A 287,278-nucleotide genomic window follows, 5' to 3' on the forward strand; every position below is an offset into this window, starting at 1 on the left:
AAAGGTCAGGGAAGGGGGATCGGGTTGGGAGCAGGTGGGGAGGTGAACAGTATGAATAGTCAAGAAGGCCTCGCTGTGGGACAGGCGTTTGACTAAAGGCCCAAAGGAGATGCAGGGACAAGTCCCTCAGATGTCTGGGGAAGAGCTTTCCAAGCAGTGGTTAGAGAGGCACTGAGATGCGTCCACGGCCGGTGTTCTGAGTCCCGTGGGGCCAAAGCAGTGAGTTGGGGCTGGGAGGAGAGGTGCTCACAGCATCAGGTCAGGCAGGGCCTTGTAGGATGTCGGAAGCACTTTGGCTTTTACTCTGAGTGCGCTGGGACCCGCGGGAGGGTTTGAGCACATGGGACTTAATTTTAGCAGGCTGAGCTGCCACCATGAGAGTAGACGCTGGGGGACGAGGGCAGAGCGCGGAGCCAGCTCGGAGGCCTTTCAGCAGGGAAGGGAAGAGAGGACACTGCTGTGGACCACGGCGGAGAGCAGCGCCTGAGTCTGGATGTGTTTTGGAAGCAGACCCTCTGGAGTTGCCAGTGGATTGGGTGTGGCCAGGGTCAAGAAAGGCTCTGCGGTTTGGCCTGAGCGGCTGGAACAGTGGGGGCGCTGTGCGCCGAGGTGGTGGGTTGTGGAAGGGGCAGGTTTGGAGCATGTTAAGTTGGGATGCCTGTTGGGTGTACCCCTTCTCTCTCCTTGCCCAAGGGTCCTCGGCCCACGGTGCGGGGAGTGCCCCGGGGTGATCCATCATCCGTCAACACTGGGTATGCCCCACCGTGGGGAATCTCCAGTGGGGTTTGGATCCCGGGTCCCCAGCACCCAACCAGCCATTCCCACTGGCATCCCATGGAGCCTCCACCTTTGCACCCCCTGCCCCCCCCCCCCACATGGGCATTCCCACCTCTCACCTTGCTGTCTTTGCATTTTTCATCTTCTGAACATGATTTAACCTCTGATCTTGGCCTCGTGGGAAGCCTGCTCCCTGCCTGAACGGAGGCAAGGAGAAAATGCAGGGTGAAAGCACATCCAACTATCCGGCCACGTTAAGAAGTAGGGGGATCCATGCCAGGGAGGTTTTTTTGGCCATTTCCTGCACTTGGCCTGCCAAAGCCTATAGTCGTAGGCTGCGCGTAGTCATGTTTCAACTTGATGGTTCTACCTTATTTTCGACAGCGTGACTGTGCCATAAAAAGGTCAAATGTGAAGACAGGGTGACATTTTCCTTCCCATGAATGGCTGTAACATTTAGAATTAATTTCAGTAGCCTCTGACAGAAAGCCCACAAAAGCACTGGCTTAAACATGACCAAAGTTGTACTGTTGTCTGTTTTAGGAGAGAGGCCATCAATCCAGGGTTGGCTGGTGGCTTCCCTGTCCTCAGTGCCCCCCAGCACTCTCGCTGCATCACCCCTAGACTGCCACCCTTGTGCTCACGCTCCAAAATGCTGTCCGTCCCACCCCACAAGTGACCCAGGTGTGTTTCATGCTGTAGGATGGCAGAAGGGGCAGAAGCCGGCCACCCTGCTTTTAAGACTCCCCCGGGAGAACCAGACAACACACCACCTCTCCTCTCGTCACTGAGCTCGGCTACGAGCACAGCTTCTAGGGGGTCAGGAGAGGTGCCCTTTGGCTGAATACTCTGCTACACGGACTTCTAACAGGAGGGGGACGTAGCTGGGGACAGGCAGCCTCGGCGACGCTTCCTAAGTCCTGGCTGTCAGGTTGGGCCACGTGGCTGCAGCTTCTCCATTAAATGTGCTTGTATGGGAGGCGTCCTGGGTGCACAGGCTCAGTGTTGGTGATGCGGACAGGAAAAAGGTGAAGTCCAGCCTCTGAAGGAGCCAGCGAGTAGCTGGAGAGCAAAGCGGCGTATATGGCTGCCGTTGGCTACCATTTCTTGAGCACTTTCCTAGGGCCATAGAGACCCTTTCCACCATCATCAAACACAACATCCCAGGTCGGGGGTGGCCCTGTTCTGCCCATGAGAAGGTTGACGTTGGATAAAATCAGTTCACTCACATGCTGCCCAGAGGGGTTAGACTAAAAACTTGGGGTCACCAGACTTTGTCCACATCAGCCTGCCTTTTGTGCTCCCAGCTGTGGCCCCCCCAACAAGAGGACGTGACCTGGGGCCTGGGATCCATGGCTGCTCCCAGAAAGAACAGCCCCCCAGGATTCCGGTCTGAAGCCCACAGCCTGCCATGGGCAAGAAGGGTGGACAGTACAGCTTCCCCTGCTACCCTGTGCCAGGCAGGGGTCAGTTCTCCTAGGGACCTCAGGGAAGTCTCTAACTTTCCTGGGCCTCAGACCCTTCAGATGCAAAATGAAAATAGTAAGGGGCCCATTGTGAGGATTGAAATGAGCGACTGTCTGTGAAAATCCCCAAGATGACCCAAGGACAGATATTCGTGTTAGTGGAATAGCGTCCTTTTTTCTTTCCCTCCTAAACAGCAGAGTCAAAGCTCCAATTATATTTGCTTAGAACTCAACCCCCTCATAGCCAATATTCATCATTTGCAGACTTTGTGTCCCATTGCTATAACCCTCAGGATGTCCTGACAGCCATGAATTTCATTTCAGACAGCAGCATTTCTACACTACGGTTCTGTCCGGCCCAGGCAGCGATGCCCCAGCTACTGAAATTGGTGTGAAAGGGCAGAATTAATTCACACAGGGGGCTCCACCTCTGCCAACAGATGGGGAATCCCTGTGGGCAGTCATCCAGCCTTCTTGGGTGAAAGACTAGCCCATCTGTAGTGACGACAGGGAAGACTAGAGGCTGAGCATAGTTTTTAATCTCCTCCTTCTAATAGACTATTGGGAGTTGGGGTTTAGGTAAAGTTAGCTTCCAAATCACATAGGTGCCATTTTAGGCAAACTTGCTTGCTAAGAAGCCTTAGCTCAGTCCCTGGAGACCCTCAGAGGATCCCACGTGGCGCTCCGTGGGGGAAATGTCCATCCAAAGATGGAGCTTGGCTACGACCGTGGGCTGGAGCCTTTACATCAGGGACAGAGTTCCCTAAAGTCAAAGTCCACGGGGAGAAACTCTCAACGAGGTCTTCCCAAACCACTTAGGGGAAGAACATTTAAAAAAAAAAAATGGATTTCCAATCTGTCATACAGCAGCTTTTGTACCATTTGGTATAAATTAATAACCAAAGAATGAAATTTTAAAAAGACATAAAAAATAGAAACCCCAATTTTGTGTTATTAGATTCAGTGGGCATACAGTTATGCTGTCACATCCCTAAAAATTATCTGGATGTTCTCAGCTTCTGAACTCACCTCACAGAGGCCCAAGGGCATGCAGCAAGCCAGGGCCCACACTTTGAGTAGCATCGCCTTAAAAACCACCTGTACCTTCCACCTTCAAAAGGGAAATGATAGTCTTTGTGTTTGTCTTATGCAACCCCAGTCATTATTAACTAAATAGGTACCACTTACCTAACTTCCACATCACAACTTCGTGGTGTATTTCCTGGAAATTTTCAGTTTGCTTGCAGAGGGTACAAGGCACTTGCCAACACGTGGTCTAATTTCACGTTCATGGTATCCCTCCATGTTTCCTAAAGGCATGTGGTATTTCTTACATTACTGAGGATATAACTGGACTGAGAAGGGTCTGGTGATGAGGAGAAGGGTTAGAGGCTGCCCCACTGCAGCACACACTTGAGGTGGCTGATGCCCATCAGGCCCATCCCCACCACACAGTGCTGCCCAAGTGCCCTGGAAAGTGGCTGGTGAAAGAATTATGGGCCGCCAAAATGTGCCCGTTGGTTATTTTAAATAAAAGTCACTTAAGAGACAGCCAGTGTAAGAAGGACACTCAGAACTTCCTCTTTCCTTTCGAAAGCAGGAAATAAATGTTCCATGTGAAAGATCCCCTCCCTGTACCAGGAGGTAAAGAGGAATCCTTATCACCAGAGGTGGGAGATTTAGAGCCAGGAAGACTGTATAAATAACCCTTGTTACTTTTTACTAATTTACTACCCCAGCCCAAATTCTGCTTAGAATTCCTTACTAACGGAACCTCCCAAAGTTAAGTTTTCTTTGTCCCATCAATTCCTCACAGACATATTGTCTTTGTCTAAAAAGCATAAAAACTACCCGCCTAGGTCATTTCTTTAGGGCCCAATTTCATTATTAGGCTTCTGTGTGCAAGTAATTATACTTCAGGGTTTTTTTGTTGTTTTTTTTTTTTCTCCTTTTAATCTGTTTCATGTAAGAATCTTGAAGGGTAGAAAGAAATTTCTCCTCCCCCACAGAATCGTAAGCGCTTTCTCCCAACTGGCCTTGACCAGTTCAGCTTCAAGCCTCCTTCATTGAGCACAGCCCTTGGCAGGTAGGCCCACCTGCCACTAGAAGAATATTCCAGCCAAGACAAGACACTGTCTAGGGCCTGTGGCTGCCAGGGGCGCAGTAGGTCTTGTCCAGCTGTCATCATGCGGACACAGGTGAGTGCCTGGCTTCTGTAAGCCTGTATCCTCCAACATCGTCAAAGCACCAGACAGGACTGAACCAAATCAGACTTCTCCTTCTCTTTCAAACACTCCAGAAGCCCTGGACACCAATTGGTGGCGGGGGTGGGGGGAGCGAATCTCCAAATGTCCTCCTATGTACAAAATGTGCAATGGTGGCCAGCACTGCATTCCCGGGACCAATGAGACCTCAAACCAGAGAGAGACACCCCATCACATAGGTGCTATGAAAAAGGTTTAGCTTTTCTAAATTTATAAAAAAATAATGATAGCTTTCACTTTTACTATGTATGTGATAAGTGAGATAAAAGTCTAAGCTGCCCTTCCTCCCCAGCACATTCTATAACTTGTGGTTTAAAGTTGTTACTAAAAGCTAATTCACACCTGGATCTGCGGGCTGGGTAGGTGGGGTCTCCACATCAGTTAGGAAATCCATTCAGCTGCATGTTATAGAAACTTCGCCACAGGAGCCTCACCACAGAGGCTTTAATTTCTCTCACAGGCCATTGAAATAGGTGGTTCTGAGGTGTAGTGGCTCTATGATGTCACCAGTGTCTCAGGGTTTAGTCTATTCTGCCACTCTTAGCATGTGGCTTTTGCCCTCATGGTCTCTTCTGGTCAAAAGATGGCCTCTACAGCCCCAGCCTCCCATCTCTGTGCCAGAACAGCAGAAGGAAGCCCCAAGGAGAAAGTAGAACAATCCTGGTAGACTTCCATGTAAGTCCTATTGGCTGACACTGTGGGACTTGACCAGCCCCGGGCAGCAAGGGAGGTTGGGAGATGTAGTTCTGTAGCTAAGACTGTTGCTTCCCGTGCAAAAGAAGGACCTGTCAACAGAGAAGAAGGCGAGAATGAACAATGGGGAGGCAGCTGGTTGTATCTGTTCCAGCCTCCCCTCATCCGTCTTGGGGACTGGGGTTACCTCATTCTTTTCCAATGGAACACCAAATAACAATGACCATTTATTAAGTGTCTATTATGAACTAGGAAGTTTGTCAGACACTTGGTGTTCTTTTTCAGTCTTTGCAATAACCCTAAAGGCAGATTATTATCGTCCCCATTTTATTTTATTGTTTTAAAGATTTATTTATTTATTTGAGAGAGAGAATGGGGGGGGAAGCAAAGGGAAAGGGAGAGAAAGAATCCCAAGCAGACTCCCTACTGAGCTTGGAGCCCAGCGGGCTCCATCCCAGGACCCTGAGATCATGACTTGAGCTGAAATCAAGAGTCAGCTGCTTAACAAACTGAGCCACCCAGGCGCCCCTATCATCCTCATTTTATAGATGAAGAAATAGAGGCTGAGAAATGTCAAGGGTCTTGTCCAAGGCATCACCCGGGCAATAGATGAGAAGATCTAAGTCTTATCCCTGAGGTTTCCTTAAAATCGAACTTTCCGCTATAGCCCAATATACATCTTGATTATTGCCTCAGAGGAAGGGATGGTGCTGAGAGGTTTTCACGCTGAAGATCATTCTTCTAAATTCAGCATCTTTCGTTTTCCGCTTGCTCCTCAGCTGCCTGTCCCATGGGTTCACTCGCTGATATAAACAATCTGCTATCCGGTCTCAGACGGCCATCTGCATTATTTTTGGTTCCCACGAATATTTTTGTAGCAAAATGCCTGTAAACACAAGTGCTTGCAAGTTCACCTCTGTTTCTTGAAGTCCAAGGGAGCCTGGGTCTTAAGGAAACTGATCAGTCAAAATGCTTCGTTCCAAGCAAAAGCAATTGACTCTGGGCGATAAAGCAGAAAGAAGTAAATGAAAAGGATAGAGGTGGGGTGGTTAATAATGCTGGAGGGTTTTTGTTTGTTTATTGTTCGTATAATCAAAGGTTATGCATTCTCCCCAAATCAACTAAGTAAGTAAATAAAAGGATATGGGCTCGCTCATAGGACTGTTGGCAGAGGTAGAGAATGGAATTTGAAACTAAAGCTTTGAGAACAATACCCAAGTTAGATGAGAAAATCTCTGCACTTGTGCTGCCCCGTCAGGCCCCAGGGAGAGGCACCAGCGATACCCCTCTGATGCCCTTTCAGCACCAGGAGCTCAACTTTGCAAGTTTCCACTACCACTGCCTCCCCCAAAGCCAGGTGCCTGCCACCACCACATCTCATACTGGGAAACAGGACTCCACAAGCAGGAATTTCTCTAAGTGCAGAAGATTGTTCAGAAGATGAGGGACCGGCAACATGAGGGACCCTGGTGGTGATGGAAATGTTCTGTATCAGCCTGTATCAATGTCACCATCCTGGTTGTGATATGTTACTATACATTTGCAGGATGGTACTATTGGGGAAACTGAGTAAAGGGTACACAGGATCTCTGTATTATTTTGAAGGAAAAGAAAAGTTCTTCTCTACCCTCAAGGTCTTCCAGTTGGACTAAGAATTAAATTTACATGAGACAGATTAACAGGAGAGAAAAAAAGTTTTATTACATGCTCACAGAAAACTTTGAGAGCTCTAATTAATAGGGAATTCTAGTTTGGGCTGGGGTAGTAAATTAGTAAAAAGTAACAAGGGTTGTCTATACAGGCTTCCTGGCTCTAAATTTCCCACCTCTGGTGATAAGGATGTCTGTCTACCTCCTGGTACAAGGAAGGGTACCTTTCACATGGGACATTTATTTACTGCTTTCAAGAGGATGGAGGAAGTTCTGATTGTCCTTCTTGCACTGGCTGTCTCTTAAGTGACTTTTATTTAACCAATATGCCAAGAAGCACATTTTGGGGCAGCCTGCCCTTGGCCCCTACAATTTCTTGCAACTACCTGTGAATCTACAATTATCTCAAAATAAAAGGTTTAACTGTGAAAGATTGTTAAGAGAACAAAAAGGCCACAGACTGGGAGAAAATATTTGAAAGACGTATCTGATAAAAAAAAAAAAAAAAAAAAGGACACATAGGGGCTCCTGGGTGGCTCAGTCGTTAAGCGTCTGCCTTGGGCTCAGATCATGATCCTAGGGTCCTGGGATTGAGCCCCGCATCGGGCTCCCTGCTCCGCGGGGAGTCTGCTTCTCCCTCTCCCACTCCCCCTAATTGTGTTCCTTCTCTCGCTGTGTCTCTCTCTCTGTCAAATAAATAAAATCTTTAAAAAAAAAAAGACATGTATTCAAAATATTTAAAAAAAAAAAACAAAAACCAACCAAACAAAAAACAAACCCTCTTAAAACTCAATAAGAAGGGGCGCCTGAGTGGCTCAGTCGTTAAGCGTCTGCCTTCGGCTCAGGTCATGATCACGGGGTCCTGGGATCGAGCCCCGCATCGGGCACCCTGCTCTGCGGGAAGCCTGCTTCTCCCTCTCCCACTCCCCCTGCTTGTGTTCCCTCTCTCGCTGTGTCTCTCTCTGTCAAATAAATAAATAAAATCTTAAAAAAAAAAACTCAATAAGAAAACAACCCAATTAAAAAGTAAAAGACCTGAACAGAGAACCCACCAACAGAAATCTACAGATGGCAAGTAAGCATTTAATAGGATGCTCAACATCATAGGTCATTAGGGAATTGCAAATTAAAATGAGATCGCACTTCACATCTATTAGCATGGCCAATGTCCAGAACACTGCCAACCCCAAATGCCAGAAAAGATACAGAGCAACAGAAACTCATTCATTGCTGTTGGGAATGCAAAATGGTATCACCATCTTGGAAGACAGTTTAGCAGTTTCCAACAAAGCTAAGCATAGTGTTAAAAAAAAAAAAAAATTCAACTGAGTAAATTTGAAGGTCTAATTGGTTTTATTAAACAACTCAAGAATCGGGCAACAGCCCATGAAGCAAGTAGAGAGATGCTCAGAGGAGTTGTACCGAATGAAATGTTCTCATAAGCAGGAGGGTGACGCAGGAAGTTACTAGCAAAAGAAAAGAAAGGACTGTTTCAACCAGAACATCTTCTTTTGTTGGGGGAGGGGAGGGAAGGGTTTATATCACGCAGATGATCTCACTACTGCTGATCCGAAATGTCCTGGGGGACTTGTAAAAGGTCACGTTCTTGGAAGAGGTTGAAACTGTAGTTAAATCTTCATTTGCTATCCTGGGGGGCGGGGGGGCAAAAGACTCCCATCTGGGCTTGTTCTTTCTTTTTTAACAATTGTCTTACCAAATGATCCAGCGATCATGCTCCTTGGTATTTACCCAAATGAGTTGAAACTCCTGTCCATACAAAATCCCATACATGGATGTTTATAGCAGCTTTATTCATAATTGCCCAACCTTGGAAGCAACTAAGATGTCCTTCTACAGGTAAGTAGATAAACAAATCGTGGTACATTTATACAATGAGATGTTATTCAGCGATACGAAGAAATGAGCTATCAAGTCATGAAAATACACGGAGGAACCTTACATGCAAATTGGTAAATGAAGACAGCCAGCGTGAATAGGCTACACATCTTATGATTCCAATTACAGTACATAACATTCTGAAAAAGGCAAAACTATGGAGACAGTAAAAAGTGCTGTGGTCACCTATGTTCACAGGGGAGAGTGGCAGGGAAGACTTGGCAGAGCGCGGGCTTTTTAGTGAAACTATTCTGTACGATTCTGTAATTGTGGTTACATGTCATTATGCATTTGTCAAAACCCCCAGCCCTACCCTCCCATAAAGTATGGACTTTGGGTGACGATGATGTGTCGGTGCAGGTTAGTCCATTGTAACAAATGTACCCCCGCTAACGCAAGATGTTAAAAATAGGAAAATTGTAGAATTGCACAGTAGCGCACACAGACACTCTCTGTACATTGTGCTCAATTTTTCCTTAAGGCTAAAACTGCTCTACACAATGAAGTCTATTCAATTTTTTTTTAGCTTAATTAAAAAAAAAAGATGAGTGATAACCATGATTACAACAGGAAGTTACTACAGAATTATCTCGAGGGGTTGGAGGTACACTGCTTGCCCCAGGGAGAGATCTGAAGAGTCAAGTCACATAAGACAAAGAACAAATCCTAAAGGAACACATGGGGGGAAATGACAACTAAAGAAATATAAGTTAAAAGAACCACTTGACACATTTTAAATTCACAGAATGCAAATTTTACACATGCTAAATCAGCATACAATTTCAAATGCCACCTGGCATTCGCCAAAGCTGTGGGGAGTGTGATAGGATAATTTCCGACTAGTAGGAGTCTACTTCATAAACACTTCCACTTGCTGGTGTGCTGAACAAGATGCTCATGCGTTTTGACCAGAAAATTCTAGAAATTTGGGCGCCTGGGTGGCTCAGTTGGTTAAGCCACTGCCTTCGGCTCAGGTCATGATCCTGGAGTCCCGGGATCGAGTCCCGCATCGGGCTCCCTGCTCGGCAGGGAGTCTGCTTCTCCCTCTGACCCTCTCCCCTCTCATGTGCTCTCTCTCTCTCTCATTCTTTCTCTCAAATAAATAAATAAAATCTTTAAAAAAAAATTCTAGAAATTTATTCTAAGGAATGTTCCCTGAGAATCCAATTCTACAGAAGTTAAAAACCTATTGCGGAATATTATTGTTCAGGAAGACTGCCCTGGTGTCTCCAATAAATTGATATTTTAAAAAGTGGGTGGGAGGGGAGATGTTACAGGATAGAGGAGACTTAGAAGACATAACAGCCAAATGCAGTGTATGGACTTCGTCTGGACTCTGATTTGAATGAATTGTAAAACGATACTTTTTAGACCTATGGAGAAATTTTAATATGGACTGGAAAGGAGGTGATATTGACAAATTATTGTTCATTTTGTGATATAAAAAGTGGCAGATGATTATGTTTTAAAAAGTCATTATCAAAGAGGCATTTTGAAGTATTTATAGGTAAAATGTCATGCTAAAAATAATCCAACTTTTATGGTATGTATATTTTACCATGATTTTCTAAAATCCATAAATATATGTAGTGGTGGGGAAAAGGGGTGTGGAAATGAAATAAGATTGGTAAATGTTGACAGTGGCTGAAGATTTATGATGAGTACACTGATATTTATTATACCTTTTTTATATGCTTAAATTTTTCCATAATGAAAAGTTTTAAACTATCCCTTTACAGCAGACTAAGGTGTACTTTACTACTTGTTCTAGATAGTTAGCTGAGCACCTAGTTGCCTAGTAAAGACTCCATTTCCCAGACTTCCTAGATAGTTAGCTGAGCACCTAGTAGCCTAGTAAAGACTCCATTTCCCAGACTTCCTTGTGGCTAGGTGTGGCCATGTGATGAAGTTCTGACCAATAAGATGCAAGAGAAAGTGACATGAGACACGTGCTATTCATGGGTGTTGCTCTTAAAAAAAAAAACAACAACTCCATGTACACATGTTCCCCTGATCTTTGCCATTTCCCACACCTGCCCTGGTGGATTCAGAAGGAGCCCAGGAATCCTGACCCTTTTGTTGTCCCCTCATCTGAGAAGTTCATTCTTCATTGCATATAGATAAGAGTGAAGGATAGTTCATCTCCCTGTACCATTTCAGGACCAATTTCTAGGACTATATCAAGTGGTCATTTGTTTGGAAGTCACTCACTGAACACATTCTCACCAGCTTAGTTTAAGTGCGGTAAATCACAGGACATCCATGAACTTCACAGACACAGGCTTATTTAGGAATTTTCCTAGCCACTTGCTCAGTGAATACAGATTATGGAAAATTTGTATGCAGCATCTATTACGTGCCAAGCACTGTGCGAGTCTGAAGAAAACATATTAATAAGGTATTAATTCTCCCTCTTTTAAAGATCGTGTTGTCTGGTGATTTAATTTATACAAGATTAAAGACAGAAATATGTGCAATATTGTTGGAAAATAGATCTTTCCAAGACCAAGCACAATGCTATTATTTCTGATTAGGTATAAAATTCTCTGCTTGCTTCAATCTAGCAGTGAAAGAATGGAGTTACTATGGAAGAGTTACTATTCAGAATTTTTTTAACTGCAAAAACATTATAACAACAAAAATATTTTAGTTTAGTTTAGTTTCTTTTTTAAGATTTTTAATTTATTTATTTGACACAGAGAGAGAGACAGCGAGAGACGGAACAGAAGCAGAGGGAGTGGGAAAGGGAGAAGCGGGCTCGATCCCAGGACCCTGGGATCATGACCTGAGCCAAAGGCAGACGCTTAACGAATGAGCCACCCAGGCACTCCACAACAAAAATATTTTAAAGGAGACAATTCCACTGGTAATCACTTAATACATGTATTTAAAATTTTCTATTTACGTCAGTCCTTGTTTATATTTATGTACAATTTTTACAAAGCCCAAGCAGAGCATATAGAGAAGTTTGTACTTGGAAATATGTGGTCCAACCCTCCTTTCACTCAAGCATTTTTCATATTTTTATATGAACTGCTTACATATTTTGATGGCTGAAGAATAGCCCATCGTTCTGATAGCATATTTTGCTTAGTTACTATCTTAACGTTTATGTTATTTTGAATATTTTACTATGATAAAGAAAAAGCTTTAATAAACAACTTCGTGAATTTAACCTTTTCCTTTTGGAGTATTTCTTAGCAAAAATTCCTAGGAATATAATCACTAGTTCAAAGAGTGATTTATTTTTATGTTTTCTGCCAAGTCGATTTCCAAAAGAATTGCACCAATTATTATTACTAGGAATACAGCAGTTTTAACAGAATGTCACCACATTTGAGCATTTCCACATACATTTTTGGTTAACTTAGAAAATATCTTTTAGAAATATATTTATAAAAATATGTCTCCTGGGGCACCTAGGGGGCTCAGTCGTTAAGCGTCTGTGTTGGGCTCAGGTCATGATCCCAGGGTCCTGGGATCGAGCCCCGCATCGGGCTCCCTGCTCGGTGGGAAGCCTGCTTCTCCCTCTCCCACTCCCCCTGCTTGTGTTCCGTCTCTTGCTGTGTCTCTCTCTGTCAAATAAAGAAATAAAAATCTTTTAAAAAAAAGTCTTTTTTTTGGCTTTTTTAAGATTACAAATCGGGTTGACCTCTTTATTTGAAAGTTGACTGCCCTTCTGTGAAATGTTAACTGTCCTTTGCAGACATTATCTATCAGGGTCTTGAAGATATCATTATATTTCTGGCTCTTTTTCTTTTTTTCTTCAAGGCTTTATTTTTTTAGAGCAGTTTCAGGATCAGAGCAAAATTGAGAGCAATTTCCCATACACTCCTGCCCCCCCCACAGTTAACCTCCCCATTATCAACATCCCCCACCAGAGTGGGACATTTGTTACAACTGATGAACCTACAGGGACACATCGTAATTGCCCAAAGTTCACAGTTTACATTAGGGTTTACCTCTGGCTTTTAATAATGTCTATTACTTGTACCAATTGCTTTCAATCACATTACAATTTTTAGGGAAACTCTTTAATTAAACAGTTTCTGACAACGTAGAGCTAACAAGGATAACCAGGGCAAGTGAGTCCCATGGCTTTTTAATATATTTAAGCAAAAAGTATGAACTGATTAATAGATGCCAAAATGTTAATAATTTCATATGATATATGAAATACAGAATAGATCACCATGAAATATATAGCTCCATCTACTGTAAGTACTTTGAATTGGATATCTCTGGGTTTTGTACTTTATGGACCTTAGTTTATTTTCATCCTGAATTTAACTTGGGAGTTTTGTAAGCGATGTCAGGCTCAGAGCATTTTGCTAGACTCTAAGGCATTTAAACATAATTAACAAGAGCATGCTGCCCCTCAGATCTCCTCGCTGAATGTTTTGTGTTTTTTTAAAGATTTTATTTATTCACTTGAGAGAGAGAGAGCACTCGTGTGCACAAACAGGGGGGAGGGGCAGAGGGAGAGGGAGAAGCAGACCTCCCCCTGAGCAGGGAGCCCAATGTGGGGCTCAATCCCAGGACCCCGGGATCATGACCGGAGCCAAAAGCAGACGCTTAACCAACTGAGCCACCCAAGTGCCCCATCCTAGCTGAACGGTTTTAAGGCAACCCCTAACCCAGGCTGACATCTGGTGACCGGCTGACCCTGTCTCGCCTTGGAAGGACTGAGATTTTAGGGTCTAAGAGGAATTACTCTGCTTTACCTAAAGCTGCAATCATTGGAGGGGCGTGAAGTTAAGTGACAAGAGGGGAAAGGAATTCAGGAAAGGGTTGGAGAGATGGGTAGGGAAGGAACAAGGACAAAGAGAGGCCAGTGGTGTTCTCACTTATCCCCAGCTGACCAGCATTTCAAGCCAATGAAAGGACACGGCCAGAGGTGACAGTTTCATGACGGACCAGGTCATTCATTCAGAGCAGGTGTGCCTTGCACGGGCCAGACAGCATGTTCCGAACTGGAAGAACCCTCAAGCAACTACTTAATGTCTAGTAGATGAAAAAGATGCTCAAGCAAGTACCACACCCTGTGGTGGATGTTGAAATAAACCCATGTGTTTGCACTGTCCCTTGATAGTAAAGAGAAGGCAGACATTCGCTTTGCTGCAGGGAGCAAGGGCAGGAGCGGTGGGGCACCAGGCGTCACTCGGGTGACCTCATAAAGGAGGAAGCAGGTGAGATAAACACGGAACGGTAGGATTTCTAAGGGCACGGAAAGAGAGGAAGGGCATTTTGGGCGAGGGGAACAGCATGAACAATGGCATAGAGGTGTGAAATTTCATCATGTCTTTAGGAAACAGGGTAGCCAGGTGCAGCTAAAGCTTCCTAAGATGTCAGGGCGAGAAGTTACATAAGCAGGACGAGCTTCTTGAAGACCTTAAACTCCTGGGCGAAAATTCTGCAGACATGGAGAGCTTCGAGGCAGGGCAGAGACAAGAGAACAATTGTCTGGAAGCAGAGCAGAGTGGATTGTAGTGCTTTAAGACTTGGAGGTCAGAGAGGCTGGTTAGGAAGGTACTGGAACGAGTTCAGAAGAGAAATGGAAGATCAGAACCAGGGCAGTAGCAGTATAAAGAGGAGGAAACAGAATGACAAGGGGAAGTTCAAATTCACCTTTGGAACAGACAGTGCGGGGCCACCAACTGGACTTAGGTGGCATCTCTAACCAAGACAAGGACATTGGGAGAAGGGCTGATCAGGCATTTGATTAATATCCATGCACAGACACACTAAATGGTGCATAAAAAGTGTCCCATCCATGTTATTTATTATTATTACTATTATATATCTCAAAAATGGAATCATCATTTGCTGACTTTTTTCAGATAATTTTTAGAAAAGTTAAATAACTGAATTTCTTTGTATTAAGCAAAATACTAGAGATTACTAGAAAACTTCTATTGCATTTAAGATCATTAACCCTTAAATCAGAACCTTTGTAACTTAGTCTACTTAATGTTGCGCATAAAGCAGCTGCAAAGCATTAAGATATCACCACACCTACTTTACCGCTGTCTCCTGCCCTCACCCTGGACTGAGAGTGTCCACAAATCAGACGCCGACTTATTTGCCAGTATGTCCCCATGCCTAAGGGCAATCTTAGAACATGGTCATGGCCAGTGTTCCCAAAACCTTTGTTGAAGAATGAAGGAAGAAATGCGTGAAAGAATGGACAAGGCAACAAAAGAATGAAATCCTGGGGAAAGAGATCCCTTCTTTTGGACTGAATATAATGTGTACCATACTTGGAAGTTGCCCAAATGGCCCAAGCAAGGGATGAGTAGAATGAACTCCTGGCAGACATACTTAGCCACACTGGAATCCACAGTGACTAAGAGCCAGTTAGCTTCCCACCCAGAGGCAGTCCATCTGCCCACAGCCTCCCTCTCCATACAGTTTTCTCGCTAAATAGACTCGTCAAAGAGGGCAGGTTTTAGCCCAAATCATTTGGATTCGGTTTCTACTATCATTCAGATGTTCTGCACACTTCACAGACTTTTTGTATGAGGATATTGATTCAGGTACAAAATCAGGTCATGTTTCTCACCTAAGAGTGGCTCCAAGCTGTTGGAATTCCAAGTTCTTTCTCTCTGGTAGCTCTCGCACACTCAACAGGCAGCTTCCAGTACCTTGTGTGACGTGACAGATCCAGCTCCCCACCACCATGTCCTTATTCCAGCCTCAGGAAAGGGAGAAAAGAGGGCAGGAGGACATCTTTATTTTAAGGGCATGACCCAGAAGTTGCATGAATTACATTATCCAAAGTTGGTCCTGTGGCCACACTGGCTCCCAGGCATGCCGGGAAATGAAGCATCTAGCTGGCTCCCCATGTGCCTGCCTGAAGCTTCCATCGCTACAGAGTGAGGTCCTTAACCTTTCTTAGGCCATGGATCCCTTTGGCAATCTGTTGAAACTGTTTCTCGGAATTCTCAAACTGTTTAAGAAAAAAAAAAACATTAAAAATAATGGTGAAAGATTTGCATTTGTGCTTCTTATTGCATTATCAACAAACATGGCAGCAGGTCTAATCCCTGCTGTAACTTACTGTGACCATCACCTATATTACATTTGTAATTGAAAGAAATGATAAATTTCAGTTAGAGGTTAGTTAAAACAAAGATGTATTTTTTTTTTCCTTATCCTGGTTCATGAACACCCTGAATTCTATCCAAAGGCTTCTTGGAGTTTGTGAACCTCTTCTATGCATCTCTACTAATAGCGTAAGATGAAGGGACACTGGGGGGCACTCATAGTATGGGCCACACTCCACATTTCCATCCAGGCCCAGGCTCTGTGGTCAACACTCTCTGTAGTAGTCAGGGTTCAGTGAGGAGATAGAAACCACAGAGACATTTGAAAGGGAAAAGTTTAGGGGCACCTGAGTGGCTCATTTGGTTAAGCGTCTGATTCTTGGTTTTGGCTCAGGTCATGATCTCAGGGTTGTGAGATTGAGCCCGGGGTCAGGCTCCATGCTCAGCACGGAGCCTGCTTGAGATTCTCTCTCTCCCTCTCCCTCTGCCCCTTCCGCTCATGTTCTCTCTCTCTAAAATAGATAAATACACCTTTAAAACAAAGAAAAGGAAAAGAAAGGGAAAAGTTTAATATAATTATTAACTATAACAAGGATTGATGTCACAAGGAACTGACTAGTAGGAAGTAAAGAGAGCTCTAAAGAATACAGGAATTGAAGATGGAAAGAGGCCTGAGGACTGACATTGTCAGAGGGCAGGGCATGGCTTACTGGATGACAGTGTAGTTGCTGGTGGAACTTGCTGGAAATCCATCCTCTAGGTGCTGGGGAAAGCCATTCCTGGAGACGCATCTCACTGCAGGCCCTATGAGACCACCAATGGAAGCTGTGGGGTGCTGGGTGCTGGGTGCTGCTGTATACTGCAGAAGCCAGGCTCTAGGGAAGCCACCTTCCCTGCCACACTGGGCACCGGGGAAGCCATGGCACTGTGTGAGCCAGGTGCTGGGGGGGTCTACCTACACTGCTGTAATTGGTGGTGCTCCAAACCTGATGGCGGGTCAGTGGCCCTTGTTTGACCACCAACTTGCAATTTTCCTCCTTACTCCAGCCTTGTTTTCTCAATCAATGGTTTGGGGCTTCTGCCCAAGTTCTTGGTTATCTCCTAGTTCTCTGAGCAAAGATTCAAGAATGACTCTGAATCTTGACTACTGGGACTGGAACTTGGATACTTAACTCAGGCTTTTCTAGCTCATTCCTTGGAGCCCCAAATTATTATCCAAGTATCTTCCCTTACCGGATGGAATCTTAAACACTGGAAAATTAGGTGAAGTCATGATGTTTTCTGAGAACTTCATTTGCTACGAGGTCCTGTGCCACAGACTGAGTCTTCTTGGACCAAGCCCAGATCTATCAACATCTTTTGGGTCCTGGGAACCTTGCTGACTCTGGTTGATGGGTGGGGTGCCCTAGTCTCCCAAAGCCCCATCTGGTTCCTAGTCTCCGCCCTTTCCTGCTGGCCTACCGCTGAGGCCCATGATGACTGGAGTTAAGTTCTTCAGATTAGTCAACAGCAAAAGTGGGAAGACTGAGGCTGGCTTTAGGGGCACGTAGAGGTGGTTCCTACCAATGCGAGTTTTTGTTTTTTAGGCTTTTCAAGAAAAATTATTTATGTGCGAGAGAGAGAAAAAAAATGGGGGCAGAGGCAGAGGGAGAGAGAGAAAATCCCCAAGCAAACTCCCCACTGAGCCTGGAGCCCAATGCAGGGCTTGATCCCAAGACCCCAAGATCACAGCTGGAGCAGAAATCAAGAGTTGGCTGCTTAACCGACTGAGCCACCCAGGCGTCCCCTCCCCACCACGTGAAGCTACTTTGTGAAGAGCCTAGAAACTCCTCCACCGAAAAGATTCTTCTTTCCTTTTATTCCCTGGTCTCTCGTTCCCCAGCCCGAGACACATATCTTAGCTCCAGGCTCTCTCAATACTGGAAATAGTACCATTTGTGATTTTTCCTTTTGGAGTTAAAATCATTGTGATTACTGAAATCTCTTTCAGCTACTAATACATACCTCTGAGAGAGAGATAATAAGCCATTATTACCTATTAACACTTTACGACGTCTTATTAACTCCTCGCTTTTAATAAGCCGTCTGCAAATGGAGCCCTGCGGAGGTAGGTCCCAAAACATCTAAGTGTGGGTCGACTACACATCTGGCTTGCCTGGGACAGCTCCAGTTCACGTGTGCTGTCCCAATATTACTATTTTTAAAGATTTTATTTATTTATTTGGGGGGGAGGAGAGAGAGAGAGAAAGAGCATGAGTGGAGGGGGGAGAGGCAGAGGGAGAGGGAGAAGCAGACTCCCCACTGAGCAGGGAGCCCGATGCGGGGCTCGATCCCAGGACCCTGGGACCACGACCTGAGCCGAAGGCAGATGCTTAACCGACTGAGCCACCCAGGCGCCCCCCCAATATTATTTTTTAATAGTGTCCCATTTCCCTATTGCCTAGGGAATAATCAGTCACTTAACTAAGTTGGATAGGTCTAGAGCATGTGCTTTCATTTGGGGGAGGGAAATCTGGAGGATGGATTGAATTTACAGGGGAGCAGTATGACGTATTGAGGAACAGTTGTCAGATAAGAGAAAAGGCCATAGAGGGTGTTGCAGACAAGTTTTGCTGACTCTAGAATCTGCCTTAACAAATTGCCCAGTGTGTATTAGGCTCCCACCTGTCAGTGCACGTGGAAATAGTACAGGTTGGCTTTTTGGGAGCATAGCCTAGCAACACAAGCCTGGTGACACAGGCCCGAAGTCAGTCAGTCTTGGATTTAAATCCCAGATTCACTACTAACTGGTATGTGACTGTATCCCTTACCTACCAAGGCTTCTATTGACAATCCGCGTCCATTGTCTCTTTGAGTCTTAATCTCTTTATTGGTAAAATTGAGATAACAGTAACACCCACTCTTCAAGCAGCACTAAAGATTAAATGCATTAATGTGTGTAGGGTATTTAGCATAATGCTTGGGGCACAGCAATCACTCGAGTTCATCAGGTAATAGCAGTAGTGGGTATCTTAGGGATAGTTTGTCCACCTGTCCTTCTCTGAAAACTTCCTGCCCCACTGTGGTAGTGGGGCCTGAATAAAGATGGCCCTCAAAGATATCCGTGTCAGATCCCTGGATCCTATGAACGTTTTTATGTGGCAAAAGGGACTTTGCTGATGAGATTAAGTTAAAGATCCTGAGATGGGAAGATTATCTGGATCATTCAGGCAAATGCTGGGAGTAATTGCAAGTGTCCTTATAAGAGGAAGGCAGAGAGAGATTTGACTCCAGAAGAGTAGAAGGTGATTTAGTGTTGGAAGCAGAACGCTGTGCTTTGAAGATGGAGGAAGGGACCTCAAGCCAAAGAACACAGGCAGCCAGCCACGAGACGTGGAAAAAGGCAAGGAAATGGATTCTCCCATCAGAGCCTCCAGAAGGAACCAGCCCTGCCCGTACCTTGCCTTGAAGCCCCAGGAAACTGATTCCAGACTTCTGACCTCCTGAATTGTAACAATACATTTCTGTCGTTTGAAACCACTGTTCGTGGTAATCCATTACAGAAACAACAGGAAAGGAAGACACTTGCCCATAGTGGGAGTCTCTGGACCCCATATTTCTTTCTTTCTTTCTTTTAATTGACATGTAATTGACATGTAGCATTACATTAGTTTCAGGGGTACAAGGTGATGACTTGGTATTTGTATATATTACAAAATGATTACTACACTAAGTCGCTCACTTCCATCACCATCCACACCTACAAAATGTTGTTTCCTGTAATGAGAACTTGTAAGATCTACTCTCTTAGCAACTTTCCAGTGTGCAATAGCATATTATTAACTATAGTCACCATGCTATACATTACATCTCTGTGACTTATTTCAACAGCCTTATTTCTTTCACTCAGTCTAAGACTTCATACATGACCTAAGCTGGGCCAATCAGAATTCTTCCTCCCAGGCATTTGGAATTTTAATCTAGACTTATGGGTATTGAGACACATCCATGGCAGAATGCCAACGAGCATGAGCTTCACACTGGTCCTGCTTCGTGCCCTCCCCTTAGATTATTCAACTCGGGCCCTCAGATTATAACAGGGAGATCTATTGCAGGATTTAACAGTATCCTTCCAAAAAATCCCTTTGTCAATTATGGTAGCTAGCTTTGGTTTTGGTTGATTGTCACTCCAAGAAATTGATCAATACAGACAAGCTGTAATCAACAATCAACTAAGAAAACTGCATGGTCTGCAACAAGCCACTGGACTGCAGCCTTTGTGGGAGCACTGATTCGGGCTTTTGAGGCTTTAAAGCGGACAACAATGGGCTCTGAGAAGACGCTCCACAGCACAATTGAACAGTGCACAAAGCACCAGGGCTGGTGAGAAGACTGCTCACCCTGGCCTGGCAGAGTCAAAAGTGAGGCAGCTCATTTTGGGGGGAAGCCTCAAAGAAATGTCATTCTGAGTCGAGCTGCACCTTCTTGACACATTCCTGGATTTTTACTAAGAGAGTCTGGCCAGGTGGGGAAACTGAGGAAACATTCCCACTGCCCAGTTGCCAAACTTCTGGGAGAAATCCAAAACATGGATAGTCCAGTCTGAAAAACTCACGCTTGCTCTGGCATGCGATCAAGCTCTGCCAAGTGTGGACACTTTAAGAGAGAACATCATAGCTGAAACCTGGGGCAGGAGTGAGTTTGTTTCTGTACCTCGCCTGCTTTATATTCTTTGGCGTCCATTCAAAAGCCAGTTCAGTGACAGTGACTTTCAAAGAACAGGTGTCTTTTACTTTACGGCTCATTCATCCAGCAGACTTTTATTGAACTACTGCTTTGTGCCCGGGATGGAGCAAAGTGCACGGGGTACAAAGAGGATCTGGCACGTTTCCTGCTTTCAGGGGCTGATCGCTGAAGTGGGAGACACACAGAAATAGGCTGCCTCTCTAGGAAGCATCTCATATTTTGAAAATCCCCTTGCTGAGGGGTTGTCAGCATCTGGAGGGCACAGACCATGGGCAATTCTCTCATATCCTGGGATGCCCAACACGGGATTATGAGGGTGGAGAATCCTCATACTTAAGACGTACTCAAGTATGTGTTGCTTCTATTGAACTGATTTGAATGATTCTTCCCACATGTCTCTACTATTCATGATAACTACAACCTGCAGAATGTTGATTGTGTGCTAATCACTTTACATACAATATTTCATTGAATTCTCTCAACCCCAAATCATGGGTAAAGACAAAACTGAAGCTTAGTAAGGGCGCCTGGGTGGCTCAGATGGTTGGGCGTCTGCCTTCGGCTCAGGTCATGATCCCAGGGTCCTGGGATCGAGTCCCACGTCAGGCTCCCTGCTCCTTGGGAGCCTGCTTCTCCCTCTGCCTCTCTCTCTCTCTGTCTTTCATGAATAAATAAAATCTTAAAAAAAAAAAATAGATGATCGAGTAAGGGATGAAGCTGGATTCCAATCTAGATTATCTGGAAACAGCTTGACCTCTCTCTCACTGTATATACTGTCCTCTGACCACATTTTACACAAAAATTGCTAAGGATCAATGAAAATTCAAGCTTACTATTTTTTTTTAAAGATTTTTTGTTTATGTGTCAGAGAGAGAGAGAGAGAGAGAACACAAGCAGGGGGAGCGGCAGGCAGAGGGAGAAGCAGGCTCCCCAAGGAGCAAGGAGCCTGATGCTCAATCCCAGGACCCTGGGATCATGACCCAAGCCAAGGGCAGATGGTTAACTGACTGAGACACCCAGGCGTCCCTCAAGCTTACCATTTTTTATAATCCATTTTACTTGCAAAGACAGAAGTGCAATTCAAATGACTTTAAAAGTACTGGGGGCAAGATGGAATGAAGCCGCCTTTAAGGATATCTTACGGTGTCTCTTTCCTCCTCCACTCCCTATCTCCATCTCTCAACTCAGTTTTCCTGTTTTTTGTTTGTTTGTTTGTTTGTTTGTTTGTTTTTCTGGTGTCATTTGTTTCCCCTGAAATGGGATCTCTCCACACTTGGGGAAACTTGGCTGTCAGCAGCTTCCAGGACCACACCACTAGTGAGGCAGAGGGATTCACCTTCACCAATTCCAGGCGCCCAATCCTAGGGAAGGTTTCTGATTGGCCAGGGTGGTATCATGTGCCAGGAGAAACGGGAATAGTGATTGGTCCAGCCTTTACACGTCCCGCCCCGAGATGAGGGGTGGGGTCTGTGCCTGGCCCTCCCGGAGACCACCTTGTTGGAGGTAGGATCGCGGGGAAAAGGCATTCCTATTTAAGAAAGCATGTGCTGCACCAGGACAGACAAAACAATGTGTGTGTGTGCCACATAGACAGGAACCACGATGTCCTGCCGAAGCTACTCTAGGTGTAACTTGCCTTGAAACTGCGCGAAGAAGGTATGTTTAGCTAAACTCTAAACGGAGGAAGGGATCTTTGTGCTAGTGGTGTGATAAGCAATTGTGTGTTGCAGTCATAGGGAATCACGCTGTCTTCGGTTTGGTTCTCCCTCTCCTTCTCTTTCTTCTTCCTTCCCCTCTCTCTTTCCTCCTTTTTACTTTTGCTCCATGCACACGGTGGAGACTTAGAGATGGGTATGACACAGACACCGTTATTCGTGCCCTGGAGAAGCTCTGCTTTAGCGGGGATGTGGCCCCAGGAGGTCATTGTGCCCAGAGTATGGAGCCAGCAGATCAGGGAGCAGGACATGAGACCGGAACCCCTGGTTGAGGCTGCGTTTCGGGGGAACTTGAACACCACACTAAAAAGCTTGGATGAGGGGCAAGGGAAGATTTTGAGCGGTGGAATGAACCAGTCTGAGATTCACACCTAATAGCTTCTCTTTTTCTTTCCTCTGAATTATTAGGTAAGGGAGAAGGTCATAAGTGGACAGTAAGCAAGCGAGGATGGTGGCTCCCACCAGTGTTCAGCTTGGGATGACACTCTGGGCATCAGTTTCATGCACCCCAAGACCCCAGTGACAGCAGAAGCACTCTGGAGTGTTTTGGGCTGTGTTGTGTCCCCACAAAATTCATGAAGCCCTCATTGCCAACCTCAGAATGTGACTGTATATGGAGAAAGGGCCTTTAGAAAGGTGATTAAGAGGGCGCCTGGGTGGCTCAGTCGTTAAGCGTCTGCCTTCAGCTCAGGTCGTGATCCCGGGGTCCTGGGATCGAGCCCTGCATCGGGGTCCCCGCTCAGCGGGAAGCCTGCTTCTCCCTCTGCCCTGCCTCTCTCACTTTCTGTCTCTCATGAATAAATAATTTTTTTTTTTAAGATGATTAAGGTAAAAAGAGGTCGTATGGCTGGGTCCTAATCCAGTATGTCCTTATAAGAAGAGGAAATGTGGATGCATAAAAACACACCAGCTTCTGAGGAAAGCCCTCTTCCCGGTTGTAGACCTCTGACGCCATTGCTGCGTCCTCACGTGGTGGGAGGGGCGAGCAGCTCTCTGGGGTTCCTTTTACAAGGGCACAAATCCCACTCGTGGGGGCTGCACCCTCATGACCTAATCACCTCCCAGAGGTCCCACCTCCTATACCATCACCTTGGGAGTTAGGTTTCAACATATGAATTTGGGGGGGACCCAAACCTTCAGGCCATAGCAGGGAATGACCCCGTGCAGTTGGCCTTTTTCTGATTTGCCTGGCTCATATCACATGGAGAAGCTGAACCCACGGTAAGTTTGGTTTGTCTAGGGAAACAGGTAGGCGAATGGTAGTAGAAGGAATGAACAATAAATCATCCTAAAATCAATGTTCAAGTCTATAATTCTGTTTAACTGCATTAAAAACAATATCCGAGTATACCTGATTTTATTATTCTAAGCTCTTTTAAAAATTGCTTTATACAAGTATGAATGCTGCATGAATGTTGTTTACTGAGTAACAATTCACTACGAATTAAGAGTATAGTGTACATTTTTTCCAAATGATAAAGAGCTAATGCCAAGATATGGGAAAGTTGTTGTCGTCCAAATTGGGGGGGGCCAATCAAATACCATGACATGGATTGGGTAACCACATGGCTGTAATCTTTCTGTTGTTTTATCTTCCTCTGTCAGAGTGAAAAGATACTGAAACTCTATAGGGGAGCTATCTGGGGCGCCGGGAAAAGCAGCAAGTAGTTTTGGGGAACTTTCCCTGGGAAAATACTGAATAGTCTGAAGGCCGGGGTTCTTTCTTTCTAAATTAAATAAGCCTCAGGGATTCAGTGCTGATGTGAGGGCAAAGGACATGACTGAACAAAAGTCATCCCAAAAAGGGAGATGCCAAGAAATATTGACTTCATTTTACTCAAGTCAAAAGAGAGGCCTGATATAATGATGATCTGGGACTGTGGAAAAAGATATGGAGTGTACCTGATTGGTGTATTTTTCTCTACACTTTATTCCAACTGAAAAGGCTCCTTGAATAGATGAAGGTTCATGTTTAGCTGTTTTCATTATTTTGATAAAAACAAAGCAAAATAATGACAAAAGTTTAACCTTGCGATAAATTAAAAATTGCTAATCTTAATCCCAGTTAATAAGCCTTTGTTCAGAGGGCAAAACTCTGATGCCCAGCAGTGCTCTGTCCAAAATGCACCTTCTACTTTCCAGAAAACAGACTCTTGGTGAGCCCGAAACTGCAACTATAAAAGAGGAGACTAAAATGCATACTTTTTAACCTTCCAGATATCTCTAATTCAGCTACATCTCTCTCCCCCAGAACGATCCTGGTCAAAATCATCATGTCTTTTACACTGTTGGAAATGAACACTCAGACTTTGTTCTTCTTATTTTTCTACACTGGCTGGAGTTAACTTTAAACAGTATATATCTGATCTGATCACCTTTGGCTTGAAAACCTTTCTATGGCTTCTCCATCTTTGAGACGAAGCAGTAAATCCTTAACATGATACACAAGTTCCTTGGTGTTCTGGCACCATTTTCCTGTCTTTCCTCATCACTTGCTCTATGTGTGGGTCAATATTGGACTTCTCTCAGTTCCTGGAATGAGCCATACCTCCTTGCCTCTGGGTTTGGACATCCTGTTCCTTCTACCTGGAAGTCACCGTACTCTTTACCTGGCTACTAATACTTCAGGTCACAGCTTATAAGTTGCCTCTGGGTTTGGACATCCTGTTCCTTCTACCTGGAAGTCACCGTACTCTTTACCTGGCTACTAATACTTCAGGTCACAGCTTATAAGTAGATTTCTTACTTAGGAAGAACGTCCTTGGCCCCATGAACTAAGATAGTCTCCCCTATTGTATGGCCCCATATCCGTATACACCTGTCATTATAACAATCATCAAATTTCATTGATAGTATTTGTTATTCTCTCCTGTTGGAGTGTAAGTTCCATGAGAATAGGAGCCATGTCTACCTTTTTCAGCTCTGTAGCTCTAGCACAAAAATAGTGTCTCCTACAAAGGAAGTGCTCAATGAATATTTTGTGAATAAATGAGTGTTTTTAATAAAGTGAAAAAAAATATTGTAACAGCTGACACTCAGAATTCCTCTTTGGAAAGGAACTCTTCTTCCTGGGGCAATACTCTGATTAAGCTGAAGAGGGTGGGCGAGCCCTTGCTAGTTAGGAATGTCAGCAAGCACTAAAACCTGTTGGAGGAAGAGGCCACCTCTCACTGTGTGAATTAAAGAGCTGAATTTATTGTTTGAGTGAGGGATGGAGAGCTGTATTTGGCACAGTCTTTCTGATCAGAGCCAACTGCTGCTCTTAAACAGGCCGTGGGAAGTGTGGAGTTCAAAGATTGGGGGACTTTCAGAAACTGGAGCGTCTAGGGATTGATGGATCATTAGCTTTGGAGACGTGGTTATGAGACTGAGGCTCACTGACTTTCAGAAAGTAGGGGCTGTCACTGGCCAGTTTTCGGGAGCTTGTGTGTTCCTGGGGAGTAGATCAATTTAGACTTTCTGGGAGTCACATGTGGTACCAGAGAAAGAACCATCCGTTGTTCTGAGAGGGTGGATGGTGAGATACAGTTTTATTCTCAGACCCCAAGAGATGAACAGAAATGTCACCAAAGAGGAGACAGGGAAAGAGTTGAGCAAGGTGAAGACACAGAGGAACTCTACAGTGATGGGGTGTTCAGAAGTCATTTTGAGGACGACAGTGCCTTCTGTTTGGCTGAAGTTATCTTCACTGATAAGAGGCAAAGCCTCCTCCTTTGCCCCAGTCTGCCTCCCTCCTGCCACCTAACACCATTGTGTGTGTTTTTGGTCATTATGCTTGAGGAGAGTGAATGAGCTTGCTGGGCAAATGGAGGTAAGGCTGGGTTTCATGTCTGAGACAAGGTGGTACGAGGCAAAGATGGTGTGTGTATTAGTTGCCTAGAGCCTAGGGTGACCATGAAGATGTAAGTGAGATCCATCCACTGCGGAGTTACAGATTTTGGTTTAAAGTTAGGTTTATTGAAGTCTAATTTGAATTTGGTAAAATTAAGTGTATAATCCAATGAGTTTTGTCAAGTGTATACAGTGTATTATCACTACCACGGTTAGGAGACAGGACATTTCCGGGCACCTGGGTGGCTCAGTTGGTTGAGCGACTGCCTTTGGCTCAGGTCATGATCCTGGAGGACCAGGATTGAGTCCCGCATCGGGCTCCCTGCTCAGCGGGGAGTCTGCTTCTCGCTCTGACCTTCCTCCCTCTTATGCTCTCTACCATTCTCTCTCTCTCTCTCTCTCAATAAATAAATAAAAATCTTAAAAAAAAAAAGAGGACATTTCCATCACCCCCAAAAGTTCTCTGGTACCTTTATGTAATCAATCCCTTCTCTTCATCCTTTGCCCCTAGCAACAACTGATTTGATTTCTTTCCCTATATTGTAGTTTTGTCTTTTCCAGAATGATAAATGGAATCCCTTATAGGATGTAACCTTTCATGTCTGGAATTCTTTCACTTGGCATAATACTTTTGAGATTCAACAGTGTTGGTGCTTATGTCAGTAGTTCATTCCTTTTTTACCGTTACGTAGTATTCCATTGTATGGATGTACCAAATTGGTTTCTCCATTCACCGACTGATGACATTTGGGTTGTTTCCAGTTTTGAGCAATTGTGAAGAGAGTTACTGCAAACATTCATACAGAGGTCTTTGTGTGAACATTTGTTTTTATTTCTTAAAGGTAAATATCTAGGATTGAGATTGCTAGGTTATAAGGAAAGTGTATACTTTATAAGAAATGGCCATAGTATTTTCCAGCGTGGTTATTTGCATTCCTATCAGCAATACGTGAGAGTTCTGATTGCTCTAGACCCAGGTCAGCACTCTATAAGCTCAATCTCTGTGGCCATTTTAGAAGGTATACACTATAGTTTTAAATTGCATTTTTTAAACAACTAATGATATTGAGAAGGCTTTTACATGTTTATTTGCTATCTGTATATGTTCACTGGTAAGGCGTCTGTTTAAATCTTTTACTCATATTTGGGGCACCTGGGTGGCTCAGTTGGTTGAGCGACTGCCTTTGGCTCAGGTCATGATCCTGGAGTCCCTGGATCGAGTCCCGTATCGGGCTCCCTGCTCAGCAGGGAGTCTGCTTCACCCTCTGACCCCCCCGCCATGTGCTCTCTCGCTCTCAAATAAATAAATAAAATCTTTAAAAAAAAAATCTTTTGCTCATATTTAAAAATTGGGTTGTGTTGGGGTGCCTGGGTGGCACAGTCAGTTAAGTGTCTGACCCTTGGTTTCTGCTCAGGTCATGATCTCAGGGTCATGAGATTGAGCCCCACCTTGGGCTCTGCACTCAGCAGACTCAGAGTCTGCTTGAGTTTCTCACTCCCTCTCTCTCTGTCCCTCCTCCCACTCTCAAATAAATAAAATCTTTTAAAAAATTGGGTTGTGTTTTTATATTGAGTTGTGAGTTCTTTACAAGTAATTTATCAGATATATATTTTGAAAATACCTTCTACCAGTCTGTACTTTTCATTTTCTTAGCAGTGTTTTTTTTTTTTTTGCAAAGAGCAGAAATTTTAAAATTGGAGAAGTCCAAATTAAATTTATCAATTAAAAAAAATTTCTGGTTTATAGTTTTTGTTCCTATCAAAGATACCTTTGCCTAATCAGAGCTTACAAAGATTTTCTCCTATAGTTTTTCTAGAAGTCTTACATTTTTAGGTTTTGCATTTAGGCTTACGATCCATTTTGAGTTAATTGTATGAATACAGGGTATGATTTGAGGTTCTTCTTCTTCTTCTCTTTCTTCTGCAACATCAGTATCTAATTGTTCCGGTACCACTGTTGAAGACACTATCCTTTCTACATCCTTGCCATCTTTGGCAGAAATCAGTTGACCATATGTGTATAAATAGATTTTTTTTAATATTCTATTATTTTCCATTGATCTGTGTTTGTCCTTACATCAGTACCATACCATCTGGATTGTTGTAGTTTTATAGTAAATCTCGAAGTCAAGTAGTTGCCTCTTCCAACTAAGTTTCTACCAAAAACATCTGCCAAGATTTTGGTTGGAATTGCATAGAATCTATAGGTCAATTTGTGGAGAACTGACATCTTTAGGATACTGAGTCATTGTTCCATGAACATAGTATACCTCTTGATTTATTTGGGTCTTCTTTACTTTCTCTGATCAGTATTTTCTAGTTTTCAGTGTAAAATTCTTGTGTATATTTTGTTAAATTTATCCCCAAGTATTTCATGTCTTTTGATGCCATTATATTTTAAAATTCCAATTGCCAATTGTTTATTATTTATTTATAGAAATATAAATGATTTTTGCATATTAACATGTATCCAGTGATCTTGGTAAACTCATATATTAGTTCCAGTAGGTCTTTTGCAGATTCTTTAGAATTTTCTACAGTGTTACTTCTTTGTTCTTGTTTTTAATTTCACTTTTTATTTGAAAATAATTCCAAAATAAAAGCCACAAGAAAGTTGTGATGGTTAATTTTGTGTCTCAACTGACTGACCTAAGGGATGCCCAGATAACTGGTAAAAGATTATTTCTGGCTATGCCTGTGAAGATGTTTCTGGAAGAGAGTAGCATTTGATTCAATAGATCAAGTAAAAAAATTTGTCACCCTCACCAATGTGGATGGATGGTATCCAATCCACTGGGGACCTGAATGGAACAAAAAGGCAAAGGAACTACAAGTTCTCTCTCTTTTCTTGAGTTGGTATGTCCATTTTCTGCCCTGGGACACCAGAGCTCCTGGACTCTGGGAGTTACACCAGTGGCCCCTGGTCAGGCTTTTGCACTCAGACTGAATTACAACCCTAGCTTTCCTGGTTCTGCAGATGGAAGATATAAGAGGGTGAGCTAATTCCTATTAAAAATCTCTTCTTGGGGTGCCTGGGTGGCTCAGTTGGTTGAGTGTCAGACTTTTGTTTTTGGCTCAGGTCGTGATCTCAAGGTTGTGGGATCAAGCCCGGCATCGGGCTCCTCACTTAGTGGGGAGTCTGCTTGGGAATTCTCCCCCTCTACCCATCCCCTGAGCACATGCACGTGCATGCTCTCTCTCTCTCTAATAAATAAATACATTAAAAAAAAATCTCCTCTTATAATTCTCTCTATATATCCTACTGGTTCTGTTTCCCTGGAGAACTCTGACTAGTATAAAAGTACAAAGAACTCCCGTATGCCCTTCACCCTGAAACTCCATTTACTTTTCACCAATTATACCAAGGATATCTTTTTGGGCAAAAAGATCCAAACCAAGCCAGGATTACACATTGCATTTACTTGTCATATACCTTCAGTTTCCTTAATTCTGAAACTGTTCTTTAGTCCTTCTTTGACCTTCATTATCTTAAATTTTTTTCCAGATTATAGGCCAGTCATTTTGTAGATTGTCCCTCAACTCAGGTTTGTCTGATGCTTCCTCATAAGAGTCAAGATACCCATTTCTGGCAGAAAGATTGCAGAAGTGATGCTGTAGCACCTGATGTTAATTTATCACATCACTGGCAAGGAGACGAATGAGAGAGAAATCTCTATGGCCCTGGAAGCTCATTTCCTTCCCTCTTTTGGTAGCAGAGCTAAGAGCTTGCTAAGCTGGACTGAGCAGGTCTGCAAACAGACAAGACCTTGGGCTAGGGTCAATGTTCCTGGTGAGCAAGGCTATTCCCAGGGCCCTCTGAGCAGACCTTGGTCCTTGGTGTGCTTGCTCCCTAGCACCATATCTGGGGTTTTCCTTGATATATTTCTTATTATCTGGAGAAACTAGGAATTTTCCAGCCCCAACTAGGCTAACATATAAACATGTAATGCAGTGTCAGGTAGGGCCCACTTTCTGTCTTGGACTATGGCTCTGTCTGTTGTATCCCTGGCCACTGGCTAAAACAGTCCTCATCCTGTAGGAACCTTTGACGTGGTACATACATAATAGTTGTGCTTGGCCTGTGCTGTGTCATAACGACAGTTCAGCAGATAGGGTGTATGTTTGTGCATGTAGGTTCCCCCCAATAAGGTCCATATTATAGCTGCACCATGTAGCGCTAGTGGGGTGTGTCTATGACCTTTTGCATGACAGTTAACACTGAATACTTGAGTAAGGTGATGTCTGCTAGATTCTCTTTTGTAATGTTCTCATTTTTAAAATGAGAATTTTAATGAGGAGATGCTTTGAACCTATGTAACTATCTCATGCCTTGTCCAACCTTTACCCACTAGATTTAGCAAACACTGATGGTTCTTCTCTGATGATTAGCAAATGGTGATTTTTTTCCCCCAAATTTTTATTTAAATTCTAGTTAGTTAACATACAGTGCAATATTGGTTTCAGGAGTAGAATTCAGTGGTTCATCACTTACATACAACACCCGCTGCTCATCACAACCAGTGCCCTCCTTAATGCCCATCCACTGCCCACCTCCCTCCATCAACCCTCAGTTTGTACTCTAAGAGTTTATTATGGTTTTTCCCTTTCCCCCTGCCTCCCATATGTTCATCTGTTTTGTTTCTTAAATTCCACCTAAGAGTGAAATCCTATGGTATTTGTCTTTCTTTGACTGATTTATTTCACTTAACATAATACACTCTAGCTCTATCCACGTCATTGCAAATGCTAAAATTTCATTTTTTTGATGGCTGAGTAATATTCCATTATATATATATGTATTTATTTATACCACATCTTCTTTATCCATTCATCAGTTGATGGACATATGGGCTCTTTCCATAGTTTGGCTATTGTTGATAATGCTGTTGTAAACATTGGGGTGCATGTACCCCTTCAAATCTGTATTTTTGTATCCTTTCGATAAATACCTAGTAGTGCAATTGTTGGACCGTAGAGTAGTTCTATTTTTAACTTTCTGAGGAACCTCCATACTGTTTACCAGAGTGGCTGCACGAGTTTGCATTCCCCAAATGGTGATTTTCTAATTCCATTATTCCTTCTAAATTTATTAGTTACATTCTAGTATAAGGATGGCCTGTGTCTTCCCCTCATTTATTTACTCATAAAAAAAAAAACCATCAGCGTGGACTCATGGATTCTACTTTACTCCATGGGACATAATCTCTACTATCATCATTTATTTTGATGTTCCAATTTCCCAGGTTTGGCCAGTGGGAGCCCCTTCAAGCGGACTCCTTTGTCCTTTTGAAATGTCTCCCTCACTCTTCGGGCATTTTCCTATTTTCTGGCGCAATAAGAAGTTCCAGGCTCATCTTATACTTTCTCTGTCCTGACCCTGAAATCAGATCTTTCTTCAAGGAGCCCTGGTTCCTTTGGGTGGAAAATGGTGTTTAGATCTGGGTGTGAGGTATTCTCCTGGCTGTTCGCAGTGTTCCTGCTCAAAGCTCTTTCAGTGGACAGAGCTAGGAAGTATATATTCACATGTATATACTTTTTTTTTTTAAGATTTTATTTATTTATTTGAGAGGGAGAGAATGAGAGACAGAGAGCACAAGAGGGAAGAGGGTCAGAGGGAGAAGCAGACTCCCTGCCGAGCAGGGAGCCCGATGCGGGACTCGATCCCGGGACTCCAGGATCATGACCTGAGCCAAAGGCAGATGCTTAACCCACTGAGCCACCCAGGCATCCCGTATATATACTTTTATATATATACTGAAAGCCTTAAGTTCACATCAATACCTCCAATTCCAGTCTGATCACTCAAGTCTTCTTGCTTGTCCACTTTCTGTATTTGTAACCCCGTTCCCCAACAGTGAGAAATCTGGCTTCCATTATCCTCAATATAGTTTTTAATTTGTGTAGTCCCCTTGTGTATATAATCAGCCACCTGACTTTCCAGGTCTGCACCCCACCTTCCTTTATTTGTGCTCTGATCTCCACACTGGGCGGACTTCTAGCTGAATAGGGAAATGGCTATATTCTCCTGTGTCGATGGAAAAGCAGAGAGAACTAGTTAGTAGAGAAAGATACAGAGATAAGCAAATACAGAGAAAGAAAAAATCACAGAGGAAGGACACAGAGAGTATCTTTGAGTTCCTGAAAGCTTTCCAACTTTTGGGTTTAGTTCTTTGCTGTAGCTCTATTCCTGCTCCCAGCTTTGTGAGAAGTCCTACAACCTTATGATAAAATTCTTCCCTTTTGGTTAAGCTACTTCAGGTTGGTTTCTGCTACTTGCAAACAGAGAGTCTTAAACAAAGGTATATTTATATCCTGGCTTGTTCTACAAAAAAAAAAAAAAAATTATGGAAATAATCAGGGCAAAGGGAAAATAAAAATTTCCCAAAGAAAATGCATACCACATGGTACTGTACCGTTGCTTAACATGGGCTGAAATATTAGCTCTAAGATTTCTAGTGATCCAAACAAAGTGTGAAACTCTATCCCTTACAAGACTTTAGGTTTCCAGATTTAAAAACAAATCAGCAACTGGAGCATGAATAGATAGATCATCTGAACAAAATGCAGAGTGTAGAAGTGAAGTCTTTAACAAATGGCCAATAAGTGGCAAACTGTGTAGCTATCTGGAAAGAAAAAATAATTTGGATCCATCCCTCATCCCATATACTGAATCAGTTCCAAATGGATCAATGTTTAATTGCAAAAGCCTGGAAGTCTAAATGTCACCAATAGAGAATTGGTTCAATAAATTATGGCACACCCCAGCAATAAATGTTATGGGGACTGAAAAAAAAAAAAGCAAGGAACTCTGTATATATTGCTATAAAATATTTCCTGGATATATTATGTAAAAACAAGGTATGGTAGGTATGTGTAGTATGTTATCATTTTTGTAAATGAGGAAGTCTTGGCTTGTATATGCATAAAAAACTTCTGCAGAAGAATAAGAAACACTAGTTACCTGTTAGGGGAACAGGTGTGGGAGAGAGTTTCTTTTTATGCTGTTTGATGGATGAACCGTATGTATGTACCACTTATTTTTAAAATTAAATAAAAATTGGTGAAAATCAGACAAACCTGCTGATGGAGAAGCTCAGCCAGTCTTGACAGATTGAAAAGACAGCAGGAGGGGCTAAAAGTTTTACCTGCCCACAAATTCCCACTGCTAGTGGATCCCAGCCTATCTTCACCCTGAGAAGTCATCCTTCTCATGAAGGATTATCTCCAAAAAGCCTTACTGTGTGTTCCGGGGGAGGTCTTTGGCTAAGAAATGCTTTTATGGACATCTGCCCAAAGCATTCTATTTCCTAATTTTGCCCATGAACATTCTATGTTTCAGTGAAACTTCAAGCCAATTTATGGTAGATACATGATCAAAATTTAAAAAAAAAATTTTTTTTTAATTTATTTGACAGAGCACACAAGCAGGGGGAGCTGGGAGGGAGAGGGAGAAGCAGGCTCCCCACTGAGAGACCCCAAGGTGGAGATCCATGTGGAGCTGGATATCAGGACCCTGGGATCATGACCTGAGCCGAAGGCAGACCCTTAACTGACTGAGCCACCCAGGTGCCCCATGATCAAAATTTGAGCACAGTAGTGACTGCCTGCACACCAGTCCCAAAACCAGACTACCTAGGGTTCTAATCTCAGTTGTACACTTATTAGCTGCTTACTTGCTGGAGGTTAGTCAGTTTCTTCAGCTGTTAAAAAGGGGGCAGTTACAACCCCCACCTCACAGGGTCCAGGTTAGTATCACAGGCCTGTGAACCCTAGAGCAGCCTGTTCAATAGTGGTAAAATGTGGGCCACACAAGACATTAAAATTCTTCCAGCACTCACATTCAAAAAAAAGAAGTGAAGCTAATGTTTATCCCAACCTAAAAAATATCCCTTCAGCATGTAATCAATAAATGATCAGTGCGATTCTTACATTTTTTTTTTTTCCGTAAAGAACACATACATCCGAGTCCAACCAGCACATCCCAGTCGGGACTAGCCAATTTTTAAGTGCCGGGGAGCCACGTGGGGCTGGTGGCTGCTGTATGGAACCCTGTCTCTGGCACGTAGTCGGTGCTAACTGCAAATGCTTAAGATTGGAAGCATGGTCGCTGTTATACCTCCTCTGGAGTACACCAGTCTATCAGGAGGAGTCCTCTGCCAGGGAAGCCTACATTTTGGGCTATTCACAGAATTCTCTTTAAGCCAGTCACGTACTTGACCTCCACCCATACTTCAATTCACAGCCACGAGGTTTGGCAGAGGGTTGCGACCTATGCAAATGAGCAGTTTACATAAGTGGGGCTGCCGTCTCCATCCCATTATCCGGTTATCCCAGTAGTTCCGGGGCGGGGGTGGGGGTGGGGTCTGTTGTCTCCCCAAATGTGGAGGGCCCTGCACCACCACCGCGGGGGAGAACCAGGCGAGTGGGAAGGCCCTTTAAAAAGGGGAGGCGGTGGTAAGCGGAGCGCTGAGCCTCCGGAGAACAATTCCGGCCGTGGGGAAGGGCCACGTTTAGGGGGCGGTGCGTGCCAGAGGGGCAACAATGGAGGCGGACGAATTCCGAGAGCCAGGAAGCTCGGCCGAGCTGAGCGGGCGCCCCGCACTCTCGGCATGCGGGCCCAGGACGGCGGCGAAGGCGCCGGGCCACAGGCAGTGGATCTCCCGGGTCCACTCCCGGCGCAGGGCCGCAAACGCCGCCTGGCTTCCGCCTCCCGCGTCTGCTGTCTCCCGGCTCCTGAGTGGCTGCGGGGCCAGGATTAACCTTTCACCGCCGCACTCTGTCCAATCACAGGCTCGCTCTCATGCCGGCGCCGGGCGAGCAGGGCGAGCGCAGCGTGGGGGCGCGGAAGGGGCGGTGCGGGCGCGGGTGGGATTCTCCAAGCGCCTGTGCGCCGTTGCCGCGGGCCGTGCGCGGGCTGCGGGCGAGCCGGGCTCTGCGCAGTCTCCGCAGGCGCCGGCGGGAGGGGTCGAGGCGGAGGCGCGGCGCGGCGTAGGCTGCTCCAGGCCCAGGTGAATGGAGTAACCTGACAGCGGGGACGAGGCGACGGCGAGCGGGAGGAAATGGCGGCGGCGGCGGCGGCGCCGGGCGGCACCGGGAGGCCTGGGCTGTGACGCGCGCGCCGGCGAGGGGTCCGATGGTTCTCGAAGGCCCGCGGCGCCCCGTGCTGCAGGTGAGGCGGGCTCCCGCGGAGTCGCTTTGTGTGCGGGGCGGGGAGCGGCTCCGCCCGGCCCCCGCGCCCGCCTCCGCGCCGAGGCCCGCGTGGGTGCCCGGGCCGGGACCCGCCGGGGAGGGGAGCCGGCGCGACCAGATGGCGCGGCCTCGCCTGGTCCCGGGCGGCGCGGCCTGCGGGCCGGGCGTCCCCCGCGCCGGGCTCCGCGCTGCCCCGACCCCGGCGCCCCTCCGGAGTTGGCGCCTTGGGGGTACTCGGTGCGGTCGCGCTGGCGGCGGCCGCGGGCGCCTCCGCATCGGGCGTGGAGCCGTCCTGCCGCCCGCCGCGCCGGAGGAGAGCAGGCTTTGACAGGTCCGGGTACGCACGCGGGAGCGGTGCGGGACCCGCGGCGGCGTCCGGGGAGCATCCTCGGGACCTGCGGCGGCGGTGCCCCCCTCTCTCCCCCCCACCCCCCCCCCCGCGCGCGCGCCGGGCCTCCTCGGAGGGCAGGAAGGCCGGCTGTCGGGGCTGGCAGGGAAGCTCGAGCCTTCGGGTCCCGCCCGGGGAGGATTGTTCGTGTTTACTGGCAGGTGACCAGATCTGGGTCCCCTGGGGCGGGTGGCCGAGGCCATCTTTTCGCCCCTCCCCTCTGATGTTTTTGTTGCCAGAACGCCGGAACCCCGCAAAGGAGCCTTTCTGGAGGGTTTTTTAATCTTCGGGAAGTGAGTGTATATTTTAGGTTAGCACATCAGATTTATGTGGATTGTCTAGAAAAGCTGAGCTGCCCCGAAGGCTTTGCCCGCCGCAGAGCTTAACAAACCACGTAATGTATCTCTAATAGCATTCTGAGAACAGGGATGAGTGGGGAGTCCTTTGCTCTATAGAGTTCAGTCAGTGCTTTTGTGAAGGAAGTCATTCTTCTGGCAACACGTTACCGATCCATATGAAAAATCTAAGCTTTCTTAGGACTATCACACTTAAAAAGCATTCATCTTTTTAAAGAGTGATTATTTGAAGTCTGTGCTGCTTGGAGGTGCTTCTGGCTTTGAATTTTCTGAATCTTTACAATCCCGATTTTCAGTTGTTTTCTGTTGCTTGTTTTTTAAGTTGCAGCACACTCAGGGAATGGAAAAGGGCAGGAATGAGGAGTTAAGTAACTTGGAAAATATATGTTTTAAAATGTGCTTTAATAAAACATTCACTGAATTGAAAATGTATTGCTGTAAACATTAAATTTCCTAAATAAGAGTATGCATCTTAACCAGGAGCTCCAGTAATTTGGGTAGATGGTGGTACAGGATTCTGAATGAGACCTGCTAGGCAATAGTGATTTTAGCACTATTAATATTTTGGGGAATATTCTTAATATCTAGGCTCTGGAATAAGGTTTATTTTGCAAAGTGTTGTCTTTAGAGCCAGCTACTACCTGTGGTACACGTATATTCTCTGGAGCCTATGACACACACACACATATACACACCCACACACACGCATATAATTGTTTTAGAACTTCATTTTAGGCCATATCAAACTTACTCTGTTTATAGGTTAGAAATACTATAAAAATTGTCTTTAAAATGGTCACTATGGACATTTAAATGGTAACATGGGTTAATGGATTTATTCATGGCATCAACATGCTGTTTTAAGAAAAGATGTATTAGTCAATTTGGGGAGAAAGATCTTTTCCTGCCATTATTTTAGGTATATGCTATCATCTCCTCATTAAAGGTTAAGACTGTCTCCTGTATTTTGCCGGTGGCTCTTGTATGAGTCGTATAGTGAGGTTTGGCCATTGCTGAGTTTTCTTGTCTTGGTTTTAGAAGACATTTTATTTTGATGTGGCTCATGATTCTTACTTGATAGTGATTTTGTGGTGTTACATAGTTGGTAGCTCTTTAGGTGTAGTGCTGCCTTCTAGGAAGGATGACTTTTATGGCATTGAGATGATTTATTCCCGGGCACTCTCTGACAAGTGAGATGCTGGTTTCATATGAGAAAGTAGGTATTTCATAGAGGTTCTCTCACTCATCACCTTAACGTTCTGTGGTCATTTCTTGTGGCAAAGGAAAGAAAGGGACACACTTATTAATAAAAAGTGCCTCGTTACTATGTGCCAAGATGTTTCAGTTGCCTTTATATACATTCTCATTTAATCCTCACTGCGACCTCGAGGCAAACTCAATATTATCCTTATTTTACATGCAAGGAAACGAAGACTCAGATTATTGACCTGAGTTATGAATCTAGAAGTGGCAGTCAGGAATTCAGTCGTGGTTGATTTCAGAGGCCTGTGTGTGGGCCCTTTGCATTGCACTGCACTGCATTGTTGTGCCAAGTGGATTTTAGGAGAAAAACCTGCATGGCATGCAGGTAAGTCCTTAGTTAATATCTGTTGAATGGATGAAACTCTTTCTAACCTTAAATATTCTGGTGACTTCTGATTATCTGAATAATTCAGAGTTTTTCCCTTTTTTGTGGTAAAATATGCATCACGAAATTTACCATTTTAACCAGTTTGGTGACATTAAGTATATGCATGTTGTTTTGTAACCATCACCACCATCCATCTTCAAAATTTTTCATCATCTTCAGCTGGAACTCTGCCCTCATTAAACACTAATTCCCCATTCCACCCACCTCTCAGACCTGGGCAGTCACCATTCTTCTGTCTCTCTGGATCTGACTGCTCTGGGAACCTCATATCATTGGAGTCCTACAATGTTTGTCCTTTTGTGACTGGCTTATTTTACCTAGCATAGTCTTCAGGGTTCATTCATGTTGTGTGTCAGCATTTCCCTCTTTTTTAAGGCCTAATAATATTCAATACACATACACATTTTGCTTATTTTTCCATGGATGAAATTTACCTTGGGTTGCTTCTGCCTTTTGGCTTTGTGAATAATGCTGCTCTGAACATAGATGTACGGGTATCTGTTTGAGTCCCTGCTTTCACTTCTTTTGGGTATATACTCAGAAGTGGTCAGACTGTTTCTCGGTCATCAAAACCCTCAATTCAGAATTTATTGCAATATGAGTTTTCCGAGGGTTGTTCCAGGCAGTTATACTATCCTATAAACAATTCCTCTGTGTTAATAAAAGACTTTAATCTCCTTGAGGCCCAGGATTTACTCCTTTTTATGATCTTTCTTCCTACCACTGGCAAGTGGATGTTCAAGTAGCTGAGGTTGTTGAGTTGCTTCATCCTGGGGCTTTGTTGCGCTCTGGTGTCTGGTGGGTGCTCAAGGAAGAGACTGGCAAGGCCTGTGTTTCACTTGTGTAAATATTAAGTCGAAGCCAAGTGATTTATCTTGTTTACCTTGTGCTCTGCTTTTTGGACATTCAACAGTTTACTTCATTCAGAAACCCCAGTGGTTGGATATGTATTATACTAGCTCTTATTCACAGGTTTCTTTGTAATATTTTTCCTATCGTTATGCACTTATGACTTGCCAAAGGAGACAGGAATCTTAGGAGACAGCATTATCTCTTTTAGTGGATCTTTTAGTCCTTATTTTCTGATTGTTTACCAAATCTTTTGCATGATCCAGGATGATTTTTAGTTGTAACTAATTTCTACTAAAGCGATTCTAGTATTAGTACAGCGATGTAGAGACACCTGTTTATTACTTTATTATTTGTCTACTTGAGAAAGGATTTGAAATTGTCTTACACTATAGGTTTGAGATGACTGAAAATTATGGCAAAGGTTGAGGGGTAGAGTATGGAAGTTGCTAGAGGGAATTAGAGGAGAGAGAGACTTAGGGCAAGGATGGCTCAGCATCTGTGTGTAACTAAAGAGTTGTTTTTTTTTATTTTTATTAGTCAAAGCAAAAGAGGAAACGACGAATTATAGTTGGCATTGATTAATGGGAGGAAGTATACCAAGAGAAGCAGACTTTTCTCTTGTACAAAGAATAATTAATCGTTTGGATTCTTGCATTAAACAACGTTAACAATATATGGAGAGAATGTTTTGCGTTTTACAGTATATGATAGGGAAACATTTTTCACATGCCATTTTAGAGAATGTGGATAAAAGCCTCAGGCATAATAGAAAAGCAAGCTTTAGTAATATAGGTGTGTATCAGTCTGGTAATTTGATTCAGTAGAGTTTAGTTAATTTATCTTTCAGCTGATGTCCCTGAAATATCAATTGTCTCATTCAGGCTTTTGACAGATGCTGAATAACAATCCGTTCGCAAATGAACTCTTTTCTGGACAGTATGGGCAGTCAGGATTCTCTCTGCCTGTCTTTAGGAATGTGTGTTGGTTGGCTTTCTTATGTGGTGGTGTATACTCTGTGAATGAATGCAGAGAGAAGAGCAGTATTTTTGAGGCCTAGCTGATGAAATTTAAATTTTCAGTCATGTAAAAAAGCCTTTGTTAAAATAAATCCCTAGTACAAAGTGGCTTTCCTGTTTATCTGAAATTGTCAATGAATTGTTGGTACTCTCAAAATACAAAGTTGCTTTACATTCTAAATAAGTGACTAAGAAGGTGCCCCAAGAAAACATTGTCTGAGGATGTCAGTAAGCCTGTTAACTAGAAAGAAGACATAAAGTAATGACATTTTGGCCATAGTGTTTTCATTTTCGAGGCTCATGGTGATATTAAATGTTTTGGATGTGTAAAGGTTTATGAGAGTAAGGATGGAACAGTGCTGGGCGTAGTAGAAGGTGCTCAGATTTGTTGAATGAATAGACTGGTTTATATTTAATTTTTTAAAGTGCTTAGAAGCTAAGATAGATTTATGGAGAATAATATTATATATTAAGGCTTTTAAAAAGGTCGTTACTCTTCTGATTTTGGACCAGTCATGCTGTCTCATTCTTGATTCCCCTCCATTTGTGATGTCCGTATGACTAGGTGAATAGAAACACTGTGGACTGAGAGAAGTGTTAAGAATTTCATAGAAGAAAAGTGCTGGGGCGCCTGGGTGGCTCAGTCGCTTAAGCGTCTGCCTTCCGCTCAGCTCATGATCCCAGGGTCCTGGAATTGAGCCCCCCATCTGGCTCCTTGCTCAGTGGGGAGTCGGCTCCCTCTCCATCTCCCTCTGTTCCTCACCCCACTCGCGCTCTCTCTCAAATAAATAAAATATTTTTTTTTTAAAAAAGAAAAGTGCTATAAGAATTGGGAGTTTTGCTGGTATTGAAAGCTTTCTCGGTGTTGAAGCGACCTCACTCTGGTAGTTGTGGTGGTGGTTCTGTTTTAGCTGACAGCTCAATGTATACACTAAAGTAGCGATTTAAAAAACACATTTGGAGAGTCTTCTGGGAATTAGAAAATGTCAGCAAACCAGTTCAGAATTTTAAAAATAATGTATGTAAAGAACTCATATAATGAGAGAAGGATCTCAATTTAAAAAATTGATCTTTGAAATGGTAGAAAGGTTCTTTGCCTAAGGAGTTAGATCAGTGACCGTATTTGAGGGGGAAAAGAAAGGCAGTAGACTTGTCTAAAACTTTTGAGATTCCAGGATTTCTGTCTCTCTGTTGGTAATAGCCCAGGAAGGCAAAATTAACGTGACGAACCCAAAGGTTTGAATGGCCTCATGAGGACTCTGATTGGTGGTATTTTAAGCTTTTTCCACCTTGCAAAATTAAATATTAATATTTTATCAGAGCATTATAGGGCTGGTGAAGAGCAAGTGTTTGATGTCAGAGAAACCAGGGTTCAAATGGTGATTCCTCCGATTTGTAGCTAAGGAACTCAGGGCATATGGCAACCTTTCCGAGTGTCCGCTTCCTCACTGGTAAACTGGTCATAATATTACCTACTTGAGGTTGTGAGGAAGAAATGAGTTTCTTAAACTCTCAGCCCACTTCTGGCACGTAACATTTGATAACATTTAGCTGATACTATTTTTCTTTTATCTGCATTAGAGAAAATCTTGCTTGTGTTCCTAATGTGATTACATTGTGATTCCCCCCAAATTATTACTATAGAGATGTATGTCCAATACATTTATAATGGAAGATGAAAGAGGGGAGGGCTTGAGAGCAGTATTTTATAGGCAAGTTCTATACTGAGAATTGTCTGCACTGTAGCAAATGATTCAGCTGTCTTACTTGGGTCTCTGTAATAGTGATATCAAGTGTAATAGTGTCTTAATATTGCTAACTCTCCCTAAATAACCATTATTCTTCTATTAGGCATGAATAAATACATTGTCCTTGTATCCGTATTTCAGACCAACATGAACTTTTTATGTATCTATCACACGTCCTTGGTGTAGGCCAGTGGTCTTACTCATTGGAGACTACTGATTTGATGAAAAATGTGAATCTTACTCCAGAAAAATGTACATGCTCATAATTTTACATAAAATTATAGGAGGTGCAAGGACCCCTCCTGAATCCTATATGTAGATGCTTGATTAGGCTATGTCTACGCATATAGAGCCAAGTAATAGGTTAACTAAGGAACAGTGACACAATTCTGGATGATTGAGGCACAACTTCCACATGATTGATGGAATGGAATGAACAGTGCGAAGTAATGTGTGGTTAAGAAACCTCTGTTCTAGTTTGGCTTTACTTCTAAATAACTAGCTGCATGTTAAGGGCAGATCACCTTGGCCTTTCTAGACTTAGCTTTAATTTTCTCACTAGTAAAATTGAGAACATTTACAAGTCTCTAAATATCTTATAGTCAGTCATCTTTGAAGCACCCATATAATTCTGGGACCTCTCTGTTTCAAGCTGAGATTCTTTTTTTTTAAAATCTTTTTTTTTTTTAAGATTTATTTATTTATTTGACAGAGGGAGACACAGCGAGAGGGAACACAAGCAGGGGGAGTGGAAGAGGGACTCGATCCCAGCACCCTGGGATCATGACCTGAGCCGAAGGCAGACGCTTAACGACTGAGCCACCCAGGCGCCCTGAAGCTGAGATTCTTAATTAAATATGAGGCATGGAAAAGGGAGGCTGCTTTTTTTTTTTTTTTTGGCGTATTAAGGTTGGTGCACAGTGACCATGAAAAGGGGACGATGGCCTTGTGAGCTGTTCTGAGCAGGGAACATAAGATGAAAACCCCTGGGAAATCGTCTTGGAAAGTAGAAGAGAGCCAGATTTTGTCTTGAATGGATGGCAGAATCAGAGACAGTGGAGTCTTTTCATTTTCTGTCTCTGCTCCTAGTACAGCTTAGTAAATGCTTGTTAATGAGGGAAAATCTAACAGACTGTTTAAAGCCTTCTATCTGATCAGTATGGTGAAAAGCAGGTAACCCATTGAGAGGCCTCTGAGACTGTGAATGAGGGGAAAAGTGTCTAATAGACACCCTGCTATTTTAATTTTAAAAGCTTTTGTTTTGTATATAACACTATACTGAGATTACCTAACTTTTCTCAGTCTCGTATAGCTAGGTATTAAAGAGGAGAAATACCTGACTTCTAAATCTTTATATGTACCTGCTACATATAATAAACTGTTTATTAATCTTAGACCAAACATAATTCTGGGTATTTTAAGGAAAAGGCAGGATTTTGTTGATAAAAATAGGTGAACAAATGATAAAACAACCTAAATTAGGCATTTGAATGCAGTTTGTAAATTGAACAGGCATTAAGACAAGCTGTAATTTCTTGTGTCTCTCTCTCTGTCAAATAAGTAAAGTCTTTAAAAAAAATGCAATTAGTATCTTTGAAGGAATCTTTCTTTTTTGCTTATCCAATATATGGCCTTTAGTTTTCAGCCCTTCTTCAATAAAATATGTGAAATAAGGTATTGCCAAATAGTGCTTTCCTTTTGGGATATGTTTGTAAAAAAAATCTCCACTGACATATGATGCAGTTCTGAAGGAGAATATTGGTTTTATACTCAGTCTTTGTAAACACCGAGCTTTTGTGTTGTTAAACATTGGGAGAATTCTGGGAAGTTTTTCTTTTTTTTTTAGCTTGTGGGTTGGGTCTGTACTTTGGCCAAGAATAGGGAAATAAATAATTTCCTTAAAGCCTTTTTAAAGCACGTGCACATGCATGCACACACACACGTGCATACATACACACACGGTACACATATATACATGTATGAAATCTGTTATCTGTGTCTCTGCGGCAGGTGCTCGGGTAAAATGCTTACTTGTGTTGTCTGTATTGAGTGAAGACAAAATTACACAGTACATTGTAGTTTCTGAAATATTAATTTATCTAATTTATTTCACCGTATCTGAACCCCCTTTATGATAGTAATCTCTTTTAAGGTACTTTTCACTAAAGAAGTCACTATGTAGTATTTGTAGTAGGTTGTACATCATGTTTAATCATCAGCTGAATGGAATAGAGATACTAAAAAAAATGGTGAGATATATAGTCAGTTTTGCGTGTTTATTAAGCATCTATGTTCCTAGACTAGAAAGACCAAGGAAAATGTCAGTAGACAGGGCTGGTTTCGGTTGCCACAGGCTTTAAAATTAAAGCAATATTTACTTATATGTGTGTGCAGATTCAGCTAAAATTAAAATATTAGTTTGCTTCTGTTAATTTTAAATTGCATTTACTCTTTTTCACACCCCCCTCCCCCCCCAGGTGGGGGGGGGAGATCAAAAGGAACATATCCAGAAGCAGCTTATTTTGCCTGGCAGATCAGTGTAAATAGACACCTCCTCCGAGACCACAGTGTAATTATATATTATGGAAGTAAGTTTGGAGTCAGAATTTAAGTAGAATTCCACCTCTGCCATTTATTGGGCAAATGGTCTTGCATAAGTTATTTCAAATCTCTGTAAAATGGATATGACCCTTGTTTCAGGGTTGTTTTGAGGATGAAATTAGATAATGGAATTTGAGTGCTCAGTAAAGGTAAATCTTCTCCCTCCTGTCTCATACATGCATCATGGCAAATGAAAAAGTTTTACATATTATATTAAGGATTGTTTACTTCTCTTTCAAAATAAACTTTAAATGGCGTCAGTTTCAGCTGATAAACAGGAAAGTACATAAATCACGAGGATACACAAAATGTATCCAGGCATTTACACCCCTCCACCCCCTGGCCAAAAACACCATACTGACTTTTCCTTATTTTTAACTCTATGTAGTGGAAGTTATATGGTATGATTCTGTGTTGGGTTTCTTCACTGAACTTTTAAATGGGTGAGACTCATTCCATTGCATCATCTGGTGATACTTAGCATTCTGTTATATGAATATGTCAGTGTTTACTTGTCTGTTATATTGCTGATGGACATTTGGCTTGTTTTTGGTTTTGGCTGTTATGGATAGTGCAGTTCTTGTACATATTTCAGTCGGGTATACACGTAGAATGGAATTACTTGGGTTATAGGGTCCTTGTATATTCACAGCAGATACTTCCAGTTGACAGTTTTGCCGGCCGTGTATGAAAGTTCTCGCAGCTCCACATCCTTTCTCACACTTGGTATTGTTTGTCCTCTTCGTTTTGGCCATTTTGATGGGTGTGGTAATGGCTCATTGTGGTTTAATTTGCATCCTTCTAATGGCTTATGAAGATTATTGATCATTTGATATCCTGTGTGGTGAAGTCCTTTGCCCACTGTTCATTTACTTGTTTGTTCCTTATCAATTTGTAGAAATTGTTTATGTATCTCCTACCCTGGCTCGCCTTTTCACTCTCGTAATCAGATCGTATAATAAACAGACAGTATTAATTTTAATCTAGTCCAGTTTGTCAATTTTTTCCCTTTATGACTAGCGCTTTTAACGTCTCGTCTAAGAAATTTTGCTCATTCCAAGGACATGGAGGTATTCTCTTATGTTGTTTCCTTTTTTTTTTTTTTTAAAGACTGTTTATTTGAGAGAGAGAGAGAGAGAGAGAGAGCGTGAGCAGAGGGAGGGGCAGTGGGTGAAGCAGACTCCTGGCTGAGCAGGGAGCCCAATGTGGGGATGCAGGGCTAGATCCTGGGACTCTGGGATCATGACCTGAGCCTAAGGCAGATGCTTAACCAACTGAGCCACCCAGGCACCCCTCATGTTGTTTTCTAAATACTTCGTTGTTTCACTTTGCACATTTAGCTCTACAATCCAACTGGCATTGAATTTTGTGTATGACTTGAGGAAGGAGTCAAGACTCACTTGTTCTCCATCTGGATACACAGTTAACCCAGTTGTTACTTGAAAATACTGTCCTTTTCTGTGCTACAATGCAGTGTCGTTTTTGTCACTAATTAAATAACCTCATATGGGTGGGTCTGTTTCCACAGTCTGTTCTGTTGCATTGTCTTTTCTTGTGTCATTGCCCACCCTGTCTTAAGTATTGATGCTTTATACTAAATATTAATAAACCAGTTTATTTTTTTGTATATTAAGCCATCCTTGCATTGCTGTGATAAACCACAACTAGTCATGATACATTATCCTTTTGATATATTCCTGGATTCAGTTTGCTCATATTTTGATTAGTATTTTACATTTTTAGTTTGAGAGATAGGTCTATAATTTTCCTTTACTGTAATGTCCTTGTCAGGTTTTGGTGTCAAGTTTATGCAGGTCTCATGGAAAGAGGTGGAAAGTATTCTCCTCATTTCAGTCTTCCTGAAGTGTTTGTTTTTAAGATTGTAGTTATTTCTTTAAATGTTTAGAAGAATTCACTCTAGTGAAGCTGTCTGGGCTTGGGAGTTTTTAATAATCTGTTTTCTTTAAAAGCTATAGGCCTCTTCAAATGTTCTGTTTCTTTGGATGTTAATTTTGGTAGGTTATGTTTTTCAAGGAATTTCCCCACTTCTAAAATACTTTCTTGAGTGGCTACTAAGAGGTAATTGATACTAAAAATAGAAATAATCAGGTAAAACTTTGCTCCATTTGGAAAACTACAACCTTTTTTGAGATTGTTAAGTGACTTAATATAAAGAATACTCTTTGTTGTGGTTTGTGGGAGAATAAACAGTGGTAAATGCCACTCGAATGAGATTTTTTATACTAATGTGATTTATAGGGACAAAGTTAGTTCCTTGAAAACAAATTATATTCAACGACTGTTGCTATGTGAAATCTGTAATTAGATTTGGAGCTTTTTTTTTTTTAATTAGAAGGGGGAGGGGCAGAGGGAGAGGGGGAGAGAGAGAGAATCTTAAGCAGGCTCTATACCCAGTGCAGAGCCCCACATGGGGCTCAGTTTCACAACCCTGAGATATGACCTGAGTGGAAACCAAGAGTTGGATGCTTAACCAACTGAGCCATCCAGGTGCCCCTTGGAGCTAAATTTTTAACTTTACTCCATTTTGGATTAATTTTGGATTGTTTTATAAAGTCTTGGATTCATTTTGGATTAATTTGACTAGTGAATTATAATTTAACATGTTCTTGGTTGTTGTTTGCAAGATTGTTTCTGAGAGAAAGTAAAAATAAAAATAAGTGGTTAAAGTATAAAATAATAGTATTTTTTTTTAAGATTTTATTTATTTATTTGAGAGAGAGAATGAGAGAGAGCACATGAGAGGAGGGAGGGTCAGAGGGAGAAGCAGACTCCCTGCTGAGCAGGGAGCCCGATGCGGGACTCGATCCCTGGACTCCAGGATCATGACCTGAGCCGAAGGCAGTCCCTTAACCAATTGAGCCACCCAGGCGCCCAAAATAATAGTATCTTAATAACTCTTTGGGAGTGGGGCAGTCAGTATACAGTTAATCTCTAAGTATTGCTTATTAGTGGTGAGAATTGTCAGCATTTATTCGTTTATTCAAAAACATCCTGCTTGTGCCTGGCATCCCGATTGGTTCTGGATGTACAGATATACTGTCTTTTCACTGAAACTGTTGACTTTTTGAAAAAGTGGCACTGGTGATGAGACCTACAGGTTGAGGGGCAGTTAGCTGGGGGATGGTATGTGCAAAGGCTCTGGGGTAGGAAAGAGTTGGTGGAGGTGCTGAGAGGTCCTTGTGGCTGTGGGGAGGTGACAGAGTTACACAAGCCCCAGTTAGAGGTAGATGCAGGGCCATACATAGTAAGGATTTTGGATTTTAGCCTAAGTGCCGGGGGAATCCATTGAAAGTTTTAAGCCATCTTGCTATACTGGTTTGATTCATGTTTTCCCCATACCTGGTTACGCACTGCTTTGAGCTCCATTAGTACTCTTCTTTTGTTTTTAATCACTTTCTTTTTTTTCTGGGACTGGTACTTTGTTGGTAGTCCTGGGCAAGAGCTTGGGTCTGACAAATGACAAATATTTACTTATGCTTTTAGCGTTCATATTGTGTGTATCACATTGTCCGTTGTCCTTCAGAGGGTTTATGGTGCAGGTCCCTTACAGGTGCCAGACTTTATCCATGCAGTAAGGTGTAAGCAGATGTGGAGAAATCTGAACCATATTGGGTGTCCTAGTGGCTTTGCTCATGTTCAGGTAGTGTAGGATGTTAACAATACTCTGGCTTTGCAGGATATGGTAGCTGCCAGTTTGGGCCTTTGGTCTAGTATGGATTCTTCCCTGTGTTCATTCGTTTCTCTCTCTGTCTCTCTGTCTCTCTGTCTCTCTGTCTCCTCTCTCCCCTTTCAGAGGGCTCTAAATACTCTGGAAGATATGAGCCTGCAGTCGTAGTTTTGGTTCTTGCTCATTTCCCATTCTTTGTAGTCCCAGAATAGGTCAGTAATGTCGCCTGCTCTTAATTGTCCTCCAAGCCGAGTGTTCTTGAGTGGGGCTGTTGCAGCATCTCACCCCCTCCCTCCCTCCAGTACATAAAGTTCTCTTTTTTCACACCCAACATCAGGCCTATTTTTTTAGTGATTTGCATATTTGACTTAGCAATGAATTCATTGTGTATATTGTGGGATTGTGTAGGGGAGGGAGAGGAGCCAGATGCCGACATCTTCGTGGGTCCTATGGTAGAGATGAGGCTGAGGCAGAAAGGCAGACAAGGTCATTTGCCCAAGATCTTGTAGCTCACAAAAGGATTCCGTCACCACTCTGACTTTGGAGCCCGCTTCTTTTCCTCTCTCATCTGGATTCTTTCTGTAACGTGTGTGTAATGGGTTTAATTGTGACATAATTGAGCGAAACAAGGGTGCTTACCTTAGGAGGCTGCGTTCATTCTGATGCTGCTTCTCTTTTTTTGCAGCCTCTCTCTAATTCCTGTAATGGATGTATTTTTTGAAATTATATTTAGCAGTAATGAATCTTCATCTTTCTTATTAGATTAGTTCAGTTTTTGGAACAGCCCCAAGTTCCCTGGGTAGCTAAGTGTGGATCTTTCTCCAAGTGGAAATGGGCAATCGGCCGCCAAGGATAGAGAATCGTAGCTGGAGATAGGGTGACCAACCACCCTCGTTCCTCCAGGGTTGGGATAAGTGGGTGCATAGTGCCTGGGACAGGGGACTTTCAGTGTGCAAACAGGGGAAGTTCCAGTATAATCCAGTGATTATAACCAGGAATGTCTTCTCTAATAGAGGAAATTTCAGAAGTCTCTTGTTGTATTGTCTTGCACTGTTCCTGTCTCTGGACTCTGTATAGAGATTTGTTCTTGGCTGAGATGAACTAGCGGAGAGCCCTTGGTGTATGCTGAGAATAGAAAAGCAGAGGCCCAAATCTTGCTTGAATTCCCCAGGATGAGATTCAGATCCCTGTGGAGCTATATATTAAGGTCCTTTATGATGTAGCTCTGACTTATCTTAACCTGTTGCACTGTTTTGCCACTCTCGTGTGGGACGAGTGTGTCAGCACACTGCTTGTAATTTCTGCAACTTGACTTGCCTGGTTTCCTTGTAGTGCTTCTCCACATGCTGGCTCCTCACCCCCATGATTCCCTATTACTGTCCCCTCCCTGAGTGGGGTTGTTACTGCTCATCCTCCAGAACTGACCTCTAGTCTGGTTCTCACCTTCTCCAGAATACAGGTTTGCAGTATGTATGTCTTGTTCAATAGATATTTGTTGAATGAATGAATCATTTAAGGGACAGTAGTTAAACAAAGCTCTTTTTTAGTGGGGAAAATCACCCTAAATATTATTACTTTTTAGACTACCCAGAAATACAGGTGGACAATTTCCATTTTTCTGTGTCGATAGTCAAACATATGTATCAGTTTTTAGTAGAGTTTTATTTTTAACTTTGTTTTAAAATATTTTCAAACTTACGAGTTGTAGGAATAGTATAAAGAATCCCCATATCAGTACCTACATTTACCAGTACTTAACATTTTGCCACATTTGTGCATTCTCTCTCTTTTCTCTCTCTCTCCCCTGTATATTGTTATTTTTCTGAACCTTTTTAGAATAAGTAGCAGGCATTATGCTCTTCACTACTGAATACTTTCAAAGTCTATTTTCTAAGAACGAGAACATTCTCTTACATGATCACAATATAGTTATTGAATTCAGCATTTAGCGTTCGTTGATGATGATAGTTTAATTTCACCAGTGTCCCTATAGGGGGAGGAAAAAACGTTTTCCTCTGTGCTCTTAGTGGGTGGAGCCTGTGAATTAAATCCACAAAGGACAGATTAACAAGAGAAAAGATTTATTTTGTGTGCATGCTGGAGATTCACATGGAAGGAGTGAAAACCCAAGGAAGTGGTTAGACTCGAGAGTTTATATACCGTTTTAATAAAGGGCCATATATTGTGGACAAGTGACAAGACACAGGAATGGGGGAGTTTGGGCTTCTAGGGGTGGTAAATTGTGGGACAGTGAATAGATGATGGAAAATAATAAGGGGTTATTTTAGCAAGGTTTGTGCAGATGCAAGTCAGTGCCGTCTTTAGTGATAATTATCATCTCCTCTTCCTGGTACTGGAGTGGGAGGGAGGGACACTCACAAAGCGACATTTATGTCCTGCTTTTAGGCAGGAAGGGAAAGGGCAAAGAATTTCTCCTTTATCTGCTATTTCTCTCTTGCCTTCAGCAAGGAATAATCCTTATGCCAAGGCAGCGTATTTTCAGGTGGCCTATTCTGATCACCCTTCACCCCGGTCGTGTCCTTCATAGCAGTGTTCCTTTTCTGATACAGGATTCAGTCCAGGAATGTGCATTGCATTTAGCTGTCATGTTTGTTTACTCTTGTAATCTGGAATCACTTCTGAGCTTTTAGCTTTTATGATAACTGACATTTTTGAGGAACACGAGCCAGTTGTTTTGTAAAATGCATCTCAGATTTGGTTTTTATGCTAACTCATGATTAGATTCAGGGTTCTCACGTTTGGCAGGAAAACTACGTAACTGATATTTCCTTCTCAGTTTATCACATTTAGGAGATACATGTCAGTTAGTCCCAGTATTGGTGAGGTCACTTTGGTGTGGAGGGTGGTATCTGTCAGGTTTTCCCAGTGTGAATATATCAGTTTTTGTGAGGATTTGTAGGGAATCTGTGCAGAGATACTTTGAGGTGATGTAAATATTCTTTTGTAAACTTCACCCAATAGTTTTAGCATCCATTAATGACTCTTGGCCCAATTACTAATGTGATGGTTAAAAATGGTAATTTTTCTGTCATTGCTCCTACATTTATTAGTTGACATTGAATAGAACTTTATCTGATTTTTTTAAAAAAGATTTTATTTATTTATTTGACAGAGAAAGACACAGCGAGAGGGAACACAAGCAGGGGGAGTGGGAGAGGAAGAAGCCGACTCCCTGCTGAGCAGGGAGCCCGATGCGATGTGGGCTCGATCCCAGGACCCAGTGATCATGACCTGAGCCAAAGGCAGGCGCTTAACAACTGAGCCACCCAGGCGCCCCAGAATTTTATCTGAATTTAAAACCGAATAAAACACTGTTTCTAAAATGAGTCTTTGGGTTTTCCCAGTTATATCGTAACTTTAGAACTGTACGTTGTTGGTGGAACATTTTCAAGGTTTGTATCAGATCAGATTGCATTAATGTGGAAGATGAGTTTGCAGAGGTTGGGAGTTCTGGGAGGCCGAGGCTGGAGGGATGGGTGTCGCTGGGATGCAGTCAGAATTATTGTGCAGTGGATGCCTCTGTAGCTTTGGTGGTTTCAGATCAGCCCTGCACTTTTCTTTGTTGGAGAAGGGGGCAACTTGGGGGTCCTAAACTTGTTAAAATAATTTGGGTTGTTTAAAGTCTTTTAAAAGTAAGAAGTATCTAAATTGGATTTTTTATTTGACCTACAAAAAGATACGTATTAATTTAAGAGTAGATCAATAAGGTTTGTACTGAACATAGAATTAAATATCCATTATTTATGGATATTTCCAGCTTTCCTTCCATTTTATGTAAGTCAAATGTGAGATTATCTTTCTTTTGAAAAATCTTCTAATTTGCGGGGAAAATAGCAATAACAATAATACCTGATACGGGACAGAAGATACAGATAAGCCCTGATTTGGGTGGTTACAGATAGCCCCTGTGTGTTGCATGAGAGGGAAGTCAAGTAATAGAGGTTTTTAGGTTCTTGGGGAAGGGGTAAGTGGCAGGTGGGGGCACCATGTGAAGGTTGGGCTATACTTGTCACAGCACTCTAGGGAAAGCAGATAAAACATGAGTGGTTGGGTATGCTGCACAGAGCTACAGTGTGGCACTTTACCCCTTGCCCGGGACTTTTAATATGTTTGTTTTCCAGACTCATCATATTCAGCAGTCTCTCAGACTTACTTTGTCTCAAGACTAAACTCTCTTTAGTATTAAAATATACATGCATTATATTGTGTTAAAACAGCTTAACATAGAAAATTACGGCTTTTTTTCCCTTCATTGGATGTTCTTATGGGGTATATAAAAGGCTAGAAGGTGGTCATGAATTGAGTACATTCTAGCATTTGTTGAAGAATGTTTTTATTGAGTAAAGTACAGAAACTTGGAATCAAACATTAACCTTAAAACTCACTTTGAAAGTTAGTGGTGTATTAAGTGTTTGCCTCTTTTGAAACAAAACGGAAGGGTAAATGCATAGGAGGCAACATGAAGGGGAGGGATGGTTCTGGGTGCCATTTTGGTGTGTGGGAATGTCTTTTTAAGAAGTCTTCGAAGTACGTGGGCCATTGGCTGGCAGCCTAGAGATACTTTTTATATGGAGATTTTGATGCATGATACTTGCTAAAATGCTGTTTGACCTGTATTCAATTTCAGTTTTGGATAAATCTAATTTTAGGCATAATGACATTGAAATATAAACATAATATGTTTGTTACAGATTTACAGAAACCCAGAAATTTGTTCGGGTCATAGAATAGTGCAAGAAAAGAAGGCTAGTGCATTTGTGGTTTAAGTCATAGAAACCGGGGTAAGTTTTAACCACATTTAATGGCTTAAGGGAGAAGTTAAAAAAAAAAATTTTTTTGTTTTCTTTGTTGGTTTATTTTTAACCTAAAACAGAATCATTTCTCTCTAGATTTATTTATTTATTTAAGTAATCTCTACACCAGTGTGGGGCTCAAACTCATGACCCTGAGATCAAGAGTGGCATGTTCTATCAACTGAGCCGGCTAGGTGCCCCCAGAATCATTTCTCTCTAATTGTCTTCCTACAAATCATCCTTAGTATGAAAATTTGTTTTCCAGTTCTAAATGTAATAAATTGTTCAAGTTGTGGGAAATTTTAGGATGCATAAAAGTTTTATGGAAAAAGAAATGGCTCACGGCAATAATCCAATCCCATCCTCAATTTTGGGGTGAATTTTCTCTCTCTCCATTCCTCCTTTTCTTATGTTTAGTTGTTTTTTTTTTTAAGATTTTATTTATTTATTTGAGAGAGAGATAGAGAGAGAGCATGAGAGGGGGGAGGGTCAGAGGGAGAAGCAGACTCCCTGCCGAGCGGGGAGCCCGATGTGGGACTCGATCCCTGGACTCCGGGATCATGACCTGAGCCGGAGGCAGTCGCTGAACCAACTGAGCCACCCAGGCGCCCTCTTATGTTTAGTTTTTAACTTGGCTTAGTCATGGTCTTCCTGTAAATAAAAATGCTCTGCTTTTTTTTTCATTGTATGCTGTACCATGAGCATTTTTGTTCATTATAAACTGTCATCATTTTTAATGGCTGAGTTGAATTGTATCATGTAAAATGAACCACAGTTTACCACACCATTCCCTCATTCAGTGTTAGACATAGAACATTTTTTGCTCTTTATAAATGGTAATGATGAAGAGAGCAAATGCTGTATGAGGGTTTTTTGGTGTGTGTATTAATATTTTAGGATAGATTAATATGCAAGGATTTTAAATTAATAATGACAGATGTAACTGTCGGGGAGCAAGAATTTCTGTCCTCTTCAAGGTCCTTCTAACTGGGCTGAGACTCAAACTGGCTGAAAGAGATTAACAGGAGAAAATCAAATGTAATAGTGTACGTACGTACAGGGAATCCACGCAGACATGGACATTCCAAAGACAGGAAGGCATAGTGAGAGGTCTGTAGGTCACCCAGAACTAACGGGAAGGGTGAGGGGTCTGGGACTGCAAAGGAGAGGAAAGCACTTCACGGGGCCATAAGGAGAAGAGCAGATGTTTGGTAATTAGATGTTTGCCCTGCCATGCAGATAGGTCACTTAAATAAAATTGATCTCTGCTAATAACCCTTATTCCGGGAAAGACCCTTGATTTAGATTCTTTTACGTGCTTAATGGAGGGGCAGAAGTTTCTTTTGAGCCCACAGGGTCTGGATTGCTTTCAGCTCAAAAGAATCTCCATGCAAAAGTGGCCCATCTTGGGGCAGCCTATCCTTTAGCCCCTACCTGTCAATTAAAAGTAAAAATGGAAATATTTCTCTTGAGCTGTGTATTTCATTATCTGAAGATACCAGGGTTTAAATTCTTGAAATTATTTTCTTTTCTCTTTGGTCTTTCAATCTTTGGTTCCACCTTAGTCTTTTCATAGTCTATATTCACCAAATGGTAGTTGAGAAATCCTTGAAATCCTTAATACTTTTATATACCATGGATATTTTGGTTATTTCCTCTTTTTGGGTATTTTTATATTTTCAGACTTTATCCATTTGATGATGATTTCTTGCCTGTCGTGTACCATTTCATTGCCTAAGAAATAGTTAAGTGAAGTAATGTTTTCAGTGATGTTTGTGGAGGCAAACAGAAGTAGCGTTTAATATTTTTTGGTTTTTGCTTTTAAAAGAGAACTAGTGGACGCAAAGCTATTTAATTTTATTTCACATTGTAGACCGTATATTTCACATTGTAGACCGTATTTTGTGATTTAAATGTTTGATTTTCATTCTACTGTAAATTCATGATGACTAGGTAGTTTGTAGTTTGTTTTCAGGTTCATCTGGTTAAAAATACTGTAAAAAATCTTGTATACTTTAAATGTATATGATAATGCATTTTCTGTGCCGAATCTTAGGATTAATAGAGCATTTTAGATTTTCTTTAATAAGTTTCTTAAAGTCTTACGAATTGCTTGAAAACAAAGGTTCTAGATAGAGATGGGAGGGTGGTTTTGTAAATACTACCATATATTGAGCGTTTTCTGTGTTGCGAGAACTTTTTTTCTTCCAAGCTTAACATACATGATCTTACTGAATTCTTATAATAGCCGGGGGTTATTTTGCGGGCAAGGAAACCACCTTAGAGGTAGCCTGATAAGCTGTGGTCTTGACACTGGAGCCCTTGCTGGTTTTCAGATGATTTTTAAATGACAGAGTCTTTAAAAAAAAGGGGGGGGGGGAAGAAGAAGAAAAGAGTTTGCTTTCCAGATCCCAGGAGGGCCTCTGTGAGGGGTGACTGTGTATGAGAAAGTACTAAGGAGTGAGGGCATCACCTTGGCTTCTGAAGGTAAAAACAGCTGAGACTCGTCCTGCTCCAACTTTAATTTAGAAAAGGAAGGCTGGTGGGAGTAGTTTTTAAACAACTTGGATCCTTTCCGTGTGCAGATTCCTTTTTGATGTAGTTAAGTGTTTGCACACTTAGCTCCATCTTCCGTTTTAAAAGCTCGTCTCCCCAATGTAGTTGGGTAGCATATTTTAAGATTTCTCCAGTATTCAAATTCCAAGAAATGGAAATTTGTTATTTGGCACGAATATTATTTGAGGATATATTTTAAGCCTTTTTTTTTTTTAAGCCAGTCTTGAGGAAATGTAATTAAAAACAGAATCTCCTCCCCACCCAGAAAACCTATCTACAAAGGTAGAGGGAAGAAAACAGTTTTATTACTCGTTAAGCATTAAACCAATGTGTGATGTGCATCACAGGCTGTCCACTTAAGAGACTCCAAAGACAGAAGGAAACCTACTCTTTTGTATAGCTAATTGGTTAGACACTTGACATCCATGTTTTTCAAGGTAGAATTGCTCATTTCCTCACATCTTTATGACTGGAGGTAGGTTTTGCGGTTTGGAGTCAAGTGACCTTATTAGGCCTGGCTCTTCATAGGAAACTGGGAGATTGGGCATTGTCTTTCTTGATTATTATGTTTCAGGGATGGCTTTCAGGTCCTTAGGGAGACATTCCTGAGATGTGAGACTGACTAGAGGCTATTTAGCTTTTAAAAAGATTCACTTAACATCTGGAGAGTATTGAGGAATTGTGAACAAAAGGGAGGGGGAAAGGAGGCTTTTCTCTTTATTATTGACTGGGAGAATTAAGCCTCTTATTTTTAATTTGCCTTTATGCCAATAATTGTATAAACCCATTTACATCGATAGCCAAAGACTCCCTTAGTGGTTTTTAGGCTTGGTTGGTTAAAATAATGCCCTAGATCTCCATAGCATATTTGTTACTAGGAACTAAAGGCTTTTCAAACATTTCTTAGTTTTTATCTGTTAGCTCACAGAAGTACTTTTGACACTGTTTTAATGTCACAGTGTTACTGTTGTGTGTGTGTGTGTGTGTGTGTGTGTGTGTGTGTGTGTGTGTGTGTGTGTGTGTGTGTGTTTTGTCTTTTGTTCACCGTGGGACTTTATGGTAGTCCTGCTTGGGCTGCATGAGAGTAGGAAGGAAATCTGGACAGTGATACTTGTAAAGTTAATAGTATCAGCATCTGTGACATTTTATAATAAAATGAGTTGGGAGTTTTGTTGCCCGTTTTGGAAATGTGTACCAAGAAGCTCTAGATGCTTTTAGACTTCAGATGAGCAGGGTTAAGTTGTCTGTTGTTACAAGCTTTTATCTGAAGGGCTACAGCCAGGTACTGGATTTAAATGCCAATGTGGGTGAAGTTTATTGGTTTGTCCTAAAAATTGGCTGTCTTGGGATGGGGCACGTCTTTTTCAGTTATCTTAAAGGGGCTTATCAAACAGGAGTTTGCATGTTTGTAATCTAAGTTACAGTCATCAGTTAAAATGAGAAAACTTGACCTATTGGTTCTGTATTAATGAACATAAAACAAGTTGTCATTGTACTTAGCGTGCTAACCCTCTGACGTATCTTTATACGGAATAGTCTAGGGAAATAATTTGGATAACTCAGCAGTAGTTTTGTAATAGTGGAATCGCATTGAACTTTAAAGGATTATCAGTGTTCTTATTTTAGTTACGGTGTTTCTAGAAAAGACGTGAATGTGAATTTGAACAGTGTAGGGCATGACACATCAGGCCATGTTGGTGTCTTGAGTTTGCATCTGACTAGGTGACAGTATAGAATGGAATTAAGCATCAGAGTATGAGGTAGCTTTAGAAACACGGACTGACAACCAGGAGAGGGAAGATCTGCTCACGTGAAGCATGGTACTGACTCACATAGTGTTCAAGCAGTTCTAAAGCCAGATTTTACTGGGGGAAAATGTAATTTACTTCTAAGAATTCTCCCTTATAGCTGATTGGATTGTACTAACAACTTTCAAACATTCTCAGTTGTATTAGAACATAGTAAATACTAATTTTAAAGGCAGCTCTTTGAGGCATGTACTATTTTCTTGACTGAGTAGAAAAGTTATCGGGAATCTTATTCTGATAAGTTAAATGTGAAAATTTTGTCAAATAGGAATTTTCTTAAAGTTGGTTTTTAAAAATGAGTTTTATGTTCTAAAATACTCTCTCTGATTGCTTTTAGGTTACCTAGGGTATGAATTAATACAGACTTGGAAACTGAAAGAACTTAGAATCAGCATTTTGAGGTAAATATGTACTTACTAAAATAGTGCTAAGGTTTCCCCATTCTGCCTTGTTAACCTTCTAGCAAACCAAACTTGTCTCTAAAATGAGAAAGTGTGACCTGTGCTCACATGTCCTCGCACCCACGAGACGAGACAGAGACATGTGTGACAGTTGCTTTCCCCAAGCTGCTGGTAGTGAAGGCCCTGCCCTCGAGCGTAATGAGCACAAGCAAGAGTCGGGGGCACGTCTAACCAGATCAACACCTGGTGATGAAATTAAGCTTTCCATCTCAATACTTCACGCTTCCCTCGTTTTTGATTTATAATCTCTGAGGAGGGCCACACTGTTTATATTTCTTTATAACAGTACTGTTGAACTGTGTTCTGAATTCTTTTATTCGTGAATGAATTCTGTAAAAGAGTTTATGGTGCGGATTTAACTGTGGAGTTTTTAATTCCATTTTGAGAAATTGAAATTACTGACCAATTGCATACGTGTATCGAGGTGATTTGGATTTCTCAGCCAAGTGCCTCTTCTGGTGATCTTTCCCTCTTTTGTGTATGTGAATTTAGCAAATAACACATACTTGTCGTCTTCTTTTTTCCCCCATTACCCTAGCCACTATCTTTAGATTTTCTTGTATTCATTTTGAAATCTTTTCTCGGACTTGCCTCTAACGTTTTCTTTCCCCTGGATCTCTAGGAATTAGGCGTGCTATTGTTGCAGCTCATTCTCTTGTTCTTTGTTTTAGAGAGTAAGACTTTGTATTCTAAAATAACCTAAATGTCTTTTGTTTAAAATCTAATACCAAATAATAGCCTTGTATTTAACTCTTCATATCAATAGGGGTTTCTTGTAGATGTGCTTATATTCCATTTAAGTACAGGAATCTTACATTTGGCTATTTTTGCATTTATTTTTAGAGCAGAAGCTTGAGCATGCTGTGATTTTCCAATAAACTGCTATCACAATGTCAAAATGCAGTTCAGACAACAGCAACACAGAGATCTCAAACATTAAAACGGTAAATCTGTGATTTATCATATTTGGAAAGAGGAAGAGAGTTTATTCGTGTGTTTTCCTCCATTGTTTCTGAGTGAATAATATATGGAAGTTATGAAACAACCTCACTGATTTCATGAATGTAAATTGTCTGGCCAGACAGTTAAAATCTGTGATTGAAAAACAGTCACGGAGAGTTGTCTGTTGGCTCTGGGAAAGCAGCTAACCAATAGTCAGTTCATCTGTGAGACTACAGGACTTCTACTGACCCAGGGATTCAGAACTTTTCATTATGACCAAGTGAAGAAAAAAAAAATCTGTTTAAACATGTCAAAGAAAATAAAAATTGGCATAATTGTAGATTTTTCTGTTTTTACATTATTGGATTACCTTTTGAATTTTTTCATCTTGGGTTTATGTTCCCTAACTCTGGGGCCAGCCACTGTATAGGAAATGAAGGGAGAATTAACTTAGCTGTTACGACCTTATGGAGAAGTTCATTGAGAGGGTTCAACCGCTGTTCTCCATTTCCTTGCAGGTCCTCTCCTGCCCATCGCCCCCTACCCCCTGCCCTCACCTCAAGTAGAAATGGAGAGGGTGTGGATTTCCAGAACAGAGAGAAATAGCTTTTGAACTGTGATGATTCTGTTCCGTACGTTGTTGTGTGACACTCATGAGCCTCTTGCTGAGTTTATGAGATATTTACGTAAAAGTATATATGGTATACTGTAGGAGGAAATTGAAGAGCTGCAGAAAATGCGACCTGCATCTTGCTCTTAGGGAGCACATGTGCTGGTGAAGAATCAGGTGTGTACTTGTGTGTCTCTATGCACATATGTGCAAGATGCCATAAAATTGGAAAGGCAGACAGAAGCTGTTGGAAATCTTTTTTTTTTTTTTTTTAAGATTTTATTTATATGAGAGAGGGAGCACGAGCAGGGGGAGAGGGAGAAGCAGGCTCCCCACTAAGCAGGGAGCCTGATGTGGGGTTCGATCCCAGGACCCTGCGATCATGACCTGAGCCGAAGGCAGATGCCTAATGGACTGAGCCAACCCGTTGGAAGGTTTTTATGACACTTTTCATTCTACAAAGCTGCCCTGCTTGTTTGCCACGTTCTGGGTGTGGTTTGGTACGGCGGGTGACCCAAGTGTGTGAGACCTGTAGCTCCCGTAGGCAAGGAAATCCCAGTCCAACCCGTCATTTTTGTTTATTTACTTTTTAAAAATCTTTACTGAGAAATAATTTCAAATGTACGGTAAAGTTAAAAGAGCAAGCATAGGACAAAGAATATGTGCTTTGCCCCATTTGCTTTGCTGGTTGCACACTTCTCTACCTGTATGTGGTTTCTTTTTCTGACCCATTTGAGAATAAATTGCGTACACTTGTGGCGCTTTACCCCTAGAGGCTTTGGGGTATATTTCTTAGGAATAAGGATACTTTGTTAAACAGCCATAGTGCAGTTATCAGCTTCAGTGACTTGAACAGTTTTATCAGGGCTCTGTGAGGCCATTTATGGTGTTGTCCTGCAGTACAGGACCCAGTCTGAGATCACTCACTGCATTTAGCTGTTGTGTCTCTTTGTAGTCTTCTTTAATCTGGAACATTCCTGTAGTTTTTCTTTGTATTTTATGCAGTTTTGAAGACTAGATTCCCTTTTAAAAAATAGGCTAGTTTTTAAACAGTCTTTTTTAGACTATCTCTCTGGAGTAATTAATTGTTATTATTACCACTGTTATCCCTATGAGAAGAAGCAGTGACAGAGGTGACAGTGGCAGGAGGAGAGGGGTGCTTGCGGGTTCCTGGCTGTACGTGGTGTTTGGAGGTGGAGGAAGAGGTATTTGGGGATTTACATTGCTGCCTTCTTCCTGCTTTATTCTCTTCAGCTACCAGGATTTAGGCTTACTTCCTGAGACCTTTCGCCATGTTTTGGATTGGTCTTGGATTAGCATTTGGCTTGGACGAAAAGTGAGTGGGTCAGGCTTGGGCATAAATAATTCCTGTAGGCAACCTATAGTAATGAAGATGTCGAGGGGTATCACAAGGACGGTAGTCAGGTGGGAAGTGCCTGCAATGTTAGCCATGGGCCTCCAGAATGACCTGCTGTGTTTCCGGAGGGTAAAGTGGGTTTAACTCTGGGTTCTGGGCAGCCCTATGGAGTAAAAAGCTTGAGTCATGAACCTGAGGGTGTGCGACCACGGGGCCTGAGGAGTTGAGCAAAGTGAACGCCAAGTGTGGGGTAAAAAGATGGCTGTTGGGGCTTTGGTTGAATAGAGAAAGAACACTTGTGCCTCATGAAGAACTGAGTTGGTAGCTGTCAGAGTGGACTCTGGGATCCTTGGCTTGCTGTCTTCCTCTGAGAAGGATCATGAGAATGGTTGTGCTGTCTGGTCTGGTGGCACCTGCCCCGCTGAGGTCCTGGGCTCCCGCAGCCCTGTGCCCCCTACCGCTTACTTGGGGTTGCACTGCTGTTAGCCCGATGTTGAGTTGTTGTCAGCTGAGCTGATCTCTGAAATGAGGACTTGGTATCGTGCCTGTGCCTCAAAGAGACTACACTTGAGACTCCTTGTTGGATTAGGTGGGACAACTTGAGTCACCGTGCTGAATCATGGTTGTACATTTCACGTGTCGGGAGATTCAAAGGTTCTGGTCAAGGAACAAAGAGTGGGCTTCTTTCTTTCCAGTTTCATAGCGTGTTAACAGTGAACACTCTAAAGCCGTATGAGGGTGAAAACCTCCTTGCGGGGGCAAGTAAATTCTGCTGGCATTCAGAAAGCTGATGGACTTTCACGGTGAGGTTTGAGACTCTAACCCTCTATCTGCAGGTTAGGAGTTTTAAAAAGACTCAGGTTTAGGCTGTCATTTTATAGGATCAAATTTATCTTTGGGAAAGCATACATGAAACACAGAAGAGTGCTTATGTACCATGAAAAACTCACAGAATGGTGCACTGTCTGAATTTATCTAGGATGTGTGTAATTTTTTTAAAGATACATATTTAAATAGTTGGTCATCTGTGCCATTGTGATAGGTTGTCATTTGAGAAAAAGACCTTGTGTGTTTATGGTCTATGGATAAAATGACAAAATGTTGGCAGGCATTTGCATCTTTCTTATGTGCACGCACATTGCTAAATGCCTTCCATCCATTATCTCATAAGTTTATCAATAATGGCATCAAAGAATTGACAAAGAATGTTTGAAATATATTTATGCACATATCGACATGTTTCCTATATACGTATATGTTTAAAAAGGCATCATGTTCGTATTTTCTTTTAAAGGTATATCAGAAAAGGCATAGTTCTGTATCACTAAATATAGATACGGATTTTCTTCATGGGTTCAAAGTATTCCATTGTATAACTATACCATCATTTACATAGCTCACGTTTTTATGAATACATTCGAAAGGGTTTTCTTGCTTTCCAGTTATAATGCAGCAGTACGTATTCATGTACTTATATCTTTGTGTAGTCACCTAGTTCATTTAGATAAGTTTCTAGGTGTAGAATTGCTGGGTTGGAGAGCGTAGAACACTTGACTTTTTAAAATGATCCTCTTAGATCAAGAAAAAGCTAAAACAATTATAGGAAAAGTTTGAAAGCGTCCATAGGAATGATATTCTTATGTTTCTCTTGTTTCTGTGCTTTCTTTTGTTCTTAACCCTGCATGGTGGTGTAATGGTATTCTTTTTCCCTTTTGTAGTAAGCTGTGCTAGAGCAAAATGCAATGAAAGAAGCACTGGATGAATGAAAAGCCCTGCTTTGCAGCCCCTCAGCATGGCAGGCCTGCAGCTCATGACCCCTGCCTCCTCACCAATGGGTCCTTTCTTTGGACTGCCATGGCAACAAGAAGCAATTCATGATAACATTTATACGCCAAGAAAATATCAGGTACTAATGAGAACACTAATACTGGAGCATTTTCACTAAAATGGAATAAATTAGCATATAGTTGACACGACTTATATAAAACCCATTTACCTTTTCAAGCTCTCCTCTTCTGATTAATTTTCTCATTCCAGATACTTTTGTTCTTAATAGTCCTTTTCTTTTCTAACATCTGCCGGGTAATTGATTTGATAGTTTTATTTGTGAAGTTCATTATTTTTTTTTCCCTCTGAAAACCTTACTGCTCCTTAATACCCACTTGCGTATGTCTGTCCTCATGAGATGGGTAGGAATTGATATTGGTTTGAACAACCATGAACTGGCCTGTAAACTCAGTCATTCAGATTCTTCTTGAGAAGTTTTCTGTCCCCTGCAAAAATAATTCTTAAAGAAATTATAAATATCATTCCATGCATCTTTACACAACACAGCTGTACAGTAACAGGCATTTTAATGCCTGTGATGATGATTCTTATGTACAGATATAGGAAGTCTATTTTTTGGCAGATTTATCAGAGGGAGATTGTAGAAAACAGTGAAATTTCCTGAATTAAAACAAAATCCAATTTTCCCAACTTTGTACTTAGATAAGAAGTGTATAATCTTTTTCCCCCACTGTGTTTCTAGGTGGAACTGCTTGAAGCAGCTCTGGATCATAATACCATAGTCTGTTTAAACACTGGCTCAGGGAAGACGTTTATTGCAGTACTACTCACTAAAGAGCTGTCCTATCAGATCAGGGGAGACTTCAGCAGAAATGGAAAAAGGACGGTGTTCTTGGTCAACTCTGGTAATAAAAAAATTATTTTATGAAATAACGTGGAGGAAATTGGATGAGATTTTATGGTGAAGCACATTTTCTCTGTGGGCGTTCAGTTAGATTATTGAAAGTGTAGAGAGTTTGAGAAATAATGTTATTTGTTCAAATTCTGGTAGCAGAGACATCATTTTGACTTATTTCTTAACTTTATAGTATCCCTCTTTTAAGTGTTAGCCATTTTATTCCACAGGGGTTAAACTTCAGCTTTTTCCTTACATGTAATTGCATTTAATTCTGATTCTGCATTTTTTGCTTGAGTGACTTCTTGGAACATCATCTAATCTAAGCCATGACAGTTATTTTTGCTTTTGATGTTTTAGCTTTGCAAAGTATGTCAAAAGGTGCTTGATTATGAGATCAGTAACTTTTTGATTTATGATTTTGCTATGCCAGTTACTGAAGAGAAGTTAGATGCTTCTTAAAAGTTAGATATTCAGTAAGAGTTTATGATACTGGTTTTTATGTGTTTGGGATTATATATTAAGAATAGAAGATGTGGACCTAAGCTGCTAGGGCACTAATATGACCCTGCCACTGCTCTCCTTTTTTTTTTTTTTCTCTAGTTTGTTTCGGCATGTGATGTTCTTATGTACTTTAAATACATATAAAACTGTCTTACTTCTTGGTGAAATGATCTGATTTTACTGAAGAGAACAGGAGGGGTGGATCTGGAGTAGTTACCGTTCTAGCCTTATATTATATAACAATATAGTATACCATTATATTCTTAGGTTGGGGAAAATCAGCCATAAAAAAGGAAGGTGGTATAAGGTTCTCTGAAGGGAATGACAGGGGGTAGGGTCTTGAGTCTAGTAAATGAATTCTGGAGGATAACTTTGGAAAGAGGATTTTAAATTGGCTATCTAAGGAATTGGGGGTTAGGTATGATAATAAAGATTTCCTAGGCTGTCTCAATCGTTAGTAGTCCGAGAACCAACTAGATAAGATTTGTCATATTTACACGGAGTATTATATTTGTAATCAGCAAACCAGGTCGCTCAACAAGTGTCAGCTGTCAGAACTCATTCAGATCTCAAGGTTGGGGAATACTCAGACCTAGAAGTGAATACATCTTGGACAAAAGAAAAATGGAACCAAGAGTTTACCAAGCACCAGGTAAGACTCGTAGAGAAATTTCACTTTTGAAATCACCTGTAGCTTTGAAAACCCTACTTCCCTGTACTTCCCTGTACTTCGTCAGCCTAGAAACGAGCCCTTACATCCTCTTTCTCACTGGAGGTCTCACACCAAAACCAAATAAAGAGTCATGTATGTTGCTGTCTTACTTAATAGAAGAGAATGTGCTCTAGACTGTGATTTACTTGCTTGAAGAACACAACTTCTGATGACCTATTTCCAACTTGTAGATAGCCTGCTTTTCAGAAAATTTATGCTTGGGTTGAAGGTCTTGAAACTGGAGACATTTCTTGGTTGAGATCTTTGGGTCTTTGAGAGACTTCCTCTAACTGTCCCGTTTCTGTGGAAGCCGCATGTGTGGAGGGGCTCTTGGGTGTCTGTGGGTGAAGTGGTTAAAAGGTGCTTCCTCACAAACCTGGAGCAGTCCTCAGTGACGAGTGTGTCTCACCTGTGGGATTGAGTCCTCATCAGTAAAACACTTCAATGTCCACACAGTGATGAGTGATGACACCATAAAAAAGAATGTTGAGTCTTTGCCTTCTTCCAGAAAACCTTGTCAGTTTAATGGGAAAAAAGAGGAAAACACGGTGTGAATTGTTTTGTGAGTTGATTAAACTGATAGGTCTCATCGGTCAAAATATGGCTATAGGAACCTGAAAACCTGAAGTAGATTTATCATAAAAACATGGTCTCTATTATCAAGGATTTTTTTTTTCTCATAATCTCTTTCCATATTTTTCTAATTCTGCTTCTTGGTTCCAAAGTGTAAGCTTCCATACATTTAGAATTTTTGTTTTTATTTTGACTAATGAATTTCTTAATTCTCACCCACAATATAGTTTCCATTATCTGATTTAGTATAAGTGTACCCAGGCAGGTGAAAGGCACATTTGTATACTGATGCCAGTTTTCTTTTAGGTTCTCATTATGACTTGCTATGTCGCCTTGAATGTTTTGAAAAATGGTTACTTATCACTGTCAGACATTAACCTTTTGGTCTTTGATGAGTGTCATCTTGCAATCCTAGACCACCCCTACCGAGAAATTATGAAGGTAAATTTTTAGATTTTATCAGTCTTAATTCAAGTCAGATTACTGAGAATAAGCAGTGTTTTTATATATCAAAAGCAGTAATATTGGTTACCAGTTTTGGGAACTTTGTTCCATGTATGAATCACTGAATATTAAATTAGTTTTCACTTAAATCTATGATAATGAACTAGCATAAATAACCTATAGTGAATCTAAATCTGGAATAAAATTTTAAACATGACAAATAAACGAAGTACGTAGTCTGATAAATTAATTAGATAATCTCCCATAGCATATTTAAACGTGCCTTTTTGCTAAACAGGCCTTTTGAACAAGCTCCAGTCATTCCATGGGTTGTATCTGTAGCATCCGTCCATTTTCTCAGCCTGTTAGCATCTCTCCTGTGCCGGCCGTGCAGAACAAATCCTTACTGTCGGTGTCTTTCATTGTGTTAGCTCTGTGAAAATTGTCCATCGTGTCCTCGCATTTTGGGACTCACTGCTTCCATTTTAAATGGGAAATGTGATCCTGAGGAATTGGAAGAAAAGATCCAGAAACTGGAGAAAATTCTGAAGAGTAATGCTGAAACTGCAACCGACCTGGTAGTCTTGGACAGGTAGGCGCTGGGGGCCTGGCGGCCTTCCCTCCCTCCCGTAGGCTCTCTCGGCCAGCGCCCGCTCAAGTGAACAGATGGCTGCCTAAAGGAACAAGCAAGTTGGAGAATTCTGTCAGGACAGTTGCCCGCAAGGGCAAGGATCTGATAACCTTGTTTCCACACAGAGCAGCAGATGGAGGGGTTCCTTCATTCTGAGAGGATTGCAGAAGCTCGGGCCCCCCTGTTTGCAGACATTGACGGGGACCTGGAACTCAGACAGGAAATTTGTGTGCTTTTCTGTCCGTGTGTGCTTGGTTGTTCCAACCTAAGTGTCCCATGGGATAGTTTGAAAGAGCATTCACTTATTGACAGAATTCAGTATTTTACAGTATGGTTTTTTTTTTTAAGGTTAATTTTTTTAAATTTTAATATGTTTTTAAATGTTTTATTTATTCATGAGAGTCAGAGAGAGAGAGAGAGAGAGGCAGAGGCAGAGGGACAAGCAGGCTCCCCGCCCAGCAGGGAGCCCGATGCGGGACTCAATCCCAGGACCCTGGGATCACAACCCGAGCCGAAGGCAGACGCTTAACCATCTGAGCCACCCAGGTGCCCCTACAGTATGTTTTAAAATGATTGGAAACACCCCGTAGTTTTGAAAATGGGTGTGAGTGTCTGAGAAAACCGTGTATGCTTTCTAGGTTTGTCTCTTTTTGAGAAGGTGGCTATTTTGTTTCAGTAGAATGTGCTATAGAAGTGAAAGTGTTTTCAGTAAAACACTTTTTGATTTGAGTTGGTGGAAAGGAGCCTAAATAAATAGGTTTTTAAATATAATTCAATTCATATTAAAGTATCCTTACATCCTTATTAGATACAGTCTTTAGCTGGGCTAAAAATTATCAAGTGCTGGTTTTTGGAACAGTTATAATGACTAGAGAAGCTGATTTATCAGGGTGTGGAGTTAAATCAGATGGGTTTTGAAATATTGGCTCCACTAACTGGAAGCTCTGTAACTTCAGGTGAGTCATGTACTCTCCTGGATCCTGGAAGATGGCATTGAAGGTGGTTTCAGGGGATTCTTTGATGCTCAGTCACATTAAAAATGGCGGTGTGCCTGCCATTTAATAGGAACTTGGGGAAAGTTCTCCTTGTAGAATGAAATGAAAACGTAATGTTTCAGATTCATGGAACTTAAGGATTCAAATGCTGTATGAAGTACAAATCTCAGGAGCTTTTGGACATGTTGTTTTTGACACCCTTGAGCCCAAACGATCTGAGGTGGAAGTAAAAGGCTGTACTTCTGCTCTTATCTGCCCCAAATTAGATTGGTGGGCTTGTACACTTGAAGTTTTCAGAAGTAGAGGTATTAGAGCATTTAAATAAAACTGATAAGTGATCTCTTGAATCTGGTACTTCCTAGTTCTCTAAGCTTGACTCTGTTTAAGTATAAATTCTGATTGAGAATAATGAGAACTGTAGTATTTAAATATGACTTTAGTATATTTCTTTTCCTTAATCATTGTTAGTGCTTTTGGAATACTATGTGCTATTCCAGTTGCCATATTTTATGAAAGACGTAAGAGATCCAAGGATGATAACCGTAATTGGTTGAAAGTTAGGTGAGCTTTCCTTACAAGGATACATTAAAAACACATTAAAATAAAACTGACATTTGCAAATGCCAAAAATTTCAAATAGTATGGAAGTGGATAGATTTAATGATGACACTTTCCATGTAGAATCTGCCCCTCCATCCCTGTTCTGCTTCTGTGAAGTGATCGTTACTGAGTTGTTTGAGTATCTTGATGCCCAAGGAGGCAAAAGTTGAAAGTCTAAACCTAAAAACCAAAACAAAAATCCTGAGATCGTAAGGTAGTGACAAGATGCACAAAATTCTCTGAATGTCAGCCTTAGGCAGTCGTTCCTTGAGCCTTCCAAGCAAGCACAGGCCCAGACAGAAGTGAGCACCCCGTTAGGAAGACCGCTGCGAGCCCGCCTGTGATCCCATTGGACACGTCATAATGGCTCGGCGCGCTGAAGTGAGTTTCTGGTGGTGACAACTTCTGTTTCCCCTGTTAAAGATACACTTCTCAACCGTGTGAGATTGTGGTAGACTGTGGGCCATTCACGGACAGAAGTGGCCTCTATGGCAGACTGCTGGTGGAGCTAGAGGAAGCACTTAACTTTATCAACGACTGTAACATATCTGTGCATTCGAAAGAAAGAGATTCTACTTTAATTTCTAAACAGGTAAGCGTGTACAAGTAAGTAGAGAAAGCATAATTAAAAGACTTCTGTTTATTTTTAATAGCGAAATGAAAACGTGTTTCTAATGAGGCTGTTGTTTTAGTGTTTTAGTTTAAGGTCTTCTTAATCTGTTTGGCCATTTTTCATTGAACACATCCTGTTGGGTTGAGTTTATGGTTACCCGAGAGATAACTAAATATAGACCTCCCTGATTTAAGGAGATGGGTTGGGGTTCATGTCGTGAGTTAGTCCCTGCTGGAACCCTGGGACTGACCGAATAATACCCTGTGTGTAACTGGAGCTGAGCCCGTCATTCCTGAGTGGCACAGCTTTGGGAGGAGATCCCTTAGCAGTGGTCCTTAAAGTGTGGACGCCAGTTCAGCAGTATCTGCGTTCCCCCTAGAACTTGGTGGAAAAGCAGATGAGGGGTCCTGTCCTTCACCTGCTAAAAGTCCTGCCTGTTGGAGGGGTCCAGCTTTCTGAGATTTGACAAGTACTCCAGTTATCCCGATGCATTAAAATTTGAGACCCATCGACCTAGGACTTTGCAGCCATTTGTGAACAACACTGTTGAATCTGAGTCTCCATTTCTCTCCTGCTGATTTGCTCTGGAGCAGCAGTGCCTAGACTCTTTCCAGTCCTTGATTTCTTACTAAGTCTGTGTTCCACCCAGTTTGTCTTTTACCTGCCTGCGGAGCTGACAATTCCTCGGTTATAACTTCGTTGTGGATTTACATTCTCATCGGAGCTAGAGTTGTAAGATGTGGCACTCTGGGTGTAAGGTGCAGGGAATGTTGACTTGCTCTTCTTAGATACCTAAAATAAAATTAGTCTGCTACATAATTCCTCGCATATTTACCTGGAAGTAAATGACTCAGTTCTACTTGTAACTAATGACCGACTTGAAATTAAATTTTATTAACCTTATACAGTTGCATCTTTTATTTTCTATTATTTTTTCTGGGGAAAACAAAAGGATGGTTCTGGGCATATATATATATATATATGAAAAAGTAGAGATTGAAAAGACCACTGGCCGTTCTTCCCCCCCACCCCCTGCCCCAAACTTGAGGAATTGACTTCAGTGTTTATATTAGTGGGAAAAATTTATTTTGAAGGGGCAGATTGAAGACAACTTAAACCCTAGTTAAGCCTCATATGAAAGTGCTACATGATTACTGTTTAGCATTTGGCTCTTTACATTTTTTTGTAGATCCTGTCAGACTGTCGTGCGGTATTGGTGGTTCTGGGCCCCTGGTGTGCAGATAAGGTAGCTGGGATGATGGTGAGAGAACTGCAGAAATACATCAAACATGAACAAGAGGAGCTGCACAGGAAATTTCTATTGTTTACAGACACCTTCCTGAGGAAAATACATGCACTATGTGAAGAGCACTTCTCTCCTGCCTCACTTGACCTGAAATTTGTAACTCCTAAAGTAATAAAACTGCTTGAAATTTTACGCAAATATAAGCCGTATGAGCGGCAGCAGTTTGAAAGTGTTGAGTGGTATAATAATAGGAATCAGGATAATTATGTGTCTTGGAGTGATTCTGAGGATGATGATGAGGATGAAGAAATTGAAGAAAAAGAAAAGCCGGAGACAAATTTTCCTTCTCCGTTTACCAATATTTTATGTGGAATCATTTTTGTGGAAAGAAGGTACACGGCCGTTGTCTTAAACAGGTAAATCTCTTAAGATTAACCAGCATCCTTTCCCATAGTGGAGGGGCAACTTGGTTTTGTGAAGTGCTGTGCTGTAATAATAGCTTTGAACCTGGCAGAAGGCTTAGGTGAGTGTCCTCTATTTGGCACCATTGTACCTCCCGTGTAATGTGCTGGAATCTTCAGGGAGGACGTTTGTATGACTGTAGCTTTCCTGAAAGACTAGATTTGACAGGACCTGGGATTTTTTTTTTCTTGGAGGATGCAAATCTGTTCTAATCCATTTAAAATAGAGAGGGGGCGCCTGGGTGGCTCAGATGGTTAGGCATCCGCCTTCGGCTCAGGTCATGATCCCAGGGTCCTGGGATCGAACCCCGCCTCGGGCTCCCTGCTCAGCGGGCTCCCCTCCCTCTGCTTCTCCCCCTGCTTGTGTTCCCTCTCTCTCTCTCTGTGTCTCTGTGTCTCAAATAAATAAATAAATAATCTTTAAAGTAGTAAGTATAGAAAGATGAAGTTACATTAAGGTAAAACATTTTTTGTTTTGTTTTGCATTTAGTTATGAGAGTCAGTTCAGATACGGTTCATCTGTGACTATGTGTTAGGCATTGTGTTGAGCATTTCACACCAAGCTTTCTCCTTCAGGTATTCTTAGGATAAATTTTACCTAGGCATTATTGTGTCTATCTTTTTGTTGTTGGTGGTGGTGTTAACTTTTTTATCTTAACCAGTATTGATTCGTGCTTGCAAGTTCAAAATGGAAAAAGTTGAGAACAATTGGATTTGCAGTTTAGGTTGGTTCATAGACTGTATATTAAAATTTTCGGAATCAGAAGAAAATAAGGATGTTAGAGAAGAAATCAGAGGATATTGGCAAAAGATGACAGTGCATCCAAGGTTAGGCTGTGGATTTCCATGTCCACCCGCTTCTTTAGTAGAAGTTGATTTTTCCTGAACGTAGACCCTGCCAAGGAGCTGTCCTCCAAATTTGTGTCAAATGGTCACGGAGTGTATGGTTCTTTTGGTGTATGTATAGACACTGTAGTATATAAGGGCCAGAAAGAGTCCGTAGTTTGTACTTCAGACAATGATCTGTTTCTCTATGAGATCCATTAATTGGCCAGAGTTGATCTCTTAGAGCCAGTTGTGCAAGTAGTGATCTCTGAGGAGAAATTCAGCTTTGGTTCCTGTGGTAATTTGGGATTTTTTTTTTTTCTTTTCCTAAACTGCTTCTGACTGTTTGGGGCTTTGAAAACTTACTGGAGTAATGAGAAATTGGACTCTGGGGTAGTCATCTGGCAGTTTTTAGTCTGGTAATTTTCATAGTCATTGGGCCTGATCTCTATGATGAATACAAAGTAAAATAACTTTAGGTAGTGAATTACATTGGAATCAGAAGTTTACGGTTGGAAAGGGACTCATTGACTATCTAATCCAGCCCACTTATTTTTATAAAAAATAAGAGAAAGGGCCTCAGGAGGAAAAGTGATTTGCTCTGAGTTAAATTGCCAGGCAGTGGCAGAGACAGTTCTAGAATCCTGATATCCTGCCTCCTAGTTTCCAGTTCCTTCTGCAGTCATAATGCCCCTGGGCGTCAGAGAACACTAAAAATCCATGTGGAAGACGGCCAGGAGACAGACCAGGGAGAGCCTAACCATCAGGATTATTTCTTAGAATGGGGGAAAAGGCATTTCAGGGGTCAGAGAAGTTTAATATCAGTACAGTTCCAAGCCTTGTTATAGACATGCTCCCTGCCCCCATACAGAATTAAATACATTTTATGGCGCTTAGAAAGAAGAAATGGCATATTTTCTTCTTTTCTCTCTTCTCTACATGCATTCTTAAGTGTAGAGATGTGCCAGTTTTCATGGCAGGAATATTAGCCTGTAAAGGTTTATCAAAAGTCAGTTATTTCCTGTTGACTTTGAGGATCAGATTAATTGTGATCAACTTTCATAAAATGGGGCTGGAATTTAGTGTTGGATGATGAATCAAGAGCGGTTTGAGGGTTGATTTTATGGGCAGCTAATTAAATATACAATAGAGGTCTTGTTCCAGTAAGCTTTTTAATAAGCTTAGAAAAACTTCCTGAAATCTAGATTCTTTCCTTCCATCAATTTAATAGGAGGAAAAACCCTCAGTGAACAGTTTCATGGGAGTCTAAGTTATTGTGATACATGGGCGGTTTTGTCCTCTCCTAATTAAAAAAAATAAATCATAGCTACTTCTGTAGACGATGTAGCTACGTGTGCAGTCTTATGTTTATAGTTTTCCTTTTTGCCTTACATATATAGGGCTTTATGGTTTATAACTTACTTTTAGATATGTTTTCAAGTTTTACAACACTCCATGAGGGAGGAAGGTAGATGTTTTTACTATATTTTAGATGAGGAAGCCAAGACAGTTTGTGACCCTCCCCAAATCACACAGATACCAAGAGGCAAAAATGGGCTTCTGGTCTCCCAAGTCTGGTTCTCTTTTCACTGTGTGATTTACTAGTCTTGTGTGACACTGGCATCAGACAAGCCTGGCTGGGTTCACGGCCTCCATCTACCCCTCCCTGTCTATTTCCCTCCTAACTTTGTTTACAGAAAAGTTGCAAAGAGAGTACAGAGCTCCCCTGTCCCCCCTCCTCGGGTTTCCCCCACCTGTTGTTAACATCATACATTACTGTGTACCTTCGTCACAACCTGGAGACCAGCTTTAGTGCGTTACTATTAACCAAACTTCAGACTGTGTTTTCATTTACCAGTTTCCCCATTAATGTCGTCTTCTTAATCCAGGGTACCACATTGCATCTAGTTGTTGCGTGTCCCTAATCTCCTCTGGTCTCCTTGTATTTTGTTTTTCCTTGGTTTTGACGACCTTGACAGTATTGGGGAGGACTGATCAAGTATTTTGTAGAATGGCTCTCAATTTGAATTTGTCTCACGTTTTTCTCAGGATTAAAATAGGGTTTTAGGATTTGTTAAGAACACTGCAGAGATGAAGTGCCCTTCTCATCACATTGTATCAGGGAGACTCGTGGTATGGACATGAGCCATCACTGGTGATGGGAAACTTCATCACGTGGTTATGATAGTGTTGCCAGGCTTCTGCACTGTGACAGTTGTTATTGTTTTATTCCTCACTTTCTTCTCTGGAAGCACGTCACCAAGTTGAGCTCATCCTGGAAAGGAGGGCTTGAACTCCATTCCTGGAGAGGAGTGTATTTATGTTTATTATTGGAATTCTTCTGTAAGGACAACTTACCTCTTTGATCCTATTTATTAATATTTATTGTGTTTGTTTATTTTACACTTTGGGTTATAATCTGATAGTAGGTGGTTTATTTTGTTGTTCAAAATGTTCCACTCTAGGCTACAGGGAGGGCAGGGGTGCTCTTTGAGTTTAGTGCCTGTGTCCCTTGGACAGGCCCTCATTCTGGATTTTTTTTTTTTTTTTTTAAGCACTTCCTGACTTTCTAGCCCTACAAGATGCTCCAGGCTCCTGTATTTTTGCTGCTCCAGCTGTAGAATCAGCCATTTCTCTGTGGAGCCCTGGTTCCTTTCATTTCTACCCACTTTTCTAGATGTATATTTTGTGAAAGTTGTTTTAACTTTTAAAGCTTTAAATAGAAATTTTTCTCTCTCAGGATCTTCATTTGTAAAACAGTAATAGTCTCTCTGTCTCTTTACAACATATATAAAAATGGCTGTTTTATCACCTGATACAGTAGGTGCTATTTTCTTATGGGCTTTATGCACACATTTGGGGCATATGGGATCCGTGTACTGGACCTATCAGTCATAGTTTTTTTGGTAAGATCCCAGAGGAATTACATTGGATTTTCTCATGTTGGTAAGGAAATATAAGGAGTAAGGACACTATTAAAAGCTATTGTTGATAACATGCTTTAGTACTTGGCAGACATTTCAAATGATGCGTTTGTTTCTTTGAATTTTTTTCCCCTTACGGTTGTCTGCATAAATTAGCACTTGTAGTCAAATCCCGGTTCCCTAGGATACATCTACCAGTTCAGCATCCATATTTGCCATTTCTGGCCATGCTGTTTCCCGTGTAATTGTGGGGGACAGCGTGTTGTGCACACACCATGTGATCGGTACGCTGCCACCAGCTGAGCGAGTTAGGTACAGAGATGGAGGGTGAACATCTAGAAGCTCTTAGTTTTGACAGCAAGTTATGTCTCCTGAATATAATACAGCTGGCTCTTGAATTTGAATGCTTTTAAGTTTCATTTTTCTTCATCAATTTTCATGGAATTTTATAAAAATGCTAGTCTCTGATGGATTTGAAATTAGAAAAAAAAAAATAACTGGTTCTTAGCTGCTGATAGTTTCAGAAGCCCTGTGCACAAGAGATCAGCTGGGTTTGTCGAATCGCTTGCTTGTGGAGCCGCCCACATAAACTCTGTAAAAATCAAAAGAAACAAGTAAGACTTTGTCTTAATCAGTTCATGGCACCGTGAAATCTATAAGCAGTTTGTGTTACTCACTTGTAAGCTCCCTGACCACTGTAGACTGTTGTTTCTCTGGAAGCCTATAGTTTTATCTGAGGAGTGTGGTCAGACATCCCTTAATTTATCGGAAAGAGACATTTTTCTCTCTAAACATCATCAGCATGGGTATAGCGTTTAATTACTGCTTACAAGAGATTTGGTTTGTTAATGTACATATTGTCTCTTCTGTTCTCTGCAGTACTGATGCGAGTTTCATTAAGGAGAAATGCATTTACTCCTAGTGCTTCTGCTTCTTAGTTAATTGAAATCTGCTAGACTGATCATATTGGCAAAGTAAAATATATTCTTTGCCTAATTAAATTAATTTGCCTAATGCCTGCCATGAAATGCATTTTTTTTTAAGCCTCTGTTACAGTCACATTGATGCTTATTTACATAAACTAACATTTGGAAGTACATATTTCTAAGATAATTGCTTTCATAATTTAGACTTTGGGGCATGCGATTTGTTTGCATGTAACATTGCTTTCTGCTACTGACATCCTAAGTTTATTCTAATAACTAAACAGAGCTTGGAACATATTAAGGAAGTTCCTGATTCTGAACATTTTAAGTATTTGAATGTAGAACAGACTCTTAAACTAACCTAGACATGCAGGTGTTTGGCTGATTTGGAGGCAGGAAGATATTCTAGATGGCCACTCAAGGTTTCTTCCAGCTCTTTGATATTAGTCTGTTTCATGTATTTAAAAAAAAACAAAAAACAAAACAAAAAGAGTGGTTTGACTTAAAAATGCAATTTTCTATTAGGAATTTATACTATGTGTATGACTTCAGAAGAACCATCTGGAATCACTTATGTCAGGTGTGGAACCATTTATCCTGTGTGCTGAGTTTTTGAATGTGGGTATTTCCAAAATAGCTGTAATGGCAACACTAACTGTTAACCTTTTGTCCCTGTGTAATGTGATCTCATCCTGTAGCTCTTTTCCATTTCTTAGCTAGAAGGCCCGCTTTAGGTTACTTGCATTCTGGATTAATACAGAGGAACAGGCAGGAAGAGGGATGAGCTGGGAAGCCTCTCTCTTTCATGACAGGATGGGATGGGACTCTCTCTGGCGCTGCCCTGTGGTGCGCAACTGTGGTTGGCGGCCTGGGGGCAGGAAAGTGTTGGGAATGGAGGCGCTTCCCAGTAGGTAGGCATTTCTTGCCCTGGAGCTCTGCTTCCAGTGATAAAAAGGGTATTAGGGTAAGACTAAAAGAAATAACCATGCTAGTTTCCACACACAGCGGGAGCTCTCTCCCTCCATGTAGCAGGAGAATGAGGTTTCCCTTGCTGTAGAATTGCCCTTTGGCCTCGGGTGTTGGTACTCTGTATAAACTTGGCCATGGAGACAAGGGCAGTGATGGCCGCTACAAGTTGTGTGTGCGTGTGGGGAAGTGCATTGAGCTTTCAGAGGTGTGTGGCTTTTTCATTATAGGTCCTGGCCTGAAGCTCAGGTATATGAGGATTCCATGTTTCTCTCTGCCTAGCTCTGTCCCCTACCGGGCCACGTTTCTAGTAAGTCATCACGGCCAAATTAGAAAGTTTGAAGTACCGTGACTATTTTGTTCGTCAGTATAAATCAGCCCTGTATCTGGTATTGTAAGGGTTTGGTCCACAGATCTACACAGGGAAGAGTGGCAGTGATTTCTGTTGAAGCTGGTTGAAAAAAATCACCAAGACCATTTTGTTAGGTATTTTGGCAAAACATAACGTGTATTTCCATTTTCAGGGAGACCTTACAAACAAAAGTTTAAATTTTTTTCCCTCAGCAATGCTTAACTTCCAAATGTATATAATTTTCTTAGATTGATAAAGGAAGCTGGCAAACAAGATCCAGAACTGGCTTACATTAGCAGCAATTTTATAACTGGACATGGCATTGGAAAGAATCAGCCTCGTAACAAACAGATGGAAGCAGAATTCAGAAAACAGGAAGAGGTAACTTAAGTTGAAATAATTGTACAATAACAGTTTTCAGAATATATATAAACCCTGCTCATAGGAACTCCCTTTCTTCATAGTTGCTTGGCGTTTTTTTGTAATATAGAATATTTGCTCATAGATAGACTGTCTCCTATGACGTAGCTGTATAGTGATTCATATGTTTAGAATTAGAAGAGCTGGTAAATCAATTTTCTCTTAATTGCCGTCAACCATTTCATTTTCCTTTATTGGACTGATGGCATTTCATAGAAAAACAAAGCATGTGTAACTGTAACTCCCGTTGACTCCATGCGACTGAGCAACAAAATAAATTTTTTTCCCTAGAAAGTATTTTGTTTTCCATTTAAAGTCCGTGCCGTGGTTGAATACGTTAAAGGTTCTGGGTTAATTTTTTTCATGCATTTTAAGATTTTAATGTAGGAGACAGCATTGTAAATATGTGAAACCTAATATAGTGTTCTGGCTGGCAAACAAAAACTTTTTATTTGAAGTTTGTTATTTAACGTAAAGGTGGAATAATTCACGTTGAAGTTCATTTTCTGTGTCATAGCTTTTTGATAATGTTCCAAGTTTGGGGAGTCCAGTAGCCAGCCAGTGTGATAGATCTGTTTAAAAGCCAACTTACTTTACTTATCCTGGATTGAGAAATGATGTTATTTTAAATTTAATATGAAAAAAATTTTCACTTTATTTTTTAATCAGTAGTTCCGATTCCTTAAGTTGAAAATGTCCCAGGATGCCAGAAAATAAGTAATGCCTTACTTAACAATTTTTAAGTTACAAGCATTTTAGGGATTTTAGTGAGTTTTGACATCTTTGGAGGGATGTTGGCACAGTCTCCCAGACATAAGACACTACCACGGAGAGTCAGAGTATCAACGGGATTCCAGAAGTGGATTCATTTGGTCACTTTGTTGGTTAGATTCTTTTGTGGCCATTGAAGAAGCCAGCCTCTTCAATCCGAAGGCTTTCTGTGATTTGTACATACTTCTGTATGGTAGAAAGTCACTTTGATTATTCAAGTCCTATTCAGTTGAAAACTGTCATTAAATCAGAGTCTCTTTGTCCACGTGTTCATGCATCTTGAGTTTTGTGTGGTGGTGTTATCTTCTTTAGCCTGGACCAAAAGATTTAGTGTGCCCAGAAGATGTGTCGGAAGTGACAGTTGTGGGACACCTGGGTGGCTCAGTCGGTTAAGCATCTGCCTTAGGCGGCACGGGTCATGATCCCAGGGTCCTGGGATCAAGCCCCGCATCGGGCTCCCTGCTCCGCGGGAGGCCTCCTTCTCCCTCTCCCCCTGCTTGTGCTCTCTCTCTCTCTGAAAAATAAATAAAATCTTAAAAAAAAAAAGACAGTCATCACTTATTTGTACTACGCTATTCCTTTGGAAATTTCTTAGAATTGCTTTTCGTGGTGGACTTTTTTCAGGTCCTTAGGAAATTTCGAGCACATGAGACCAATCTCCTCATTGCAACAAGTATTGTGGAAGAAGGTGTAGATATACCAAAATGCAACTTGGTGGTTCGATTTGATTTGCCCACAGAGTATCGGTCCTATGTTCAATCTAAGGGGAGAGCAAGGGCACCGGTCTCTAATTATATAATGTTAGCAGACACAGACAAAATAAGAAGTTTTGAAGAAGACCTTAAAACATACAAAGCTATTGAAAAGGTAAGATCCAAAAATCAGTATGCTATCTCTAAGTTACTTTTTATGTGCAGAGAAATAGATGAAAACAGCTTTAAATACAGAGAACAGTCTCAGCAGGGGTGTGCAGTATGTACATTATAAGAAAGTCAAGTAATTATAGAGCTCTGCAGTATTTTGCGAAGTGTTTGAAAGCTCGCATTGAAAGTGGTCATATGTGTAATGGGGGGAGAAGCCTGGAAAGTGTCCTGTTCATGTGGACAATGTAGTCACAGTTGAGTGACAGAGTTGTGGAGCGATGGGAGGGTGATGACATAGCCCCTGTCTGTGTGTGCGCAAGTATGGTACCATGCAAACCTGTGCGCATGTAGCTAGTGTCTCCACATGACTGGAGCTGGGGGCACCACTTTGGGAGGGAGTTTCTGCATCAGGTGACTTGGAATATTGAAGTGTGTTTAGGAGAGCTGTTTTGTGTGAGGAGAGCTTTTTCTGTAGGTACAGAGGCAGACTCCTGACACATGCAAAGAAAATATTCTCATCATAAAATCTGTTTCTACAATGTTCAGATCTTGAGAAACAAGTGTTCCAAGTCAGTTGACACTGGTGAGACTGACATTGAACCTGTTGTGGATGATGACGATGTGTTCCCACCATATGTGTTGAGGCCTGATGATGGTGGTCCACGAGTCACAATCAACACGGCCATTGGACACATCAATAGGTATGATATAAAATACTTTTGCATAGAAAATCTAGGAGTATTGCAAGATTTAAGTTTAAACCTGTGAGTATTGTAGTGTTTACCTTTTGCAAATATTCACCAGTCTTTCTGTTTATGGCTTGTACTATTTTGATGAGAGAAGGAAAAGAAGTTGCTTTTTTCCATTCATTCGTCTTTTTGATCAGAAGGCAGAAACAGTATTGTGCAGTAATAAATGTTTAGTTTTTGTTGGCAAGGCTGACTTCAGGCATACTTATTTTAATTAGATTTTACTTAATTTTATAGTGCTCGCTAATTTTTTTTTATTCTGAAATCTGTTGTTTTGTGCCATGAATGTTGAAGGATGTTGAATTTTCCATTAGCTATGATAACAAGATTATGATAAATTAACTCGCATTTTTAATTATGTCCTAATTTACTTTGTCCTGAATTGGTAATAACATTTCTAAGAACTAAGAAAAGCAGATACATACCTAGATTATGTGTCAGGATAAACTTCCCTGCAGAGGCAAAATAAAGGAGCAACTCACATAAGATTTTTTTAACCTTTTATTTTGAAACAATTTCAAACTTTAAAATGTTGCAGGAATACTGCAGAGAACTCCCATTTACCCCTCACCCAGAGAGATTCAGCTTTCAGGAGAATTTTCACGAGAATGTTTCTTTGTAGTGAAAGGATCCAAGCCAGGATCAAGGGTTGAGTGAGTTTTTCTCATCTCTCTAGTCTCCTTCAACCTGGAATCGTTCTTGTCGTTCTCTGACCTGAATGACCTTGCAACTTTTGAAGATTATAGGCCAGTCATTTTGTAGTCTGTCTCTCAGTTTGGCTTTATCTGATATTTTCTGGTAATTAGCCCCAGGTTATGCACTGGGGCCTGCCTGCATGTCACAGAAGTGGTGCTGTGTTCTCATCCTGTCCTTCGGATGCACTCGATGTTGCCTGGTGCTCTTCCTTGTGGTGGTGGCTCTGATCACTTACGAAAGGTCTGCCAGCTTTCTCTGCTGTAAAGTTGCCTTTTCCCCATTTATAATGAGTGCGTATTTCATGGGGAAATAGTTTGAGACAGTGAAAATTTATTCCTCTTCCCAGTGTCACCCATTAGTTTAAGTATCCATTGGTATTTCTTGCCTGAATTGATTCTTGCTGTGGTGTCTCCAAAATGGTGGTCTTCTGATTCCATTATTCTTTCTATTTGTTGGCATTCTCCTGGAACGAAGAGCTTTCTCTTTTCTCCACTTACTCCCTTTATTATTATTATTTTTTATCTAATACGAACTGAGGAGTTCTCTTTTATTCAATGGGTTACAGTCTGGTTACTGTCATTTATTATTTATTTTGATGTTAAAATTATCTCAGATTTGGCCAGTGGGAGCCCCTTCAAGCTAGTCTTTTTACGTCACCATTATTCTTTGATCACTTCCCCATTTTATGGCGTACTAAGATTTCTAGCCTCAACTTCTATTTTCCCTGCCTCAGCCTAGATATTGGCTATTTCTCCAAAAGGTTCTGGTTTCTTTTAGTGGCAAATGCCTGGTGTTTAGAAACCAAAATCTGGGTGCTGAGCACTGAGTGTGCTCATTGCCCCTGGAGTATTGCCGCTGCCGGACTCCTTAGAACTAGAAGCTACGTGTGTGTGTGTGTGTGTGTGTGTGTGTGTGTGTGTGTGCGCGCGCGTGCGCGCATATTCACGTACACATGTATTTATTTCTGTGTCTGACTATGGGTTGTTTCCTCCACTTTTACTGTTAAACCACAGGGTTCATTCTAGCTTTCCTCTCTTCCATCTTTATTTCTGGCTTCTTCAATAGTGAGCGATAGGACTCCCATTGCCCTCAGAATCGTTACGTTTACGTCCAGTCTCCCTGAATGCAGCCAGTCTCCTACTCTGCAGGGCTGCCACTGTGCTTGGGTGCCCTTATGCACAGGTCGTGACCTCACAGGGTGTCCGCTCATTCCAGTGCCTGCCTTGGGCGCGTTCTGCCTCTACCGATTACCTTCCTGTCCCAGCGCCCTCCTCGCTCAGTCTCAGCGCCCCTGAAGCTAGCTTCCTGCCCTGTAACACTCTCCTGCTCCTGCTGTGGGGGTGTGGTGGGCAGCGGGGTTGGTCTTCTTGTTCGGACACCTTCCGTTGTGTCAATACTGGGCTGTCCTTCCAGCCTCTTCTGATGCCTCTCTTGCACAGGCCCTGAAAGTTTGTGGGTGCATGTACGATATTAAGGAACAAACACTGGTGGCATGTTCTCTTAATGGATTCTGAACAGTATTTTCTGCATTCTACGATCGCATTGGACATATGTTATCTATTTAAATTCAAGTTTTAATTTTAATTAAAATTAAATAAAAATTTAAAATTAGCTTCCTAGCTGCCTCACCACATTTCAGGTGCTCAGTGGCTGCCCCGTTGGACAGTGTAGACACAGAACATCATTGCAGAAGATTCTGTTGGACAACACTGTTCATCTTACTGAAAGTTTTCAAAGTGGTGAAGCTCAAACTTCACATACAAATACCAATCCAGTAGAGGGGAAGAGGGACATGAAAAATTAAACTTGAGGCTGTGAATATCAATACAGATTTTTTCCTCCATTTCTCAGGTGTAGATTTAGCATCAGAATTTCTTTTTCTTCACAGATACTGTGCTAGATTACCAAGTGATCCGTTTACTCATCTAGCTCCTAAATGTAGAACCCGAGAGTTGCCTGATGGTACATTTTATTCAACTCTTTATCTGCCAATTAACTCACCTCTCCGAGCCTCCATTGTTGTAAGTTTAGAAAAAGAAATGATTGTGCTTTTAAAGTATGTCATTAATGGATTGTTTTTCAGCTTCTCTATGCCAGCGCAAGTTATAGGAAAATTTAGCTTTAAATCTGTTCTTAAGCATAGGTTTTTAAATCTCTTTTGTGGTCGCCTACATGTTCAGACCTCCAGTAGACTGTATGAGTAGATAACCTGAAGTTCCCTCTAGGATCTTACTAATATCAACATTCAGCTGTGGCTTAGACACTTATAGGGACAGAATTTATTAAATGTATTTGGGCTTCTCTAGCTGTTTGTTGTTCACCCAAAAATCTGCCTTTGCGTAATTGCCGTCCTTGGTCCCAGTACTGATTTCCAGATATTCCAAGATGACTAATTTCTCTTGCACATAAAAATTTGTCAATGCTGTTAATGTGTATGTTACAGCCACGTTTTGATATATCTTTGTTTTTTTCTTATTTGTAGATTAGTGAAAATAAGCTACATTAAAATCTTACTGAAATTTTTATACATTAAAATTATCAGATCTTCATTATAACTTAACTTAGGTTTTACTGGGCAGGACTTTTAAAAATGGCTATTTCAACTGTGGAGATGAGGGTTTTGACAAACTTGCTGGCATTTTTCAAAATAAACCACTTTGCTCTCATAAAGTTCGGCTTTAAAGATACTGCTTTCATAGAAGTTTTATGTGTTAAGGATAGCTACGTGCATGTACAGTGGAAATGTTTTTTGGTACTTTCAGGGTCCACCAATGAGCTGTATCCGATTGGCCGAAAGAGTTGTAGCTCTCATTTGCTGTGAAAAACTGCACAAAATTGGTAAGTGTTTGAAAAGCACACGCAAATAAGAATAAAGTTGAAACATTGTCCAACAGAAGCGTATCAAGGACTAGATAGGTGTCTGAGGATTTTGTGGCATTCTGAACTTGCTGCTCTCACTGTACGGTAGTGAAGACCAGATGGAGATCTGATGTCACCTGAGGGTCCTGTGACACGGACCAGCTCACTGCAAGCAGCTGCGCTGTATTTACTCTCCTCACTGACCCCTTGTCATTACAGAGAGGTGTTCTTTCTTCAGCAGAATCATGGACACTTGTGTTTCAATGGGTCAGTCTCTCAAAATAGTTTACAAATTCAACCGTTTAAAAAAAAGGAGGGAAGTCTTTATTTTCCATAGACTTTGTAAAACAGTGGCTATGTGCTGTTTTTCTGTTTCAATATTATTGAAGAAACTTTTTTTATTGGAGTAGAGTTGACACACATTGTACATTGGCTTCAGGTGTCCCACAGAGAGATTGCACGAGTCTGTACATGATGCTCTGCTCAGGTGCAGACGCCCTCTGTCGGCTTACGGTGTTGGCCCGGTACCCTGCGCTCCGTTCCCCTGTGCTGTGCCTTGTGTAGATGTGATGTTTGCATCTTAGAACAGAATTTGTGGCCCTGCTCGCTGACTATATGAACACCAAAGTAGACCGCCTGACGCGTGACGTCCGATCAGCTTGTGATACGAAAAGTACAGATGCTTTAGTTTTGTTACCCTTCCACTTGCTTTCTAACATACTGCTGCTCTGGATACTCTAGTGATTAGAGAGGGAACATCTGGATTGTTTGTGTTAATTGTTTTTACATTTCTTAGGTGAACTGGATGACCATTTGATGCCAGTTGGGAAAGAGACTGTTAAATATGAAGAGGAGCTTGATTTACATGATGAAGAGGAGACCAGTGTTCCGGGAAGACCAGGTTCCACAAAACGAAGACAGTGCTACCCAAAAGCAGTTAGTATTGGTTAGAACCAAATACAAATCTGGCCTTTCTGACTTTTTATTTCTGGCCACATCAAATCGACGTTCCTCTGCTCGCCTTCCCAGACCGTGTAATTTGGCCCACTTGGGGTCTCCGCTCCCTTCCTCCCGTGACAGCTTCTCTCAGATCAGCCAGCCCCTCCTTCCCGCGTGCGCTGTGTGCGCTTTCCCACTTAGGACATTGCTTTCATTCTTCTTCTCAAAAGGAGTATGGACTCATTTGTCAGATTCTATCCAGGATGAGTCTATTTCTTTTAAAGAGATATTTTTTGTTTCATTCACTTTAGTGGTAAGATTTTTGCTTTCCTAATGTTTGGGGCTAAGACAAAAGAGGATTTGCATGATAAAATAGGCGAGTGAGAGGGTGCCCACTCCACATGGTGCGAGGATGGTGACAGCAAGGATTTGTCAGGAGCTAGGCCATGGCCTGCAAGCGGTCAGAACCAGTCCTGTCAGCATGCCGTGTCTGGCTCTGTCTGTGGCATCTTGGTGGGGTTCGTGCACTACGACGTCCCTGAGTCGGACTTCTAATTAAAGCCATACTGGGTGGAAGGACTTATTTTAAAAATATTTGCTAATGGGGCGCCTGGGTGGCTCAGTCGTTAAACGTCTGCCTTCGGCTCAGGTCATGATCCCGGGGTCCTGGGATCGAGCCCCACATCGGGCTCCCTGCTCCGCGGGAAGCCTGCTTCTCCCTCTCGCACTCCCCCTGCTTGTGTTCCCTCTCTCGCTGTGTCTCTGTCGAATAAATAAATAAAATCTTTAAAAAATTATGCTAATATCTGTCCCCTGTAAGAATCGCAAACAAAAGCAAAAACTTTGCTGTGTATTTTCATCTTAGCCTAAAAGTGTGGTTCTTTGTTTCATTTTTGCAGTTGCATTGAGTTGTTACTTTTTAAAAATTTTTCACTAAGTTTCACTTGAGCATTTTCAAGATTCAGAATCATGTCGTTTGTTTAAAAATTATGAATGTGACCTGTTCCCTGAAATGCTTGTTTCCCAGCCTTCCTACTCTCACATTAACCCCAAAGACCACTGGACTCGTTTCATATGGCAGACATCGTCATTAGTAATAAGTGTTTTAATTAACAAGTACCTTCTGGATTATCTGATATTCTTTCACTGTAACTGTCTCCTAGCCGGCATCTCTATGCCTTTTAACTGCAGATGCAATCATTAATGTCCCTGAGCCTCTGAAATTGCACGACTCTTCCTGCGTGGGGTTGTGTGAATATTGAAAGTTTAGAAGCAATCTCAGATTCATTAAATTATGTTTTATATATAATTAACCATTAAAAATGATACAAGAAAGATATTCTCATTGTAGTAACTGGAGAAAAAAATCAGGTGACAACAGCCTTCGTTGTGCTGTTCCAGACGTAATGGAAAAAACACGTATGTGTATATGTATCTGCATTTATACACAGGAGAAAGTCTGGAGGATGCTACAGTATATCAGAAGTTAATCAGGGTTATCTTTATACAATCATGTAGGACTTTTAAAATTTTGCATTTGTTTTCTGATGTTCCACAGTGTTAAAAGACTAAAAATCCCGAGGAAGAAAAGAGTTCTCTAATCAAAAGAAGTAACTCGAATGGTGTTTCATAGACAAGACCCTACAGGGTTTGATTGTTTTGTATAATTTTGGTATTATCTAGTCAGCAGTGCATCATGAGGTAGGTGACCCCAGGCCACCTTGCAGCCCAGACCTGAGAAGGGCTGGCTCTGCAGCGGGGTTAGGTAGTTCGGTCTCCCTCCCTGGCTATTTTCTTAGCTTTTTCTCATCAGTTTTTAGTAAAGCTAGGAAGAAATTTGTTTTCTTGCCAGGATCTGGAAAAGAGGCTGTTACACGTGATCTTGATGCTTAGGTTTTCTTTCCAATTCTAGATTCCAGAATGTTTGAGGGATAGCTATCCCAAACCCGATCAGCCCTGTTACCTGTATGTGATAGGAATGGTTCTGACGACACCCTTACCCGATGAGCTCAACTTTAGAAGACGGAAGCTCTACCCCCCTGAGGATACCACAAGATGCTTTGGAATACTGACAGCCAAACCCATACCTCAGGTAGACGGCTCCTTATGACTGATAAATATATCTTGTTGTTTTTGTTTTTTTTTTTAAGGGAACAGCTATTTACGAGTAACTATCTTTTGTTACCTCAGAACGTTTAGTATTTAAAAATCAGGGTGTCCCTTCTATTTCCTGGATTGAAAGCATTGTTCCTCCTCTGAAGTTAAATATTTATAATGGAATAAAACACCTGTTAACTTTGGGGATGCTTTATTTTTCTTTTTGCTAAGATCCCGCACTTTCCTGTGTACACGCGCTCTGGAGAGGTGACCATTTCCATTGAGTTGAAGAAGTCTGGTTTCACGTTGTCTCTACAAATGCTTGAGTTGATTACAAGACTTCACCAGTATATATTCTCACATATTCTTCGGCTTGAAAAACCTGCACTAGAATTTAAACCCACAGACGCTGATTCAGCATACTGTGTTCTACCTCTTAATGTTGGTAAGAAGGGCCCAGACTCTCAAAGTGTTTGCTGATACTAGCTCAAAAAGGGAAGTTGGCTTACCATTAGTTTATCGTGGATGCTAGAGAACTCTCTTACTAGAGACAACTCTGCCTTAGACACATACATGAATATATGGCTTAAGTAAGAATCTTTTCTGTAGTACATTTTTTTTTCCTCTGTAGTACATTCTAACAAGCTAAAGCGTCTTTTCCTTCCCTAAGTGAATGACTCCAGCACTTTGGACATTGACTTTAAATTCATGGAAGATATTGAGAAGTCTGAAGCTCGCATAGGCATTCCCAGTACAAAGTATTCAAAAGAAACACCCTTTGTTTTTAAATTAGAAGATTACCAGGATGCAGTTATCATTCCAAGGTGGGTATTTAAGTAGAAAGCAAAGGGGTGGTGGTATTTTGTTTCAGGAGATTAACTTGGTTCGAGTGGAAACGTCATTGGGCTCTAGCACTGAGGTCACTAGTAGGAAGTTTAAGTGTCTCTTCCTGGTGGGTCTGTTCCCCCTGGTTGACTTCCACTTGTAAGAAAACACCTGGCAGTGGGGCGCCTGGGTGGCTCAGTCAGTTAAGCGTCTGCCTTCGGCTCAGGTCCTGGTCCCGGGGTCCTGGGATCGAGCCCCGCATCAGGCTCCCTACTCTGCGGGAGGCCTGCTTCTCCCTCTCCTGCTCCCCCTGCTTGTGTTCCCTCTCTCGCTGTGTCTCTCTCTGTCAGATAAATAAATAAAATCTTTAAAAAAAAAAAAGAAAACACCTGGAAGAAACACCGTTGGCGGAGGGGTTTTACCTTGGGAAGGTCAGGTCATCTAAGTGATGTGGAAAGGCATTCTTAATCCCCAAAGTCTTAAAGGATTTGATTGTAAATAATAGCTTCCTAAACTTTTTATGAGGAATAATGAGTGGTATTAAGTGCAACGAAGAAGTAAATCAGAATGCTTTTTTTCTTATTTCGTAAAGATTTAGGGGATAGACTTTTTGAGCAATAAATTTAAATATAGGAACTTTTCATAAAATTAGAGTACTGGCTGTAATTCAGTCTTTCTTTGATTTTTTTCTTCTTCTTTGTTAAAGCCGTATTTTAAATGTTAGCTCTCATCAAACTATTGGTGTCTCATTGTATTTATGCTGCCAGTGCCTTTCACATTTAGCATATTAGTAACGCAGGGTGCTTGCTTAGTTGGTGGGACACTGAAAGTTTTCTACCCTGTTTATACTGGTGAAATGAAAAGATATTTAAAGGTGCTGTTTAGTGTTAATGTGTTAGCGAAGCACAAATATTTAGAATGTGGGTAATAGAGTAGAATGGAGAATCAGTTTTCAGTTAATATAAACGTACTTTTCTTCTTACACCCATTTGAAATATATTATTTGGAATTGAAATTTTCATTTATGCTATTTATTTTTAACCTTTGAACTTACTTTAAAATCATAATTTGCATTTTCATATGAAAAACATTTGTTGAGAATAGTTGTCTTTAAGTGTATTGTTTTTCTTTATTAGATACCGTAATTTTGATCAGCCTCATCGATTTTATGTAGCTGATGTGTACACTGATCTTACCCCACTGAGTAAATTTCCTTCCCCTGAGTATGAAACTTTCGCAGAATATTATAAAACAAAGTACAACCTTGACCTGACCAATCTCAACCAGCCACTGCTGGATGTGGACCACACATCTTCAAGGTAAGGGGTTTCAGAAATGACATCTGAAATTTTGCCCGAGGCATTATTTGCAGGGGTCAGTAGACAAATGTTCAGGTTCGCTGTCCCCACTGCCCACCTGTAGACTCTGAAATCAGGAGACCCTTTGCAGGCAGAACTGCCCAGGGTGGGGTCCAGGAGTCTGCACACTGAAGGTGTGGAAACACTGTGAAGAAGGGACTTATTTTTATTTTTGTTTGATAAAATTATTTTGAAATTCTTAACAGACTTAATCTTTTGACACCTCGCCATTTGAATCAGAAGGGGAAAGCTCTTCCTCTAAGCAGTGCTGAAAAGAGAAAAGCCAAGTGGGAAAGTCTGCAGAATAAACAGGTAATGTGTTAATTGTTACTAGATAATTTAATATTTTGAAAGATAAGTTTGGCTTTTATATTGTCAAGTGAACTGAGCGACATGAATTTTTTGGAAGTTTCTCAACCCTTAGGTTCTGTTATGTTTTAGGTAATCCTGGGTGTTAACTTGTATTTGAATGTCTTTTTGGAAGTATGAGAGGTTTGCTTTTGTACTTGGTCCATTGATACAATTCATCCTTGTAAATCCTAGGATAAATCTCATTTGGCCTTAAAGGATTATTTTTTTAAAAGTTAGATTTTTACTAGTATTTATTATTTTTGTCTTTATCCATTAGTGAAAATGACCTTTAATTTTTTATTCCTTTGTGTGTTTGCTTTGTATTTATCCACATTTTTCCATATTCAAAGATCCTGGTTCCAGAGCTCTGTGCTATACATCCGATTCCAGCGTCACTGTGGAGAAAAGCAGTCTGTCTCCCTAGTATACTCTATCGCCTTCACTGCCTTTTGACCGCAGAGGAGCTGAGAGCCCAGACGGCCAGCGATGCTGGCGTGGGAGTCCGATCACTTCCCGTGGATTTTAGGTATGCCTGTGTCGTCAGTCGGAAAGAACACGGGTCATGAAATCCATTTGCAAAAGAACTGAATTCAGTTCAAGTTTTAATTTTATATAAAATAATTCTTAAAAGGTTAAAAAGAAAGCACGGATGTCTCATGCATGCGATAAGCGCATCCTTTGACTCCTGTGTCCTTGTAAAGTCGCAGAGGGCGAGGGGGTCCTTTGTCCTCCAGTGATGGCAGTCAGAGTGAAAACGGAAACAGTTCTTTGTAACCACACTGACCTTTTAAGGCTGCTTCCTCTTTTATAAATTTATATTAAATGGCAATTGCCTCAATATGTTCTTTGTCTTTTTCCTTTTCTTCCCACTAGGAAAGTGGCTGCATCCTCAGGAAATTACTGGCTTAACCACTCTGGGATTAATTTTGGTTATCCAGTTGTCAAGACTACAATGGTTCTAGGGATTAAGGAATGTGAAAATATAATAGTAATAGTCACAACTATGTTTGTTGAGTACTTCTTATAGCGTCCAACACTGATTTAAATGCTAGAGCCTTTATTAGGTCACTTAATCATTTAGGACAACCCTATGAGGTAGGAGTCGTTAGTCCCTCTTCCAAGTGTGGGAATCCAGGGTGCAGAGGGGTTCCGTGAATGACCTTCTGGTTAGCTGGAGGGCCTGGGATTCCAGCCCACACTGGCTCCTGGCCCCTGGGGCTAACCCCAAGCCTAACCACCACACCGTGCTTGCCGTAGGGCGGCGGATGAAAGCACAGCGAACCATGTCCCACTCCTGATCGGCACTGTGCGGGAAGTCCAGTACTGTTGACTTCTGCCTTGGAAACTTGTTTCTTTTCTAAAGCAGGAGGTGATTTATAGGAATCTTTATTTTATTTATTTATTTTATTCACATTGTTCTTGCTCTAAGCCTAGCCCTTCTGAAGGATCTGATGAAGTCATAAAAATGTCTTTGCAGATACCCTAACCTAGACTTCGGGTGGAAGAAATCTATTGACAGCAAATCTTTCATCTCAATTGCTAACTCCTCTTCAGCTGAAAATGATAATTACTCTAAGCACAGCACAATTGTAGTCCCTGAAAATGCTGCACGTCAAGGTGCTAATAGAACCTCCTCTCTAGAAAATCATGACCAAATGTCTGTGAACTGCAGAACGTTATTCAGTGAGTCACCTGGTAAGCTCCAAATTGAAGTTTCAACAGATCTTACAGCAATTAATGGTCTTTCTTACAATAAAAATCTTGCCAATGGCAGTTATGATTTAGCTAACAGAGACTTTTGCCAAGGAAATCAGCTGAATTACTACAAGCAGGAAATACCTGTACAACCAACTACCTCATATCCCATTCAGAATTTATACAATTATGAGAACCAGCCCAAGCCCAGCGATGAATGTACTCTACTGAGTAATAAATACCTTGATGGAAATGCTAACAAATCTACCTCAGATGGAAGTCCCACGACGGCCGCGACGCCTGGTACTACCGAAGCTGTTCGAGTGCTCAAGGACAGGACGGGTTCTGAGAAGAGCCCGTGTCCTGGGTACTCCTCGAGGACTCTTGGCCCCAATCCTGGACTTATTCTGCAGGCTTTGACCCTTTCCAACGCTAGTGATGGATTTAACCTGGAGCGGCTTGAAATGCTTGGTGATTCCTTTTTAAAGCATGCCATCACCACGTATCTGTTTTGCACTTACCCTGATGCTCATGAGGGCCGCCTTTCATATATGAGAAGCAAAAAGGTAAGAGAGACTGTTTTTATATGGAACAGTTTGAGCAACTATTCAGTGTGCCTAAGAGTGGCTTCAGGTGTTGGATGGTTTTTAGAGGATGAGGGATTGCTTAGGGCTTGTGGTGCACCTGCCCAGGGGTTGACCGAAATCTCTTTTTCACTGATGAAGCACTCAGGTTTTGGGTGGGCATTAGCTGATGCGAATGTGCCTTATTTATTGGTAGGCATTCAGTTCTGCCAGGACCATTTGTGAGCATGTGTGTGCTTCCTTGGATCCTGAGGGGGATATAAAGAAATACGTGGCATAGTTACTCAGGGGACTCGTGCTTTAATTTCATCCAGTTTAACATTTACTTGGGAGAATGCTGTCTTGGCACATGAGGCATACAGATGTGGCTAAAATGCAGGTCTTGCGTGGAGGAGCTCATCTTCAGGGTTCTAGAGCGTGAGGCAGGGAAAGAGTAGCACTCCCCCAGCTCAGTGACTCTGCATTGTCGAGGGAGTGATGAGGGAGTGATGCCGGGGCTCTGAGCAAGCGGCGCTTGAGAGCCCAGAGGAAGGGTGTTCTGAAACCAGTGGGGAATTAAGATTTAAGGAGGAAAAGCAACAAAGTCAGAATGTTTCCATGACGCTAAAAGAGGTATCACAAGGCCACATGTACCTGCTTGACAGCAGCTTAGAAAGCTGCTCATTGCCCTAAACACTGAGAAGGAAGGAATATCGCTTGTGATCGGAAGGTGTTAATGGAAGAGGTGCGTTCATAGTGTGTAAACACAGTGAACGAATGGCAGAGCGTGTCAGCACTCAGTGAATAGACTGGCAGCAGTCAGAAGTGTGGAAATACCCGAGAAAAGATGAAAAAGGCAGGTGGGTGAAGCTCTCTTCTCTTGTGGAAGATCTTCAATGCTAGGCGAAGGAGCTTGCACTTATTTTGAATGTTAAAGACACTTTTTGCACCAGGGACTCTGTTTTTTTGTTTTTGTTTTTGTTTTTTGAGAGAGAGAGGGAGAGGTTGGCGGGGGGGAACGCAGAGCGAGAGAATCCCTAGCAGGCTCCATGCCCACCGCTGAGCCCGACGCAGGGCTCAATCTCATGACCCCCTGAGATCATGACCTGAGCTGAAATCGAGAGTCGGCCGCTCAACTGACTGAGCCACCAGGCACCGTAAGGGACTCTTCATGTTCATGAAGTGGTAGCTGTAGATGATGGCTCTGGTATAGCAGGGTGCAGCCTGGGTTGAAAAGCAAAACCAAACTAAGCTGAGCGATCAGTTGGGCCTTCGAAGAAGTCTAAGCAAGCGGAAAGTGGGACAGTTCTAGAGTTCTGGCAGTGAGGAGAGGGCGGAGGTGAGTAGTACTTCAGAGGGAATGTGAGTTGTAGCTCACGCTAAGTGCTTCCTGTAGCCAGACACTACTCCCACCACCTCACGTATCACAGGCATTACTTGCCTAATTAGGTTCTGTATACTCTTATTTTGTGATTTTATTTATAATTGTGTATACTTTTATAGTATCCCTAGTTTACAGATGAGGGGACTGGGGCGGGAGATGCTCACTGGCCTGAGGTCACGTGGCACTACGTGGTGGAGCCCGGTCTGGCTTTAGAGACCTTGTTCTTTACCGTCACACTCGCCTACCTCCGATGTCACTCTCCCCTACCTCTGAAGTCACTCTCCCCTATCTCCGATGTCACACTCCCCTACCTCCGATGTCACACTCCCCTACCTCCGATGTCACTCTCCCCTCTCCAATGTCACTCTCCCCTACCTCCCAAGTCACACTCCCCTACCTCCGATGTCACTCTCCCCTACCTCCGATGTCACTCTCCCCTACCTCCGATGTCACTCTCCCCTACCTCCGATGTCACTCTCCCCTACCTCCGATGTCACACTCCCCTACCTCCAAAGTCACACTCCCCTACCTCCGATGTCACACTCCCCTACCTCCGATGTCACACTCCCCTACCTCCGATGTCACTCTCTCCTACCTCCGATGTCACTCTCCCCTACCTCCGATGTCACTCTCCCCTACCTCCGATGTCACTCTCCCCTACCTCCCAAGTCACACTCCCCTACCTCCGATGTCACACTCCCCTACCTCCGATGTCACTCTCCCCTATCTCCGAAGTCACTCTCCCCTACCTCCGATGTCACTCTCCCCTACCTCCGATGTCACACTCCCCTATCTCCGATGTCACACTATAACACCAGACACTACCCCGAGCATTTTACAGTCCTCATTTATGCTTCTCAGTGAGCCCCGGAGGGGTAGATAACGTGTCCCCAATTTGCAGATGAGGGAAGTTTTTTAGTTTAGAGAGTTTAATTCGTGTAAGGTCGCCCAACTAATCAGGGAGGTGTCGGACGCAAGAGCCCATACCCTTCACCACCCTTCTCGCTGCCTGTCAGTGTGATTAGGGGCAGAGAGAGACCTGGGATGCCGGGGTGACTGTGTGTAAGCTGGGGAATTTGGGGCGATAGTGGTGCTCATGGTGACATAGGCACAAATGTAGGAATCAGAGTCAGGTATAGGGTTTTCAGACCTCATGGGAAATGAAGTGGAATATTCAGTGAAATGTTCAGATAACTTAGAGTTTAGGACTGAGGTCTGGTTTGGGGGAATAGTCTTTGTAAGAGTGATAAAGCTGTCAGAACAAATGAGATTTCCACGAGGTGGTTGTAGGAAGAAAATGTCAGAGACTGAGGATAAGTAGGAAGCAAACAGTACACTCTTATTGGGTAACAAAGAAATTCGTGTACATGTCAAAACTTCCTCTGTTCGTGTGCCGGGAAAGTTGTGATTGCTTATGTCCTGTAGGGATCAGTGCTGTTCCCTCAGCCCGGTGTGGAAGGGCAGCCTTCTCTGTGTGCTCCCGCCCCAGACACGTCCTGCATCCCGACCAGACCCGAGCCCCTAGCTGGCCTTCATACAGGCTCCCTGCATGCATGCGCCCACTCTGTTCCTCTCTCAGTGCTTTCCCCGCTTCCGGCTTGTCTGGTCCTGCCTGTCCCGCGTTGCACCGCAGGAGCCCTGAGCGTCTCTCCCTGTCCCATCCTGCCCGCCATCCCGTCTGACTGTGGATGTGCTTGCCGTCTTCCTCCTGCCATTGCCATCTGGATGCTGTACTCTCCTCGGAGGCGCAGGGATGCTGGCATTGATCTGAGCTGTTCCACTTCCGACAGCATGCTGCCGCCTGTCCCTCCCGGCTGTGTCGTCCGCAGGGACTGCTCCTCAGTCTTGCTGACGTTGTTCCCCCAGGGATGCCCGGCCAGGTGTCTCTCCCAGGGTGGGTGCCTGGTCAGTGGTACCGAGTTCCCTAGAAAGGGGGCTCATGAAGTACTTCCGTAAAAAGGAACCCAGTTTATAGAAAATGAAAATGAGATTGACAGTTCTAGCTCCTGGTTTCCAAGTTTTTACTAGACATTCCTAGACAGAAATGTTGTGATTTGAGTGAGTTACGGAGGACATGGAGTCCTTAGGAAAAACAGAGCAGAGGGTAAGCAATGAAGCTATTTTATTGATGTGAATAAACATGGAGTTCCTACCTTTTGCTCTGTTTTAAAATGGGTGAACAAAAATATCTTGAAATGCCATCCAAAACAAAGGAATGATATTTGAGAAAACATTACAATTAAATTGTATTTGTGGCTTAGATTCTAGGAGTATAAAATTCTTTTAGCTCTGTTCAGTGCCAATTTCTACTTCATAGCTAGAGTTTGTGGCATTTCCCCCCATTTATTTCATTGAGAATATTGTGGCATCTTAGACTTTTTATGTGGATTCTTTTTCTATTCTGATGGTCTCAGTTGACAGTTTGCATTTAATATCATCAGGTTGTGTTTTCAGAGGTTTGAAATTGTATGAACTGTTCGTTCTGACTTTATAAGGAATTTGCATATCAGTTTTTTCTGATCTGCTCTGAAAATCAGAAATTCTCATCTAACTACGCTGAAGGATATAGAATATATGGGAATATAATATTTGCTATTGTGAATAATTGATGGCCAGTGGTAATATGAAGAACATTTAGCTAAAAATATGTTTATTTGCCTGGTATGAATTCCAGCAGTGGTCATTTGCGGATAAGTATCTTACAGATTTTTTTCTGCTAAAGGTCAGCAACTGTAATCTGTATCGGCTTGGAAAAAAGAAGGGACTGCCCAGCCGCATGGTGGTATCAATATTTGATCCGCCTGTGAATTGGCTTCCTCCGGGTTATATAGTAAACCAAGACAAAAGTAACACAGATAAATGGGAAAAAGATGAAATGGTAAGTTTTGGGTAACTGGAAGCATTTATTTTTTGGTGAGCGGGAGAATTTTGTGCTATTAATTTTTGTGTTTCCTTTATACACCAAATCCTTGGTGTATTTATAATAGAGTAGGTATTTGATATATTGAATTAATTCCTTTAAATCGACTATCTCTTCATTGAATTAAGAAACAGTGTTGTAATTTTGATGGGGGTCAAGTCTGTCATTCTTTTCAGAGGCAGAAGTATGTATGATGTCGTGACTCAAAAAAGAAAAAAAAGCAAAACTCCGTAACATTTCATTTTACTGTTATGTTATATAACAGTTCATCCTCCCTCGATCCTTAGCTCTGTTCAGTGACTTTTCAGTGAACTATGATCTCCAGTCTGTGAAATAATTAATTTCAGTAAAGCCTTGCTTTGCAGGTCAGGGTTCTCTCAGTTAGGACTCGGTCTGCTCTGGTGACCTAAAAGAAAGAAAATCATAAAGGTTGTAGTTCTCTGGAAATAGTTTAAAAATCGTGCCAGTGGCTTCAGGCCAGATATTAGCTGCAGCTGCTTCATTTTGTCTTGTCTTGAAGGCCACCAGAGGGCACCTCGGAGGGCCTCGGAGCTGGAAAAGCCATCCATCTGCCCAGAGGTGGGCGGCTAGGAGGAGGTGGACTGCTGGGAAACACCGGCGCCTCTCCCAGAGCTAAAGGCCATCTCTTGGCGACTTTCATTTCGTGGACATTTATTTTGCATTAATGAGACACTGGATCATGGTTACTTACTTTTTCCTTCAGGCCAGCAGTGAGAATACGGTTTCTTTTCACAGGTCACGCTTTCTAAATAGACAGGCTTTCGTGTCCTGTTCCTGACACGCCTGTGGTAGTTCTCTGTCTCAAGCTTCCCCGGGGCCGCCGCTCTGTGCCCCGACTTTGATTTTTACCCCTTTACGGAGTACAGTTTTAACTCATGCAGTGTTTGACTTTTTTACAGAAATTGAACTTCTCCAGAAAAGTGTTAAGAGAATATTTTAATGCAGGCTGGGTTAGAAAAATTACATTTGCTATTAACTTGGAAATAGATAGAAGCTTAGAGGAAAATGTATAGATTTGGAGGACTTTAGAGAAAATATTGCATATCTATGAAAAACATTCCCAATAATTATTCTGCCTTGTAGTTTCATAATATAGTTGGCTTTTTAGAAAAAATTAGCATAAAAGTGACATTGACAAGTCCTTTTGATTAAGAAAGAATTTTTAAAAATACAACAGAAATTTCTTATTTTCCTTAACATTTCAGATGACCTGGCACTTTGGTTTTGGGAATACATTAAACATACCATTCATATTTTCACTTAGTAGTTTGTACTTATTGAAATAGGCCCTGAGTGGTATCGGAAGGCGTGTGCTTGCGTTCCTGTTCTGCCTGCCTCCCTCCTCAGCAAATAGGTTTAAGAGAAACTTTGCATACGAATGCCAAAGTGGTAATAACTCAGGTAGAGAGTTGACTTGAACCGGAGGAGAAAAGAGTTTGATGCCAGGTTTTTTGTTTTTGTTTGTTTGTTTGTTTGTTTAGGAGCTTGAAGTGTTCTCAGAAACCATTTAGTGAGGTAGAATCCCGCTATTTTGCAGATAGAGAAACTGAAACCCAGAGGCATTAAAGAACTTTTTCCAAGATCACATAGCATATTTGTGATAAAACCTACTCTTGTGTGTGTGTGTGCCAATTTTACACTATGGTAGCATCTTACTAAAGATATATAAGGATTTTTTTTTTTTGATTAAAAAATTATTCAGCCTGATTTTTTTTTTTTTTTTAATTGCAGTTTGCTTTTTTTAATGTTAAGGACCAAACAGTAGTCCAAAACATCTCATGTTACCTTGGGAAGGTAGAGGGTTTTTTAACAGGAAATAGTTCCTAGAGATCTGCCACTACAGTCTCTTTTCATGTTCTTCTACATTCTTGGAAAACTTTTATAAACCTTTTTTCATAAAAAAATAAATAAAACCCATAAAGATACATAGTTGTAGAGACATGGCTCGGTTCACTGCTCTTCTTTACTTTCAAATAAATACACTATGTCTTTTGAATCTGGCTTAAAATGAAATATTGCAGTATTTAAAAAATCCTTGACAAAGTTTGAAAACGTTTTTGTCAGCAAATCTCTGGAAAGTTGTCACTATCAGAATTGAAGCACACCCTCCTGCCTTTTTCCCCCCAAAGTCAAGTCTTTTTTTTTTTTTATTTCTTGCGCAACAGAAATTTGGCATCTTTTAACGTTGCAAAAAAGTTACATCATTACTGAATCCTAGCCCATTATTAAGGTTGTCATTCACAAATAAGCTTTTGCCAAAGAAATTGGAATTAGCAAAGATCTTCTGACAGAAATTGGATTGTTGTGTTTCATGTTAGTCTAAATTTTCTTCTATTTTTGTCATTTATGCTTTAATCTGTTCCTCTGATTACTGTAGCACCGTGGAGGGGAAAGCGTAATTTCCCAGATTCATAGCTTAGTTCAGTGATCACTTTTAGTTTTCCAAGCAGAGCAATCTAGTTTTAATTGTAGCAAATGTACTTTGATTTGAAGTGGAAGTAGGGACAAAACCTTTAGCATGAAAACACCCTATTGCCTATTTTTAATATTCTACAGATTTTTAAGGTAATTTATCTTTTTTCATATTTATACTCTTTATTGTGCAGATAATGCTTTTTCTGCATCTGGAATTTAATTTTATTAATTTGAAATCTTTTTGAAACATTTTAAAACTTTGTCAGCAAAATTGAAGACCTCTCATCGGCCTGTGAGTGCTTTTGTTGTGTGTCTGCTGGAGTAAGCCTTGCTAGCTGAAGTTTTGCTTCGTGGACATTAATTTTAACTTTATATCTGTGTTCAAAATCCTTAACTTAAAACTTCATACTGGATAAAGATCATTGTATAACTTAGAAAATGAACATTCAAAGAACATGTTTTACTTTGTTTATATGATTAAATAACTTATTTTATGTTAATTGAAAACAAATGGCCATGATTTTAAAGTTGCCTTTTAGTATTTGTGGTTGTCATTTGAAATTATCCATAACCCTTGCTTTTATTGAGTTTCAAACCCTTTTAAAAACAGCAGCTATGTCTCCCCTCCTTCCCCACCCCTCCTCGTTTCAGACAAAAGACTGCACGTTGGCCAACGGCAAGCTGGGCGAGGACTTTGAGGAGGAGGACTTTGAGGACGAGGACCTGACGTGGAGGGCTCCAAAGGACGATGCCGACTATGAAGATGATTTCCTGGAGTATGACCAGGAACATATCAAATTTATAGATAACATGTTAATGGGGTCAGGAGCTTTTGTAAAGAAAATTTCTCTCTCTCCTTTTTCAACCACTGATTCTGCATACGAATGGAAAATGCCCAAAAAATCCTCCTTAGGTAGTATGCCATTCTCATCAGATTTTGAGGATTTTGACTATAGCTCTTGGGATGCAATGTGCTATCTGGATCCTAGCAAAGCTGTTGAAGAGGATGACTTTGTGGTGGGGTTCTGGAATCCATCCGAAGAAAACTGTGGTGTTGACACAGGGAAACAGTCCATTTCTTACGACTTGCACACTGAGCAGTGTATCGCGGACAAAAGCATAGCCGACTGTGTGGAAGCCCTGCTGGGCTGCTATTTAACCAGCTGTGGCGAGAGGGCTGCTCAGCTTTTCCTCTGCTCGCTGGGGCTGAAGGTGCTCCCGGTAATTAAAAGGACTGATCGGGAAAAGGCCGTGTGCCCTATTAGGGAGAATTTCAGCAGCCAACAAAAGAACCTTTCAGGGAGCCGTGCTCCTGCCTCTGTGGCCAGCTCGCGCTCCTCGGTGTTGAAAGACTTGGAGTATGGTTGTTTGAAGATTCCACCAAGATGTATGTTTGATCATCCAGACGCAGATAAAACACTGAATCACCTTATATCGGGTTTTGAAAATTTCGAAAAGAAAATCAACTACAGATTCAAGAATAAGGCTTACCTTCTACAGGCTTTTACCCATGCCTCCTACCACTACAATACCATTACTGGTAAGGAGCCCCAGGCCGAACTCCAGTGCCCTGCAACCGCGAGCTCGTGCTGACTGCATTCTTTTTGCCTTGGGTTTTTGTTTTTTAAAAGGCAACCTGTGCATGTACAGACTTGGTGCTTAAGATGCATGGTGGAGGGAGGGAGCAAGAGAAAAATGAAGGCGGCTTTATTTTCCTCTTCCTTCTGGGTGCATGCGGGGCTTCTCACCGATGATCGCTGGCAGCGCCCCCGCCTCCCCTGCTCGAAGAGAGGTCACTTCACGGGTTGCACAGTTGGAGAAATTGGGGCCTTCCTGTTTTGTTGTGCTTTTCCCATTTTTGTCCTCCCCCTCTGTCTTTCTGATGCCCGTTTAGCGCCGTTTATGGTTCTTGATTTCGTATATTCTGGATGTATTTCCACGTCCTTTTATCGTTCTTCCTGAACAAAAAGGCCCCTCTCTAAAGGTCGTTTTAAATCTAAAGATGAGTGGGCTAAAAGAAACTTCTTCGGGGGAAGGTTTCTGCATCTTCCACTTGGCGTTGTGCTCCAGCGTCTTCTCCTTTCTGTAGTGGTGGCCAGTCCATGAGATGCGAAGGGAGACCAGGCGCCTGGAACTGCAGTCAGCTTCAGCTTATGAAAAGCCTGTGTATTTTTTTTTCTCTATCAGAGTAATAAGTGCTTGAGTCTAGGATACCAAAGCAGAGTATAAAGTTTGTATAAGAAAAACAGGAAAGGTTCAGATGATCAGAAGAGTGTAAAACCAAAAAGTGAAAACCGATCTGGCTCTGGACGAGAAGGGCTGGCGGCCCGGGACGCTGTTTGTCTTTGTGGCGAAGCCGGGAGGCATGGTTCCTGCCCTCTGCTGAGCGAGGCCCCTGCCTCGGAGCTCTGGGTGTCCGGGACGCACCACTTCGGCGGTCCCCGCCCCCGCCTCCTGGCCTGGATGGGCTCTGCTCGGCCCGGGGAGGAGATAGGGGTGCTGGCCAGCACGGGTGCCTTCCCCCACGTGGGCAGCTGGCCCATGCTGCCCCAGGTCTTTGCGCACGGCCACAACTCTCCCTTCTTAGGCTCTTGTTCATGTCCAGTTCAACAGTTCTCACCCAGGTGGAGGAGGGGGTTTTCTAGTACTTACTGGGCCGGTGGCAGCTGTGACCCAGGAGTGGCGAGGCACGGTGGCCCCAGCGCACACTCCATAGCGGGGGCGAGGCACTGCGCAGAGCGTGGGGGCGGTGTGCGAGGGCAGAGCGCAGGGTGTATGGGGTGCATAGGGGGGTACTGGGGCAAAGGGTGGGGTGTGCCGGGGGCAGAGCTTGAGGCCAGAATAGGGGGTGTGTGGGGCCAGAGCACGGGGTGCATGGGGTGTTGGGGGGCGGAGGGTGGGGTGCCTGTGCAGCGTCTGGCCCCTGACCGCTGGCATGGGAGCGAGGCTGCGGCTTCGCCGGCGCCCAGCACCTGCTTGGCCAGCAGCGTGCCCGAGGGAAGGGCCTGACCTGATGAGGCTCCCCGGCCAGTGTTTTGTCTGCAGGGGCAGTAGCCATTGGGCCACCGAAGGCTTTTATGATCCCAATTTATAGATAAGAAATAGGCTTCATTTGCCATTCAAATTGAATTTCCAGAGGCTTTAGTAAGTGTGACACGTCCCCTGGTTTGTCATTGAAGAATATACACGGAAAACAGAGACTGGCAGCATTCTCGCTGGTGGGTCCGGGGCCAGGCGTCCCAGTGGGTTCCTGTGCGGGAAGAGCGGGGTTTGCGCGAGCTGACGCCTGCGCTCTGGGCCGCCTGCAGATTGTTACCAGCGCCTGGAGTTCCTGGGAGATGCGATTTTGGACTACCTCATAACCAAGCACCTTTACGAAGACCCGCGGCAGCACTCCCCGGGCGTCCTGACCGACCTGCGGTCTGCGCTGGTCAACAACACCATCTTCGCGTCGCTGGCGGTCAAGTACGACTACCACAAGTACTTCAAAGCCGTCTCCCCCGAGCTCTTTCACGTCATCGACGACTTCGTGCAGTTCCAGCTGGAGAAGAACGAGATGCAGGGCATGGACTCCGAGGTGAGTGCTCCTGGAGAACACGGCCAGTGCACGGCTCGCAGCCGCTTTCCTCCGGGCGGGGCCGAGGGACGGTCGTGCTCTCCAGGTCGGCCCTTCAAAAACTTGACTGCCCCCGCGATGGTGGTGCGTGCGGTCCTTCCAGGGGAGAGAGGGGGCCGGGGGGCTGTGGGCTCTTTTCTGTCCCTGACGCCTGACTGATGCCTGCCGGCCCCTGCCCCCGGTGGCCCTTGAACCTTAGTGAATGAATCTCCCTGCGGTTCATTCTGCCTTTCTTTCTGTTAGAATGGGTCCGAAAACATTCGCTGATACGATCTCAGGTAAGCCTCACAAATGTATTTTCTGCTTCTCCTTGAAAATAAGAAAATCTCCTTTAAAAACCAACCTTCTAAAATTTTAACCATTGGAATTTGAGAGGCTTCTGTCGTAAGTTCAGCCAAAGGTTCTTTGGTGATGGAGCTCATTTTAATGTGTTTGTGAGCTATTTTGAAGTTTTGTAGTGAAGAATTTCACTTAGGTCTTTCCACTCTCCTCTGATCCTTCGCTGCCATCCATCTGCATACCTGTGTACCCAGGAGAGCACTCTCGGTCCCCTTCTCCCCGTTCTGATTCCCTCGTTTTCCTTACTTGTGTGGATGTCTTATAAGGAGTCAGGGCATTTATTCTTAATTCTGGTGGCTGTTTTAATTGCTCTTCGTTTAATTCGTACCTTCCCTTTTTTTTTTTTTTTTTTTTTTTTTTAATCGCACCAAACCGTGGCTGGGGACTAGTGCTTTTCTTTCCTTGACTTGCTGTGAGAGAAATTTGAGGCGTAACCGCAAGGCTAGTGTCCCACCCTGTAAACAGTACAGAGCACATGCTGAAGGAGGATCCACTCTCCCGGGTGCCCTCCGCCAAGGTGAATGGGCCGAGTCGGGGCACAGCCAGCAGTGGCACTAGGAATTAGAACCATCTCATATGTACTCAGTATTATTTCTGGTCTTATTCTTTAGAAGTGTTTAAGCTTAGAATTTGAGGAATTAGCTAAAATTAGACTTAAGTTCTCTTTTGATGACAGTGGGACATGCTGGTTCTGTTAATTTTTGTTCATTCTTTTCCTTTCCTTTGTTTATATAAACATATGTATTAGAAGTTACAAAAACTGATTGGAAATGTCAGTGGTCTGGCTTTTCTAACTTACTGTTGAATCTTCAGTAAGTCTCTCCACTTCTCTGGGCCTCAGTTTCTTAGTTTGTGAAAGGAGAGAATTAAATTAGATAAATTTTAAATTCCTTTCTACCTCAAAACCGTGATGTACCAACAAGAAGTGTCTTTTTTTCCCCCCGGTAGCCAGCATTACGAGTGTTTTATATAGAGCTCTACATGGCTAAACAATCCATTTAGAAATTTTTTTTTTAAAAACTCCAAATGCCCCCTTCTCTTGTTTCTCTTTCACAAGTAATTTGTGTTTATTTTAGAAAATACAAATAAGCAAGAAGAAAATTAAAGTTATGCAAATACACTGCTTTAGAAATTACCAAAATGAACATTCTGTGATGTTTTATTGCTAATGTATATAAACATAAGCATACCTAAAACATAAAATGGAATTATATTATGCGTAGTATACCATAACGTGTTTTTTTCACTTAATATTTTGAGGACAACTTTCCGTGTATCCGTTGGCGTTTTGACTTTCAGTGGCTGCCCTCTAATCAATATATGGCTATAATGGAATGTACTTAAACAGTCCTTTGTGGCTAGATATTTACGTTGTTTTTACTGAGGACTTTTAATAAACATGGGTGTGGTAAATATATCCAGTACCTCCTTAAGATAAATTCCTAGAGATGGGATTGTTGCATCAAAGCATTAGGAACTTTTAAAAAGGCATTTGATACATATCTAAGTTTTTTATTACATTAATTTGAATACCTACTGTGTGTCAGGCACTCTCTTATAGTCAGTGTGTATTAAGGGGTTTAATAAAAAGGGACCTCGGGGGGATCTATTGTCCAGTCTAATTTTTCTGGCAAAAAGTGGCAATTTATACTTGCCAAAGCAGTGTATATACATTCTTGTCATTGCCGTACTAATGAGTATTCGGCCTAATCCTTGCCAAACCGCTAGGGGGTAGAGCTGTTTTAAGATGCAGTTCTTTGGTTACGAGTGGATTTGAAATTTTTTTCATACATTTATTAACTATTTCTAATTTTGTGGTGTTTTTGTTTTCATGTAGAAGTACTCTTTTTTCCCTTTGCTGAGTATACTACTAACTGGGGAAGGGATTTTGTTTATCCCTTGAGAAACTGGGGGAAAAAAATTTTTTTTTAGATGTTCGCGAAGAACCTATTGCAATGTCGTTAGGTGATTGCCATAAATGGTTGGTATTGTTAGCCTTGTTAAAGGGTATAATAAAAGTCCTATCCAAGAAAAGAAACACGCCGCTGTGGAATGCCTTTAAAGGTAGCCTTGTTGCTCACAAGTCCCTTTTCTTTGTGTAAATAGCTTAGGAGGTCTGAGGAGGATGAAGAGAAGGAGGAGGACATCGAAGTTCCAAAGGCCATGGGGGACATTTTTGAGTCGCTTGCTGGTGCCATTTACATGGATAGCGGGATGTCCCTGGAGATGGTGTGGCAGGTGTACTATCCTATGATGCGGCCGCTCATAGGTACTGTTCGTTCCCTTCGAAAGAAACACAGTCATAATTAAAAACAACTATAAGGATATCATTCACATGACTCTTTCATTTTGATTACAGAAAAATTTTCTGCAAATGTGCCCCGTTCCCCTGTGCGAGAATTGCTCGAAATGGAACCAGAAACTGCCAAATTTAGGTAAGCAAAACCGTGCATGGAAAAAATTAAGTTCCTTAAGAAACAAGAGGGGCAAGAGTTGTCAAAGATGCCATAAACTAATGATTCTGAGAAATATTTACACTGGGGCATGCACTCTGCACTCTCCGTTTGTAGTCGGATTGACTTTCCCTTCTGCTTTGATAAAGTAATGCTGAGTTAAAGAAGAGCCTCAGCCCCGTGTGCCGGGGGCCGCGCCACCGTGTGATGCACGTTTCCTTTGTGTGCCGGCAGCTCGTGCCCGGGCCCTCCGCCTCCGAGCACGAGCTCCGTGCTGATTGACAATAATAATAAATAGTTCTGACTTGCGATTCACGCTGTTTGGCTTTTTTACAGCCCGGCTGAGAGGACGTATGACGGCAAGGTCAGAGTCACGGTGGAAGTGGTGGGGAAGGGGAAATTTAAAGGCGTCGGCCGGAGCTACAGGATCGCCAAGTCTGCAGCAGCAAGAAGAGCCCTACGCAGCCTCAAAGCCAATCAACCTCAGGTTCCCAACAGCTGAAACCCCTTTTTACAACGGACAGAAAACAAAAAACAAAAAACAAAAAGCAGAATTAAGGGGAAAACTATTTAAATCGAGGAGGATGATTTAAAGTCCATAGTGAGTGGAATGAATTGAAGGCAGAATTTAAAGTTTGTTTGATAACAAGATAGATTACAGAATAAAACATTTAACATATGTATAAAAATTTTGGAACTAATTGTAGTTTTAGTTTTTTGCGCAAACACAATCTTGTCTTCTTTCCTCACTTCTGCTTTGTTTAAATCACGAGAGTGCTTTAATGATGACATTTAGCAAGTGTTCAAGAGAATTATTGACAGTTATTTTGTTTTTTGTTTTGTTTGGGGGGGTTTTGTCTTTTGTTTTTTAATTTCGTTTCCGTCAGCTTTGCTTAGTGTTAGGAGGCCAAGGAGCTTACAGCTGAGACAGCCCCTGGATTCTGTGGAGCGCCCTCCCCTCCTCGGTGTGGCCGCTGCGCCCAGGAGGATGGTGCGGTTTGCGAGAGGAGAAGCTTGCCCGTGCTGTCTTTTCTTTCCACGATCTGTTGCCTAAGAGGATGTCTCCCGGTCGCCATTGCACTTAACTATAGTAAGGGACAGGTTTTTAATGAACATTGGCTGGCATGTTGGTGAATCACATTTTCGTTTTCTCTCATGCCACGTAGTCTTGCATACAAAAGGTTCTTGCCTTAAAAGTAAAACCCTCATGGATGTTCTTTAATTTCTGATCTTTTTGGAACAAACTATTTGACATTCCCTTCCTTTTATTATGCATTTAGAGGTTGAGACAGTGTGATATTTGCAACTCACTAGGGTAGTTGTGACTTAACTTATTAAGGATTATATTCTTAGAGTTTCTGTCATCTGTGTCCTGAAGGCATTTTGAAAACCAGAATATTATATATGTAGTCTATGGATTTTTTTAAGCACCATAATAAAAATGATCTTTGGCTAAATACCCAGTTTTACTAAAAACCTCCTGCCAGGTAGCTCCACTGATGGAAATTGTTTGTAGCAGTTTTGCCCTGTAGGCTGTTGCTCTAACAAGATAAACTCTAGACATATCACACCTAAAATATGCTGCAGATTTTATAAGTGATTGGTTACTTATTTAAAGAAGCAAAACAGAGCACCTTTACCCTTAGTCTTCTCACTTAAATGTCTTACTGTACTCGTCACAGTGTTGCGTGCATTCTTCACCTACCAAAGCTGCGCTGCTAATGCTGTGGAAGCATAACGTTTGCGACAAACTGCCGTCATCTTGATACATCTGTGATTTAAGGTCATTAATTTAGGAAAACAAGCTCATGATTTCCATATTTGGAAAAGAAAAAAAAAAAGACATTTTTAGGCATTTGCCGAAGTTTCTTTAATTAGACTTGTAGGCACTCTTCACTTAAATACCTCAGTTCTTCTTTTCTTTTGCATGCGTTTCCCCCTGTTTGGTGCTATGTTTATGTATTATGCTTGAAATTTTAATTTTTTTTTTTTTTTTTGCACTGTAACTATAATACCTCTTAATTTACCTTCTTAAAAGCTGTGGGTCGGTCTTGTACTCCCACCAACATACCAGTAGAGGTTTGCTGCAATTTGCCCCATTAATTATGCTTGAAGTTTAAGAAAGCCGAGCAGAGGTGTCTAATGTTTTCCAGCACGTCATTCTGAACTCGATGCTTCATGTAATGCTGCATTTTTTTGTTTTCAGTTACAGTTGAATACTGTACTTCTTGCTTTATCTGCACCACCCACCCCCAGAGAAACACCTCTGCACGTGTGCACAGAGAAAACTGTCAGCTCCGCTTTCTAAGGAGACCTGAGTGAAGGGGATGTTAAGCTTCTCCAACGTTATTTGTTGTCTCCAATCTTACATTTAAATTGCAATCTAAATTATTAAATGAGATTTTGAGCAAATTAATTTGGGTAGGCTCATTTTTAAAATACTTCTGATCGGGAACCTTAGATTTCTGTTTGTCTTTTTTTTTAAACCTCAGCGGGAGATCTCCTAGCAAGTTAAAACCAAGCAATTCTTGAATTATATTAACTGTAAACGTGTACAATTAACAAGTAAGGCTGGATGTGAATTTTACGTGTGAGGGTGATCTGTGATCAAGTTAGATCGCAGATCTCTTCTTAATTTATAAACTACCTGATGCCAGGAGCTTAGGGCTTTGCGTTGTGTCTAATGCACTAATCCCAGTGTTAAGGGATTCTCTCGCCTCCTGGCACCAAAACCAGATTGTTTCACAGTTACAATTCCCTTTGGGAGAAAAATGCCTCAATATATTTTGTAACCTTAAGAAGAGTATTTTTTTGTTAATACAAAAAAGTTCAGACTTGGATATGATTAGGTCATACATTCTCAGGGGTTCAAATTTCCTGCTACCATTCAAAATGTTTTATCAACGGCAAACTTTAGCTATTTCATTTTTTTTGTTGTTGGAGAAAGATAGCTAATTTTAATTTGTGACGCACACTTGGACGCGTTCTGTGATCCCCTGGTTACTAAGTTAAAAAATAAAAACTCTGAGTGAGACATACCGAGATGGTTATGAACGCTTTCGTGCTGCTGATTTTTAATGCTGTAAAGTGCCCCCAGTTTAGCTTGTGGAAATGTTTTGCATCCGTTAACGAAGGAAGAAAATCACTCTGTGTGGCGCCCCTTCCCACCCCTGTGTGTGTGTCATTCTTTTGTTCCCGTGACTGCAACGTGAGACCGGACGTGACGCGGAGGCCCTGCTAGTGGGAGGTGTGGTGGTGCCTCAGGCACGTGCGTGAAGGACTGGGGAAGTGTGTCTTGACAACTGCGAAGTTCCTTATGATGATGGTGTGGAGGTTAGTCGGCATGAACCTGCATTGTAAAGATTTTTGATTTCCTTTATAATACACTTTCAACAGTCCTAACTATGCTGCGTTGTGTAACAGCTTTGTTCCCCCTCTGTTCTGTTCGTGTAGCCCAGATAAGCATTGCACTTGGTACCATGCTTTACCTCATTTCAAGGAAAATATGCTTAACGGAGAGGAAAAAAGATGTGGTTTGGCCTCGCTGCTGTTTTGATTTACCGGATTTGAAAAAGATAATTATAATGCCTGCAATGTGTCATATACTTGCACAACTTAATAGGTCATTTTTGTCTGTGGCATTTTTACTGTTTGTGAAAGTATGACAAAGATTTGTTAACTGAACTCTTATGTTTTTTTTTTTAAATATATTTTGTTACTTTTTTTTTCTCTTTCTTTTACGTCATGTGAAGTGATTAAATTTAGAATGACCTCTAACACTCCTGTAATGATCTCTTAAACTACTAATAGTTTCACGTTCTTCAGAACGATTCAGACTTCCCTCCCTAACTAGCGAGAGGCCCCTAGGCTGCTCGGCCGCTCATAAAGATGGCCCTTCACCCAGCACCGCGCCCTTCCAGGTCATTCCCAGTCTGACGGAGACTGGGGTGCGGGGAGTGCCCGACACCCAGCCCAACCATGGCGCGGTCTGAGGGCCCAGCCGATGGCAAGCTCTCCATCGTCCTCTCTTAGGGTATTTGATCCTTTCACACAAGATCTAAGCCACCAAACTGAGACCTGGATATCTTTATTGAAACCGCATCTGAGATTCTGTCCAAGCCCTCGCCCAGCTCGTGTTCCTGGCGGTTGGTACCAAATGGTCAGTTTCATTGCATTTCAATAGGTATATTTTTTTCAACCACTGATTACTTTTCAGGAATTTAATTATTTCCAAATAAATTATTTTATATTGTACATGAAAAGCTTTTAAGATACGTTTAAGACCAAGCATAATAAAGCGATTTTACCAGTTGTTGGAGCCGCCAGGAGCAATCTCGCGGGAACTTGCATTGAGACTTGCATTGTGGTTTTCCACTAGCAGTGAAAATGGTCTTTCAGAACTAACTTGTAAATATATTTCAATCATTAAGTGTTTTGTTTTTTCTCCTGGTCCATTTTTATTTGGACATCAACCACAGACAATTTAAATTTTATAGATGCACTCAGAATTCACTGCATCTGCAGGTTACCTAGCAAAAACGCAAAGGTGAACAGCAAGTAAACTTTGTGGCTTTTCTGCTGTAAATAGAGGGAAGGGAAATGACTAAAATCAAGAAAAACTAACATAATTTGATTGACAGTAACCTATTTACCATCACATGCTGCAGCTGTTCTAAGGAACATACTGTAACCCATTCATAGAGTAATTGTGCTGCGGGATCGTGCAGCCTGCACCTTATGGGCCCCAATTACCTTTAGTTGTTTGTTTTGTAATAATTGTAGCAGAGTCAAGCTCCAATAAAGTTATGGTCTGTTCATCCTGTGTCCTATCTTTTTCTTTTCTCATTTTGGTTCCGTTCAAGCGGGTGATAACACTGAAATGGTTGTAGCAGACGTGATCTTTCAAGTGTTCTGATTCCACGGTCATGTGAAAATGCCTATTTTAACATAAAAGTTTAGCTGACCGAGCCCTGCTTCACGTTTACTGGTAGAGTTGTATAGTAGCAGTTGCCTTTTTCTTTTCGAGATTTAAATAGTAACAGTGTGTTGTTCTGAAATTCTGCCATATTGACCGATGTGTTCCAGCTCCTGGATTATACACGATGCATTTGACACATTCCTTAAGTGAATTTGGTTATTCTGAGATCCAAGTGGACACAATGTTTAGCTTCCAGGTTTTTAGGTCGCACTCCTAATATTGTTGGTTAAGCAAGAATTCTGTCTTTCAAGATTTGACCCAATCTTTTTGTAACTTAGTAAACTAAGGACTAATAGCAATGACTTGGCTGCAGGAACAAGATGATAAGTATAAGTCTCTTAGAAGGAGAAAAAAATGTTTAGTTTTCTTTTGTTACCAGTTCAGATTAATCCCTTCCTTTTTCATCCTTCCAGCTTCTTCTCTAAACTAAAGGAGAAAAAGTCTGTGTATTTTAATCATGAGGATTTGGGGTCAGCGCCACAGGCTTGTGCGTGCTGGTGTTCCGGCCCACAAGTCCCCGGTAGTGCAGGCCAAGCATCAGTGCCACAGTGCCTTCCTGCCCTGGGACCCTGCCCTCCCCTGGCTAGCAACAGAGAACAGCCAGGCCAGGAAGATCTGTTTGCAGATCATGATGTGCGTGAAAAGAACCCAGATGGAAGGGAAATTTTTTCTTTTTGCAGCTCCATAAGGATAACATACCGCATGCTTTAGATGGGATGGTAGATGCCGGTTCACCACCATCTACCATGGGTTATGAACGGACCTGTGGTCCTTGCGAAGGCACCGGGGAGCAAGGGCGTGCACTCACGCTAGGTGGGCAGGCCAGGCAATGTGTGGGGGAACCCTTCGATCTTTCTCTTTCTCTTTCTTCGTTTTGTGGTTACTTATACACAAAACTTAACATTTCGGCCATTTTTCAGCATACGGCTTAGAAGCGTTAAAACACGTCGACATTGTTGTGCAACCATCACCACTGTCCATCCCCAGAACTTTCTCGTCATTCAGAACTGCAGCCTTGCATCGGTGAAACGCTAACTTCCCTTGCCTCCCTCCCCACGCTCCTGGCAGCCGAGAGTCTGCTTTTGGTCTCTGTGAATTCCACTGTTCGAGGTACTTGATAGAAGTAGAATCAGACAGTATTTGTCCTTTGACATCTGACTTATTTCTCTCAGCATGAGGGCCTAAGGTCCATCCATACTGAAGCAGGTGTCAGAATTTCCTTCCTTTTTTAGGCTGAGGAGTACTCCAACGTATATACACGCTGCAGTTCGTTTACCCTCCATTTGCCCGTGGATGCCTGGGGTGCTTCCCACCTTTCGGCTCTTGTGGAGAGCATTGCTTCGAATATTGGCATAACATACCTGCTTGGGTCCCTGCTTTCAGTTCCCCAGCATGTCTATATTCCAGAAGTAGAATTGCTGGGTCATACGGGAATTGCATCTGTGATTTTTTTGAGGAGCTGCCATGCTACTTTCCCGCGTACTGCACCATATGACCTGGTCGGCGGTGGAGAAGGCTTCCAGTTTCTCCACATCCTCACCCACACCTGTTTCCAGTTTGTTGCTTTTCTGTAATATCTATTCTAAGGGGTGAGAGGTGGCATCTCGTAGTTTTGATTTGCTTTTCTCTATCAGTGATCTGGAGCATCTTTTCATGGGCTTGTTGGCCATCGTATATCTTCTTCGGAGAAATGTCTCTTCGGGTCCTTTGTCAATTTTTGAGTTGGTTTTTTTCTGGTGGTGGTGAGTGGTGAGAGTTCCCTATGTATTCTGGATATTAAGCCCTTACCAGATTTGTGATTTGCAAGTATATTCTCCCATTTTGTGGGTTGCCTTTTACCCTTGTTGAGACATTCTGAATTGCAAAACACGTTGACCTCAAGCCTTTCTTTAAGAGCTTGTGGGCTCGTGATAGCCAAGGCTTATTGAACAGTACTTGGTGCCTGATGGTTGCTGAATGTTGTACACATGTTATGCCATTTACTTCTCACCACGAGTATGGAAATGACTCCTTTTGGAGGTTCACACTGAGAACTAGAGTCAGCCCGCCTGGTTCCCTGCACTGTGTGACTTTGGGTAAGTTGTGAACCACTCTTAGCCTCGCCTCCTTGCCTCTACAGTGAGGAACGGCGTCATTGGGATTCAAGTGACACTTCATGGACAGTGCTGGGCGCAGTGCCCCGTGTGTCACAAGCCCATAATAAATGCTAATTGTTACTGCTGCGATGCCCCCTTTTATAGATGGGGAAAGCGAGGCACAGAGGAGTGAAGTTTGCCTCCTTCAGAGGGGTGCATTTGGCCCATCTCAGGTTGATGGACATTGTCTTCCCTATAAGCCCAAGTCTGCAGCTTTTAGAGAGGCCTTTCTACATGTTGTTGACTCTGCCTAAAACTATCCTGGCCCTCCCCAAGCTCCTCCTTTACTCACCCAACACTGCCCATCCTTGCACACATAGCTGGGCACCTAGCCCCCCAGGACGCCTCCTTCCCACCACCTTTCAGCTTGTGCCCATCCTTTGGTTCTCACCACTTCTGCTCGTGTCTGTGAGCTACTGGAAGGCAACCGCCACCCCATGGCCCGAGTCTCAAAAGCTTCTGGACTATACAGTAGATGCTGATCTCAGTTCACTGCTGTGCTGTTCTTGATCCGCCATCCGTAGGTGTCAGTGATTCTTCAGGAGACATGAAGTGCGGGATCAGGAGGGACGTGGGAGCGGGGGAGTGGAGCCAGCACCACACGGGGGGAAAATCCCTGCTTTTTACCATGTTTTCTCCAAGGAGAATAGGACCTATAGGACCTGGGTCTCCCTTTTTTTTTTTTTTTTTTGAATATTTTATTTTAGAGTGAGCGCGTGTGCTGGCGAGCATGCGTGGAGGGAGGGACAGAAGGAAAGGAAGAATCTCAAGGAGATTTGGGGAGCCCGATACGGAGCTCGATCTCACGACCCTGAGATCATGACCTGAGCCGAAATCAAGAGTCGGCCGCTTAACCAACTGAGCCACCCAGGCGCCCCAGACCTGGGTCTCTCCTACATATTGTGTCCTAGTCTTAGGTGAGGGCTGGGCCTCGTGGTCATTCGGACACCTTTGGTTCACTTGGGGTTAAAGACCCAGAAGAGAAATAGACCTTGCAGAGCCTGTGCTTTTCCTGAAAATTCTGTTTAAATGGACACTGAATGTTGTAGTGGATCTTTCCCTTTTTTGCTTGGACTACTGGGCCACTCCGAGCCAGATTTCTGGTAGACCTCCAGTTCATCTGTTCCCTCATTTATCCAGCACCTGCCGTGTGCAGGCACCCTCCTGGGTGCTGGGAGCAGAGCAATGAAGAATATGAAGCTTTGGCCCTTGTTACAGGCAGTTGACATCCTCGTGGATCCTTGGGAAGACAGGCCATGGCCAAATCCACCATGGTCGTTGTCTGGGGACAAATTCCAGCGTGTGCAGCTCCTCCTCTCCCCAGCGCCTCCACCCTGTCCTGTAACAGCATCTGTACCGTCACCTTGTGCCGTTGCCACAGATCCTTCAGGGAACAAGGTGGGCTGTAACGAACACGTCGGCACTCCTTGGTCCAGGATATACTTATTAAGCAGCTACTGCGTATTGGGCGTGGGGCCGACCTAGATGAGTAAGGTGGTGCTTGAGGCAGATAGCACTCGAGTCACATCTTTGAACTTGGCACTGGCTTTTGCTGCCGAGGCCAGCGTGACAAATGGGTAGGGCCACACTTCACTGCGTCCCGGGGTGTGGCGCTCTTTTGTTTTCTCCCTTTGAGAGCCCGGGCTCCAATGTGGGCAGACACAGTGGGACAGAAGTTGCTTTTATGGGAAAGCGTGTTTGAGCTTTTAAGTTCTCTTAAGAGCCGTAAGGCCACTTTGGGTTTTGTTTGGTGGTTAGTTATTTTTACTTATATTTACCTATTTGGGAATAAAGGGCTGAATCAGTCCTCTTGACAAGCCAGAATTCCAACTTGAGGTTATGTTTATAAATAGAAAATCTAGGCTTTCCAGAAGTAAGGCTCACTAAAACCAATTTTGTTGACAAAGGGGAGGTGCTGTCAGCTAGCGGTCTGAGCATTTCGAGGCATCTGGCATTCCTGAGTCCCAGACACGCCCCCGGGGCGAGCCAACTTTAACCCTCCTCTACCAGGGATGCCCAAAGGAGCCAGGCGGCCGGTGTCCAGGAGTCGGCACCGCAGCATCGCTGCCTGGGGTCTGTCACCCCCTGGCCAAGTCATTAACCTCCCGTGGCCTCTGTCTCCTGCTATACAGTGAAGGAGTTGGCCCATGGGATCTGCTAATGGTTGATACTCAAAGCCACAAACATTTAATTTGCAAATGCAGAAGGAGTATGAACCATGGCTGGGTCAGACCGTAGATTCCTAGAAGCCGAGCTCATGCCCTCGCTCTTTTGCTCGACACATCATTTGTGCATCTGTCCATGAACATCGATTCAGCATCCCCTGTGGTCGGGGCCCTCTGGGCACCAGGAAGTGAGTGAGGTCCCGTCAGAGAAGTCCCTCACGTTCATGGTCACGGAAGCTTACATTCCAGGGGGGTGCCAGTGCAGAGGGGCAGACATATCTTAAAGAAAGCTGATCGTTTTGGAGAATGGTATTTGCTGGGCAGACAATAAAACAGGGTAATGTAATCAAGTGCAAGGCGGAGTGGCGTGGCCAAGTTTAAAATAATAGTGATGGATAACATTTACTGAGTGCCTCCTGTCCCCGAGCACTTTCCCTGTGTCTCAGGGAAGAGTAGGTGCTACTGCTGTTCTCATCTTACAGATGAGCAGAGAAAAGCGGGGACGCTGAAGACATGCCTGAAAACGAACAAAACACAGGGCCTGAATTCAGAGCTCAAGTTATGGCGGTGACAAGTGAGTATAACCAAATCATTTCAGTCCAGTGTCCCCTCTGATAAAGGGCTGACCAGGCAGAGTAGAGGAAGGCTGGAGGATTACTGGGATGGTTTACTGGGAGGGTAGTGCTTGAACTGGGTTTTGAAGGATGTGTAGAAGTTCTTATAGGATGTCTATATAGAACCAACAGTAGTTGGTCCACGGTGCCTTGGACATGTGCAGTCTTTTCAGTAGACCACGTTATTCTTTGCTATTCCTGTTATTTGCCTACATCATAAAGCCCTGCATGTTTTTGAGGAATTATTTAAGGTATGCGATCACTATAAATCTTCAAAATTAACTCACATTTTAACCCAAATTTACAGCTTCAACGCGGATGATGACATCCCTGCACACATTCTGAGAGCAGGCTATATTTTTCTGGGCTGTAGTTTTAAATCTTGACTTCCTTAAGCACAGCTCTTCTGCTCTGAGTCTCGGGTTCCGTAAACACAAGGGAGGGGGGATGTGGGGGGGGGGGGGGTCGGCCATACCAGCAAATCTGAGTTAGAATCACAACAAAGTCAGAATCTCTGGGGTGGGGCCCAGGTGGATCCTGACGGGTAGCCAGCGTGAGGAACTGCAAGAGTGGAAACGGTCTCCCACCACGTGCTGCAGGAGGCTGGGTGGGGCTGGGGTCTCCTTTCTTCCCACCTCAGCCAGAGCCGCTCCAGGTTTATCTCCTTTATTTATTGAACTCTGTTACAACAATCGTGTTGGAAGAAAGGGTTCTGCCAAAAATTAATGTTTGCAAACCCCTGGGACGGCCTGCTGGAGGACCCTACGACTCTGCATATTGTGGTCCCCTGGGTGGTTCCCCAACCCCCCCCCCCCCCCCGCCCGGTCTGGATCTCGGTACCGTTTCTGCACTCTGTAAAGCGGCCGCTGCCTTCCACCCCAGATCTGGCTACCTTTCTTTGATAGGTGAGCTAATCCCCAAATGTAGCAGCGGGGCCTTACAGTGAGGGTTTCTGTTACCTCGTTATGAATTACGGTGGAGTGCCCTGGTGAAGGGTCGAAGGTATTTGAGATCCTTTGGGATCAAATGCAAGATATTACTAAAACGAGACTCCATTTAATAGGTGATAAATCTTGATATTTTAAGTTTAATATAGTTTGATGGTTGTAAATCCAGTGAATCTACTGTAGGAATTTGCTGTGTGTTGCATTTATGAAATATTTAGTCAGGTGTTTCTAAAGGTACGACTTTTCTCATAAGGTACTAATTTTTATGGGCTTACCAAGAAAATTTCATATTGGTGTCAAGTACTCTGCTGTTTGCTGGACTTTGAAATGAAAAAGAAAACGGTATTATAGGCTCTTTTTTTGTATTCTAAGCCCTTAGACAATTTCATAGTAATAACCAAATCAAGAAGCAGATTTTAGAATATTTAAGAATATATTTTAGGATTAGAAAATGGTAGGATACAAGCTACTTAAAAGTAAGTTTATATTCGATGTTTAGACTGCAAATATTAGAAAAGAGTATACATATGGGGTTGAAATGTGGCCACGGTGTGGATGTTGGGGCACATCTACCAGGTTGGTGGCCAGGGGGCCCTGAGTGCATTACAAGCCGTGTGGACTTGTTTTCTATTGCTGGGTAACAGACTCACATACATTTGATGGCTCAAAACGGTATGCATTTGTTATCCCCAGGTTTCTATGGGTCCAGAATCTAGGCACAGCTTAGCTGGCTTCCCTGCTCAGCGCCTCACAAGGCCATGATCAAGGTGTTGGCTGGGCCATGGTGTCATCTGGGCTCAGGATCTTTCCAAGCTCACATGGTTGTTGGCAGAATTCATTTCTTTCAGGTGCAGAACTTCTGGGAGCTTGCTTCTTGGAGGCTGGCAGGGGAGCTTTCCCACTTCAGTCTCTTTTCAGGGAAGGCTTGGATCCATTTTTTGTTTTTTGTTGTTGTTGTTGTTGAAGAGCTCACCTGATTAGGTCAGGCCCACCTAGGATAACATGCAGTTTGATTAGTTTAGGGTCAACTGATTAGGGACCTTAATTACATCTGCCAAATCATTTCACCTTTGTCATATAACATAACCTAACTATGACAGTGACATCCCATCATGTTGCTCACACTCAAGGGAAGGGTGTTATATACAGCGTGTACACCGAGGGGTGGGAATTCCAGGGCTATCCTGGAATTCTGCCTGGCACACCACAGATGTGACCTTAGACACATTTCATACTTTTGAGCTTTTCCCTTGGATGGCTGTCAAATGGGAAAGATAATTCCTACCTGTCTTGGAAGGATCTTGTTGACCTCGATGAGATAATGTGTGGGAAATCTGGGGGTCGCTGGGAAGCCTCGGGCGGGCAGGCAGGCAGGACCTGAGGGAAGAGTACTCCTGCAGATGTGGGGAGTACTAATCTGCGGTTCTACTTCGGGCTGAAGATACTGCCGAATCCCCAGAGCACTTGTAAACGTTGAAGACACCACAGACAAACTCTATCCCCTTTGATTTGATCAGTGACCCGAGCGGGCACTCAAATTGCTTACAGTTCACTTTTCAAAACAGTTGCCTTTCCAAATCCCCGCACGCTTCATAATGGCCACTGACATCTTTTTCGGATTAGGAATGGATGCAGGGTCCAGTCGTTGACTTTGATTCTGATCTCCTCTCAGCCCTTCATCGGGATCAGAGAGACACTGTGATCAACAACTCTGTGATTTCCCACATGAGGTCCATTCAGGGCCACGACCCCCTCCTTCCCACCTACCCTCCGGCTTCCCGGTACCCTTCCCCCTCCAAAAAGTCCCCATTGATCACTTTCCATTTCACAACTACCGGAGAACCCAACAGGAGGCAGATAGGGAAAGACACGTTTTTTCATAGTTGCTGTGGGTCACCAGTAAGCTATTGGTCAAATCGTATTTGGAGCACAGATAACTGCTTTTGCCATTGTAACCGAAGGCGCGCACCGAGCAGCCGTAATTACAAATGCAGGGAAATGGAGGGAAAATCCATCTTATTTAAAAGTGTTTTAGTGTCAGCAAACACATTGCGATGCCATTAAGAAAGTTTTCGTTAAGGACACATTCGACTTGAGGTTTTTAATTTGTTTGAAGTATTTTGCTAAAACAGAATTATGTTGGAGTTTACATAAAAGTAGAGAATGACATGAAAAGTTTTAACTTAAGCAGCAAAATATAAAGGCTAATCTTATTTAAAAGTAATATGTATGTCTTGATTGAGTGCCCAGATACGCTCAACTGGGACTTTTTAGTGGAATCGGGTCTAAGCTGTTACACTGAGTTATACCGAGAAGGTTTTCCTGAGCTTATATTGCCAGACCTGAAATACTCTTGTGGCTGCATTTAATAAAGAAACGAAAGTCTTGAGTAAGGGGATATGATTTTTTATGACAGAAGGAATGCAAATAACTTTTAGTCTCATTGCCTTGACCGGGTTTGGTTTGATTTGATGGAGTTTAATAGTGACTTATAACCTGTGCTGACAATATGCAGGCCCGCACAACGTCATTTAACTCATTTATTCTGCTTGCTGTAAAAACAAAGAGATGGCAAATAAATATATGGAACGTTCATTGTTTGTCAGAGGGCCCAAGCCAAGAGTTTTCAGTGACCTTTTAAAATATGGTCCCAGGCTAGTACTAAAATGTCTGTCACTCAGCACACACACTTGCATGCTGTGACCTTTTAGCCCGTGCATCTTGTGTTTTTCTCTTTCAAATGGGTGTATGAATTTCCAATCAGCTGCAGCGGTTTAGACTTTTGCATCGGAGGATTACTGTAAATTGCAGCCTGACAATTACAATCCGCAGGGCACCGGCGAGTTATTAATGGGCTCGCCTACTGATGGCCTTTCAGCGCAGCCTCGGACCTGCTGAGCCTCAGCCTAATTAGATCCAGGGGTAGCGGCCCCTGTAGAGGAGGCGAGTGGGGAGGGGGCTCCCCGAGACCCCGCCTCCAGCAGAGGAAGATATCAATTGATTATGGATGGCTCCTGTCCGCCATGTCGGATCTCTAATTCACCTCCTCCTTAATGACTTGTATTGGCTTAAGGAGCTCTGCATGATTTGACAGCGTCAAGCTCAGCTGACAAAGACCAGCAGGTGACTTTAATTGAGGACTTCTATTGCAAGAGATTTTATGCAAGACAGAGCAACAGTTCAACAGACACAAAAGAGGCCTGTAAAAAAAAAAAAAAAGTCTGCAGCAGTTCTAGAAGGAGACTGGGAACAGACCTGGAGTTAGCTACTTTACTTTCGTTTCGTTTACACTTTTTTTCACCTCTCCGGTGGTGGGATCAGGAAGGGAGACCCCCTTTCCTACCCGCCTGCCCCTGGAAATTCTGCAGCCGTCTCTCCTCTCTTGGGTTTCAATATTTATCTTTAGGGATGAATTATGTCCAGGCATAAATTATGTTTGACACATCTCGATGCTGGGGGAAAAAATTAAATTTTTCACTGCTCTGAAAAACATTCCCCAGAACATAGCACGCGTCCTGAAAGAACCGAGCGCGTGTTGTTTAGTTTTACGAAATGAAACGGACGGCCTGTCTGAAGCGTCGGAAGGGCGGAGGATAATGATCAGTGAGCGAATGAATGAAGAAAAACAAAACAAAACACAAAAAAACTGATGGCTGGTAGAATGGCAGCCTTGGAGCCCCGGGAGAGGAGGGGAGAGAGAGAGCTGAGCTGGGTCCAGCCGGAAAGCTCCTCGTGGTGGGGTCTGTTAGAAAACCCTTTAGGAGACACCTCGGTGTTTTCGGAGGGTGGCGACACCTCAAGGTGTGTGCCATCCAGGTGGGTGAGCAGCCACCATCTGCTGATGGCTTCCCACGTGCGCTGCGTTCTCGGGGCCGGAAGGGACGGTGTTTACCTCCTTGGGCACTGTGTTGGCGGTCTGTCCTGATCCAGGCCTAGGAATTCTGTGTCCTCTGCAGCCACCGCCCCCCCCCACGCACTGCACCCCCGCGCACTTCCACCGCACCCAACTTCCCACCATGATCCGAACGCGCCTCCAGCCTTTGTCTGGGCTACCTTCTCTGCCTGAATTTCCCTTGCTCATCCCTCCCTCGTCTCACCAACTCCTTCTTAGCCTTCAGAGAGGGTGGTCCCCTCCTCCAGGAAACCGTCCAGCTCCTCTGCCCCCTCTGCAGGCATTCTGCCTCCAGAGCCTGCACGCCCGTCCGCTCTGCTGTCGTCTCCTACGGAGCGGTGAGGAAGCGTTTGAATATCCGACTGACTGACCAGAACACGATTTGCACCCCCAGGAAGGGACCAAGGTCACAGAGCTAGAGTGAAGGCAGCGATGGGTTCTGGGGGAGGTGGGTAGAGGTGGAATCGGGGGGGTACCTTGGAAGGGACGTGGCCCCTGAGGCTGGACAGGACTCTGGGACAGCGGTGGCAGCAAGGTCTCCCCAGCAGAGCTCGGACTCCGGAAGTCCGTTGGGCGCCAGTGCTGGATGGTTTAAGGGCTGGGAATGCTGCCCAGAAAGACTCCTGATTTGAGATGATGATGTGATCAGGACACTCCAGGATCCCATCCTAACAGCCTAGCTTGGTCCGTGAGCAATGAACAGATTGGTAGCTGCCCCCCAGGCCCTAAACAAGCAAATCCATACACTCCCAGCCTCCCAACATACTCCCACTGTCATGGCCTCAATCTCCGTGCCCTTGCTCTGCTGAATCATCTTCTCTTTCCACGCGGCCCGCCCTGCCCAGCATTCAAGGCAGCCAGCCCCTCCTCTGGGAAGCCTTCCTGGATTCCTCATCTTGGTAGAACGATATCCTGAGTTTGCCTACCATATACAGCTGTCACATGTTATTAGCCTTACTCTGCATTCCTGGAGACCTACTGTGAGCCACTTGGGGGCTGAGCTCGGGATCATCTCTGATTTGCCTGGGGCGGCCACAGTCTGTTGAATAAATGAGAAAGCAGAATAGAGGAGCAGATCCCAAAGCTTCATCCACAAGTTTCAAAAGTTAGGTTGCTTGATTTTTATTTTTAATTAGAACTTGGAATGGTTTAATGATTATTTGACAAATAGTATCTTTTTTAAATAACTGGTAAGTATAGTAATCAAGTGTATCTTATTTGGTTGCTGAGCATCTGCTGCGCAATGGATCCCGCAGGGGTTGGTGGCTCCTGCCATGGAGGTGATGCCAGTGTAGCTGGGGGGTGGTGCACAGAGGCAAACAGAACAATGCAGTGAAAAGAAACTCACATCTGGACCAAAGAAATGGAGGTGATGGTGGTAATGATAATGATTATGTTGATGGCAGTGGTGCTGGTCATGATGGTGAGGGTGATGATGGTGATCATGGTGGTGATAGTGATTATATTGATGGCAGTGGTGGTGGTGATGGTGGTGATGGTGATGATGGTGGTGATGAGATGATGGTGGTGATAGTGATGGTGATGGTGGTGATGATGGTGATGGTGATAGTGATGGTGGTGATGGTGATGGTGGTGATGGTGGTGTTGGTGGTGATGGTGGTGATGGTGGTGATGGTGGTGATGGTGATAGTGATGGTGGTGGTGATGGTGATGATGGTGATGGTAGTGGTGATGATGGTGGTGATGGTGGTGGTGGTGATAATGGTAATGATGGCAGTAGTGGTGGTGATGGTGGTGATGGTGATGGTGGTGGTGATGATGGTAATGATGGTGGTGGTAGTGGTGATGGTGATGATGGGGATGGTGGTGGTGGGGAAGGCAGCCTGGCTGCCTGTGTTGTCAGACTCACTCTGACAGGCATGGGGGCCCTTGGATGACTTGAAGTCATCTGTGTCCCTTTGCTCGTCACTCTGGCGAGGGCAGTGAAGGCAGCCTTCTTGCTTGCTGGGAGGCTCCTGGACAAGGGTTTGTGAATTTCATTCTCCTTCCAAAGGTGCAGCTGTAATGGATGAATATTTTCTGGCCAAACCCAGCGGAAGTTGGATCTACCTCTCAAAGTGTCAGGCTGCAAATGTCAAGGCGGTGGTGGGGGAGGACAGAGGGTGGGGAAGAGGACATGGCAAGGGGGCCGTGGACTGGAAGAGCGGAGGCTGGGGAATCATGTGCTAAGGAGCTTGTCCAGGAGAGCACATCCTAAAGGGGGCACTGCCAATGTGGCTGTCCCCAGGGAGATCAGGGCACTGGGACCTTGCGTGCGTGAGCCTGCCAGACCCGACCTAAGGAGCTCCAGTGAGAGGCATCTGGAAGAAGGAGTGGCCTGTGAGGAGAGTTGGCAGCTAAAACCCTAATCCCCCCACGGGTTGTGGAGATGCAGCCCAGACTCTGGGATTGGTCAGATTTTAGGGGCTGGGGCTGTGATGGGTGTTTCCTCTGCCCTCTTCAGGGAATGCCCAGACTAGACCTTCCTCCCTCCTCTCTCCTCCCCAGTCCTCATGCCCTTGCAACCATGCAGGGTGACGGGCCATATAGGGCATTCAGACCTTCCAGCATAATCCTTCCCTCCCTCAGACCACTTTCTTTCTTTCTTTCTTCCTCCCTCCCTCCCTCCCTTCCTTCCTTTCCTTCTTTCTTCCCCTTCCTCCCTTCCCTTTTCTTTATTTGAGACAGAGAGCGAGCGAGCGAGCGTGCACACGAGTGGGGAAGGGGCATCCTGGATCTTAGCAGAGGAAGGAGAAGGTGAGGAACTGCTTCACCATCATCCCTGGTGCTCGGGATGGGGGCAGTCTGAACTCCTGCGGTGCAAGGACCATTACCAACCATCACTGCCTCCCTGAGTGTCTAGTCCGGAGCCTGAAACCAGAGGTTTTCAGTACATATTTAGTCAATGAATGTGCAGAGTGGATCCTGAATGGACATTCTGGCTCTGACTTTAAGCCCGGACTGACTTTCCCAATGCCTACCCAGCTTTTCCCAAGCCCAGCCTGGGCACAGCTGACTCACTGTTTCCTCTGTTTTTCTTTGCTGGGTTGATATCCCTGTTTTTCTCCTTCTCTAGGAATGTCAGGACCCATCCTCCTCCCCCCTTCGGCTCACCCCTCCCTTAGAATTGCCTCTCCTCCCCATCCCTGCATGGCCATCATCCGGCTTCTGCCGCTCCTCCTGGCCTGCCTGCACCTTTCTCATGGCCCCCAGGTGGCAGCCCCATCCTTAGCCTTCCTGTCCTGCCGAGCCTGTTGTGTGCAGCTGTTGGCCCATGCCCAGGCCTCGCATGGCTTTGTGCTCCTGTCTTTCTCCACTCGCTGCCTCGCACCCTCCTCCCTTGGCTCCTCGGCTGGCCCATCACAGCTGTCGCCTGGCTCCAGCCCTCTTCCTTCGCCCCGTCTTCCACCTCCCTCCAGCTCAATGACCTGAGAAATGCAGGGACGGAAATTCCTACCACGTCCTCATTTATTTCATTGTTTGGCTTTTGCAGCAGTTGGTTAAGTCTTGGGGAGTCAGGCAGGACTGGGTTTGAACCCGGATTGTGCCACTTAGCAGCTGTATGACCTTGCACAAAAGTCACCATGGCCACACCGCTGTCGGTTTCTTCTGTTTCTTTGCACAGGGCCAGACACATGCCCTGGAGGGGCAGAGGGAGCGGGAGAGAGAGAATCTCAAGCAGACTCCATGTTCAGCGTGAGGCGGCGGCGGGAGTGGCCCTTCCAGGGAAGCAGTTGTGAGGAGGCGAGGCCATGACAATGATGACATCCGGGGACAGGCTCAGTTATGGAACAAGTGGCTTCGCCATGCCTTGCCATGCCATGGACCAGCAATCAATCCCCAGCCTGGCCTGGTGATTCCCAACTACTCTGGTGTTCATGCCTCCAAGGTCTGAATTTCCTTTCAGAAAAAGGAATAATGGCGGTGCAGCTAAGAGAGGCACCCTTTCCCCTCACTTTGGGTGGGGCACAGCTGGCAGTGGATGTGTAACCGTCTTCAAGACTCGGATGGGACTTAGTAAAAGGCCTGATTGTTGGTGGTGGTGATGGTGATGATGATGGTTGTGATCATGGTGGTGACAATGGTAATGATAGTGATTATGCTGATGGCAGTGGTGGTGATGGTGGTGGTGGTGGTGGTGATGACGGTAGTTGTGATCATGGTGGTGATGGTGGTAATGATAGTGATTATATTGGTGGCAGTGGTGGTGGTGATGTTGGTGGTGGTGATTTTGTTGGGGATGATGGTGATGAGGGTAATGGTAGTGATGGTGGTGGTGGTGATGGCGAAGATGGTGGTTGTGATCATGGTGGTGATAATGATAGTGATTATGTTGATGGCAGTGGTGGTGATGGTGATGATGATGGTGATGATGGTGGTGGTGGTGATGGTGATGATGGTGGTGGTGAGGGTGATGAGGGTGATGGTGATGATGGTGGTGATGGTGGTGGTGGAGATGACAATGACATTGGTGAGGATGATAATGATGCCATTAATTCACTGTGTGACCTTGCATGAGACTTGTATCTTCACTGGTCTCAGTTTCTTCATTTATAAAACAAAGAGGTTTCTCCATTTATAAAACAAAGAGGTGGAACTTCATCCTCCTTCCTCCTGTGAGATTCTGTGATCCAAAGAGAAGATCAGAGGATGTAGGGAAATCTTTTAGGAAAGAAAGAAAAGGGATTGGAGGAAGACACACCAATTGGGACCAAACAGGTAGGCAGAGGGAAATGTTTGTTCAGTCACCAGACAGAAGAGCGACCTCTCCTGAAGTCTCTCTCCCCACTGGCCTGGGAAGGCTGTCCCTCTGCTTCTGGGGGACTAAGCCTGGCTCCTGCTGGAATGGAGGTGGGTGCACGACACAGCCCACTTTGTGTTGACTATCCCTTATTTCCCAGCCCAGCGAGTCCTCACCTGCTAATTACATCTACCAGGCCTGCCTCCACCGAATTTAGCCTCACAGAATCTCTACCCCACCCCCAAAGGGTCTGGAGCAAATCATTAAAATATCAGGTTTCCAGCCCCTGGGGGATGAGTAGGTGCTAAAAAGAGGCCAAGCTGGATTTGTCAAAAACCAATCAACTCTCACACACCAAATATCCCTGCTTGGTGCAGGCAACCAGTCTGGTGTTTAGGGGTTTGAGCGGCAGTGGGAGGGGTACAGAGAGGGCTCTGGGAAAGCGCTTAACCCCAGGGCACCAATTAGTTGCCCTCAGGGCCAGACAGAGCCATGGGGAGCCAGGGAAATTACCCTGTGGAGAACCTACAAGTTCAGTCCTTCACCAACTGCGGAAGTTTTTGACGGCTCAGGCTTTCGACCTATAGCAGGGGGTCAGTCTTGCTCGCCTCTTACAAGGGTCACATGGGTCCAGAGCTGTGGTAGAACTTTGCAAGCAGCAAGGCGCTAAGGAAATGCAATTCATTCATGCACTCCTTCAATCAAGAAAGTCTTCTTAGAGCACCCGCTGTGCGCCAGCCCCAGGGAGGCGGCAGGGTCCTACCACTCCGCCCTTGGCTGCCCTGTCTTCCTGTCTCGGGGGTTCTCCCTTGGCCTCTGTGACCACAGCGTAGTCTCCTGCACTGGATCTTCTTCTGCCTGACCCTGGATGTGAGGGTTCTTTGAGCTCTGCCCTGGGTGCGGTTCTCCCTCCTCCCCTCTCCTCATTCTCTCGGGGTGACATCTACTCCCATGGCCATGACTGCTCTCGCAGCAGATAGCTCCCAAGATCTAAAGCTCCAGTCCGGACTGGTCGTGCTCACTTCTGGTCTCATGTATCTGTCCACCTCGGAAGGCCCTTAACATCAACTCCTTGAGAACAGATCCTCTTCCCGGGCTCTCCGAAGCTACTCCTCCTCCTACGCATCCTTAGTAAAGGGCACCACCTTCCACCCAGCTGCCCAAATCAGAAACCTGGGAGTCATGCTCATCACCTCCCTCCCTATCTCCTCAGCTGCCTCCCAGTGAGCCCTGGTCCTGCAATTCTTCTTCTGTTAGAGCTTCCGGCTTTGGTTGTCTTTCTCGGCCCCGCTGGGCACATCTCAGCAGCCCCTCAGCTGCTCTCCCGCCCTCACTTCCGCCTTTCCTGACTCCTCTGCTCGTCGCCACGAGGATCTTGCTGAAATGCAAGTCTGATTCCAACCCCCCTGCCCTGACTTCCAGGAGACCTCTGTTCCTATAGGCTGTTTCCCTGCAGAGGGTACATAGGGGAGCCCCTCTGAAGCCTTGGCTCCACGCGGTCTCGCTGTTGAAGGGCCGCCTTCCAGTGGTTTTCACCTACTTACCAGTCTAGGTCCAAGCAAGTCACTTAGCACCCTAGGCCTTAATTTCCTCATCTGTCAAATGGGGACAATATGTGCTTCATGCACAGGATTGTTGTGAGGTTTGAATGAAGTCAAGAAGGTTCGATTTCACCAACAGGGTCATGGCCATCTCAGTGTGTGTGTGTGTGTGTGTGTGTGTGTGTGTGTGTGCGCGCGCACGCACGCACGCATGCTAGGGAATACAAAGAATTACAGGGTAAACATGAGGCACATTCTTATAATATTACTTTTACTCAATTCTTAAGGCCCAATGTCTGTCTGTCTATCTATATCTATTGATCATCTACTTATTTTTCCAACATATTTTTATATTAAAACAAACATGGACATATCATGGAATCAAATGCAGATTTCGCATCCACATAAAAGAGAAACATGAGCTCTGGCAGACGCCATTGGTGGCCTGTCCACATCTCCTCACCCATAGGACTTCAGGTGTCACCACTTAATCTCTGAAACGCTGGCACCAGCATTTCTGTGGCTGTAGAGGCTCACTCCTCTTAACCCCGTGCAGGCCAGAGGGCCAGGAGGTGAACAGCCTCTGCTGACAGCCCTCAGCCAATGAACGACTAGAGTTGGTATATCAATGCTATAGCTCCCATGTTCTTAGGGATCAGGGGTAGGGTGGATAGCTCTGAGGCACGTGGACTCTAAGAATGCATGGGCTCTGAGGTGTGGAAGCTCTGAGGTGTGTGGGCTCTGTGGTGTGTGGGCTCTGAGGTGTGTGGGCTCTGAGGTGTGTGGGCTCTGTGGTGTATAAACTCTGAGAATGCATAGGCTCTGAGGTATGTAAGCTCTGAGGTGTGAAAGCTCTGAGGTATGTGGGCTCTGTGGTGTGTGGGCTCTGAGGTGTGTAAGCTCTGAGGTGTGTAGGCTCTGAGGTGTGTAAGCTCTGAAGCATGTGGGCTCTGAGGTATGTGGGCTCTGTGGTGTGTGGACTCTGAGGTGTAGAAGCTCTGAGAATGCATAGGCTCTGAGGTGTGTAAGCTCTGAGGTGTGTAAGCTCTAAGGCACACGGGCTCTGAGGTGTGTGGGCTCTGAGGTGTGTGGGCTGCGTTGGCTCCAGAGCCCCGAGCAGGACTTGGGGGCAGTTGCCCACAGTGGTAATGGGTTTGTCCACATACACTTTTTGGGCTACCTTCCCTTCCTTGTTTCATTTTCCTAGCTCCCTGCTGGTGTGTCCTGGGGGCCTTCCTTTCCCACAAACCGACCTCTGCACTGCCTCCTGGCCTCAGAGTCTGTTTCTGGGAGAATGAAACTGAGACACGAGACACCTACCAACAACCACAGCAGCAAGAGAAACAACCATAACGACAATAAAACTAGATTTCAATTAGCACGCTAATCGTCTTTCACGCATCATCCTCACTTAACCTTTCGTTTCCCCAGCAGGAGCTCTATTTCCAGATGAGGGTCCTGAGGCTGAGGGAGGTTACACAGCTTGCCAGGCCTCACAGCTCATGAGCGCGGTGCTGGGATTCCAGCTCTGGAAGAGTCTGGCGCCCGCACACTAACCTCAAGGCAAGTAGTCATGTTAGTTGGTGCCCTTTGGTGGAACCGTCCAGAAGCTTGTCTCTGGGGAAAACACTGGTGGACTGTAATCCAGGAGGTCTGGGTGGGCCAGGCAGCTGCTGAGGAGTCCGACGAGCCCTGCCAATCTCTAGGCCGTTCCTCATGTCTCACTGCTGTTTTTTCTTTCAATGTTATTGAGCTTTATTTTCTTGGAATCAGTTATTTTTATAATACAAACTATAAAATCCTTTCAGGCAAAGCAAATAATTACATTCAACAAATATCCATAGATTCAACAACTGTGAGTGTTCTGAAAGAAAGCAGAAATATAAATCTTTTCATGCACTAACACATCTGATATTTGTTTCTGTGTTTATGTATGTATTTATCATTAGTTTCAGAAGTAGAACTTAGGGATTCATCAGTTGCACGCAACACCCAGTGCTCATTCCATCACGCGCCCTCCTTAGTGCCCGTCACCCAGTTACTCCGTCCCCCCACCCCCTTCCCCTCCAGCAACCCTCAGTTTGTTCCCTGCAGTTAAGAGTCTCTTATGGTTTGCCTCCCTCTCAATTTTCATCTTATTTTATTTTTCCTTCCCTTTCCCTGTGCTCATCTGTTTTGTTGCTTAAATTCCGCATACGTCTCTTTTTGAAACACTTTGCCTTTTTTAATTGAGCTCTCATTTTCCCACTGGCTAAGTACTGGGCACGAGAGCCCGCGCACCGCCTCTCAGCTTGCTAGGAGGAGACCCAGGAGGGAGCGCTTGTGGCCTCCCTTCCCGAAGGCCACGTGGGCTTTTCAAGGGCGGCTCGAAACCCAGATCTCTAGGTGAAATTTCCCCACCTTAAAATATGGGCGCTACTTACACACATTGAGAATCCACCTTCTGGGGGCCCAGTTAACCCCATGCAGAGGCTGAATTTTGCCCGATGGCCAGGCGGTGAAGCGACAGCAGCTGGAAGCTACAAGGGTAAACGGGCCACCTGTCTTTCCCACAGGGGAACCAACCAAGGTGCCCCGACTTCCATTACGGTAAAGGGACAGACCCGTTCCGGGGCCCAGCCCGCCTGAGGGGATGAAGTTTCTTTCCGCCGAAGTACCCGAGCCTGAAGCTGAGCAGGGCCTCCCTGCACGGCCCGGGGAAACTGAGGCTGCCAGGGGCGGGGAGGGGAAGTGTGCCGAGTTCCCACCCTCCAGACAGCATCTGAGCTGGAGGAGAACCCTCCCCTCCTGGGCCTCCTGGGCCCTTTGGCCCTGGCAGGGCGGTGGGAGGTGCCCCGGTTTGGGCCGCGGCCGCGGGAGCCTCCTTGCTGGCCTCTGTGGGTGGCTCTGCCCATCGGTTAGTTTTCAGAGTCTGGGGCTGGGGACTTTGCTGACAGCTGCCAAAGCCCAGGGTGAGCGGTAAGCCACCAGACTTCAGAAGGACTGTGGGTGTTTATTTAAAACCCTACAAACAGTTTACAGCCAATGGAGCACAGTTTACAGGCCAAGACCTCGGTGCCGAGCGAGGGGAGGCCACAGGGACGGCAGACGGCTCGTCGCTCCTCACATGCTAAGGAGCTGGTGGGGGGTATGCTGGCCGAGGGGGCCACCTCACTGGGCAGCCCTGGGAGGCTGCTGGCTCCTGCCTCGCTGCACACACTCTCTTGGGTCCCCCCACCCCTTTGTTGCACATTGAATTGCATCCCCTCAAAAGATATGTTGAAGTCCTGAACCATGTACCTGGGAATGTGACCCTCCTTGGAAATCGGGTCTTTGCAGATGGAGTCAACATGAGGTCATGAGGTTGGGCCCTAATCAATTAATGACTGGTGTCCCAATAAGAAGGTTATACGAAGACAGACAGACACACACACACAGACGCGCGCGCGCACAGAGGAGAGGCCCATGTGACCATGGACACAGAGTTGGGGTCATGCTGTCACAAGCCAAGGACTGCTGTGACCCCCCGCGAGCGGCGGGGAGTCGGAAGAGGCAAAGAAGTGTTCTTTCCTAGAGCCATCAGAGCATGGCCCGGCTGACACCCCGACTTTGGACTTCTAGCCTCCGGCACTGTGAGCGAATACATTTCTGTTGTGTCGGGCTCCCCGGCTTGTGGTTTCTACTGTGGCCTCCCTAGGAAACGAATGTGCCTGTCCTTCCTCAGGGCCTCTGCTAGGAGCCATTCATCGCACACTCCCACCCGTGGCTCTCTGGGCTCCAGACCCACATATACCTGAGTGCCACTTGGATGTGTCCCCCTGGCCGCCCCTTGGGCTCCTCTGCTCAGCTTCCCTGCAGCAGGGCCTGGCCGTGCCCTCGTGGTGTCCCGGCAGAAACCACTGGCTCCTGGAGCTGGTGAGGCAGAAAATGGCAGATGCCACCTGGGGGCCAAGAGAAGGTGATCCTGAGCAGGTAAATGACAACAGGTTTTCTCGGGAGAGCCGAGGATGGCATGGAGCGAGAGGAGCCGAGATCCTGCCTTTGGGGTGGGATGGGCAAGAGGTCCTCCCCCAAGGCACGGGGCCACCAAGTCTCAGACCCAGAGCCCGGGAAGGGTCTCCATGACCCCTTGCTACTTGGTTGGTTGTGGACGAGCGGCCCGTGAGCCTGCAGATTCTAGGACCTTCCCCAGACCTGCATAGTGAGAACCTGCATTTGACCCAGATGCCTGGTGACTTGCATGCACTTAGCATCTGAGAGGTGCTGGGCTATGGCAGGGAGCATGGTGGGATGGCTGGACTTGCTTTTCCTCTGCCTCTGGGCTCTGCTGGGCTTCCCACAGGAGCTGGGCAAACGCTCTGAACCTGGGGCCAGTGCTGAGAAAAGAAGAGGACATTCTGGACTTTAGGGTTCACTGCTGCCAGCCACGGGCTCCAGGCAGAAACCCGGCATCACCTGGAAGCCTTCCCTCTCGTGACCCTCCACCCTGGCCTAGTCACCAGCCCAGGAAGGCAGGAGGTCTGTCATCACTCCGCCCCCACAGCCAGTCTCTTCTTCTTCTTGCCTGGACAACTGTGAGGGGCCCTAAAGCTTTCCCATCCCCTCCCAGACCTGCCTCCTCCAAGTCTCTCCCCACCTGGCTGCCAGAATGATGGTAAATACCCTTAATTCCCACCCAGTCAGGCCCTGACTTAACCCTCAGAGCCCCCACCCCCTTGGCCCCATCTTCACAGAAGGCCCCAAATCCTGGAGGCCTGGAGGCCTGGCCCGAGTCGGCCCACCCCATCGGTTCCCACTTGCCGCTGGGCAGGCACTAGCCTGCTCTGGTTCGTGCCCCTTCCCTCCAGGCACCTTTGTCCACGCAGGGTCCTCCACCCGGCACACCCTCCCCATCCGTTCCTTTCTCCTGCTCAGCTGCTACCTCACCCTTGAGATGCCGCCTCCCCCGGGAGGCCCCCCCCCTGCACCCCAGGTCAGGCCAGGCTTCCCCGACAGCTGCGCCCCTGTGCCCTGTGCTCTTCGTCCTTGGCACCTGTCACAGTGGTGATCGTGGGCACGGGGCGACGTGCGGGAGCCGGAGGGCAGGGGCCAGGTGTGCCCGCATCGCTCAGCCAACAGGGAGGAAAACTAGCAGGGCTGGCACTCGGTACAGAAGGAACTCTCCGTCTGTTCTTCACTCCGGGGGCCCAGCCTTTACTCCCCGGTGACGCGCGGGTGCTCAGACGCTGCAGGCGCAGGAGAGAGGCCTCTGCCTGGGGAAACGCGAGGAGAGCTGTTCCCACTGGCGCCTCTGCCGTGAGCCGGCCTCACCGAACATCTTGGGTGGCTAGATGTCGGCCAGGGCAGCTTCCCGAGACTTCTGGGGTGAGCTGGCTGCAACCGCCTCCAACTCCGGCCGGAGAAGTTCTCTGATTGCAGGCTGGCTAGTACCGGCTAGCGGGCCGAGGGCGGGGCTGCCCCCTCCTGCCACCCGGCGCCCCTCCTGCGCCTCCAGCACCCCCCTCCCTTGGCACCAGGGCGGTTTTGCGGGAAGGCCAGCCTCGGTGGGCCGGCGCCGGCGCGGCCCCGCTTTGTGGGTCCCCAGGCGGGCCGAGGGCACGAAGGGCCGGGCCGAGGCACAAGTGCGTCTGCGCGGCTCTTCCGCCTGCGAGCGAGCGCCGCGGAGCATGCGCTTTCCCACCAACCGCGACGAGACGGGCTCCCTTTGCGTCGCCCGCCGTCTGTGAACCCGACGGCGCGGCTCGCGTCCTCGTTTGGTTTTATTTCGGTTGCGTCGAGGCCTAGTGTTGGTATATTAAGGTGCACGGCACTTCGGGGTGCAGTCGTGGGCGCCAGGCACCCAGACCAGGCGGCGAGCTGTCTGCCCCCGCCCCGTGGGCTCCCTCCCGCCCCCTCGCAGCCCCTCCCCCACCGCAGAGGCAAACGCTGTTCTGGCCTCTCGCCCCAGGCCCTTCGTCTGTCCCTGGACGTCCCATAAATGGACTCACCCAGAGAAGGCCTCTCTGGCCCCTTCCGCTCCAGGCGGCGCCGGTGAGATTCTGTTCGTCGGGGGGCGTGCGAGCCGGCCGTTCCTCTTCGTCTGCCGGCCACCGGCCGATCATCCCTACAGCGGACGGAGCTGGATTGGAGGGACATTTCCCGGGCTGTCCGAGGTTGCACGGTTAATAAACGGCCGTGCTGGGATCCTGTGTTCTGCCTCAGCTTCCCGCCACCTTTCTGGACAAAGGACGTTGACTGGAGAGCAGTCGTCCGGGACCGGGCAAAGCCTTCCCCCAAGAGCCTTTCTCCCCAATTAAGGAATCGAGAGCCTGGGCGCCCGATGACCTTGGTCATGTCAGTCAATCTCTCCAAGCCTCATATTTGCCTCCTGTCAAAACGGGGATGGAACGGCTTCTTTAAAGAATTGGGGTGCGTCCAGTAAGGAATAGCAAATATCTAAGCAAACTAACAAGTGAGCAAACACACTCTTGCTGTGAGATCTTGGGCAGGTCCCCTTGCTGCTGTGGGTGGTCACCTGCTCTGAGCGGTGAGGAGTGGGCAGGCGCCCCCGGGTCCCTGGCTGTCCCCCAGGCTGCCGGGCTCTGGGCTCCGTGGCCTCCCGGACAAGTGACAAACCGGTCGGGTGACCCGGCTGAGATTCTGCTGCTCTGCCGGGCAGGGCGGGGGCCACGCTGGGGGCGGGCGAGTGCTCTGACTGATGGCGAGTCCATCCCCCAGTGTCTGCAAATTCACTTTTGTTTATGTTCCTGAAAAGCTAAGAAAGCCAGTGAGACTGAGCAGCTCCACACCAGACGTGCGTTTTCATTGTAAAAATATTTTTGCGGGTCAGAAAATTGCACCAAAATGTTTTCACAGGCAAAATGCTGCTGTGTGCTGCTCAATCCCGCCACTGGCCGCCAACCAGGGATGGGGCTGCGTAGATGCACCCCAGGGTAGACATTTCAATAATAATAGTAACAAACATGTAGCAAGCACTTACTATGTGGCATTTTGCCAGTCAGTTCTTTGTGATGTTTTCACCCCCACCCCTCCGTGTGTTGTCAGTCTGATTATCATCAGTTCCGTTTTGCAGATGAAGGAACTGAAGTCCAGAGAGGTTGAGTGACTTCCCCAAGGTCACACAGCCTGCCAGGAGCAGAGCGAGGATCAGAATCCAGGTCTGCCTGACTTTAGAGCCCAGATTCTTGTTCACCATGGCGCACCTCGGAGGCCCTAATTCAAGTGCGGAGCACGCCCTGGGTTCTCCCCTCAACTTTCTTTGTGTCACTATGGTTTCCAGCAATTTTCTAGGATGAAGTTATCTGAAAGTTTCACAACTGTACCTTGTTGCCAATCTAGAGAGAGCCCAGAACGTTCCCTGCGTGGAGGACTGTTGGAGCCAGAGAGGCTTTGAAGATTACCTCCTGGGATCTGCTCCCGTGTCCGTGTAGACGAGGTAAGGGAAATGGCCGCCCCTGCACGTTGAGCTGGGCGGAGGCGCCTGCTCTCCCGAGCTCCCAGCTGCACACTGTCCTGGTTTGCCGGCTCTGTGAGGCCAGATATTTTACACAAATGCAGCCCACGTGGCTTTGCTGTGCAGCTGAAGTCCCTGACACACCCATTTATACACAAAAACATGGCAGGATGTGTCACACACCTGCACAAACTGCATCCCCGGTCATAGAACACGCCCCTCTGAACCGCGATCTGGGGACTCATCTTCTGTCCATACTCAACTATGTGCAGCCAGTGGGAAAACAGGAGTAAACAAGTTAAATAATTCAGGGGATTCCTCCCTCCCTCCCCCAGGCCCACGGGTGATGCCTGTGGCCGAGCTAGGACCACCACCAACCCTGCCTCAGCCCCAGCTCCCAGGAACCCACAGACGCATCCCATCTTTTTCCTCCAAGGCGGTTCCAGGCACCAGCCAGCTCAGAGGCCCGGTGCTCAGGTGGGCGCAGGTAGGCAAAGGGCCGGCTGGGCTTGCTAAGAGGCAGGGGCCCCCCGAGGTGCTGGGAGGGAGGAGGGGTGTATATGTGGGCTCTTGTGACTCTTGTCATCTGTGCTGTTTTAGCCTCTAGCCCTGGGAGGACAAGATCCACTGTGTGGGTTCACCACACGCCTCCTTGAGGACAGGGTCATGGTGACAGATGGCGTGGAGCTAGGGTCCTGCTGCCCTCAGAGCGATGGAGCCCTGCCTCTGGTTCTGTGAAGTATTCTGGGGGGTCACTGACCTCGCCTGGAGCTGGAGCTCTCAGAGACAGTGGGGACAGGGGAGGACAGCCCGTGGGGACTGTCTGGGGGGCAGCTCACAGCCGGCACAATGACATCCTCAGATGGAAGCTATCAGAGGGGTCGGTCAAGCCCCTAGCACACCTGAGGTGGGGCTCAGTTACCTTGGATCGAAGGAAAGTGCTCGGCTCTCAGCCTCTTGTCATGCCAGGTATCCACCTGCCCCTTAGCCGCGTCATGCTTGCAAGTAACGTCACGATGCCCAGAAGAATACGTCACACACTCTCACTATTGTCTCTGTTTCCGCCGAACATGGCACAGTGCTGGACACCGAGGGGGTCTCTATAAACAGTGTTTGAACAGAAGTGCACACTATTTAGAACCATTTCGTCCAGGATGATGTCCCTCCGAGAGGGTTGGAGGCGGCTCGCTCTCATGTCAGCATGGAGACAGAGGGGACTGGTGCACCAAACACTGTCTTTTACAAATCAGGGGAGCTGCCCAATCCTGGAGTGTGTACGCGTGGTGTATATGTTAGGGGTGTGTGTGTGTATAGGCACTGGGGTGCATGTGTGTGTTGGGATACATGTCTGTACGTTGGGGTGCATGGATGCATGTGTGTGGTGGGTGTGTGCGTGTGTTGGGGTGCGTGTGTACGTTGGTGTGTGCGTGTTTTGGGGTGCATGTGTGTACATTGGGGTGCATGGATGATGCATGTGTGTGTTGGGTATGTGTGTGTGTTGGGGTGCATGTGTACGTTGGGGTGCATGGATGCGTGTGTGTGTTGGGTGCATGTGTGTGTTGGGGTACACGTGTGTGTACTTTGGAGTGCATGGATGCATGTGTGTGTTGGGTGCATGTGTGTGTTGGGGTACACGTGTGTACTTTGGAGTGCATGGATGCATGCATGTGTTGGGTGCATGTGTGTGTTGGGGTACACGTGTACTTTGGAGTGCATGAATGCAAGTGTGTGTTGGGGTATGTGTGTGTATGTGTTGCGTGCATGTGTTGAGTATGTGCGTGTGTCTGTGTGCATTCACGTGCGGGGGGGAGTGGAGATCAGCACTTGGGGGAGCTGCCCTGGCAGCCACAGGGACGGAGGCTTAGGGGGGTCCAGGGGCCTGGCTGAGTCCGAAGCTGGTGGTTGAAGCAGATGGCAGTGAGCGGAGAGAGCAGGCAGCAGCCTGACTGCTTCCAAAGAGGAGGGCAGCAGAGGGACAGGGCTGCAGTGGGGAGGGGGGGGGGAGGGCGGGCCTCACAGACACCGGCCCATTCAGTCCGAGCCCCAGCCTCAAGGGGCAGGACTCTGACTCCCATGGTCAGCAGAGGGGAGGGCCCCGACACATGAGGGCACTTGCCCAGCTGCTGAGCTGTCTGAGGACCCGAGGGGCTGCGTGTCAGCTGGATGTCTTCACCTCTGAGATGGTTAATTTACATCTTAACTGGGCCGGGCTACGGGATCCAGATAATGTCGTCCAGCATTATTCTGGATGTTTCTGTGATGGTGTGTTTGCATGAGATTAACATTTAAATCAGTAGATTTGAGGAAAGCAAATGACCCTCCCTCAAGTGGATGGGCCTCTTCCAGGCAGTTGACGGGCCTGAAGAGAACAGAAGACTGACCTCTGCTGAGTGAGAGGGAATTCTGCCAGCGGACGGACTTGAACCAGCCCACCCTGCAGACTCTGGTCTTGCCAGTTTCTCCATAACCACGTGAGCTCATTCTTTCAAACAAATCTCTATGGTTCTGTTTCAATGGAGAGCCTTGACTAATAACACTTTCTCAGGAGCGGACGTCCGTAGAAGAGCCTAGGACTGGACAACCGGAAATAAATGCGAGTGGCCCGGGCTGGGGGTCAAGCCAGCGAGCTGTGAGGGGCAAGGTGGGTTCCAGAGCAGGAAGGAGCGGAGCAGGGACACAGGGGTAGTGGTGAGGGCCCCCCCCCCCAACTCCGCACGTTCTTGCTCTGTGACCATGGCCCAGCCTTCTCTTGCCTGGGGAGCAGAGCCCCTCATTTCCCACTGCCAGGTTCTAGCCCCGCGCCCCGGATGGACTCCAACTACATCATGTGTCGTCCCCTTGGCTCTGGCCTCCGTGTAATCAAACACCCCTGAGTCAGATGCTGCAGAATTAACAATCCTCCACATGGTATAAACAGAGTCTAAATCAAATGCCAGTGAAAGGATATTGCCTTTTAAATAGGCCCTGACAGCTGTGGAAAATATTATGCCCAAATAGAATCCTTACATACGACAGACATTAATTCTTCGAGAACCCCTAAACGGGTCCTCTGGATCGTTTGTAAGATTTTATTTTATTATGGATTGGATGTATTGAAGTAAGACTATAATCTTATTGTGCTCTGACCTCTGTTTTTATAGCTCTGTATAAACAGCAGTTACCGTGTTAGAAGGAGAGATGTTTACAGATGGAGAAATAAAAACACGCCGCTTTACTGTGTTGTAGAAACCTGAAACCAGCCCAAGGCAGGGCCTGGGTTTTGTACGTCAGAGGCCCCGTCCTGATGGGAGTGGACAGCTTTGATGGGCAGGAACGCAGAGCCGGGCACGGTTCCTCTTGGTGGGGAGGACCCAAGCCCTCGGCTCCACAGTGGCAGGTCCCCACCGCCCCCCTCTTTCTGAAGGCTCCGGAGCTTCAGGCCGGCGGGATCCCTGGGCTGGACGCGGCTGCGATGGTTGGGTGTGTGTCTTGCATGTCTGTGGCCTCCTAGACGTGGAGGCTGTGCCCAGAGAGGTCACGGGCTCTGCAGCAGGGCAGACCTGGGGCTGATCCTGGGTCGGTGCTTACTGATTCTTTGACCTTGACTTAAACCCCCTGACCCTCAGCTTTCACCTGTGGAACACAGGAGTGGAAACCCCTGAAGGCACTGGGCACTCAAGAAAGTTCCTTTCCTTCGCCCGCCCCTTTCCTTGAAAAATCCCATTATAGTTGTCTGCTAGTGGACCTGAGGGCTCTCAGGGAGTGGGTTCTGAGGGTGGCCACAGGCCACCTCGTGGAGTCCAGTTAGCCTCCCCAGGGGAGAGCCCCACCCTCGGCTACTAGCTTCCTAACTCAGGGTGCGCGGAATGCCCGCTAGGGACAGGTGCCAGGAGAAAACAAGGCAGAAGAGGGAAATGGGCTGCCAAGGAGTGGGGACATTACAGTTTTAGGAAAAGGCGCCCAAGGAAAGTGTAACTGAGAAATGAACCTTTGAGTAAGAACCCGAAGTAGTTTTCCGCGTGAGCTCTATGTAAGTGTTTGGGGGGAGTGGGGGAAGGGCTTCAGGCAGGGGTCCAGCACAGCCAGGGCTGTTTGAGGCTGGAGGGAGGGGATGGGGATGGGGACGAGGTCAGAGACATGGCAAGGTCAGACGGGGTCAGATGTCCAGCTGAGTGTGTGGCCAGGTCACATCCACCTGCTGGGGGCAGTGCAGGGCGGGCCACAAGCGTCCCATGGGCTCTCAGGGGGCAGGCCGCTAGAAGCATTTAGGGGGTGTTATGGACTGAATGTGTCCCCCCAAATCCATAAGCTGAACCCCCAATGTAATGTGTTAGGAGGTGGGCCCTGTGAGAGATAATAGGTTTAGTGGAGGTAATCAGGAGCCCCCCATGATGGGATTAGTGCCCTTCTAAGAGGAAGAGACAGCAGAGCCCTCTCTGTGCTCACACACAAACAGGCCATGTGAGGACACAGAGAGAAATTTGCTGCCTACAAGCCCAGAAGAGGCCTCACCAGGAACCACATCTGCTGGCACCTTGATCTTGGACTTCCAGCTTCTAGAACTGTGAGGAATTAAAAACAACTGTATTTTTTGAGCCCCCAGTCTGTGGTATTCCATTATAGCAGCCCGAGCGGACTAAGACCCGGGGTTCCCCAAATCGAATCACGGTTCAGACAGGGATGCCCTTGAGTTAGTGACGGCCATGTCAAAGGATGGGCCCAGCAGTTGCTAAAAGCCAGCCACCTGTTGGGGAATTGTTAGAATGGATGGTTGAGCAACTTCTGTAATTCATATCGTCTGGTTTGTGTACACATGTGCACGTTGGAATAAATGAAATATTTCACAAAGTCGTCTTTACATATTGATTAATGTATTCATTTATATCCGCATAGTAGTTGATAAATCTATCACCATGTCCACATAGGGTGGCCGAGGTAGCCTCTAAGTCTGCTGCCAACTTGAACGTTGACTCATTTCTCCTGTCTTGGTGTCTCCAGCCTTGAGCATCGGGGTTCTACACATCTGGTCTACTTGCCCCAGCCCTCACCACTCGGCTCACTGGGGTCTTCCAGCCTTAGGTGGGGTTCCCCATTTTCAGCCGGCTGCCTTCTAGCAGCCAGTCCCCCTGGTGAAGGCTGGCAGCCCTGTGTTCCTGCAGCCAAGTGCATTGTGCATCTGTTTGGTGTGGCCCTGTCGAGCTGCTGGGCCCACAGCCGTGAATAGGGTGAAGACCCCACCTCACGCAGCTGACGTAAAGGGACGCCTGACCACGAGTGAGGTGCAGAAACGTGATGTCCGCTCCGTGCCAGGTGATAGGGAGTGCTAAGGAGACCGATGGAGCAGGGCCAGTGGCTGGGGCCGGCGTGGTTCAAGGAAGGGGTCCCCCTTCTCAGAGCCTGATGTGGGCCACCTGCTCCCCCTCCCTTTCTGTCCTCCCATTGGTGGGTGCTTGTCCTCCATGGGTGTGCTGCTGGAGAAGAGAAGGGAAATCATGTTTCTCTTCAAATAGGCAATGACTGGAAGGTCCAGCCCAGTTCTGGATGGTTCCAAACAGCAATAGACCCTGTAGCTCAGGCCAAAGAGAACTTTTGAATGAGGAGTACTGTCCTGGAGGGAAGGACCCTGCTCCAGAGCTCCAACGTGGGAGGCATTGGAGCAGAGGGGGACGGTCTGATGGAGAAGAGGTAAGGGGGGGGGGGCTTCTTCCATCAGGTGAGAGTTTGGACCACTCGCTCCTCCCTGATTTGAGTGTTGTGAGTCTAGGGCAGTGGTTTTCCATGGTGGTGGGGGGTGGTGTCTTACCCCTGAGGGGACATTTGGCAATGTCTGGAGACATTTTTGGTGGTTACATTGTGTGTGGGGGCTGAGGTAGTGCTCCTAGCATCTAGTGGGGAGAGGCGAGGGATGCTGCTAAACATCCTACAAAGCTCACTCCAGCCCCCACAACAAAGAATTATCTGGCTCTAAGTGTTCATAGAACAGTGATTGAAAAGCCCTGGTGTAGATAAATGTTTTGCTTCGATGAGGACCTCCTTAGTCAGGAAACTGAAGATAGACAGGCATGTGGCCATCTCCCTAAATGCCTCTTCTAAGATGTAGAGGCAAGGTGCTGGGCCTTGGATATGAGCCACAACCGATCAGAGCAGCATCCTTTACCCCCTGTTTCCTTGAGGCCCAGGGAAAGGAAGGGTCTTACATGGTGAATCAGGGCAGAGCCAGGCTGAGGACCCCATTAACTCCTCATCCAGTGCTCATTTCCCTAGCCCAGGCCCATTCAGTCACCTGGTTCACCTCGGAGACCCTGGGTCCCTGCCAGCCCTTTGCCTGTGTAGACAGTCAGTGCTCAGGGCTAGCCAAGGGTTAAGACAACACTGTGCCCACAGCCTTGTTTTAGTGTATACACAGTTCCTGCTCACTGTGTGGCCACAAGACGGGAACTTTCTTTCTTTCTCTCTCTCTCTTTTTTTTTTTTGCTTTCTCCCACCAGAATCTGGACGGCACTCAAAGTAGACTTGCCATCTCATCCCTGAGCCACAAATCCACGCAGGCCTCCTGGTGCATCTATCTTATGGTCTAACACTGGCAAGGTTTCCACCCCTGACAAAAATCAGCGGCTCTTCTGCCTGTGGCCTGTGGCCTGACTGACAGATAAAATTGTCCTCTTTGGGACAGAATGGCGCAATGAAAGTTTCCTCAGCACCAGCTGGTGGGGGACGGGTCCCCAAGGAAGGGCTCCAGCTTGGGGTCTCTGGGAGCCCTCTCCCTGCTACTCTATTGGGAGGCCGTGCGTGTGAGCAGCAGCGGATCCGGGTAGCAATTTCTCTTCTTATATCACAGGTCACACTGGAAACATACAGGGTCGTCCCTCAGAATCTGCTGCAGAATGGAGACCCTGGGTAGGGTGCCTGACATATGTGTGTGTATTACCTACACTGGAGAGGTGGGCCTGCAGGTTCCAGTCCCTTTCAGGCCTGGGAGTGTGGGCAACTGGTCCATGGCGCTGGGCCGCCTGCAGGTTTCCCAGCGGAGAGACAGCCACCCAGTGCGGATGTCACCGGGTGTCCCAAGGATGGAGGGAGGACAGTGAGGAGGGAGTGTCTGAGCCTGGGGTGGTACAAGAACTTTGTCTTTCTTTACTCTTCCATTTGAAATAATTATAGACTCAGAAGAAGTTGCAAAAAACAGTACTGAGAGGTCCTGTGTGAGCTTTCCCCCAAGGTGACAACGTGTGTGACCATCACCCATGATCAAAATCAGGACATCGTTTGGCACAATGCAGCAAACTGGACTCTTGGCTTTGCTGATTCTGCCAGGGTTTACACAGCTTGCGTTTCATTTCTTCTGTGTCTTTGCACTTAGTCCTGCGACATTTTATTCCTTGCGTAGATTCTTGTGATTGCCTCCGTGATGGAGATCTGGACTGTTCTCTTCCAGGAACTCCTTCCTAGTTCCCCTCGGTGGTCGTGCCCAGGGCCTGGTACCTCTCATCTCTCCCGCGTCTCTATCGTTTGTGCACAGGGTGAATGTTTATGTAACTGGAGCCAAGCAACAGGGAGACTCTTGAGACTGGCTTTTTGTCACTCAGCAGCATTCCCTCGAGGTCCAGACAAGTGTGTTCCTTATTCCTGAGGAGTCGTCCAGGGTGTGGATGTACCAGTGGGTTTCCCCCGAATTCTATCCAAGTTGTCAAGTCTGCCCCATGGGCTCTGGCTGCCCGAGACACGGCGACAGGCAATGACTCTGTCCACTGTGATCGGCCATCCCGTCCCTGTTCAGCAGTTCACGCGTTCACTCAGCACTGGTAGGTGGCACCAAGTCTGTGCCACATGAGCAGCAAAAACGGTGAACAGAAGAGCCCCCGTTCTGGATGTCTGTGAGCTTACGGCTTGGGAGAGGAGACCAACAGTTAATAAATCAACAGGTAAATACATAGTTATAATTTGCGATGGGGGCTTTGAGGAGAAGAGCCGTCTCACCTGGGCAAGATGAAGAGGCACGGATGGGTTCATGGAGGGGAATGGCATTCCAGGCCTGGGAACAGCATGTGCGTGGGCTCTGAGCCTGAGAAGGGGCACACACGGAAGAAAGGAAGGAAGGCAGAAGTGCTAGAGCACGATCCAGGGTATGGGCTAAGGTGGGGCTGGATCATGCAGGCCCTCGGAGGTGGAGCATTTGATCTCCAGACAAGGGGAAGCCTTCAGAGCATTTTAAACAGGGGAAGAGGCGTTGTATGGCTGGTGTTTTTACCAAGATCTCACCAGCTGTGGTGCGGATATTGGAGTAGAGTGAGGACGGAAGCCGGGAGACTCGTTGGGAGGTCATGGTGGCCTCCTATGACCGTGACTGTGGTGGCCTGGTCTAAGCCTTTGGCAGGGGCGACTAAGAGAAGTGGACAGGTGAGAGGCTGATGGTCAGGAGGTGGATCCGATGTGATCCCTCTGCGGAGGGGGTGGAAACACAAGGCCCATCGGTATCTTGGGCCAGCAGACGCTGCTCTGGGCTTCCGGTCATGCGGGGAGGGCTATATGAGGTGGCTGAGTGAGCACAGATGGGCTCTGGGCAGAGTGGCTGAGTTCAGAGTCTGCCTCTACCATGTATCAGCGGCCTGTGCTTGAGGGGACTTAGCTTCACCCAGCCTCTCCTTCCTCCTCCCCAGGTGGAGCGCTTGCAAGGGCCGAATGGGGTGGCATGTGCCTGGCATGGGACACAAGTTTTGTTTAGCCTGATCACGCCAGCCCCTAGCCAGTGCCTGACACGGGGCAGGTGCTCCATAAAGCCTTGTGAATTTCTCCCCTTTCCTTGAATTTCCTCTAGAGCCTGCTTGTCCAGGGACACGTGGACAGTGCAGGGTGGCTGTGGGGCCTGGAGGTGGCGGTGCAGGCAGCACAGGGGACAGATAGCCCTGCCAGGGGCCCTTTGATGTGTAGGGCCTGGAGGGTTCTTTCATTTTGAGAGTGCATGATTCAGACTACAGGTTGGCCATTTGAGCTTTAAAAAACAGGCCCCCAGGGAAAGGGGTTGGAAATGAAGACTCTGCAGGTCCAAAGGGGCCGCAATCTGCCATATTTCCTTCATCTGAAATGGATGTTCTTTCTCTTTCTCCCTACTGTTCAGGTTTTTGAAGTCAGGATAGATCTTGCATCTGCGTGTACACTTAGTGGTGGGGGGGTTTGGTCCCCTCCAGGACCGTTGTTAAATCTTTCAGTCGCTGGTATTTTATATCGACGAACTCTGGCTGTGCCTGGCTTCCCTGCTCCCGCTGCCCCTTCCCACTGATGTATGAAGTCACAGTGAGTTAGGCTGGATGAGCCAGACAGATCCTGTCTGAAGGTTTTCGGAGTCTCTGGTGGTCTGCCTTTGCTGCCCAAAGCTTCTGAAAGTACAGGGGGATGTTTTATTATTTGGTAGCATATAACTTCCTCAGCGTGGTCTCCTGGGGGTTGTTACTGGTGAACTCAGAGACATCAAGGGTCTGTACCCTTGGGCAGCGCAAACCACAACAGGAGAAGAATTCCCATCTAGGACGTGCGAACCGTAGGAAGCAGTCTTATTTCAATGAGCCGTTCAGGGTTCTGGACATCAGAGAGGCTGGCGGCTGACCAAACACCACTGGGTACCCAGTTCCGCCAGCACACAGCTCCTTGCATGGGGGTCAGGATGTGCAGAGTGGAGGAGCGGACAGAGGGAGGCAGGAGGGAGAAATCCTTTGAACTCTGAGTGCAGAGGGGTCAGGGTGCATGGGAGCCCCTAACCCCGCACCCTGGGGTCCTCTGGTCAGGGGCGTGGCACGGGTGCCCACTCATCTGTGGGCTGTTCTGATTGTGGACACGGCGGTCTGCAAGGCCAGCCCTCCTGGTGTCAGTTCTGTGCTTTGGGGACACACTGGACCAGCCCCTCCCTTCCCCTAAGGACAGCCCTTCAGAGAGGTGGCGGTGCCAGGCGTGGGTCTGAGCCCCAGGCTGTCACTTTCCATATGCTCCGATGTGACGTGTGGAGCCCATCTCATGGTGTGGACAGGTGCTTGGTGCTGTGCGGAGCTTGCAGGACAGAGAAGTAGCTCTAGAAGCTACTTCTGTGTTGTCAGGATGTTATGAGGACACCGTGGGGGCCTGGCAGCCCATTTTCCTCTTGCCTCAGGCCCGGCAGAGTTTGGGCCCCAGCCAGGCTTGCCATGAATGCACAGGAGACCCAGCGGACCAGCGTGGGGGTGTCCTGACAGTGGAACCAGAGCCTGGGGGTCTGAGGGTGACTCAGGGCAGCTGTGGGAGTACGGGGCCCGGATTCGGGGAGCTTCCCTCCCCTGCCCAGAACAGCCCCTTTCCATCTGTTTTCAATATGGTGGCTCCTGGTGAAATGACTTCTGAGAAAGGTTGGCTCCTTGGAAGGTTGTCCAGACTGCGGGGTACGTTCTTCAAATACCCTGGGGCTCCTGGGTCTGCCTGCAGTCCTCCAGGGCCAGGGGTCGGGGGCCTCAGCCGGTCACTGCTGCTCTGACTCTGGGCCTCCCCTTGTTCCTCCTGCCCTGTTCCCCTCTGGTTGGTTTCTTCACATCGTTTCTGTTTACATGGTGTGTATCTTTTCCCGCTGCCCCAAATCCTCTTGGGTCTTGGCGCCAGGCAGGCTAAATTGACGGGCTAACAAACGCAGTGCTTTGCTTTGTCTCCTTTGTGCCGCTGTCCTGCGAAGGGTCCAGGGCTGTGAGAAGCTGGTCAGGGTGTGTGTGGCTGGGGGATGGTCCCGAGCATCCCCCCCCACCCCCTCCCCTTCCCGCCACATATCCTGACACACACACACCTCACGTGCAGCCACGGGGCTCCCCCAGCCCCGTGCCCACTCCTTGTGCCTAAACTCTCTGGGAGGCCAAAGGCTCCTGGACCCCGGCCCCAGCCTGGGCCAAATTCCTCTCCCAGAATGTTTGTTTGATTTTTCTTCTGCCCTGTAAACACTGGAGGAGCCTGAGGGCATGGTAAGAGCTGTTTAAAGAGAGGCAAAGGCTGAGTCTTCGGCTCCGGAGTGCGTTCAGACTGGAGCTGCCCTCCCCGCAGCGGCTGAAACCTTCCATGGAAAAAGTGAGGGTTGCGGGCGTAGTGAAGTGGCGGTGCTGACTGACCTCAGGGGCCCAGAGCCTGAGATCCAGCGCTGCATGGGGTCCCTCTTCTGAGAGGAGCTGCATGATGACCTGTTTCCGTTCCCAGGGACATCGTCCTGGGGATGCATCCTGAACAGGGCCACGTCTCCGTCCTTGAGCCTCTAGGCTGGCGTGGCTCAGGTCCTTCCCTCTGTGGCCCATCTAACGGGGGGCATTTGGATGGCCTGTTGGTCTTCACACTGGTTCCACATGCTGCTCCCCATCCCTGGGCTTCCCAGAGCCCTCAGGGAAAGGCAGCAGCAGGACCCCCTTGTGGGTGTCCTTCTGGCTGGGCAGCCCCCCATGCTGGCCCGGCTCAGACCCCTCCCCCTGACCCCTCCCCCCTCTGCAGTCCCCGCCCACCCCGCTCCCACACACCCACCTCCCCTGAGATGCTCAGCCCCAGCCCGGTGCTCACTCACACGCCCCACACCCGCCCCCCCGAACACGCACTCCTGTGCACAGCCCCACACGCCCCAGCTGCTCATACGTGCGTGAGCACACATGTGCTCTCTCACACAGAGCCCTCCACAAGCTCGCCTCTCGTTGCTTTCCTCCCCCGGGAAGAGTAAGGGTGCACATTCCCTCCTGAGAGCGCTGTTTTACCTGTGGGGCTGCCTGTCCCCTTTCTGGCCCTCCTCTGACGTCAGCAGCCTGAGTTTCTTCTGGGGACCTGCCCCTCTCTGGCCTCCGCGGACAGGGTTCAGCTGGGACCGACCCCACTCTGGACCCCAGGGAGTGAGCCAGGCCCAGGAACACAGAGGCCAGCCTCCTTTTGGCCACAGCCACTGTGCAGGATGGGTACAAGACCCAGTCTGTCCAGTGGGAGCCCTTGGCTAGAACTCTCCAGAAGGAAGCTGTCCCCTTGGGGGCACTGGTTAGACTGAGAGTCCAGAGCTGCATGCAGTGAACCCACACAAGGGGAAGCAGAGTCCAGACTGAGGGCTACGTTCTTCTAACACCCTGGGGCTCCTGGGTCAGCCTGTGCTCGGGGCTGGAGCCATCCCCGAACTCCCTCACAGGCCCCAGTCAACCCTCTTTTTGGATTGGGCTCTCTCCCTTGCACACAAAGGCACCTGGAGCAGTGAGGGGGCAGGTGTGCGTTGGGGTGGTGCTGGCCCCCACGCACTTTGGGTGGAGGCGGAGCTGCGTGGTGAGGCTCTGTGGGAGGATGCGGAGTCACCTGGCTGCTTGAAATGGTGGAGCCAGGACTCGAAGTCCAGGCTTGCTGTTCCAAGTCCTTTTTCTTCCTCTGTCTGTTCCCTTGGGGAACCTCCTGCCAACCTGTCAGCCTGCGTGGGGTCCATCGGAGAGTCCCTGAGTTCAGAAATATTCCAGACTCGGGTGTGGAGGGACTTCAGTGGCCCTCTTCTACTCAGATGACCCCACGCTGACTCTGGCTCGAGGCAGGGGGGCTGTGGGCACCTCAGTAGAGTCTGCTCACAGGTCAGGGCACACAGGATGCAATACCTGCTGCGTTCTGCTTATAGATATTTCTAATTGTTCCTTAACAAACAAGACTACAAAAATCCACCCAAACAAACGTCAGCTCTTCAGGGAGCTTTTCCTGCCTCCACAGGCAGGATTAGGAGCCCTCTCTCAGTGCTATCTGGGCTTACTTTCATCGCTCAGGACAGGGGGTTTGCTTGCTTACATCCTGCAGGACATCCTTAGGGACATCCCTGGGATCTCTGTCTGAATCGTATCTGTTGCCTGGCAACGTCAGACACGTCATAGGTGGTGAGCAAATGTCTTGCTGAGGTTTGGGGACATTTCCTAGCCAGACACACTTGCATGTGGCCATGTCTCTAAGTCTCAATTGATCTGGCCATGTCTCTAAGTCTCAATTTCATCTATGGCAAGTGGGGTTAGTGAAAACCCTTATCCCAAGAGTGTTGCGTAGATTCTGTCCACACCTCCTGGGCCCATCTCAAAATTCACTTGCAGCTGCAGGGGAGCATTCCTAGCAGAGGACAGTTCCCCTTCTCAAGGGCCTGGGTCCTTCCGGCCGCTCCACCCGAGGACATTCTCTGGCTCCAGGTCACACTGTGACTCAGAATGGCAAGGGAATTACTGCCCTGGGGTAGACTCTCCACCAACGGAGACAATGCGCCAGCCTCCAAGTCCCCCTATGGGACAGTTCCAAGGGACATTCAGTAATTCGTGAAGCCCAAGGCCCGCAGAGGTGACTAACTCATGAGCACACCCTCTGCTCCTCAGCCCCTTACTTGTTCTTCATGGCCCAACCTCCGAATAAACCATGAGGCAGTGTGTCTGAAGACAGATACCGGCATTAGAAAGTGTTTAATAAACGCGGGCCACTGTGGTTCTGTGGTTACTCTTGTTAACATCATCCACATGGTCGCGATCCCCATCACCGTGATCATCAAGATCATGCCCTTTCTTGAGGCCAGGGCTGCCTAACCGAATGAGGACAGACTTCACCCATATTCCCACCCCCCACTTGCCATCCCCTGGCACAGAACCTGGCAGCAGGACTCAGTACATTCACATTCCAGATCGGCTGCCAATCAGATGTCCCGGGACCCTGTCCCTGGTCCTGGCACCTGCCAGGGGCCCTGCTGCAGCTGCTTTTTCTGCTTTTCTGCCTTTGAACTGTAAGGTAGAGGCTCAAGTGTGCCTCTTGGAGTAAGGCCAGGGGGAGCCCTCCCTGTGGGCCTGACAATCCCCTCCAGCCAGTTCCAGCAGGAAGACTCCCTGATTTGCAGAAGGCAGTCATTTCCCGGGCCCAGATGGCTACACCCCCAACCCTTCCCCAAACAAGATGCATGTCCCTCCTGCTCCATGGTCCAGTGATTAAAGCAAACATATTCAAAGCAACAAGTTGTGCCGAATCAAAGGAAAGATGAAGAATGCATAAAACCCCAGAAGTTTAAGTTTCATATTGGAATATCAAAGGAATATTGAAATATAGGAATATCAAGTACCAATTCGTTATTTTTTTAATGTTTTGCATTTACAGACTCAATTTCAGTGGGATAAAGCCTGCTCTCTTTAATAGGCTCCCATATAATAGAAACTTCATTGGTTTTAAAGGAAACAGATTGGAAACCTGGGGCACAGATAGGTTTTCTTTTTCTCTTTCTTGCACAGCTGTGAAGGGTCTAAATGCAAGAAGACCCAGAGCTATTCATTGATTTATTAGGGAAGTCTCTGAGGCCTCATGGAGGAGCTCTTGTATGCAGTGTCACACTAGATGCTGGGGAGACGTGGAGAAATAGAGTAGATGTTATAGTTCCTGCCTTCAAGGAATATGATTAGTACTTCTCCTAAAGTAAGACTGACCCTTCGTGGACTAGTCAGGGTTCTCTAGAGAAACAGACCAATATAATATACATGTGTGTATATGTATAGGTGTGTGTGTGTGCACACACGTGTGTCTATCTCTGTATCTCTCATCTATATCTACTGAAACATTTAAGAAATTGGCTCATGTTGCGGTTCCTGGGTGGCTTAGTCAGTTGAGCATCTCACTCTTGATTTTGGCTCAGGTCATGATCTCAGGGTTGTGAGATCAGGCATGGAGCCTGATTAAAATTCTCTCTCTCCCTCTGTCCCTCCCCACCTCCCCCAGGGCCCATGCATGCGTGTTCTCTTTCTCTCAAAAAGAAAGGAAGGCAGGCAGGCAGGCAGGCAGGCTCTGGGTGGAGGGAGAGCAACTTTGGTAGAATGGATTGTCACCTCTTTGGAGAGGTGATGCCTCAGCTGAGATCTGAACACCAAGAAGGAACCACGGATGCCATAAATGGAGGAAAGTGTGTTCGTGGCAGATGGAATAGCAAGTGTAAGCCGCGAGGTGAGAAACAGCCTGGCATATTCCAAGATCAAAAAGAAAGCTGGCATTGTGGAGAAAAGTGATGTGTCATGCATGAAGTCAGCGGGGTAGGTAGTGGCTGGAACATTCTGGAGTCGCTAGGCCATTTATATTTCTCCTGAAATTGATGGGAAGCCTTTGCAAAATGATAAGCAGGGGAGTAACATGATGTGATTTATGTTTTTTGAGTCACTCTGGCTATGAGATAGAGGATGGATGTAGGGAAATAAGGATGCAAATGGGGAGCCCCATTACAAGGCTGTTGCAGAACCCAGGGGAGAAGAAATGGCTTCTGGAATGGCAGTGTGAGGAGATCTGCAAACTCTCTCCCCAGTGAAATAACCGCAAAAAAAAAAAAAAAAAAAAAAAAGCAGCTATTAGTATCTCTTGAAATTGTTCTATGGGCATACAGCAAATGCAGAAATACTTATTCAAGAAAATCTAAATCTGTGGCAATTTGGGAAGAAAACAAAATAAAACTTGTTTATAATTAGAAAGGAAGAAGCGAAACTATCTGTATATTTGCAAATGACATGGTCTTGTGAAGAAAAATCCTAACTAATCCTCTGAAAATGTGTTAGGACTGACAAGCAAGTTCAGCCCCATTGCAGGGGAAAAGATCAATATACAAAAATCCTTTGTATTTCTATACATTAGCAAAGAACCACGTGAAAATTAAGAAAATAATTCCGGGGGCACCCAGGTAGTTCAGTTGGTTGAGCATCTGACTCTTAATATCAGCTCAGGTTTTGATCTCAGGGTCATGAGTTCAAGCACTACACTGGGCTCCATGCTGGGTGTGAAGCCTACTTTAAAGGAAAAAGAAAACAATTATTGTAGCATCAAAAAAGTATAAAATACTTAGGGATAAGTTTAATAAAAGAAGTGTGAAATTTATACTCTGAAAACTATAAAACATTTGTTGAAAAAAATTAAAGAAGACCTACATTAATGGAAAGGCATCCCATGTTCATGGATTGGAAGACTTAATATTGTTAAGATGGCAATACTGCACAAACTGATTTACAGACTCCATGCAATCCCTATCAAAATCCCAGCTGGTGTTCTTGCAGAAATTGACAAGCTGATCCTGAAATTCATATGAAAATTCAGGGGATCCAGAATAGCCAAAACAGTCTTAAAAAAGAAGTACAAAGTTGAAAGCCTCACCCGTCCCAATTTCAAGCTCACTGCAAAGCTACAATAATCAAGATAGTGTGGCATTGGCCTAACAACTGAAATATACATCAAATAGATGGAATAGAATTGAGGGTCCAGGAAGAAACTCACAAATACACAATCACCTGGTTTTCAACAAGGAGGCCAAGACAATTCAATGGGGGAAAGAATGGTCTTTTTAACAAACAGTGCTGATAGAACTTAATATCCACATGCAAAAGAATGAAGGTGGACCCCTACCTCACACTATATACAAAATTTAAGCTAAAATGAATCAAAGACTTAAATGAAAGGGCTAAAACTATAAAACTCTTAGAAGAAACTGTAGGAATAAATTGTGAATTTGAATTCACAAAGCCTTCTTAGATACCAAAAGTATAAGTGACTTAAGAAAAACAGGTAACTTGGATTTCATTAAAATAAAAAATTCTTGTGCTTCAAAGAATGTCATCAAGAAAATAAAAACCCAACCCCCAGAATGGGAGACAATATTTCAAAATTATAGATTTGACAAAGGTCTTGTATCTAGAATTTATAAAGAATTTTCATAGTTTAGTAATAAAAAAGACAAAAAACCCAATTTAAAAATGGGCCAAAGATTTAAACTTAAGTTTAAACCTAAGATACCTTAAAAAATCTCTCTCCAAAGAAGATCCACGAATTGGAAATAAGCATATGAAAAGATCACTAAGCATCATTAACCCTCAGAGATGCAAATCAAAAACCACAATGAAAATACTCTTTCACACCCACTAGAATGGAGCCCTCAGACATTGCCGGGGGGGGGGGGGGGGGGGGGGGGGGGGTATTGTAAAATGGTTGCAGCCACTTCGGAAGACAGTCTGGCAGTTTCTCAAATGGTTAAACAGAGTTGCTATATGACCTAGCAATTCACTCCTAGTGGAATAGGAAAATATGTCCATACAAAACTTGTGTGTGAATGTTCATGGCAGCATTCTTCCCAAAGGTCAAAAAGCAGAAACAACCCGAAGGTCCACAACTGATAAATGAATAAAACAACATGTGGTATATCTCTGCAAGGGAATATTGTCAGGCATTAAGAAGGGGTGAAGTACTGACACGGGCTACAACATGAATGAAGCTTGGAAACATGTGGAGCGAGAAAGAGGCCAGACACAAAGGACCTCATATTGTAGGATTCCCTTTATATGAACTGTCTGGAATAAGTAAATCTATAGAGACAGAAAGCAGATAAATGGCTGCCTGGAGCTGGTGGTGGTGATGGTTGTTGGGGAGCGACTGCTAATGGGTAAGGGGTTTCTTTTTGGGTGATGAAAATGTTCTAAAATTAGATCATTTGGGGGCAGCTGGGTGGCTCAGTCGGCTAAGCGTTCAACTCTTGATTTCTGCTCAAGTCATGATCTCAGGGTCGTGAGACTGAGCCCTGCATCAGGCTCCATGCTCAGTGCAGAATCTGCCTCTGCCCCTCCACCTTCTTGCTCTCTCAAATAAATAAATAAATAAATAAATAAAATCTTTAAAATAAAATTAGATTGTTTATACACTCTCTCAATACACTAAAAGCCACCCTGTGACTACAATAAATGTATACTTTAAATGGACGAAATGTGAATTTTATCTCAGTAAAATTGTTGACAGAAATTTCAGGGTAGCGATGAGGATGGTTTGGACCACAGTGAGGAAGAGGTGTGGGAAGCAGACAGTTTAGACAGATATCTCTGAGGGTTTGCTGATGGGTTGGATGCAAATGGTGAGGGGAAGGGGGGTATCCAAGGATAACTTTGAGGTCTGGGCACCTGAAAAAATCCATGATATGAACTGAGGTGGGAGAAAGTGGCATAGCACCAGTTTTGAGGTGGGGAACTAGGCATTCTGTGTGGACATGTTTGAGCAGCTTGGGAGACATCCTAGTGGAGCCCCCAGGGGTACTGTGCAGGTGCATGTACATCACTGGCCACAGTCTGTTCACCTTCGCCACAGCCCAGAGGAACATATGCATTGTTGCTCTTCCCTCCATCCTAGAAATGAGAAAATCAAAGCTTGGAAAGGGTGGGGCACCTGTGTAAGGGAAGCTTTTTTTGGTGGGGGGAGGGTCCATGCCCAGCATGGAGCCCATCATGGGGCTTGAACTCATGACCCTGAGATCAAAACCTGAGCTGAGATCAAGACTCAGACATTTAACTGACTGAGCCACCCAGGTGCCCCGTAAGGGAAGCTTTTAAAGGGACCCCATCCTGTGCAGAAACTGGGAAGAAGCCAGTTCCTTGATGCCTCATTGAGCAGTTGAATTCGTTGACCCCAGGGGCCACCCTACGGGGACTACTGTTTGGATGAGAAAATTTTATTCTTTACCGTTGAAGCCATTTTGAGCAGAAGTTTCTGTTCTTGCAGCTGGAAGCATCCTGACCATCAGCAACTTCCCCTGAGCTGTGCTCTGGTATTACCCCATAGGGATAGTCTCTGTATCAGCCAGAGCTCTCCCTGCTCCTGCTTCCTGAGATAAAACCCCATCTGGGGAAAAGACGGCTTCAGGCATGACTGGGTCCAAAGCTTCTGATCATGCTTCTGGGACATACCTCTTGGCTTCAAGGCCCACATCCTCATAGCTCAGGGACCCTGACAAAAAGAGAACTTTTTCACACATAGAGCTAGCCTAGAACTTTTTCTGGGCCAGATCTGAATCACCTGTTTGCTTTTGTGATGAGGGTGATGGGAGAGGTTCGGATTCAGTTCTTCTAAACCACTATGGAAACAAGAAGAATCTGTTACTGGAACAAGACGGAAGGGGTGCCGGGCAAGCAAAACCAGCAGATGCCCATTGTACCTGCCGCAAAAAGGCTTTGTGGTCCTTAGTTTGGGAAATGCTGCATACTAGATCTCTCAGAAATCATAAGGCACCTTGGTGTAATAAAGGCTCTGAGAAGTCCTGCAGAGGAGGATAACAACTCTTAACAAAATGCAACCCAGCTTTTAATAAAAAGTTTCGTTTTGTTTGGAAGCCCCCCAGTTAACATCCTATGAATGCCAGTTTTGGAATAGGATTGGGAGATACCGGGCTCCATGATGCTGCTCCTCAGCACAAATGCTCACATTTGTGAATCCTTCAAGGCTGTGAAGCACAGAAGAAAGAGTAATAGGTCCTGGGGTGGAGGGGGACATGACAAATCTGCTCATGGGACCCCATGTGGTATAGTTGTGCCATGGTTTGGAGGAAGTGGCTTCCCCCCACTGATGCCCACCATCCCCCAGTATGTGTGACTGGAGTAGAGGGGAAAAAAAACTCCCACAACCCCTCATAGACGTTCTGGTGAAATTGCCAGAACACTGAAACAGCTACCCTTCAAACCCAGATGGTCTGAGATGCACGACCTGGGTTCACACAATGGTTAGACGTTTAGACTAGTTCTCCTTGAGTCACTGGGCTTTGTCCATGTTCACAAGTTTAAGACAAAATGCGCGTGTATGGGTATGTTTCAGATTTGCCTTATGTAAATGGAAAAAGCATTGCGTTGGTTGTAACTTCATAAGGCTGGGAGATCAGCCTCCAGATCTGCATCTTGAGATAAAACAGGGCAATTACCAAGGCAGGCCATCTCCTGGAAGGGCTTCAGACGAAACCCCAGCAGCTATAATTGAGGACTCCAGTGGAACAGAGATGTTCCAAGAATGTTCCCAACCACCCTGATTGCATCAGCCCTCTCTCAGGGAGCCTGGACTGAGGCTTCTGACCACGGGGTGGCTGCCTCCCCCATAGACAGCAGGCTGGAATTCCCAGAGCTTTTCCTCTGATGCCTAGCTTGAGGTGTCTCTGTCCCTCCTGATGGCTGCCAAGCTAGTCCACCTTTGGGACAAGAGCCACAGGGAAGCCACTTTATTTAGACACCAAAGCATCGAGAGATGTCCTGTAAATCACGCCATCAGCTGGGACTCCAGGCCCCAGATCCACAAAGCCTGGCTCAAACTGTCCTCTCACATTCCTTGTTCCTTCCAGGCTTCTGGGGGCACCAAGGCAAGGCTCCCACATTGCCCTCAGGCTCAGAGCTGCCTCCTTTACTGAGTTGACCCAGGTTAGAGAGCATTCCTCTGCATGTGCACTAGGCTCCCCTGTGGGTCTCAGCCCCTTTCCTTGGTTTACACACACACAGTGCACACACATACACGCACACACTCATACTCTCACATGCACAGTCCTAAGGCCTTTGCATGTCTGTCAGGTTTTATTGAGTTAGATTTGCTTATGTATTAAAGAGCGTAAAATTATATACTAGTTATTCTCGTTTATAAGAGTGCTCATTTTTCTGTCCTCTGCTTCCCAGGGACAGAACCCCCAACCCATTTTTTTTTTCATATAGAAGCCTCCCATTATCTCTCTGTTCTGCCTTTTCTTTTTGGGCCTGATCCAAGGCTGAGCTGTCCCATTCAACTGCTTCTTCAAAAGACCAAAGTACTTCCCACTCAGAAAAGAGTGAGTTCAAGTGATTTTCCCCAAGTTGCATAGCTGTGAGTGCTGCCGGGGTACGAAAACCCAGGTCCCAGCCCTGTGGCTGAGGGAAGTGGGAGGAGAAGAATGGGGGACCCCGCTTTTGGTGAGCTCCCTCAGTGGAGGGAAGGAGTGGTCGCTGACCATGACCTTTCCTTCCCTGTGCTAAGGAGTTTCCAAAATGGCCCCCAACAGTCCCTACCCAATGGCATTCATGCTCTTGTGTAATCCTTCCTCAAGAGTGGACTGCCTTTAGTGACTCCTTCTAACAAATGGCACATGGCAGAGATAGTGGAGTGTCATCTCCAAGATTAAGTTGTAAAAAAGATGGCGGCTTCCCTCATGGGTATGTGCTCTCTCCTTCAGATGGCTTGCTGTTGGGGAAACTAGCTGCTATATGTTGAGACAGCTCTGCGGAGAGATCCAAATGGGAGAAACCGAGGGACCGCTCTGGCCCACAGTCAGTGAGGGGCAGAGGCCCGTGAGTGTGAGTTTGGAAGCAGATCTTCCCCCAGTTGAGCCTTCAGATAAGACCATGGCCATGGTCATGTTCCAATTCCTGACCCACAGAATCTGTGAGGTAATAAATGTTTATTGTTGTAAGTTGCTAAGGTTTGGAAAGCTACAGGTTAATATCATTCATGAATAGAAAGGCAAATATCCTAAACAAAAAATTAGTGAACTGAATTCAGAAATGTATGGAGAAGAAAATAAACCACGATTAACTTAGATGTAGTCTAGGTATGCTAGGCTGAATCAACTTCAGAAGATATGTCTGGAAAATGGACAGTTTAAAGGAGGCAAACCATGTGAGCATCTCAATATTTGCAAAAAAAGCATTTGATTAAATTCAGTTTATGGTAGAAGCTCTCAGCAGCTATGAAGAGAATTTCCTTAAGTTGGTAAAGAGTATCTGCTCAAAACCTGCACCAAATACCCTACTCAATGGTGAAATGTGAAAATGTTTCCCTTTAAAATAAAGAATAAGATTTTAATCATTGTTTTTATTTAACACGTTTCTGGATGTCTATGTCGATACAGAAAGTTAAAAAAAAAAGGGATGTAAATATTGGGAAGGAAGGAATAATATTCTTATTTACAGATGATATTCTTCTCCATATAGAGAACCTAAAAGAATCTATGGAAGATTTTATCAGAATTAATAAGGGAGTTTAGCAAGTTTGCTAGATGTTATGGACTGAATTGTGTGTCTCCCCCCCCAGTGGCCACCAATTTCCCCACCCCACCCCACCCCACCCCCCCCCCCCCCCCCCCCCCCCCCCCCCCCCCCCGCCCCAGTGGCCGCCAATTCATCTGTGGCTGTATTTTGGAGACAAGGCCTTTAAGGAGGTAATTAAAGTTCAATGAGGTCATAAGGGTGGGTCCTGATCTGGTGTCCTCATAAGAGAAGGAAGAGACACCAGAGATCTCTCTCCACATGTGCACAGAGGAAAAGTAATTTGAGCCCATCGTGAGAAAGCAGCTGTATGCAATCCAGAAACCAACCTCACCAGCACCTTGATCTTGGACTTCAGTCTCCAGAACTATGAGGATATGAATTCCCCTTGTTTCAGCCCCCAGTCTGTTATGGCGTACAGCTCTGACAGGCCTGAGCAGACTCATATGCTAGGTATATGAGCAATATATGCATATGTTGGTTGTATTTCTATATGTCAACAAGGAGCAGCTAGAAAATGCAACATAAAGTTACCATTTGTAGCCCCAACAAAAATTAAGGTATCTTGAAATAAAACAAGTAAAATAGAGCAAGACTAAATAGAAAAACTATAAAAATGTGTAGAAAGGCATTACAAATATCCAAATAAAATGGAGATACATAACATTCGCCTGGATAGGACTTAATATTCAATAGACGTCAATTCTTTCCAAATCGATTTATTCAATGACATTTCTATCAAACCTCCAGAGGTTTTATTTTCCCCTATTTTTTTGGGAGGCAATTTGACAGCTGATACAAAATACCCAAAGGCCAAGAATAGCGGAGATCTTCCTGAAGAAGAAACAGTAGTCAAGGTGACTCACCCTGGCAGAGACTGAAAATTTTAAACGGTTTTGATGAAGACAACGTAGTATATGTACAAGGATAGATCAACAGACCAAAGGAAGGGACCAAATATTCAGAAACACATTGCACAGGTCTGTGTGGGACCAGTTGGCTGGCAGATTGAGGGAAAGAAAGGGTGGCTTGGTCAAGAAAGCTAGAACAACTGGTCATCTATATTGGAAAAAGAAACAGATTCCTACCTCACACCATGGAAACAAGAAATGTCAGTTGGATCGAGGACTTGAAGGTGACAGCAAAAATTCTACAGTCTGGAATAAAATGTAAGATAAAATTTTGATGAAGTCAAAGTTGCCAATCTTCCCTTTTAAGGCTTGTGACTTTGGGGGGTCACCTTTAAGAAATCTGTCCCTACCTGGGGGGCCGGGGTGGATCAGTCAGTTGAGCGTCCAACTCTTGGTTTTGGCTCAGGTAATGATCTCGGGGTCCTAAGATGGAGCCCCACATGGGGCTCTGTGCTCAACAGGGAGTCTGCTTGAGATTCTCTCTCTCCCTCTCCCTCTGCCCCCTCCCCTGCCACATGCTCTTTCTCTAAGTAAATAAATAAATAAAATCTTAAAAAAAGAGAAATCTGTCCCTACCTAAAAGCCATAAAAATAATAGAAGTTCTGATTATTGAAAGATTCCATGAAAAGTAGAAATACATGCCCCAAAGTAGAAAAGATTTTTGTAAAACATGATTGACAAAAGATTATAACAGCGGTGTCCAGAGAAATATAGTGGAAGATACATAGGTAGCTCTAATTTTTGGTAACTGTAATAAAACAGGATAAAGAAACACATAAAATTAGTTTTAATTAATGTTAATAAATAATGTCTATAAGAAAGTTTCGCAGAAAATATTTTACACTGTATCCGTCCTTAAGTTTAATTACAATTAAACAAAATCAGAAATTCAGTTCTTCAGTAGGCACTAGTCACATTTTCCATATGGTGGTGGCTGAGCCTTTGCTCTCAATTTGTCTAAATGTCCAGCTTTTGGAACAAAGATTACATTTTTTAATGATTCGGACACATACCCTTTCTCAGTTTCCTGTGCTTCGAGAAGAACAGAATGATTTTATCCTGGAAGCATAACATTTTATTTTTAAAACAACATAACAACTTTCAGAAAAATTTGAACAGAGGAAAAATAATCACCCATAATCCCACCTTGTCCGTTCCCACATAGCCCTTGTACACACCCTCCACACCACACACGTCACACATCAGGCACACGTGAGCACACACATACACACAGCCCCCCTGTTGCATATTGGGCGAGGAGGTTAAATTCAGCACTTCTCCCCCCGCTCCCCTTCCCAGAGCCCCGCGCTAATCGCCAGCACCTCGTACACCGTAGGTGCTCAATAAATGCTGAATAAGAGGCATATGCAACCCTGTCCATTCTGCTCTTTAACATCTATTGTTATAGCAAGACACATTTCCAGTCTGTGGCGTTGTCTTCATGCCTGAAGGTGGAAGAGCATCCAATGGAGCGTTGCACATACTCTCCTAAGCCACGGGCACGTCGTGAGGAGCTTTATGCATGTTGCGCTTATAGACAACACCACGAGGAACATCTTTCTGCATCCAGTTTTGCCTTCTACAGAGTTAGGCCGTCCGCGTACCATCTCCAGGGTGGTCATACAAGGCCCAAACCTGGGATCCTATTTGCAGCACTCGAGATACATTGTCAAATTGCTTTCCAGAAAGGTCATGCCAATTCCCCCTGCCAACGAGCCCTGGGTGACACAGCTGTTTTGCCAGCAGTGTGTGTACTGTTAAAACAATTTCTTTTGCTAAATAAAGTACATTGGCGAACGATTGCCTTGGGCTGAACGTTGATATTTTATTTCATGAGACTTGCCTGCTTTTCCTTTGCAATTTTCTCTTTGGCTTCCATGACTTAGAGAGTAACTATGCCTCCAGGAGCCTGACACATATTTAATTGCAGTTTCTGCTAAGCTTTTCGGATCATTTAATTTTTCATGCATAACTCTTTTCTTGGAAAACAACAATCTCACAACATTGCAGAAAATTTTGAAATAAAGACCAAAAATGTTCACACACAATGCCGCCACCACCTCATCAGAGCTACTATCATCTTTTGTCACCCCCTTTAGCATTTTTGCATATGCGCAGACATATTTTGCATGGTGTTAGTCATGAGCAGAGGCGACATTGCGCTCTGCTTTTCCACTTAACGGCAGAGCGTAAGCACTTTCCGTGCTGCCCCGCGGTCTCCTTACGAGTAATCTTAGTGGCTGCGTAGTATTTTCTCCAGTGACTGTAACTAATACCTTGATGAACCGATCTCCCCTTTTTGGAGACCTCCGCTGCTTTCGACTTTTTGCTACTAAAAATAATTCAGCAATAGACGTTTTTAGACATAAAGGCTTTCTGGATTATATCAGAGCTCAGAGCCACAGCCCTGGTCAAGGGTATCAGCCCCCAGTGGATGGACGCAGCTGCCTGCTTCTACCTTCGGCTCTTCTTCCCCTGTAGACAGAACCTCAGCTTCTGTTCAGGGTAGCAGGGTCCCCAATACTTAAAACTACTTTCCCAGATTCCCTTGAAGCTGGCTTAGCAGCTTTGACTCAATGAGGAGCAAACGGCAAGCTGCAACCTTAGGTCACTGGGAAAACTATGGCTTTCTGGTTTAAAATGGAGCGATCCTGAAAGCAATAGGAAGGAGGCCACTCCTTAAGCCTGTAGAGCAGACAGAGAGAAGGATCTTGGCCATCGAGGACAATGCGGTTACGGTGCATCAACCCTGGACCCTATCTCTGGGGCTCCTGGAATATTTCTCATTAGTCTACCAATGTGAAGCCATTTTAAGAATGCCCAGTCAGAATTCCTGGTATTCCCCAGCGTGGGTGGGAGATGCGGAATATTTAAGAGAGAAAGAATGAGATGTGCTAGACATCTCGTGGATATGCACCAGCCGCCCTCCATGCGGTGTAGCCCTTTCTCATCATGGGCAGCTAACGAGGTAGGGTTGTTCTCCCCATGTTCCGGATCAAGAAGGAGGGGCCCTTGACAGCGTCAACAGCTTTATCTCCATCTCCTGACTCTTCTGGGGCAGAGCTAGGACCCAAATCCCGATCCGTTAAACTAAAAGTTCCATGATCTTTGTGTTTTGAAGAGAAAAATCTGCTGGGGCGTGGGAGGAAAGGAGAACCCTTTTCATCCAGAAAGCAACGGCCGTTGGTATCAGAAGGAAGCAGAGACGGCCAGGGGCTGGCTTTGGAGCCAGGGGACTCTGTGTGCATCTGGGTTCACATGTTCACAACTATGTTCCACTTCGGGTCTGAACAACTCTCTTCTGTTTACCTTCCCCTCCGTCGGATTTCGAGAGCAATAAATGTCTGTGGCAGAAAATGTGGGCAAGAAAAAAATAAAAAGCATCCAGAATCTCATTCCTAGGGATAATCATTAGATTATACAAGGTAGATATTATTCATCCAAAATAGTCTCTTTGCTTACTAAACAAATGAACAAACAAATAAATAAATAAATTGGACTTGCACACTGCCAATATCTGATCACTTAATGTTGGAGAGAAGAAAACTGGGATTCAGAAGGTGAAAGTGACTTGACCAAGGTCACAGAGCAAGAAAGGGGCAGACCTCAGCCTAGAAGCTGGTTTCCACCACTCAACAGGATGGTCCTCACTGAGTACATCCATGTGCGTATGAATTCCTTGTAGCCGTCAGGATAGGATAGAATACACTGCGGTAACAAACAGTCCCCCAAATCTCAGCAGCTTAACGCAAAACTGGTTGCTCACTCCCTCGGACGGTGTGGCTCTGGGTGATTCTCCAGAACAGCCGTCCTCCATGGGGTGACTCAGGATTCCAGATGCTTCTTTGGAGTGGCCCTGCCATCTCAAAGTTGGTCCCCTCCATAATCACTTCAGTCCAGAGAGGGAAGGCCTTCCTAGCCTCAGCCTGGCAATGACACGCATCACTTTTGCTCACACTTCATTGTCCAACACTAGGCATGTGACCCTACTGCCATGATGTCCATGTGCCCAGAAAGAAAAAAGAACCAGAGACTGGCATAGGCACGGCTCATTCTGACCAGCTGTGGGGTTTTACTCAGTCCGTAGGACAGTAGAAAAATCTTGAGACCCAGAGACAGAAAACCTGAGTTTCAAGCTCCGGTCCTACCAGTTTGGGAGCATGTGATCTCAAGCCCGTCAGTAGAGCCACTTGAACCTCACATTTCCCTCAGAAATGGGTGTAATAGTAACACCTTCCTTCTCCCGGGAGTTGTTTGATGTTCAAAGGAACTGAAGCATATGAAGTTGATTTGAAAATTATAATGCAGTCTAGGAACATTATTTATTCTAATTGTTTCCCAGAGGTTAGGCCCTTGTCAGAGCTAAGCCAGAGGAGTGTTAAGCCAAATGACACCACGTAATTAACTCTCAAATGAGTTTGTGCTTGACAAAAAGAACCAGTGCAGACCAGGAAAGGAATCCGCATTCCTTGGGATGCCTGAGAAAGTTCTAGAACTATAGCCCACCAGAACTGGGAAGAACTACAGAGGCTCTCTCCCTCCTGATTCTCATTGTGCAGAGGATACCGAACCCTACTGCTTGAAATATAAATACCATCACGTACTTATGAGGATTAAATTAATCCCAGTGTTGAAATAATCACTTTGGGCTTTTCCCATCTTGCTCATCCTGGAGCTTCTTGGAATGTTGAGCTGTCAGCAAAAATGCAAGTGTGATGACAATAGCACTGATGGTATTCAGGGCTTCTGAGTGTAAAATGAGACAGACATGCACATACCTTGCTCGTGTGGACATGGATCAGAACAAGATCTTTGAATAGGGTCATACCAATATTAATATATCAGAAACCCTTGACCCAATAATTCCATATTGAGGAATCTACTTAAAATGTGTACCAAAAGTCACACACATAGATGTTAGCCATAGCGTTTTATATAATAGTGAAAAACTTCAAACTCTTTAAATGTCTAACACTAGGGGACCAGTAAAGACAAAGTGGTTGTTGGTTTGAAACCTCTCCAGGAGCTTCCTGGGTATTATCAGAAACTGGCCCCCGTACATGGAGGGCAGCAAAAGACTGAAGGAAGAAGCAAACCACTCCAGATTGGTAGGAAGCAGATTTAATAAGCAAGGGAACTTATTATGAGGCCTGTCTTGAGCAGGTATATCTCTGCTCAAGACACCAGCCAAACTTGTCCGCCAAATCTTAGAAGCTTAGGTAGAGGCCTTAACTAGGTTCAGTCTCATATATACTGTCCAGATTGTCTTAATATCACATTTCTATCTCAAGGCTGTGTCCTCAGGGCAGCTTCTAGGAGTGGGGAGGGCAATCAGCGTGCACATTCCAAGGACAGCAGAGAGGGTGAGGAGCCTCCAACTACGGGGTTCCTGTTCAGGGGTCAACCAGCTGTCTTGTCTTCTTAACGACCACCCCCGACAGTGGTGGAATATTATGCAGTCATTAATAGGAACAGTAATAAATAGTTTGTAATGAAATGAGAAAAGGGTTTTGATAAAATGTTATGAAATAACAATATGTAGTTACCAGTATGTAGTTACTTCCTCAATTTTATATTTTTAAGAATTTTTTTTAGAGAGGGAGAGAGGCGGGGAGAAGCAGAGGGAGAATCTTTTTTTTTTTTTAAGATTTTATTTATTTATTTGAGAGAGAGAGCATGAGAGAGAGCATGAGAGGGAAGAGGGTCAGAGGGAGAAGCAGACTTCCCGCTGAGCAGGGAGCCCGATGCGGGACTCGATCCCGGGACTCCAGGATCATGACCTGAGCCGAAGGTAGTTGCTTAACCAACTGAGCCACCCAGGCGCCCCAGAGGGAGAATCTTAAGCAGGCTCCATGCCCAGCACAGAGCCCGACTCAGGGCCTGATCTCACAACCCTGAGATCATAACCTGAGCCAAAACAAGAGTTGGAGGCTTAACTGACTGAGCTACCCAGGAGTCCCTTTACTTCTTCAACTTTAATGAGAAGCTACTATGTACCAGACTAAGAGCTGAGATTAAAAGTATTCATTTCCTTCCTTATGCATTCATCCACAAAGGTTTATTGATGGCCTGGTATGTTGGTTCTCTGCTAAGATTTCAGATACAAAATCATCCACTTTCTTATCCATTCATTGAATATGTGTTCGTTGAAGACAGAGGCAGAGAGAGAATACACAAGCAGACTCCCCACTGAGCGTGGAGCCACACATGGGGCTTGATCCCATGACTCGAGACCATGACCTGAGCTGAAATCAAGTCAGCATCTCAACCGACTGAGCCACCCAGGTGCCCCAGGGATTGCCTTCCCTTTTATTTTATTATTATTATTTTTTTTAAAGATTTTATTTATTTATTTGACAGAGAGAGAGTGAGAGAGGGAACACAAGCCCAGGGGGAGTGGGAGAGGAAGAAGCAGGCTTCCTGCTGAGCAGAGAGCCCGATGCGGGGCTCGATCCCAAGACCCTGGGATCATGACTTGAGCTGAAGGCAGACGCTTAATGACTGAGCCACCCAGGCGCCCCATTTTTAAAATTATTTTAAAGATTTTATTTATTCATTTGACAGAGAGAGAGAGAGAGAAAGAGACAGCTAGAGAGGGAACACAAGCAGGGGGAGTGGGAGAGGGAGAGAGAAGCAGGCTCCCACTGAGCAGGGAGCCCGATGCGGGGCTCCGTCCCAGAATGCTGGGATCATGACCTGAGCCAAAGACGCCTAACGACTGAGCCACCCATGTGTCCCATTGCCTTCCCTTTTAATGGCTAAAGGAGAAAGTTCTTGAACTGCTACCCCACCTGTGATGCATCTTGATCAAACTCTCTGTCACACCTTCTGTCCTCCTGTCTTTGTAGGTAACAGGGAGCAGTACTGAAATTTATTTCCCTGATTCAAATTAGACTGTGCCTTCTGGCATTTCCATTCCCTTCCCGGAAACCCCTGTCTGGAAGGCAAAGTAGCTACCTTCAATTTTGTTTTGTTTTGTTTTAAAAACACCCCTTTCATGCCTGTAAAATAGAGTTGACCCTCCTTATTTGTAGATTCCGTATTTGTAAATTCTCCTCCGCTAAAACGTATTTGTAACCTGCCTAAAATTTACCAGCACTCCTGGGGGTTTTTTGCAGATGTTCATGCACATGCGCAGAACAAGGAGCTTTTGGGGTCTCCAGATGCGTACGTTCCCACCTGCGGTGGAGCAAGGGGACGGTCTACTTTCCAGTTTTCACTAGCATGCTGTAAACAAGGGTCCTTGTTGCGGTCTATTTAGTGCTCTGGTTTTTGCATTTTTGCACATTTTCTTGGTGATTTCCCTGTTCTCCTGGCCTCCACGCTGCATGCTGCCCAGATCAATGGCTGTCATGCATCTTACTGTGTCTTTTCCGGCAAGAGTTCTAGCGCGGTTGCCCATGAGTTCACGGTTAATGAATCAATGATGTCCTTTAAATAAGATGTCTTTAAGCAGAAACACACACACGCACGCACACACACACACACACACGCACACACACAAACAAGTTTATATATCGATCAGCTGATGAAAATAGGATCAGAGGCCCACAGGTGCCTTCCCTTGAGTTTCTCCCAGGTGCAGGGGTTCAATATTCGCTAACTCGATGTTCTTGGCGACTTTACAGAACATAACCATCCCATATACGGAGAATCCACTGTGTCTCCTCCCTCTTCTCCTTTTATACCCAAGGAAAGTGAGCTCAGAGGAGCTGGTTGCCAAGTTCATGCCCAGTTTGACTGGCTCTTCCCATCTACTCCCCCCTCTTCTGTCTAAAACCTTTGAAATGTGAGGTTTATTTTCTATCCCTTAAGGGGTCATGGAAAAATTGCCCATCCCCGCTTCTCCCCTGCATTTTAATTGTCCCAGAAGGGTCTGGGGGCTGGGAGTGGTAACCCGTCCCCCCCCAACACACCCACTGCTGGTGGAGCTGGGGACAAGTTCCTCATTGCAAGGTCCCCCACCCCCAATTTTGAAGCTTAATAGCTTTAAAATCTTACAAGTTGTAAAAACAATTAAAGCAATAATCTTAAAAAGAAGCAGAATGCTGCCTTCAAAGGAATGCGAGCCATTCACACTTCGAGGTTCCACGAGGCCTGCAGCCGGGCCCCTGGCCTGAGAAAACGCAGAGTCGCCCTGTGAATTTGTTGATGCCAGTTTGGACAGACTGTTTATTTTCATGATTTCATAGAAGAATTTTAATTTAATGAGTGTTTTATACTCTAATGTAAAGCATCGTTCGAGCCCTGTAATTACTGTGTCAAAATAAGCCTCCTTAAGCGGCAGCAGCTTGAACCCCAGGGCTGTGACTTGCATCCGAATCAGGCCCAGGCCAGGCGGGGAGGGGGCCGCTCCGAGCTGATCGGAGGGCGAGGGGACGTCTCGCTGAGCTAATGCCCCCCCACCTGTGGCTTCAGTGACGCAGCTGATGGCCCTGGAGACAAGTGTCTCCCTGTCCTTGGTCTGTCTGCGTCTCCTGAGAAATGCTTTCATAAAACCCGTCTCTCCTACAGGTCCTGCCAGCAGGTAATTTCTGACACCATAGCGCATCATTTCAGTGCCCCCCCACTCCTTTTTTTTTTTTTCTAAAGGAGGATATTTTGTTTTGGGTTTTATGCACGGCTTACAAAAATGATTCTTCCTCTCACTTATTTATTTTACAGCATGGAAGAGACTTTCGGGCAGCCTACCAGAGGACAGGCCAGGGCTCCTGGTCCTCCAGGTCAGAGTTGAAGGTCAAGTGGAAACCTCTAGTTTTAGCAAATGCCCCGTCCAGGTCTGCTCCCTGCAATTTCTCTCTCCTCCTCCACTCTCGCCGGGGCCGACATTCCCGGGCACCTCAGGCTTTTCTCTGAAGAAGCACAAAATGGACTTTCCAGATGCAGACTGAGAACCTCATCTTTCATCACACCCCCCCCGTCCTTCCTGGACAGGGGATCCCCTAAACAAGCCACTGGAACGCCTTCTCTGGGGTATTTTATTTTTTCATGTGAAGCTGCCCAGATTTGTGCTCATTGTTTCAGGTCCAAGAATCCACCCGAGCAATTCGAGAACTTGCTCTTTCCATCCCTGCTAAGAAGTATATGTGTAGTCGAGATGTCGCGTACTTTTCTTACTTAGCAAGGGAGGGAGGGACTTGTCACTCTGCTAATGGATGGGTCTCTGACCCCTTTGCATTTTGATGGCACTTGCCAGTTATGAAATGATAGCAGGGAACATTTGAGCATTTCACAGCACCCCAAGCCTGGCTGGGACTCAATGTCTCCTTCCCTCCTCTGTGACTCAGGGCTGGTGTTATGTTACTGCGGGGGTGACCCGAGACCCCAGGGGGGTGAAATGCATCACTAAGGTGAAACAGGACTTCACCTTGGGTCTTTTTTGATTCTCAGTTTTAAGGCTCTTTCTACTGAGGATTGCCAGATTTAGCAGAAGGAAAAAAAAACCATGATACCCAGCTAAGTTCAAATTCAGATAACTATTTTAAAATACACCCATAAGATAATTAGGACATTTGTCTACTAAAAAATTATTGGTTTATCTGAAATTCAAAGCTCTCCTGTATTCTGACAACCCCATTTCTAATCCATCAGCTGCCTTCCCTGAAATATATGAAAACGTGAATCCTCTAGGTGCAAACTGCCGGCCCCTGGCTGAATGCATGGGCGGCTAAGTTTGTTTTGACTGATGTATTTGACTTCTGAATTTGGAGGATTTTCAGATGGACCAGATGCTCTTCAGCCACCGTGATGCCCACCGCCACTCACGTGGCACCAGCAGCTTCCCCTGAGCCTGCTGCCTGGTCTCCCAGCTTCTGAGCTGGGCACCCCGTTTCAGCCTTCCCAGGCCCTGCTTCTTGATGCCTTGCGGTTGGAGTTCCCAGTGCAGCCTCACGAGACCCTGGTGTGAGTAATCTTTTGAAGAAAGGACAGACAGTGAGAGCAGTGTGCTAACATGGCTTTACTGATTGTGGGCTCAGTTAATTCTTCGGGATGGGGCCTGTGTGTGTGCCCGTGAGGATATGGCAGCTCAGAAAAGAGAAAATAATCGGGCAGGGCCCACGTCTGGCAGCAGGAAGGAGACTCAAGCCAGGTTGCCTGACTTGATTCCTCTATCCCATCTTTCTACCCATGATCTCTCTGAAAATTCACTCATTCATTTCCATGACCACAGCCATGTGCTTGGCACCGTGGGTCAACTGTCTAGCGGGCGGTTCTTTCTTCTCTCACTTGGGAAGGACACAGTCTGAAACTGAGAGGCACTTGAGAAGTCCTCTCTGGCTGTTCTAATCCTGCGATACAGGGTCTGGATTTTTATTTTTTAAGAACACTGCATCTTGGTGGAAAACGCTCTTCTCATTTTGCGCCTGTGATGCCGCTAAATTGTCCCCTGGATTTATTTCAAAGCGAAAAGAAGCAGCAAAGATTGCAATTCTTATGCTGTAGTTGCTCTTTTTAACTCAATTACGTTTTGACAATTCGGAATGAAACTTGGGGGCATGTCTTTGTTTAAGCCGTGGGCCTTTGCATTGGAACAGTCAGCTCAAGGTACATGGCTAGTGTCAGGACTAACAATCTTTGACAAGGGCATTTAGCGGTTGTAATTCAAATCTAATTCAGAACATCTTAGCACCGGACCTGTCAGGCCCTTAAAATGCACTGTAACTACAAAACCAAGGGCGATAGTCCCAAAGCCAGCTCTGTGCGGCCTCAAGTTGATATGTCAACAAGAACAGTTACAATTAGGGGTTCTTTCAAGCATACTAAACTAATTTACAGTACTCGTGAAAAGTGGGAAAAGGACCTGAGGCTTAAAATCCCAGGACTTCTAGATTTCAAATCCACAGCACATAAAAATACAATTAGGGTTCAGCACCCCATAGCACAGGCTGGAGCCTGCCCCTTGGTTCCGTGTGTACTTTTTGCTCTTAAAAATAGATATGCTTTAAAAAAAAATGCATGCACGCATGTGTGTAGTTAAACAAAATAATAACAATAGTTGACTCTCACCCACTCAAAAAAAAAAAAAAAAGAACGAACGAAAGAAAGAAAAAACCACCTCTGTCAGCTCTTATTAGGATCATGTTGTGGGTTTGTTGAACCCTAAATTGGCAATGCACCTATTTATTATTTGTGGATGCTGCTTGTAATCGAATCTGGCTTAATTGGGGAGTGTTTCTTCTTGATGGGGTTCCACGTTTGGCCACAAAGCGCCCGAAGTCGGTGTGGCCTGGATAGCTCGACCCAGGATAAGAACCCAGGCTGGAAAAGAGAGATTCGGAGCACGGCCGGTCCATTGGACACAGACAGGATTAGGGTGACCAACATGTAATTTTACCATCAAGATAAAATGGGTCCCGATTTTAAAGCACTCTAGTGATTCTAGGCAGCTGTGCACTTTTAAGAGGCCCTGCCTTCATGCAAGGACAAAGGCTAATGGGAATGTTTGCAGATTCTACTTTTATGATTTATCTACTTTTTATGCACAACAATATAGACCCTCCACTCGAGGGACTCGTAAATGTGATTTTACTTCCCCAAATTACAAAGCTAGTCAATTATTCGGGAATGAGTCATTCATTCAAAAGTGTCAGTAATGTGATGTGTTAACCATCAGGAAACTTTACACCAATTGGAATTATAAACACCAGATTTAAAAAAAGAAGAAAAAGAAAAAGAGAAAATCTTAGCCAGCAGTTAACTATTTATGAATGGTACCTCCTGTTAGGTACTCCTACGTTTGGAGGAAGGCAGCGCCAAGGCATATAGGGGTGGAATTTTTTCCCCCTCCTGTCTCTTCATCCCTACCCCAAAGCTCAAGCTCTTTTAATGTCTTTGTGTGCAAGACAGAGGTGGATGGTGAGCCACCTTGTCCTGGGACAGACGAGATGCGGACGGAGGTGGGCGAGGGTGGCTGAGCTGACGCGCAGGCTCTCTGTGAGCCTTGTTGGCTGTGGGATGGACTGGGACCCCGCCGTGGAGGGACCAGGGTGTGGGCTGAGCTGCTTCCATTGAGCTGAGTCTTGAAAACCCTCCTCTGCTGCCCACACCATCCACAGGGACTCCCCCTCTCGGGGTTTTCCTCCCTGTGCCTGGAGCCAGCCATGCAGTTGCTGACCCCGGCGGCTTTGGGTTTGATCCCAACATCCATAAACTCTTCCGTGTGGGCAGGCCTCTTGGAAGATTGCAGTTTGGCATTCTCAAGGGAGTGTAATTGGAAAGGTTTGGTTGCAACGACTGATCACGGCGGAAAGCTGACGGGGAAGCTATGGTCAACCCATCCTGAAGCTCTGTCATGGAACACCAGATAGCTCAGGGCTGAGGAACCATGGCCTTGGAGCTGGGCCCTAAGACCGTCTTGTCCTGGTGTCCCAGAGGCCCTGGGGGCTGTGTGTGCCCGCGAGACTCACTCACCCTCTCTGATGCCTGATCTGGCCTCCATAGCCCAACCACTTGGCTCCTTAGAGGCTCAGCAGACAACTCTGCTTCTAGATAGATCTGTTTCTAGATGTGGAATTTCTGGATTTCTCCCAGAACTGCCTTCACTGTTTCCCCCAGTGAGCAGTGAATGTCAGTTCCTGCCCCCACAGTCTCATCTTCTGCAGCCCCCAGATCTGGGGGAACGTCTGAGGCCCACGGAATTCCATCGCTGACTCATTGCCTCTGTCCCGCCACCTCAGGGTGGGGAGGAAGACCCAAGTCTCACCCAGCCTTGCCCGATCTGGACCAAGTCAGGATTATAATAATGTATAAATTACTTACCCCTTCTCTTCTTCCCAAGGGATCGAGGTCGCTTAGAGAAAAGGATTCTGGTTAATTCATTATTTCAATAGCTAGTTACTGTGCTGGTTTCTGGGGCTACATGGAAGCAAAAATTTCTGGTCTTTTCAGTAAGAAGCAAAGGGTGTGATTCCTTCCTCTTGGTCTTAACTGAAATGGCCGTGAGGTGGAGAAACAGGGAAGACCCTGCACCAACTAGTAGGTAGGGGACGGTGCCAGGCATTGGTCACAAGTGGATTCTAGCAGATAGAGGATGGATTCCAGCGTGTGTTTTCAGAAAGCCGTATAACTTGTAAGAAGAAACCTGGACCCTATGGAGGCCCTTTATTTGGAGGGATATATTCATAAGCAAATCAAATTGTATATTTTTAAAATTGTACTCATGTAATTATTAATGCATTTATTATATAATGGCACTTGTGTAATTATGATTATTTGCTAAGGGTCTCTCCCTCCCTACCAGACCATCCTTGCTCATCTCTGATTTCTGGGCCCTGCCCCATAGGTGGCATATAGTACATACTCATTAAATATTTGTTGAATGAATAAACCCAAGGGTGGTTACCCCAAGGGTAAAGCTGGAAATGGCAATGGAAAGATGGCTTCTCGAAGCTGCAGGTGGGATCAGTGTGTCCAGAAGATTTTTTTTTAAGATTTATTTATCTAGTTTTTAGAGAGTGAGAGTGTGTGTGTGTTTGTGTGTGTGTGTGTGTGTGTGTGTGTGTGTGTGAGCACGGGGGAGGGGCAGAGGGAGAGGGAGGGAAGCAGACACCCCGTTGAGTGTGGAACTTGACACAGAGCTTAATCCCTCAACCCCGAGATCATGACCTGAGCTGAAATCACGAGGTAGACGCTCAATTGATTGAGCCCCCCAGGTGCCCCTGTCCAGAAGATTTTTAAAATGGTATGTACAGCTTCCCCATCATTAGGGAAAAAAGACAAAGCAAAATACAGGAGAATAAATCATTTAAAAATATCTTATGAAACTAGGTGATGAAAATAAGGAGAAATGTATCAGTATGACAATAAATGTGAATGGGTTAAATCTTATGCTTACTCGTAGACTGGATTAAAAACCCCAAACCCCAAACCAAAAAACTCCAAACTCAGCTATGTTCTGTCTCCATGAGATACACCTAAAACAAAGAGGCTAGAGAGTTGGAAGGGAAAGTGTTTTCAAAGTGCTTTTCAAGGAATTGTGGGACAAAATAACAAACAAAGCAAGACAGAAACAAAAAACCACAGAGGATAAATTTTTGGTTGATAAAAATTGAAGACATCCATCAAGAAAACAGAGTAATCACAGTGTTTCATGGGATGAACTACATAGTATTAAAATCTAGAAAACAGACCGTTGATGATACAAAGAGAAATGACCATAAGCCTAATAAGGGAGGGAAGTCAGCGTACTTCTCTCAGTTGCTCAGACCGAGTAGGCAAAAGTGGCAACAGGGGTGATGTGAAGAATACATTTACTTATCTCCTCTCATCAGTTGCTTTACAACTTTTCTGAGTCCATGGGAAGTTAAAAAAAATTCATGATTAATTTTGCCACGACAGAAATATGGATACATTCCAAAAAAACTCGAGCACCAGCAATAACACCCAAACCATCATCAGTGCAAAAACTAGCAAAACCCACTTCAAGAGAATCGAACAATGTTCCTCTATCTCTTAGAACAAAGAATAACTAAAGGCTGCAACTGAAAGCTCCAATACCTGGAAAATATTGATCATGACCTCGCCGTGCCCGGAAATTCATGGAACACAACCAAATCTGTATCAGGTGATGTGTGAGTTAGTTTCCTGTGGTTGCTATAACAAACCAGGACAGATTTGGCCGTGCTCACTCCAGGCTGCATGGGCTGCACGGGGGAGCCTCTTCCGGCCACCCCAGCCATCCTGGGCTTGAGGCTGCATCGCTGCATCTCTGCCTCCGTCTGCACATCATCTTCTCCTCTGCGTGTCTGTATCAAATATCCCCTGCATCCCTCTTAAAAGGATGCACGCAGTGGCAGTTAGGGCCCAGCCCGATAATCTGGGACAAGCTCCTCAAGATCCTTGACTTTGTGGTATATTTGCCACATAACCTAATATTACCTCTTTTGCCATGTAGAGTAATAGTCACGGGTTCTGGGAATTAGGAAGTGACTATGCCTCTGGGGAGGTCATTTTTCTTCCCATCGCAGATGCAAATCCATACCACAAAATGCTTTTAATAGTTAGATAAGAAAGAATACAAATCAATGAGCCCGATGTTTAAGTCAAGAAGTAAGAAAGAGCACTCGACAGAGTTAAGGAAATCAAAAGGAGGAGATTGATAGAAAAAAGGGCTGGCATTCTGTTTAGGTTTTTGGAACCATAAAAATGGGGATGTGAAGGGGGACAGTTTCTAAATTTTAAAATGTAAATATATAAATGTAAATATAAGATAAACAAAAACATTAAATGAACACATCTGAGATTTTATTTACCTCATTAGTTAACGAGGCAACCGGTAAGATGTTACGACTGGCTCAAAAAAGAATTCCGAGGGCAGAGCCATGAAGTGAAGTTACAAATAGATGCACGCTGGAACTTTCCAAGGCAGAGCCGGGTGCCAGGTGCAGCCTCCGGGTCAAGCTCCAAAGGGTCAGGGATGGCCTGGGCCGTGTGCCAAGGGCCCAGGTGATGCTTATGCACGGCTTGGGGCCATGCCCTCGCAGGGCCCTCTGTCCAGCCCTGGTAATCAGGCAGGTTTCGCTAGGGACAAGCCTCGCCTCCCCTGCTGCCCTCCCTCCAGCTCCTTGGCAACTGATCACATGGTACCCACCGATTGGACACAGCAGCCCATCAGCCACAGGTGGGCCATGGCCCCTGAGCCAGGTGGCGGCTCCTTCACCCCACCTCCAGGGCCAGCTCTCAGCTGTCCTTCCCAACCTGCCTGGACGGGGATGCGTGTGTGGCCATTTCCCCTCAGACAGGAGCTGGGGATAGTTGCTCCAGCCAGTGGCTCAGGGGTCACTGGAAGGCAGGCTGGAGGGATTCTTCGTGGAAGAAAATGGAGACACGCTGCTTTCAACATGGTTAATCTGCTTCACTGTGTTTTCCCTGCTGTCCTTCCCAGAGCCCTCCATACACCAGTGATGGTCATGGATTGCCCAAAGAGAAATAGAGTATGCTGCGTTTCCCAAACTCACTAAATCGCAGAACCCCTTCTGTCTTCCTTCCCGGTAAGGCAGCTGGAGGGATGGCCCATGTGTGGGGCACACACACGAGGAGAGCCGGCTTGTGCTTTTCTTTTTTTTTCTTTTTTTTTTTTTAAGATTTTATTTATTTATTCATGAGAGACAGAGAGAGAGAGAGAGAGAGAGGCAGAGGGAGAAGCAGGCTCCCAAGGAGCAGGGAGCCCGATGCGGGACTCGATCCCAGGACCCTGGGATCATGACCTGAGCCGAAGGCAGACGCCTAACCATCTGAGCCACCCAGGCGCCCGGCTTGTGCTTTTCTTATGCCTCTTATCAAAGCCTCTGTATTTCAGACAAATGGGTAATGGGTCCAGTGTATGAGGGAGCCTGGAGGCAAGGAGGGACTGTTCTGGATCTGTCCTGCCCTTCCCCTGAGTTGAATTTTGCCCAAGTTCATTATGCATTCTGCTTAAAAATTTAACTCTTAGAACTAAAGATGATTTATTTGGGAACTCCTTTTGTTCTTTTTTTTTTTTTTTATGACTGTATTTATTTTATTTTATTTTATTTTTAAATTTTTTATTGTTATGTTAATCACCATATATTACATCATTAGTTTTTGGTGCAGTGTTCCATGATTCATTGTTTGTTCATAACACCCAGTGCTCCATGCAGAACGTGCCCTCCTCAATACCCATCACCAGGCTAACCCATCCCCCTACCCCCCTCCCCTCTAGAACCCTCAGTTTGTTTTTCAGAGTCCATCGTCTCTCATGGTTCATCTCCCCCTCTGACATACTCCCCTTTTCTTCCTCTCCTGTTATCTTCTTCTTTTTCTTTTTTCTTAAAATACGTTGCGTTATTTGTTTCAGAAGTACAGAACTGTGATTCAACAGTCTTACACAATTCACAGCGCTCACCATAGCACATACCCTCCCCAATGTCTATCACCCAGCCACCCCATCCCTCCCACCCCCAACCACTCCAGCAACCCTCAGTTTGTTTCCTGAGATTAAGAATTCCTCATATCAGTGAGGTCATAGGATACATGTCTTTCTCTGATTGACTTATTTCACTCAGCATAACACCCTCCAGTTCCATCCACGTCGTTGCAAATGGCAAGATCTCATTCTTTTGATGGCTGCATAATATTCCATTGTGTATATATACCACATCTTCTTTATCCATTCATCTGTCGATGGGCATCTTGGCTCTTTCCACAGTTTGGCTATGGTGGACATTGCCGCTATAAACATTGGGGTACACGTACCCCTTCGGGTCCCTACATTTGTGTCTTTGTGGTAAATACCCAGTAGTGCAATTGCTGGATCGAACGGTAGCTCTAATTTCAACTGTTTGAGGAACCTCCATACTGTTTTCCAGAGGGGTTGCACCAGCTTGCATTCCCACCAACAGTGTAGGAGGGTTCACCTTTCTCCGCATCCCCGCCAACATCTGTCGTTCCCTGTCTTGTTAATTTTAGCCATTCTAACGGGTGTGAGGTGGTATCTCATTGAGGTTTTGATTTGGATTTCCCTGATGCCGAGCGATGTTGAGCACTTTTTCATGTGCCTGTTGGCCATTTGGATGTCTTCTTTGGAGAAATGTCTGTTCATGTCTTCTGCCCATTTCTTGATTGGATTATTTGTTCTTTGGGTGTTGAGTTTGATAAGTTCTTTATAGATTTTGGATACTAGCCCTTTATCTGATATGTCATTTGCAAATATTTTCTCCCATTCTGTTGGTTGTCTTTTGGTTTTGTGGACTGTTTCTTTTGCTGTTCAAAAGCTTTTTATCTTGATGAAATCCCAATAGTTCATTTTTGCCCTGGCTTCCCGTGCTTTTGGCGATGTTTCTAGGAAGAAGTTGCTGCGGCTAAGGTCGAAAAGGTTGCTACCTGTGTTCTCCTTTAGGATTTTGATGGACTCCTGTCTCACGTTTAGGTCTTTCAACCATTTGGAGTCTATTTTTGTGTGTGGTGTAAGGAAATGGTCCAGTTTCATTCTTCTGCATGTGGCTGTCCAATTTTCCCAACACCATTTGTTGAAGAGACTGTCTTTTTGCCATTGGACATTCTTTCCTGCTTTGTCAAAGATAAGTTGACCATAGAGTTGAGGGTCCATTTCTGGGCTCTCGATTCTGGGGAACTCCTTTTGTTCTATATGCAGTTCTGGGAGCATAGGAGTAACTCACTAAATGTTTATTAATGAATTTTATGAACATATATTGGTTTATTTAAAAAAACATGTATTGAATGCCCACTGTCCTATATATCAGGAATAGTGCTAGTGACCCAAAATTGAACAAGACACAGACCTAATTTTGGGGTGCTCAGATGTCAGAAGAGACAGATAGTTGAATGCCTGAAGTGTCTCCTCATAGAGATAAGTCCAGAATGAACATGAGAGAGACTGGTTAATTCTGCCTGGGACATCAGCAATGGCTTTGCAGAAGAGGTGATATTTGAAGGATGAACACGATAGGGCCTTGAAGGATGAATAGGAGTTCAAGAGGTAGAGAAAGAACAGCAGGCAAAAGGGCAAGGAGGATTGTCTATTCAGTGACCACATACCCCAGCCTTCCTTCCACCAGGAAGGTACCAAATGACTGGTCTTGCCATTGGGATGTGAACACCAGATGTTTGCCACTCCTGGGCTCACATGATTAAGAAAGGGGTATAGCATGTTCTTGACCTCTTCCCCTGTCTCACGGCTGGCTGTCCAGAATCCTGAATTCCCAGGGGTGTCAGAGCCACAAGTGGGAAGGACCCCGATGATCACAGGGAGGAAAACTGTTCACGGAATGGAAACACTCACATCGAACTGTTAAGTGAGATGGGAAATTCTAATGTGCTATGCCACTGAACTTTCGGGATTTATTTGTCACAGCAGCGGGCCCCTCCATAACGTATGCAAGCACCTGGGGAAGTCCAGTGTGTGGGGGGAAGGAGGTAAGTGGTGGGCAGTTGGCCCAGAAGAGCCGGTGAGATCTGACTGTGAGGAGTCTTAAATGATCCTCTATGGAGTTTGAATACTTGCCTGGATAAGTTTTCTTTGGAAAAGTTCATGGTTCAAGCAGTGTGGGAGTGGAGAGACAGAGTTAGAGTGTGTGGATGGGGCTGGAAAGTTTGCTCCCAGAGATAACTGAAATCATAGCCTCATTTAAAAACGCCCAAAACATCTCTGCAGCTACACAGTTGTTCAGCGGAGGCAAGCCTCAGCTCACTTACAGATTGGCAATATGTTAGTGGTAAAGGAAATCTCTCTCCCTTTAGTTTGATTTCTTTAAAGTGTTATGAATGGCTTCACATTCATGAAGCCCCTTGAGCGCCTCAGTTAGCAATATTATTATTTTAATACGTTCCACGCAGACCTGCTTCTCCATTCATTGAACAGGATGGTTACTCACTTCCCATCTCATTAGCATGCATAAATACGGTTTTCATTTACAGAGATGGAATACATGTCTGGGGGAAATGACGACCCCCCTTTTAAGGCCATTTTTACCTTTATTTTGGAAAACGCATAAAGAATTTCTGATTTTTGCAAACAGATTAAAAAGTTATGTAAGAAAAATGTGAATGGTGGCCACATGATGCAGAGCGCAGGTCTCAGTCCTTTGCTGAGAGGCAGGTGTCTGGGTGGGGGCCCCGGCCTCTGTCTGAACTTGCTCTTTGGCTTCTGGCAAAGTTTTACCTTCCCATCTCTGAAATGAGGGTGATTGCTCTAGGTCAGTATTTTCCAAAGTTAAGTTGATGTGCCACTGGTGGTATAGGAGATTTTCTTTCTTTCTTTCTTTCTTTCTTTTCTTTCTTTCTTTCTTTTTCTTTCTTTCTTTCTTTCTTTCTTTCTTTCTTTCTTTCTTTCTTTCTTTCTTTCTTTCTTTTAGAGTGGGAGGAGGGGCACAGGGAGAGAATCTTTTTTTTTTTTAAGTATCTTATTTATTTGAGAGAGAAAGAGTGGGTGAGAGAGAGAACATGAGCTCAGGCAGAGGAAGATGGAGAAGCAGGCTCCCCACCAAGCAGGGAGCCCGATGCGGGGGCTCGATCCCAGGACCCTGGGATCATGACCTGAGCTAAAGGCAGATTCTTAACCGACGGAGCCACCCAGGTACCCTGGAGAGACAGAATCTTAAGCAGGCTCCACACCCAGCTTGGTACTCGATGTGGGGCTCAATCTCATGACTCCGAGATCATGACCTGAGCAGAAATCAAGAGCCAGCCGCTTAACCCACTGAGCCACCAGGTGCCCCTGAGATATTCTTACCACACGGACAAATGTTTTTAAAATTATAATACTTAGATATTTATTTTGATGTTTTAAAAAAACACAATTAGCACATCAAGCCCATGATTTTGTAGGTATTATGGAATATTGTGATTTCACTTTAAATTAAATTCATAAAAAAATTTAAAGGGGGTCAATTTAAAGAAAAAATAGGTAAGTAGTATAAGTATCTGGTGGATGTTGCAAAATTGTGAAGGCGCCATGTCAGTGAATGAAGTTGGGGGTACAGTGGAGTTTTTTTCTGGGTTTAATGATTACGGCTCTGATCCTATTGGTTTCCCTTTAGGAAATGAACCCAGAATGAACCATTTCTGTCATTGTCATACAGCGCAATATTTTTAAATAGTCGCTTTCAGAATATTCTTCTCTTCGATTCTTGAGGTGCTGACTCTTGTTTACCCTCAAGGTTATTCATTTCTGCAGGTGGTTTGTAATTTTTTTTTATTGCAATTTCATCTCTCAAGGAATAGTTGAATAGTTTCCTGTGGGAATCCTATGCACCGTGGATTATAAATTGTTTCTACAGAATGGCCTTGGCAAGTTTCACTTGTCCTGGATTAGTTTTTATGTTAATGTGTCAGCTTAGGGTTCAAATGCTTCTCTTATGAGGAATAAAAAGTTTGAATTGGGTTACCAAATTTTAGAAAGTGGATTTTTTTTCCTGTGCAGGGCTGTGGATATGTGGCAATCCCCCTTGCTGCTTTTCTGCTAGTGGTTTTATGCAGGAGTCTCCATTCTCCTACGTCTTTACACACACCTGTAACAGGTAACTTCCCTACGTCCTTACACACTGAGACCTCTGCTCTTGCAATGAGGGCAGCTACCGTTGGTAAGTCACTAGTGTCATGGGAAATTCATTGAGATCCCCAGATTGGTCATTCATTCATTCATTCATTCACGCATTCATTCATCACAGACATTTACTGAGTGTGCCATATGCCAGGCACTCTGCAGGGTACTGAGGAAAAAAATCTCCCAGAGCTTATCTTCTAACAGGATCAAGATGAAATTTTAGCTCCCCTGCTTTCTAGCTGTTAACTTTGGGTAAATTACTGAGCTTCTCTGAACTTTGATTCAGCACAAGATGGGGAAATGGCTTAGATCAGAGTGTGGGCATTCATCGTGGTAACAGAAGGAAAAGCAGAGTTTATGGCTATCAGTAGATGGGTGGATTTCATGGAGGGCCATTTAAAAGTTCTCTTCTGACTGCTTCAAACTTCTTTCAGTGAAATAATGTAAATGCAAGGCCATCAGTGGAGAGCAGATAGAAGAGAGGGTGTCGGCACTTTGGGGAGAGGGAGGGCACTGAGCCATCTAGGAGAAGGGTGATCGGCATAAATTGAAAAGGATTGCTGGGTGGCCCCCAGAGACCGCCTGAGGCTTGGGTCACAAGCTCAAAGCCCCTTTGCGTGCCTTTCCCCAGCCCCGCTCAGCCGTGTTGGTGCCCCTGTGGAGCAGACAGGTATATTTGATGAGATTTTAATGCGCATCGTTTCATCAACCCTCCTGACAGACCTGAGATGCTATTTTGTAGCCACTTCCCAGACAAGTAATGTGAACAGGTAAAATGACTTACCCAAGCTCACATTTAGGAGGCGGACAGCCAGGACTGGAAGGCAGGACTCGCTCCGAAGCTCACAGAGCCGCCCCGTGAACCCCCGAAGGGTGCTCAAAGGGATTTTGACTGTTTCATCAGCGGGAACCTGCTATGCAGACTCCAAAGTGGACTGTCAAGGTCTAGACTCGATTCAGCTACACATTCAACAGGAGCTCGAGTTACATCACTTCCCCTCCGTGGGCTTGATTCTCATCTCCACAATGAAGGGATTATTGGTTTAGGGGCACCTCTGGTCCTTTCCTGCGCCTTCATGCTAAGGGTTTCTCTCCCTCTCCCTCCCTCTCTTAGAAACATGTTGGAATAAAAGAGACTCTTGGAATCCAAGCAGAAGTCCAACCCCGCCTAGACCCGAGGTCCTTCTTGTTTGATGCAAATGCATCTGGGCATTCTATCTTTTCCGACCACCATTTCCCAAATCTGGAGCCTATTGAAAGTGTAGATCGTCTGGAGTGGAAATCAAGCCACAGCGGATAGGACAGCGGGTCAGGGCACGGCCGCCTGTCTCACCACGGACTTTGCAAGCCCCGTCAGCCGGGGGCACTTGCTGTCACCGTGGGGCCCCCGTAATTGCGATAGGCCCTTTTGTTATTAAACAGACCCAGCCCAAACAAAAGGGATACTGTTTCTTTTATGAGTAATGTGCTAACTCACCCCTGGAAAAAAAAAAAAAAGAAAGAAAGAAAGAAAGTTCAAGTCCAGCGTAGGGACTGAGACAGCATAAGATTTATTACGAAGGTTACAGAAATTATTCCTTCTTCACAGCACTTAAATTGTCTAATTATTCACAGCTGCTTCCAATTTGTCTCAGGTTGTTAATTAAGGGGTGTGGGTCTTCCCCTCCTTCCAGGGGCAGCCACCTGAAGCCTCAGGCGGCACCATGCAGAGGGGCTGGGGCGAAAGAGGGTCCGGGGACTCGGAGGGAGAAGGCTCTGCACAGTGGCCAGTTCGCATTGTCGGTTAACCTCTCGCTGAGATGGAAATAAAACGCAAGAGACACTAATTTCCCTCCAGCAAGTCAGGGATGCTGATTTAGGGGATACCTACGGAGAGAAAGGCCCGAGTTCTTGACCTCCTCTGGAATCTGGGGGTCCTCTGATCACTCGGGCACCTCTTGGGAGCCCTGGGAAGAGCATCCTTGGGGAAGCAGATGGAGTCGAGTGGGTCTCTCCAGTCCTGGCCAAGCCAAACAACACACACAAATGGTCAAGTCGACTTTCTACCTACTTCCCCCACACCACATCTACCACCCCTCCCCTCTGTAGACTTTATTCCCTTCTTGGACCCATCCTCTGTCCCCCCATACACACCCCTTGTAGCCCCTTGTCCCGGGTATCTTTTTTTGCTTAGATTTTGAGCTAAGTGATTATGGTCAACCTTTGTTCAACAAACACTGAATGGGACCTGTTGTGTTATGAGCAGAGCACTGGGGTTCTAGGAAGGAATAAGATGTGTCTGATTCCCCTGCGGAGTGGAAGCTGTAAGGGAAAGTATCTTAAGCACCTTTCATGTCTCCCTGGTGTCAGCAGGGGCACTGGTATAGAGTAGGTGCTCAATGAATACACACTGAATAAATAAACAAATCGCAGAATATTCCAGCTGGAAGGGACTTTGGTGATAAATGAGTCCATCACTTTGGTTTAAAAAAATATTTTCGGGGCACTTGGCTGGCTCAGCCAGTAGTACATGTGACTCTTGATCTCAGGGTCATGAGTTTGAGCCCCATGTTGGATATAAAGCTTACATAAAAAATAATAAAAATTGGGGCGCCTGGGTGGCTCAGTCATTAAGCATCTGCCTTTGGCTCAGGTCATGATCCCAGGGTCCTGGGATCGAACCCCGCATCGGGCTCCCTGCTCAGCGGGAAGCCTGCTTCTCCCTCTCCCACTCCCCCTGCTTGTGTTCCTGCTCTCGCTATGTCTCTCTCTGTCAAATAAATAAATAAAATCTTTAAAAAAATAATAATAATAATTAAAATTAAAAAATATTTTAAAATCTTTCTTCTCTGAAGCAAACATATTCATTTTAGAAAAATTAGAAAATAGAGAAGAAACTAGAAATCACCTACAATCCAAACATAACAATCATTATCAGTTTTCAAGTGCAACTTTCTGGTCTTCTTTCAAAGGATGTCATGCATATTTTTAAGTAAAACTGGGATCCCATTAGTATATTTAACTAGAATTTGTTCTATAATTATCATTTTATTATAGTAACAATACATTAGGAACATCTCCTGTGTCTTCAACCACATCATTCTTAATAAACATATTGTGTTTGATTATCGATTTTTATTATAGTTTCTCTTACCAGTGGTCAGACTGCTTCAAGTTGCTTTCATTTTTTTTTTCTTTTGTGCTGCACATAATGCTCAATTGAACATCCACTACTTTTCAGAAGAGAAAACTGAGACCCATAGGGGGCGGTGATTTACCCAAAGTGGTCATTCAGCTGTTAAGTCATTGTCTCACAGCTCAAACCCATCCTTCTACGTTCTTCTCTGTAGTGCTAGGATGCGGACTCTGAACCTTACCTCTGCTTTTCCATCATAGAATGAAGAGAAGGACACACGAGAAGATAAATATGGGAAGTGTCTGAAATGGCTGGAAAGGAGTAACTTTGGGTGGGCTATTTGATGACTGGGGCCTAAATGAGCTTAGAAATATTTATTTGTGACCTTAAAATAGAAGGGGAGCCTTCATTTCTCTTAGCTAGGGTGTCACTTCCTTCCTTCCTTTCTTTCTTTCCTTTTTTTTTTTTTTATAAAACGGAGCACAATATAAAAGGCAACTATGTAAAGACAAGCACTGGTGAGTGAGTAAAAGCAGGCAGACTCTCTAAGGGAATAGACACTTGGAAAAAGGGAATGGCATCAGGTGATTTCCTATTTATAAAGGCTTTTAGCCTGAATGCAGACCAAAGTGGACACCACATGAGGCAGCTAAAGTGCTAATTTCTAAACTATTGGGACTATATCAAAATAAGAAGTTTCTGCACAGTGAAGGAAACAAGCAACAAAACTAAAAGGCAACCTTCTGTATGGGAGAAGATATTTGCAAGTGACAACCAATAAAGGTTTAGTATCCAAAATATATAAAGAACTGATACAACTCAATACCAAAAAACAAATAATCCAATTAAAAAAGGGCAGAAGACATGAACAGACATTTCTCTAAAGAAGACATCCAGGTGGCCAACAGACACATAAAAAGATGCTCAACATCGCTCTATCATCAGGGAAATGCAAATCTAAACCACAATGAGATATCACCTCACATCTGTCAGAATGGCTAAAATAAAAAACACAAGAAACAAGTGTTGGCAAGGATGTGGAGGAAAAGGAACCCTTGTGCACTGTGGGTAGGAATGCAAACTGGTGCAGCCACTTGGGAAAATAGTATGGAGGTTCCTCAAAAATAGAACTACCATATGACCCAGGAATCACACTACTATTTACCAAAAAACAAAACAAAACAAAACAAAACCAAAACACTAATTTGAAGGGGTATATGCACCCCCGTATTTATACCAGCATTGTTAACAGTAGCCCAATTATGTAAACAGCCTAAATGTTCATCAGTAGATGAATGGATAAAGAAGATATTATTCAGGGGTGCCTAGGTGATGTGATTGGTTAAGGGTCTGACACTTGGCTTAGGCTCAGGTCTTGAACTCAGGGTTGTGAGATTGAGCCCCATGTCTGGCTCTGCATTCAGCAAGGAGTTTGCTTAGGTTTCTCTCTCCCGCTCCCTCTGCCCCTCCCCTCTGCTCTCTCTCTATCTCTAAAATAAAAAAATCTTAAAAAAAGAAGATATTATTCGGCCATAAAAAAGAATGAAATCTCGCCATTTACAATGACATGGATGGAGCTAAAGAGTATAATGCTAAGCAAAATAAGTCAGAGAAAGACAAATACCATATGCTCCCACTCATTATATGGAATTTAAGAAACAAAACAAATGAGCAAAGCAAAAAAAAAAAAAAAGAAAGAAAGAGAGAGAGAGAGACAGAGCATGAGAGACAAACCAAGGAAGAGACTCTTTTTTTTTTTTTTTGAGAGAGAGAGAGAGAGAGAGAGAGCCCAAGAGGGGGTGGGGTCAGAGGGAGAAGCAGACCCCCTCCTGAGCAGGGAGCCCGATGCGGGACTTGATCCCGAGACTCCAGGATCATGACCTGAGCTGAAGGCAGACGCCCAACCAACTGAGCCACCCAGGCGCCCAATGAACAGACTCTTAACTAGAGAGAGCAAACTGATGGTTTCTAGAGGGGAGGTGGGGGGATGGGGGCAGGGTATGGGGATTAAAGAGTACACTTCTCATGATGAAAAATAAAATAAAGTGATAAAAAATAATAAAATAAAACATTGAGCTAAAAAAATAAAGTGCTAATTTCTGACTTTTATGGAAATGAGAGTATCCACCTACACTTTCTCACTTGATAACCAACAGAACCTTTGAGATAAGTTTATGTTTTCTATTTTACACTTAAGAATGCTGAGGTTTCCATAGGGGAAAAATAATTGCTCTCATTTACTGAGAATATCCTGTGTGACAATTGTTGAACTTAATTTACCTTCTTACTCCCCTTGACAGTAATTTATAAAGCAGATGTGCTTATTACTCCATCTTATAGCTGGAGAAACTGAGGCGCAGAGAGCTCGAGGAATTTGCACGACTTTGCTGTGCCCAGAAAAGGCTGCAGTCAAGCATGGAACTCAAATATACACCAAGCAGTGGGGAAATGCTCTACAGCTCAGAGTTTGACCTGAACTTACCACTAACTAGCTGTGCCACTGTGTGTTCCTTCAGAAGAGGCTATGTGTGCAAGAGCATGGGCTCGAGAGTTAGCCTGCATTCAAATCTAGCTACATGAACTTGGGCCTCAATTCTCTTAATTATAAAATTGGAATAGCAGTTAAGACCCACCTCATAGATTTGTTGTGAGGATTAAATAAGGGAAAACATGTCCAATGCTAATGATATCGCCTGGAAAATAGTAAAAGCTCGTTAAAAGTTAGCTACTTTCGGGGCGCCTGGGTGGCTCAGTCGGTTAAGCGCCTGCCTTCAGCTCAGGTCATGATCCCAGCGTTCTGGGATCGAGTCCCACACTGGGCTTCCTGCTCGGTGGGGAGTCTGCTTTCTCCCCCTGCCCCTCACCCCACTCATGCTCTCTCTCTGTCACTCTCTCTCTCTCAAATAAATAAATAAAGTCTTTAAAAAAAAAAGTTAGCTGTTCTCCATGCAGGCCATAACAGAGTGGTAGTAGACACTGTCCCTGCCCTGCCTTTATCCCGCATCCTTACCGTGCACACGTGCCCCACTCCCAACAGTCAGCACCCACATCTCTGCCCTGGGACTTTCTCTCTGTGTCTGGAATCAGCTCTGCAAGCAAGCAAGACGCACTGAAGTGCCGATGAATTACCAGGTTTGGCGGCAATCCTCAACCAATGACTAAGGGGAGTTGGCACATCAATACCCCAGCTCTCTCACCCCTTAGAGGGGGAGGACTCTGGCATGCACTTTGCATCATCTCCCAGAACTCCCTAGTGGAACTGAACTCTGCCTGTGCACTGATAACCCACCCTCTCCGGCTGCTTCCCTCCCCTGTCTCACTCCCCCTGCCTTGGGGTTTCCTGGAGTCACCTCCCCCAAATCACAGGCACTTGAATCTTTGTCTCAGGGTCTGCTTCCGTGGGAGCCCCAACGAGGACAAGGAGCCACCACTTTTAAGCTCTGTCTTTGTGCTGTAAACTGGGCCAGGCCTCTGACACACAGTCTTTCATTTTCTCTTTTTAAACAAATTGTTGTGGAGGCCATTGTTACTCTCATGACACTCTGAAGAGAAACAGACTCAGTCAGCAGGGGGAGAGGAGAGAGATGCCACCGCACGTGTCTCTGCTTCCCAAACCCATGTGTTCCCTACCGTGGAACACGAGAGGTGTCTTAGGAAGAGCTTGCTGTGGGAGCGAGCCCGTTTCAGGACAGGGGTTCTTACAGACAGGTTGTCCACAGTATTCTTTGGAAGTGGGTGGAGTGTCTGTCTGAGAGGATTTAAGGGCCACTCAAGGGCAGGTGTCATTTGCAGGTCCCTTCCTGCCTCTGCTGCCTCTTTCCACCGGGTCCACTCTGTTCTGTTCTGGCGTCTCTGTGTTTCTTGACCTTCTCCCAGTCATGGTCTATTGAAAGGAAGGGAAATCCAGCCCCTGAGACCAGGAGGATGAGCCCAGGTTCAGTCTGGCCAAGAGGAAGACAGGCTCTGGTCAGGGCAAGACGTGGGCTGGGTGTGGAGGGCCCAGGGTGTAGTCCAGACTTTGGTTCCCATTAAGCTGTAAGACCTTGAGCAGTTCCCATCCCATCTCTGAGTTTCCGTGTTTTTTTTTTCTTTTTTTTTTAAAATGGGAAATGAGAGATTTGGTCAAATTACACATACAAATGACCTGAAGACTGGTAACGTGAATGGGTGGAGAGGCCAAGTGTGAAATAGAAGGGAGAGTGGAGGATTGTGGCACAGTTGTCTAAAGGTACAAGAAAAAGAAGAAAGAAAGAAAGAAAGAAAGAAAGAAAGAAAGAAAGAAAGAAAGAAAGAAAGAAAGAAAGAAAGAAAGAAAGAAAGAAAGAAAGAAAGAAAGAAAAAAGAAAGAAAGAAAGAAAGAAAGAAAGAAAGAAAGAAAGAGAAAGAAGAAAGAGAAAGAAGAAAAAGAAAGGAAAGAAAGAAAGAAGAAAGAAAGAAGAAAGAAAGAAAGAAAGAAAGAAAGAAAGAAAGAAAGAAAGAGAAAGAAGAAAAAGAAGAAAAAGAAAGAAAGGAAAGAAAGAAAGAAAGAAAGAAAGAAAGAAAGAAAGAAAGAAAGAGAAAGAAGAAAGAGAAAGAAGAAAAAGAAAGAAAGAAGAAAGAAAGAAAGAAAGAAAGAAAGAAAGAAAGAAAGAAAGAAAGAAAGAAAGAAAGAAAGAAAGAAAGAAAGAAAGAAAGAAAAAGAAAGTTGAACATGCTAGACAAAGCAATTTTTTCATTAGAGACGGCCCTTGGACTTCTTGTTTGAGACGTTTGGACTAAATGTCCTTTATGTCTTTTGATTCTTGGAGCTCTTCATTAGATGTTGTAGATGCCAGTCTTCAGATGGAATTTGCCTTTGTGGATAATGTATTTCTTTTAAATAAAAAAAAAGTCACTGTTTTTTAAAATCTTTTTCTTTTAAAGATTTTTTATTTATTTGACAGAGACACAGTGAGAGAGGGGAGCAGGAGAGGGAGAAGCAGGCTTCCTGCAGAGCAGGGAGCCCGATGCGGGCTCGATCCCAGGACCCTGGGATCATGACCTGAGCCGAAGGGCAGGTGCTTAATGACTGAGCCACCCAGGCGCCCCCCCAAAAAATCACCGTTTCGAACAGCTTCCTGAGGAATGGCTGCTAGAAACAGCACCCCGAGCATCCTCTGTCCATGTCACTCCTGGGCTTAAAAATCCTTTACCCATTCCATAATTTATTGAGAGCCTCCTGTGTGCAGGCACTGTGCCGGGTGCTAGGGACGCATCAGTGACCAAACCAAAGCGGGGCCTGCCTGGCGGGGGAGGGGGGAAAAGAGACAAATCAGACTCACCTTATACTCTAAGGTCAGGTAGGGATGAGTGTCCTGCAGAAAGAAGCAGCTGGGTGAGGCCAAGAGCAAGGGCTGGAGTTTTAGGTTGGAGGTGGCGCTCAGGAGGTGCGCTTGGGGCAGGAACTAGGGTGAAGAGCAGTGAGCAGAGGGGCTCTCCGTGGAAAAAGCCAGATGATCTGAATATGCAACAATGGCCGTCTCTGCCCTTCAGACAAAGCCCGAGTTCCTTAACGTAATATTCCACATTGTTCTCAACTTGCTCCTTGTCTGTGCTGCCACTTTCATCTCCTGACCTTCCCAGCGCTGCAGCAGGAGTCCACCATGCCACACCAGGTGAAGTCTGCCCCCTGACATGCTCTGCCTTCCCCTTCTGGCATGGCCGCTCTGCTTGGGGATGCAGTGGGGAGCCCACCAAAGGCTCTGTCCCCACGGGGTGGGAAGGGAAGTGGACAGGTGAATGGACAATGGAGGCCATTGCCTACAGAGGTTCAGGGTGGCATGGCTGGCTGAAAAGCCCAGGGGGTGAGGGAGAGGTCCACAAATGAGGGACTGTGAGAACATCGACCCCCTGGGGAATCTAGCGTGTCACGCTGAGGATGTGGTGGCTTGTCGGGCTCATCCTCACCATGTGTGCCTATTTCTCCAAAACGGTTCCGTGGCCAAATCACTTTGGGAAAAAGCTGTATCCCATATGCCCGTGTGGAGCACGTCTGCACGATAAATGCTCTGAGAAGTCCTGTAGTAAAGAAGGGTGCGGAGCTTTCCTTTGTATTAGCATTTTCCAAACCTGTTTGGCAGTAGAAGTCTTTCCCTAGGGGCCATCTATTCAATTTCCTCAGAAATATGTCACACAGGGCACCAGGCTTACTTACAGGGCTGCCCAGAGCCGGGGTCGATGGTGCTCATTAACCATCGAGCGAGGGATGATTGTTTGAACCCGTATATTTTTAACATTTTGACCCATGTTAGAATGGCCATCAAAAAACCCCTGGTAGGGCGCCTGGGTGGCTCAGTTGGTTAAGCGACTGCCTTCGGCTCAGGTCATGATCCTGGAGTCCCGGGATCGAGTCCCACATCGGGCTCCCTGCTCAGCGGGGAGTCTGCTTCTCCCTCTGACCCTCTTCCCTCTCGTGCTCTCTCTCTCTCTATCTCATTCTCTCTCTCAAATAAATAAATAAAAATCTTAAAAAAAAAACCCTCGGTAAACCAAGTGGTAAATATTTATGCTTAATTAAATCTATAACTGTATTTGGAAAGAAGGCCTGAATGATTGAACTTGAGACTCGTATTCCGCTTTAAAATTGCTCTTTCCTTCTACCATGTCACTGGGAAAGGCTTAGTGCGCTGTCTCACTCCGTGACAATGACGTACAATGTACTTGGCGGTGGGTCCCTGAAATCCAGATCCAAAGTCCAGGAGGTAACGGGGGCCCCCCCCCCAAAGGAATAGCTTGGGTGGGAAAAGGGCAGGGACTAGAGGAAATCTCCCAGAATCCTCCTCAGCCCCTGTCACTAGATTGGGACCTCCTCAAGGGCAGGATGTGTGTGAACTCTTCTAGGAGTTACGTCTGTCTGTCACACAGGGCCTGGCACACGGCCGGTGTGCAGTAGAGCTTTGTGGAAGGAATGATTCCTTCTCTGGCTTTCTTTTACAGGATGACTTTCTTAACACTCAATTGTTCACTCAGGCCCTTGTTAGGACATATTTACTACAAAGCTCCTCGTGTGTACTAGCCTCAGGGCTGGGGATGACCAGTACCTCACCCCTTCCCTGAAGAGTTCACAAGTTAGCTCCTTCAGTCTTCATGTGAGGGGTCCCCTCTAGTTCTGGATTCTTCAACTCTAAGAGTATAATTTTATCATTCCCAAACTCTTGTTATTCTAAGATTCTGTGATTCCACGACTCTCCTCGTGAGCCCTGGACATCTGCCTTTATTTTGGCTTCTCGATCGGACGCGTTATCTAAATAGGAATCTTCCCAGTTAATTTATTTGTGAACATATATCAAGCGTCGATGAAGAGGTCACCTCTAAGAAATTTGTAGATTCAGTTCAAGGTCAATTGAAGCTAACTGTATTAAAGCAAGATCTTATCTCTTGCCATGAAATATTAGCCGTTCTTTTCATAAAAAAAGAATTAGGCCAAAATAGTTCACATTAAGAAAAAAAAAGACTTCATTGCTGCATATATGTACACATATGCTCATTTGGTGGTTTCGTCTCTTAATTATGAACAGGAGGCAAAGCTCTAGGGTCATGCAGAGGGTATGTTGTGTATGGACTTCGCCACAGGCAAAGTTCATGGCGGGTAGCGCCCAAGAGCTGGGAGGAGGTAAGGAGGGCACTGAAGAAGTTGTCCACTCACCCGGGGTCCCACGGGAAGTTGGGGGCTGAGAACAATCCCCAGCAGTCTTCTGTCTTGTGCTCCAGCACTCTGCCTGCGTGCTGAGGCTGGACAGGCAGGTGGATGGGGACCAGGCTTGGACTTAGGACCTCAAAGGCACAGGCTCGCTATCTCCATGGGCTTTCCCTGGTGCTAAGAAGATAGTTTGTCTCAGCTCAAGGGTGACAGTGTGATGTGATAGAAAGACACGGGGCTGGAACTCGATTGGATTTAGTACAAATCCCCCGCCTCCTGTGGGCTTGGACTAGTCACTTCCCTGGTCTGAGCCTTGATTTCTTTACATATAAATTAAGGATGTTGAAATCAGTGATCTCAAAATGAAATTGCTCTGCATTCCCATTTATGTTCAGAGTGGTTATTTTATCAATATTATAATCATACAAATACATGAATACATTATATACGACATGATTTATCTACCAGCAGGAATACATTATAGACAAAGTTGAAGTCCATTTTGGTCCCATCCCCCAAAGCAATCCTGGTCCCTGTTCCACTTTCCAGAAGAAATGCTAATCAGCTCGGTTTGTATCCATGCATTTTTACACCACATGGATGCATATGGTCTCATCTCGTGTGTGTGTGTGTGTGTGTGTGTGTGTGTGCGTGCGCGCGCACGTGAGCGCGCCGATGCGTGCCTGCATGACTTTTGTTGTTGGTTTGATTCTTAGTTTCCTCTCACCATTCCATATTTAGCTTTCCACTCGATAATATGTCTTTGAGATCTTCCGGTGTCATTAGTTTTGATTATTTGCAATATTTAAATTATTCTCGATATTTTAAATGATTGCTTTGTAGACAACTTAGCTTATTCGGCCATTCACGCCCTGATGGTTGTTGAGGTTGTTGATTTTCTATTTCCCTAAATCATCTTGCAACAGACAATATCCTTCTTGCTCCTAGTCTTGATCCTACCTAAATGAACGCGTGCCCCTCTGGCGGAGGTGGTTACTTGGAAGTGATGCTGGATTTTTACTCCAGCGCTATCCTGAGCAGGTGGAGCGGCCCAGGTTTCTCTCTCCTCCTTCTGCCTTTCTGTCCAGTACTCCTCCTCCTCCTGGACCTGTCTTCCTCTTGAGATCTGTATTAGGACTCACTCTGGCTTCAACAGAGAGAGAGTTTAGGCTACTCTGCCTGGATCCCAGAACCATAGGATGGGTCGCCGGGAGAGCTCCCAGGACCCTGCTTCTCTCTTTATTTTCCTCTTACCTTCTTGGCTCCACTTTAAAGATACCTGAGAGCAGCCTTACCATCCCATCTTTCCAGCTCTGGGACTCCAGGAGCAAGGCTCTAGCCCAAACTCAGAAATCCCAGGGAAGGACTCTGATTGGTTCTACTTGAGTCACGTGCTCTCCCTTGAACCAATCCTTAATCCAGAGGAAGGAGGTCGGATGATTGGACAGGCCTGGGTCACGTGCTCACCGTGCAGCGCCTGTTGTCAGGCAGGTGGCAGAGCCCACTGGGCTGATCAAAGCATTAGCCTCTCCTTCATTTCCAGAATGTCTGTTCAGGACCTTGATAATCCTAGAAGGCTTGGAAAAGTAGGAGTCTTTGTTTCTACTGTCCAAATCTTCTTATAAAAGCAAGGAGGGACTAATATTAACTTTCTCTGAGTAGCTGTGTTGCCTGGCACTGGGCTAGGTATGTTGCTTTAATTTAATTCTCTCAAATAACACCTGAGACAGACATGAAGCCTATTTTATAGGTGAGCAAACCGGGGCTTGGAGGTCTGACTGGTCCCAGGTCAATAAATCCCTTAGTGCTGGCTAGTAAGTGGTGGAGCTGGGATTTGAACCAATGTCTGCTACAGCCTGGGGCCGGACTTGACCTCAGGCTGGGCTCCAGACGCACCTGCACTGTGTCATGTGGGAAGGTCGCTCTTTTCCCAACATGAGCAGACCAAGGTGAACTTGGTATCTGTGCTTGCTTGTCTCCAGATGTGGCCGCCTGCAATTCCCACCGCCCCTCATGTGATGCTGCTCCCCACATTGCGAGGTGGCGCATCTCTTTCCTTACTGGCCCATGCCTTGGACTGCTTTGACCAATAAAACCTGGAGAAAGCAATAGTGTGCCAGGTATGGACATAGCCCTGAAGAAGCCTGGCGGCACCTGATTTTGTCCTTGGAGGGGTGCGAGGAGCAGCTACATCTGTGAAGGAGCTCAAGCTAGATGACTGAATGAAGAGAGGCCGCCCCATCACACACACTCAGCACATGTAGGCGCGTTCAGGTGCCTGGCACATCAGTGACATTTGGCTGAGCAGTCCCTGCTGATGCCACGTGAAGCAGCAGAGCCACCCCCCCCCACTCCCCGCCTCAGCCCTGCCTGCACTGCTGACCCACAGAATTCTGGGAGATAATAAATCGCGATTGCTTTGAGTGCTGTCCTTTGGGGCGGTTTGTTACACGGCAATCGATAATCCAAACAGAAGTGTTGATAATTTTGCGGTTTTGTAAGATTTTTTTTAACTTTATTGAGGAACTGGGACTAACTGACAAATATAATGGTATATACTGAAAGTGTATAATGCGGTGACTTGCTTGATATACTTGTAGGTTGTGAAATGATTGACAAGATCAAGATAATGAGCACCACCATCACCTCCCAGTTAACTTTTCTCTTTGCGGTGAGAGCTGATTTATTAACTGCAGTCACCATGCTGAGCATTAGATCCCTCTGCCCTTATTCTTCTTATAACTGAAGATTTGTGCCCTTTGACCACGTCTCCCACGACTCCTCCTTTTAAATTCTTACTGTGGTTAGTCCTTGTGAGCTGGTCCTTCTGAAGCTTGACTCACTTCCAAAGAAAGTGTACTTTCTCTTTTTTAAGTGGTACTGTCTCTGAGTCATTCTTTGACATTAATACGCAATCAAAGGAAAGATCTGAGCCCTCGTGTGGATGAGTCCCACTTAGCTTGGGTGGGACGGTAGACTGGAATTTAGACCTTCTCCCTATGACTGGCTTTCCTATAGGAGTGAGGAAAGATACAATAAAGGGCCTGAAGGGGTTCACTTCACACTTGCTTTTCTATATGCTATTTAACATGTAAATAGAACTTCTGGTTGTAAAAGTAATATGTACTCCCTGTAGAACATTTGTAAAATGAAAAATGCATATATAAATAAGTAAATCGAGAGAAAGAGATCACTTCTAATTCTACCATTCTTCTGCAAGGAGTGTTACCAGTTTGGTATTTTTCCCAATATACAACACACACACGCACACATACACACACATTTTACACAGTTGAAAGCATTCTGGATGCACAGTTTTTGTGTTCTTTCTTCTTCACGTTATCTCATAAGGGTTTTCCTGTTTCGTTAAAATTCCTCACAATATCAATTTTCAAAGCTGCCTTGTGTTCTACCCTTTGTGTTAGCATGCTTTACTTGACCAACCCTCCAACACGCAGAAACGCTTCCAACGTCTTGCTATTTGTTATTGTGAGCAATCAACATCCTCATATGTAAATGTTTGTGACTCTGCTGGAAGGCTCCCTAGACAAGGAAGTGCAAGGTCAGATGCAAAGTGGCATTTCCTAAGAGCGATTTGGAAACTGACCTATTTGAGGATTCCTCCTCTGGCATCTGCTCTTCCCATGTTGACATTGTGTATTTTGAACTCCGACTTCTTCCTCCCTGGCAGGTTGTCAAGAGTTATGCTTCTTCTGGCATCTAAGGACCCCGTTACATGCATCTTAAATGGGACCTTCTATCTCCTGACCGGTGGTGAAATAGCAGGAGTCCTAACCGAGTTCTTCCATTGATTCTTTGTGGATCAGTGGGCATCGTGTCATGCTCTGGGCCTCACATTCCTTATCAGTACAATGATGGGGTTTGCCAAGACGGCTTTCTGCCCACCCCTAGGTTTGAGCACCTTCCTTGTGCAGGGCACTGAGCTCAGGGCTTTAGGTGCATCATATCTTCTAAATCGCACTATTATTAACCCATTTTATAGATGAGGAAATGGAGGCCAAGGGAGCATAAATGGTACCCACATCTCCTTAGAGGCTTATCCACTGTCCAGCTGTAAGGCATGACCGTTGAGTCCAGGGTGACATAAAAGTCCATGGGAGTCAGCTTCCACGCACACAAACCCATATTTACCAAGGTCCCACCGGTGTCATGGTGATGTCAAGTGCTTTCCTCATACTTACTTCAGAGAGGTGAGGGGACTTGTCCAAGGCCACACAGCTGGGAAGAAACAGAGTCTTTAACTTGAGTTCTGCCACTTTTTCAAAACAAGACTTCCTGCCAATGCCAGGTCCTGCCAACATCGATAGACAGGACTTTCGTGACCTTTTGTCACCACGGTGCGGTGGCCAAAAAGGAAGCCCATTCATTACTCTGGTCTCCCGAATGTCTGAACGCCTTCTGGATTTCCGTGCCTGCTGGCTCCACATCTCCATTGGTCCCATCTTCCCATCTGGCCCCCAGTGTACCTATGTTTCCACCATATTTGAAGCTTCCTTCTGTTCTTAAAAACCCACCTCTCTCTCTCTCTTTCTCCTTCTCTCTCCCCCCGCCCCGCCCCTACGATTTCCTTTTCCCTTCTCTTGCAAAATACAAAACCAGAAATGAACTGAACACAGAAGTCTGTAAACACGCCGGCTTGGCTCTTTCTGAGGCTCTGGGCTCCTGGACGCAATCTTGAATCCTAATTAAGCCGTTATAGAAAAGCTTGTTGCTGGCAACAGGGACGGGGAGAAATAGTTTCCATCACGCAGTACCTGGAATTGGAATTGGCTAGAAGGCCCTCACTTGCTGCTTTCCATATAGGCAGAATCTCAAATGTTATTAATCTAAGTGAACCGTGCGAGACGCAGGGAGGGAGCGGTGAGTGGAGTTATTTGATTTTAAGAAAGAAAACCAGGCAAAGAACGTTTTGTATTTGCAGCGTTCTGGATCCCCTGCAACGGGCCGTTAGATGAGAAATATGTCTGTGGTATGTGGCGCAGGATTTAATGCAACTACGAGATAAATTGGGATGCTCAGGCCAAGGTGAGAATGCAGAATTCCTGACGCACTGGCTTGGAGCCCCCGTGCCCTCGGGGACCGGTGCACGGAGCACAAATGCATTCTCGATGGCCGAAAAGGAGAGTTCGATGCAGTCACCGGTCAGGAGGGGCTGCCCCCACACTCGAGGCCCATGTAGGCCAGCTCAGCCCTGAGCCCGGGGGGCCTGCCTTCTTGTGGAAAAGCCACCAGCACCTCTCCCTGGAGCAGCCTTGGCACACTCCTCTGTATTTTCCTAGCCTCCATTCTTCTATAGCACAGTGGACATGGTTGCTCACCACCCACCGGCCCTGTCCCCTCCTGCCTTGCTGTTGGAACCCTGGTCTTATTTGGGTGGCAACGTGTCCAGCCTGCAGGCTGGAACACAACTGGTCTAAGCCAGTCAGGGCAACCTCACTCCCCCATGACAGCGATTGGTTTAGCTATGGCAAGTGGCCTCATCCCGGTCAATGAGCCATAAGAGGAAGTCTGATGGGGATGGGATGCTATCGAGATACATTTTCTTTTTTGATAAGACATAAGACTGGCACAAGGAAAGCAATCTTTTGCCCTCTTCCCTTTCTTATGTCATAGGATATAGGGGCAGGATGTGATGTCTGGAGCTGTGGCAGCCATCTTGTGATTGTGAGGTGGTACATCGAACTTATTTTTATATAGCATAAGTGCCATGAATTTTATTCTTATATCACACAAGTACTAAATATTAACTAACTTAATAATAACTCAATTAATGTTCAATATCCTGAAGATGGCAGAACAGAAAGAATCTGGGTCTTGATTTCATTGTTGAGTCAGCAACCCAACCCTAGGACATGTCCCTCCAGACTTCTTATCCAGTTAGTATTTTTTTTTTTAAGATTTTTTTTTTATTTATTCATCTGAGACACAGAGATACAGAGAGAGAGAGAGAGAGAGAGGGGAGAGCCTGAGCAGGGAGAGAGGCAGAGGGAGAAGGAGAAGCAGGCTCCTTGCTGAGCCAGGAGCCCGATGTGGGGCTTGATCCCATGACCCTGGGATCATCACCTGAGCCGAAGGCAGACGCTTAACCATCTGAGCCACCCAGGCGTCCCATATCCAGTTAGTATTAAAGACTAGGTGTCAGGTTTTCTGTTTCTTGTAGCCCGGAGCCAGGGTAGCTCAAGTCTACCCAATAGCCATTCCCACCTTCTTTAGTTATAGACCTCTGATGCACAGCTGGGCAAACTAGTGCTCAGAACAAAGACTACATTTTTTGCAGTTAGAGTGGCTAAAAGCCTAAGTTCTAACCAGTAAGATGTAAGTGAAATTTGTGGGTGGGTCTTCTGGGAAGCCTCTTTAAAAGGGCTGCCTCTGCTCGGAATGTGTCTCCTTTGTGCTACTTCCATTCCTTTGCCCTGCTGCCAGGAAGGTGAATGTGGAGGCTGGAGCTCCAACAGCCATCTTGGACCATGAGGCATGTGAGGATGGGAGCCACATAGAGAGGTGAGTGGAACGGAAAGAAGGAGGCTGGGTTCCTAGAGACTGGTAGAACAGACCACTGCTTCTGGACTTCTTTTCTGGAAGAGAATAAATTCTTGTGGGTTTAAACCACTGGCATTTTGAGTTTTCTGTAAATCAGAGATGAGCCTCATACTGAAACAAAAGTTAGCCAGAGAATACTTTGCTTACCTTCATGGAAAACAAAGGGGCGGAGGTTGCTTCCCAGTACCCACAGGAGAGAGTCCTGCCTTCCAAGGCCTGTGCAAATAGGTCTCTTCCTTCCTTTCTAACCTCATCTGCAACCAAACAATTCCAACTCACCCTTGGTGACTCAGGTTAAAAGTCAACAGTGTTTCTGAGAAGCCTCTCTGCTCCATGCTGTTCGGGGGTCCTGGCTCTGGGACCCCCAGCGTCTTGCCCATACCTCTGTACTGGCAAGTAGCACATTTCTGTGGGACAGTCAAGCTGATGATCCTTGAGCGAGGCTTCTCGGTTGTCTGGGGACAACACCGAGGCCGCGAGAAGGGCCGGCTAGTCAGGCTCATGCCGCGGTGCGCCAGACCCAGTTGCTTCCGGCCCCGGACTTAGCCCCTCTGCTTCCCCGTCTCTCATTTTATGACACTGCAGGGAGGCAGCGTCCTTTGGCACTCGTCTGAGGAAGAGGGGGAGGATTGGGAGCAGTCAAGTTGGGCTTGTTGGATACTCAGTAGAATTCTCTTCCTCTTGGAGAATTCAGCACTGGCCACCCTGGGGGTCACCCCCAGTTTCAATTTCCGGGGCCTCCACGGCCTTGCCGGGGGGTGCTAGGTGACCTGATCCCCTGCCGGGTGCTGGCCCGGGGGCAGGGTCTGAGGCAGGGGTGGACGGGGACGGGTGTAGAGGTCAAGTGGAAACCAGGGCGGGGCAGGTTCGGGGAGCTGGGTTCAGGTGAGCCCCTGGAAGAAGACAAAGGGCTATGGGTCACTCTTTCCCTCGCTCAGGACAGCCTGGTGCCACTGGCGCAGAAGGCAGAGGGCCAGAGTGGGGGCTCTGAAGTCACACTCTTGGCTTCACACCTCCGCTCCATCACCACCTGGCCACGTGACAGTGGCGAGTCACGTACTCTCCTTGGGCTCTATTTTATCCCATTTGTGCAATTAACGAAGCCACTTTGCCAAACATTATTAAGCACCCAGTACATGCCAAACCTGGCCCAAGACATGGGAGGAGACGTATGGGGTGAAGCAGTAAACACCACGGACAAAGTTTTTTCCCTGCAGAGGGTCCGTTGGAGCGAGAGGAAGCGGAGACAGAGAATAAACCTGCACACAAATACCTAGACGGCGTGTCCGGGGAAGAGTGCTACAGCAAAAGTAAAGCAGGCGGGGCATAGGTTTTTGTTGGGCGCCGTTGGTTGGCCAAGTACTGATGGCATTTGTTGCATTTGCCTGTCTCCTGCGCCCTCCAACCACCGGCAGGCGAGCCACCCAGAGCAGGGGCCAGGTGTGATTCATCTCTGAAGCTGCCTCTAGGATCAGCTAGGACAGATTTCCAAAGCGGGTTCCATCAAACCGTTATGAGGTAAAGAGTACAGAAAGGGTTCTGAGGTCAAAGTTTGGAAGGTGCCATAGCTAAATAAAATAAAACAAGTTTTCTGGCATTTTTGTTGTTGTTGTTGGTTTATTATTGTTTTTATTATTATTTTTTGCTGCGGGACTTCTCAGAGCCTTTGTAAGCTAAGGTGCATTGTGACGCTCCCAGGTGGTGCAGGCAGGGGGTGGCTGCCTGCAGCGGGCAGCAGCTCCCGAATTTACCTGACTAGGGAACCACGTTGGGTTACCCATTTTAAGAAGTGCTGTTTTCGAGGGCATTGTCCTCCGGGGCCCTGGTCCAGGACCAAGTTTAGCAGTGGCATCTGGGGAATTAGTGAGGAGAGGTCTCCTGAAGCGTGGCTGAGACTCCCACCCACAGTCTAGGGGCTCTCCTTCTTTCCTGAGATCCCACTCCAGGAACGGGCTGCTCTCCCTATCAGGGGACATGCTGTCTTTGGACTGTCATGGGGGTTCACACTAGCCTCAGACCTGTGGGAAACTCCCCAAGATGTGGTGGCCACTGTCAACGTCCCAGCTTCACAAGGTGGCTGGTGGGGAAGGGGAAAAGGGGGTTCTCGGGGTCTTCCCACTCCCCATGGGTCTGTAGGGCTCCACGGCCTTCACACCCCTCCCCTCCAGCAGCGTTGTGGTAGGGCTCCCTGGCCTTAAAATCCAGCCTGGATCCTTTCCGGGCCTTGCTGGCTCCAAGGCCGATCTTGAAGACGAGCCTCGGTAGGCTGAGACCCAGGGTTCTGCCGAGTGACGGATGCACCTCTATCTTCGGGAGCTCAGTCTGGATGTCCTGCGTCTGGAGCCAGAACAGACATCATCCAGGCTTGTGAGGGCTTCTGGCGCTGCTCTGAGTGGAACCGTGGGGGCTCCGGAGGAGGCCTCTACGTGGAGGAGCTGACCTCAGAGCTCTGGGATGCTGTGATGGGGTGTCTGGCTGGGCAGGGGTGGGAACTGGGCCAGGGCTCAGAGCTGCAGGAAAGGAGGGGCTCCCTGTAGCTCCTCTGGGCTGGAAGGAGGCTCCTGAGAGACCCCAGGCCAGGGTTCATCCAGCTTTGGGCAAGTGTCTTGAGCATCACCCAGGGCCCAGCAAGAGCCTCTGGCTTCAGCTTTAGGGCTCAGGGGCACGGGCCCCATTTATGCACCCCGGGTTCTGGGGCTTGGCTTGTCCCTGGAACTCTGGGAGCTGAGCAGGGTCTGCTGGGGGAGGCTTTAAGGTCCAGGGAGAGACAGAGCCCCGAGGGCAGCTGGGTGGGCGCCAGGCTCATACCCAGAGCTGGTTTTCCTCCGAGTGCCAGGAGGCTCTGTTTCTAGCCTCCCTTCAGGTAGGTTGGTCGTTGGTTGGAATGAATGGAACGCGGTGAAAGGAACATGCCAGTTGGAGGCCTGTCCCTTGGAAACATCGTGCATGGCCCTCCCACCCGCTTGTCCCCTTCTACTGCAACCTTGGAAGCCACGTGCGGAGGCCTGCCTTGGAGAACAGCCACCAGGGAGGGTTCCCCACTTACCAGCCAGATTGTGGTGCGAACCAGACATTAGCCTTTAGTCCATCCAGCCCCAGGGTCGTGGCGCTTAGCTCTTGCCGTGGTGTAGCCTGTCCTGCCTTCATTATTCCAGCGAGGCCCCTCTCAGGGGGCTCCAGGGGGGTTGAGGAGTCAGCAAGGTGGCTTGGCTGGGGTCTGGGACCGATTCTATGACTGATCCAAGGAGAGGGGCCCTCGGCCCAGGAGGAGCTGTGTGGCTTGGAGGTTTGACGGCCCCGCGTGCCAACCGTGCACTGCTTCCACTTGCTGTGTGTCTCTCACTGAGCACCTTGCCCTCTCTGAGCCTGTCTCCTCCCCGGTAAAACGGGCATGGAGGTGCCAGGTCACAGCACCGTTGCAGAAAGAAAGGACACTACCTAAAGCATCAGGCATTTTGCCTGAAATATAGCAGGTGCTCTGTAGAGATGAGTAATTGTCTTCCCTACCCCCAGGGGGCCGCTTTACGGAAGCTTACCATTTGTTCCTTTGTTCCTTCAACAATATTTACGAAGCACCTACTACGTGCCAGATTCTGAGCCCCTAGGAGAGAGGAGTCAGGGCCAGGAATCATGTTCGGGAGAGACTTCCTGGCTCTAAAGCAGCTCTGAGCGAGCGAGAGAGAGAGAGAGGAACATTTGCAAGTGTTCAGCATGAACCCCAGGGACACCTGGGGACTCTGGTGGCTGATGGGGGCGGAAGCGGCCTGGGCCCCGACTGCTTCTCGGCAGCATTTGCATCAATTACATATTGAAACCCACACTTAGGAATGAGATCTCTGGGGGAGCACCCCTTGCTTCCAAGATGGAGAGAAAGCATCTTGGTGAAGTGTGCTTTGGGTTCTGCCCAAACCCAGATGGTTGGAAAAAATGTCTCTCTGCCCCTACTCCATGTTTTGGACCCAGACACAAAAGGAACACATAAACTCCGGAGACACACTTTCTCTGTTAGGTGGCAGGAGCCATGCACGGCTGCCCCCTCCCTGGGGGCTGCGGAAGGAAACTGTCGCCCAAGAGCCCAGAGTGTTCTGGCTTCCGACCCCGACTGTTCCTGCAGATGAAGCTGGGAAAGGCCATCGGAGGGGTTCTAAGAACTTCTCTTAGTGGAGAAGCAGCATGGCGTGATGGGCAGGCCATGAGCCCTCCCAGACCAGGTCTTTGTCATAGTCACCATATTTCCAGCCCCCAGTGTTGTGTGGGGTACAGATCAGGAGCTCTAAGAATGTTCAGATTCGTGAAGGAAAGCATGCACCTTTTTTCTTCCTCATAACAACCCACAAAGTGAGTATAAATATCCTCATTTTCCAACAAACCAAAGCTCAGGGAAGGGAGGTGACTTGCCCAGATTTACACAGCAAAATTGTAGACCAGGCCAGGGTCTGTGTTTTTTTTCCATGATGCCACATGTCACAGAGGGCTCAGGGAAGCAAGAAGGAGTTCCTGCTTTGGGAGCTGGAGATTCTCATGCACAGAACATGGGGTTCACTTACTCCCTGTTGCCATTAGGAGAGCAGTTAATATCCATTGGCCACCTACTGTGTACCAAGCACTGTGCTCAGTACTTATTTAATCTTGACAACCTTCTGGGGCTGGTGCTGTATTAGTGTCCCTCCCTGCTTTACTAGATAAGGAATCGAGAAGTCCAATGATTGGCCACGGGAATGGCAGCTGAGCTGGGGCAGGACCTGACCCTGCTCAGGGACCCCCTCACTTCGCCCAAGGACCATGCGGGAAGTGCAGCAGGGTGACCGTGGAAGGCCAGGTCAAGATCACCTGGCCAGGGAGAGGGGTCCTAGAGGTGATGACTTATGTGCAGGGCCGGGAAAACCCAGTGGGGAGGCTGGAGGAGGGAGGAGGCATGAGGTGACCAAGGACAGGTGTGGACTTGGGGTCCCGTGGAGTCATGGCTTGAGAAGAGAGCCCGAGATGGGAGCCCCAGCCTCACTCTCTGTCCGGACAAGAAGAGGCAGTGGGGAACCACCTTATAGCCGGATTAACTTCCTTTCTGCTACAGAAAAAACAAAAGAGAAGAAGTGTGCCAAGGAGGGGTGGGCCTGTCCATGTCAGACAGTGTAAAAGTTTCCGCGTTCAGAGGCAGCTCTAGGTCCTGCCCCCCAGTCGCCAGCCCTCCGCAGCTCCGTGGCCTTGGCCCATGTACCCCTCCTCTGTAAAGCCATTGGCCCCTCGGCTGCAAAATGGCAGATGGACACACCGCTCTCCAAGGGTTTTTTGGGTTGGTTCCATGACAGCAAATCGAGAAGAGCCCTCGTTCCCCCAACAGCACGGCGGTAACTGAGGGACACGGTAGGGGCCGACATCAGATTGCTTGGGATTTACTGGCTTTCCAACCTTGCGCTCCTGACAAGCCCTCCCTTGGTCTCCTCGTCTGTAAGGTGGTGGCAACAGGAGACTGTGCCTCACAAGTAATGGGGAGGGTCAAACGGGGAACGTCTCTGGCGCAGTTAGCACATGCCAGATGCACAGAAGGCAAGCAGTAACGTGTGCTGTGTGTGTTCCCACCACCCTCAGCGCGGTGGCGCCCCCTTAGCCTCTGTTGGACCACGGTCATCCGCGGCTGACCCTCCTCCTGACTTGTGGTCAGAGGGTCCCAGCGGCCTCATGCGACGTCACGTGCCGACGTCACTCCCCTCATGTCCTCTCGTCACGTGGGCTGGATATCATGTCACATCCTCACAAGAGGGCTGAGGACAGGACAGTAAGACAGCCGGAGAGAGAGCGAGAGAGACTCTAGTGACCTAGCATTTCTTACGGTAGATTGTTAGAATTGTTTTGCTTTCTTATTATTGTTCATCTCTTACTGTGCCTAATTTATGAATTCGACTTTATCATAGGGATGTATGTTTAAGGAAAAACATAGTCCCTCTGGGGTTGGGTACTGTCTGTAGTTTCAGGCACCCGCTGGGGGTCTTGGAACGTACCCCCCGTGATCACAGGGGATGACTGTGTTCTTGTTACTGCTGGGGGTAGTGTTTGTAATGACATATTTCACAGTGTGAAATGCCATCTCCTCGGTCAAAGCAGTTCCAGCACAGGCTGCGTCCGCTCTTACAGCTCCGTCCTCCTCTAAGCCCATGACTTACAGACGGCAGGGAGGCAGGCTGGGCGCCCCAGGCCCTGGAGCCTGGCACGGACGGCGTGTTCAACAACCCGGGAAACACATTTGTACGACGTGCTGTCCCCAGTGTCGCGGCGTCAAATCCCCCAACCACCTGTCACCTTCCTTGTCCACAAGGTGGTGGTGGATAAAATGTGTGGTTCGGTTTTTTGGGTTTTTTGTTTGTTTGTTTGTTTGTTTGTTTGTTGGAAAAAGTAATTGAAACGTGTGAAGAAACATTTGCGTTGAAAAATGGTAGGAAAACATACTATTTTGTTCAGGCCAAACACTGAATGCAGAAGAGACAGTGAGAAGGTATAAACTTATCTGATGACCACGGGGCTTGGAACATTTTGGGGTGCACTGCCTTCTGGGGAAAAATGGGTCTTAGGTGCTGGGCAATTTGTTTCATAAAACGAGCCTCGGGGTAGAGTTAAGGCAGTTGGGGTTTGGCGAGGCGAAGGGACGTCCTGCCTCCGGGTCAGCGGTGGGAGCGGCCGGGGTTGTCGCCTGGGTCCGCAGGGCGAACTGCTCCCATCAGGGTCCGTTCCGAACGAGGCTGAGTGGGCGGTCGGCGCGGGCAGCCTGGGCTCAGAGGGGGCCCCCCAGCCGGGAAGTCGCCAGAATGTCTCCCGTCTTCATCTTCATCTGGCACGTCTCCCTAGGGAAGTAGGTCTCATTCTCCTTACAACCATCTCTGCGGGCCAAATGTTTCCAGAAAGATTCAGATACGTGCCGTGGAACTCTTCTCAGAGGTTTCTGAAGTCACCAGAGATAAGGTGCAGGGAGCAGTGCCGGCGGGGGGGGGGGGGGGGGGCGGGGAGGGGGAGATGGTTTCCAGCTTTGGGAAGATTGAAAACTGGTGGGGATCTTTCTGGAGGCTGCTGAGGTCACCTGTGAGCCTGGGTGCTCCCAGAGGGTGTCCCTGTTGCTCCCGGGTGGGGCGGTGACCGGGGGGCCCCAGCCCGTGCTGGCCGCAGACTGGAGGAGGACATGGCTCCCACAGGCCACCCCCTCCCCACAGGCGCCGCTCAGCAGCACTTCGAGAAGCCTGCAGCCCATAAGCAGCCACTTCCTACCCCTCTAAGCCTTCTGCCTGTCATCACGGCCCTTCGCGAGACACCTTTGGACATTCGTCTGGAAGGAAGCGCCTCCCTGTCACGGCCCCATTTCCTCGCGCTCAAGTCAGGATCTGATGCTAAATCTCGAGTTGACGTGACACTGTTTATAATACTTCACAGTTACTCCCAGGGTTATCCGGTGATCAGCAAACCCACCTCTCGCCTTCCATTTCGACTCTGAAATATGCCCCAGGAGCGGGGCCACTGCGGCGGCGTGGGGGAGGGATCCTGGTGCAGCCCTGTAGACGGGAGGCCAGCCAGGGTCTGGGGTGACAGGGGAGTGCAAACCCGGTGCTTAGCGTCCAGCCACCAACCAGCAGCCACCACCGCCTACCACCCCCAGGCCAGTGGGAGCCAAGAGGACAAGAGAGCCGGGAGAGAGCTGAGCTGGGCGGTGACCAAGCAGGGAGGCCCCCCGCGGGGGGGGGGGGGGGGCGGGCAGCCCAGAGGGAAAGGTGGGCAGCCTTCAGAAGATGAAAGGGCCCAGGGCAGCAGGGGCAGGGGAGCAGAGATAATCCCTTCCCTCTAAGGAGGAAAGGGACTTTAGCATGATTCATTCACTCATCCTTGCACCGTTCATGCATTGCATGTGTTCATTCCAACAGCATTTAGTGAGGACCTACTATGCAAGACTTTGCATATCACCAGCCCTTCCGCGAGCACCCTCGTGTTAGTAGAGTTAACAGCACCCGTGCATTGATTGCTTCCTCCGTGCCAGACACCAGGCTAACAGCTTTCTACGGGTCTGCTCATTGAATACCCAGATCAAGCATCCGATAGGGAGCATTTTTCTCAGTTTACACAGGAGAAGATGGAAGCACAGAGAGGTTAACAACTGGCCCAAGGCCACACCGCCGTGGCAGATCCTGGCATACCCCCCAGGTCTGTTGAAACCCCCATGTCTGTGCTCTCGGCACTGTGCCGTAGACCCAGGCAGAGAGCAGAGGAAGAAGCAGTAGTGGTGGAAAGAAGGGATTGGCATGGCTTCCCCGGACCTCAGAGAAGAAGGCGCCCGGTCCAGTTCCGAGGGCTGAACACTGCCACGCTTAGGGTCTGCGGCCGTGTCCACGCCCGCCAGGGTTGTGACCGCACGCTGCTGAATTGAAACTTCCGGCTGTGGGTTTTGGCACCGGAGATCCAACTTGATTTGCCTTCTCGTTGGTAATTTTGGCGTATCTTGTGAGGTTTTCTCTCTAACAGAGAGATTAACAGTCACAGGATGTTACCTGTCTTTACAGGCGAATCCCACGACCACTGCCAGAGCCCTTGCCGGGGTCCAGAGCTACGCCGAGGGGCCCGTGTGCATTTCCTCACTTAACTGTCTGAGGGTGGTTTACTCTCTCCATTTTACAGGAATCCGGAGGAGCGAGGAGGATTGTCGCCCAATAAATGATACCGTGACTCGGGAATCTGGGGGACACTGAGCCGCGTACTTTCTGCCCGCCCTCTCTCATTCTCACCGCTCCCCTAAGGTAGGAGGGATCAGAGTGACTTTACAAAGGAGAGGCCAGACAGAGTCAGGGTGTGAACTGGAATTGGGACCCAAAGGGTGAAATTTTCCCTCCTGGACTGTAGTTGCCTTCCTTTTCTTCAGGGCATTTCTTCTTTCATACAAGGTTTTTTTAAAATAAATTTTGGGGTGTTTATATCCTGATCTCTGCTTCAACAGTGCCAGGGCCCGTGGTGGGCACTGGGGAAAAGAAAGGAGGAAGACACAGAGCCTAGTCTCAAGAAGTTCCCAGAAATGTGAAGACCGTGCCGCGGTGAGGGGTGTCCTGGAGTTGCAACCGGGGCAAATCCCTGGGGTCCTCCTCTGCAAAATGAGAATAACAGCTGGATCTTCCTCTGGCTGTGGGCAGAAGTAGGTATGCGGGTATGGAAGGCATGAAGCATGATGCCTGGCAGGTGGGATTTTTTTTTCCCCTTAAGAAGGACAAAAATGATTGTATATTAAATTGTTTAAATAGTAAATATTAATATTTATACATCCCGGGTAGAACTACAACAGATCAGAGTCAGAGGGTCCTGAAAGATCTAAAAAGTCATCTTGTCCACCTCCCTGCTCTACTGCATGTGATAGATTTAAAAAAAAAAAAAAAATTAGCATCTCCAGCCTGATAGGAATGCGTGCGTTGGTTAAATTTTGTGTATCAGCCAGTGGCCTTTCTACCACTTTTTAGTGCATTTGTGTTGAATCCGTTTCATGGTAGTAATTTTAGTAACTCACATGCATCGTTGGTGGCAGGTCTAAACCTTACCTTTAGAAAGTGATTCAGCCATATGAATTGAGCTTTAATCCTTTTCATGAGAAAATGTTCATTTTAGTGTTGTGTAGAACAGCAAAACACAGGAGGTATGTAAACTGTGTTCTATCCACACAGCAAAACATTATATATATGGACATTAACGGAAAAGTGGAATGAATAAAAAGGGTACAAAGGTTACGGTTTGATTGCCATTTTATTAGGTTAATTAGTCTTATCTACATTCTAGAGGACACTCGTTAATATCAGAAGTATATCTTACTCAGGATTACCCACAGCAGAGGTGGTTACTTAGCATTGGAAGTAACTTACCAAAATGTCACCTTTTGGAGCCAATCCAAAAGAACTCCCAATAGCCAAAGCTGGGACAATATGAGCAATGAAATTAGGAATATACTATTGGATTAAAGCCCAGAGTATAAAATAAATAACCATGAGTCCGTACTGATACGAATAAATGATTAAATAAATAGGGGGAGAGGAGATAAATCTTCCTTACAGGAGAATTCACCGATGATAGGAAGGCAATAAATCCAGTCCACACTCAGGGAGGGAGGGATTAAGCTCTTCGCTCCGGGAGATGGGGCTTAACCCCTTCTCCCTTGGGTGTAGGCTGCACTTAATTGCCTTGCTTTCAAGATATACAACATGGGAAGGGGAAAGAAAAGCAGCTTTGCAGTGGAGAAGCCTGGGAAATGAGACCTTAACCAAGGGATGAAGGTCAATATCATCAGGGATAGGTTGTGTGAATAGTGGGAACCACTGACCTGGTGTGATGAGAAGGGTACTCCACCTCTGTGGTGATCTTCCCCAAAATGAATCACCCCACTTCACTATGAGAAAATCATCAGGTGCATTCTACAAAACACCCAACCAGTAATCCTCAAAACTGTCAAGATCACAAAAAGCAAGGAAGCTCAGACTAGAGCAACCTAAGGAGACATGACAATTAAATGTAATGTGGAGACCTGGATGGGGTCCTGGAAGAGAAAAAGGACATTTGTGGAAAAACCAGGGATATTTGAATAAAGTCCAGAGTTTAGTTAATAGTAATTTACCAGTATTAATTTCTTCATTTTGACAAATGAATCTTGGCGTGTGAGTCATCGGGGGAAACAGGATGAAGGGTGTATTAGAACTCTGTACTAGCTTTGTAACTTTCCTGTATGTCTAAAATTATTCCAAAAATAAAAAGCTGATTTTAAAAGTTCCAACTACTCTGGGAGTTTCTGGCAGTGCTCCAGATACCTTTATCTTTAATTAAAACAGAGACTTTGTTAATCGGTGTAACATTTCTAACATGGTAGAAATGATTTTCCACGGGTGGAATGAATGATACTCAAAGGTACAGCTTGTCTGAGGCGTTACACGGCACCCCTCCTTCCTCTTGCCTAAATAGTCTCTAAGAACCTAGACATGCATGTCCTTCAGCCTCTGTCATGCTGTCCCAGACGTGGGATTACAAATCAGCCCTCGGTTTGGGCACTCGAAGGACTGGTTATCTGGCTCTGCTGAGAAGTTTTGCTGAATCCTGCAACTAGAAGATGGGCAGGTCTGCTCCCTAAAAGAAGAGAAGGCTGGACTCTAAGGAGGCACTGAACTGTTCTGGTTTAGCAACTGTCCCTGCCTGCTAGTAAATATTTAGACATGGGCAAAATTTGAACCACAATTTGCATTTACTTTCACACACAACCAGTTAGCAAGGTTATAGGAGGAGGTCCCTGATGTCCCAAGGAAACCCAGAATCACCCTTCAGACATGTCAGGGTTTTATCTAAGTCCCATGTATGAGTGGAGAATCTTCCATTTGTAAATGGTCAACACCCGACTCCAACTGTCTTGAATCACAAGAGGAGACACATTGGCTTGTGTTTCTGGGTAGTCCACGTGGGAGGTCTCTTCTGGTATGGAAGGATCCAGAGGTGTGAATGATATCCCTGGGACTAGCCTACCCCCCACCTCCCCGCGCCACCTCTGTTTTCATTCTTCGACAGTCTCTCTTCATGTGGCAGAAAGATGGCACATGTGGCTCCAGGCTTGTATCGCCCTGGTTATTTCAAAGCTCGACAAAATAATAGTCTTGCCTTGAAGTTCCACCAAAGTCCCAGGAAAGCCTGATTGGCCCAGTCCTGAGCCCTTCACAGTCGGTCACTTTGATTGGTCACGTTTGCTCTCCTGGGCCAGCACCGTGGAGCCACAGTGACAGAGTGGGGCGGAGATGATCCTGCCGGCCGATGAGCCCCGACCACTGTTGTATCTCAGGCCATGACCTGCTAGAACCCGAGGCCAGCCTGAGAAAAAGATGAACATGGAAAGAGCGTATCATCAAAATCTATAGTGGACAGAGCCCCTGTTGAGGGTCAAAGGTTTTGATCCCCGCTCTCCCCTAAATTGCTAAGTGGGACCTTTTGGCTTTCCAGAGAGGCATTCGGTAAAATGAGGGCACTAAATCAGGTGATCTCTAAAGCCCCCTTTGGGTAAAAAGCCAGTCTGGTGAGTTTGAGGTCTCCAGAAGAAGTGGGGAAGAACTGAAGATGTTGGAAGATGAGGAAGAAGGGGAAGGAGGAGGAGAAGGGAGAAGAGGGAGGAAAATACTCATCAGCAAACCCAAACTGGGTCTAAACCCTGCAGGCGTTCCCCTGATCTACCAGGCCTGGATATTACACGACTTCCAATTCCCCTTTGAAAAGGAGACTGAAAATGAGAAGCAGAGACACAAGGGCTAGGAAATTCCAGGCTCCACCAAAAACGTGTTACACGGTTCGTTGTTAAGCAAAAGAATTTAAACACCGAGGCTTCTGTTTCAATCTCCTGCTGGTCTGATGGCAAGCAGCTGTCTCCCCAGTTTAGGTGTTTATCCCCTGCCTGAGGCATGAGCCCCAACTCATGCGGCACCTGCGCCCTGCCCTCCGTGCTCCCACACGGGCTCCCACCCCTGCCCCCACCCTGTCCCCCATCCCGGCCCCCACCCCTGCCTCCATCCCAGCTCGCTCAGGGGGGCTGGGAACCCTCCCAGGGCTGCGGGAGGACCCTCCCTTTCTGTGGGTGACTCCATGAAGACAATGAAACAGCCTCTGTCCTAGGGACACACAGTTCATGTCCCCTTGCAATTCGAAGTCAAAGCCACCAGCTTTCCTCTTGGCCTCTTCAGGAATTCAATCATGCCGTCCACGTGTGTTAAGCGCCGACTGTATGCAAGGCAGAAGGGGACTTGGGAGACATGCAGGTACAAAAGGTGCCCACCCGCCTTCTAGGAGCCCAGGTCCGTGATGAGCCTCCGGAGCCACGATGACCCCCAAGGCAGGCGGAGGTGACGCTGTGGCGAGGCTGATCCACGACCTTCCCTGGGTCGGCGAGCTGGGCTCAGATCCAACGCCGCCACCTGCTCCCGTGTGACCTTGGTTATGTCTTTGGTTTCCAGGAGCCTCAGCTTCCCCAACCATATAATGGGGAAAATAAAATCCCCCTCACAGGGCTGTCGTTGATGATTATGTTAAATACGGAAATGCTCAAGCATAGAAGCCAGTGGCTGGCCGTTTTAGCACAGAGCAGGCCCTCCCCAAGTGTCACTTCCCTTCCCCCCACCCCCTTTCTGGGTCTCCAAACCCCCAAACCTTCGGGTAATCCATCCCCTGGTACTTATGCTCCAAGAGGGAAATGACAGGACGCTCAGGTCCCAGATATTCCATTTTACAGAAACAGAATGCTCAAGCGGGGTGCGGGGACCCAGAAGTTCCCGGGAGTGGGGAATCTGGTGCTGAGAAGACCGGTGCCCCCCGTGTCGTGGGGAAAATAGTCAGTGGGAGAAGTGAGAACCCCCGAAGGCACACGGTTGGAGGGACATGATTATAGCCCTTTCCTGACGGGGCTGCTAAGGGAAGTGAGATGACCCTCAGAAAGTGGGTCATCCTGCCTCCTGAGCCCTGCACAGAGCTTGGTTAGGATGCAACCTCCAGTCTGCAGTCCTGTGTGCTTCAGGGAAAGGGGATACGAGCTCCCCTGGGATCCCGCAAGCCTCCCCCACCACCTTCACTTCTGCTGCTCAAGCTTCCTTGCAGCCTGGTCACTGGGGGCCGGGGGGGGGGGGCTGGGGATTGAAAATGTCCTCACCGCCCCTTCCTGCAGGCGGGGACCAGCACCAGGGCCCATCCCCAAGGTCATGTTTGCATGAGATAACCCCACCCCGGAGGTCCAGACTCTGCTCTTCATTGACAAGGAGCCCTGATTGGTCTAGACTGATGTGCCAACAAGCAAAGCTGGGAGCATGTCTTTCTTCTTCTTTTTTTTAATTTGAGAGGTCGTTTTTTGTTTTGTTCTTTTTTTCTTCCAGAAATTAATGATGTGGCACAGAACAAAGTGTCTTGGAACCAGAGTGGAGGCTGGGGGAGTGACAAGTCACCCGCACCCAGGCCTCCATCAGGGTCAGAGCCAGCCAACCAGGGGATGCTGGTCCTGCCACCACGTGGGCAGGGGCGCCCGCTGCTAGGTCACACCAGAAGTGGGAACCGGGAGGGGCGGCCGGCCTTACAGCGATGCCTGTGTGTAATAATGACCATGGCCCCACCCACGAGGTCACGGGAGCTTGTAACACTGCATAACACTCCGTGATGGGTCCAAAGTACGGTCATGCTAGGGCCACCGCGGAAGCTCGAGACAGTCCAGAGCTGCCTTAGGAAGCGGCCAGGAGGGTTTGTCGCTGGTCCTGGCAGGGGTGCTCACACCTGCCTCCACCCTTCCCCGTCCTTGCTTGCAGAGAGGAAGAGGAAGAGGGGTATGCTGGCCCTTCTCTCCTTTCCTAGGGCCCGGGAGCCCCTGCCTCGAGGCTGTCAGGCAGTGCAAGAGGAGGGGCAGGTCAGGGCACTCTGTACGCTATAGCCCATTCCCTGCACGCCCTGCAAGGTGCTGAGGGGGTAGTAAGGAACCGCAGAGAATTCCGTGTGCTACGTGGGTGCTTTTTGTGGGTGACCTCGTTCACTTCCCCCACAGACCGTCAGGGGTGGGGGCACTTTCACCCTGATCTCATGGAGGAGGAGACAGAGGCTCTAAGATGTGAAATGAATTCTCCAAGGCCCCTTCACTGGGGAGGAGCTGAAACCTGGATCCCGCAAGTCTCAGGGCCTCCGCTGGTCAGCAAGATGGACCGTGTGGTTCAAAGGAGTGGGGCTTGCGGTGGCCACAAGTTGACAGGGAGGAACTGGAATCCCCCCGGACTGGGGGAAAGTCGATGACGTGGTGGTGGGGTGGTAAGCACCGACTGAATGCAAGGCAGAAGGGGACCTGGGAGACATGCCATTCTGGGCGGAGGAGGACACGGATGGGCATGGAAGACAAACATCAGAACCGTGATATCTATTGAGTTACACAGTGATTCTCAAAGTGTGGTCCAAACACCCTTGGGGCATGCCCAAGACCCCCATCATGAGTCTGCTGGGTCAAAAGTATTTCTGCAATAAAACCAAGATGGTATTTGCCTTTGCATGGTGTAGACATTAGCACTAAGGATGCAAAGCCATGCTGGGTAAACTGTGGGCACGTTAGTGCGGATCAGGGCAGGGGCACCAACGTACTCGCAGTTCGCTGTGTTCTTTATAGACACACACACTTGCCAGAAAACCCCTGAGTTTCCCTTAAGAATATCCTTGATGAAATGGTAAAAATGATTAATGTTATTAAATTTCGATCCTTGAGTACATATCTTCTAAACATTCCAAGTGGCTAACTAGGAAGCGTGCACAGAGAACTTCTTTTTTTTAGAAAGAGAGTGAGCACAGTAGAATATGAGGTGGGGGGCCGAGGGGGGGAGAGAGAGAGAGAGAGTCCTTAGCAGGCTCCACACTGACATGAGGCTCGATCCCATGCCCCTAAGATCATGACCTGAGCTGAAATCAAGAGTCAGATGCTTAACCAACTGCACCACCCAGAGAACTGGGCACCCCCAGAGAACTTCAGAGACACGGAAGCATATTGGAGCATAACTCCTTTTTCCCGAGAACCTCATTTTTGACTTGAGAGAACCACCAATAAGTAGACTATGGTTATTCAGACTTGGGCAGTGGGCACGCATTTTCTGGAAAATAAACATGAGCCTGTCATTTCAAGAAAAACAACTGGCCATATTTGTTACCAATAATAAATTTTAAATTTTCCAAGGAAATTTGTATCCATAATCATATACTTCCCGATTACTTAAAGACTTTTAAAGTAATAGTAATGAATGTGACTGTTTGATATTATATGATGATATATGGGCATTATAATCAACACTTGGGAGCCCTGCACAATTCAATGGAACAATATTTTCCAAGTGACCAATGCATGATTTGCAAAGGCCTGCATGTGTAAAAGGTCCATTCAAAATGCAGGACACACCAATGATATTTAATATAACAAAGCAGAAAAAATTTCACTGATACGGTTTCCAAGGCCATAGTGAAACTTAAAGTAAAACAACTAAAACATCGAGTTTTGGTGTAATATCAAAACTGGATATCCCTAACTATCTGAAAAGACAGGTGAATCACTCCTCCCTTCTCCAAGTAACTTATCTGGAAGCTGGATATTCTTCACATGCCTCAATCAAAGCAACATACCCCAACAAACTGCAGAAGCAGCTTTGAGAATTCTCTTTTATTAAACCCGACATTAAAGAGATTTGCAAACGAATGGAACAAGGCCACTCTTCCCACAGATTTGTGGTTTTAGAAGATATAGGGATTTTTTTACATTAAAATGTTATGTTAACTAATAATGGGTTTATGCTTATTTTTAAACAATGTGACGAATATATTTTAACTGTCTTGGTTTTAATTTTTAATATGGCAACTACTTATAATTATATTCTACATAAACAAGAACTCACTGGCATCCTCAATTATTTATTTCTGTGTTTGTTTATTTATTTATTTAGTAAATAATCTCTGTGCCCAACGTGGGGCTTGAACTCATGACCCTGAGATCAAGAGTCACATGCTCTACTGGCTAAGCCAGCCAGGTGCCCCAGGAGTCCTCAATAATGTTTAAGTGTGTAGAGGGATCCTGCGACCCGAACATTTGAAAATCATTGAACTGCAGCATCCCCTGGCTGGGCAGCTCTTAGACACCGTCCAGGCACCTCCTTGCCCCTCTGCCTGTGGTCCAGAGGAAAAAGCCAAGCCAGGCTTAGGAGGTCTCCTCTCAGCCTGACTCCTTGGGTCTTGCGAGCGTTGGGTCCCAGAGGTGGGCATGACCTCCCAGCTCCAGAAAGACAGCCGGTGACTCAACCCTGCAACCAACCCTGCAACCAGCTGGAGAGACTTTGAGCACATCCATGCTCTAAGCCTCAGTTTCCCCATTTCTGAAGGAGGAGATTGGCCTGGCAATCAGTCCTTGGGGCTTGTAGTAGGCTGAATAATGGTCCCCGAAGATATCTGGGTCCTAATTCTTACAACCTGTGCATTTTATCTAATATAGGAAAAGGGACTTTTCAGACGTGATTCAGTGAAGGCTCTTGAGGTGTAGAGATGACTCTGGATGATCCAGGTAGGCCCTATGGCTGCAGGAGAGAAGGCCATGTAATTCACGATGGGGGCAGGTTTGGAGCCATGAGCTTTGACAACGGAGAAAGCCCTGCAGGAAGCCACTAGGAGCAGAAAATATATATGTGACACACCTAGAAGAGTGCCTGGCACATAATGAATCTGCAAAAATGTTTCCTATTTGGGTGTAAAGATCACCACAGTGTGTTTATGTGCTGGGCTCCTCCTAGCACACGGGCAGCTTCTCAGTGGTGTGGGCTGTGTGCCCGTCCCCCGCGTTTCCCCAGGGCCAAAGTTGGTGCCAGGCACCTAGGAGGTGCTGAGTGATTGCACAAGCGAATGATTCCCCATGATGCTGTGACCTCAGGGGAAAGCTTCAGGCTCGGATACACACCTCTGAGTTCATCCCAGTGCCACCATTGGCCAGCTGGGCCAACGGAGCCCGCCCTGGGTCTCAGTCTTCTCACCTGTTAAATGGCGGTAGAGTGGTTCCTAACGATGGCATGGGGCTGATGCTCAAAGCCTATCAGTGCCCGTTCTCCTCTTAGGGGAAACATGGGAAAGTGGATTGGGTGGATTTGGAGAGAAGGCACGGTAAAGCCTAGTTGTATCGTGCGGCTCAGGGTACAATCCAGCCCCAGCTCCATTTCTGTGCCGAAGTCACCATTCCAGCCTTCCTGAGAAGAGACCTTCCGGCGTTTGTCTGCTTACACACCTTCGGTGATGGGGACCTCACTCCTCATGGTGGTTGAAGCTGATGGTTACTGTGTACCAGTTGCTTTCAAAAGCATTAGGTGCACATCTGGGTAAGCATGCATTTTTTTTTTTTTTCATTTTACCAACAAAAGTGAGGTTCCTGTGATAAAGCAGCTTGCCTACGGGCACTCTGTTCATGAAAGGTGGCATCCGCCCGACTCCCAGAGTCTGGCTCTGGGTTGTCTCACACACGAACCTTAGACACGGCCTGTCCCACCTCTAAGGAGACTCAGGGAAGGAGGACTGATTTCATGGGTTAACCGTACGGATGGCTGCCCAGTGACTACTCTATGCTGGGCTCTGGGCTGGATTCTGAAAACGGGCAAGTCCCAGTGTGGCTCCTGCCCACACGGAACTTATTTATCAGTGACTCCACCAAAAATAGGATGTAGGCCGTCGTTGTGGGCTGAATTGCGTTCCCCCAAATTTACATGTTGAAATCCTAGCCTCCAGGACCTCAGGAATGGGACCTGAGGTGGAGATACCTTTACAGGAGTAACCAAGCTAAACTCAGGTCATGGGGACGGGCTAGGTTATGCACACAGAGGGAATGTCATACAGAGAAGAAGATGGTGCTTCTCCAGGCCGAGCAACGCTACAGATCGCCAGCAACCCACCACAAGCTGGAGGAGAGGCCTGGACAGATTCTCCCTCCCGGCCTCAGAAGGAACCAGCCCCCTGGGACACCTGATCTCAGACTTCCAGCCTCCAGAGCGGCGCCCCACCCTTCTGCTGTTTAAACCACCCAGTTTGTGGGACTGTGTTGGCCCCGGCAGCCCCGGCAAACCAGTGTGGCCACATGTATGTGTGAATTTCCTTCAGGTACATTCACCAAGGGGAAAAGAAACAGCTGAAGCTGATTTTTAATGATCTAGTTTAACCTGTCCTATCCAAAATATTATTGCTCCAGCTATTATCCGTGTAAAAAAGCTATTAAGGAGGCATTTCACATTTGTCTGTTCCTAGGAGTCGTCTAAGTCTTGCCCAAGATCCTCACAGTACGTCTTAGGGGCCCCAGTCACACTTCAGATGTGGGCCCAGTGGGCACAGATGGCCAGTGGCTGGTGCCCTGGCCGGGTGGCTCCCATGGATTCGAATACCTCTGTGTATCGATTCTGGCCCATAGCCCGGATCCACATCTGGGGTTTGGGGCGATTGTCCTCTCTGTCCCCCTGTCCAGATCTGCAGGCACAGGAGGCCACTGTCAGCTGACCCTATGCTCCTCTCCGGGCTGAAAGCCCTCAGCATCTCTCACTGGTGCTCGGGTAGACCTCCACCCTGGCCTTGCTCATCCCTGGCAGGGTTCTGTCTGTCAGTAGCCCACTGGATGGGGGATTTATATGTGCACACAGATATTTTTTTTTACCGTGTGTCTAACTACACCCATATGCTTTCTTTTCATGGTCAAGATGCTACTGCTATTAATTTGACCAGAGGCAAAGCCTTTCACTTCTTGTCATCTTCCCCCAAAGGAGTTGGTGGTGACAGATTAGCCTGAGAACCGGCCAGGAAACAGGTTTTTTTTCCCCCTCTCTGGAAGTGCGGGAGGTGGGTAGGGAGGGGTGGAGAGGGGTGGGTGGGGAAATTATCTTGCCTTTGTACTAGGGTGACCCACTCTCTCGGCTTGCTGGAAGGGTCTAGCTGAGCTCCGGAAGTCCCACATGCTGTCCCGGGCAGGCCAGGGCGGACGGTCACTCCACCTGGTCCCGCTCCAGGAGCTGTCTGCCCCAGATACAGGTGCGGCGCTCTCCATCCTGGCCCCCACTGAGGGAGGAGGGGTGGCAGGAGTCTGGACTGGAGAGGACGAAGCAAGAGCCCTTGCGTTTGGCCAACCCAGGGACCTGAGGCTTTCCGAGGTAGCAGCCCTTGCTGGGGGCTGTGAGGGCCACAACTAGAGTCCTTTGAACACACTGCCCTCCTTCCTTCCCAGAAACTACAGCCATCTGCTAAAAAGGGGAAGGGGTGGTCATGAAGGGACAGACCAATGAACCCAGCGTCCTTAGAGTGGAGAGAAAGCCAGTGATGGTATGAGCAAAGGGTCTAGGGCTAGGGAAGGGGGACACAGATTTGGCCCCCAATCCTGGGGCTCCAGAGCCAAGGGAGCCCTGCGCAGAGGGAGACATCAGCGAGTGTGTTGCGAGAGCCCAGCTGGAAAGTGGAGGGTCACTCAGGAGGGCCCACCAAATCTGTATCGAGGAAGGTGGGGCTCCCTGGGGTCTGTGCTCCATCCACCCCATGCTCCCACCGCCTTGGCTGGGACCTTTGTGTTTTGCCCTGGGCCTGCAGCAGGGTCCTGACACTGGCTGGAGGAGGCTCGGGCTCTAAGCAGGAGCCCAGGCTGTGCTGTCCACCCCCCCACCCCCAGCTGTGGGCAGGGGTGCACCCGTGGCCCCCTGGGGGTCTTTACGTCCTGGGAGTGGCCTTACCTTGCAGATCACATACTGTACCTGTGTGATATCCACTGCTTCGTGGTTAAATAACATCAAACAAGAAAACCCAAACTCAAATTTGGCTTGATTCCCTTTCCTTCTTCTCCCTCCCTGACTTCTAGAAATGGCACCAAGGGTATTCTGTGGCAATTGTCTGTCCCATATCTGTTTCTCCACTGGACTAGGAATTTCCTAGGGGTCAGAATACCTGCTCTTTGGGTCCCCCCATCATGGCACCAAGACCCGGTATTCAGCAGTGTCTTAATGTCGCACAAATGATTTATCTGAACGATGCCATGCAGCCCAAATCAGGCCAAGGCATATTTTGTGTCAAAGAGGCCGTGTGGGTTTGCTGGAAGGCAGGATGGAGAGAAGTGGGTCTACCCCGCCATCACGATACTGCAGTTCTGGGATATGGGGCATGGTACCTGGGCTCTCCAGGTGGGTGCAGACCAGGTCAGCTCTCCACGTCCCCTAGACCTGACACCCTGTGCATTTCCTGGACTTGCATGCCACTGTGCAGGAACCCCCAGCCAATCAACCTCAGGAGACAGTACGGGGCCTCCCTGGAAGCCAGCTCAAGGGTCACTGTCCCCGCTGTCTCTTCCCTTCCATGAGCCCTTTCGGCTTCTTCTGTTGGAAGGGGAAGCCTTGGGCTGAAATCCTAAGATCACTTTTCCTCAGATAAGGACCATCCCCTCCTGTCCTGTGTGATCATTACAGGAGATGGGCACAGCTAAAAAGAAATGCCTTTTAACCAAAGCCAGATTGGGGCGGCCGAACGGAATTAAGAAGGGTGTCTTATTTTCCAGCTTGGACTGCTCACCGGTACTCTGTGAGTGTGAATGCGGAAAGAATTCTCATAAATCTGCATATAATCAGGGGCGTTACAGACCAGAAGATAAAATTAATCTAGAAAGTTTAGCCTGGGGTCTTCGGGTGGAGTCACACCTGGGTCTCCCTGGGCACCCCTGCGGCCCTGGCCCGGGGCTCTGTGATGTGAGCTACCTGTAGACCAGAGTTCAGAAGGAACCAAAATTTACAAAGCCTTGGAGAGAAACCAGTAACTCAGAAAGCTCTTGTGTTCTTGGAAAAAGAAAAAAGAAAAAGAAAGAAACCGGGCCACTCCCAGGGTTGTTGCTCATAGAAAGTGGGTTGCGGTGGGCTCTCTGACGTCTCTGTAACTCTTTAGAGCAGGAGTTGGAAACTGACCACCTGTAGGTCCCGACACCCCACGGTTGGGTTTTGTATGGCCTGCCCAGTATTTTGAAGATGAAAAATTCTACCAAAAAAAAAAAAAAAAAAGGATTTTTGGCTTCCCTTGAGCAATGGGCAGATCCAGCATGCTGAGCCCTGTTCCCACATGGCCATGACCCCCAGGAGCTGCTGCCTCGGGATGGGAAGGGCGCCCCAGGTCCCCCCCCCCCCCCCCCGTGGCTCCCTGCTCAGCCCTGCAGCATGCTGAGCTCTCTTGGCATTGCAAGCTTTGCCATTTGCTAGCCCGGAGGTGCCTTGCCTGAAGTGGCAGTGCCAAGATTTGAACCCACGTCCTTGATCCTAAGTTCCTTTGCTTCCCCACCCGCCTGCCTACAGCAGGAGCACTGGGCAGGGTCTGGAGGTCATAATCCTGGTTTCCTAGGCTACTACTTTAAGCCTTGATATCCCTGAAAATGAAACGGGGAGGCGTGGTTGCGGGAGCGATTCTGAGACCCCCCTCCCTGTGCATTTCCTCATTGATAACATACCTGGGGCTGGTGCGTGGAGAGCAGCCGAGCCTCAGCAACCAGATACGTGAGCTTCAATCCGGAAACGGTGCTTTGAACCACTGTCTGCCAGGGTTTCAGCTAATCCCAAGACCCATGCGTGAGTAAGGTTGCTGTATCATTTTGGGGATTCGAAATCTAGAACGTCAGATGGCTGCTCGAAGCCAGAGAAGGAGGCAAGGTCTTCTCCTGACAAGCCTGAATGAGGAGGCTCCATTTCCTTTTCTGTAAAATGGGGGTATAAGAGTCCTCTCCTCCCGGGTTGGTTATGTGGATTCAAGAGTCGCACTGGAACTCCGTCAGGAGAACAACCCACGTCAGGCAGCTCAACAGAGGGAATTTAATATAGCCAATGGGTTACAAAGGTGTTGGAAGAGGTAAAAAGCCAACTGGGGGACCACCCAGAGTTTAGCAGTGGCAGGAAGCTGCCCCCACTCTCAGGGAAGGTGGGGCAAAGGAACAAAGGGATGTCACCAGAGCCCAAGAGCCCGTGCTGCCCAGTGGGGCTGGGGTCACAGAGGTGACACGGCCTCTGCCGGAAATGCCCCCTGAAGAGAGGGGTGGGTGGGAGATACCCAGGCTCCTCCTTTCTTCCCACCTTCTAACCACCTACTGGTGCCTCCCACCTTGCTAGAAGCCAATTGGCAAGGGAGTCTTGGGACATAATGTTTCCAGGGCCAGTGGCCTGAGACACGGAGCACAGAGGGGAGGGCAGAGAATGGATCCACGAGCAAGCAGCCCCCAGCCCAGCACAGGGCAGAAATGCACCTGTTCGGTTCATTGCTCTATGCCCAGCGCCCTTTAGAGAGCATAGACATTGGTGTAACAGTAGACCTTGATGGCAACAAAAATGAATGCACAGCGAAAGGATAGATGATGCGGTAGAGAGTCTTCCAAGCTGGCCTCCACTGATTCCTTCCCTTTTGTAAGGCGCAGCTTCTGCCTGGGTCCCCTGGAACGCTTGTTCTGGGGATGCTTCTTTCTGGCATCCAGCCATCATGCTATTAAAGCCCACACCGCGTGGCCACATGTTAGAGCTCAGGCCCCAGCCCCAGCATCACCTGCCAGCCAGGTGAGTGACTCACCAGGAATGTCCAGCTCAGTCAGGCCGACATCTGACTGCATGAGAGACCCCGGAACGAGACCGCGTGGCAGTGCCCCGTCAACGCACAGACGTCGGAGGGGAGATAGTCCATTGCTCTTTCAAGCCATTAAGTTTGGGGATGGCTTGTTACATGACAGTCACTGGAACACAGGTGAATGTGCTTTATCAGCTGCAAAGGGTTCATTAGCATTGGGTATAACTGTCATCGTTCATCCATTCATTCGTTCAGTAAATGTTCACGGAGCACCGAGGGTACGCCGTGCCGATCGGGAACTTCATCCACATGGAGTCTCCCGAGCTTAACAAACATTTGCCAGCACTGTCAGGGGCCGGGAAGACAGGGCAGAGGACACAGCCGTGCCCTCCAGGAGCTCCTTGCCGGGGGGGAGACAGATGGGAACTGGTCATTACATAAAAGCAGCACAAGTTTAAGCTGATCCGCTTGCTGAACTTCGTAGGTTCTGACATGCTGTGTGACCCTGGGACACTTGCTTGTATCTCTGAGCTTCCGTGTCCTTCTCTACAAGGCAGGAAGATTCAGCTCTTTTCTGTCTACACCGTAAGGCCATTCTGAGAATTAAAGAGAAAGCCGAAGGGACGCTTCCTTGCAAATGACAAAGAATAATGCAAATATTAGAGATTATGAGGCTCAGCAGTTGTCAGAGTGAACCTCAATTTCCTTGTTTTATTTATTAAATCATTAGGGACTGGGTTGCGGCACACCCCCAGGAGGCTCCGTTTACTGTGTGCTCTGCGACAACAGCGCCCCTGGAGTTGTTCATCATGATGGCCTTGAGGGCTCATCTCGGAGCCTGGCTCCTCACGGTGCGCACGGAACTGTCTCCAGCCGCTAGCTAACTGCCTCCGCTCCCTCCGCTGTGACTTCCCAAGGCTCTCGGGACCTTGACCTTGGAGAGCCTGTGGATGACCCTTGGGAGACCAGTGCTCAGGCCAGGCCTCTTGATTTATGCAGGACACGCCTAGGCTTGACCTGGAGCAGGACTCGAAGGAGGAAGGGGGAGGAGGCACTGAGGGTCAGGTGGGATTCCCTCGCAGGAGAGATAGTGGGGGAAGTATGGGAGGTTTGTTTCAAAAGGCTCATTGACATTTTATTTGCCTGTATCCCCCCCTTCCCTCCACTTCTTCGAGCAAGTAGCAGTTTCTATGGCTAGGCAGAAACCCTGCCTGGCCTGCAAGATCTCCTGGTTCTTGTTTTCTGAAAAGCAATCCCCAGAGACTGTGCAAGAGGGAAGCAAGAGGGAGAGGGGGCTTCCCCAAGCTGGAAGGAGCCTCCCTGGGCTGTGGGTCCTAGAGGATCAGAGGCAGACCCTTCTGTCTGGCGACGCCCAGGAAGGCCTTCAGACCCTAGAGAGGGAAGGCTGCCTGGGCCATCCGGGCACCTGGGAACTAGGTCTGGGTATGGGCATCATGTGTAGCTGGGAAGGAGATGCAAGGCGCCAGACACCAAGGGGCCACGGGAGCAGGACAACGGGCGTCTCTCTGTCACCTGCAGGAACGCACTGCTCCCCTTCCCCTAGGACTCGACAGCCTTGGACACGCAGACTCGTAGTCCCGCAGAATGCGGCAGGAATGAATGAGGTGAATAAACAAGGAATGGGCAAGATCTCTGTTCAAAAAAAGAAGAGAAAACCTTTAGGTCCTACCGGGGGACCCCAAAGAAGACATTATCATTTCATCACATGCAAAGGCATCCTATGCCTTGGATAGGAAGACCTGGCATCCCAAAGTTAGGATTTGTTTTTTCCAAGTTAATCTATGAATTTGATGCATTCCCAATAAAAAACCCAAAGATCCCTGCCGCCCCCCACAACTAGATAAGCCAAATCAAAGGTTCACATGGAAAAATAAAGAAGGAACAAGATCCAAGAAAATTCTGAAGAAGAGTAATGAGAGGCAGGGACTTGTCTCTATCTGAAATTGAAACATACGCTACACATAAAGCATACGTACCTAAAAAATACCTAAAAATAAAACATACATGACATGACATATAGAAATGGGCCAAGTTCAGCAGCGATCATGCATCTACCCAAGACTGGGTAGCACATTCTACTCAAACCTCAGGCTTATTTCTCTTTGTCTAAAGTCACATACGCTCCAGCACGAGACAAAGAAGTTGACCAGAAAGCTAGCTAATGTCCCACTAATCCTGCCTCGTTCACAGGACCGTCCCCCACAAACACGATCTGTCCAAAGAGGAATTCAGTGAATCAACTGTCTCCATATCATTGTTCAAGAATGTCAGAGCCAGCTTGGATGGAGCATGCGGGACAGGAGACACGTAAGCAAAGCTGACGTGGTGTCCTGCAGTAGACTCCTCATTTTTTTCTAACCCAGTGACCGTCTAAACTTTCTGGATAAGAGATGCTCGTCTTTGCTCCACATATGCACATAGGGAAGGAGGCTGAGGGTGAAGCTGCTGGCTGGGGACCCCAAGGCCCACCCCCTGGCAAGGCCACTCAGCTCGGAGGAGCTCCAGGCTGAAGCAGGACCGCGAACCCCAGGGACCCCAAGAGGGTCCAGTGCAGCTGGGTCTTCGTGGAGCTGGGTTGAGGCCACCTGGCAGAATCCCAAATGTGGTCTTCGTTGTGCCTGAATCCCTGGGGAAAATGGAGGCCGAACTCAGCCAAAGCATCTCTCCTCAGGGAGCCTGAGAAACTTTGCTCTCTTTTCTTGATGAGGTCCCAGGACCTTAGTTTAATACTAAATAAACCACATTATGAAACTCTGGAGGAGATGGAGTTTGGCAGCCGTCACCGTGCCCTGCCTCCTGGGATCCCAGCCACCACCACCCCCCCCCACGACCCCGGGCAGTGCACCAAGGTCAGACTTTTCCCCTAGACTTGATTTGCCCTTTCGTGGGCGGGGTGCCAGGGACTGAGCCTTATCTTCATCAGGAGGCTTCAGAAAGTAAGGGAAGCAGCCTGGCAGAGTGGACAGAACCCTGGCCTGGCTGGGAAGCTGGAAACCACTGAGTTTTGCAGGCGTGCGGGCCCATCACCTCCTCCCTTTGGCCACCTGTGAAATACAGGGTTGAAGTACCACATTGTTTTTGGGATAATCTGTTCAAAAATTCAACTACCCTTTTCCCTGCTTCCTCTGCCTCCCCGCTACCCCCTCCCACTTCCATGCCCCAGGGAAGGAAGGTGGGAAGACACTAGAGCAGAGAAGGAAGTCTGCTGGGCTTTTGAATTTCAAAAAAAAAAGCTGGGTGCTTTCCTCTAAATGGACAAGAGTGTCTGCCTACATCTTGCCTCTCTCAGCTCCTGGGATTGAATGCTACAAAACGCCAGTGGAGATCCTGGTTGACACAGCTGCCGGCTGTGACCTTGGGCATCTACCTACGGTCTTTATGCCTCAGTGTCCTGAATTCTGGAATGAGGTGTGTGTGTGCCAGGAGGACACCCGATGGGTGCTTTCTTTCCCCACCCTCATTAGCAGTACTGTAACACATAAATCGATGGTTTTTAAACTTTTTTTTTTTTTTAATGATACAACTTTTTCTTCAGACAGAATTGAATTATATAGGGAAAGAAAGCAGAGCTACCTGGGTAGAAGTGAAGGGCAGAGGCCCTGCCTTAGGTATTCAGAATAAACCCCCTCCCTGGCGGTCCCCCACCCTAGTCCCTGGGGGGGCTTTGAGGACAACAGTTTAAAAATCTCTTCAGCTGGGGTGCCCCCGTGACTCAGTCAGTTAAGCATCTTCCTTCGGCTCTGGTTGTGATCCCAGAGTCCTGGGATGGAGCCCCGCATCGGGCTCCCTGCTCTCCCTCTGCCCTTCCCCCTGCTCATGCTCACTCCCTCTCAAATAAATACATAAAATCTTTAAAAAATAAAATAAAATAAATCTCTTCAAAGGATATAAATAAGAAATGTCAGAAGGCTCTTAATAAATTCCTATTTCTCTTATAGTCCCATCTCAGAGGGGTACCACTGCGGGCTGAGGTGGGTTTCGAGGGGAGAGTGCATGCAGGAAGTTGGGTGGAGATGTCCTGGGGGCAGCATCTGTGAGGCAGACAAGGGCAGGCTGGATTGGGGGGTGGGGTGGGGAGTGTAATGCAGTCCCAGTAGAGGCCATGGCCCTCCTCAGAGGGGATTCTGCAGCTGGGATGACCGATCAAAGGCTGTCCCAAGTGAGAGCCGAGTCTATGCCCTAGGTTGTTCAGTCCTTGGATGCAGAATGTTCTAGAAGGTGCGGGGCAAGGGAGTTCTCTTAGGAGACGCAATCTCTGAACAGGGTGGATAGCTGAGGGCTCCTCGGCCTCCCAGCCCTGCCTTCCTGAAGGAGTTCTGGGGAGCTCACCCCAGTAGCCTGGTTGAGCCCTGGTGATGGAGAAATGGATCACACAGACCCCATCCTTACTGTCATGGAGCTAGCTTATCGTCCTGACAGGACGATGGACCCTCAACAGCAAGCAAATTCATTCACATATTGTTGTCAGGGTGATGAGTGCTAGAAGGACAAGAGAATGGTGTGAGAGAGCATATCAGGGAAGGAGTCTGAGAGGAGGTGACATTTAAGCTAAGACCTGAGACAGCTCTCTTCCAAAGTCCTAAAAGACTTTCGGACAGGCCCCATACAGGAGGCCAGGCCTGGGGGAGTCGGGGGACAGAGTGCCAAGAACCTGGTGGACGTGGGACAGGAGGGGGCTTTTTCTACAAGCAGTGGGACCAGGCAAAGTAGGCTCCATGCCCAGGACCTACCACACTTCGAGAGGCCCATGAAGATGTTTTAATTGTAATTTTTTTTTTAATCAAAAGAAAAATACAAACTAAAAGAAAAATACAAATATAGTAATGCACATATAATAATGAATCTGATCTGGTTTATCTTTACACCAATGCAGTTGTAAAAAAATAATTTTAATAATCATTTTAAAATAATTATTTTAAAAATAATGTAATAGCTTTTAAGAGATGAAGGGATCACATGAGTCACGTGACGGCCCAGAATGGGAAGCCCGTGGTGGGCCCTGAGCAGGGTGGTAAATCATGCTCCACCTGTGGTAGATGCTGGTGGTGCCCTGCACGTTACCACCTTAGCCCCCCAAGCCAACTGCAGCTGTGGTAAGTAGATCCTGCCCTTGTGAGTCTTCCCACACAAGCGCGTCTGTCTCTCAGTTTTCCAGCACAGAACTTTCTAGAAAGCTGAGGGAGCATGTTCTGTCTGCAAGCAGAGGTGGCTTCAAAACACAGAAGGTTAACACCTTGAAGGACCCTCACCCAAAGGGGATGAAGTCGCTGGGCACATGTTGCCTCCGGGCGACAATTCTGTGGTATGTCCCACAAGTTCCTCAGCGGTCCCCAGCCGCACTGAGTCCGACTTGCCCACAGCACTTACCAGAGCCATATGGCACCTCTTAGGCTCTCCTTCCTTCCTCACCTCCCCTCGCTTCTGCCTTCTGGGACCACCTTCTAGATCATTCACCAGTTCGGGTCCCAAGCTCTTTCTCAGGGCTTGGATTTGAGGGTACTCAAACCACGACCCTCCTTTACAGTTGGACAGGGCTAGAGGAGATGGCAAGACGTGGTGTCTCCTCAGAGCTTGTTGAGCCGGATGGGGCCATTGATTTTGCACCTTAAAGGGGAGGTAAACAGAGACTCCACTGAGGTGAAAAGTGACCCGCTGGGTGCAGAGGACAGCCCTTAAAACCAGGAGGGGCCTCACACCAGGCCCTGTTCCCTCAGCCCCTTCCCACCCCTGAGCTGTAGAGAGGAGCCCTCCTTCCCCTGCGGGGAGGGGTGGCAGGAAAGCCCCAGGGACACCCCAATCCCCGCTCAGTGGAAGGAATCCCTGCTCCGTGGAAGGCCCAGCAGTGGGCTGAGCAGAAATCCCGGCCCGGACATTCTTCTCCCTTCAAACAGCCTGATGCTGCTCCAGGGAGTCTGCTGTGGGGCCCGCAGGGCTGAGGAAACATTCCTGTCCGTAAACCCCGTAAACACTTGATTTTCCTGGTGCCCTCTGCCAGGTGGCTCAGGCCCTTCCAGACCTCACACCTCCAGGATGCATTTTTTTTTTCTTTTTTTTCAGGATAACAAACAAGTGGATACAGAGCTGAGCCCTGCCCGTTCCCCTGAGGGAGGGTCTGGCCAGATGGTCCTGGATGCTCTTCGGGCTGTGGGGGTTTGGGGGGGAGGGTCGGGGAAGAAACTTCTAGTCAACACGTGAGAAATATTTCCGAATTTTCTTAGGTTCAAGCACCATTAGCTGGAAGACACAGCACTGCTTTAATAACATTAAATTTCAGGGAAAGAAGGATGCCCTCATTCAGTGCGCACATTGAATGAAGATGCACCCAAATTTCTATGAGAAGCGCAGGTCTCAAATTTGAGGGACTACTGCCCCCATTTTACAGATGAGAAAATGGAGGACCATAAACGTTCTTACCCCTTCGCCTCACCTGTAACAGGCTGATGGAAAAGTGACAGGTGGGGCTGATGGAGAAGCATGACAAACCTGGCATGATTTGCAGCTGGGTACCCTGGAGATGCTGGCGGAGAAGCGTCCACAACGTGACTGAGGGACCGGGCTTTGAAGAGGGTGCTGTGCCAGGCAGGTGGGCAAAGGCCACAAGGGTGGGAGGAAGGGAGGCATCAGAGGGCAGAGTGTTCTAGAAGGAGAACAAAATGGAAGCAGGAATGGAAAAGGACACATGCCACATGGGACCCCTCGAAATACCACCCTCAGAAGAGCACCAGTTAGGACTTCCACCCAGGTCCCACCCCGCTGACTCACTGTGTGGTCTAGATGAGCTACAGGAGCCTTAACTTTCATGCTGGGTCCTCAAACTGGGATGACTGCTCATTCCCCATTATGCTTCTGTTCATGCTGGGTCACCTTCTTTGACTCTCGGGTGTTCCGGTTTAGATGGGAAGTCCTATGGCTCCATCCCTCACACCTCACAAGGTTTTTCAGCCCACCCTATGTAGGACTGGGTGAGCAGGTCCGGGCTAACATCTGGAAGTGCTGACCTTTCTAGAAGGCCTCCTCCTTACTTCTAGTCTCCTCTCATCAACAGATGCGCCCCCAACACCCTTCACAGAGACACACAGGGATACACAAGGGTACACACATTTACACGTACCATCCAGATACACATATCACCGAAACAGACACTCACACACACAGTCTCACACACACGCTCACACCCAGTCACACATACAGCTACACACGGACACTCATTCACAGACACATTTTCTCTCTCTCTCTCTCTCTCACACACACACACACACACACACACACACCCTTACTTAGCCAACCCAGGAGACAAATAAAAATATAAGTTACCACCGTAAAGTTCCCTAACACACTTAGCCATTGCCTGGTACCCTGTTTCAGCAGACCTGGGGGGAATTGGTCCCTTCCAGGACACATTTCCTTTAATAGCCAGATGACCCTTTTAAAGGGGCAATATGCTTTTAAATTTTAGGGCCTATAATAAGTTTTCCTCCTCACTATTTAAAAAAGAAAAGAAGAAGAAGAAAAAGAAGAATTTTTTTTCAAGCTACCTAGAAAGAGAAATGACTCCTTTAAATTTTTATCCTGAGTAGAATTTAGAAGAAAGTCACCTCTTCCTCCCCCAGTCCGTTGACCTGGGGGCAGCCATCGCCTGGAAGACTGCCTTTGGGGAGACCCCTTGACTTTAATGTGGGGAAACCAGCCACAGCCAAGAGAGCCCATCCAAGGGGTTGGGGGGGGCGGGGCGGATAGCAGGAAGCTTGGCTACCTCAGCTTTCAAGTCTCCGTCTGTGTTTGGGCCAGAGGCGGAAGGAAGGTTCTGTCCAGCCTGGTGGCCAAGGACGAAACCCCTGGGGGGGTGGGGCGGGGTGGCGGGGGAGGTCCGTGGGTACCCGGAGCCAGCGGCCCAGACCCAGCAGGCCGCCTAGGGCTTCAGGCCGGGGGCCTGGGCTCCGGGAGTAAATCAGAGCCGTCAGAGTGGTAGCAGCTTGATTAAAGTTCAGGGGTTTAATAGATCCATTAAAAAAAAAACAAACCCAAATTACTCCCGCCCCCGGCGCAGCCACCTGGCCCGCTGCCCCCGGTGCACGCAGGCCCTCGGCCGGCACCGATGCGGCCGGGCCGGGCCGCCGTTCCTGCCTATTCCCGGAGGACGGTCGCGGGCCGCGCGAGCCCCGCATTCTCAGCTGCATTTAATCTGGCCTGAGACAGGCTGGCGAGGGGAAAATGCGCGGGCCGAGCGCGGGAGGCGGGCCGCCGAGCGAGAGGGACAGTTGGCCGGCTTTGTTCACTTGGTAACCTGGAGCGGGGCCAGCCTCGGAGGAGCTCCCCTGGCAGCAGCAGTCTGTTCCAATTAATCGCGTTTAACCATTCTAATCACACTTTAGCACATTAATCCTATTTTCAATCCAAAACACATCTGAGACAGCGGCATGTGGGCCTTTTTATGGGAACCGCAAATCAGATGTAACGGAGAGACACGGGACCCTCGTTTGCTTTGCACTCTCACTGAACTTAAACTTAATAAAACACGGGACTGGCTTGTGGTTGGATTTACTGCACGATGCTGATGCTTTCACATATAAATAGATCCCTTAAGTGACTTAAAAACCTGTCAGAGAGCGCAGTGAAAATTTGATTATAAGAGAAGCAGCACCGAGCCTTCGGCCCCTCCTCCTGACAGGGACACGGTGGGTCTGATGGGTGGGTGGGTGGGTGGCGGGCCTGCCGGGGCTCCCGGAGCCTCTCTGGGGCTGGCGCCCGCCAGCGGTGGCGGCGATGCGCGGGGAGGCTCGGCGGCCTGGTGCTGAGCGGCCTTGTAAAGGGCTTTATGGAGGTGTAATCTTGAAAACTTGATAAACCTCAGGCACCTCATCTCCGCCGTTCCTGTCGAGTTTCTCAGGCGCTTTGACGGGAAGGCCTCCTCTGCGGCAGGCTTGCAGGCAGGAGGGCGTTCAGAGCGGGCTCTCCTGCAAATGGCCGGGCGGGCGGACCAGAGGGTTCACCGAGCTACCTACCAGAGGCGGAGGACAACAACAACGCAGAGTCCGGTGCCTTTGTTTCGCGGAGGGAGATGCTTCCCAAAAAGGCCAAGGTGTTTGCCTGAGGTCAGAGCCGCGAGGTGCGGGCAGTGCCAGGTTGGGGCCAGGCCCCTTGCTGCCGGGGCTCCCTCAGGCCTAGCCAGCACCCTGCCTCTCCCCTGAGTGGTCCCTCCAACACACAGCGAAGGGGAGTTCATGCCACCCGAGACCCTCTTCCTCCTTCCAGTGACTTCTCGTCTAGCGGCCCTTCATCTCTGCAGGAATACCCACCTGGCCCATCCCAAGCCCCGTTAGTGGTCCCTAAGCAGCTGGATGGCTGCATTAAGGGAAAACATATCATTTACCTCTGAAAAAAAACATTGCTACATGGATAGTCTTGCATCGCACCTATGAATACTGGGTGCACTGGCCTGGGAGGTAGGAATCTGGGTTCGAATCCTGCCCCTGCCACTTCCCAGCTGCATGCCCTGCAGTGACTTAGCTAACTGCCAAGTCTCGGTTTCTTAATCCACAAAATGGGGACCACCAGAATAGCTACCTGGTGAAATGAGGGGTTTTTTTTGAGGACTCTGTCAAATGATTGGCATAGCATGTGACACGTCGGAAGCACTATAAAAATGTCAGCTACTACTCCCCCCACCCGCCAGAAATCAAGGACAAAAATATTTAGGTGTCCTCGTCTATTAAATACAACACTGATTCCTGGCACGTGGGGCTGGCCAGCAGATGAGAGGCGACATCTGAAAAAGTACGTGCTCAGTAGATGTTGGCGCAAACAGAAAGACATTATCTTTAGTACTTTATCTGAAGACAGGTATATGATAAAATTGTTTAAATAAAACTCTTACATGTTTAAAAAGAAAGAGGAAAAGCAATTAGATCAAATATCCGGGCTTATATAGTTCACTGTATTTGAGCATAAAATTTGGCACCGGGTTTACTGGAAAAAGGCAAACAGGGAAATAAGGTGAAGTAAGTCATCCTCATTATTCATTTGTTCAGTTAATCAAGTCAGCAAGCCCTCGCTTAAGGCACACTATGCGTCAGAAACTGCTTTTGGCAAGAAGAGGAAAGATGACTGATTCTTCAGGTCCAGCTTTCTCCAAGAACGAGACTCTAAAGCTGGCTTTACCATGTTGGCTCTTCTGAAAGATCCAGTCTTCTAGAATGATTTCACAGGGGCTGCAGCAACATTCCTATAGGCAGCTTCTTAAAAAGACCCTTGAAATCCTGGAAAGTTTCCACCAGAAGCCCGGCGAGGCCTTCTTGCAGAGGCCTGGCTTGAAAATCGATTTCTAAATTGCAGTTTCGGCTTCCTTCCCGTCCAAAATAGTACAGGTTTCAGGCGTGTGATAGAAAAAAATGTATGCAGAGATGTGAATTCAGTGCCCAGCTCTTCATTTGGATCTGGGGTGGGAGTTATCAAGTCATGCTAAATGAAATACTCAATGGTTCATAACACGGTAGGAAATGTAAAAAAAAAGATGTTGCAAAGAATTTGGATAGGAACCAGGATTAGGGTCTGATGTTTGGCTTTCTAAGTAAACACGTCTAGCTTTTTATTTTACAAATAACAGTCTGGAAAGATGCATTAGGGAATCTAAATGCAAAATAGAAATGAGTTTATCCAGGTAAGTAAGGTTTTATTAAACAATTTAATTCATTCCAGCTCCTTTGGAAGAAACTGTGGGTTATGGTTAATGTACTGAGCCAGACAGAAAGTGCATTCATGAAGTCACCTGCATTTAATATACAACTGTCAGAAAACTGCTCACCAGCCCTTTCCTGAAGAGGAAAAAGCTGAAATAGATTTTTATTTTCGTAAATGCAACAACAGAAATGACCAATGAATATTCAAGGCAAGGAAAGTCTCAAACCGGAATGTTAGCAGCTGAGAACACCAACAGAATTTTGGAGCACTGAGAGTCCCTGACAATTCTAGCCACTTTCAAATGTGCTGTGCCGGAAAGAGATTTTTCAGATGTGATACAGGAGGGAAAGGAAAACAGGAAAAAAAAAAAAAACCAAAAAACAAAAAAACAAACCAAGCCAACTGGAATTAAAACACAGGTCCCTGCAGATACCGTTAAACAAATAAATCAACTTACGAAATAGGTCTGTAACAGTCATGCTCGAACCAGGAAATTCTCAAAACAAGTATAATCATTTTATGAGCGTGTAAAAAAATCCTCTGTTCCTATAATGTTCTTTATTGGAAAAGCTAGACAGGTTTGCATGGGTGTTTTTGCTCTCTGCTTGGTATCCCTGGTATCCACAGTTTCAGAAGAGGTATTTCCCAAGTCCTTTGGCAAAAGAAAAATCATTGCTTTTTATATTAAGGGGTTTACCAGGCATCTGGTAAGAAGTCATAAAATTATCCATGATTACAAGTACACTCAGAGGCTCAGTAATGCAGCGAGATCTGCACGTTGGCGCTGTGCTGTGCTCAGACTTATTTCCTTGAACACCTCTTGATGGCTTCTCCTCCGTTTTCTGAAAGACCCCGAGTTGTACCTCAACCAGGCTTCTCATATTTTCAAGTGTTACCTTCTATCTCCGATTCTAACATAGTCACGCTGGCCCCAAAACAGGCGCTCCATGCACAGGCTGAAAGAAGCTGGTCAGATGTAACCCTGAAGAATGTAGAGAGGTGTAGCCACTGCAGAAAACAGCCGGATGGTCCCTAAAACAATTAAATGTAGAATTACCCTAGGATCCAGCAATTCCACCTCTGGGTATACACACATGTCCAAAAGAATGGGAGGCAGGGACTTGAGCAGATACTCCTGTGCACCCATGTTCAGAGCAGCATTATTCACAACAGCTAAAGGGTGGAAACAACCCAAATGTCCATCAATGGGATGAACGGATAAACGGAATGCGGTATTATGCGGGTACAACGGAACATCGTTCAGCTCTAAGAAGGAAGAAAGATCTGCAGTATGCTATAACATTTAGGAACCCTGAGGACATGTATGCTAAGTGAAATTAGCTAGTTACAAAAAGACAAATAACTGCACGATTCCACTGATTCGAGGTCTCTAGAAGAGTCAAATTCATAAAGACAGCAGGACGGGGTGGGGGGGGGTTGCCAGGGACTGGGGGAGGGAAACGGGGAGCTCGTGTTTAGTGGGGACGGAGTTTTAGTTTTACAAGTTGAAAAGAGTTCTAGAGATGGATGGGTGGTGTAGGCGTAACAGTGTGAATGTGCTTCATGCCCCTAAGCTGTACACTTAAAAATGGTTGAAGTGGTAAATGTTACGTTATGTGTATTTTACCATACAAAAAAAGTAACCCTGAGAAAATGAACTATTTCTCAAGAGTCTTCATAGAAGTCCTGCTGGAAGAGTTGAGAAGGATGGCACATCGAGTGGACAGAACTCAGGACCGTGAGAATACAAGGAGCACAGTGGGGAGACCAGGGACCTGGGTTCAGACCTGGATCCCCAGAAGCCATGCCTGGGTGGGTGCCCAGTCCGGAGAGTTGTTCGAGGAAGTGAAGCCAGACCTTGGGGTGACGACAGTAGCAACTGGCACTTGATAGTTTACAAAGCAATTTCATTTCATTATTTTGTTATTGCCTTGGCACGATCCCGTGAGGTTAGTCATAACATTACCCCCTTGTACTGGTGAGAAAACCAATGGGGGCTTGCCTGCAGGGACTACACCCGGAGGGGGAGAGAAGAATGGAACAGTGCCAGGAGACCCTATATAGAGAATGTTCCTCTTTGATGCATCAGTGCCTCCAGGAGGAAAAGTGAAGAATCCCATCCCCTCTTAATAACCCTCTCCTCCAGGAAGGCTTCCTGGAATGCACAGTGCCCAACCGGCATGCCTCCCCCAGGAGGGTGGGATCAAGTCTGTCTGAAGTCTGTCTTCAGACAGGGTTGATCAGGGTTACATCTTCACGGGGCTGACACAAAGGGGTAGAGTTTGTTCCCCAAGAGTATCTGCTTGGTGCTGCCTTCCCTAGCAGGCTGCAAGCTCTCAAGAGCAGGGAGCAGTCCTTCCCTTGGGTCCTCTACTGTGCCTAGCACAGTGCTGGGGACACATCAAGAGCTCAGAAGGGCTTGTAAATCGGGGCCAGACTGCTGGGGGTGAGTCTGGTGGAGACTGCAGTGGTGATACCTCTCAGCAAGCTTGCAGGTGGAAACTGTGGCCTGCTCCAGAGGGACCCGCATGGAAGGAGCCCCGAAACATGGCCATGTGGCCACTGCCGTATCAGTGGGCTCAGGGTAAACAATGCTTCTGTTGTTTCCAGTGAATGAAACCTCCAGGCCTGCCCTTTCACATGTTCCCCTGTGTACCCTGAGCCCTGTGCCCTGGGACCTGTTTCCCATTGTGCAGAGGAGCATGGGTAGGTCAAGGTCCTGCCAAGTGCAGCTGGGACCAGAGACTGGGCCTCCCTGCTTCAAGGCTCTTTCTGCCAGACACCACTGCTGTGGAGCTAGAGCAAGAGCAGGGCATGAGGTCGGAGGTGACTGCAGAGCCTGGGGCTGAGTGGGGAGGGTGTGGGGCCCAGCAGCAGGCTGGAGGGGGCTGCTGGAAACCGCCTCCAGAATCCTCTTCCAGGGCCAGACTGGGGTGGGGGGAGGGTGCTGCTAGGTCCTGCAGGGGCCTCAGTGTAAAACCGAACTGGGCACAGAGTCAGAGATGTACCCAAATCTCAGAGTGCCCCCAATTACACAGGGGACTTTGGGTTCAATGTAACTGAGGCTCAGTTTCCCCATTTGTGAAAATGGAATTAATAACAACTCTCTACTTCCACTGGAAGACTAAAAACAACAACAACAAAAGATGTAGGAAAATGCTGAAGAAGCTTTAAGAGGCCACAGATGTCACAGGGCTTGGTACGCAGTGGTGCTCAGCAAATGTTTGCTGAATGACTATTAAACAGCCAGGCAGCTGATTGAAATAGCTCTGGGGGGCCCACATATATGGTACGATCACCACAGAAGACCACTGCCTCACATGCGTATGGACTTTACAAGCACGTAGCTGGTTTGCTCCATAGGAGCCTGGGGGGTGGGAGGGAAGATGGCTTTCCCCTGGCACGGGAAGAACCTGCTGTAGACATGGTGGGGCTGATGGAGAAGAGGCAAGAAGGCAAACACACCTGCAAGACAAGAGGAGGTCTGAGGGGGTCACCCAGGACTGCCTTTGCCAATGCTGAGAGCAGAGCCAGCTCTGGGGGCCCCAGGCTCAGAAGGGCCCCGCACTTGGTGTAATGCCCTGCTGGCTGCCATCTTGAAATTCTTCATTTGTGAACAAGAGCCCTGCATTTCCATTTTGTACTGGGTCCGGTTCTAAAGCTGTTTGTAGGTGAGAAGAGGAACACAGTGACCAGACCTTCCAACTTCTCCTTCCACATACTTCTGGAGGGGTGAGTGTGTAAAGCCTGTCTCCCCAAGTGGACATTCACTCTTCTTTGGAGGGAGGTCATGTGCAAGTTTCTTGGAAGCTCCTGAGGCAGGGCCAGATTAGGGTGAGGAAAGTAAGGCCCTCCCTCAAGAACAAAAATTAAGGGACAACCAAAAATTCAATAATCAACATAAATAATACTTTAATACAGACTTTTAAAATCAAAATTAATGCCAAAATCCCATGATGAGCAAAATACCAAAATTATATATTTACAGCGTTAGTAATATAGCTTGTGTGGAACCATTATTGGAGCCCAAGGCAGAAGGAAAAACGTGTGCCCCAATATACACCTTTTGACATATTTTTCAATTGTTTTTTCCCAGAACATTAAAAGTAGTTGAAAATATTATTGAAAAACTGAAAAGTAGATGTATTAAAACTCACAAGACTATTTTAAATATGAATATTTTATTTTATTAATATCCCAAACAGAATTTACTATGATTTTACTTTTCTGCCTTTAATGGAAGCAAACTTATCAATAACATTTTCAAAAATCTACTTCTTTGCTAATGTCTGTTTAGTAGCAAGTGTTCATTGAGCACTTTATACTCATTTGCAATGGAGAGAATTGCCATGCTTGGGGATTTCTCTCTACCAAGTGACAACTTTAAAGAATGTTTAATCCACTTCAGTATACTAATCCTGCCTTTATTTAAAATTTTGATATTTTCTTCATCATGACTTTTTCTGCATTAATTTTGATTTTAAAACTATTGCATTAAAATATTATTATCTTGCGAGTTTATTGTTTAGTGGAAATAGGTGGTAGTGATGTCTATATGACATTGTGAACGTGCTTAAGGTCACTGAGCTGTACACTTTAAAGTGGTGAAATTGGTAAGGTTTATGTTGTGTAGGTTTAACACAATAAAAAATATTTCTCTTGATTATTGAGTTTTTCAGATCCCCCTCTTAAATTTTGTGCCTAAGGTAAGCACCTCGTTCACAAAGAGAAAATATAGAGGATGGGTCCTTATTTTCACAGAGAAGAAACATAAAGCTTCTGGCAGGCATGATTTCCAATTTGCAAAATTATGTCTGTTTAATAGCAAGTGTTCATTGAGAACTTACTATGTGCCAGGAATTGTGCTAATGTTTTACTTGCCTTCTCTCATTTAATTCTTACAACAATGCAATGGAGCGAGAGGTTCACGTTATCCTCATTTGCAGACAGGTAAACCGAGGCACAGGAGATTAAAGAAATTGCCTAAGGTCACACTGCTTGTGAGGGGCGGAGTGGGAGTTAGGAGCCAGGTCCCCGCCACTCTGGCTCTTCACCTCTACTCTCTCTCATCTCTCAGACCATCACTGGCTACCAGTTATAAAGGGCTTGCCCACTTTCCAATAGAATATTGTTCTTTTCCTTCTTTCAGTCACTTATGCACTCATTCATCCAATAAATGCATATGGGCTCTGAGTTGGGCACTACAGGAAACATGAGGTTGATCGACCCAGGATCTTGACCTCAAGAGGGCTTGGAGCGCAACAGGAGGTAAAAGGTACAAAGACATGTGGCTCTGTGGAGAAAGCACAGCGCAAACCTGGATCTGGAGGTCACATGTTGCCGGGGCCATCCAGGAGGGCTGCCAGGAGGTGGTGACCTTGCAGCAGTTCTGGAAGCCTGAGCAGGTTCCCAAAGCTCCAGTTCCATGAGGACATTTTGCCTGCAGGTAAAGAGGATGGTGTAGGGTACTGGCAGGAGCAGCAGATCGGGAGTTCTGGACCCTGGTTCTGTTCTCTTCTGTGCCTCTAACCGCCTGAGATCTTGGGCAATGCACCTACTGGTCCTGTGGGGCCTTGGCGTTCTCATCTGGAAAAAAAAAAAAAAAAAAAGCAGGCCAGACTCCATGTTACTGGCTCACCATCAGAAAGACAAAGGAGAAAACATACATCAAATGCCCAACAGATGTGTCAGAGAGTAAAATATTTTGGCTCTGGAGATGAAAACAATAGCAATTAATTATAAAAAGGTATGCAAAATTGTCTGGTGAGGGTGAAGGAGTGTGTTGGCGCAGGAAAGGATGCAAGCTGGCTGCTATGCTCTGTTACTCCCCCCACCGCTCAGTCTAGCTTAAATATCTGTCCAATATTTATTTTGAATAAATTCCTTGAACGTATTAGTGGGTCCTTTTGACTATAAAAATAACAAATGAAGTAACTGCATAATCAAGAGAGGTCCTTGAATATGTAGAGGGCCTCATCTCTTTCCCCTCCTGCTTTGACGAGCCAGAGAGGGGGGCGTATTGATCATCAACCTTCAGCGCTCTTCTCAGGAGCTGCAAATGGACTGTGGCCGCCGCTCGCCTGCCATGCAGGCCGATTTTGACGTGTCTGAGAAGAGTTTGGAAATTCTTGTCGCAGCAGACGGGGACAAGCTTGGCTAAAAGGGGGGTTACCGTAAGAAGGCGGGAAGTGAGGGGTCAGGAAAAGCTCAGCGCGGGAGCAGGGCAGTGGCTCTGGGTCCCAAGCGCATCTCCAGCCTTTCAGGGTTGGACGTCTGCTGGCCCTTCCCTATTCCACCACATTCGTGGTGCCTCAGCCCCCCGCCTGATCTGCTCCTCCTGCCCCAGGACATACTCACCAAGGACTCCTTTCTACAGCTCACCAGCAAACCCTTTGGGAGAGCAGATGAGCTTGGCCTATCCTAGCCAGCGGCTTCCTAGGTGCCCACCCCTGGTCTGATCAGCTGGGGCAGGGGTGGAAACATTGACTGGTACACTGGCCACGAAGGTGAGGCGCCCTCCTCTGGCCCAATCAGCTTTGTCCAGGAGGGTGAGGCCCCTGTCCCTAGTCCAATCATCTTTGCCCATGAGAGTGAGGCGCCCACTCCTGGTCCAGTCAGCTTTGCCCATGAGATGAAGCGCTCGCCCCTGATCCGATCAGCTTAGGCTGCGGTGGAACCATCGGGAGGCTCACTGAAGAGGACTAGAGTGGGCAGGCACTCCTCAAGACTCAAAGAGGAAGTTGTTTCTGGTAGTTTCTCTTCCTGGAGATTTAGAATTAGTGAGAGAAAAATCAGTGAAGACTGTGCTTTACTTTCTCTAAATAATAATAACAATGAGCGGGGGAGAGGAAAAGTTGCCAACACATGTATTGAACTCTTGGTATGTTTTAATAGCAGGTGTTCATTGAGCACTTACTATGTGCCAGGAATTGTGCTAATGTTTTACTTGCCTTCGCTCATTTAATTCTTACAACAATGAAATGGAGCGAGAGGTTCACGTTATCCTCATTTGCAGACAGGTAAACCGAGGCACAGGAGATTGAAGAAATTGCCTAATTGCCAAAACCCAGGTTTTGGGTCTTACAGACCTTATCTCATTTGATTTACAAAATTCTGCTGATTAACCCAAATCCTCCTCCAGATGCTCTCTTTACCCTTCCCCCTGCAGCACCGTCTGCTGGGGAGGCTGACCTCCGGGCAGGCCCCCCCTGGCCTGGGGCTTTCTGTGGGGTCCAACCAATGGGAGGCATCCGTGGGAGGCAGGAGGGAGAGACCAGGGCCTCTATTCCCCAGCGCCTGCCCTGCAGAGCTGAGTGTGGCCCTAGACCCCAGTTACTCCTCTCTCAAGGTGTCTGACTCTATAGGTCTCTCTCCTGGATCCCAGTAAGTGCCCCCTCCATGCCCCCACCCCACTGCCCCTATTGCTTAGGGCTCGGGGTAGTTATAGCTGGCTGCAACCCACCACTTTGTAAATAGGTCCTTTGTATGTAAACGCTTCTTGAATAATCCTCGAATTATCTTATTCCAAAATTGCTACCTGTTTCCCTGCTGGGACCTAATTAATCTGTCACCCCCGCGAGTTGGATGCTACTCTGCCCCCCTTTGCATACATTAGGAAGTAAACACAAGTAGGTTAAGGAATTTGCCCAGTGTCACACAACGGAAATGACAGTGAGGTTCCAAATCCTGGCCTGTCTGATGCCACAGCCAAACTCTTCATCACTAAATTTGGCTCTACCCAACTGACCATGCGGGATTCCCCCCCACCCCCACCCCGGGGGCTCTGGGGGCCACAGCCCAGGCACTGTCCTCTCCGGAGCTGGCTGGAAGCAACAGACCAAAGACTGGGTGGGACTCGCCAAATTCCAGAGGGAGCACTGCCCTTCTGAGCCTCAGCAGGGGATCTCCATGGGATGAAGAACAGGGAAAGGACTTCATATAAATAACAGACAGAGAGACAAAGGAAGAGGGCAGGGAGCAGCCAAGATATGAGAGAAGGAAAAGGGAAACAGCGAAGAAATACAGCCTTGGCTGCAGACACTCAAGAATGTTCCAGGAGACAGATGAAGGTTGAGCCGAGATCCTGCTAAAGGACGACCGGACAAGCTAAGACCGGACTTTGCCCAGATCATCTCAGAGAAAGGAAGAAGATGAGGTCGTAGGGACGCTCTGGGGTTACCTCTAAGATGCTACTATTGACAGTGGGGGAAATTGAGGATTTGGAGGTCCCAGAGGTGGGGGCAGCAACGCTCCGCATAAGAGAACTGTACCTGGAGCAGAGAGCCAGGGGGCTGCCCTGAGGACAGCAGGGAAAAGCACTGACAGGTGTGTTCTGACCACTGGGCCGTAGGGACAAGGGGGTGGAGGGGTGGGCAGAGGGCCAGCCGGGCAGTAACTCCAGGTGAAACCCTGAGCGGATTGCTCAAAACTCTCCAGGGTGGCCAGAGGGGATCAGGCAGGCAGGAAAAGGGGAGGAGAGATGATGCAAAAGACTCAGGACTTGGGGGGAAAAGGGGATATTCTAAGTGCTTAGAAGCAGGAAAGAAAAGAACATAGGGAACAGGAAAGAAATGAGAATAAGAAAAGGCCATCTTTCAACCTTTACAGCTGGATGGAACCTAAGAGCATTATACTAAGTAAAATAAGTAGTCAGGCAAATATTGTATGATCTCACTTATATGTGGAATCAAAAAAACAAACACCAAAAAAAAAAATGTGGTTGAACTGTGTCCCCCATAAAAGATCTATTAGAGTCCTGACCCCCAGAACCTCAGAATGTGACCTTATTTGGAGATGGGGAGGTGGTTATCAAGATATAATTGACATAGAGGGGCACCTGGGTGGCTCAGTCAGTTGAGCATCTGCTTTCAGCTCAGATCATGATCCCGAGGTCCCGGGATCGGTCCTGGGATCGAGCCCTGCATTGGGCTCCCTGCTCAGCGGGGAGCCTGCTTCTCCCTCTGTCTGCCATTCCCCCTGCTTGTATTCTCTCTCTCTGACAAATAAATAAATAAAATCTTAAAAAAAAAAAAGGAACCATCAGAGTCAAAGCTTTAAAAAAAAGTTGACATAGAGCATTGTATTAGTTTTAGATGTACAACGTGATGATTTATGTGTTTAATGTGAAATGATCCCTACAGTAAGTTTAGTTACCACCCATCACCACATAGAGTTTTACAGTTTTTCTTGTGATGAGAGAACTTTAAATATCTACTCTCTTCGCAAATTGCAAATATGCGGTACAGTAGCATTAACCACAGTCAGCATCCTGCACATCACATCCCCAGAACCTCTTTATCTTATAAACTGGAGGTTTATACTTTTTGATCACTTTCACCCAATTCTCCCACCTCCCATGCCTGCCTCTGGTAACCTGTTCTCTTTATAAGTTTGGTGGATTTTTTTTTTTTTTTTTTTTTTGGTGTTTGTTTTCTGATTCCACATGTAAGTGAGATCATACAATATTTGCCTGACTACTTTTACTCCGACGTATTTTACTTAGTATAATGCTCTTAGGTTCCATCTATGTTGTTTTAAATGGCAGGATTTCCTTCTTTTTTATGGCTGAATAAATATTCCATCGTATGTATTTAGAGACCACATCTTTATCCATTAATCCATTGATGGACCCTTAGGTTGTTTCCATGTCTTGGCTATTCTAATGGAGATAGGGTCTTTACAGAGGAAATGAAGTTACAATGGGATCCTTAGGGTAGGCCATAATTCAGTGTGACTGTGTCCTTATAAAAAGGGGGAAAGTTGGGCACAGAGAGGGGCACAGGGGGAAGACCATGGGAAGAGGGAGGGTTGGAGTTGAACAAGCAACACCAAACATTTCCAGCGACACCAAAAGCTAGGAAGGGGCAGGAGGGAAGGATTCTTCTAGGTTCTTCTACAGGTTTCAGAGGGTCTGTGGCTCTGCCAACACCTTGAGTTGAGACTTCTGGCCTCTGGAACTATGGGAGAACAAATACCCGTTGTTTTAGCCAGCTGTCTTGTGGCACTTCGCTACGGCTGCCCTAGGACACCGATGCGACAATTATGGCCGCCGAGACCACCAGCAGTAAGTGCCCAGTGTGGCCCGCTGGTGTGCGTCCTGGTGGTGGCCACGAGGGGGTCTCAAGCCGTGCAAGAAAAGCACCAGGAGATAGTCCACCAGCATGACTCCATCTGCTGCAGTTCCCTAAACTCCTCACACTGTTCTCTCTGCCAGAACATGCTCCCCTCAACTTTACTTCAGGAGAACTCCTCCCCATCTGTTAAGACCGGGCCCCAAGGCTTGCTCCTCTATGAGATGTTTCCTCCTTCCAGCCTCTCTGGGACTTGGTCAGAAGGTCTTGACCCATCTTCTCATTGCCCAGCTATAATGAACGCTACTTCGGGAAAGTGCCACTGCTGTCCACCTCGCCTGACACCAGGACGCCTCTTCACCCACCTTCCTTCCTGCTGCCCACCTGAGTTGGCTTTCGCTCCCCACTCTGCTCCCAGCGTCTGCCGCAGCACTGGCACCACAGGAGGACCCTAACGTGCCTTCGATTCTTCATCTCCCGCTCCTATAACATCAGGAGCAGGAAGCCCAGACAGTGATGTTTTTATACTTCTCAAAACCGCCTTAAATGTCTCGTTAAGTAATCACATGCTTAATATTGCCGGGAAATGGTCTCTAAATGCCAGAGTGGGAGAAAGCATTTTTCAGAGTACAGGAAATGATACAGTTTTGGTTCAAGTCTCCAGTTCACTTCTAAATGGAGAAACAGAATAGTCCCAAATCCATAAAAAAAATTGATAGATAATACAGATGTTCCTTGCTTTACAAAATAGATTGTCCCAGCAATATTGGGTGTAAATCAAATTTCTTAAAATCGAGTTACACTGGAAATGCACCATGGGAGCGTGCTTTTAAAAGGAATCCTGCAATGAATTCTTTTGTAAATCAAAGAGACACTCATTCATTTGGTCATTCAGCCATTTATTTATTCCAGCAGTTCTCAGCCCTGGCCAAACATCAGAATCACCTGGGGAGCTTTTAAAAAATATACCATATTGAGGCCCCACCCCTAGAGAGTTCTTTTTAATTGGTCTGGGGTGGGGCCCAGGCCTCAGTATTTTTAAAAACTCCCAGAAGATTCTGATGTGCAGCCAGGCTCAAGAAGCACTGGTTTATTCAATAAACATTTATTAAGAAGCCTCTAAGTCAGGCCTGGACCGAGAGCTGGGAATTGAGCAACTACTAATAAGATACAACCTGTTTCCTCCCAGGAGCTTAGAGCCTAGAGGCCAATGCAGGTACATCGGCAGACAATTTCCCTTGCAGTGTGAAGGCTGGGAATAATATATTGGCGTTCATCTTCTTTATAAGTGTAGATTTTTCATACAGGTCATTGGGGTTTTTGTATCAACGGAGACACAGTCAAATAACATCTTCAAGACAGTTCTACGGGGTATATTCCCATAGATCCAAAAGATTTCTTTGTCTTGTGTAGCTTTCTCTATATCTTTACTTTTAGTATTTCTGGGGCCTCGTATTTCAGCCTCTCTCTTAAACATCATAGAATTCCATCTTCACAAATTCACTGTGGGAAATCCCAGTCTTTTAATAGATGAGTTTGGTGCATTTACATTTGCTGCATGTGTGAGAGCTGACTTCCGCACACTGTGGTTCCCTCTGCTTCGCCCTTGTCTCTTTCCCTGTTTTGCAACATTCGATCAAGTCTTCATTAGTTTCTTTGCCCCTTTTAATTATTTGGAAGTTATTCCTTTTGTAATTTTAGTGTCTGACCTTACATGTTTCAACTGGAGGCCTGCACATTTAAATTAAAAAATACCTCTCTCATCCTCCAGGACAATACAATGATTTTAGAATGTTTTACCTCTGATCTTCCACCACTCCATTTTCATCTATTTTTTTTTTTTTTTTGGTCCAGTATTTTAGTTCCTTCTTGTGCTTAAACTTCCCCTAAACTATGATTTCTTTTTCATTCTATACAATGTTTCTATCATTTTAACAACATATTTGCTAGTTTCATTCTCTGCCGTTGCTTCTTGAATCCCACTCCATTTTTATTGGATCTAACATTTTCCTCTTTGAGGTCCGTGCTTATTAGGGTCCACGATCTCTTGTACGTATTTCTGAAATTCAAAAAGCTTTAATCATAAAAAAAAAAAATACTTCAAATGTTTTCTACAGAAATACTAATGTGTCTGGTTAGGAGAGGTTGCCCCAGACTGCACTGCAGTATTATATGTGACATGTTGCTAAAATGTGAGCAATTTTGGGCTGCCTTCTGTGACAGCTCAGTGTGTCGTGTCATGAAGGTGGGATTCCATGCCGGTACGAGGATCATCAGTGGACCTCCCGTCAGTGTCCTCCAGCCTGAGAGGGTGACGCACCATGGCCCAGCCTTCCTGATGCTTTTGTTTAGGACCAATTTCTCCTTCCTCCACGCATTTTATGTCTACCTTTGTAACACCACTTATACCCCCCCCCGGTGGTTGTAACTGTTCACCAAGGTCCCTCTGTACATGCTTGCACCGCCTCCCCAGTTGCTTGTGTGGACAGATACACAGCCCTTCTTCAACTGCTTTTATGCCACATTTCAAGCAATGTGGATTGCACATCTTGGACAGAAGTCTGGCTAGGTCTTGGGAAGACTTAGGGATGGGAGACCTCTTCATCCACGGTTCCTTTATATATTGTCAATTGAAAAAAGAACAAAATGCTAAGTCGTATGTATAGTCTACTTCCAGATGTGTGAAAAAGCAGATTGTGCTAGTGTGTGTGTGTGCAAGGACACACTGGTAGTGTCTGGTAGTAGCACTTACTTCTGGGGTGGAAAGGAGACAGTTCTAGCGACCATCCTTTAGTGTGGCTTACCTTTCTTCTACCACATGCATCCATTATTTTCAACTTAAAAAAGCTAATTAATGTGAAATAAAGAGCAACATCAATGAAATACCTCTTTGCTCTTTCTTATATCATTCTCCTCTGTCAATCAACAAAAACTATTCTCAGCCCCTTCTTGTGTGAAGGAGGCTATGAATGGCGTGGTCTGGGTTTTCACAATTCCTTTAAAAAGGAGTTCAGAGGGATGCCTGGATGGCTTAGTTGGTTCAGTGTCCACCTTCGGCTCAGGTCATGATCCCAGGGTCCTGGGATAGAGCCCCACATTGGGCTCCATGCTCAGCAAAGAGCCTGCTTCTCCCCCTGCTTATGCTCTCTCTCTGTGTCAAATAAATAAATAACATATTCTTTAAAAATAAAAAAATAAAAAGGAATTAAAAAAAAAAACCTTTGTTTTAAACGCCCTTTGAGGAGATGATCTTTTTGGTGCCCCAGCCTTTGGACAGTGACCCACAGATCCCAAGAAGCTCTGTGCCTGTCAAATATTCCCCTCAGGAGATGATGTGCTTGGGTCCATGATGCTGGCCCCGCCCCAGGTGTCTCTGGTATTAGGCCAGCAGGGAGATGGGGTGGGAGGTTGGCCTTCCAGGGACCCTGAAGGCACTCAGTGATCCCTGGAGGAGGGTAGTGAAGCCGTGCATGGGGGCCCAGGGCTACCACAGGCTCCTGCAGTGCATGCACCCCAGGGCAGGGAGTGTGGGGTGACTCAGGAGGAGGCGCACCCCGCTACGGGCTGCATCTTGTAGGAAGGGCTGAGTTATGTCAGATCTGCTCTTTGGAAAGAGCTGTCTGGGGGCTGGTGCGGGAGACCTGCTGTGGGGCTGGAGGGACTGCACCTCTGCAAGCTGGGCTGAGCCCCAGTAGGGCTGCCGGGAAAATTTTGGGAGAGCACATGCGTCAAATATTGATGCCTATTACGTTCTATCCTTTGATCACATTTCCTGTCCTTATCTCTCACTCTTGTTTGCTGGAGCCGGCCTCGGCTCTCTTCCCTGCATGGATTTCACCACCTTCCCATCCTCTACAGTCTTCCTCTTTTCAAAAAGTCTTTCATTTAGGAGAGATATAATGGGGTGTGGGGTGAAGAGGCATTAGAGAATTATGCCTGTGGCTTTTATGTGCATGATAGAGGCATAGATCACCTCGGGGCGGACGTTCGTTCTTCTTTTTTTCTCTTTGTAAATCTGATGACTTTTGAGTCCTCAAGAAAACACAACACATGAATATATTTTCAGTATAAAAAGTTTACAAACTGTAGATAAAGCAGAGAGCCCTTCGGATCCTCCCCATCCCGTGCTCTTCCTCTTTGGAGGAAATCAAGGAAGGGAATTTGACGAGTCTAATTTTCCTGATCTGTCTGAATATATTTCATACTTAAATAAGATCCCATAGGAATATTTAGCATTGTTCTGTATTCGTGCGTGTGTTTGTTTTTCTTGAATTGGTTATCCCTTGTGAAACGTTTGACAACTTGCCTTTTTGGTCAACATTTTTGGTCTTGGGCAGTTTCCGCCCCAGCCCTGAGAGACAGACATCATCTTTTTCAGTGCTGTTGGGTTAACTGCATGGTTTTGAGTGCGAGGCACGATTGTTGCCCATCCAATCTCTGCTTTGCTAGCAGAACCTGATTACGTTGGTGTCTTCGTCGGCTCGGGCTGCCTTAACAAAATCCCACAGAGCAGGCGGTTGAAACAGCAGAAATGTGTCTCCTCACAGCTCTGGAGGCTGGAAGTTCGAGATCAAGCTGCCAGCAAATCCAGTTTCTGGTGAGAGCTTGCATTCTGGTTTGTAGATAGTCGCTGGCTCGCTCTGGGTCCACATGTGACCTCTTCTTTGTGTGACCTGGACTGGGGGAGGTGGGGGAGAGAGAGAGCTCTTTTTCTCTTCTAATAAGGCCACCAGTCATAATCAGAATAGGACCCTGTTCGTATGACCCTACAGATACAGTCCCATGGGGCTTTAGGACTTCAACATAGGAATTTGGGGGGCACACAGTCCGTACCAGGGTATGCCCTGCCTACCACACTGGCTGGTCTACAGCATCGGCTCAGTCATGGCTTGTGAGGTTTCTTATTTGTTTATTTGGCAAGTTGACGACTGATGAGCTGGGTGACCTCGGGCAGATCATCTGTCAGACGGAGACAATACTTGTTTAAGTGTACTGAGCACTCACGACATGACAGGCACCGTTCTAGCACTTTCTGTGCATCTTTATCCTGACACTAGGGGGCAGGTACAATTATCAGCCCATTTTCCAGGTTGGGAAACTGACGCCCAGAGAGGCAAGAAACACATCACGGTGGGTCATGCAGCTGGAGAGCAGGAGAGCTGGGATGTGAGTATGGGCACAGCGGTCCCAAGCCTGCTCCTGTCCGTGCTACCTGCTGAATGGGGGGGCCAGGAGCCCTGGAAATGAGGAAATGCACGGGTGGGCTTAGTGCCTGCTAGCTGCTCCGTGAACTAGAGCTGCGACTGCCTGCCTGTCCCCTCCCCACCTCCTCCTGCTTGTCCTTACCACCGGATGCGCACAGAATCCTCACTTGGCAAACATAGGCGGTTCTTACGGGAGGCGGCCCTGTGCTTGGAGCCTGAAGGTTCCAGGCCTGTGCTCTACTTGTGTGACCATCAGCCCCTCTGTGCTGGTCTCCTCTTCTTTCAAGCAAAAATAATGATGCCTCATTCATAGGATGACAGAGGAGATTAAATACAATAAAACACATGTTGATTAAGATAGATTTTTTTTTTCCCATTGCGAAACAAGCAGAAAATGTTGGTTTTCAGTGGCAAGAAATTAGAAGACTCTTAGCCTCTCCGTGGTGAAATTCTGATACCCAGTCGTAACGATGACCATCCATGTGCCGGGCATGGTGCTGGTGACTTCACACACACTGTTGTATATCCTTAGGACAGCCCCCAAAGGAGCTCCCCTTTCTAGAAGTGAGGAGCCTGAACCTCCAAGAGCTTAAGCGAATTGCTGCAGGTTCCACGTAGGAAAGCAGATGAGCTGTGCTTCGAATGCTGGCCCCTCAGCCTCCCAAGCTTCTGTGTTTTTTATCTTGGTGAAAAGAGAAATTTGACTTGGCTGTGCTGTTTCCCCTCCATTATCCATTCAAGGCCACTGGGAGAAACAGGACATGAGGGATTCTTGCTCCTTTTCAGTTCCTATAGAGAGGAACCAGCGAGTCCCAGCTGTTGCCCACATGAGCAGAAGCTGTACGTGGTGTTTGCAGAAATGTGCCCTGCCCGCGTGCTGCTGCAGGGGAGGGGGCTGGCGAGATGTGGGGGTGTCCGAAAGCAAAGGGAGCATGCCGGGAAGCAGACACAGCAGGATGAGCCCCTCTCTCTGGAGGGCTCTGAAAGTTTGCCTTGCCTCCCGGGACCCCCTGGGTTTGAAGCCTCATTGGGACAAGATGAGGCATCAGCAGGCCTGAGTGACAGGTGACTCTCAGGAGCCACATGGCAATCCTTGCCTCCCGCTTGGTTTTCTGGAAACCACACAGGCCAAGGTTATGTTTTAGGTCAGATTCCTGACAGTTCGGCCACCTCGGGGGCAGGTTGGGGTTGAACCCCTAAGCCCTCTGGACAGCACAGGGGCTTTGCAATCAGCAGCCAGGGCGAGGGGTGGGAAGGGGCTGGTTAGTTCAGCTCCAGTCCTTTCTATTTGTGGATGACTTCAGGCAAGTGGCTTCCTCTCCATTAGCCTGGAGTTCTTGATCTTGAAAATGGGATGATCGCTCAAATTCAAGGAGATGGTAGAGGCCAGGTGCCTGCTCTCTGGGGCTGAGCTCAGCACAACCTGGAGCTTTCTAGAAACAGCAGCTCTCCTCCTTCCTTCATTTGCCTTTCTGTGTGTTTTCCCACCTCCCGATGCCATACTCCCACCGGGACCAAGGTCCAGCCGCCCAGGCCTCTTCCCCTGACGGGGGCTCAGAAGGGGCCTGGAAAGACCCTGGCTTCGGAGCTGCCAGAAGCCCCTTGGGAGATGTGGGTGGGAGGCGGTAGCAGAGGGACGGAGTTACGGACTCGGGGCTCCTCTGTGTCTCTCCCCTCCCCAGGTTCCGGCTCCTCAAGAAGATGTTGGACCAGACTGAGTGGATTGGAGGGACCTGCACATTCAGAGCTTTGGGGAAACAGAAACTGGGTGTCAAGGTGCAACACATCTATCTCCAAACCAAAATCCTAAACTGTTTCCTTCTCTCTCTTCAGATTTCCCAGGAAAATCTGCCATCACATCGAATCTCATATGGGTTGGTTTTGTTCATTCACTCTTTCAAAACAGACCCCAATCCCAACCCTTTCTTTCCACCTTCACCAGTGCCATCTTGGCCAGTCCCCATGGTCGCTTCGCTGGGTTGCTGCAACAGCCCCTAATTGGTCCCTCTGTAGTCTCGAATCAGATCCGGTCCTTCCTCCGCTCAAAAACCTTCAATGGCTCCCCGTTTCCTATTTACCATTGCAGAGTGGTCCATCCTCAGCCCCCCGCCACCTCCCTTATCCCATCCTTCTGGCTCCCATCCGCACAGCCCTCATCACTTCTGACCGGCTATGATGTTCTCATTTACTGTGTTTACTCTTTGTCTCCCTCACTGAATGTGCTCCCTGAAAGGGCCGCCGTGGGGAGGGTGCTGTGGGAAACAGTAGCAGCCATGCCATATGTTCAGAAGCACAAGAGATGGGAGTGCGGGGTGGTGGGAGCTCAGAAGAGGGGGACACCCTGCCTTGGAGTAAAAGGAGCGACGCTCCACGGAGAGCAAACTTGAAAATCTGACAATTTTGAAGTACTTCCATTGGCAAAGAGCATAATGCACTTCGGTTCAGTATAGTTACATCACAAATTTTCAAAATTCAGCACTCATGTATTCTTAATATCCCTAATTTTCATAATGTTAGGACTATATAGATATCGTTCACTGCTAAGCCATACAGTGTACTGTGATTGAATGATATTAATTAGTGCTTGAATTATACTAATCCTTCCTTATATTCATTGATTGGTGGCCTTATAAGAAGAGGAAGAGGGAGCTCTCTCTTTCTCCGTGTGCACACATGGAGGAAAGACTATGTGAGGACACAGCTAGAAGGCAGCCACGAGCCAGGATGAGCACTCTCACCAGAAACCCAATCTGCTGGCTCTAGAACTGTGAGAAAATGTTGTTTAAGCCACCCCGTCTATAGTATCTGGTTACGGCAGCCTGAGCAGATTTGGAAACATGTCTTCTTTGATGATTTACTTCCTTACGTTGTTGGGGCACATCCTCTAGTAGCTTCCTCAGACATGGTTAATGGAAATAAAGTTTTTGAGACCTTCCATATCTACAATGGTCTTTATTCTACCTTCACACCCAACTGATACTTTGGGAATATAATTTTTGATTGGAAATCATTTCTCTTGGAGTGTCGAAGGCATCGTTCCATCATCTTTTACCTTTCAAGTACTGAGAAATTCAGTGCTGCTGTGATTGATGATTCTTTGCATAAGACCCGCCGAACTTCCCATCTCTCAGAAGCGCTTAAGATCCCTTTATCCTTGGTTTTCTAAAATTTCTTGATCATGTGCCTTGCTGAACACCTTTTGTTCCAACCTTGAGCTAGGTCTTTGGTGGGATATTTCCATCTGGAAACACATTTGATTGTATTCTGCCAATCTTAATTGTATTCCTTGATTTCTTTCTCTTTCTCTTTTCTCAATTTTCTCATTCTCTGGGAATTCTAATAATTTTTTTAAAGATTTATTTATTTATTTTGAGAGAGTGAGAATGAGAGAGAGAGAGAGAGAGAGTACATGAGAGGGGGGAGGGTTAGAGGGAGAAGCAGGCCCCTCGCTGAGCAGGGAGCCCGATGCGGGACTTGATCCCGGGACTCCAGGATCATGACCTGAGCCGAAGGCAGTCGTTTAACCGACTGAGCCACCCAGGCGCCCTGGAAATTCTAATAATTTGATATTGGACCTCCTGCATGAGCCTCTCCTCTCTCATTTTCTGTTTTCCTGCTCCTTTGTCTTTCTGTCATACTTTCTAAAAAGGTTACCTCAATTATATCTTCCAAACCTTTATTCGATTTTCATTTGAAGTGGGTTTTAGTTTCTAAGAGCTCTATAAATGACATCCTGTTCTTGGACTCGATATTTTCTCTTATCTCTCTGAGGATATTACTGTTTTTGAAGTCTCTATTCCCTATGTGTTCCTTTGTTCTGTTTGCTGGTTTTAGTGCTCTCCTCAAAGGTCCGGTGATTCTTGTCTGTCTGTTCGTGTTTTAGAACAAAGCACTAAAAACCAGATTAGGAGCCTTGGATGCAGGGCCTTGTGGAGGGGTGGGCTTCTCTACAGAATTATGGCTGTTTCATTGAGGGACCTCAAGTGTAAGTAGCTATAGTAATTTTTTTTTCTCATGCTAGTCAGTTTTCCCAGAAAAGTCTGCTCCCGGCTCATGCTTGTGGAAGATGCTGCCTGCATCCTGGGTGCCTAGATAGAGAGGGGGCAAGGGTCTCACCGTTTAGAATGCCAACTCTTACTCAATCCCCTGTTTTCAATATGGCACCCACCCTACCCTCAGCTGTGTCTGGTGTCCTTGGGTTCTGACCCTCCCTAGTTAGTTTCTTCAGAGATTAACCTTGGGCTTCTGCTAGCATGTGGGGTAGGTGCCGCATGGCAGAGCATGGTGGGGAAGGAAAGCTGGGTAACTGCTCTTTACGTGGTTTCTGCACCAATCTTCTTTTAAGACACAACTTGACCCTAACTCTTTGATGTACCTCTGTAGCCTCCAACTCCTGAGACTTTAGAGACCTGGTTCCTGAAGCTGCTTAATTCTGGAATCCCCCACCCCTTCCTTGCCACAAGCACGGCTCTGCTAAATCGGTTACTGGTATCTATCCAATAATTTTGGTCAATTCTTGTCTTCTGGGGCCTACCTCTCCCCGCTCAATTCTCTTACTTTTTGTGGGTCCATACCTCCATTATTCCTTGACTGTCACTTCAGAAGGTGTTAGAGAGGAAAGAGGCAAACGTGTACTAATTCTCTGTGTGTATGAAAATGTCACACGTGGGGAGCATCTGGGGGGTGCATTTGGTTAAGTGTCCAACTCTTGGTTTTGGCTCAGGTTGTGGATCGGGGGTCATGAGATCAAGCCCTGTGTCAGGCTCCATGCTCAGTACAGAGTCTGCTTAAGATTCTCTCTCCCTTGGGGAGCCTGGGTGGCTCAGATGGCTGGGCATCTACTTTCGGCTTGGGTCATGATCTCCAGGTCCTGGGATCGAGCCCCACGTTGGGCTCCCTGCTCAGCAGGGAGTCTGCTTCTCCCTCTTCCTCTGCCCCTCCCCACTGCTCCTGCTCTCTCTCCCTCTCTCTCTCTCCGTATCTTTCTGTCTCAAATGAATTAAAAAAAAAATTCTAAAACTCTCTCTCCCTCTCCCTCTGCCTGTTCCCGCCAAAATAAATAAATTAAAATAAAATCTAAAAAATGTCACATGTGGATGTTCTTTTTTCTTTAGTGCATGGCTGTTCTTTTCTCTGGACCGCACACAGCCACACACGCTTACTCACACGTATTCAGTTAAAGGAAGCTTCAGACTTGCCAACAGAAACCATGTACCCATGTGGATTAGCAAAAATTAGAACGAGAGGCCATTAGCAACACGTGGTGTGTGCATTGTGCATTAAAGTATTTTTAACACAGGCATTTAGGAAGCATGCTTTAATTAAGAATAATAATAGCAAGTAATAATAACTATCATGACAACATAATCACATTTGGCTATAAACAAAGCTCTTTCCTGATTTGGTGTCTCACAATTAAACGTACTGTCATTTGTCTGAAGAAGGGAAGGAGCATTGTGTTTGGAACCAGCCGGCTTGGGACAGACTGTCATGTTGGCCACTTGTGAGCCTCTTATCTTGGCCCATTGCCCCAACCCTGCAGAGCCACACGATCCTTGGAGGCGGGGTCCACTGGCCTTCTGCGTTGGTCCGATGTTCCAGGTCCCTGCTCCAGTTCCCTAAGGAGAACCGACCAGAACCCAGGACGCTGTGTGTGCTAGGGATTCTGGTTCTTCCCTGCATCCTGAAACGTCTGTCGCTGGGGCCAGACCCTACTTCCCATGTCCCTACTCTCCCTCTGGACCTCCAGCTCCCTCACCTGTCACCGCCTGGATGCACAGATCTAGCTACTTCCAGACACATGAACCCCAAAGCTTTGGCAAGCAGAAGGGCCTGTGAGCTGCTGTTTATGGGATTGGGGCGGGGTGGGGGGGCGCTTGTTCACTCCACGTTCAGACTTTGGAAAAAGTGAGTAGCAGTTGTCAGCTGTAGGGAAAGAGAAACAGAAGTGACATTTATAAAGCACCTACTATGTGGTGAGCTCTCAGTAGGCACATTAAGCCTCCCCTAACACTGGGTGGGAGATACCCACCACCTCCATTTCACGGACCAACCACGGACCTCTCATAGGTGGGACACTGACCACTCTCCATGAGGGGGAGCCTGGATTCGAACCCAGGAGAGGAAAGTGGGGGGTGCTCCTGGCGCTTGCTGCTTAAAGGGAAGAAGAAGAGGCACGTCCTGAGAAGTCAGTCGAGAGTACACCTTGGCGGGGCGGGGGGGCGTTCCTGGCAGAGCCCAGACCAGGCACTTATGGGTTCAGCCTTGGAGAAAATCCCAAAGAGTCAGGCTCCAAGCTGGGGGCTCTGCCAATTCTGCCTGGTGATCAGACAGACCCCACAGCCGAGGGAGACCCCCTGGAACAGGAGGGATGCCCGGCACCCGGGGCCTTCCTCTTAGAAGGAGGGGTGCTGCACGCAGAACACAAAGGCCACGCAGGAGAGCAGGCTCCCTTCCATCTGGGCTGCTTTTCGGCCTAAGGATCGTGAACGGTCCAAGGCTGAACCCTGGTCACGGCTAACTTGACTCCCCCTCAGAACATTTGATAGGGTTCGCATATCGCTCTTGCTCTCCCTTGAATCGTGACAAAAGGAAAGTATTCATTACCAGGCAGACAGAGCCCTAGGGCGGGAGCCCGTCATCTCTGATTTGCCTGTTAGCCCAGGCTATGGAATTAAATGCAGTTTTGTTTTTATCTGTTTGCATGGAAGTTTTCCAGAGAAAACAGCAATTTTAGTGACCTGCGCACTTTGTATCATGTTAATTAGGTTTGAAAACTCATATATTGTTTTCATAAGGGCTATTACATTTTCTCTAATTAAATTAAGGGAAAAATAAGGATGCACGGCAATAATATTTATTATTAATACCAGACTCCAGAGGCGCCCAGCAAGTTAAATCAGAGGTAAAAAAAAACAAAAAACAAAAAAAAACCCTTGAAGACAGGCTGGGCTTCAAAACAGCATGGTATGGTCCGGGTTTTCAGCAAGTCATTACTCGGACCATTTTGGAAGAGGAGAAAGTGAAAAATGGACCCATTTGGGAGAAAGGCTTCTGGTCCCGGTTCATACGGAGAGTTTCTGGGATGTTTACTACTGTTTCATTACAGTGGTTTTACCCAAATTGCAGCAACTGTGTTCCAGGGAGAACTTTTCACTTGGGTTTCATGTGGACTCAAAGGTTGTAGCCAGCCGGCTGTGATTTTCATCCAGCTCCCAAAAGGGCTTCCTTCACAAGGGGCCTTGGTTTGAGGAAGTGAAGTGGGGCAGGCAGAGAATGGAAGGGGGCCCAGGGTGGGCAAGTGTCCCATTGGAGAAGGGAGGTGGGGCATGGGATTATTCAGCGTGAACACCTTCCATCCCTTGGGCAGGGTCCCTTCTGGAAATGGGGCTGAGCACGGGCCAGATTCCAACGGGAAGAAGGAAGGGAGAGAGAGAGAGGAGAGGTGGGCACATCGCAAAGTGGTTCTAGACTAGGCAGCAGAGCAACCTTCCCTGAGCTCATGGCTAGAAGGGACAGTTATAATTTGAGGCCACCTCCTCGCACCTATTTCCCCTTCCTCATGGGACCCTGACTTCCTTTTGGGGCACCCACTTGGAAAGCAGCCTTAGTAGCATAGTGGGTCCCGCTTCTTGCCCACCCCAGGTAGAAGCAGATGACTTCCAGAGGCTCTTCTGTCCCTTCCTTCCTCTCCCTCTCCACCCCTGCCAGCCGGGCCAGCCGGGCCGTCTCCCCTGGGTGCTGGGCCCTCGGCTGGGCTCAAAGATGGAAGACCGTCTGGGATACGCTTCTTCTCGGTGCAACACCTTGATGCAACTGCTGATCTGACCTGTCTGACTCCGCTGTTCCAAGCTGGCTCCTTGCCTTTCTGTGTGGTCCCGGGGGCCCCACGGGCTTCCATGAACTCCTTTGCTTCTGGGTGACCCGGCATTTTTTGCTGTTGCCTGTGACCCTAGATCTCCAACTGTTGCAATGGCTTTTGTACTAAGTGTGGGACAGATGTGTGCCCCAAAGGAGCCCGCAGACCTGGGAGCCCCTCAAGGGGAGCCCATGCTTCTATTGGTTGGGTTTAAGGAAGAGCACTGGGCTGGGAGTCGGGGTATAGCTTTGAGTCCTGGCTTTTCCACTACGCCCTGCTGGGAGACCTCAATTTGTTGGTTTTCCTTCTGGACTTCATCTCGAAGGTGAGGATTTGGAATATCACACCAACAATCAATAGCAACTAGAATTTATTGACTGCTTCTAGGGGCCACACGCTGGGCCAAGTGCCATACATATATTAGTTCCCTGAATCTACACGTTCACCTCAGAATGTGAGTCTCCCTGGTTCAGAGACAAAGAAACTGAAGTTTAGAAGGGCAAAACGCATCACCCAAAGTCACGTGCCAAGAAGTAGACATTACCAGGGGCTAAATCTGGGTCTGTTCTAGGTCCACTAATGGTCTCTAAAGACTCAAGTGACCATCTCTGTTTGCCCAGGACTGAGGGCCTCCACAAGACATAGGACTTCCACAGCTAAAACCAGGTCAGTCCCGGACAAACCGAGATGGTTGGCCACCCCACTCAGGATGCATCCAGCCTAAATGCTCTGTGGTTCTGGAACACCACTGGATTTGGGAGGTTGCACTAGAAACCAATGAGCACATGCTAAAGATTTTTTAAACCTCAAAGTCAAAACAAAACCCAAATGGGGTTTCAGATGCCACCTTCAATTGCCACTGAGCTCTGTCCCAGTTAGCCTGGGAATCCTGGAGGATTCCAGGGGGGTGGGGGGGGTGGAGCAAAGAAATCCAGAGTTCTTCCAACAAACCTCTGGTTGAATCCACAAACCCCTCAATCATTTTACCAGTGGCCCTTCAACCTACTTTCCTGTCCCCAGGCCACAGTGAAATGACTCGTCACCATTGCCCCTTCACCTAACACCAGCATTTCCAACTGTGGAACACTCCACACCTAAAAATTTTCCATGTAATTTGAATTTTTAAGAAATTGAATTCTGTTTTCCAAGTGACTCATGCTGTGACCGTCTCCTCCAAGACCCAACTGGCAGAGGTTTCAGACTCCATTCTCTTTGTCTGCTTTACTCACCTCTCTCATGTATTGATTCGTCATTTTGCCAGATATCCATTGAGTGCCTACTGTGTGCGGGTCACTGAGCTCAGGACTAGGAGACCAGAGAGAAACATGTTGACCACTGCTCTCAAGATGTCTCTCCCCAACCATTCTCATGCAAAACAGCAGTAGTAGGGTCTGCACTAAAGGAACACAGGGCTTGTAGAATGAAGGGGACAATTAGGGAATCAGGTACGCCAAAGCAGCAGATGGATATGTGTCCTGTTCCCTGCTCTTTCATGGCCTTGTTCCTATCATAGCTCATTGCACACTGTCTTGTCATCATCTTGCTGTTCCTAACTCCTCGTCCAGTGCTCAACACGCCACAGGTGCAAAGTACATGCTTTGGTTGACCAGACCCCTTGTGCAGCAAAGTAGGCGCGCCAAACCAGGCAGAAGCTCTACTGAAGCAGAGGATCCTTTTAGAATGTGACGAACTGTCCTCTCTCAACCCTCCAAGATTCCATGTCCTGAATTCCAATTTCTTAATTTCTCTGCACCGAGTTTTCTAAAATTGAGTTATCTCTTAAATTGGGTACTGCTACCGGGCCAATCTGATAGAACGATAGGAATTCGGCCCCTTTCTGGAGCCAGGAAGTAAGGACAGGGTAAGACTATGTCAGAAATGTTAGCAAATGTTAGAAAAATGTCAGCCCTTCCATGGTCATTACCGCTGGCCATTTTCTTAAACAATAAATAAGAAACGGCCCTAAGGGTGGTAACACAAGGATTCCTGGGCTGCGGGTAAGGAGACCCGAATCCTAGGACAAAAACATAAGAAGATATGGAATTGATGACTTTGGGTTTTCACAGCAAAGTAAATAGCAAGGATTAAGCCCGCTGGGGGTTCGCAATCCTCACTGAAACCAAGTGTCCTTAAAAGTCAACGTGTTGGGTTTTCAAAGACAGTCTTCTGAATGAGGCCCCAGATCTACCACCCACCACCCATCAATCAGCCAGAGCTAATCTTACCATCACATAGACTGGAAAGCCACGGACTCCTCAAAGATCCTCTTAACTTTAATTAAAAACCTTTGATGGATTCTCAAACACTAATAGAGACGGGTCCCCAACATGCTTCCTCCTTGTTGTCACGTGGCCCCTGGTCTGGTTTGCTCCCAGTTCCTTAAGGCAGTGCTGTTGCAGGTATGGGCAGGTACACCCCCAACACTTCGGGTACCTTCTCAAGCAGTATCCAGGCAGGGAAACCTCCCCCCGCCATTGCTGTGATGAAGTGGGCATTGTCCACTTGAGACCGAGCAGAAATTTCTAAGACTGCTGGATCCTTCTAGATTAATTGCACTGGAGGAAGAGTACTAAGGTACTGGGGAATCATGTTGGCATTCAAAGCCAATGCCAGCCTCCAGTGTAAATCAGGGCTAGCGACCAGCTGGTTTGCACTAGCACGTCTGTGCTGGTGTGTATGGTGGCTGACGTCTATTATGGTTGGTCAGTGCCCACACCATTCCGGCTGGGAAATATTTTGTACTTGACTCCTGCTGTTGACCACTCCAGTCTCACCTTGCTCTCCACCCTTGCGCCATCCCGTCTGCTCTAGGGATTGGTTGGGCAAGAGGGGTTGGAAAGGAATGTTCCCAGATGATCTCTGTGTCCATGAGGCGGACCACTTCCTCCTCCTGCCCCCCAACTCCTTCGCCCAGCTGATGTTAAGCTCCTGCTCTTCTTCCTCTGCTCCACTCCAGCTACCCTCTCCTTCCAACCTCATCATGGGGGGGGGGGGGGGACTGCACATTTAAGTTTCCCACCCCTTCCTTTGTGTTCCGAGTTCCTCTTCCTGTCTGTGCGCTGCCTGCTGAGGTCCCCCCTGCCCATCCCTGAGTGATCTGCTAAACAGATCTCCTGCAAAAAGCCAGTCCCAAGCATTCCAGGCAGAACGAGTCCCTCCCTTCTTCCATCCTCCTTCTTGCAAAACTCTTGGTGACTTTCAAAGCTCGGGTTTGTTTGGTCCAAGTGCCTTGTGAATTGCTTTAGGGTGGGGAACGGGACTGATGGCATCTATGGCCCACACAGTGTGTGGCGGAGTGCCCAGCACATGGTAGAACTTATAAATGGTCTATTTAGATGCTGAGGGATCTCCTAGCTCCAGCGTTCTACCATTTAATGTTGGCTAAACTCCCAACTCTCAATCCGAAGTACATGGATGAGGGAAGAAGGCAAGGCCCCAACAGTGACTTTTTGCTGGGCTGATGATGTCAGGACCTCAGTGCTGATTTTGGGAGCAACATGTGGGACAGTCATAGACTTGGAGTCAAACAGGCTCCGGCTGCAACCCCAGCTCTACCGACCTGTGAGCTGTGTGGCCTGAGGGAAGTCACTCAACCTTTCGGGGCCCCAGTTTTCTTATCAGTAGCACGGAAGTGATTACATCACACCTTATTATCCTGAGCAGTTCATGGGATAATACCAAGTATTTACCCAGAGGAAGAAGGCCTGGAAGATATACAGCAGATGTTGGCCACAGAAGGCTGAAGGTCTGGGGCCAGTGTGATCCTTTATATCCCGGTATATGTGAGATGGATTAGGGCTCTGGTTCTCAGACATTAGCCAAGGCTCAGAATCACCTGGAGGGCTTTGGAGACCACAGATGGCTGGGCCCCACCCCGGGGTTTCCTATTCCCAAGGTCTGAAGTGAGACCTAAGAATTTGCAATTCTAACATGTTCCCAGATGATGCTGTTGGTGGTCCAAGGGCCACACTCTGAGAACCAGGGCCTTAGGGATTCACCAAGAGCATTGGCTGCTCTCGGAAGCTAAGCAGGGTCGGGCCTGGTTAGTACATGGATGGGAGAACATAGTTTAATAAATAGATAATTCCTTAAGAGTTTTTATAGGAGGTATATATTAACTGAGATATTTTGTAATGATGCAGAAGCCTTATCCCAAGATGCTATTTCTAATTAGCAACAGATAATTATCTTACCCATCCATGGGTCACACCTGCTGACGTGGGGCTCTGTGTTTGTCCAAAGAGGTCTTAAATCTAAAGGTTTGGTGGTGTTGATATAGCATACAGACAGACCTAATGAGCCCTTATCATCCGTTCTTGAAAAGAATGACTAAAACCTTACTATCTGTGTGTCCTGGGCATGTTACCCTTAATCTCTCTGCCATGTGCAGAGAGTACCATGCAGTGCACAGTACATATAAATGACACAGGATCAGTAGCCAGAATATATAAAGAACTCTTACAAATCAATAAGAAAATGACAGACAACCCAATAGGGAAACAGGCCAGTGATTTAACAGGTATTTCATGAAGGAAGACGCCCAAATGGCCAATGAACATGTGAAAAGATGTCTTACTGAATTAATTATCAGGCAGATGCAAAGTAAAGCCACCATGCAATTCTACTACGCCCCCACCAGAATGGCTACAATGTGAGACTGACAATAGTAAGTGTTGGCCAAGAGCCACACGGACCCTCCGACACGGCTGGCAGGAGTGGCAATTGGCACCACTTATTTTGGAACGCTGTGAGGTTTTTCTACTGAAGTTCAATGAACACACGCTTTATGTCCCCACATTGCCTCTCCTAGTGCTTACTCAGCAGAAATGTGCACACATATCCACCAAAGACAAGTATGAAAATGTTCATAGCAGCCTTCTTCATAATTGCCCAAACTTGGAAACAACACAGATGTCCCTTAGCCAATGACTGGATAAATAAAATGTGGTATCGCCCTGCAGTTTGGATGCCCTGTGTTTCAGAGGCCACGTGGGTCGCTTCCTGCATCTGTTCTATGCTTCCGGTGCTTGGGCGATGGTGAGTGTGCAGCCAGCTACTGTCATCCATAATCCATATTTCCTAGGCTCCCAGGCAAGAGCCTGACAGGTTCTTTCACTTCCATGAGCTTGATGAATCATTTGAACATCTGTATGGGGTGAGTGGTGTCCTCCCCATTTCACAGATGAGAAAATAGAAGCTTATCAAAGGTGAAGTGATTTGCTCAGGGTCACGTGGCTGTGTCCGGGTCCGCACCCAGAGCCAGAAGGTGGGCCATTCACGGATTGTGCGTCTCCTTGTCTCCTGCAGTCCCAGCACGGTGCCAGGCACTTTGCCATCAGTTAATACATGTGAGGAGAAGGGAACTGGTAAGGAGTGTTGCCAGAGAGCACCCTGACTGTGCTGGAAGGTCATTAAGTACACATCGTTACTGTTAGTTACCGCATCATGGCCACTGGAATGGCAGCCTTCCCCCACCCTTCCTATTTCAAGAGTCTCACTGCTCCTAACAGCTCTGAGCCATGTGAGTGTGTTGGGGGGTGGGGGTGGGGGGGTATGACTGTCTTTTAAGCCCCCAGACACAGATGCCCATCCTCTTAAGGAAACACGTACCCAAATGACTACCATCTGCACCCCATTTGGAGAAGCACGTCCACACATGCTGACTCGCTTGGTCCTCCCGGAGCCCTTGGCCCGGTTTTATAGAGGAGTGCAGAAAGCCTCCCCACTTCTGAGGGATTTGCCCCAGCCCTCCCAGATACTGCAGAACAGAGGTGAGTCCCAGACCCATGGCAGATGCCAGCGCGTCCCTACACTGCACAGGGCTCGCAGATTCCAGCTTCCGGCCCTTTGCCTGTGCCAGTCCTCCTGACAGGTACAACTGCCACCTCCCTCTCTATCATAGCCACCGTCCCACACAGGTGTTTCCTGGGATGTCCAGATGTGGCGGCTTCAGGGGTGGTGCCCTTCTCGGACCCTTTCGGCTGAGACTCACTGCCCCATATGCTGAAGAGGCTCTGTTGCACCCCACGGAGCTTTGTGGCTTCCGCGGAGCAGTCCTTCTGGAGACTATAGAGGGTGCCACTGAGTTGCCCCACCTGAGGGGCCTTTTTCTTCCACTTCCTGTCCATCATGGGCTGAGGGTTCTCCTGGGAGCATTATGCCACCCGTCTGCTCCACTGTGCTGGCCACGAGAAAGCCCTCAGGTGACGAGTCCCCGGTGCTTGCATTAGGAGGCAGCTGGACTATGCTGGAACCAGGAATGCTGGGAGAAGTGGGTAGGACCCCCGTGTCTGCTGCACTTGGTAAATAAAGGGTTTGAGAAAGTCATCACTAGATGCATTAAATTCTAAGTCGTGATTTAAAAAATTGTTGTATTGTGAGAGAATACACATAACCTAAAACTGATCATTTTAACCATTTTTAAGTGTACGGTTCGGGCGCTGAGTGAGCGTACAGTGCTGTACGACGGTCAGCATCATCCGTCTCCAGAAGGTTTCCTCTTCTCCAACAGAAGCTCTGTCCCCATTCAACACTAACGCCCCATTTCTCCCTCCCCCCAGCCCCTGGCCCTCTCTATTGTACTTTCTGTCTCTATACATTTGACTATTCTATGCACCTCATATAGGTGGAATCATGCAATATTTGTCCTTTTGTGTCTGGCTTGGATATGTTAAATTTGAAGATGCGCATATCCTTCAATCCAGAAATCACAATTCAGGGAATCTGTTTTATAAGGAAAATAAAAACAGCAGTACCCAAATGGCACATCTCAAAACGTTCATTGTAGCATCATGTGTCAAGGAAAACTGGAAATCACCTTCTTCAAAAGAGAATACTGGTTGAATAAGTAATTTTACATTCATATATTGGGATATTATTTCAGCTGTTAAACAGAACAAGAACAAGTAGATTCATATGTATGAATCTGGGAGAATGGTTAAGATATGCAAAGCTTCAACAAACAAGCAAACAAAAAAGCAAGTTATAAGTAGTGTTATAGAATCATCTTATTCTGCCTGAAAAAGAAAATAAAGAGAAGTGAAAGAAAGATTCGGAACATTCTGTGTGTGGTGTGTGGTATGTGTGTCCACGTATGTTGGATGAGCATGTAGAGAGGTGTGTTAGAATATCCCCCAGGGGGCGCCTGGGTGGCTCAGTTGGTTAAGCGACTGCCTTCGGCTCAGGTCATGATCCTGGAGTCCCGGGATCGAGTCCCACATCGGGCTCCCTGCTCAGCGGGGGGTCTGCTTCTCCCTCTGACCCTCTTCCCTCTCGTGCTTTCTATCTCTCATTCTCTCTCTCTCTCAAATAAATAAGTAAAATCTTTATAAAAAAAAAAAGAATATTCCCCAGGGGTGGGAGGATGGGACTAGAAGAGTTGGGGCTTAACTTTTATTTAACTTTTTGCAATGATGTTTATCATGCTGAAATAAAAATAGTAATAATCAAGAAAAAAGCGTCCTACACACCATTACCCAGAAACTCTACTCTTGGTTATATACCCAAGTGAACAGAATGTTTACAGCCATCAAAAGACAAGAACAAGAAACCTCAAAAGGAACATTGTAACACATTAGCTTAAAAAAAATGGAAATAACCAAGTGTCCATTACCAGTGGAATGGATGAATGATTAGTGGTGAAGTTATCCACTGGAATACTGTACAGCAAGGAAAAAGAACAAACCAGTGATGCACGGAACAGTGAAGCTCAAGACCAAGTGGACTGGATCTCTGGTGTTAAAAATCAGGGCGGGCCTTACCTGGCTTGATGGGGCAAAGCATCAAGTGGTGATTGTATGGGTGTATATATATGCACAAAGTCATCACAAGTTGATAGATGTGTGCATGTTAATTATACATATCCCATCTCAATAAGTCAGAAAAAGTTAGTAATCAAGAAAGGGAAAAAAATGCAGGGAAAAGGAAGGAAGGAAATATATCAAATAGGAAAGTGACTGAGCAGGCTATTCCTGTGGCTATTTCTAGGAGAGGAATAAATACAGAAGCATGAAGGAAATCGGACAATCCCCCTCCCCGTGTTGTCTGGGGTGAGGGGGATGTTCCTCTACTCCAGTTTCTCTGCATTTTCGCAGGGAACCTGTTCCAATGAGGAGCTCTGTGCAGGGAGGTGGGGTACACTGGGCTCTGGGGTTATGTAGAGCCCTGGCTCTGCTATTCCCTAATTGGTGCTCCCTGGCAAGGCTCCTGGCCTTTCCGAGTCCCTGAGCCTGCGGGCAGCCCACTGCCCTCAGAGACCCTCACCGAGGCCGGCAGGAGGTGCCAGCTCTCTGTGTCCGGCACACGGGAGACACTCCATGGGGTCCCCCTTCCTCTCTGCTTTGCAGGAACGAGAGAATAGAGCCATCTGTTATGCTTCTGACTGAGGGCTTCTGACAGGTGAAAGCATTTGAGAAAGGAAATCCTTCTTGCAATAAAACGCATGGTAGGGAATTTCTTAAAAAAAAAAAAAAATCAGGCTTCCAACTCCAGCAAGCTTCGGACGAAATTCAAGCATTTCTCTGATTATGTATCTAATATTGACCAGAACAGGGAGGAGGCGGGAGTAGAGAAAAGATGCTTCTTACTCAAAACTAGCTCTTTCCTTTTTCCATATGATGTGTTTATGATTATGGGTTTTAGAGCATTTTTCTTCTTGTATTTCATGAAATACCACATCTCTTTACATAATTCCCTCCACCACGCCCCCCTTCCCTGATATTTCACTGCAGAGGAGAGAGGGAAGGGATCGTATGAGCCCCTGGGGGCTGGCTCACCGCCTCCCTGGCAAACTTCTTCATGCCCTGAGGTCTTTCTGAGACCTAGTGACTCACCAGGAGTGCCCAGAAGTCAGGGCCGATCTTAGCCAGTTCTCCCAGAATTCCTGTGTTTTTGTGAAATCTCATTCTGTTGTGTGAAAGAAAACCCACTAACAGAGGAGGCCAGTCTGTGTGTGTGTGTGTGTGTGTGTGTGTGTGTGTGTGTGTGTGTGTGTGTGTAGGTGGGAGGGGGGCCAGAAGAAAGTCTGGAAGGCAACTGGGAAGGAGAGGGAGATTTGTGGGGTGTCATGAGGTGCTGTCTACCTTTAAGAGTGCCTTCCTTTGGGGTCTGTAGGTTGAGGTTTCTGTTGGGAGGGGAAGTCTCCTGTGGATTGTCCCCCAAATATTAACTGAAGGAGCTCTGACTGGAGGCTGGCAGCAGAGGATAGCCTTAAGGACGATGAATGCAGTTTGGGTATCATTTGGGCATTAAAGTGTTACCTGTGGTGTGGGGTCATGGCCAGTGCGCTCTTGACAGAAAGAGCCCTGTGGGAAGTTGGGGTGATCTGCATATGAGTGGCAGGGATTAATTTAGGCAAAGACCCCACAGCACAGGACTCAGAATTCCTCGTGGTCACTCTTCTCTCTTGGGCAGGTAGAAAAGCTTCTTGAGATCACGGCCTTCAAGCCCTCCGCTTTATAGAAAGGCAAGCTTGGGTGGCGCGCGCACGCATGCCCATTGCCATCTGCATCCTCGTTAATTGCTCACGTGCCTCTCTCCTCTCGGTAACGAGCACCTGCAAGCAGGCTCTGAGGATTCCTCCCCTCCGAATCCCTAGGATCTGGCACTAGCGAGTGGGAGAGAAGGAAGGACAAGAGAGGCCCGCGTGGGTCCCCTCTGTACCCGAGATCAAACAGCTCTGCTGAGGATCTCAGGACGTCCAGAATGAGCTGGTGGCAGGTTAGAGGAAGAAGTTTAATGGCGGAGCCCCACTCTTCTACTCTCTGTGGGTACTCCTCGCTGTGTGCCTTCTGCCCTCCCAATAGCCCAATGAGTAAGTATCATTATCCCCCGCATACAGGTGAGACAGCTGAGGCTTGAGGTGCTAGGAGTCCGGTCACACACAATAAGCCATCAGACTGCAAGGTCATGCCCTTCCATACGGCTCCATGCCACCTTCCTGCGCAGGAGTTTCTGAGCATGCGCCACGAGACTGCTCGCTCCGTGCAGGGGGATGAGTGGACGGGCCTGACAGTCATGGTCGTATCATGAGATGAGCTGCTCTGGGTGGCTCCTGGGAGATCTGGCTCTCGGCTTTCTAAAGGCATTTCCTCTTGAGTCTGTTCTTGCCATACACTCTAAGAACCCTCAGGAATGAAGCTCAAGACAGACCTCACAGAGAGGCCCACACGAGACCATCAGAATCATCCAACTAACTCAAGAAGGACCAGCCCGGGGATCTCCAGGGCGCAGGCAGGTCACCTGCAAGACAGAATCCCTCATCAGGGCCTGAGACGAGGCAGGCCCAGAGAGAGGGGGGGCATGGGTCAGCAGCAGGGCCAGGTAGAGGATTTAGGATGCCCGACCCTCGGTCCCCTCACACGTGCGGTACCAAAGCTATCAGATGCTGGGCGGTCTCTGTCTCCTTTGGACTGACGATGTCACGATGCTATCGCTGGTGCCCACCCTCGCGCTCACCCCGTGTGTGTGTGATCTCCACAGAGCCCACTGGAAGTGGGTGGTATTAGCCCAGGGCTTTCACCTGTGGAAACAGAAGAGCAGAGGTCAGAGCCCCCTCGAGGCCACAGGGCGTCCTTGAGGCAGGGCCCCAAACTCACGTTTCGCTCCCCAGGAAGATTTCGTGTTAAAATGTTTAAGGTGCGGGGACCATTGGGCCGGGTCATTTTTCACAAGGTCACAAAGCTCTTTGGAAGGTGCACTATGTCTCCATCAGAGCAAGAAACCTGCACCTTTGCGGTTAAAATCCTTGCCGGAATATTCGTTGACCTCAACTCGCAGGAGGAAAAAGAAAACGCATTCACAGAGTTCCACCCCAATGCTGTGAAAGCCCCAGGCACTGATCGTAGTCAGCCCTACCCAGCGCTCTGGCCCCATCCCGGATGGGAGGTTATTCTCCAGGAGGGGAGAGAGGCTGGAGGCATCAAGTGACCCATCGATGTCACCCAGCCCGGCCCAGGTACAAATGTCGCTTTTGGCCTCAACTCTGACCTCCAGCTTTACCAGCTCACCAGGCTGGTTTCCAGGAGACCAACCCCTGACTGTCATGGTCGGAGAGAAAATTCCCTGACCCAAGTATGCTGGAGACATTCTCTTTTGCTGCTAGAAAGGAAACAGCAGTAGAACTGTCTCCAAAGGGTCCCTTCTGAGGGCGGGGAGCCCGGAAAGAGTTGGTCTCGGCATTCCTGGGGATGGAGCGGGCAGGCCTGAGGTCCCAAATGCATGCCCTCCACCCATCTGCCGCTTTTGGCCCTGAGGAATCCCCATCATGGAGCTGCTCAGGAAGGCAGGAGCTGTGGAGGGAAGTGTCTTCATGTGCAAATTCCACACCTGTACACACATGCATTTCCCTGTCTTGGCCTCCAGTGCCCACCCCCTGCTCTGCATGGGGTTGGGACACTGAGCAGATCTTCAGGTGCCCAAGCAGAAATGGGGTGGGTGGGCTGGAGTTGCAGGAATGTGGGAAGGACTCCCTACATGGAATTAAATGAAAAAGCATTTGTAAATTGTCTGGCCCAGGGCTTAGCCCATGGGAGATTATCAACAAATAGGAATTTCGCCCCCCACCACCATCCCCAGCTGGACCCAGGAATCAGGTCACACTGGGAGTGGTCTGAGAAGTCAGGACCCTGAGTGGGGTGCTGCCCCACTCAGGCCAGCTGTGCCCAGGTGTTTGGGGTGCATGCCGGGCCTATTCTGTGCTAAATCCTTGTTCTGTAAAGAGGCATTGTGTAGAGAGGAGCCCCGGGCTGTAGCTGTTAATGAGCAGGGGGGGGGGGGGGGGAGCCTTCTGATAAAGCGACAGGGATGTGTACAGAGCTCCTCGGACTGTTGGTGGTCCGGGCAGCTCCCACCCTCGGCCGGCAGCACCCTCTGCTAATTATCTACCTTCCAGGGGATTCCCTCCTCCAATTTGGGGATTTGGGGTGGGGAGGGGAACAGCCGGTGCTGCTAATTGGTGTCTTCCCAAGAACCCTAGATTGAGTCTGGGGATTACGCTAAGGAGGTGAGGAGGTAGTGCCCAAAATAAACACCAGCGCCCTTCCTAAGTGCATTCTTGCCAGCAAGTTAAATAATCCAGCCCCTGGAGCCTGTTCCTAAAAGATTTAAATGCTAATTCAGGGGAGGAGGGCGGGTGGAAGGCGTAGTAGATTTCTACCGATTCTGACTTCTTCTGACATCTTTTAAAGGCTTCGTTTCTGAGCTGTTTGATTCCCTTTGACGATTGTCAAGTTAAGTTTACTAAAAACTGGAGAAGACTTTGTTCCAGGGTGGGGGGATGGAGGGAGGCTGCTGGATTAGAAACATGAGCTGGTCCCCAGCTTGTCCATCCGCCCTGGCATCGTTTTCTTTCTGTGTTTCTGAAAGGCTCCGAGTAATCAGTTCCAGAGGACGGGCTGGGGGAACCTTGGCAAAGGGGCCTCGCTCTTGGCTATCACTTCGGGTATTTTATGCAGCTCATAGAGCTACGATAGAGCCCCAAATGTGGGCACTTGGAAATCTAGGGGCCCATCTGAATTGATGTTCTGATGTGCACCCTCCCCTGGAGAGCAGCTCTCCGGAGGCCCTCGAGGGAGGCGTGGATGTTAAGGTTTCTAAGGGAGGAGTTTTGCATGAGTTTTCGTGCTCCGAAGGAAGGAAAGGTCTTGAGAACTGGCTGATAATAGCCCACATTTACTGAGCATCTACTGTGTGCCCGATGCCGCTGCTCCGTGCTGGCACTCCCTCTCTCATTTGACCCCAGCCATGGACAGCCTGGTGAGGAAAGGCCTAGCATCATCCCCATATTCCCAGAGGAGGTCACTGAGGCTCACGGGTGTCCAGCCCTTGCCCACAGGCAGTCCGTGGGAGGCGGCAGGCAGGGCCCCGCCCTCCGCCGCAGGTGGCAGGCGAGTGAAGGAATTCTTTGCCGGTTGGCCTGTCTCCTGAATGCACTCCATGCTGCACGGAGCCTTGTCCTTGGGTGGCTGGGCTGGATCCCGAGGAGAGATGGACGTGAAGGTTTCTAAGGCAGAGTCCCAGAATGACAGAGGCATGAGCTGTGTCCCCATCACAATGCTCCCTGCTCCCGGCCAAGTGGTCGGTTAGTCTCTAGGTGTTGTCCTCCAACGACAAGCATCTCATCTCTCCCTAAGGCGGGCACATCGTCTGATGGCAGCTCTGGCTGGTTGAAGCTTTTTCTGAGCTGAACTCTGAGTCTGGTAGGTTCTCCCAGGCTTCAGGAAGGCTCTGGCCTCCCCCCGACCCCCATCACCGCCAGACCCGGGAGACGCCTGGCTGTCTCCATCCCGCAGACATAAAGAGATCATTCCCAAGCCTCCTCCCACCCACCACTTCTTATTTCGCACATTTCCTTCAATCCGATGACAGCAGTAAACTGAGAAGAAACCAGGCTTTTCTGTGTAACTCACCCGAGAACCGCTTTGAAGTCACCCTAGGGGTGTTCTCCCCTCCCCAGCAGTGTCCACAGGACGTACGAATACAGACATGTTTGGTGGCCACCTTTGGATTCACTGCAAAGAGATTAGCTCTGGGCCCGGAGGCTGAAGCCGGGGTGCTTAGCTCTGGCCCTGCCGCTTACTGTCTGTGACCCCGGACTAGTCACCTCCCCTCTCTGAAACTCTATGGAATGGCATTATTATCTCCCCTCATCGGGCCGTGAGGGTCAAATGACAGAGGTCTTGAAAGGCCAAGGGCTGCGTTGTTAAGAGTTGTCATCTGCACGTGTACATGGAAGCTTGAAATTTCCAAGACCATCAGGGTACCAGCAAATAGTGATGCTTAGCTTGTCCTATATGTCCAAGGAATGAATAAAATGATGCACAGTTGCCCCTTAAACAGCATGGGTTCAAACTGTGTGGGTCCACTTCTTTGCACATTTTTTCTTTTAAAGATTTTATTTTATTTATTTGAGAGAGAGAGAGGGAGGGAGAGAGAGCACGAGCAGGGGGGAGGGCAGAGGGAGAGGCAGAAGCAGATTCCCCGCGGAGCAGGGAGCCCGATGTGGGACTCGATCCCAGGACCCTGGGATCATGACCTGAGCCGAAGGCAGACGCTTAACTGACTGAGCCACCCAGGCGCCTGTGCACATTTTTTTTTCAATGAGTACATAAGAAAGATGTTTGGAGATTTGCGACAATTTGAAAAAAACAGATGAACCGCAGAGCCAAGAAATAAATATCTCTGAAAAGTTAGGTATTATCGTAGGAATATGTTATATAATATATATAACATACAGAGTACGTGTTGATTGACTGTTTATGCTTTCAGTAAGGCTTCCGGTCAATAGTAGGCTGTTAGTAGCTTAATTTAGGGGAGTCAAAAGGTATACTTGAGTTTTCAACTGTGTCGGGGTTTGGTGCCCCGAACCCCCAAGTTGTTCAGCTGTATATGCTTCCTGGCTAGAAAGCCAGGAAACAACTTCAGGTTAGTTAAGTGAGCTTGAGTTACACGTTGCCTCCCTAAGACTTTGGTGTCCACTGACCAACCCACAGGGGAGAGCCAGTGCCTGGCACAGGCTAGGTACAAAACAGGCTAGGTGCAAAACAGCTCACTGCTGCTGTCCTCTCTCCCCGCCTCTTTCTCATCCCTACTTGAAGATAAAAATATTGCAGCTGCCGTGACATAAAATTCAATGCATTTTTTTTTTTTTTTTTTTTTAGCATTTAACAAAGAGGTGAGAAGTAGCCTTGCAGAAACACCATAATCAGACCACTGTGGCTCTTGCAAATCTGAGGCCACGTATGTGTCACTGTGCTCTCTGTGGAAATAATTGTTTTCCAAGTGGCTGCTCCTCAGGTAACCTGATGTTGACTGCAATAATGCAATTTTCATATCGAAATGTTGTTCTAGAGGGAGGGTGTCTATTTCACTTAGGCTTGTTGAAACCCAATCTACAGGAAAGGACGTTATAACAGAATTGGAGGTTAAATTTCATTTGCTGATTTAATAAAAACTAACAGGATGGATTTGGGGATATTTCATTAATCTTTCTTTCCTTTCAGTGCAAAGGAAATTAAGTTCACTCTAGTTCAAACTTTGTTTCACTCTTATACAGGGCCTGCCAATGTCCACTTTCTCTCTGGCAAGTTAAAACCTAATTAGTCACAGAAAATTCTTCCCTGACCCTGTCACCGTGAGCAGGAAAGCACTGAGCAACAGGCGTGGTGCCTCACGTACGCGTGCGCACACGTGTGCTCACGCACACACAACGCACACACACACTCCTGTCACCCTCTGCTGAGTCTTGTTTTTATTATCAGTGGCTTTTACAATCTGGGTGTGATGACATTCCTAAAAACGTATTGACAGGATGTGAGTTTTGCAGACGCTCCTTGCCAGGGCTTCATCACGTGACTATTAGACCATCCCTAGATGGGTCTTGCTTCACTTGCAGAATAGGCGGGGACTCTTTCGAAATGGAAACAGAGTATCTTTTCCATCAGAGGCACCCTATTCAGCTTTTAAATGTCAACTCTGAATTTTTACTTCACCAAATAAATTGCAGGGGGCAGTATGAAAGGCAGGGAATGTAGAAGAGGAGAAGGGGTGAGCCCCAGGCTGGTTGGGTCCGCTGAGCCCACATTGGAGCTCTGGCTCTGTTGATGATTAGCTGTGTGCCTTTGGGTAAATGACTTAACCTCTCTGAGTCTGGGTTTTCTCTACTGGAAAATGGGAATAGATAATCCCCAGTGTACCTGCCTCAGAGAGTGAGTGGGGAGGTCCAGAATGGCCCTTCGGGGTTCAGCCTCCTGACCATCCTCAGAGTGCTGTACCTGGCTAACCCAGAACCCCTCTCCCTCTTAATCATGGTGCTCTGTCTCCATGCAACTCTGGCTATGCACCGTGCGCCGCCGTCCGCTGACTGCCTCTCCCTCACTCCCACGTACGAGTTCCAGGAAGGTGGGCATGCTGTCTGTGCCCCACTGTCAGCCAGCCCCCAGACCTGTGGCTGGGACACAGGAGACCCACAAAAGGCATTTGATGAACGAGGAAATGTGTGCCCAGGAACACCCTTGGTAAACTATGATGCGCTGAAGTGATGTCATAGTCACCGCCGGGTGAGACATGATTACGGAAACGTGATGTATTTATGGTACATGTGCATCTAGTATTTCTCGGTCATCTGGAGTTGGCAGCCTTGAGCGCCCCTGGAGTTTTAGGGATGCAATGTATACTCATAGCTTTTAAGCGTCTCTTCTTTTTAAAAAAAAAAAAAAATATATATATATATTTTGATTCATTTGAGACACAGAAATACAGAGAGAGAGAGAGAGAGAGAGAGCATGAGCAGGCGGAGAGGCAGAGGGAGAGGGAGAAGCAGGCTCCCCACCGAGCCAGGAGCCCGATGTGGGGCTCGATCCCAGGACCCCGGGATCATGACCTGAGCCGAAGGCAGACGCTTAACCATCTGAGCCACGCAGGAGCCCCTTAAGTGTCTCTTCTTAAGGTAGGTGGTGTTTCCTGTATTTCCAAAGATTCCAGGGTAGAAACCATTGCTGCTGAGGGGGCACCATTTCTTGCCTGTGAAAGTCTTTGTAATGTAGAAAGTGCCCCAGATACTGGACGGTTTATTTTTATTTTTTTATTAAGATTTATTTATTTATTTGGGGGGTGGGGGGGTATAGGGAGAGGGAGAGAGAGCATTTGAAGCAGACGCTGCACTGAGCACAGAGCCCGACGTGGGACTCGATCTCACAAACCCGAGATCATGACCTGAGCCGAACCCAAGGGTTGGATGCTTAAGGGACTGAGCCACCCAGGCGCCCCACCAGATGGTTTAGGCTCCTGGTGGACACAGGCCTGTGGAGTAGCTTCTGGGCCTGTCACCTCAGCCTTCTAAAGGGGTGCACAGGGCAGAGGAAAGTGAGGACGGGTGCCACCTTCACCTCTGCTTGTGTCCTTGTGACCTATGTGGTCTGGGCAGCTTCGTAAATCCTCCCGAGCCTCAGTTTCCTCATCTGTAAACTGGGGATGGTATCGTGCCGGCCTGGGGTCTGAATGGGGATTACGGGAAGGTAGCAGGTCTTTGGAAGGTCTTTGGAAGGCTCGCCCTGCAGCACGAATCTGCGGAGCCCATGGCCCTGGCGGGAGTTCTGGTCCAAAGTGTCTGCTGTGCGGACTGGACTGGGTTCCCTCTAGCCTGGTCCCTGCCACTCGCACCCAGGGCCCCCCTGGTGCCACCCTGCCCAATAACTGGTCCTCCGTGGGTCCAGCGGTGGGGTGGAGGACAGACTGTGTGCCCCGCTGCCCTGGGGGCACATCTTGCCTCCTCACTTCGCACTCGGGACCATTTCTGTTCTGCCTCGTGCATCATTAGGATTAAATCTTGTAGCTGAAGCACTGGGGGGGGGAGCTGGGGCCCCAGGGCCTCCGGGAACAGCTGTGGATTTTTCTCCGCATTTAAAAAGTGAGCCTAAACATCCTTGTCCTGTGCCTTTCCCCGGGGTCACACTGGGGGGATAAAATGGAACAACACCGATGAAAGTAAAACCAGGCACATTGAAGAGTTTGGGCTCCTTAGTCCTCCTTCGGGGGCCCCGCAGGCCTGCGCGAGGCACAGGGGCAGGGGCGGCAGGCAGGAGTGAATAGATGGCAAATAATAGAACTCGGTGAGTAGGGATGTTCTTACTAAGCATTTATCGTAGGCCAGGCACTGGGCCGCGTCCTTCATCACAGTGAATCCTCCGACGAAGGAGACACTAGGATTTGCCTCTCCATTTTGCAGATCGGGAAGCTGAGGCTCAGAGGTCATACAGGTTTGGAGGCTGCAAAGCCAGGCTTGACCTCTGCTGCCCGTGACCGGCTGTGTGTTGTCCACTTCTTCTTGCCAAGAGCGGGGGCAAGAAGAAGCCTGAGTTACGGGGCTTTGGACTTGGTCTTGAAAGGACGAGGGGAGTTGATTGCACAATGAAGATGGGGAGGGCTGTGTCAGGAGCAGGGCGGGTGGGCAGGCTCCTGGCTGGAGTGGTCAGGAAACCTGCCCAGAGAACATGAGGCTGGAGCTGGACTTAGAAGGGTGGGTGGCAGGCAGAGGGTGGAGGAGGTCCTCTGGGAGATGAGCTTGCAGGGAGAAGGAGGGGAGGGGCTAGGGATGGGGTCAAGGCAGAGGAGGCCAGGGTCCACTGGAGTGTCCTCAGAGCATAAGCTGGTTGCCCAGGAAGGTTTATCCAAGGAGGGACAGGCCTCCCTGTCTCCTCCTCCTCCCCGACTTGAGCCCCCACTTCTGCATGCCTGCCACCATGATTGTTACCCCTTCTGAGAGATGGGGAGCCTGAGGCTCGGAGAGCCTAAATCCCCCAGGGTCACAGGGTCGCAGCCAGCGTAGCTCTGGCTTTGGAATCTAAGGTGTCCGAGCCTGAGTCATTCCCCTCCACAGTGCTGAGCTGCCTTCCCTGGCCATCTCCCCCCAACCCCGGAAAGAGGGGACCGACCGGAGGGTCCTCAGGGTTCAAGGGGGATGAGTCTGAATGGATGGGCCCTAGACCCCGAACCCCAACCAGAAAAGGTCCACTTCTGTCTTATCGCTGAGGTCTCTTTGAAGAAATGTCTGCCCCTCGTGGTTGAGTGGGACAAATTAAGCCCCAGGGAGCGGGCATGACTTGCCCGTGAACCCACACTGAGGTGGAGCCTCTGAGACTCCCAGGCCAGTGCTCCTTGGAATGGACTTGCCTGTGTGCCCCCTTAGACATGAGAGGGACACTCCAGGCTCCTCGTCCCCTCCTGTCTGGTCCACTGCGGCCACCTTCGTCCAGACCTCACCCTGCCCCCTCTGTGGCCCAGGGAAAGAATGAATGAATGAGGTCAGGAGAGTGGAGGAGGGGCCGCGAGGTTCAGGAGACGCTGGTCAGAGCCATGACAAGGAGAGTCGAGGGGCTGCCAGAGCAGCAGGCTCCCAGCAGAGCCCAACAATGGGGATGACCAGACAGAGCGCACGCACCACTCTGGGCCCCAGGGCCATTGAGCCCAGTGGGCCTCGGAATCCTTCTCAACCCCGGGGCACCAAGAATAAACACAACACAGCACCTTTGTGCGGCACCATTCTGAGCTGTTGAACTTGTATGTGCACACGTGCACTCATCCCAAGACGGACCCCATGATAATCCACAGTTCACGGACCAAGAATGAGGAGTCCAAGGCAGAGGGACATTAAGTGAGTTGTGCAGTGTGACCGGGAGCCCATGGCAGGGCTGGGACATGGGCAGGTGCGCTCCAGGGTTGTGTCTCTAACCACCTCCCCACTGGCCTCACGGACTTAGCAAGTGATTCATCTTGTTCACTTGTTAGTGTCTGTGTTTCCCTGTTACCCACCTGTCTCCTCTCTCTACGGTATAAGCTCCTGGGGGTTGGCATGCCCCGCAGGCTGTGTGTGCACCCCCAACAATCTGCCTCCTTCGTGGCCGAGCCCTGGGCCTAAGAAGCCACTGGGGAGGACTCCAGGCCCCTGTCGGGTGTGAAACACGGGCCAGCCCAACCTTCCTTGTCTGCACCTTGCTGAGTGCACCGGGTCCCGTGAAGATGGGCACCTTTTCTGGCCAGGTTGGCAATCAGCCTCCCACCCTCATACAGCTGCATCCTGGCTAAACCTAAACATAGCTTCCTCCAGGAAGTCCTCTGGAATGCCCCCCAGGCCCCCATCTCACGCTCATCATGGTGTCTGTAACCCACATGCTGTAATGTGTGGGCTATGTCAGTTGGAGAGCAGGTCCCCACCGTGAACCTGGGAGGCCAGGAGCCTCCTCTTAGCCGTGGCTGTGCCCGACGGTAGAGTGTGCAACCCACCTTTGTTCAGCGAATGAATAAATGAATGAATTCCACCGGGGCCCAAACAGATCACATTTCAAGCCCACCTGGTGCTCACCTGTGGACCCTCCCAGCAGGGCTGGGGCAGGCGTTACAATCCATCACTGTCACCTTCTCATCGCCCCATCGGACACAAAGCCTTGGGGGGGCGGGAGACTCTCCTGGGACACGGAACGACATCGCCCCACCAGTTGGCCCACGTTGGGGAGCCGCCTGGGTTGAAACAGAAGGACCGCGGGGGCTTGGAGCCGGCAGCCCGACTCTGCCGAGAGGGGGCGTGACTGCCCGGCTGTTGAAGGACACACTCCTGGGGGAGGTATTAGCATTCCAGCCACTCTCCAGATTTGATTAGAGCCGATAACAATCGTGGAGGAACTGCCCTGCCAACGATAGCAACGCCAGGAGCAGCCTAATTCAATAGTCTGAGGCCCGAGCCTTGTTTATACATCTCAGGTGCGGCAGGACCCACGCGGGAAGGAAGGGCGCTCTGGTCTACCAGACAGACGCTGTTTGTACTAAAGAGCAGGACGAAAGGGCACTGGCACGGCTGGGGACAGGGTTCATACCCCGTCAGCACATTCCTGGCCGGCTGTGGGGGGGAGCGGGGGGCTTCTCCCCAGGGACAGCCACTCTCTCCTGGTTTCTCGCTTTCACTTTTGGGGAGGGTGGCCCTCGGTGCTGCTGGTTGCCTGCCTGACCCGCCCCCTCCGCCACCTCCCACGAAGACCTGCCATCCGGGCGGCTGCTGATAGGAAATCTGCTCGGCTTTTCCTGCCTCTCGCAGCGGTCCAGCTAAGGTGAGACTCGGCCAAGGTCACGTAGCCGTCCACGGAGAGTCAGGTCCAGGGCATGTGGCAAGAAGATGCTGCTGCAACAGCATGAAGTGCATGGCGGATTCCCTATCTATGGGCTCTCGTCCACCTCCAGGTTCATTCGGAAATGTAGCTCCTTCTGCAGAGCCTTCCCTGCCCTTCTGGGCTCTGCCTGCTCACCCCTAGCCCTGCCACCCCAGCCCCAAGTCATAAATGTCTCCATGGGAGGCCCTGACTACTTCTCTTGGGTGGGATTCTACTTGGGCTGCCATCTCTGTGGGCCACGTTCCTGCGGCCACACGCTGCGAAGCCACGAGTAGCTGAGGCTGGCCCAGGTTGACCCCCATTCGGACCAGAGTCACGTGAGCACTTTGGGTTTCGCTCTGGCTATAGGCCGGCGGTGACAGCTCCCCTCACCACCTTTGCAAGGGGCCGCAGCCCTGACGACCTCAACATAGACATTCCCGGCCCGAGTGCCCCCCTCCCAGGCGGGACTGGGGTGCTGGAGGGAGGGGCAAGGGGCAGTGAAGTCAAGACCACCCCGTTTCCATAGGCAGGGCTGCCACTTGGTGACTCCTATGGACTTGCCCAGCTGGGCCAGGACCCAACAGGCTGGACAGATGGACAGAGGCCTGGGCGTGGGGCGGGGGAAGCATCAGGCTTTACTGAGCAACTGCTGTATACTCTTCACTCTGTGCAAAGCATCAGCCTTTATTAAGCACCTGCTGTATACTCTTCACTCTGTGCAAAGCATCAAAGCACCTACTGTATACTCTTCACTCTGTGCAAAGCATCAGCCTTTATTAAGCACCTGCTGTATACTCTTCACTCTGTGCAAAGCATCAGCCTTTATTAAGCACCTGCTGTATACTCTTCACTCTGTGCAAAGCATCAGCCTTTATTAAAGCACCTGCTGTATACTCTTCACTGTGCAAAGCATCAGCCTTTATTAAGCACCTGCTGTATACTCTTCACTGTGCAAAGCATCAGCCCTTTATTAAGCACCTGCTGTATACTCCCCTCTGCAAAGCATCAGCCCTTTATTAAGCACCTGCTATATACTCTTCACTCTGTGCTCCGGTCTATGGAATGACACACCTACATAGGAGGGTGTTGGAAAAAAAGTAGGTGTTGGTTTTGAAAAAAAGTTTGTTGGTTTTGAAGATTTCTGCCTAATGCAAGGGTATAACATGCACGCCTCAAAACATCTTGAAGGAGAATGTGGAAAATATCAAGGTCAAAATGTGATGAATAGTATAGTAATGGAACCTTTTTTATTAATGGTGTGTCAACAGATTTTTAGAGAAGAACACTGGGGAGAACATGTCTTCATTTTGGTATGTTCATATGCTGACAGTAAACAGGTTGAATAAAACACGAGAAGTTTATTGGTATGGTGGAAATACAAACACGTCTGTGTTGGTGTATATATGTCATTTTTGACAGATAGCTTGATACAGAAAGCTAATCATGAAGCACATGAAGCACAGTCTGCATGCATATTTGTAGATGAATGTGCACAGACAGACATGATGCTAAGAATGAAATTCACAAAAAGTTCTTCCAGAAGTCGTGTTTCCAGGTACGGAGATGTCTAGCACCCTGGAGGCACGTGAAGCTGATATCATAGCATAAATGATAACGAAGACACAAGTTAGTGGGAAGGAATATCCTAAAAGTCCCATCGGCTTAAGAAGCCTCCAGCTCTGTCACACGCCGGCCTCACTGGGGCCCTATCGCCCCCCACCCAGCGCTGCCACCACAAGCCGGGTCTCAGTCCCGAGTGGTGGGTGTCAAGTGCTGGCCAGGTCACAAAGCGGGGCTGGGAGCCAACAAGACAGACGGGGACCAGGTTAACAGGGCAGACCATGAAGACAGGGAGGCCTGGCAGGGCCTTCACTGGTCTGCTCCAGCTGCTGTAACAGAAGAGCACAGACGCGTGGGGCAGTGAAGTCAAGACCACCCCGTTTCCATGTCCCTTCAACAAGGGACATCTGTTCCCTCCCAGTTCGCTGGCTGGAAGTTCAAGATCAAGGTGTCGGCAGGGTTGGTGTCTCCTGAGGCCTCGCTCCTTGGATTGTAGGTAGCTGTATTTTCTGTGTGTCCTCACCGGGTCTTCCTCTGTGTTTGTGTCTTGATCTCTTCTTATAAAGTCACCTGTCAGATTGGATCAGGAATACCCTAATTAGCTCATTCTAACGTAATCCCCTCTTAAAGGCCCCGTCTCCAAACACAGTCACATTCTGAGGCACTGGGCTAGGGGCTTCAGCATATAAATTTGAGGGAGCCCACAACTCAGCCCTTATGCGCCTTGGAGGACACAAAAAGGGTTCCTGGGCTTGGGGTCAGAAGGCCTAAGTTCCAGGCCAGCCGTGGTCCAGGGCAGCCCTGTAGTTTCAGTCGGCCATTCACACCTCTGAGCCTCCATGTTCCCATCTGTGAAATGGCTGTAAGAATCCCACCTTGCCTCTCTCACGGGACCGTGGGAAAATCCAAAAAGGTGAAGGATGCAAGAGTGCTCTAGAAACCGTAAGGTGCTGTCTGTGTGTGGGGGGTGGGGGTTGGGGGGGTGACGAGGGAGCCCTCTACGTAGGGATGCACCCAGCGGGGCCAAGGGGGGCTGAAATCCAACCACTTCTCTGCTCGCCACACAATGTCCCATGAGGGGCTGCACTGACCTGGAGAGAGAGGCTCCCTTCTCTGATGCGTGTGAAGGTTCTAGAAGGCTCGCACGGGCTGGCAGAGGCCTTGCCGGGGGCATGGAGGGCTGGGAGGTGATTACATCTAGGAGAAAGAGCACCCTTCCAAATCTCCAGTCCTCCTTGTCCACCCTCTCTAGGCCTTTCTCCCGAGTCGGCACGGTTCCACTTCTCTGGCTGCATCAGGAATTACCTCTCCTTTGGGCCAAAGACAGAAAAGAATGCGGACTTGTTTCCAGGATTATTAAATTACATACAGCGTATTCTTCCCGAGTGTGTCCCGTCTTAGTGGGGTTTAGAGCTGCGTTCGGGCCAGGGGGGCTCTGGTTACCTCTAATGAGGATAATGATCAGGAGGCTTAACCGTAATTCTTCATTGATTCTCTTGTGCCTACAGAAACCGTGTTGGCCAACTCGGATGCCGGGGAGATCCACAGAGGCTCCCTCGGCCTCTGCTCGTGGAGCACTCCCCTTGGTCAGGCCCGGGGGCCAAGGCCTCCTGCCCGTCCTACTTCAGAGCAGCCCAGTGCTCTCAGGATGGGATTAAACACCAGCTTACACCCCTGTGGGGGGGAATGAAAGAGCAAGAAATTAAAACCGAAACAAAAAAGAAAGAAAGAAAGAAAGAAAGAAAACAAAACGCAGCTAATTCCATCCTGTCAGCGGTGGATATTAAAGACTATTCACTGGCAGAAGGCCGCGGAGTGTCCGCCACAATGGTACTACTGTCAAGTTTTAATTCAATTTTCACAGAGGTAAGTGAAGCCCCAAGTGCCGACTGGGAAGGGAGTGCTGGAAGTTTTGCTCCCCGCAGGCAGTCTGGAGTTTTCCTGAGGCCTTGCTGAGTGGGTTCCCTGCCTCGGTGAACGGAAATGTCCAAACAACGGTGACCCTCCGGGAGCTGCCGCTTCTGGAACATCAGCTCTGTGCCTGGCCTTCTCCAGGCCGCCTGCAAGCGGCACCAGAGCTGAGAGGTGGGTGTGATTATCTCCATTTCGGAGAAGAGGAAACTGAGGCTCAGAGAGGTTGGGTGAATCTGGTGAGGTTTCTCAGCAAATGGGTAGCAGAGCTGGGGCTCGAGCCCATGTCTTTCCCGTTCCACTGGCCTTCTGGATTCTGTGGCCTCTGTTCTGTCCATTCTCTGTTGCCCTCCAAGCATCAGGACCCGGGGACTCAGAGGTCACTTTTGTGGTTCTGTCTCCTCCTTGGGCAGCTCTCTGTAACAGTTGGCACTGTTTCTCAGAAGTCGAACGAAAGGCCGATCTCCCCCTTTTGCACAACTGTCCCACCTACACCTTCCCCTCCCCGGAGGGCCTTTGGCCCATGCTCACCCCTTCCTGTTTCACACACATTGTCTTACCTAGCCCTGGGCCTTGCGTTTCTCATAGGTTACCTAGGCTAACTATTATTACTTTGTGCAGGTGGGAAGTGAGGGGGCCAGCAGTTGAATGCAGGCCCGGTCCAACGTGCAAACCTCTGCCAAGCTCCCTCCCTGGTTCTGACGTCAATAGGCTCCTTCTGTGGGGGGCGGTGCACCCTTGATCGTAGGACTAGGAAAGTCAGGAAAGAGGGAGGGACAAAGGACGTTACAACTTGTCAAGCTATGAAGAATGAATACAGGTCAAGACATTTAGGTTGAGAAGGGTCACCTGTGGTTAATGGCGTGTGGATGACTGTCCCTTGAGGCCTGCTGGAAGGGTCCACTAGCCATGGTCAGAGGAGACAAGTGGCCTGGGAAAAATGTTCTGTGACCTTGACTCGGGTATTTCCAGAGCCTTGAGGCATGAGGCAGGAACCACAAGGATCCCAGTCAGACAGGCCTGGATTCAAATCCTAGCTCATTCATCAGCTTGCTGGGTGACCCTGCACATTTTTCTTATTCCTTTTGGGTCCAGTTTCTTTTCTGGCTGCACACACTCAGGCACACGCATGCGTGTGCTTGCACACACAGTCACCCCACCCACTCACGCTGACATAAGGTGCTGAGATCCATGTTGGGAACGTTCACAATTTACTCTCATGACAAGGACACGGGCTTGAGAAAAAAAGGGCTCACACAGGTTTGGCCTTACAGTTTACAAGGAACTTGCGCATTCATTGTAGGAAAAATAGGTCCTTCGTTTTTCAGATGAGGAAGCTGAGGTGCAGAGAAGCGACTTCCCCAGCCAGTGAGCTTTCCAAAGCACAAATCTGAGGGCGACGCTCTCCTGTTTCATGGACCTGCCACTACCCTCAGGGTAAAGATGAAGTGTCGTGCGCATGTGTATGCGGTTGCGCATGTGAGTGCACAAGTGTATGTCCACGGGTGCATACCTATGTGTCCACACACTTAAGTGCATCCATACATAGCCTCGAACATGTGCATGGGCATGCTTGTGGGTGCGCGTGTGGGTGTGTGCAATCTGCTCCCCACTCGCTCTCTCCCATCTCCAACCATGCCCGCCTACCTGGGCTACTGCTGTTTCCCAACTACTCTGCATTCCTTGCTACCTTCACGAGTGACATCATAGGAGCACTGACTCTAGAACCAGACTGCCTGAGTTCAAATTCTGTCCCTTACCCTTCCGAGGCCTCAGTTTACTCATCTGAGAAATGGGTTTAGGAGTACCTAGTTTATGAGGTTTAAATGCAGTATTTGTAAAGTGTATTTATAAATTGTTTAAAACAGTACATGGCATACCACAGGTGCTACCTGGGTGTTAAACAGATCATTGGGTTGGTGCCTCTTCTTTTTGTTTTAAAGATTATATTTATTTATTTGAGAGAGCATGAGAGAGAGAGAGGGAGTGAGCAAACATGAACGGGGCAAAGGGGCAGAGGGAGAGGGAGAAGCAGGCTCCCCACTGAGCAGAGAGCCCCATGCGGGGCTCGATCCCAGGACCCCAGGATCATGACTTGAGCCGAAGGCAGATGCTTAGCCAACTGAGCCACCCAGGCGTCCCAGTTTGGTGCCTCTTCTGTTCTTCCCCTATGGTGGAGCAAATCTCCCCGTCCTGGAAGCGTCGATCCCCATAGACTGCAAGATCTGCTGTCTTTCAAGCCCCAGCTCCCAGCACTGCGGGGCCTGGCATGTCAGAGCATTCAGGAGGCTCCCTCCAGGGCCCAGCCGGGTTCGGCTCCGAGGGCTGTCACTTGAAGGCAGCATGCCCTGTGTAAATCTCTCTGGAAAGCTATACAAACAACAGTCATGCTAGTTAAGTGCGTGAACAGAACAACATTAGGCCGTGGCTCTCCAATTAAATGATTCCTCCTCAACGTAAAATCGTTTCTGATTTTTACTGTAAACTTCTCGGGGCCTCCCACCCAAACGCATGATGGCGCCTTCCCAAGCTGCTGCACCTGGAGGAATAAGGGTCTGGAGAAGCGGCCCACGCTGCTGGCCCATCTGGTGCAGCTGCTTGTGTGCGGTTCCCAGGTGTCGTCCTAGCCCCCAAACTGGACAGTGTCACCAGCCTCCTGACTGCTTAGAGCTCTGGCCAGAAGTGGCAGGGGAGAGGGTCCCACCTGCTCCGGGGGCAGACCCAACCCCGCCCAGCTACCAGGTGGGTCTTCCGAGTTCAGAGCTACCTGGAGCATGTCTGGCTCTGCCTGGAAGGCATTAGGTGGCCGTCCAGGTGAGGCCTGGGAACCCAGGCATCTCGGCAAGGCTCGATGGCAGCGGACCCAGCACGCACTGAGCCTGGAGAACCAGTTGTTACCATTTCAGGAATTTTACGAGCAGAGCATTAAATAGAACCATCATTCCATCATTAATAATTAAATTGTGTAAATTTATACTTAAATAACTTATATTAAAAACAAAGGTAGGCGTGAAACTATTCTGCATGATATCATGATGGTGAATGCGTGTCATCCTCTATTTGTCTAAAGCCACATAATACACAATGGCAAGAGTGAAGCCCGGAGTCAGCTATGGACTTTGGGGGATGATGATGTATCCGTGCAAGTTCACTGAGGGTTACCAACGTACTTGTCACTCTGGGGAGGGAGGCTGAAGTCGGCGAGGCTGTGCGTGCCAGGGACGGGGAAGAGGGCACTCCGCTTGCTACTCGACTTTGCTGTGAACCAAAAAGTGCCCTCAAAAAATCAAGCGGATTAATTCAAAAGCAAAGGTCGTAAGTACTCAAAGCTCATCATTCCTGGTTATTTTACTAGATCTTTGCTGCTGCCTGAGCTCCCGAGGTTATTCACGTGAACTGGAGCTGTGTGGTAGCGACACAGGAAACGCCAACTTAGCGACACAGGAAATGCCAACTTAGCTCTCATCTCGGCCACCCCGCGTCCAGGTGACACTCCTACCTGGATGGGAGTGTTTACCATGCAAATGGGCCACCGCCACACATAAGGCTCTGTGATTGTTTAGATTTAAGAAAGTACGTGGAATACATTTTAAGCGTGTCGTGTCTGTCGCTGTACATGGTAAATCACCCCCCAAATTGAGGCACCATTCTCCCAGCCTTTGAAAATATTGTGTGAGTCAGTGAAGACACTGCTCCTGGATTACTCAGGAGAACTTCCTCGTTCGCTTTTGTCTTACGTGCTAATGTAAATGGAAACATCCACCATCATCGCTGGGGGGGGGTGTTGCCCTCATTCTTCAGTTGAGACCGCTGGTTGGCTACGGGTAGGGGAGCTCATCACCGTGAAAGCATTCTTGGAGAAGCAATCGGCTGTGTGGAATTTATAGTATTGGGTATTGTACTATTTGTTGACTGTGTGCTACACAACTTTCATATCAGTAAAATTTATAATAAGCATTTACCTACCAAGGCCGCTTGGCTTCCCTCTTGGTCCCTTAAGATGAAAGGTGAAAGGAGCGTAGCAGGTGCTTTAACAGAGGTGAGGAAGAATAGCTGCTCTTTGTTGAGAGCCTCTTAGATGCTAGCACCGTGCCAGGCATTTCCCCATTCAACCCCCATGATCACCTGAGGGAGCTATCTTAGTTGGGGTTCCCTTGGAAGCAGACCCCGAAACAAGGAATGGAGTGCGCATTGTTTCTCTGGGAGGTGATCCAGGACACGGCGGTGACACGGCGGTAGGGTCGGGGAGGCGGCCTATTGAAGTGGGTGTTACCATGGCGGCAACTGGAGCTGGATCCCACTAGGGGACGCTGGAGCCAGGGAAGAATGTGCCCTCAGGACTCCCACGCAAGGGGCGAGGGTGCTGGGCATGGATATATCAGCTCCTGAATGCTGCTGGTTGAGTTGCTACTCTGGGAGAGCATTTAATCATTATATTTTTCTGCCATATTGCAACATACTACCTCCATTTTTTTTCTGTGAGGACGGAGAGAACCTCCTGTTCTTCTGAGAAGGGGCGAGAAAAACAGCACGAATTGTCTTCAATGGAAAACTTAGGAGTCCAAGAGCAGGTGACAGGGGCTTCTACAGTCTCTCTAGGTCTTGGTCTCTCTCTCCCAGTCTCCAGGCTTTTTCCTCTGTTCTTCCCACCGTCTCAGAAGTTCTCCCTTCATAGTGATGAGATGGCTACCCTAAATCTAGCCTGACACCCTCCTGGCTCAAGGGGCGCCTGGCTGGCTCCGTTGGTAGAGCACGTGACTCTTGATCTCAGGGTGGTGAGTTCAAGCCCCACGTTGGGCCTAGAGCTTACAGAAGGAGAAGGAGAAGGAGAAGGAGAAGGAGAAACAGAGCAAGCCCTTCCCAGGTACTCAGACAAAAAAAAAAAAAAAAAAAAAAACAACTCAGTCTTCTGCTTGGGGCTGCTTGGCCTGGCTCAAGTCATGTGCCCACCTCCTTTGGGGGCTCACACAGGGTGCCGGTCTGACCCACCACACTTACATCTCGTGCCTTTTCACAAGGGGCCCATAGGCAGTAGGAAGGAGAGGACCCCATCTGCCCCGGGGACAAACTCTGACAATAGATGGGTGACTTGTGTCCACAAATTGTACAGATTCCGTCATGTTGGTCCATAAAGTGTTCTGAGCACATTAAAGGGGTGGGGGAGTTGACATCTTCATGAACAACATGTAACATGCATCTGCTATGTAATAAGGGAAAAGAGAAGCAGGCAACCCTGAACTTACACTGCATTAGCTTACTTGTTTGTTTATTTACCTTCCTATCTGTGTCCCTTTATTCGACTGGAAGTTTCGTGATGAAGGGAGGGCAGGGATTCTGTCTGTTTTTTTCATTGCTGCTAAGTATAGCAGCTAAAGCGAAATCAGGCATATAGCAGATGCTCAGTAAATACTGGACGGTTGTGTTGACTAATAGAAAGTATGGGTGCATGCGGAAAGGAGTTTGGTTTGTAAGGGCTGGGGCCGCTGTGCAGTCCTCTGCATCCACCCTCACGATTACACCGCTATACTATCTGGGCAACAAATAAGGAGAAACAGTGAACACCAAAAACAAGGCAGGCACCCAAATAAAGCCAGAACGTAGCCTATTACCTCTGTGACCAGGAAGATTTAGAAAATGCTCCAAGTGGGCAGGCCGTAGGGTTAAAAGCAATGACCATGGACCAGCTCTCTCTGTATCCACCTCTTTAATTCCCCCATGGCTCTACTGAGGCATGGACTGTCATCGTCATTCCCGTTTTACAGACGAGGAAACAGAGGCACAGAGTTGAAATGCCACTCCCAGGGTCACGCAGGAAGGGCAGCCACTGGACCAGTGCTTCTCAGACTGTGAATAAGACAGACATGCTTCTGACCCTCATAGAACCACAGCATACGGCAGAACTTTTCAGACTTTAAATACACACCCGGGATCTTGTTAAGATCCGCATTCTGACTCGGGAGGTCTGCGGTGAGGCCTGAGATCCTGCATCTCTTACAAGCCCCCAGACTGTGGCTGCCCAAGTTACCTTCAGTAGCAGGGTGGTGCGCTACCTCCTGAGAAGAGGACCTCATGGAAAGCCAGCCACAGAAGGGCTGGGCCAGAAAGAGGCTGTAAAGGTGAGCAGAAAGGAGCAGGTTCAAGCAGACCCTCTCTTAGACAGGAAGCGACCCACTATATCACAACACTTTGGTACTTAATCACCAACCCAAGGGCACCTTAGTTTCCGGCCCAGCCTGGCAGCCTCCTCACACCTCCCCGGCACCATCCCACGGCCTGGTCCCCGCGTCCTGTGATAGTCCTCTCCCACTTCTGACAAGCCCCCCCACCCTTGGGGAGGCCCCCCTTTCTGGGATGCTCTAGCTCCTCAGGGTTGCTGCCGGATGCCGAGCCCAAGGAGGGGGCCCATCAACCCCACCTGGGTCCTGGTCCTCACCACAACCTCCGTGAGGAAGCTGACTTGGGGTGTGGTAGGAAGCCAGCTAAGTCCCCTGCCCCAGCCTCAGGGCATGGCTGGCAGATGCCTCGGTCTCCACACTTGTAAAATGGGGGGATGGCCTTTCCAGCCCTAACTTCTGGTGCCTGACTGGCAGACACACTGAGGAAAAGTCTTAGATTTCAGGCACTCTTCTCCCCCAACAGGACCTGACATCCCTCGATGCAGCTGGAGGGCAAGTTTGGATCCTGGGGGGTCATCTCTCATGGCTGATGGGGGACGTGTCTTGCTGGGAGACCCTAGGAATGGGCTGTGGCTCTGGGTTCCAGCCAGAGAATGAGGTTTTCACCGAGGGCCTGGCCTGGCTCCCGGCCTCCCTCTCTTACACTCCTCTTCACACATGGCGGGGGGTGGGCGTGAGGGCAAGGGGTGGGCAAAAGGGGAGTGGAGGAAGTGCCTAAGAGTTTAAATATCTATCTAGCAAATGGATGGGTTAATGAATGGTTTCAGGTTTCTTCAATTTTCTGGAAGCAAAATTCATGAATCCCTGTTGGGGGAGAGGGTGGGGCTGCCCTGGGAAATGGACCCTGATGGGCTGTGTCCTCTGCTATGTCTCCAAGGTCCGATGCGTAGTAATTACTTAAATATTTGTCGAATTTATGAACGAAGAGAACTGAACAGTTGGGGGAAAGAATATCTCCCAACTAAAATAAAGGAACCAGTTATTTCAACTTCTTGGGATCAGAAGTAGGAATCAGAATCGAGCAGTGACTAGCACGCAGAGAGAGGGTTTGGGCCAGCAGTGATTTCAGGGTGAGGCCCACTCTGAGGTGTTGGCTAATGGGGTTAATGCCCACTCAGGTTACATTAATAGATATAAAACACTTAAAATGAAGGGGGTGGTTTTCTCTCACTCAGCTCTGTTTTACCACTTTTGGAGAATTGTCTTGCATTCTGAGCCCTGCTATTTAAAAGAAGCACTGGTAGATTGGAAAAGTCCAGAGGAAAGGGGGCTGGGAGGGCAATTGAAGGAACTCCTGGGGATTTATTTTGAGAAGAGAAAAATAATATCTTGAAATAGTCAAAGAGCAGTCCTGGGAAGGTGAGACTGAATATTCTTTGTGTCACCAAAATGTGGTAGAAATGTTACAGAGAGTCATCTTTAGAGTCAATCTTGCAACAAAGTTATCCAAAGGTGGAAGATTCTGTCTCCTGAGACAGTGAGTTAAAGGTCACAGAAAGACAGAGGTCAAATGTCCATTGAAGGATCTGCTACAAGAGGTGATTCAGCAAAACAGAAAGAGCATCATTGTAGGGCTCAGAAGGCGAAGGTTAGAGCTGGCTCTGGTTAGACAGTAATGAAGATAATGGCAAGAATCAGTGAAGTGGAGAAAACAACACTAACAACAGAAGAAAAAAAAGATTAATGAAACCAAAAGTGATTTCTTCAAAAGGATCAATTAAGATAGACAGGAAAATGCAAATAAATATAAAATAAAACTGAGTAAAATACTTATTGATACAAGAGAAACTAAAACATAAGTTTAAAGTTTTAGGAAAAACTAAGAAGTAATACATTTTAAAATCAAGACAAATTTTGGAAGAATAAAAAAGAGCAAACACTTACTCAAGAAGAAGCAACTGATCTCCAATAGACAGCTACACATTTCAAAGATACTAAAATGGTGATTTAGGTCCCTTTGTCACAAAAGGTCCGGGCCCAGATGGTTTTACAAGTGAACGCTATCAAACTTTCAAGATTGAGAAAATTCTTATCTTATACAAGTTATTTCAAAAGGAGATGAAGAAAAAGAAACCATTTAATTAGTTTTATCAGATTATCACTGTAATCTTGATCCTTAAATTAGACAAGAGTGGTCCAAGAAAAGAAAGTTACAGACACATTAAAAAATTCAAACAAACCAGAATCAATAAATTATTGGAACTGGGGCTCAGTGGGTTGAGTGTCTGACTCTTCATATGGGCTCAGATCACGATCTCAGCGTCGTGGGATCGAGACCCACATCCAGCTCCACCTCAGCACAGTCTGCTTGTCCCTCTCCCTCTGCTCCTCTCCCCGACCCATGCTCTCTCTCTCTCAAATAAATAATTTTTTAAATTTTAGTTATTTATTTGAGAGAGAGAGCATGAGTGGGGTGAGGGGCAGAGGGAAAAGCAGGCTCCCCGCTGAGCAGGGAGCCTGATGTGGGGCTCGAGCCCAGGACCCTGGGATCATGACCTGAGCTGAAGGCAGATGCTTAGCTGACACCCAGGTGCCCTAAATTAATTAAATCTTTTAAAAAATAAAATAATAAAAAATAAATTATTGGAACTAGCAAGAAAGTTCAGCAAGTTTACTAAATACAAAAAGAAAACATCAGTAGATTTTTTTACATGAACAATAAATAGAAAACATAATAATAAAATAGACCATACACAAGAGCAACAAAGCCATAAAGTATCTAGAAAATAACCTAAAAATAAAACACACAGGGGCGCCCGGGTGGCTCAGTCGTTAAGCGTCTGCCTTTGGCTCAGGTCATGATCCCAGGGTCCTGGGATCGAACCCCGCATCGGGCTCCCTGCTCAGCGGGAAGCCTGCTTCTCCCTCTCCCACTCCCCCTGCTTGTGTTCCCTCTCTCGCTGCATCTCTCTCTGTCAAATAAATAAATAAAATCTTAAAATAAATAAATAAATAAAACACATGACCTCTCTGAAAAAAATTTTTTTGAATTGTAGTAAAAGACTTAAGACCCCTAAAATAAATAACTATTTCATGCTTTTGATGGGGGTGACTTCATATTAAAAAGATGTCGAATTTCTCCAAATTAATCCATAAATCCAACTCGGTCTCAATCTCAAGTCCAGTTGGGCTTTTTTGACGGATTCTGTGAACTTCTTTTGAAGAATAAAGGTCTGTGAATAGCAAAAGCAACTGAGAAAAATAGGAGCAAAGTGGGAAATCTCACTGTATCAGACAATGACAAATTGCAAAGCCACTGTTCCACAAACCAAGTTGGGATGATACACCAAAGAAGAAAAGAGGGGGCTTGGACAGAGATACACGTGTATGTGGGAACTTCATAAACAATAAGGGGGGGGGCACGTTTCAATGGGGGAAAGGGGGGATTGTTGAGGTGTTGGGGAAACTGGGTCACTACAGGGAGAAAAATGCGTTAGATGCCTAACTAGTAGTAGAGCAAAGTTGAACGCACAGATGGATTAAAGACCTCAATGTGAAAGACAAACATAAACATAACGAAGTGATAGGAGATTAGCTTTGTAACTTGGGACCATGGAAGGACTTCCCATACAAGACCCCCAGAATACAAGCTATGGTTTGAATGAAGCGTGGGGAAGGAACAGATGATTTTTGAGTACATTGACATTAAGGATTTCTGTTCATGAAGGGCAACCTGGACAAAACTGATAAATAGACACAAGGAGGAAATGTGCAATATCTAAAATTAATTAGGGATTGACAGCCTAGCATGTATATAAACTGTTGTAAGTCTACAAAAACACTACTACCACCACCACCAACAACAACCAGGAATGCCAACAGAAAAATGGTCAAAGAACATGAACTAGTAATTCACAACCAAAGAAACCCCAAATTCTAACAAGCATATGAAGAAATGCCCTTACTAAGAACCAGAGAATTGCAAATTAAATCAACAATGTGATATCACTTTACATCTATCAGACTAGCATGGATTAGAAAGGAGGATACAGGGAGGTGGGTGGAACATCATTCCGAAAGGTCATTGAACAGAACTCCATCAAATTAGTTATGTGTATCTACTATGACCCAGCAGTGCAACTCCCTAGTGTTTGGTCTTGAGAAATCCAGAAGATATTTATGGGAATGTTCATCACTTCACTGATTAGGTCTAGGGACCCTGGAGGCAACGCATATGCCAATCACTGGGCGGGGGTGGGGGGGGCGGGGTGTGGATAATGAAGACATGCTAGATGCATACACTAGGGAATACCATGAGCAGTTAGGGAAAGACACATAACGACATGGACCGAGCATAAATACATATAACCGAATGAAAAAAAAGTAGAACCAGCATAATAACTAAGTACAATCGTATTACCTGCACATAAAATAATAGAATGTGTTTTATACAGCAAGGGCAGGAGTGAGCCTGGGGAACGGGGAGAAAAGAGATTAGGTTGACCTATCCATCAGTCAAGCTGGCACACTAACATGGACCAGGAACACCTTTAGCCATGAACTGAGGAGTGTGATGACTCAGTCCTCTGAACCTGACGTCGTGCAACAATCATATTGGCTGGGCCTGCAAATCTCAAGGCGGGCATCCTTGGGCAAGATAACTCACCTCTCTGAGATCGACAGTCCTGCACAGCAGGGCTGTTACAAGGCTCCAGGGTAATCTGTGTAGGGGACTCAGTCCACAGCGTGGCACATAGTAGGTGCTTCTTCAGTGGACAAGCTGCAGAGTATCTTCTGGAGCCAAAAAGCTGGCTCTGAGGCTTAGTTCCTGTGTGGCGTTGGCAAGTTACTCAACCCCGCTGTGCCTGAGCCTCATCATCAGCTATGTGGGAATAAGAAAAGCTCTGCCTGGCGGGGCTATTGTGAGGATTCACTGAGTTAATCTACGTGAAATGCTTAGAACAGCGCCTGCTGCATACTCAGTCTTCAATGGGTATTTGCTTTTATTTTTATTATTCACTCATTATGAAAAGAGGGACTGTGTCCTCATGGGGTTTCTTCCCAAACTGAGAAGCTATACTTTCATGAATCTAGGAAATGCCCGTAATATGCTTGACAGATGGAACAGTGTGACTCAGCAGGAGAGGGTGATTTACTGAGTGGATTTTCTCTCATCTGTCATTCCAGAAACCCGAGTGAGATGGTCAGTGCTTCTGAAAGATGCCTCGGCCGCCTCGGCCGCGTGGCTGGGAGGCAGGGAGGCGGGGCACCATGGGGTGGGGCAGGTGTGTGCACCTGACCGTGGGCCAGCCCCGCCCACGCCCCCTTCCACTGGACCAGACAGAACGTCGGGGTCTCCACCCCAGGCCCTGGAGAAAGGCCTCATCCCCCATTGCTGGGGGCATCCAGAGTGTCTCACCGTCATATGGGAATGATTTAGGACTCGATTGCAGGGTTCTTGGGGCAGGAGCAGGCTAAGATTTCCATAAACATGAGTACTGAGCCATTTATGGGTTTTACTAGAAATTTTATTGGCGTTTGGTCGTGTTGGCATTGTGTGTGCCTTCAAAGGTAAATTAGATTACTGGCAGTGGATTCAATTTAGCGGTAAAAATGTAAAGGGAGAGGAATCGGGCTGCGGATGAAACAATGCAGTGACTGTTCTTGGGTCGACAGACGGTGAAATCACCAAGGGGGCGTGCGCGCTGAGAGGGGGTGACGTGAGGGACCACGATGCAGCGCTGTGTCCCCACCACCAGGACATCCTATGCACTTTGCCCGAACGGCCACCTGCGTTTTCTGTCCTGGAAGGTGCCAGACTCAGTCGTCCCCATACACATGAACAACACACTGCACAGACTTTTGAGGAAATATAGTAACTGCAAATTTGGGAAGAGGTCTGCACATGGAGGGGATGAGAAAGCTTAGCTGACAAACAGCCCCACCCGCAGCTGATGTGTTCTGAGCTCTTAACCGCGTGCCACGGACTGTGTGCAACTCTGCACGGCCATCCTTGAGGGAGGTGCAAGTAATAGCTCCATCTTGCAGATAAGGAAATGGAGACAGGCTGGGGGGGAGTGATTTGCCCCAGATGACCCAGCAAGTACATGACACGGCTGGGACTCGAACTGTGAGCCTGTGCATCTCACCAATGACATTTCCACGTTCCCAGGAAAGTGCCTGTGTCCTTTTCATATGGGCTCGTGTGGGGGGGGGGAGGGGGTTGGGTGGGGACCCGAGCTGTGGGGGTCTTCGCTGCAGGCCCACACAGAAGGTGGGGGGCATCATGGTAAAGCCACAGCGTCTGACCCCGAGAGGGAGACTGTGGGTCCCCAATGAGCCACAAGCGTGCATGGTGACCTCAGGTAGGCCAGCTCAGCAATCTGGGCCTGCTAGAAAGGTGGGAGGAGGTGCTGTTTCTGAAGGCGGGGAATTGTATCAATTAGGGAACCAGGGTCCTCCTTCCTGTGCTTCCTCCCTCTGGGGGCACCTCTTTGCCCCATCAGCAGGGACACCCCGCAGTCTCTGTTCTAGTTCCTTTGGATTAATTCTTAGCTGGTGATGAGTGAATTGAATAAACTGAGCCCATGGAGCGAGGCATGAGTATGCGCCAGGGCTCCACGATGCTGGCGTGCTCCTGGGGTTTGGAGTCAGTGGCTGGATGGCCCCATATGCACTGTTTCTCGGGTGAGGGCATTGCCAGCCGGCCACCCAGGCCAGACCACGAAGTCACCTGCCCCCCTCCCTGGGTCCCCTCCACAGCCTGAGCTCTGTGCAGCCGCCCCCTTCCTCCCTGTGTCCATCCCCCTCTGGCTTAGCTGGATTCCTGGGACCAGCTCCCAGGAATGGTGAGAAATGAGAGAACTGGGTTGTGCAGGGGGTGGAGCACCGGCAGCCAAAGGGGGCCTGGGGAGGCCCTGGGAGGTCCCTCCCTATGGGAGGAACACGGGGCGTGTCCCAGGGGTGAGGCTGGAGGGGCCAGCTGTGGCCAGGTCACTGTCAACTCCCCTAACAATGGGCGGAGGTGTGTGACACGGAGATTGAGCAGCCAGGGGAGTTCTCTCTGTGGGGGTGCTGTTGAAAACGTGCCCCGCGTGACAAGAAGGTGTATATTTATCTTTGTATATCTGTGCATGCATAGATTCTATCAGACACTGGGCTAAAGACTTATCTTCATGAGGATCCAGCAACGTAGGTGTTATCCCCACTTCACTGAAGAAGACACTGAGGTTCAGGGTGGTGCAGTGACATACCTCAGTTCACATAGGACCGCAAAGCCTCAGTCGGGGAAGCCTGAGGATACCCGAGGAGTTACCTATCCTCCATGAGATCCGTGAGAGTGTGGGCTTCCTGAGGGCAGGGTCTGGGTCATCACCCTCTCCCCAGTACTGAACAGACGGTGGGTGTGACCATGAAGGTTGTGACCCAACTTAAGCTGAAAGAGAACCAGTATGTGGCTACTTATAAATCCATGGAGCTTTCCAAAGATGGGGCTTGGGGATCCAGTGCCCTGAGGCCAAGTTCTCTCTAACGGTAGACTTCAGACAAGCTCATGGGAGCAGTGTTTGCAGGCAGAAATCCTTGCCAGAACCTCCCAATCACCTCAAATCACCTCCCTTGTGTGGCCTTCATTCCCAGTGGGAAAGGGTGACCGCCCTGTTTATGAAATGGTTGTGTCCAAAGGACACAGCCGGTTGGTGTGCAGCAGACCTAGAAATCCGGGTTAGGGTCCCGGCTCTATCACAGATGGTCACATGACACTGGTTG

At 46.8% G+C, this 287,278-nt stretch overlaps 2 protein-coding genes and 2 long non-coding RNA genes across 16 annotated transcripts; 2 read left to right on the forward strand and 2 right to left on the reverse strand.

The window, feature by feature from the left end:
- The first annotated feature begins 31,718 nt into the window (after positions 1-31,718).
- Positions 31,719-103,577, forward strand: DICER1 (dicer 1, ribonuclease III). Of its 8 annotated transcripts, none has more exons than XM_027569445.1 (30): positions 31,719-35,231; positions 52,264-52,353; positions 57,067-57,130; positions 58,034-58,134; positions 61,818-62,005; positions 62,630-62,792; positions 63,808-63,938; positions 64,878-65,012; positions 65,447-65,607; positions 67,665-67,833; positions 69,044-69,516; positions 75,803-75,935; positions 77,370-77,612; positions 78,155-78,309; positions 80,942-81,074; positions 81,816-81,891; positions 82,709-82,848; positions 84,764-84,943; positions 85,180-85,393; positions 85,619-85,772; positions 86,910-87,092; positions 87,338-87,443; positions 87,833-88,008; positions 88,960-89,743; positions 93,847-94,002; positions 97,132-98,020; positions 99,789-100,057; positions 102,542-102,704; positions 102,795-102,870; positions 103,225-103,577. In XM_027569445.1, exons 5-30 carry the CDS (start codon positions 61,862-61,864, stop codon positions 103,388-103,390), a joined length of 5,772 nt encoding a protein of 1,923 aa, XP_027425246.1. In that variant the 5' UTR covers positions 31,719-35,231; positions 52,264-52,353; positions 57,067-57,130; positions 58,034-58,134; positions 61,818-61,861; the 3' UTR covers positions 103,391-103,577. The 8 variants fall into 8 exon arrangements, with proteins under 8 accessions (XP_027425246.1, XP_027425247.1, XP_027425245.1 ...); XM_027569446.1 differs by lacking the exon at positions 52,264-52,353 and adding an exon at positions 58,651-58,919; XM_027569444.1 differs by lacking the exon at positions 52,264-52,353.
- Positions 103,578-114,182: 10,605 nt separating this feature from the next.
- LOC113908607 lies at positions 114,183-130,239 on the reverse strand. 6 transcript variants are annotated; one of them, XR_004820116.1, is made up of 8 exons: positions 129,868-130,239; positions 128,913-129,132; positions 128,075-128,256; positions 127,674-127,821; positions 126,325-126,420; positions 125,459-125,765; positions 115,013-115,401; positions 114,183-114,719 (listed from the first exon to the last, which is right to left on the reverse strand). XR_004820116.1 is itself a non-coding variant. In XM_035727862.1 (6 exons), coding segments are annotated over exons 1-6 (762 nt in total). In that variant the 5' UTR covers positions 129,982-130,239; the 3' UTR covers positions 124,174-125,763. The 6 variants fall into 6 exon arrangements, 2 of the variants coding, with proteins under 2 accessions (XP_035583755.1, XP_035583756.1); XR_004820117.1 differs by lacking the exons at positions 114,183-114,719; positions 115,013-115,401 and adding an exon at positions 122,032-122,243; XR_004820115.1 differs by lacking the exons at positions 125,459-125,765; positions 126,325-126,420.
- A 722-nt stretch (positions 130,240-130,961) lies between these two features.
- Positions 130,962-131,797, forward strand: LOC113908608. The gene is made up of 3 exons (XR_003515545.2): positions 130,962-131,101; positions 131,219-131,315; positions 131,669-131,797. It is a non-coding gene; the product is annotated as an uncharacterized LOC113908608 (long non-coding RNA).
- An 85,143-nt stretch (positions 131,798-216,940) lies between these two features.
- Positions 216,941-222,407, reverse strand: LOC113910292. The gene is made up of 4 exons (XR_003515993.1): positions 222,242-222,407; positions 221,963-222,116; positions 220,847-221,083; positions 216,941-217,111 (listed from the first exon to the last, which is right to left on the reverse strand). It is a non-coding gene; the product is annotated as an uncharacterized LOC113910292 (long non-coding RNA).
- Between the last annotated feature and the right edge of the window lie 64,871 nt (positions 222,408-287,278).

The sequence above is a fragment of the Zalophus californianus genome, chromosome 6 (assembly GCF_009762305.2).
Source record: "Zalophus californianus isolate mZalCal1 chromosome 6, mZalCal1.pri.v2, whole genome shotgun sequence".
Lineage (NCBI taxonomy): Eukaryota > Metazoa > Chordata > Mammalia > Carnivora > Otariidae > Zalophus > Zalophus californianus.

Coding starts and splice junctions, on each gene's coding strand:
- DICER1 (XM_027569445.1), top strand. CDS start 61,862: ATGAAAAGCCCTGCTTTGCAGCCCCTCAGCATGGCAGGCCTGCAGCTC. Junction 69,517..75,802: donor ACGGCCGTTGTCTTAAACAG/GTAAATCTCTTA, acceptor TAATTTTCTTAG/ATTGATAAAGGAAGCTGGCA. Junction 87,444..87,832: donor AAAGTCTGCAGAATAAACAG/GTAATGTGTTAA, acceptor CCATATTCAAAG/ATCCTGGTTCCAGAGCTCTG.
- LOC113908607 (XM_035727862.1), bottom strand. CDS start 129,981: ATGATCGGCCGGTGGCCGGCAGACGAAGAGGAACGGCCGGCTCGCACG. Junction 129,133..129,867: donor GCCAGAGAGGCCTTCTCTGG/GTGAGTCCATTT, acceptor GCGTTTCCCCAG/GCAGAGGCCTCTCTCCTGCG. Junction 126,421..127,673: donor CACATCCAAGTGGCACTCAG/GTATATGTGGGT, acceptor TTACCCTTGTAG/CTTCCAGCTGCTGTCGCTTC.